The following is a 267,163-nucleotide window of genomic DNA, read 5'->3' on the forward strand; positions in this document are numbered from 1 at the left end:
AGGGAAGTCCTGTGGGCGTGAGTAATCGGGGTGAGAAGCCTTCTGACCTCCAGTCACAGGATCTTCATCCCGGGACATTTCACAAGAGGCAGAGAGAGCTCCTGTCCAAGTGAGGGAAGAAGCGGCATCCAAGCGCCCGGGTCCTGTGCTCAGCCTTTGAACTGAATTAGTTCATCGGATTCTCACCCTTGCTCTGCAAGGTTAGTACTTCAAGGAGTCTTCAAAAAGTTCATAGAAGATGGGTGTTAGGAAAAAAGTGGGTACAGATTTCAAAAACTTTTTGCAGCACAGTTTATCTTTGACTTCCATTTCCCATGAGCTTTGTGATGTATTATCCCCACTTTATAGGTGAGGAAATCAAGGCTCGGAGCAGGTAGCTTGCCTAAGCTCTCCACTTGTAAATGAGCTGCTGTGGGATCTGAACTCAGCCTGTGGGACTCCAGAGACTGTCTGGAGGGTTTCAAGGGGAAAAGCCTTGGCAAAGCTCCCTCTGGGCCAGCCCCAGGGAAATCCAAGGGAATTCTTGGGCCTTGGAGCTCATCTCCCACCTTCTGCCGCCAGCCGGGGTTCCATTCCACTCTCCCTTGTTCCGGATCCTCACCACCTGGGCTGGCAGCTCCCGGTCACGTGGCGTTCTCTCTGGGAGCTCATGCTTGTGCGCCCATTCCAGCTGGCGTTTTTGGGCCTCAATGGGGAGGTGTCCTGGAGCTGTCGACCACGGCCTGCCCCTGAGGGGACTCCTTACCCTGGAACCTGCCTCCAGGGCCCCAGCTGGTCTCTTCCTGATGGACACTTGACCTAAGTCAGCTCAAGGGCAAACGGCTCACATACTTGGGCGTTGTAGGAGCTTGCTTGGCAAAGAGGAGTTGTGCTAATCTGATGCCTTTGGGAAGTGGACAATCACTTGTGTTATAAAGGTTGTCTCAAAGGGGACTGAAAGTGGGGAGACGTATACTGATCTGCTTTGGAACTGATGAACAAAGAAACCAAGCACAGGCAATTAAAGAACAGAGCAAGCATATTCCAGAGGGTGGCAGAAACCTATGTAAATATCTGTTTACTCGCTGAAGCCTTCCAGAAGTTTATGGAAAATGGAATTTTATTTTGGGGCAAAAAAAAAAAATTTGAAATCCATGCAAGGAGTCTTCCAAAAATTCATGGAAAATTTGCATTGTGAAAAAACCATGCATGGATTTCAAACTTGTTTTTGAAAACCCTGCCACAAGGCCATGCTGTGCTATGAGTGCTGTCCCTGGAGTCCCCTGGGCTCCTATATCCTTCCATGCAACCTCCTGATGTGAACTTATGGCTCCTTTTCCATGAAGCCATAGAAGCTTTGTCTAGAACGGGAGGGAACCTGAGATAATTTACGAAGTTTGAACTTCCTCACAACTGGTCAAGGACACCCTGGGATTAAGAGATCCCAAAGTGCTCCAACCCACAAGTGCCAGGCAACAGATTTCAGGCAGTGGGAAAGGTGGTCGCCTCATGTTCCAGGGACCTACTGCTGTGGAGACCCCCACCCCAACTTAAAGGCCTGAACCAGCCTGGTTTCCACTGCTCCTGAGTCCATTCTTGGGGCAGGGCTGGCTGGGGACAGATTGTTTCTGCTCCACTTGGCGTCAACAGGGTGTCTCAAAGGCTGGGGCTGGGATCATCTGAAGGTTCACTTGCTCGCTCACTCTCTGGCTCACTCGCTGACTCATACATTGTGACTGTAGATTCATGCTGGCTGCTGAATGGGCCTTGGCCAAACACCTACATGTGCTCTCTCTGTGGCTTCTCCCCTTCCTTATGGCGTGATGGTTGGGTTCCAAGAACAAGCACTCCTAGAGGGGGAGGCAGAAACTGTATCACTTTCTGTGGCCTAGCCTTGGAAGGCTCATGGCCTCAGGGGCCCACTTGGTTTCAAGGCAAGAGAGCGTATGTTAGGGTAGACTATTAGCATTACATTGCATATTGGATGGGAGATATTGTGGTATGGATGCTTGGAAAATATCACCTACCACACAGAGCTAATGAGCTAGACATTAGCAGGACAGAGAAAGTGGAATAGTCCCTGGCCCAAATTTAGTCCACTATATGTAAATAGGCAGCAGTAGACTAAGAGGTTAAATAAAGCTACTGCTATAGTGAGGAGACAGAATCATAAAAAGCAGAGAGAAGTATAAACACGGCAGAACATTTAATGCAGGTGGAAACAGTCTAGCAGATCTCAGTATGTCCTGGGAGTCTATTTAAGAGTATGCTAGTGTTGGGGGCCAGCGCCGTGGCACACTAGGTTAATCCTCCGCCTGTGGCACTGGCATCCCACATGGGCACTGGGTTCTAGTCCTGGCTGCTCCTCTTCCAGGCCAGCTCTCTGCTGTGGCCCGGTAAGGCAGTGGAGGATGGCCCAAGTGCTTGGGGCCCTGCACCCGTGTGGGAGATTAGGAAGAGGCATAGCTCTGGCCGTTGCAGCCATTTGGGGGGTGAACCATTGGATGGAAGACCTTTCTCTCTGTCTCTCTCTCACTGTCTGTAACTCTACCTGTCAAATAAATAAATAAAAAATCTTAAAAAAAAAAAAAAGAGTATGAACCTGAATTCTCTTGTTAAGTAGGTAGGCATGGAGTGATATATAATTGGAATGATTTACATCATATATTATTTTTTAAAATAATGATTTATTTATTTGAAAGTCAGAGAGAGGCCGGTGCCGTGGCTTAACAGGCTAATCCTCTGCTTGCGGCGCCGGCACACCGGGTTCTAGTCCCGGTTGGGGCGCTGGATTCTATCCCGGTTGCCCCTCTTGCAGGCCAGCTCTCTGCTATGGCCCGGGAAGGCAGTGGAGGATGGCCCAAGTGCATGGGAGACCAGGAGAAGCACCTGGCTCCTGGCTTCGGATTAGCACAATGCGCCGGCCGCAGCGGCCATTGGAGGGTGAACCAATGGCAAAAAGGAAGACCTTTCTCTCTGTCTCTCTCTCTCACTATCCACTCTGCCTGTCAAAAAAAAAAAAAAAAAGTCAGAGAGAGAAAAAGAGAGGAGAGAAAGAGAGAGAGGTCTTCCATCTGCTGGTTCACTCCCCAAATGGCAGCAATGGCTGGCACTAGGCCAGGCTGAAGTCAGGAGCCAGGAGCTTCTTCTGGGTCTCCCACGTGGGTGCAGGGGCCCAAGCACTAGGGCCATCTTCTGCTGCTTTCCCAGGCTACCATCAGAGAGCTGGATCAGAAGTGGAGCAGCCAGATCTTGAACTGACGGTCATATGGAATGCTAACACTGCAGATGGTGGCTTAACCCACTGTGCCACAGTGTCAGCCCTACATTATATATTACTAAAACAATGTTTTACAACAAATGCTGGTGAAGACATGAGGGAAAATGTACCCTAATCCACTGTTGGTGGGAATGTAAACTGGTTAAGCCCTATGGAAGACAGTATGGAAATACCTCAGAAATCCAAATATAGAACTATCATATGACCCAGCCATCCCACTCCTGGGAATTTACCCAAGGGAAATGAAATCAGGATATGAAAGAATTACCTGTACCCCCATGTTTATTGCAGCTCAATTCACAATAGCTAAGATATGGAATCTACCCAAATGCCCAAAGGGGCGGGTGCCCAGACTTCTCAGGAAGAAAGGGGAGGGTCCGTGCAGCTCAATGCACAATAGCTAAGATATGGAATCAACCCAAATGTCCATCAACTGAAGACTCGATAAAGAAATTATGGGATTTGTACATCATGGAATACTACACAGTGGTAAAAAAAAAAATGAAATTCTGTTGTTTGCAACAAAATGGGTGAAACGGGAAAATATCATACTTAATGAACTAAGCCAGTCCCAAAGGGACAAATACCATATGTTCCCCTCTATCTGTGATAACTAATAGAGCACCTAAAAGGTAATCTACAGAACTGAAATTGACACTTTGAGAAGCAATGACTTGAACAGCCTTTGTCTCGACTGTTGAGGAACAGTTTTTTTTTTTTTTTTTCATGCAATTTGTTGAACTCTTTACTTAGTATAGAGTTAACCGCATGTGTATGAAGTTCACTGAAAATAGATCTGAGTAAAAGACAGGAATGGGAATAGGAGAAGGAGGAGGAAGAGGGGTGGGAGTGTGGGTGGGAGGGTGGGTACTGTGAGAAGAATCACTATGTTCCTAAAGTTGTATTTATGAAAAGCATGAAGTCTGTATGCCTTAAATAAAAGGTTTCTGGGAAAACAAAACAAAAAAAACCCCAAATTTTTGGCTTTTAAACGGATAACTCCAATTTAACAAGAGATTAGCTTTCCCTCATGATGGCAAATAAATATTAAGATGGTATCCTATAATTATTTTGTCTTACTTTCCATTAAGAAAGAGCAAACTGGGGCTGGCACTGTGGCTTAGTGTGTAAAGCAGCTGCCTGCGGTGCCAGCATCCCATATGGGCACCGGTTCAAGTCCCGGCTGCTCCTTTTCCGATTCAGCTCTCTGCTGTGGCCTGGGAAAGCAGTCAAAGATGGCCCGAGGCCTTGGGCCCCTGCACATGCATGAGAGACTGGAGGAAACTCCTGGCTCCTGGTTTTGGATCGGTGCAGCTCCTGCTATTGTGGCCATCTGGGGAATGAACTAGCGGATGGAAGACCTCTTTCTCTCTCTGCCTCTGTCTCTCTGCCTTTCAAATAAATAAATAAATAAATAAAATCTTAAAAAAAAAAAAAAAAGAAAGAGCAAACTATCTTATAGATCTCTTAGGCATATAATTCTATTATCTTTTTTTTTTTTTAATTTATTTGACAGGTAGAGTTATCGACAGTGAGAGAGAGGCATTGAGAGAAAGGTCTTCCTTCCGTTGGTTCACCCCCCAAATGGCCACTATGGCCGGCACTGCGCCCATCCAAAGCCAGGAGCCAGGTGCTTCTTCCTGGTCTCCCATGTGGGCGCAGGGACCCAAGCACTTGGGCCACCTTCCACTACCCTCCCAGGCCACAGCAGAGAGCTGGACTGGAAGAGGAGCAACCGGAACTAGAACCCGGCACCCATATGGGATGCCAGTGCCACAGGCGGAAGATTAACCAAGTGACCCACGGCACTGGCCCCCTATTATCTTATTTTTTAAAAGGTTTATTTATTCATTTAAAAGTCAGAGTTACACAGAGAGAGGAGAGGCAGAAAGAGAAAGAGAGAGAGAGAGAGAGAGAGAGAGAGAGAGAGAGGTCTTCCATCTGCTGGCTCACTCCCCAGATGGCTGCAATGCCTGGAGCTGCACCGATCCAAAGCCAGGAGCCAGGAGCTTTTTCTGGGTCTACCATGTGGGTGCAGGGGTCCAAGGCCTTGGGCCATCTTCCACTGCTTTCCCTGGCCACAGCAGAGAGCTGGAAGTGGAGCAGCTGGGTCTCGAACCGGCGTCCAAATAGATGCCGGCACTTCAGGCCAGGGCATTAACCTGTTACGCCACAGCATCAGCCCCTCTATTATCTTTCAACCTCTGTTGCTGTTGAAGAGAATCTGCTGTTAATCTGTTTTAGTTCCTTTGTAGATCATCTGTCTTATTTTCCTGTTGTGTTCAAGATTTTTCTTTTTGTCTTCTTTGTACTGCATTTGCTCTTGTATATGTGTCCACTAGTGGGATTAAAACATTCTTCTGAGGGATCCACATGATCTTTCAATCTGATGATACATGTTGTATAATGAAGAGTTTGTATGGTCAGTTTTGGGTTCATGGGAACAAGCTTCTGAACTCTTGGAATGTCCACAGAGACAGAAATGCTTTGTCATCATGCTGAGGCCCCCACACCGTACCTGTACCTGGATATATGTAAATGAGATGACTTAGGGTAGTGGCTGGTCACACCAGACTGCCCAGCCATACGACCAAAGGGCTGGGGATTTGAGCCGTGTGATATTAGGCCATCCTCCGTCAGGGAGCAGTGAGCTGGCGACTGGCCAATGATTTCCCCAGCACGCAAGCATTAAGAAACCAACATGCTGTACACTAAGGCTCTGGAGGCTCTGGTGAACCTCCTGGATGGTGAGCACACCAACAGACTGGGAAGGCGACGTCCACACTCCATGGGGAGAGGGCATGGAAGCTCCAAGTTTGGGACCCTGTGGGTCTCTTCCTTTGGCAAATCCTGATTTGTATCCTTTGAAATAAAACTGTAATCCTAAATTAGCACTTTTCTGAGTTCTATGACTTTGCCTAGCAAATGATGAAACCTGAAGGGATCCTAGGAGCCCCCACCTTTGTAGTCAGCTAGCGAGAAGTGTGGTTGGCCTGGAAGTCCCAGAACTTGCAACTGGGGTCTTAGCAGGGCAGTCCTACCGCCCTTAACTTGTGGAGCCTGGGTGAGCACCAGGTGGTTGCTGCCAGACTGCATAGCAGTGCTCCTACTGTGCTTATCTTTCTTCACTCGAGAAAGATTTCGGTGTTAGACACATAAGCTCAGTCAGACCCTGGGTTGCTAAAAACCTATAATGACTCCCCACTGACTGTTGTTCCAACAGGAGCCGGCTCAGGCCCCTCCCCCATTAACTAGGAAAGAAATAACACCAGACCTCTGATACGCAGGTAGCTAGCAGGTGGCAAGGAGTTAAAGGCCACCAACACAGAAGCCACATGTGCACTGCTCAAGTCCCAACACAGTTGAACGCTCGGCACACCCGCTCTCCAGCACGCGCCAAGCCTCATTAGCATCACACAGCAGACCGCACGACGCCTTCCTGGAGATCACCCTGCGTTCTACAGCCCCACTCCACACGCTGCCTCCTCCCAACATGCAGGCAGGCCCTGCTCTGAGCACCACCGTGTATCCTTAAGGGGGTGGGAAACTTCTGGCTCATGGGCCGTATAAGGCCCTCAAAATCATCTTGTCTGGCCCCGCCAAGGCAATGGCAAGTGGGCCTCAAAATGCCACAGACTTACAGCAGGCTAATTTTTAAGCTGAGTTCGTATGATCTGCCAATGATGTCATAACCCTCCAAGCGGCACTTGGCAGACAAAGGTTTCCTGCTCCCGACAGACCAGGACAGCTCGGGCGGGGCGATTCTCCCTCATGAGCCCGCATGAACTCCTTAGTGGGCACTATCCCTTTGTCTTTGAATCCACCATGCTTTCCTGCTCACCTCTACTTATTTCTCTTGGCTGTATTCCTACAAGCAGGAAGACAAGAACCCAGAATAAGTCTAGCTGGGGGTCTCCCTGAGCCCAGCTGGGGCTCCCAATCCCCACAGCACTTTGATGTTGAAATGAGAAAATAATAAGGGGCTGGCATTGCGGTTCAGCAGGTAAAGCCACTGCCTACAATGCCAGCATCCCATATAGGCACCAATTCATGTCCTGGCTGCTCCACTTCTGATCCAGCTCCCAGCTAATGCACCTGGGAAAAGCAGTGGAGGATGCCCCAAGTGCTTGGGCCCCTGCTACGCATGTAGGAGACCTGGAAAAAGCTGCTGGTTTCAGACTGGCCCAGCCCTCGCCTCTCCTCTCTGACTCTCTCTGTCTCTCTCTGTCTCTCTCTGTCTCTCTGCCTCTCTGTAATTCTGACTTTCAAAATAAATAAATAAATAAATAAATAAATAAATAAATCTTTTAAAAAGGCAATCTTGGGGCTGGCATTGTGGCACAGCAATTTAAACTGCCTCTTATGCCACTGGCATCCCTTGGAACACCAGTTTAAGTCCTGACTGCTCCACTTCCGATCCAGGTCCTTAATGCATCTGGGAAAGTAGTGGAAGATGGCCAAAGTACTGGGGCCCCTGCCACTCATGTGGGAGACCCGGATGGAGTTCCTGGCTCCTGACTTTGGTCTGGATTGGCCCAGCCCTGGCCTTTGTGACCATTTGGGGAATGAACCAGCAAATGGACTATCTCTCTCTTTCTCCCTCTTCTTCTGTCATTCAAATAAAATAAACATTAATAAAGGGAGAGGGGGTGTGGATATTCTTCATGCTCTGTCCAGATCATCTTAAATCTCTTTTCAGGTTTTGTTCCCACTCCTGGTTTCTATGTGACTTTGTTTTTCTTCTTATTCTTTTTTTTTAAAGACTTATTTATTTATTCAAAAGTCAGAGTTACACAGAGAGAGGAGAGGCAGAGAGAGAGAGAGAGAGAGAGAGAGAGAGAGAGGTCTTCTATCCGATGGTTCACTCTCCAGATGGCCCCAATGGCCGGAGCTGCGCCGATCCAAAGCCAGGAACCAGGAACTTCTTCTGGGTCTCCCATGTGGGTGCAGGGGCCCAAGGATTTGGGCCATCTTCTACTGCTATCCCAGGCCATAGCAGAGAGCTGAATTGGAAGTGGAGCAGCTGGGACTCAAACTGGTGCCCATATGGGATGCCAGCGCTTCAGGCCAGGGCGTTAACCCATTGTGCCACAGCACTGGCCCCATATGTGACTTTGTTTCTCAAGCCATGCACCTGTGACTGCTTTTGGACAACAGCTCTAGGCTCCTGGAGCTGCTTCCCTCAGATGGAGAATGCTGGAAGTGCCTGGTTGTTTATGCCCTGTTGGAGCAGAGCTTACACAGTGATTGGCAACCATGGGAATTTGGAGCTAAGCTTCTTTATCCCGGGCTGAGATAAACTCTCAGGTATAACGTACATTGCAGTCAGGCTGAGCCCAGGCCTTGGCCTGGGTTTATACCCTCACTTGGCTGCATCTCCTTTTCTGTCCTGCACCTCCCCCCCCCTCTTTCCTGGATTTTCCTAGGAACACTTCCTTAACAAACCACCTGCCCGCAAATCTTTGACTCAGGGTCTACTTCTGGGGAGTCTAAGCTACAACAGTTCCCAGTTACTCACCAGCCAGCAGGTTGCCATGTGATTGGCCATGCCTGGGAGGAGGGGAGTCTGTTCCTCAGGCCTCCGGGAGCCAGGCGTGGCCCAGGGATAGGCTCCTGCCAGCTGAGCGTGATAAGGAACCACGTACGCCCATGACTCCACTCTTCAGAGTTGTCACATGGTGCTGCAAAGGCTCTTTCCTCGGGTCTCACAACGAGACATGACAAATGGATCCATGGCCAACAAATGGCCAACAAACAGCCAACATGCAACCTGAGCAAGAACAAACATTTCTTATTGTAAGATATTGGGGTGTCAGGGGCCAGTGCCGTGGCACAGCAGGTTAACGCCCTGGCCTGAAGTGCCAGCATCTCATGTGGGTGCCGGTTCGCGACCGACCACTGTACTTCCGATCCAGCTCCCTGCTAATGCCTGGGAAAGCAGTAGAAGATGGCCCAAGTCCTTGGGCCCATGCACCCGTGTGGGAGACCTGGAGAAAGCTCCTGGCTCCTGGCTTCGGATCAGCCCAGCTCTGGCCATTGTGGCCATCTGGGGAGTGAACCAGCGGATGGAAGACCTCTCTCTCCCTGCCTCTACTCTCTCTGTGTAACTCTGACTTTCAAATAAACAAATAAATCTTAAAAAAAAAAAAAAGATACTGAGATGTCAAGCTGTTACTGTGGCCAAACCCAACAGATATAACATGGGCGACGTAGTATGGTTGGTTAAGAGCACACTCGCTGGAGTTAGGCAGCGTAGGGTCAAAGTCAAGTTCCACTACTGTCTAGCTGTATAAACTTGGTCAAGGTACTCCAAGAGCCTGTTTCTCCATTTGTAAAATGGAGACAACAATGACATCCTTCTGATACTGTTATTGTGGGGATCAAAAGAGTTAATGTATATAAAGTGCTTCTGGTAACATCTGGCATATGATTAACCAGGATTAAGTCCAGTGAGCCATATTTATAAACTGCCCTAACCCATCCCCAAGCTTTCCATGTTTTCCCCTACAACCACAAAACTTGTTGGTTGCCTCCTGTAATGGATTGAAATGCATCCTTTCTAGGGTCATGTGTTGGGATCCTAATTCCCAGTGTGCTGCTGTTAGAGGATGGGGACTCGGGCACATGACCCAGTCACAAAGGGAGAGCCCTCATGAATGGGATCAGTGCTCCTATAAAAGGGACCCCCAAGAGTTCTCTCACCCCCCTCCTTCCGCCCTAGGAGGATACATGAAGACTGCAACTAGGAAGAGGGCCCTCACCAGAATCCAGTCATAGGGGCTCCTTCTCAGATGTCCAGTCTGTAGAATGTTGAGAAATACATTTCTGTCATCCATAAGCACCCAACCCATAGTGCTTTGTGGTAACACGTAAAAACTGACCCCTCCCAAGCATCTGCCCCATGCCTCCTCTCTCTCAGTTTCTATTTGGGGATCTACACAGTTTGGGGAAAATAATTTCACTGTGAATTTACATGATCTCTGCTGCAAAAAGACAAACTTAACAACACATTTACTTAGAAGCTCTGAGCTGGCTCAACCTGCAATTCTAGAATCAGGCAAACTGCATTCTGTTACTAGAATAAGCACTGAGATGCGATGAGCTGAGGAGTTTGATTTTACAGAAAGGGAAAGCAGAAACAGAACACAGTGTGGCTTTGCTGTTCCAGTTACTTTCTTTGTAAAGGTTAAAACGGGGAAACCCCTCATTTGGCCACCTAACACCAGCGTGTTTGAGGATTCTCTCTCTTCTGGTTTCTTGGAAGATCAACTAAACAACTCCACTTAGCTTGGTGACATGCAACTTTAGCCTGAGTGACTCCATTTTGGTTTGGCCAATGGGACCTAGTACAGGAGCTCAGCTCAAACCCTATGGCTTCCTAGTAATTTAATTTACCATCTGAAATGAGCCAAAGAACAGTACCATACTGGTAAACCAGTTCCCAGAAGGCAGGAAGGACAGTGAAGCTGACTTCCCCAGGGTAAATATTCCCTCCAGGCGCAGGTGTCATGGCATAGCAGGTAAAGCCTCCGTCTGCAGCACCAGCATCCCACATAAGCTGCTGCTTTGAGTCCTTGCTGCTCTACGTCCAATCTAGCTCCCAGCTAGTGGCCTGGGAAAGCAGCGAAGGATGCCCCCAGTACTTGGGCCTCTGCACCCACGTGGGAGACCAGGATAAAGCTCCCAGCTTCAGCCTGGCCCAGCCCTAGCCACTGAGGCAATTTGGGGAGTGAACCAGTGGGTGGACATCTCTGGCTGTCTCCCCTCTAACTCTGCCTTTCAGATAGATAAATAAATCTTAAAAAAAAAAAAAAATTCCCGCTATGCCAATATGAGGCTACCGGGGGTTTAACATTTGGTTTGCAAAGTTCCCAAATATTTAGCAATGGCCTCGCGTGAGCCAGTAGTAGCCGGCTGCAGCACATCCCATGGAACCCTTGAAGCCAAACATCTACTGCACGTGGCTCCCGTCAGTGCGACTCTCGGGCACTTTGTAAGTGATCAGACATAAACAATGCTCCCCCGCTCCCAAGGTGTAAAAACTGAGTTTTCCAAAATGTATGCAATCACCAATACCTGGCCAACCTGATCTAGGGCGACTAGGATAACGGATCGAATACACACGAAATACGGAGGAAGGAAAGGACCCAGACAACGGAGGAGGAGGAGGAGGAAGAGCAAAAGCAGACCTGGCGCGCACGGGCCCTGGGGATTTAACAAAAAAGGCGCTCATCCTGCCCCCACACGCGCACTGAATGTATCTTGGGGGGAGGGGGGGCTTCAACTGCAGCCCCTCACCCAGCATTCTCCTCCCCTGGCTGTATTTCCAAGGCAACAGATTCTCTATCTCGGGCAAGAAATTCAGACAGGGCCTCTGGGGCGAGATTCTGGCCTTTCTTCCCAGGTTTCTGGGCTCGTTTTTCCGTGCGTGGATTCGCCCGCGGCCAGCGTGGGTGTCAGGCGCCGGGCGGGCGGCCTTCTCCGCCCACGCTGCCCGTCACTCAGCCGTGCGGAGGGGACGACCCGCCCGGGCGACAGGAGTCCCTGTGGCGTGGGACAGCGCAGCCAGCGGGCCTCCCCGGCAGGTGACAGCGCGGCGCCGTGCCCCGCGGCGCCACAGCCCGTACCCGCTTCCCGGCGGCCCGCGCGGTGGGCGGGGCCCGCTTCCCAGAAGGCCCCGCCCCGCAGCCGGGACGTCGCGGCGCGGGCGGCCGCCTGGCCTCCTCGGGCCACCGCCCTCCGCCACCTCACGCTGTGCTTCCCCCACGCGTGTGCGATGGGCACGCGCGGCCGCCACACAGGACAGCACGCCGCGATCGGCGCACAGCGACACGCCCCGCCTCTGCACCTAACAAAGCCCGCGCGCTCCTGCACACGGAGCATGCGCGCGCGCGCGCGCGGACACACACACACACACACACACGCACACACAGCTGCACGCGAAGCGCGCGCAGGTCGCCGTCGCGCGCGGGGTGCACAACTCGCAGACGGCGTACAGCCGGCGCTCACTCCGCCCGTGGCAGGACAGTGACAGGAACACCTGCCGTGACACACATTTGCGCACACGCTGCGAACTGTGCGTCTGGCGGAGCCTGCGCGGGGCCCTCACACCCACACGCCACACACATGTCCCCCTCACAAGCGTTCCACACCACACACAGAATACATATTTACACCCCTGCTGAGAAATACAGCACGCATTCATCACGGACCAACGGCATGCCACGAAAACACCCACGCAAGAGCCCTACCCGGATGCACACGTCACACCTTCACATACATGGCAGACGTAAACCCAATAGAAACCCAGTGTCTCACAGCGCACCCAGTGTATACAGCCATGAATAGTCACACACACACACACACACACCCCTCAGCACCCGGCATACTCTAATCCGCTCCTACCACCACACCTCCGCCTCACCTACCCAACCCCCAGGTGCACCTAGAGTGACCTGGAGGGGCTCACTCTTACCACTGGGTCCCAGGAAACCCCTTAATCCTTGGCAATCCCAGATGGTTACTCACCCCACACCTTGTTCAAGCACATCCTGCCTGGCCCCCCAGTGTGTATTGGTGATTGAACCTGCTGGTGCGGTGGGGCAGGCTTGGGACACCCACATCCCGTATCCAAGGGCCTGAGTGCAAGTCCAGCTCCTGTCTCCGGCTTCCTAGGAATGCACACCCAGGGAGGCAGCAGGTGATGGTGCAGATGCTTGAGTCCCTGCCAGCCACATGGGAAACCCGGATTGGATTCCTAGATCCTGGCTTCTGCCTTGCCCAGGGCCAGCTGTTTTGCAGACATCTGGGGAGTGAGCCAGCGGGTGGAAGCTGTCTCTGTGCCTCTCCAAAAACATCCGGAGCTGCTCGGTGGGCAGAGAGATGGGGGCCAGGTTGGCCCAACCCTGCGGGAACCCAGGCGTGTCCCTGAGCACCAAGCTCCCCACCTCTGTCTGGAAGGGGAAATGGGACTAGGGGGAGGAAACGCCTCAGAAACAAGGAGGAGCGCGCACCTTCGAAGGAAAGAGGCAGGGAGGCCTAGCCACACCTGGCTTTGGGGTTTCACCCTTGGCAGAGCACTTTTCCCGAACTTATCTCACCTGATCCTTACCAAACCCTGAGAGGTAGGTGGCGTAGGTGCTGTTATGACAGTAATGCCAGAGCAGCCCAGGTGAGGCAGAGCAGGTCTGGGAAAGGTTCCATCTCCCTGCCCCTCCCCACTAGCCCCCCCACTTACCAGCGGCCTGCAGAGCATTCTCTCCCCCCCCCCCCCCGCCCACCTCCCCGATCCTGGCTCAGACACTGGGGCTGAACTTAAGAAGCCACCTGTCTTGAGCCACCACCTTCAAAAAAGCCTTTCATTCCATCATAATGGGGCAAGACGCCCAGGCCGCCCCACCCTTGGGGTGGATCAGGCGTCTGCCTCCCCGTTGGGGTTTGAGGTACATCAAAAGAGCTCCCTGAACAAAAATAGCTCTTGCCAGCCCTGCCTGGTACCCTGAACTCACCCCAGGAGAGCTTCCTTGGAGGTTAGGGCATTGTGTCTCCAAGGTCCCTGCTCAAGGTGCACCTGTGAACTTGGGAGGCCCCCACCCCCACCCCGGCTGCGGCCTCCGGCCCCGACACCAGCGTTTGCTCTCCGGCACTCCACGCATTGCAACAGATCTTGCTTGATGCCAGCAGCTGATGGGACTGGGTTGCCTCCAGAGAGTGCTATGGGAATGGGGCACGGGATGGAGAGGTTTTGATTGTGGGCGAGAGGGGGCTGATAGGTATGCAGAGTGACTTGGATGGCGACATCCAGAGTGGTGGAGGAGTGGGGGTGCTGAGAAGGGTGGGGACACACACTTTGCCAGAGTAGAGGAGACCCTGGCTCCAGAGAGGAAGCCATGAGCTTCCTGGGGGTGCCAGGAAATAGAGGAGGGGCAAGTGGCTGGGCTGGGCGAGGAGGGGTCCGTGCCTGCCGAGGGAGCCATTTGTGGGGGCTCGCTGGGTCATGGGTGTTGCCCTGTAGAAGCCGCAGAAGAAAACGCGACGGCATGGGAACGTGCCTGTGATCTGGTGATGGCAAGGAAAGATTACAAAACAGAACACGGAGCGGGACTCCTGTGTTGTAAGAGCCGCTGCCAGCCAGCAAGCCGGCCACAGCTGTTCCTCTGTATGCAGGATGACTTGCATTTCTTCCTGGAGTCTACGTTGCCCAGATTTTCTGCAGTGAAAAGAGATCCCTGGCCCATCCACCCCCCTGAAATCAGGAAGAGAGTTACTTTAGGCATAGGATTCATGGACTGCGGACTGATTGCTTGTGAAGTTCTCCGGTGTTGGCACCCCACGCGCTGCAGGAAAGTAGAAGCTGTGGTCCCTGCTCTCAATTTGCCCTGAACCCAGGTCTGGCCCAGGGTACAGTCTGTGCAGAAGATCATGGGGTACGGACACAGACTCTCTGGGTTCCAATCCCTCTTCTGCCGCTGTGTGACCTGGGCCAGCGGCACGACCTTCCTGCCTTGGTTGCCGCATCTGTGAAATGGGGATAATGATAGTACCTGCCAGGATTAGTTGAGCTGATATGTGTGAGCGCTGAGAAGTAATCACAGCCTAAGTGCCAGCTGTCACGGCCATTAGTGGTTAAGAGCTTCACCTCTGGAGCCAGCCTGTCTGGGTTCAAATCCTCGGTGTCTCCGTCTGGCTTGGGAAATGATTTCATCTCCATCTCCACCTCAGTTTCCTAATCTGTAAAATGGGGATGAAAGTAATTGTGCCTCATTCATGAAGTGAGTAATGGTGAAAATTAACCAAGTAACTATGGATAAAGCACTCAGAACAGAGCCTGGCACATAGAAAGTGCTTAGTAAATACGAGCTACTTTAATGCTAATTGTTATTATTATTATTATTGGGCGAGGCAGGGAATGGAGAACCACACAGCACCCTGTGTAGAGCCAGCAAGGCAGGTCCCGGATGTATCAGACGACTGAGCTCCCTCTCCTGTACTACCCGCCAGCACGGGTAATTCTGATCCTTTAAGTGTTGAAATGACTGAGGCCAGTGTTGTGGCACAGCAGGTTAAGCTGCTCGATGCCACCATCCCATATCAGAGCATGGGTTCGAATCCCTGTTCTGCTTCCAATCCCATTCTCTACTAATGCACCCAGGAGGCCAGCCAAAGATGGCCCAAGCACCGGGGCCCCTGACATCCACATGGGAGACCAGCGTGGAGTTCCTGGCTCCTGGCTTCAGCCTGACCCAGACCTGGCTGCTGCAGCCATTTGGGGTGTGAACCAGCAGATGGAAGATCTCTTTCTCTCCTTCTCTCCCTCTCTCTCTCTCTGTTACTCTGCTTCTCAAATAAATATTTTTTGAAAGATTTATTTATTTATTTTAAAGGTAGAGTTATAGAGAGGCAGAGGCAGACTAGTTCACTCCCCAAATGGCCACAATGGCTGGGGCTGAGCTGATCTGAAGCCAGGAGCCAGGAGCTTCTTCTGGGTCTCCTATGTGGGTGCAGGGGCCCAAGCACTTGGGCCATCCTCCACTGCTTTCCCAGGCCATAGCAGAGAGCTGGACTTGAAGAGGAGAATCCAGGACTTGAACTGGCACCCATATGGGATGCCAGCACCATAGGCTCTGGTCTCTCAGATAAATAAACCTTAAAAAAACAAACCGTGATTGCCAGGTGCCATCCCTGCCCCCGACCCCATGGCCTCCCTGGCGTCTCTGCAGCCACACACATGGGTGGATTTATGGCGAAGCAGATGAAGGAGGCTTGCAGCACTCGTGTTTGCGTGAGAGGTGCCCTGGCCATGTTTATTTGTAATCATGTCTTCTTTTTCATATAGGGTTGTATCATTGCATAGACTTCAGCCCCACCAAGCAGGGAGCCTTCCTTGGTTTTAGGAAGGGGATTCTGGTTCGGACTCTCAAGACCCTATCCTGTGACATCCAGCTCTTCTCCTTAGCCTGGTCACCAGAGCCCTGCCATAGGCAATATTTTGGCCCACATGAGCCTGTTTACCTTTGTTATTGGACTGTAGTATCTCACGTCTCCTCCTGCGGCCAGAGTCTCTACGTATCATCAATGAGGCTGGGAAGAGATTCAAAAAGGAGATTTATTTATTTGAATGGCAGAGTTAGAGAGAGGGAGAGAGAGAGAGGTCTTCCATCCATTGGTTCACTCCTCAAATGGCCTCATGACTGGGGCTGGGCCAGGTCAAAGCCAGGAGCCAGGAGCTTCCTCTAGGTCTTCCACGTGGGCACAGGGGCCCAAGCATCTGGGCCATCTTCTACTGCTTTCCCAGGCCATCAACAGGGACCTGGAACAGAAATGGAGCACCCAGTGCCCATATGGGATGCCTGCATTGCAGATGGCAGCTTAACCCTCTATGCCACAATGCCAGACCCCCAAAATAGCTTTAAAACAATTTTTTTTGGGGGGCTGCCATCTGCAGTGCCAGTATTCCGTATGGACACCTTTTCAAGTCCCTGCTGCTCTGCTTCTGACCCAGATCCTTGCTAATGGCCTGGGAAAAGCAGGGAAGGATGGCCCAAGTGCTTAGGCCCCTACAGCCATGTGGGAGACCCTGATGAATGCTCTTGGCTCTTGGTTTTGGCCTGGCTTAGCCTTGACCATTGTAGCCATTTGGGGAGTGAACCAGTGGATCTATTTCTCTCTTTCCTCCTCCTCCTCTCTCTCTGTAAATCTGCCTTTAAAATAAAATAAATAAATATTTAAAAAAACATTTCATTTGAAAGGCAGAGGCAGAGAGAGAGAGAAAGTATTCTATCTGCTGATTCACTCCCCAGATGGCTGCAATGGTCAGAGCTGCACCGATCCAAAGCCAGGAGCCAGGAGCTTCTTCCAGATCTCCCACGTGAGTGCAGGAGCCCAAGGACTTGAGCCATCTTCCACTGCCTTCCCAGGCCATAGCAGGGAGCTGGATCAGAAGTGGAGCAGCTGGGACTCGAACCGCTGCCCATATGGGATGCCAGCACTGCAGGCAGTGGCTTTACATACTATGCCACAGTGCCAGCCCCTAAGAAATTTTTTTAAAAATTTTACTTAAAACGCAGAGAGAGAGAGAGAGAGAGAGAGAGAGAGAGAGAGAGACTGATAGCTTCCATGTGCTGGTTCACTCTTCAAATCCTGCAACAACTGGGCTGGACCAGGCTGAAGCCAGGAGTCTAGAAGTTCACCTGAGTCATGTGGGTGGTAAGGACCTAAGCATCTGAGCCATCGCCGCTGCCTCCCAGGGGCCACGTTAGCCGGAAGCTGGAAGCTGAAATCAGGGGCTAGAGGTGGGAATGGAACCCAGGCACTCCTGCGTGGGACACTGGCATCTTAACCGCCAGGCTAACAGCTCACTCCCTGGGCTGGTGATGAATGAATGAATAAATGAATGAATATTCCTTGGTCTGTTTTGTTCTTGAGGAAAACCAGAAGGGAAATGGCTTAGTCCTGGAGTGGAGCCAATCTCTTGGAAGACAGGAGAAGCAGAAAGGTGTTTTGAATCTGTCTAGGACAAGAAGCCATCCCCCCATCCTGGAGTGATTGGCAGCTCCAGAAGCCAATCAGGAAGGAAGTTAGGAAACCCTGCTGGGTCTAGAGCCTTGAGCAGCCGCTGAAATGGATGCGCAGTCCCAGGGTGGGACAGGAGCCCTGTCACACGTGGGTGCTTTGTTGACGGCCTATGTTCTCCTTACATTTAGGTTTTATTAATGCCACTCTGTCTGTCCACTTTATTAAAATTTTATTTTATTTAAAAGTGAGTAAATAGGGGCCAGCACTGTGGCATAGCAGGCAAAGTTGCCACCTGCAGTGCCCCCATCCCACATGGGCGCTGGTTCGAGTCCCAGCTGCTCCACTTCAATCCAGCTTCCTGCTATGGCTGGGAAAGTAGAAGAAGATGGCCCAAGGACTTGGGCCCTTGCACCCCCGTGGGAGACCCGGAAGAAGCTCCTGGCTTTGGATCAGCTCAGCTCCGGCTGTTGCATCCATTTGGGGAGTGACCCAGTGGATGGAAGACCCTTCTCTCTCTCTCTCTCAGGCTCTGCCTCTCTGTAACTCTGTCTTTAAAATAAATAAATAATTTTTTTTTGACAGGCAGAGTGGACAGTGAGAGAGAGACAGAGACAGAGAGAAAGGTCTTCCTTTGCCGTTGGTTCACCCTCCAATGGCCACTGCGGCCGGTGCACTGCGTCGATCCGAAGCCAGAAGCCAGGTGCTTCTTCCTGGTCTCCCATGCAGATGCAGGGCCCAAGCACTTGGGCCATCCTCCACTGCACTCCCTGGCCACAGCAGAGAACTGGCCTGGAAGAGGGGCAACTGGGACAGAATCCAGTGCCCCGACCAGGACTAGAACCCGGGGTGCCTGCTCCGCAGGCGGAGGATTAGCCTAGTGAGCCATGGCGCCAGCCAATAAATAAGTCTTTTAAAAAATGAGTAAAATCGAACAGGCATGGCAGCACAGCAGATTAAGCCACCATTTGGGATCCTTTATCAGCGCTGCGGATCTGAGTCCCACCTCCGCTTCCGATCCAGTTTCCTGCTAATACGCCAGGGAGCCAGCAGGTGATGGCTCAAGGACTTGACCTCCTGCCACCAGCAGGGGAGACCCGGATGGAAGTCCTGGCTCCTGGCCACAGCCTAGCCCAGCCCTGGCTGTTGCAGGCATTTGGAGAACGAGCAGATGTCTGTTTCTCTCTGTCACTCCACCTGATAAATCACAAGAAAAATAAACATTTAAAAATAAATAATGAGTAAAATTGAGCAGCGGCGGGGAGCCTGATTGCCTCCCTGTTAGGCATGAATTCCCAGTGTCTCTCTGGCTCTCAGGGCTGGATCAGAGGGGATTTTCTAGGCTGTGCTCAGAAGCTCGCCTGTCCCACACTAGACCCTGCCTCGCACTGAGGGCATCTGTTTCGCGAGCTCTAGCTCTGTCTCTCACGAGCTGGGGCCATCCACACCCCATCCCGGATGGGCAGTCGAGACTAGAGTTTGAGGGTTGAGCAGGTGTGAGGTTAATTGTATGCATCTGCTTGGCCAGGGCATGACACTCAATGGTTTGGTCAAACGCCAGGCCAGCTGCTGAATGTACTTTTCAGGCGTGATCGGCCTTTAAGTCAGCACAAGTTGAGGCAAGCCGGTGACCCTCTATAGCCTCAGGAGAGCAGCCTGGGGTCCCCAAGGAGGGAGAATCTTGCCCCGGACTGTCATGTCCGCTTCTGCTGCGGCTCCTGGAGACATGCCAGCCCCACCGTCCCACCAACCAACTCTTCATGCTTTTAAGATGGATTTATTTATTTGAAAGACAGAGTTAGAAGGGGCTGGCACTGTGGCGCAGTGTGCAGTGGGTTAATGCCCTGGTGTGCCGGCATCCCATATGGGCGTCGGTTCTAGTCCTGGCTGCTCCTCTTCCAATCCTGCTCTCTGCTATGGCCTGGGAAAGCAGTAGAGGATGCCCCAAGTGCTTGGGCCCCTGCACCCACATGGGAGACCCAGAAGAAGCTCCTGGCTCCTGGCTCCAGATCGGTACAGTTCCGGCTGTTGCACGGCCAACTGGGGAGTGAACCATCGAATGGAAGACCTCTCTCTCTCTCTGCCTCTCCTCTCTGTGTGTAACTCTGACTTTCAAATAAATAAATAATTAAAATAAAAAGAAGGAGAAAGAGAAAAAGCACACCTGGAACTCCATTTGGGTCTCCCCTATGGGTGCGGGGTCCCACTCATTTGAGCCATCTTCTACCGTTTTTCCAGGCACATTAGCAGTGAGCTGGGTCTGAAGTGGAGCAGCCAGGACTCAAACCAGTGCTCATATGGGATGCTGGTATCACAGGCAGTGTGGCTTAACCTGCTGCACCACAAAGCAGCCACTACTGAACTCCTTAAATTGTTTTCTCCTTCCTTCCTTCCTTTCTCTATCTGTCTGTCTGTATATCTATCTATCCATTAGTTCTGTTTCTCCAGAGAACCCTGGCTGGCTTGAATGTAAGTTTTTTGTTTGTTTGTTTGAAATCATCTTTGTTGGTTTTTGGCCGGTGCCGTGGCTCAACAGGCTAATCCTCCGCCTACGGTGCCGGCACACCGGGTTCTAGTCCCGGTCAGGGCGCCGGATTCTGTCCTGGTTGCCCCTCTTCGAGGCCAGCTCTCTGCTGTGGCCAGGGAGTGCAGTGGAGGATGGCCCAAGTGCTTGGGCCCTGCAACCCATGGGAGACCAGGATAAGCACCTGGCTCCTGGCTTCGGATCAGCGCGGTGCACCGGCCACAGCGGCCATTGGAGGGTGAACGAACAGTAAAGGAAGACCTTTCTTTCTGTCTCTGTCTCTCTCACTGTCCACTCTGCCTGTCAAAAAAAAAATCATCTTTGTTGGTTTTTAAAAATATTTATTGATTTGAAAGGCAGAGTTACAGACAGGTAGAAGCAGAGAGAGAGGAAGAGAGAGAGAGAGAGAGAGAGAGAGAGGTCTCCCATCCCCTGGTTCACTCTCCAAATGGCCTGAACGACTGGGGCTGGGTCAGATCAAAGCCAGGAGCCAGGAGCCTTCTCCAGGTCTCCCACGCGGGTGCAGGGGCCCAAGCACCTGGGCCATCTTCTACTGCTTTCCCAGGCCACAGCAGAGAGCTGGAACAGAAGTAGAGCACCCAGCGTCCATATGGGATGCCTGCACTGCAGATCACAGCTTAACTCACTATACCACAATACCAGACCCCCGAAATAGCTTTATAACAATTTTTTGGGGGGCTGTCATCTGCAGTGCCAGTATTCTGTATGGACACCTGTTCAAGTCCCTGCTGCTCTGCTTCTGACCCAGCTCCCTGCTAAAGGTCTGGGAAAGCAGTGGAAGATGGCCCAAGTGCCTGGGCCCTGCAGCCATGTGGGAGACCCTGATGAATGCTCTTGGCTTCTGGCTTTGGCCTGGCTTAGCCCTGACCACCACATCCATTTGGAAAGCGAACCAGTGGATGGAATATCTATTTCTCTCTTTCCTCCTCCTCCTCTCTCTCTGTAAATCTGCCTTTAAAATAAAATAAATAAATCTTTAAAAAATTTTTATTAAGAGATTTATTTATTTATTTTAAAAGGTTTATTTATTTATTTGAAAGTCAGAGTTACACAGAGAGAGGAGAGTTAGAGAGAAAGATGTCTTCCATCCACTCGTTCACTCCCCAGATGGCCGCAATAGCTGTAGCTGCGCTGATCCGAAGCCGGGAGCCAGGAGCTTCTACCAGGTCTCCCACATGGGTGCAGGGGCCTAAGGACCTGGATCATCTTCTACTGCTTTCCTAGGCCATAGCAGAGAGCTGGATCGGAAGTGGAGCAGCTGGGACTCGAACCACTGCCCAAATGGGATGCCAGTGCTCAGGCCAGGGTGTAAACTTGCTGCTCCATAGCGCCAGCCCCAAGATTTATTTATTTTATTTGAAATGCAGAGGCAGGGTGGGGGCGGGGTGTAGAATTCTTCTATCTACTGGTTCACTCCCCAAATGGCTGCAACAGCTGGAGCTGAACTGATCCAAAGCCAGGAGCCAGGAGCTTCTTGCAGGTTTCCCATGTGGGTGCAGGGGCCCAAGGACTTGGGTCATCTTCCACTGCTTCCCCAGGCCATAGCAGGGAGCTGGACTGGAAGTGGAGCAACCGGGACTCGAACCAGTGTCCATGTGGGATGCCGGCACTGCAGGCAGCGGCTTTCCCGGCTAAGCCACAGCACTGGCCCCTGAAATAATCCGTTGTGATGTGAATGACAGTCATGATTAAGCAGGTGGACATGGCTGGAGTCCCGGTGATCTCAGCCAGTTTCCTTGTCTCTCCCTCCAGGTCTGAGCAGGCTGGGGTTCAAACTTTCAGTGATGAAAACGCATTAGAAAGGAAGGTCCGAGTCCTTCTCGGCTGCCCCCTGCCCCCATGAGGGTACTGCGTCTAAAGGCAGGTGTGTTTGTCCTAACAGAAGAGCTGCGCACCCTGACCATCCAGCCACCGGATGGCGCGCTACACAGTGGTGAAAAGGAAGGGAGTGCGGAATGGCGCAGAGAGAAACTGAGTGGGGAGGGGGTGGGTGGGGGAACAACCAAGATGCCAGCAGGGTTTCCATTTAGATGGATCAATGGAATATCTGCGTTTTACTTACAGGTCTACAATCTCTCACCCATAATTTCAAAACCCGCAAACCTCTGAAAGCTAAAAGTGTTTCTTTTGGGGCAAATTCATTTGGTAGTAAAACCAGTGCTAAAAGGATGTGAAGCCATTTGTACTTTTTATGCCATCGTGTTTTAGTGTGAATATGGTACATGCCAGGACTAGGGGACCTGGATTGTCTTGGGGTGCCTGGGCTTACAGGTTCCCTGGACATGGAACTTACAGGTGCTAACCCCAGGACAGTCCTGGGCAGGCATCAGTCACTGGCCAGCCTAGGCAGAGCCGACTGGGGTTGTTAGGGGCTGTGTGCCACCAGCACCTTATTACCTGTCTGCACCCCGCAAGGCATTTGTCCCCAGGAGCCCTAGCTGAAGGGCTGTGGGCCTGGGTGTTCAGAGACTAACCCTGGAAGGAGACGCAGCGGCGGCCCCGGCGCTGGGAAGGAAACAGCGTGAACAGCGTGTGTGTGTGTGTGTGTGTGTGTGTGTAGGAGGTGGGGGCTGGGGGCGTTCACTGCACTTCCTTCTGCATCTTGTCACTGTGAACCATGGGAATGGATTATCGACTCAAAAAATAAATACAGGAAGCGATGGAAAAATGAAACTCGGCACTTTTGACTGCACCACAAATAGAACTTTAAAGACCTCCGAAAACACAGCGACTGTTACAGCTGCCGACATGCGGATGCGGCCGAGCCTGCTCTCTGAGGTCACCTGTTGGGCCCTGGTGTGGGCTTCCAGGGGCTCGGTTTCCTGAACGCAGAGGGCTGAAAGCTCTAGGGAGCAGCAGGTGGCCCGCAGCGCTGGGAGATGTGTTGTCCTGCTTGGTGGAGGTGGTGGTGGTGGTTGTTATTTTGGAGCAAGTGGGAACAGGCTGGGCCAGCTGAAAGCGTCCACCCCACCGCTGCCCTGGGTCTCCCGGTGATATAATTAGCCGGTTTTTTCCAGCGGTGAGTGGGCGGCTCACTCCTCCGCTCCCGGCAAAGCCAAAGCCACACGATGATGCAACAAGAGGCAAGCCTGGGCAAGGCCCGCGCGACGGTGCCGGAGGGTGGGGCGGGGCCGGCCGGCCAGCCAGCGGGCTGCTGAGATGCAGGGTGGGGGGAGCGCCGGCCTCCTGCTCACTGGGCCTGGAGCCTGGCCCTTCCCCCTCTCCCCTACTCTGGACTCTATTCCTAGCTCCCTGGCTCTCCCAGAGGGGGAGGGGTCAGCTGGGAGCTTCTGGAGGGGAGGTGGGGGCACCCCAAACCTTGGGGATGGGGCTGAGGGACTCTTGCCTGGGGCAGATGTTCAGAATCCACGTGCAGCTGGCTGAACTCCCCCACCCCCACCCCCACCGCATAATCTTAACTCAGTAGGTCCAGATAGGGCCAGGACTTGGAGTATACTTAAGAATTGTGTTATTATCTAAAATGACATTACCTATTTAAAAATAGAAATATTATGAAGGGTAAGCAGCCCGAGGCCGGCAGATTGTGTACAACACAATTCCTGGGGGCACCGTCTACACAGCTGAGATGATGCTAACGGGATCCTGGGCGCGGGCACCCCAGAGGACCTGCTGCTCTTCCCAGAGGCGGCCACTGGCACTGCTGCTTGTCCTTTGCCAGAGTTCAAGTACAGGGAGCGCGTTCTTTGCAAGAGGGAGCTCAGCTTCCTCCTGGCCGTGTGCTGGGGCTCACAGACCTTGGGGAGAAGGTCCCCAGAGGACTGTTTGTCCACCAGGCTCCCATGAGGGGGTCCACCAGGGCTGGAAGACCCTGTCGGGGGTCTCCAAACCTGCACTGCTGCAATCAAAGAGCTTTTCTTTGTAATCCTTGTTCTTCGGCCACCCCCTCGGGATGGGGGGGGGGGGATTTTCAGACGGGTTTGCTGAGTCAGGGGCTTTTCCTGCCTCGCAGGCCAATGACTTCTCACACTTTGATGTCGGGCTGTGTGCAGCAGGAAGCAGGGTCCTGCCGCCAGGCTGGGGCCCAGTCACACTGTCTCTTTGTGTCCTGATTTCTTCCTCTGGGAGCTGAGTTGGACCATGTCTACCTTGAGTTTTCTCTCTCTCAGGACAATAGTGAGGTTGTAAATAGGAAAGGACCCATTTTACAGACGAAAAGACTGAAGTCCAGGCTCACTCTGCAGTGGAGAAGCAGCACTGTTCTTGTGGCCATGACACTCAGTCGGGAGAGACCATGGCGTAGAAAGATGAGGGAGAGGAAGGGGTCCCCTCTGCCTTAGTCCCTGCAGCGGTGGCCATGGCTCCAGGTCATCCTAGATGTGGTCTCCTGTGTGTCTAGGTGGGGGGTAGGGGAGGGAGCGGGCATGATTTCGGAGCCAGGCCTTCTCTGTGGTCTTTGTCCCTCGCCTGCTAGAAGCAGAAATGTTAAGATCCCTCTGTTACTCTGCCTTTCAAATAAAATAAATCTTTTTTTTTTTTTTAAATCCTGGAACCTTGAATGGCGGTCAGTCACCTGCAACCCGAACACCTCTTACAGGTTTCATATGTGGCTGAGAAATTCCATTTCGTTGGCTGTCACTGAGATGTGAGGGTTTATTTGTTACAGTGGCCAGTGTCATCAAAACATCTCTCTTGGACACTGTGTCCCCCTCCCCCTCCCGGCTGTTTTCCCTAAGTCCAGCCCTGAGCAGCTGGCTGCGCCCAGGAGGAGATGTAGACATAGCTTCTCCCAGCAGGTGCAGGGCTGTTGGAAGCCACGCAGGATGTGGAGAGGGTAACATTTCCCTGGCTCTGAGCTTGACCCCAGAGGGACCACCAGCACATGGGGCTTGGGGGCTGCAACTGTTGCATTCCACAGTGACGCTGCTGGCCTTGGGATCACAGGGGACACGCAGAGCCACCCTAGAGAAGTGAAGCCAGGCAAGCAGCTGAGGGGAGGGGGAGCTCTGACCCCTGCCTGTATGACCTCAGCTACGCTGTCTGCATGTGTGTCTGGAACAGCTGTTCTGAAAGGGGCGTGTGTACGGGGGAGGTGGGGGAGTGTTGACCAGGGAGGGGTGTGTGTACGTGGGAGGTAGGGGAGTGCTGACGAGTGAGGTAAGGATCTGACATCACTGCTGTCAGAGACCCCACGCTGGGCCAGCGCTGTGGCACAGCGGGTAAAGCTGCCGTCTGCAGTGCCAGCATTCCATATAGGTACCGGTTCGAGTCCCGGCTGCTCCACTTCTGATCCAGCTCTCTGCTATGGCCTGGGAAAGCAGCAGAGGATAGCCTGAGTGATTGGGCCCCTGCTACCATGTGAGAGAGCCAGATGGAGCTCCTGGCTCCTGGCTCCTGGCTCCTGGCGTTGGCCTGATCCAGCACTGGCCATTGCAACCATCTGGGGAGTGAACCAGTGGATGGAAGATCTCTCTCTGTCTCTCTGTAACTCTGCCTTTCAAATAAATAAATAAATACATCTTTTTTAAAAAAGAGAGAGACTCCAAACCCAAGACCTTCAGCACTTTGATGTATACTGGACCTTTTCTTGGGAGGAACTTAAAAGTAATTTGTTAGGAAAGAAAAAAATGTAATGCATAATCCATGTCCTTTTGCAATTATCCGGAAGGCAGTTCTGAGCTGAAGGGCCTGGGGGGAGGGTGTCTTGGAGGCTTCGAAGGTGGCAAGGCTCATACACCGGAACTCAGAATCCGTGGGCAAGTCCCCTGGCCACCAAATAGCTATCCTCAGATGTCACAGGATCTGAAGTTCCACCATTAGGGCTTCATTCCTTTGGATTGCTTTTTGTTCCCCCACAACAATGCAACATGTATTCAGTACTTTAGACTTCTCCCAGAAACCCTGAGAGAGACAGTGAGGTCCAAAACCTGGTGTGATGGTTCTCTAATCACTTTTCTCTTGATAGGAGGATGATGGGGTGGCTCTATTACTATGTGTGTCCAAAAGAAACTCTTGCCCATAACCCCCAGAGACATGTTCCATAGTGAGGAGCTGGTTCGAGTCCTGGCTGCTCCACTTCTGATCCAGCTCCCTGCTAATATGCCTGGGAAAGCAGCAGAGGATGGCCCAAGTGCTTGGGTTCTTGCCACCCATGTGGGAAACCAGGGTGGGGTTCCAGGCTCCTGGTTACAGCCTGCCTGTTGCAATCATTTGGAGATAGCGAACCAGCAGATGGAAGATCTTTCTCTGTTCCTCTAGCTTTCAAATAAAAATAGCTTTTTTAAAAAAATACTTATAACAGTTCCATGTATAATAACAGAAGACTGGAAATAACCCACATGCCAATCGCCAGGAAAAGAGGGAATTGGATGCTTAAAAAACAGAAGGTGACTGGGCCACGCCACGTTTTAATTTGTATCACTGCCTAACAAGCCTTGTTAAAACGCAGCGGGAGTCACAGAAAAGGGTTTGCTTCCAATTCTGCCATCTGGGCAGTGCTCCTGAAGGTATCTGTGCTCTGTGTGGCTTCAGCCAAGAGGTTCAGCGGGGCTGCTGGGGGCACCTCCGTGCTGCAGCGGCACCATCTGAGACCTCACTTGGACCGGAGCTGAAAGCCTGGAGAATTTCACTTAGCCTCAGCCCCAGAGACAAAAGTCACTTATGCTCCCTCTTCAGTGGCTACAGCCAGTCCTATGCTCCCGTCTGACCTTCAGGGGCCGCGCCGAGGGATGGAGACAGCAGCTGGAAAATGCATGGGCAGGACCACCTCGGCCACGGGTGGCCGGCGCCGTGGCTCACTTGGTTAATCCTCCGCCTGTGGCGCTGGCATCCCGTATGGGCGCCGGGTTCTAGTCCCGGTTGCTCCTCTTCCAGTCCAGCTCTCTGCTGTGGCCCGGGAAGGCAGTGGAGGATAGCCCAAGTGCTTGGGCCCCTGCACTCACATGGGAGACCAGGAGAAGCACCTGGCTTCTGGCTTCGGATCAAGGCAGCGCAGCGCTGGCCGTGGTGGCCATTTGGGGAGTGAACCAACAGAAAGAAGACCTTTCTCTCTGTCTCTCTCACTGTCTATAACTCTACCTGTCAAATAAATTTAAAAAAAGAAAAAAAGACACTAGGGCCGGTGTTGTGGCTCCCGCGGGTTAAGCCGCTGCCTGCCGAGTTGGCATCCGTATCCCAGCCGCTCTGCTTCCCATTGGCTTCCCACCAATGCTCTTGGGAGAGCAGCAGCGGATGACTCGAGTGCTTGGGCCCCTGCCACCCACGTGGGAGACCCAGATAGTGCTCCTGGCTCCTGGCTTTGGCCTGGCCCAGCCCTGGCCCTTGTGGCCATCTGGGGAGTGAACCAGCAGATGGAAGATTCTCTCTCTCTCTCTTTGAAATAAATAAAATAAATCTCAAAATAAAAAATAAACATAAAATTCAAGCTAGTGTTTACTTGGTAGTAGGGGTGGAAGATGAGGGAAAGTGTCCGTGGTCTGAATATTCTAGATTCCGGTTTGAGCAGTGAGTGTTAATTACGAGTGAATGAGTGAATACGTAACAGGGCTCAGAAGCAGCGGCACCAGGCCTAACCCCGGCGTGCAGCCAAAAATGGCCCATGCATACGTATTCCCGGAGCTGCAGGCCGAGACTGCTAGGCCTCCAAGGTACAGAGATGAATAAAACGTGGGCCCACCCCCTCCACGTTCCCCGCCCCAGGGACTGCACAGGTGCACAGGCCAAGCAGCCAGGGGGCAGAGCGGAGAGGCTTGCTCAGTAGGGGCACTGGGTTGGGTTGGGTCTTGAAGGATCAGTAGGAGTTCAACAGGCGGAGCGTGGAGTGGGGCTGGGTCAAGGACACTCACTGCCTCATTCCAGGGAGAGGGAGCCCCCTCTGCAAAGGCACAGTGGGCCCTTCCACCTTTGGGTGGCCCCTCTCCTCCCTCACCAACTCAGGGCTGGGAACCTTTTTCTGCCAAGGGCCATTTGGATATCTATAACATGTGTAGGCCGTGCAGCGTGATCGACTTAAACATTAGCCTGCTGCAGATTTATTGAATTTCGAGTGCCTGCGGTTGCCTTGGCAGGAACAGCCTGAATGATTTCATAGGCCTTATACCGCCCAGGGACCCCATGCGCTCCACCCCTGCCTCAGATGGACAGATGGACTCACTCACACTGTGCCAGGCCGCCCAGAAGCCCCTGCAGGATTCGGGTACCCCTGCCTTGGCTGCCTGGAGTGCTGGCTGATGACCGGGCAGCTAAGTCCCTCTGCAGGCGTCGGCTCCGCCGAGGGAGCTCTCTGGCCTGCGTGTGGGTCTCCTCCCACAGGGACAGCCACCTCCGATCCAAGGAGCGATGCAAAGGGCTCGCGCCCACCCTTCAATTAGGAAACGCTGTGGGGCCATCCCAGCTCCTGGTGGGATGAGCCTTGGCCTCCCCAACGCCTCCAGCCTCCTCTCGACCCCCGATCCTGTTTGCCTTACACCCAGATGGGTGCTGATTGCAAAGCAGCCCCAGTCAGCCCCTTTCAAGCCAGTCCCCTCTTCAGCGGGTGCTTTCTGGAAACTGAGCTAAGATACCCACTAAAGTGGGAGTGATTGCTAAATTCCACGGGTGCTTTTTCTGGGTGTGTTTGTACAGCGGTCGCAACAATGAATTTTTATGGAGTGGTCCCTGGGTGCCAGGCTACGTGCTTTGCCTGTATGATCTTACGTAATGGAGACCAGACCTTCCCGCAGAGGAATGGTTTCCAATGGTGACATTTCGGGCTTGGGAGGCTGCGAGTGAGTCTGTGACACCGAACCATCACGAATTTTTCTGCATTTACTGGATGGCCAGTGGCGCCGCGGTGCTGGCTGGGTAAAGCCCCCGGCAGCCCAGGGAGGGGACTCTCCACCTCATTCTTCTTCTTTTGATTATTACTATGTCTTAAAAGGCCAGCAGGCTTCTTCTGCTTCGCCAGTATGTAATTTCTCTGTTCCGCCTCTTGTGTGGGGTCTCACTTCTCGGGAGCCTGTGTGGAGGTGCATTCCTCGGAGAGCTGCCTGCCCCTGTCTGGGACTCCCCAGCCCTCTTCTAAGAAGTGGTGACCTTGTTCCACACTTCCCCTCGCTTCCCAGGCAGCTCCTGCAGCCACCCTCCAGCCTGCCTCACATCCTCCTGCTGTGGCCTCTGCTTCCCACTTTCCTCTCTGTCACCTCTCCCCCGGCCCCGCCCACCCTGCCCTGGGCCCCGGGTGGGGGCGGGGTGCTGGCCTGGACCCACGTGTGTTCCCCAGGCTGAAGCTCTCTGTGTCCCGAAGCGGCTAGCTTTCCTGAGAGCATGCCCGGGCAGCAGGCTGCAGTCCTGACCGGCCCTCTGACCCTCAGAACATGTCCAAACGTGTGTCCCTGGTGGCTGCTCTGTCCTCCCCAGGCCTTCTCCTCTTCCTGGCCTGCTTTAGGGTCCTAGACAGGACACCCCCAAGCCGCCAGGAAGACTTTGGCCTCAGTTTCTCTGAACCCACTGTGATTGTGTGTGTGTGTGTGTGTCGGGAATTACATATTGTGTGTGTGTATGTGTGTTGGGAATCAGATCTTGAGTGTGTGAGTGTGTGTGTGTTGGGAGTCACATATTGTATGTGTGCGTGTGTGTGTTGGGAGTCACATATTTGTGTGTGCATGTGTGTTGGGAGTCAGATCTTGAGTGTGTGTGTGTATGTGCTGGAGTCACATGCTGTGTGTGTAGATGTGTATGTTAGAGTCACATATTGTGTGTATGTGTGTGTGTGTTGGGAGTCACATATTGTATGTGTGCGTGTGTGTGTTGGGAGTCACATATTGTATGTGTGCGTGTGTGTGTTGGGAGTCAGATCTTGAGTGTGTGTGTGTATGTCCTGGAGTCACATGCTGTGTGTGTAGATGTGTATGTTAGAGTCACATATTGTGTGTATGTGTGTGTGTGTTGGGAGTCACATATTGTGTGTATGTGTGTGTGTGTTGGGAGTCACATATTGTATGTGTGCGTGTGTGTATTGGGAGTCACATATTTGTGTGTGCATGTGTGTTGGGAGTCAGATCTTGAGTGTGTGTGTGTATGTGTTGGAGTCACATGCTGTGTGTGTAGATGTGTGTGTTGGAGTCACATATTGTGTGTATGTGTGTGTGTGTTTGTGTCAGGAGTTTGTGTGTGGGTGCATGTGTGTTGGGAGTCAGATCTTGAGTGTGTATGTGTTGGGAGTCATATATTGTGTATGTGTGTATGTGTGTATGTGAATGTGTGTTGGAGTCACATATTGTGTGTATGTGTGTGTGTATGTTTGTGTCAGGAGTTTGTGTGTGGGTGCATGTGTGTTGGGAGTCAGATCTTGAGTGTGTGTGTGTTGGGAGTCATATATTGTGTATGTGTGTATGTGTGTATGTGAGTGTGTGTGTGTTGGGAGTCACATATTGTGAGTGTGTGTGTTGGGAGTCACATATTGTGTGTATGAGTACATGTGTGTGTTGGGAGTCACAGATAGTGTATGTGTTAGGAGTCACATGGTGTGTGTATATGAGTACAAGTAGTTGGGAGTCACATGGTGTGTGTGTGTTGGGAGTCACATCTTATTATTTCCACAAGCTCACTCCCCTGCTATCTACAGGGTACAAGTGGCCGCCCGGAGAGCAAGGAGCAAGGTCACAAATGTGTGTGTGTGTGTGTACACAGTATGAAACAGTATTAGGCACAGAATGGGTGCTTTACAAGTCTGTTGGATACTGCTGTGGTAGTAAGGCACAAGCTACTCCATTTCTTTTCACTGCCCAACAACAAAAAGAATTATTTCACTGTGAAGCTCAGTTCCACAAAACTTTAAATAATTCACTGCAAGCCTTCATTAAAAAGGCTTTCCCCCCAGAGTAAACAGGCAGACAATGTCAAGTCTATTTGAAACGCCTGAGAGTCCAGCGGGAGGAGAGGCGCCCGGCCTCTGCTGGACACTCGCAGCTTCGCCTTGGGACCAAGTGGGGGTGGGGAGGTGCTGAGGTCCCCTCCAATCTTGGTCTGACTGTGGGGCAGGCAGGTGGCGGGGGGGCTGCGGCCACGCTCGCTCCCCACCCCCGAGGGCTCCCGTCCCCACGGCCGAGGAGCAGCAGGGCTGTCCTCCCCGAGGTCAGCTGCCTAGGGGAAGCCGACCGGGCATGCCTGGGCAGAGATTCCCAGACACTGCACAGCCTGTGGTGTCAGCAGTTACAGCCGCTCCAAGCCTGGATTCTGCCTTCTGCTGGCATTTCTGCTCACACAAACACTCCATTCTTTGCAGTTTCCAGACAGCAAAACTGCAAACGGGACAGGTGAAGGCAGGAGGCGAAGGTGAAGGAGGAGGAGGTTTCGTGTCCGGCAAGAAGCGCCAGCCGACACTTCCGGATCGCCCCTATCAAAGGCTCCTCAGTGAGCTGCTTGGAAGTGATGGCCAGCCGACCTTTCCCTCATCCTGGGCCACAGAAACACACGGGGACCACAGCGTGGTCCGGGCAGGAGGCAAAAGGCCAGCATTGCAACCAGAGCCCGCTGGGGGGGTGGGGGGGCTGGCCCCAGTGCTGGGTGAGCAGTAGGGGCTGATCCGGGAGTTAACTCACCAAATTTGCTCTGGGGAGGGGGAGGCGGCTGTAGGGGGCTGCAGATTGGCTCAGGGTCTGACTTCTCCCTTTCTCCTGGAGGTCAGCTTGACCCTTTCTGAAGAGTTCCCGATGATAAACAGCCAATGTGCCTACTTCATTTTCTACAAAAGCAATTTACTTATGTTTATTTGAAAAACAAAGGAAGATTGACAGAGTGATCTCCCATTCCCTGGTTCATTCCCCAAAGGCCTGCACCAGCTGGGATTGGGCCAGGTTGAAGCCAGGAACCAGGAGCCCTATGTGGGTCTCCCATGGGGGCGGCAGGGACCCAGGTCCTTGAGCCATCACCTGCTGCCTTCCAGGGCCTGTAATAATTATCTGGAAGCTGGGATTGGAAGCAGAGCTGGGACTTGAGCCCTGACATTGCACCCAGGTGGGATGTGGCCATTCCCAAGGGAGTCTTAACGGCCCGCGCCAGGGGACCACCACAACATTGCGGGTTCTGCGGTCCTCGGTTCCCTCCTCTGTGAAATGACGGGGTGTACACCTGGCACAGGTGCTTCCGGGTGGGGGCGCAGCGGGAATATAGCGGGGGCATTTCTGAACATTGCCAAGACAGGCACAGCATTTTTACTATTTATAATTTTTTTAAAAAATTAATGTCATCCCTTCTGATCTGTTTTCTGCACCGGGGAAATCCTTGTCCAGAGTCGGCTAGCGCGGGGGCAGAAAGGGGCCTCATCCTGTCCCCGCTGCCTCTCCTTGGCAGTGCCAACCGCCCCCCCCGCCCCCCCCCCCCCCCCCCCGCATACAAAACTCAGACTTGCTGCTCAGTTCGCGAGGAAACGAACGCAGGCGCCGGCCGTGGGAGGAGGGCGCGCCTGCCCGCAGCACGCGAGGCTCCCGGGCCGGCAGTCCCGCTGGAGTTGGGCCAGGCTTCCGCAAGGACCCGCGCGGGCGCGGGCACCGCCCGGCCCCGGCTGCGAGGTGGGCCGAGCACCGGGGCCCGCCTCCGGAGGCGGGCCGGGCGGGGCAGCGGCTATATCAGGGCCTGGCCGAGCGGCGCCCGCCGAGGTGTGGGCAGCCGCAGAGCCAGTCCTCGGAGAGCCAGAGGCGGGCGCCGAGTCACGAAGACACCGAGACACACAGAGAAGGTGAGGCTGCGGCAGCCGAGCCCGGGCGGCGGCTCGGAGCGGAGCCCGGCGTGTCCGCGTGTGGCTGTCGCGGGGACCCGCGGCCGCCGAGCGCGGTGTGCTCACAGGTGGTCCCGTGGCAGGTGGACGACGTGCGTGGGTCTGGGCGCGCTCGCAGGGGGGCGCGTGTCGGGGGGGGGCGGGACGCGCCGGGGACTCCGGGCGGACAGCGGAGCCTGAGCACCCGGGATCCCCGCCCGCGCGCGGCTCCCCTCGAAACCCGGCTGGGGCGAGGGGAGGCGTGGATGGAGCAGCCCCGGGAGCTCGCTCGCGTCGTGGGGATGAAGCCACTGGCTCCTGGAGGGGCGGGGGACGCAGAGTGGCACCAGTTTATCTGGGATCGGTGCTGGGGCGGATCTCGGATGCTGGTCCCCGAGGTCCAGGGCCCCTCCACTGCCGCGCCCGCCAGCCGGCGGGGCTCTGAGGTCAGCGCCGGCGGTGTCCCTGGCCCTCGGGAACTTGCCAGGACACGTCCCCTGAGGACGAGGGAGGCGGTGACTCACTGTGACAAGGAGACCCCGGGGCATGGACCCAAGCTCCGTCCCCCGCCCCGCCGCAGACTCAGTTCCCCCGCGACGGCACAGTGACCTGTTTGGCTGGCACGGCTTGTTCCCAGGGAAGCCAGGACACCCAGAGGTCCAGGAGCGGGTGTCCGGTCCCCACTCCGCGGCGCACCCTCGGGGACCAGGAGCGGCACGGGCCGTCTCAGGGTTTCCACCGCGACTTGGAGGACCCCGGCCCAGCCTGCCCTTGGGCCCGGCCCTGGAGCCCCGGGCGAGAGCGGGGCTCGGCACCGCCGAGCAGCGGGGCGCGCCGCCCCCAAGCTCGGGGCCAGGGGGCCGTGAGGAGGGGTCGCATCGCGGCCGGGTGGGGCTTCTGGGGGGGGGCGCGGCTGCCTTGCGCGCGCGCGGGGCGCCCCGACCTGGGCTGAGCGCAGCAGGAGGTGGGGGTGGGCACGGGCGCGGGCAGCCGCCCCTCGCGCGCCCCCCGCCGCGGGCGCTCGGAGACCCTGCGGCCGGACCGGGCCCTTGGGGGCGCCGAGACTCCTTCCTCCCAGCTTCCCGCCCTCCACGTCGCGGTTCGGGGAGGACGTTCGAGCGGTTTTGTTTTCTTTGCGGCCGTCTATTTTTATTTTCCAGGGATCTGACTCATCCCGTGCTTTGGGCGTGGAGATAAGGTGGAGGGGCCAGGTCCCGGCGCGCCTGTGCCTGCGCAGGGGCCGCGCGCGTCTCCGAGTCCGCCCCGGAGTGTCCGTGCGCGCTCGTGGGGTCTGTGTCTCTCAGTGTGCCTACCCGTGCGTCTGCGGCTGTGTCTGTCTCTGCGTGTCTACCTGCCGGCGCGCCCCTGCGTGTGTGTGTGTGAGTGTGTGTGAGTCGAGTGTGCGGCCGGCTCAGCGTGACGTGTTTGCGGCGCGGGCCCCTCCTGCCCTCCCCGCCCCGGGTGACGCGAGGCCGGAGTGGAAGCGAAGTCCTGGCGGGCGGGAGCGCGGGGCAGGAAACTGACTCATCACGGCCGCTCCCGGCGCCCGGGCCTTGCCCACGCACCGCCCACCGACGCGGAGTACCCTGGGGCCCGGCGCCCCCTGCCGGCCCCGGCGCGAGGGGCCCGCCAGCCCCGCGAGCCCGGGGCGCCGCTCGCAGCCTCCCCCCACCCCACCCCCAGGCCGCGCCCCACGCCCGTGGGCTCCACGGCACTTACTGAGCCCCTACGATTCACTGGCCAGCTGGGGGCTGAAGCCTGAGGCACGGGAGCCGCCCGGGGAGGTTCCCCTCGGTGGCCTGGGGAGGAGAGACCCAGGAGAGGAAAGCGCTGGTGGGAGGGGGGTGGTCCCGCCCCCCGCCCTCTCCCGTGGGGCACCCATGCAGCGTCCTTGTCAGACCCACCAGTGTGTTCCCCTCTTAGCTGGCACTTCAAGAGGGCCTAGCTGGTTGACGGTGCCAAACACCGACTTAAATCCCGTTCCGTTTGAACTGAGTCACTCGGGTGGGGATAGGGGGTCGATGCAGATTTCTGAAAAGTGTCCCCCAACCGTGGGGATTCTGGTGGGCCTCAGAACTGGGGAGAGGGGCCAGGAACCCAGGGTGACCGCTTGTGGGCCTCGATTCAGTGACTCCCCCAGCCTTGGTCCCCACTTCTCTGTAAAGGAGCTCATTCAAATCCAGTTTTTAGGAGGACGGACATGCCCTGGAGAGGGTGGACAGCGGTTACCGGAGCCCTTTGCTGCTGTTGCCCTGTGGGACCTGTTTGGGGGGCAGTGGCCTTTTGCCTTTCTAGCTGTGCGGTTTGGGATGCAAGTCTCATCTCTTCAAGCAGCTGCCCTTTGAACTCGGCCTGAGGTCACTGGGTGCCTTTCCTCTCCAGCCAGCTGCATGGTGGAGCTGGGGGCTGTGCTCATGGTGGGAGGTGCCTTGGGGTAGATGTGGCAGGTGTGGCTTCAGCAGAGCTGTCCCCCCCAGAGCTTGTGAATCAGGACCTGTCCCCAGGAAAAGCTGGAGTCAGGCCAGAGCAGGGGCCCTCGTGAGCAGACTCCCCCTCACTTTTCCGGAGTGGGAGGTGTGCAGCCTGGGTGGACCAGCCATCTTTCATGTCCATGTCCATTACCCGCAAAACGGGTTTCTTGGAGGCAGGCAGGGCTGTGAGGGGTCCAGACTTTGGATCACCTGGTGTGCCTGGCAGGATGTGGCTCAGCCAGGGGAGAGACCGCTGCCCCGCCCCACCTTCCCCCAAGGCCACCCACCTGATGCCATCCTTGGGAAAGGCCCCCAGCCTACGGCACCTGTCAGCTGCTGTCTGGAGGGGGAGAGGCGGGGAGGAGGCCCAGCCAGAGCTGCAGGCACAGAGGTGTCCTAACACCCCGGTCTTCTCAGCGCCTTGGCCAGGTGCTGTCGCTGTCACCGGCCTCTTCCTAGCGAGGAGGAAAGGGGAGCACAGAGAAGTTAAGCCACTTGTCGGGGTCGCCCCGCAGAGCCTGCCTTCCAACCCAGCCCCTGGCACACCTGCTCCTGCTCAGCCTGCTTGGAGGGACTCCTGCCCCAACCCTGGCACTCTCTCAGCTTTCATAGACCAGGAAACGGAGGCCCAGAGACGTGCAACGTCTAGGTGGGAAGCCGTGGGGCTGGGCTGGGATGACAGCCTGGGTGTTTTTACTCCAAAGCCTGGGGTTCACTTTTCCAGGCAGGAATGCCGGGGGAGGTTGTGCTGGGAGGCTGGAGGAGCCCCTGCCTATGCCTCCCTCTGGGAACCGACTTGCTGGCCAGGACTATCACTGGGAAACTACTGGACTCTGGCAATTCACACCCCTGAGGGCCACCTCAGGGGAGGACAAATTGATTTTAGCTGATAACGCTGATGGCAAACAGGACCCTGCTCCCGGCCAGGCCATTGCAGTGAGGTCATGCTGTGGACATAAGCTCGCCCCGTGCTGCCCATGCCCCATTGACGTCAGGGTGCCTGGCTGGCTGAGTTCTGCCCCCACCTGGGGTCTGTTGGGGGGCGGGGGTGGATGCCCCGCCCCAGCCAGGGTGTGGTAGAAAGTCCTTGTTGGGAACCAGGAAGCATCCTCACCAAGGCCTCCCTTCCACTGTCCCAGCCCTAGGCAGCATGTCGCAGCCGTTGGACGAGGAGCCACAGCCCCCGCACAGGAGCAAGGCTTGCCGCCGCCTCTTTGGGCCCGTGGACAGCGAGCAGCTGCGCCGAGACTGCGACGCACTCATGGCTGACTGCCTGCAGGAGGCCCGCGAGCGCTGGAACTTCGACTTTGTCACCGAGACGCCGCTGGAGGGCAACTTCGCCTGGGAGCGCGTGCGGGGCCTGGGTCTGCCCAAGCTCTACCTGGCCCTGGGGCCCCGGGGTGGCAGGGAGGACCCGGCAGGGTGCAAGCGGCCCAGCACCTCAGCGGCCCTGCTGCCGGGGGCTCAGGAGGACCACGTGGCCCTGTCGCTGACCTGCACCCTGGTACCTCGCTCCCCGGAGCGGCCCGAGGAGTCCCCAGGCGGGCCTGGTACCTCTCAGGGCCGGAAACGGCGGCGGCAGACCAGCCTGACAGGTGAGGTCGGGCGTGGGGAGGGATGCCGCCGGGGACTGGGGCCCTCGGAACCCCCCCCATGCGGGGCCTGTCCTGTTTGCTTCAGCTTGTCCCCGAGAAGGGAAGCCGCCTAGCTGAGGCTGCACACAGGGCTGTAGCCAGCGTTTGTCCAGGGCGTATTTATTACCCGGCAGCCCTTGCTGAGCGACTGGAGACGAACTTGCTCCCCTTCCAAGGAGACGAGGCTCCGAGAGGGAGAGAGAGATTGGTCTGAGGTTCCGCAGGGCGTGTGCTGGGGAGAGGACACTGCCATTCTGGCCCCTGAGCAAACTTTATTCCCTCCCCTCATCACACATGCGTCCCTCCCTCCGCCTGCCTGCCCGCTGTGTCCTCATCGGCATTTTTCTACCTTCTGACCTTGACACGGGCCGTCTTTCCCACTAGCAAATCAGCCCCGCAAGAAAGGGATCTGGGCGTCTCTTGTTCATTGCGGAGTCCCCAGTCTGGAGAGCAGTGTGTGGGGGAGCAGGTGCTCCATGAAAGGTGAATGAGTGACGCTGGCATTCGGTCACCTATCAGGCCGGGCCCAAAAGCTCTTAGAGAGACCATTGATTTCCTCCTTAGAGCGCCCTCCCATGGAGAAGCCTCATTTGCAATTTATTATGTATTCATTCGAGAGACACAAAGAAAGCAGAAAGCGACACAAAGGAAGCTTCCATCTGCTGGTTCCCTCTCCAAATGTCCTCAGTAGCCTGGGTTGGGGCTGCAGGCAGGAGCTGGGAATTCAATCCAGCTCTCCCACATGGAGCGCAGGAAACCGATTTCTTGGGCCATCAGCGGCTGCCTGGAATTCCAGAGTCAGCATTAGCAGGAAACTGCTCCCTGGGTTCTTCCCCATCCCTTAGCAGGGTGTCCCGTGTGGCCTTAGGGGAGGCTGTCCCAGTCTCTGCATGGTAGGCTTTGAGTGTGTGGCTCAGTGGCGCCCCCTCGCGGCCTGGCTGACTCCATGTCTCTCTCTCTCAGATTTCTACCACTCCAAACGCCGACTCGTCTTCTCCAAGAGGAAGCCGTAATCCGCCCGCTGGAGGCTGCTGGCTCCTGGAAACAACAGGGGGCCTCCCCGAAGGCCCCTTGCACATCTCTGCCTTCATCTGCCCTTCAGTTTGTGTGTCTTAATTATTATTTGTGTTTTAATTTAAACTCCTCCTCGTGTACATACTCTGGCAGCCCCTAACCCCAGCCTCTGGCATTAGAATTATTTAAAAAGAAATTAGGCAGTAGAGTGATAGGCGCCCGAGTGCTGGGTATTTTTATTATATGAACTGTTATTTAAACCCTTCTCCCTCCCTGTGCTGTCTCTGTCCCCTCCCTCCCAGGGGTCAGCTGGTGCTGGCTCAGGGCCAGCTGCCTTGTCCTGCCCGTGTGGCCATCCTTGCCTCCTCCGTGGGTGGCGCTGGGGCCCGGCTCCTGCCCCTAACCTCACCCCCCCCCCCCGCATTCTCAGACCCAGTTCCTTGAGAAGGGCGCGGATAGCACTTTGAAGGAGGGGGGGTGGCATCACCGTAAGCTCTGGAGTCCCCTCACCTCCTCTAAGGTTGGGCAGGTGACTCTGAGATGGGCACAGCCTGGACGGGCCTGGGGCTCTGTACCCTCCCAGCCCGTGATGCCCCCTTTGTCCTGGGAAGGTGGGGTCCCGGAAGCAGCCTCGCCCCGCCCTGTGGTGCATCCCGTCTGGGCTCCCACGCACTGTCTGGGGCCTCGGCTGCCCAGCCCCGTCTGCTGCTCTCCCTTACCCCCGTCCTGGCCCTCCGGCGCCCTCGCAGCCCTAGGTAGCACAGCCCAGAAGGGCGGGCAGGTAGGCAGGCAGGTGGCAGGAGCAGGGATGCCCGGTCGGCCTCTCACAGCACTACAGGCAGGGTCCCGTGTTGTGGACAGGCCTCCTCTAGTGGGATCTGTGTGGGTGGGGGGTTTTCTAGGAGGGAGACCCCAGTCCCCGGAAGTCATCCCATATCTAACCCGTCCCTCCTTATTTCATTGCACTTTGAGTAGCGGCTGAACAAGGAGCAGCTCAGGGCAGGGCAGGGGAGGCTGTCGAGGGCACACAGATTGGGCCGCTATGGCTCTGAGAGTGGGGGCTTTGAGTCCCTGGAGACACCGAAGCACTGGGCACTTCTGACCCCAAACACCTTCCAGCTCGCTCTTGGGACATCTCCCACTCCCCACATGTCCTGATGCCCTTGTCTCTCCACCTAAGCCTACACCTCCCATGGGCAGGGACCACATCCTGCATGTCCCTCTGTCCTTCACAGCCCCTCCCCCAGTGCTGAGTATACAGCAGGTGCTCAATAAATGTTTCTTAATGACTTGTGCATTGCTGTTGTGGTCATTATACCTTGTCTTTTTAAAAGCAAATAGAGGGGCTGGGGGGATGTTTTTAACATTTAAAAATAATTCTACAAATTAAGTTAAGCATTTATATTTTTAAAAAAGATTTATTTATTTGAAAGAGTGGTAGAGAGAGGAGAGACACACAGGGAGAGACATCTTCCATTCCTTGGTTCACTCCTCAGATGGCTGCAATGACCCCAGGCTGGGCTGATCCAAAGCCAGGAGCCGGGAGCTTCTTCTGGGGTCTCCCACATGGGTGCAGGGGCCCAAACACAAGGGCCATCTTCTACTGCCTTCCCAGGCCATTAGGAAGGAGCTGGATGGGAAGTGGAGCAGCCAGGACTGGAACCAGTGCCCATATGGGATGCTGGTGTTGCAGATGGTGGCTTAGCCCACTATGCTACAATGCCGGCCCCAGCGCAAGCATTTACATTTTAAAAATTCAGAAAGCTCAGTAAAGAGAAAGACCATACCGCAAACAAACAACAAAGCAAGCAGTCTATTGTCACACCTCTGTAAATGTGGCCAATGCCAATATTTTGGCTTGTTCTGTAGGTTTGTTTGGTAAAGTATAGATTGTGACAACATCATTACTCATTGAGGAAATGCAAATTAAAAGCACATATGTGCGAGAGAGCAGCATGACTAATATGAGAGGTTGACTATGCCAAGTGTTGGCAAGGTAGGGAGCATCAGAGCTTTTGATCATGTGCTGGTAGGAACATAAAATATTTCAACTGCTTTGGAAAATGTTGGCAATTTTTTTGTTTGTTTTTTAAAGATTGATTTACTTATTTGAAAGGCAGAGTTACAGAGAGGCACAGGCAGAGAGAAAGAGAGGTCTTCCATCCGCTGGTTCACTCCCCAAATAGCTGCAATGGCTGGAGCTGGGCCAATCCAAAGCCAGGAGCCGGGGCTTCTTCCAGGTCTCCAATGAGGGTACAGGGGCCCAAGGACTTGGGCCATCTTCTACTGATTTCTCAGGCTATCATGAAAAATCTTGATTGGAAGTAAAACAGCCAGGACTTGAACCAGCACCCGTATGAGATGCAGGTGGCAGCTTTACCTGCTACACCAGAGTGCCAGCCCAATGTCTTCTTTAAAAAAAATAAAAGGAGCTGGCGCCGCGGCTCAATAGGCTAATCCTCCGCCTGTGGCGCCGGCACCCCAGGTTCTAGTCCCGGTTGGGGTACCGGTTCTGTCCCGGTTGCTCCTCTTCCAGTCCAGCTCTCTGCTGTGGCCCAAGAGTGCAGTGGAGGATGGCCCAGGTCCTTGGGCCCTGCACCTGCATGGGAGACCAGGGGAAGCACCTGGCTCCTGGCTTTGGATCAGCGTGGTGCGCCGGCCTCAACGGCCATTGGAGGGTGAACCAACAGAAAAGGAAGACCATCCTCTCTGTCTCTCTCTCACTGTCCACTCTGCCTGTCAAAAAATAGAAAAAAGGATTCATTTTAGTTATTTGAAAGGCAGTGTTACAAAGGGAGAGGGAGAGACAGAGAGAGATCTTACATCCACTTGTTCACTCCCAAAATGGCTGCCAGAGCTGGGCCAAGGCGGAAGCCAGGAGCCAGGAGCTTCTTCCGGGTCTTCCACATGGGTGCAGGGGCCCAAGCACTTGGACCATCTTCCACTGCTTTCTCAGGCCATCAGCAGGGAGCTGGATTGGCAGTGGAGCAGCCAGGCCTCAAACTGGTACCCATATGGGATGCCAGCACTGCAGGAGGCAACTTTACTTGCTATGCCACAGTGCCGGCCCCTATATTGTTTTTTTTTTTTTTTAAATTGTTTTTATTTGAGAGAGAGAAGCTGAAGGAAATCTCCCAGCCACGGATCACTCTTCGAATGCCCACAATAGCCAGAGGGGCTGAAGCCAGCAGCCAGGAGCTCCATCCAGGTCTCCCATGTGGGCAGCCGGAACTCGACTGCTTGAACCGTCACCATGGCCTCCCAGGGTCTGCATGAGCAGGAAGATGGAGCTGACAACGGAACCCAGACGCTCCAGCGCGTGGCGACCCAGCCCTGCGTGTGCAGTTCTATTGGAACACTGGCATGGCCTTTGTGTCCTTGCTGTCCATGGCTATTTTTGCATGGTTGTTTTAAGTAGTGCAAAAGCAGAACTGAGGAGCTGGACAGAGACCACACGGCCCACAAGGAAAGTCTGAAGAACTTTCTAGCCAGCCCTTTAAGAAAACGCCAATGGGTCTAGGAGCAGTGTGGGGCAGAGGAAGACGAGCATCACGTGTGAGCCTTGACCTCCCGTGAGGCCTTCGTGTGACTCTCAGGCTTACTCTCTAGAAACAGAAGGGGCACTCTCCTTTTTTTTAAAAAAGATTTATTTATTTATTGGAGAAACAGAGTTACAGACAGAGAGAGAGGTCTTCCATCCACTGGTTCACTCCCCAAATGGTCACAACGGCCGGAGCTGCGCTGATCCGAAGCCAGGAGCCAGGAGCTTCTTCCAGGTCTCCCATGCAGGTGCAGAGCCCCAAGGACTTGGGCCATCTTCTACTGCTTCCCCAGGCCATAGCAGAGAGCTGGATCAGAAGAAGGGCAGCCGGGACTCGAACCGGCGCCCATATAGGATGCCGGTGCTGAAGGTGGAGGCTTAGCCCACTATGCCACAACACGGGGAGAAGGGGCCCTTCTGTAGGCCTGGCAGGTTCAGGGGAGGCTGGGAGCACAGGGCTCTCAGGTGCAGCCACGTGTCAGCACCCCACTCTCCCTGTCGGGGTCCTGATGCTGGGCTAGGAGCCCGCGGGGGCGTGCACCAGCCTCTCTTGCCACCTTCACAGTCAGATGCCAAGCCTGAGTCTCTCGGATTGCTGTCGTGGAGAACGGCTGTCTTCCACCGCTCGCCCTGAGTGCAGCCTGCCGTTCTCTTCCTTCCGGGCTTCTCATACAGCCCGCTCCGCAGTCCTCACTGGCACGACCTCGCCTTCCAGGCCCATTGCCACGTCAGTCTTGTGCCTGGAGTTCCACGGTCCCAATCCAGCACACAGCGCTGGGCCTGGGACGCTGTGGTGCTGCAGGGCTCAGCACCAGCTCCTGGCCCCTCACAGTCCCGGCGCCGAGGAGGGCTCGGATTTCAGAAGCCCGTCCTGCTTCCTGAGCCAAATGTCTTGGGCAGATTAAGCAATGTGCGACCAGGACTTGTGGGCTGCCGGTTTACGTGGGCAGTAGTCCCTAGACGTGCAATTACGAGTATGGAGAATGTGGGAAAGGCAGGGGAGAGACCCAGAAAGCTGTACCATGTGGAACTGTTAGTGGAGATGCTGGGATACAGGTTCTGGTCTTTGCACATAGAATTCAGGCGTGAGACAGGAGGGGGAGCAAAGCATCCATTAGAATGGATGGGCACCTCATGGGTGCAACCAGAGAGAGTGGCCAGGCTTCGGACTGGGGGAAGCAAGGCTACGTGGTTTAACGGAGAGGAATGCACCTGACAGGTAGGCAGGCATCTCAAGAAAAAGCAGAGGCGGCTGGCACCGTGGCACAGCAGGTCAAGCCGCCGCCTGCAGTGCTGGGCATCCCGTGTGGGTGCTGGTTCGAGTCCTGGCTGCTCCATTTCTGATCCCGCTCTCTGCTGTGGCCTGGGAAAGCAGTGGAAGATGGCTCAAGTCCTTGGGCCCCTGCACCCGTGTAGAAGACCTGGAAGAAGCTCCTGGCTCCTGGTTCTTGGCTTCTGATCGGTTCAGCTCTAGCCGTTGTGGCCATCTGGGGAGTGAACCAATGGATGAAAGACCTTTCTCTCTGTCTTTCCATCTCCCTATCTGTAACGCTGATTTTCAAATAAATAAAATTTAAGGAAAAAAGTCTGCATTCAGACTGGGGCATATAAGGGAGTGGGGTCCAGTTCTTCCTGCTGTTTCTTCCTCCCCCACCCTCTTCCCCTGGACAACAGGTTTGCTGGGTATGTAGCTGATGAAATTCCTCCCCAGGTTTTATTGCCAATGTTGTCAGACTGCGTAGCCCACTTGGCACCAGGCCAAGAGGAGTCTCCTGGAGAGTTTTCCTGAGGAGGATGGGCAGGCTGGGACCACCTGGATTAGCAGGGCGTGGGCAGAACTTTGTATTGTACCATGTTGTGCCCCTCGGGCTGCTACCCTCCGTTCTGGGCAGGTGGGGGAAGGGCTTGGTTTTCCTTAGACCCGGCTAGGCTGACTTCTAACTTCCTACTAACATTTCTGGGGACCTTCCAGGGAGCCCTGTAGAGCCTGCCCTGGAATTGTCACCCGGGGTCCTTCCTACGGGACACTGCCCTGTGCTGGCTCAGTGTTGCCACTAGAGCCAATTCTAGGTCGCTCGTGGCAGGGTGGAACAAACTCCCGTGGCACTGACGCCCTTGGAGGCATGCTTACAGGGGCGGTGGGATGTGCTGGCTGGCTTGGAGCTACCACCGTGGCTGCAGGTGAGCCCAGATGTGGGCCGGGTGCTGCCCGAGGTCACGCCCCCAGGAAGTGGTGGAGAGCCAGGATACCCAGGCTCGTGACTCCAGGTCACACTGCCTGCTCAACAGGCCAGAAAGCAGAAGTGCCTGCCCCTGCTGCCACCACAGTGATGATTCCAAGAGGACGTTTTGGGGACGACCTGTGCTTCTGCTTAGCCTTCGATGGAAAGCTTGAGTTTCCCCAGGGTGACCCAAAGTGCTACGCAAGCGTAGTGTCAACACTAGCCCCCTGGGCCTGGTTTCCCATGGGCTTGTCTGCCTAAGGTTCATCTAGAGTTATTTGGGGGCTGGTAGCCAGAAGCAAGGAGGCCCCGGTCTCCCAGCTTGAGCCCCAACTCTTTTTTTTCTGACAGGCAGAGTGGACAGTGAGAGAGAGAGAGAGACAGAGAGAAAGGTCTTCCTTTTCCGTTGGTTCACCCTCCAAAGGCTGCTGCAGCCGGTGCACCATGCTGATCCAAAGCCAGGAGCCAGGTGCTTCTCCTGATCTCCCATGCTGGTGCAGGGCCCAAGCACTTGGGCCATCCTCCACTGCCTTCCCGGGCCACAGCAGAGAGCTGGCCTGGAAGAGGGGAAACCGGGACAGAATCCGGCGCCCCGACCAGGACTAGAACCTGGGGTGCTGGCACCGCAGGTGGAGGATTAGCCCATGGAGCCATGGCGCCAGTGAGCCCCAACTCTTGCCGCTGCAGCCCAGAACAGAGGGTATCCTGTTTCAGGGCTTACCCAACTGCGAAGTGAATTCATGCATCTGTAGGAAGTTGAAAATTACCGGGTGCGACACACGTGGTCCGTTTTCCTGCTTTTGTCAAGTTCAGATTCTGTGCTCAGAAGTCCAGCAAGGTCGCCCTCTTTCCCAAAGTGCCCGGATCTCTCTGGCTTTGCTGCCACGTGCTCCGTGCTGCCAGCCTGCCCAGGTCTCGCCCCCCGAGGCTGAGCTCTCGCCACCCATGGGACTCAGGCTCCTTCGGAGCGGGCTGGGAGCACCCCTGCCTTCCCCAGGCAGCCTTGTCGCCGTCAGGAGCTAGGCACAGGAGCTGAGGATTGCTGGAGGTCCTGGGGGCACGGTCTGTCCCCAGGGAGTGCCCAGCTAGACCCACGCTCCTGGATTTGATGCATTTGTCCCAGTGCCCAGACTCCTGACACCTCCGCGGCTCCCCACCTGGTCTGAGCCCACTTCTGGACTCCTGTGACAGCCCCTCCCTGCTGTCTACCTGCTGCTGCCGCTGCCTACAGAATGAAATCAGCTGGGGGGGGGGGGGGGGCGCAGCCCTTCGCAAGCCCAAGCTGGGTCAGTCTCCTCCTGGTAGCTTCCATCTCCCTTACAACCAAAGCCCAGGTGCTTGCGCGGCCGACAAGTCCCACGTGTTACTTCCGACCGCTGGCTGGAAGAGTGGGTGTTCCGAGCAGCATCTTGACTCCTGCTCCAAATGCTGCCCCAGTCTCACGACTTCTTCTGCACTTGTGCAAACGTACACACCAGTTAGAGAGAAGAACAAAATGGGCCACAGTGTCCTCGCCAGCGCCATGGCTGTGGGAACAGAGGTCACTCCCGTCTCTTTGAGTTCCCAACCTGACCCCTACCCCTCGGTTATATGGAAGCAAATCCCAAAGAAATCTGTGATTTTATAAATGTGGAGAACTCTGACCCATCTGGAGTGACTTAGTTATTTTCAATAAAGATTTATTTATTTATTTGAAAGGCAGAGTTACAGAGAGAGAGGTGTTCCATCTGCTGGCTCGCTTCCCTAATGGCCACAACAGCTGGGGCTGGGCCAGGCTGAAGCCAGGAGCCAGAAGCTTCATCCGGGTCCCCCATGGGGATGCAGGGGCCCAAGCACTAGGGTCATCCTCTGCTGCTTTCCCAAGCCATTAGCAGGGAGCTGGACCAGAAGCGGAACAACCAGGACTTGAACTCATGCCCATATGGGATGCCGGCACTGCAGGCTGTGGCTTAACCCGCTGTGCCACAGCGCCGGCCCCCATGTGACTTTAGAGCTGGAATGGACGCTGTTTTTCGCAGATACCGAGTCCAATCTCCCAACGCTTGGTTGAATAAACCACCTTTGCTGCACTGATGAGAAATGGCGCTTTTATGTTCATTAAATTCCTACATCCTCGAGTCTATGTCTATTGTGTCCCACTGATTCATCCAGCTGCAGTCACACTCCAGTGCCACACTGTTCGGGTGGCTGTAGCTCTACTGTGTATTTTGGTGTCAGGTTAGAGGTGACTTAGCTATGAGCCTCCCCAGGTGTTCAAAGACACTGTTCTGGAGTGGGGACCTGTGGCAAGGAGGGCAATCCCAACACCAAGCTTAGCCCAGGTGTGGCCCTCAACCCTCACCTGGAATGACGCCCCCGCCCCGGGCAATCAGAGACTCTGCCCAAGTCTGGTGCCCGGTGACCTTGAGCAGTGCACCTTGTCCTTGTCCTTGGGAGCCTCCCTCCCAACCCCAGCGTTTCCCGTTCTCCAGTTCCGAGATCCTAGGGCAAGGGCCTGGGGGTGCCAGGCCAGCTTCTGAGGGAGAGCCGGTGGTCACGGCACAGGAAGTTCCTCAGATAGAAAGGAGAGATTGGCTCGCTGGGGAGCGGAAGGGGTGATGAGGCAAGAGACAAGACTGTTAACAGGAGGCTCTGCCGGACAGCTGCCACGGGTGCAGGAGCCCCGGGCTGCGTGAGCCACCAACGGGAACCTTCCAGAGGTGGGAGCCACTCAGCGTGAAAATGCTTCTGTTACTTTGGAGGGGTGGGGGCAGGGAGGGTGGGAGCCAAGGCGGCTGTCCAGCTCCTGAGACAAGGGCGCGAGGGGCCGAGCCCTCTTTTCTCGGGCATGTGGGGCCCTCTGTGTGATCTTGTGGAGGGCAGTGGAAGGCACCTGGAGAGCACTAAGATGGCCGTGTGCCCTTGGGCAAGTCCCCTGGTTCCTCGGAGCGGAGCCACATCTCTCCGGCAGGCAGGGAGGGAGGGAGGTGCGAGGGCGGCCACTTGGCAGCCTCTCTGGCCCAGCACTGGGATAGTTTGGGTGCAGGGACTCTGGCTGGGACACAAGGGAAGTGGTATGTGAGCAGATCCTGAAGACAGGGAGTGGGGAGTGGTTGGGGAGGCGTAGGCACCTGCAGACTCCATGTTGGGGTTCTGCCACTGCCCTGGCCTGTCCTTACTCACTGTCCCCTTCCCTGTGGGCCCCGAGGTAGGACTTCAGGCAGTTTTCTTAAAGCGGGAGGGGTTGGTGCAGGGCCGCCGAAGGCAAGGGCGGAGGGGAGGGGGTGAGGGGGAGCGGTGCCCCCTGGCACTGACTCAGACTCTCAGAGCAACCACAGGGGGGCCTCGGCCCAGGCTGATGGCCCTAACAGGTGTCGTGCCTGGAGTGACGGGGGTGGGTGGGTGGCAGCCAGGAGGGCGCCTTGTCAGGCCCCTGTCTGTGGGCTGACTGAAGGGTGTTCCCGCCGTCACCCCAACTGCTGGGGATGAGCGCTCAGGGTGGGTTTCAGATGGCCTCTCTGCCCCAGGTCACAGCTGAGCGGGCGGCCAAGGTCCCACTGCTGGGTGGGGTGCGCTGTGGAGGCTGTATTGGCCCACACTGCCTGGGAGGGCCGCACCGTGGAGGGCAGCAGGGCTAGGGACCCCCAAAAGCAATGCCGAGGGCACCCCATGTCCCAGAGGCCTACGAGACACGGCCCTCCTGTCTCTTCCCCTAGTGCTTTGGTTCTGGAAGCTTCCACACTGGGCATCTTCTCTCACTGCCTCACTCGTGCTGTCCCTCTCGAGGGGTAGGCGCGTCACTTCTCCGGGGACTGGGTCTCAAGGAAAAAGACCCCACCCCATATCTACTCTGCTCCGAAGCCACCACCACAGGGCCGCTCCCCAGGGAGCTGAGACCCGCCCACTGGAGCCCGGAGAGCAGAGTCGCCTGCTCCTGGAGGGAGGGGCTTCCTGCCCAGGGGGAGGCGGAGGGAGGTAGAGGGTGGCTTTCTGGGCGGGGACCAAGGTGGCCCCAAGAGGCATGCAGCCTTGTCACTGCCCACAGGGCAACGGGGCTGGAGGTGGAGGTGGGGGAGAGCAGTTAGCCCAGCAGAGGGACTTCCGGATCCCACCCCAGCCATCTCACTCTTGGCTTCTTACTCTTCCTGCTTTTTAGCAAGAAAACTTCGCAATCTGCAGAAGGGCTGAGCTAACAGTGCAGCGCGCTCTGTTGTACGGGCTCTGCTGTGTTGCTGCCTTTGTGCCCTCCTCCTACACACACACACACACACACATGCGCACATGTACATGTGCTCACACACACATACACAATGCACACACGTGCACACACCACACACATACCTGCACACACGTGCACGTGCACACACAATGCACACTCACGTATACACACACAGTGCGTACAGAGACGCCTCTGCACCCACGCGTGCACACGCGCACACTTTGTGTCTGTCTATGCCTGTATCGGGGACCAGATGAAAGCAAACTGCAGACAGAAGCACATCCCAAGCTGCTCCAGCGCAGGCACAGGGGTTCTCCTGCGTGACCCCAACACCTTGCCTTCAGCTAGCACGTAGCCCGGTGGCCCCCCACGCGTCTCTTTTCCTACTGTCTTTCTGAAAGAGAGCCCAGTTAAAGGTCACGCCTGACGGCTAGGTGTCTCTCCTCATGATACAGAACTGGCCCCTTTCTGGTTTCCTCTTTTTTTTTTTTTAAGATTTATTTATTATTTGAAAGACAGAGTTACAGAGAGGCAGAGAGAGAGAGAGAGAGAGAGAGAGAGAGGTCTTTCATCTGCTGGTTCACTCCCCAATTGGCTTCAACGGCCAGAGCTGCACTGATCCGAAGCCAGGAGCCAGGAGCTTCTTCCAGGTCTCCACGTAGGTGCCAGGACCCGAGGACTTGGGCCATCCTCTACTGCTTTCCCAGGCCATAGCAGAGAGCTGGATCGGAAATGGAGCAACCAGGACTCGAACCAGTGTCCGTATGGGATGCCCAGCACTGCAGGCAGCGGCTTTACCTGCTGCGCCACGGTGCTGGGCCCTCTGGTTTCCTCTTTCACAACACTGACAGTTGTCTGGCAGAACAGCTCACATTCTGACGACAGTGTGAGTGACTGGGAGGAAGCAGGGAGTAACTGAGGGCTCAGTGCTTGTCCAGAGCAAGGCTGGGCACCACGAGGGGGTCCAGGGTTAAGTAGCTAAGCTATGTCACCTCCCCCAGGAAGCCCTCCCTGACTGGCCCTGACCAGAGCATTGCTCTTTCTCCAGTGCTCTCGCAGCACTTAGCCCACAGTCTGTTGCGCCTTCCATGCTGCACTGTGGGTATTCTTGTCCTGCATGAGGCTCTGCCTGGGTGTGCAGGGCATGTCCTGCACATGGGGGCCTGGCCAAGAGGGCAACTGGGCACTGGAATCCCGTCCACGTTACACTTGTCAGTTGTGGGCCTGGCACCTGCCAGGAGGAAGAGGCACCTCGCCCTAATTTCCAATGGAAACACCCGGCCCCTGGCAGGCCTGCTTAGCCCCGGGCAGGCATTCCGTGGGCGCTCAGTAAGGGCTGCTGCCTGTGCACGTTCCAGGGCTCGGGAAGGCTGGGGTACAGGAGTCTCGGCAGGAGAGGTGTGCTCCAGCCTGTGGCCAAGTGCGTGGTGGGGGCGGGGGGCCCTGGCTTGTGCACCTGCCATTCCCATGGTGGGAGCGTCCCTCAGTGACTGATGCTGGGCCCCAGGTCGGGACGAGGTGTGCACAGCTGGCTGTCACGGGCGCCCCTGTGGCTCTGCAGGGATGAGCTCAAAACTGCATCGGAAACAGAGCGGGGGGGCGGGACCCTACTTCACTTTGAAGTTTGCCCCCCACCCTGGGCCCCACCCGGTGAGGCGCCGCTCTGCCAAGTCCTAGGCACCCTGACGAGGGAGGCTGGGCAGTGACTCCAGGCCCTAAAATGGGCCAGCGTCCCTGCTGGCTTCACTCAACCAGTCTGGGGCTGTTGGCCATGCAGAGAACGCCCAGGGAGGGAGTTTTGTTCCTCTGGCCTTGCCTTGCTGCCCCCAGCCTTCATGCGTGCTGGTCTTGGTCTCCGAGTCCCATCTGCCTGCCTGGAACCAGCTCCAGCGCCAGCTCCCGCGGGAAGTGCCGGGCCGTCCTGCCATCTCTCCGTCTGGTGTGTGTGCCCCGTGCCCTGGGGGTCTCCCCTGGATGACAGGGGCCTTTATCCACTGGCCGACGCTGCCTGGATGGACTGGACACCCTTCCCGGAGCCCCTGCTACTGTACTGAGCAGCTGGCATCAGGGTGCTCCACACGTGTCAGGGAGCCGACGTCCGCGTGCGCCGCTGGGACAGAATCCTGCAGCCCTGGGGAATTGCGCCTCATGGGGATTTGTGCTGGGACTTCTGCGACTGGCGGGTTGGCGTCCGGCAAGGGCCTTCTGCCTCCGTCCTCCCCTGGTGGGGGACAGACAGGCGAGAGAGGGCAGGAAGGTGCTGCGCACACCCTTGCTCAGGGACCTGCCCCTGCAATAATGAACCCACGCCCTGTGGGAGACCCAGATGGAGCTCCGGGCTCCTGGCCTCGTCCTGGCCCAGCCCTGGCTCTTGTGGCCCTTGGGGGAGTGAACCAGCTCGGGCTGTGAGGGCGTGTGGGTAGCTCGGGGAGAGCACTGTGGACCCAGGGGGCTCCAGCAAGGGCAGAGCCCCCCACCCCAGTGCGATGTCTGGGGGCCAGGAGGCCGGCCGGGGTGGGGGAGGGGCCCTGGGAGGATGGAGAGCCACAGGAGGGTTTTGAGCAGTGAGATTTGGGCTGTGTTCAGTGGCCCAGCGCTGTGTTCCTTCTCCTCTGTCCCCAGGTACAAGGCACCATGGAGAGTGGACAGAGGGTGTCGCGGAGAGGCCGCAAGCTGGGCTCCAGTCGCCGGCAGCAGATGAGAGAGCCGGCCGACGGCCAGGACGCCCCAGTGGCCCCAGAGCCCCTGTCCTGGTCCGCTCAGGCACAAGAAGAGCTGCAGGATTTCTTCCAGAACTGTGGGGCCAAGGAGAGGGGTTTTGTCACCCGCCAGGACCTGGAGGTGAGCCCCAGACCTTGTCCCACCCCCTGAATGCCTTCCCTGCTGTCTCTCGACAGCCCTTGTCCCAGGAAGGTACAGCTTCCTGTCTTCCGATCCCTTTCCCGTCTCTCCCATCTAAAATCGCCTCTCAATGAAGACTAGAGATTTGTTTATACTAACATGTACATGACTGATATGGCTTTAACATTTTAACAAAAGAAAAGACTTTAAGCCAAAGAAATCACTTTGAAAGGGTATAGTTTTAGGCCCATTGAGTAGAGAAGTTAATCTAGAGAAGCAGTCAAAACCTAGAAATCACACTACGTCGATGCCTATAAACTTAAAAGAAATCTCAGACTGCGGTGGTCGTTTAGCCTAGCAGCTAACACAGCAGTTCAGACAGGCACAGCCCGTGCCGGAGGAACTCGGCTCGGTTCTCGGCTCCGGCTCCAGCTTCCTGCTGGTGCAGACTATGGGAGGCAGCAGTGTTGGCTCAAGTGATCAGGCTCCTGCCACCCATGTGGGAGGCCTGGATTGAGTTCCTGGCTCTCAGCTTCAGCCCCGGCCAGGCCTGGCTGTCGCAGGCATTTGGGGAGTGAATTACAGATGAGACCTCTTTCTGGAGTTGTCTCTCCACTGGTCAAATAAATTGAAAAATAAACAAAATGAACACAAGATCAGCCATGGGTATGCATCCCAGCAAGGCGTCTCAGGCCATGGCCAGACCAGGGGCGAGCCACGGCTTCCTTTGGTCTGTCTTTCTTCACTGCCCGGGGGCCATGCGGGGTGGGGGGGCCTGCTGTCTCCTCTTGGTGCTGCGCCATGCTCTCGACTTAAGCCGAGCCCGTCAAAACTGGCCCCGCAGTCCCTCCAGGGCCACAACAAGTGCGAGAGCTGATGCTGAAATACACCTTCCAGAGTGGCTAAAATAGCGCCGTTTGGGTCCACACATAAGACGTGGCGTAGCTCTGGTGTGATCCGTGCTGGTTGTGCGTATGCGAGGGAGCCGGGGGGCACGCTGGCTCGCTGGAAGAGCGCGGTGCTCCTGGGCGATCCGAGGGGAAGGCGCTGGGCCGAGGTGGCTGCGTGCAGTTTTGCGACTGGCTGATGTCCAGCAGGCCATAAATCTCTGGGGTTATCTGCTCTGCCAGACAAATATTCTTTTCATTGCTCCTGGACAAAAAAAGTACGAGTTAACAAGTAACTGCAGTACGTCTGGGGATTTTTAATTAAAGGTAAACAATGAAAAGAACCAAGTCCATTCCCCGGTCTAGACAACGCCGGCTCGTCTTTGCCTCCCTGTGCTGGTGCGGGGGTCTGCCGTCCACCTGTCTGCCTTTATCCCAAGTGTCAGGTGCTTTCTCTGTGATTCGAAAGACTCCCCCGAGCTTTTCCGTGAGATATGAAAGGCTGCTCTTACCAGGTTTTGGCCTGGTCGCTCGCACAGGTGCAGCCAGGGTCTACGGCCGACACGGGCCTCAGTGAGTTTGCTTAGCAAGCTGAACCCTGCAGTCTCCAGCCATTCCGTCTCTGCCCAGAGGTTTTCACTTGCAATCTTAGGTTGCATTTTTTTGAAAGATTTATTTATTTATTTGACAGGCAGAGTTACAGAGAGAGAGAAGGCGAGAGAGGTGTTCCATTTGCTGGCTCGCTTCCCTAATGGCCACAACAGCTGGGCTGGGCCAGGCTGAAGCCAGGAGCCTGGAGCTTCTTCCGGGTCTCCCACGTGGGTGCAGGGGCCCAAGCACTTGGGCCATCCTCTCTGCCTTCCCAGGCCGTAGCAGAGAGCTGGGTTGGGAGTGGAGCAGCCAGGACTTGAACCAGTGCCCATGTGGGATACTGGCGCTACAGGCAGTGTTACACAATAGTGTCAGCCCCCTAGATTGGATCTTTTAAAGAAATGTTTATTTATTTGAAAGGCATGGTGACAGTGAGAAGGAGAGAGACCGAGATCTTCCATCCACTGGCTCACTCCCCAAATGGCTACAACAGCCTGGGCAGGGCCAGGCCGAAGCCAAGGTCCCAGAACTCCATTCGGGTCTCCCATGTGGGTGGCAGGGGACCAAGAACTTGAGTCATCCTTTGCTGCTTCCCAGGCGCATTAGCTGGGAGCTGGATCAGAAGCCAAGTAGCGGAGACTCCAACGGGCAGGCTGGCTTAACCCTCTGCGCCACCACGCAGGCCCCAGGCTGGATTTGCAAAACCTCTGTAATTTTACCCTTCTAACGAGTAGCAAACTGGCCCGGTTTCCAAAGGACTGGGGGACTAACACCGGGCAAATTGGGATGAGCTGCTCACTCTCCTTCCACACTAAGGCCAGGAAACCAAGCCCCAGACAGGGCCTCCAACAGGTGTCCCCTGCAGCATCCCGGTTTCTCCAAGGCCCCTCTTCTTGGAGCAGGCTCGTCACACATGATTCAGTGAGGCTCGTCCTATGGAACGCCAGTCCGGGCGGGGCCTCGGTCCACAATCCATCAATGGCGTCTCATCTGGGTAAAGCAGGAGGGTCCGCTGAGCTTGCTCGGGTGACTCCACAGCGCGGACAGGGAGGAGATCCCATCGTAGCCTTGGTCTCTGAGTCACGAGGTGGGGTCGGTGTGGCGCCGATACCGTTGTCAAAGCTTCATTTGTTTCTGAATGTGTGATCTACCACACTGATGTAGGAAGCGTCTCTGCCGAGGTCTGTTCAGGGCAGTAGGAAACGCTGTCAGCCGCATGGCAGCAAGTAACCACAGCTGTGGCTCAGGGCCTGGTGCCAGCTGTTGTCCTGCCGGGTCCTGGCTGAGCCGCCTGAGTGCAGGCTCAGGGGTGCTGGAGGTTCTGTCCCCCCCGCTCGGCTGGCGGCCTGCACCCTGGCAGGTGCAGTTGGTGGGAGCTGGGGCACAGTGCCTTTTCTGTACGCTTTGAGCTTCCCTTGCTTTGTTGAAGACGCCAGCTGTGACTTGCACTTGTCACAGAGCCCTTGGCAATGGGAGGAAAGCAGAAATCGGTGTGGTGACATGACCGAATGGTTGTGCGTATTTGTGACAGTAACGAATACCATCAGAACAGGGCCTGGGAGAGCTCTCCATTTCCTAAGGGCTCAACCAGTGGCTCCCCCTGCAGGCGTTGAGAAAGCAGTTCCCAGAGTGTTGATGCAACAGGGGCAGGCATGTGACGCAGTGGGCTGAGCCACCCCTTGGGACGTCAGCGTCCCATGTCGCAGCACCAGTTCAAGTCCTGGCTGCTCGGCTTCCCATACAGCTCCCTGCCAATGCACCCGGGAAGGCAGCAGAGGATGGCCCGAGTGCTTGGACCCCTGGCGCCCATGTGCAAGACCCAGAAGGAATTCCAGGCTCCTGGCTTTGGCCTGGTCCAGACCTGTTGTGGCCATTTGGAGAATGAACCCGCAGGTGGATTTCTTTCTCTGTATCTCTCCTTCTTTCTGTGGTCCTCTGCCTTTGATACAAATGATTTTTTTTTAAAGAAACATTTACAATGGCAGCATCTTGCTTAAGTGAACTTAGCCTGGGAAAGGCTGAAATCTCTTCTGGTTTGCTCATTCTTCTCCCGTAACTGAGGGATTTAATAAAGACAAAGGTGTTTTTTATTTTTTTTTTTCTGCATTTGATCAGATATAATGTGATGGCAAAATCAAAAAAAGCTGCCAGAGAAGATCTGTGCTCTAGATTAGGCTGGGACCATGGGAGCCCAAGCAACAGCACTTGGTTATCTAGTTCATCAAAATGACAACAAAATACAGTGTTTTGAAACAAACACAGGAGGTAACAGGATTGCAAGACCATCTAGTTCCTACCTAGGGAGCCGTCTTTGCTTTTTGTTTTTTTAAAAATTAGGGCGTGGGCCGGCCCCGTGGCCTAGTGGACTAAAACCTCTGCCTGCAGCACCAGAATCCCATATGGGCACCTGTTCATGTCGCAACTGCTCCTCTTCCGATCCAGCTCTCTGCTGTGGCCTGGGAAAGCAGTAGAAGATGGCCCAAGTGCTTGGGCCCCTACACCTGCGTGGGAGACCAGGAAGAAGCTCCTGGCTCCTGGCTTTGGATTGGCCCAGCTCTGGGCATTGCGGCCATTTGGGGAGTGAACCAAGAGATGGAAGACCTTTCTTTCTGTCTCTCCTTCTGTCTGTCCATAGCTCTACTTCTCAAATAAATAAATAAAAGTCTTTTTAGAAAGAAAAGATAATGAGGGCGTGATAAGATCAACACACAGTAGAGAAGATGGCTCTGTCATGTGCGCTGCTGACACAGCATGGATAGTATCTTCTCGTCAGCCCTGGCTAAGACTGCTAAGAGCGCTTTATCACTTCTACGTAGATGAGGCCAAATGCTTGTATTTAATTGATTGATTGATTGATTTGAAAGTGAGCATTCCAGTGACAGAGGGAGAGAGGGAGAGAGGGAGAGAGGGAGAGAGGGAGAGAGGGAGAGAGGGAGAGAGGGAGAGAGGGAAAGAGGTCTTCCATTCGCTGGTTCACTCTCCAGATGTCTGTAATAGCCAGGGCTGGGCCAGGCGGCAGCCAGGAGTCTGGCGCTCCATCTGGGTCTCCCATGTAGGCACAGGGGCCCAAACACTTGGGCCATCTTCTGCTGTTTTCCCAGGCGCATTAGCAGGGAGCTGGATCAGAAATAGAGCATCTGGGACCCAAACCGTCGCTCATATGTGATGCCCGCATCACACGCAGCAGCTTAATATGCCATGCCACGACGCCAGCCCCCTTTGTGGCTGCTTTATTTCACTTAGCAGAATGTCCTCAAGGTTCAGCCACTTCTTGCAACATGTGTCAAAATTTCTTTTTCAGGCCAAGTAATATTCCATTCTCTGCATAATGCCTGTTTCTTGCTCCCCGTATCCACAGGTGGACATCGGGTTGCTTCCCTCTTCTGGCCACTGTTGATAGTGCTGCCATGAATAGGGTTAATGAAATATCTGTTTGTACAACTTTTTTAAAAAAATATTTATTTACTTATTTAAAAGGTGGAGTTACAGAGAGGAAGAGGCGGGTGGGAGGGGTGAGGTCTTCTATCTCCTGCCTACTTCCCAAATGGCCGCAATGGCCAAAGCTGGGCCAGGCTGGAGCCAGGAGCTTATTCCGGGTCTCCCATTTGGGTGCAGGGGCCCAAGGACATGAGCCATCTTTCCCAGGCCATAGCAGAGAGCTGGATTGGACGTGGAGCAGCCAGGACTCGAACCGGCGCCCATATGGGATGCTAGCACTGCAGGCAGCAGCTTACCCACTCCGCCTCAGTGCTGGCCCCATTCAGTTACATTTTTGTAAAGCTAAACAAGTAATAAGGAAAACATTGACTTGTTGGATCAGGAAGCGAAAAGGAGACATGTAGAAATTCATTATTATCTGGTTTCCTCTCAAAAAAATCAATCCACATCTTATTAAAAAAAAAAAAACAGAATGTAAATTTGTGGTATGCAGAGGAAACACAGCTAATATTTGTGTTTTATAAACCAAAATTATTAAACCAGAGTAATTTGCCCAAAGATTCATCCAACTTACGAGAATCTGGGTTCATGAAAGATTTTCTGCACCAGCATTTTCTTCAGGGAAGGTTTATTTCAGGGTCCGGAACCTTGAAAGCGTGGGAATTTCATTCTCTTTGCTTTCCGTTACTTGAAGAACGTTGGTTTAGGGGAACACTTATTGGTCCCTGGAAGCCGATTGGTGGAGGGCTCCTGGAAGAGACCAGGTCTGCTAAGCTACTGCTGTCTCCCGGGGGCAGCGGATTGTAGCAGGGACACCGAAAAGTTCACGGACAATGGAATTAAAGGATAAGTGTATCTCGGTGCACGCTTTGAAATCCACACGTAGTTTTCCCATAACACACTTTAACCTACTCTTTGAAGACCTAGCGATGCATGGATTTCAACAGTTTTGGCATCAAAGTAAAGTTATGTTTTAATTCTGTGTTCCATGAACTTTGTATATTTGAGAGGAAGAGAGAGAGAGAGAGAGGGAGGGAGAGAGAGAGAGAGAGCTGCCACGTGCTGATTCACGCCCCAGACGCTCTTGTTGGCTGGAGCCGGGCCGGGGCTGGGCAGGGGCTGAAGCTGAGATGCAGAGTCAACACAGAGCCTGGGTTCCCAGGTGGGTGGCGGGAACCCGGGGACTTGAGTCATCGTGCCTGCCCCCGGCGTCTGCATCAGCGGAAGCTGGGAGGCAGAGTGCGCATGACGCCAGGCATTCCTGTACGGAATGTGGTTTTCTTAACCCCAGCTGAGCACGCACGCGAACTTTTCAGAAGTCCGCCTGTATCACACCCACAGCAGGGGCCGAAGGCTTGCCTGCATCACAGACTTGGAGACACGCACACGGAGGGTCTGGCTTAACTTCTGCAAGCCCAGCCACAAGCCCGAAGTAAACCAAGGGGGCGGGGAAAGTGGCTGTTGCAATGCCGGCATCCCATATGGGCGCTGGTTCGAGTCCCGGCAGCTCCTCTTCCAGTCCAGCTCTCTGCTGTGGCCTGGGAAAGCAGTGGAGGATGGCCCAAGTCCTGGACCCCTGCACCCACGTGGAGACCCAGATGGAGTTCCTGGCTCCTGGTTTTGGCCTGGCCCGGCCCTGGCTGTTGCTGCCATCTGGGGAGTGAACCAGCGGATGGACGATCTGCCAGAAGACCTCATTCCAGTTGTCTCTCTCTTTCTCTGCTTTTCTACCTTTCAAAGGAAGAGAAGAAATAATTTTTAAAACGATTTTTAAAAGTTGGTTAGTGTCCAACAGGCCACAGATCCTTGGAGTCCTCTATTCTACTAGAAAACAATGATTTGCATCTCTCCCGGAGACGGTCTACAGAGAGTAAGGGTCTAGTCTGGACCCTCATTCGGTCAGGGGGATGAGCCCACTCCTGCGGCTGACGATGCTTGGTGGCCTCAGCCCCCTGTGATGCTGGGAGGATGTGAGGTCGGGTGGTTTCTGGGCCCTGGTGAGCACGTTCCGGTCAATGTCCTGTGTCAAGGTCCTCAAAGGGCGGGACTTAGGACGGATGCGTTTTGATGTTGGACGGAGAAAAGGACAAGGCCTGGAGCCAGCTCAGGGCTGCGCTGAGCTAAGAGCTGCCAAGGATGGGGCCTCCCATGAGGCCCAGGGCCAGTCACTGGGGGAGCGGGAGGGTGGGGTGGCCCACAGCCTTGGCCTGTGGGAACAGCTGCCCGCTCACTCCTTCCTTCCAGGTAGCCAAGTTCAGCTTCCTGGGCAGCGAGGACGAGCTGGAGATGATCTTCAACTGGGTGGACGTGGAGCGGAAGGGACGCCTCTCTCTTGAGGAATTCAGCTCTGGACTCAGTATGTCCATCCTAGGCGGGCCTCGGGGGCGCCCTGCATAGCCAGTGTGCCCAGCACAGGGCTAGGCTGGGCTGGCTGGACAGGCACCCGTTTTCCCAGCCAGGGCAGCTCAGAGCAGAGTGCTCTCCTGAGCACCCCCTTCCTCCAGAGAGGCCTCCAGGCTTGCTCTCTGATTCCCTCCCCAGAGAAAGGCTTCCCATTCTTGAGATCTCGGTGGGGGTCTTGGTTTCTACCAGAAACAGCTCATGCTTGGGCTTTGGGGGAGGGAATTTTAGGGCCCAGGGAGCAACAGAGGGTGGGGGTGTCCCAAGTGCTGAGCCCCTGCTGGGAAGGGCTGCCCCTGCACCTGTCAGCTGCTATTCTCCGTGGTGGGGGACCCTCTGGCCCAGGTAACGGAGGAGGGGGCGGGTTCCTTTCGGGGGACCCACAAAGCCATGCAGAGTCTTTGGCTCAGCGAGTCTCCACAAGGTTGCAGAGAGCAGAGAGGGAGGCGTGGAGTCTGTATCTGCAGGCTGGGGCCACCCCAGGCGGCGGTTGCTCCAGTTCGGGGGGGCAGCAGTCAGGGCCCGGGATTGGTGGGAGGTGCAGCGGGAGCAGCGCTGTGCACACAGCCCCCAGGGGACGTGTTTACAGCTGAGTCAGTGGTGCCACCATGCCGAGGACAAACACCACCCACCTCCCTGAGGCCTGCAGGGTCCCCACCATCCAGACCCTGGGATTTCCCCGGGCTCCCCCAATGCCACTGGCCTCTGTGTCTCACCAGCCTGGCTCCTGCCCCAGAGCCTTTGTATATGCCGTTTCACACTTGGGTGGAAATCCACAGGGCTTGTTGCTTGCTATTCGCATCTCAGATCCAATGGCCCCTGCTCAGGATACTCCTGACCACCCCACCTAACGCAGGTCCTCCCGTTTCTCAGTGGAAGGCACCTGTTTGTTCCTTTAACCCACTCGGCAAGTTTGCCTTTTTAAGAAGTACCCTTTTCAACCCTCCCTTAAGTGTCGGCTCCACCAAGACAGGTATTTTGCTGATTTTGTTACCAGCACGTAGTAGTTGCCCAATAAATAGCCCTTAACTGAGTGCATTAAGAATTTGTTGGCTACCACAGAGCTGCTGTGTGGCTTCCAGAAGGTGTTTTGGCATCTCTGGACCTCCGTAGATGGGGCTGATCTGTAGACGGGGAGCAGACACCCAAGGTTGATGTGAGAAATGTGGCCCACCCCGCTCTGCCCCTCTGTCCGCCTCCATCCCACAGAAAACATCTTTGGCTCCAGCCTGAGCACCCACAGGCTCCGGAGGCGGAGGCCACGGCCCGCTAAGAGGTTACCCACAGCCACCAGCTTCCTGGAGCTGGAGGAGGCCGACGCCGAGGAGAGAGAGGCCTTCCTCACCTTCATGGAGCAGCTGGGGACTGGCCCCTTCCTTCCCGAGTGAGTCCTGTGCGGCGTGGGGACAGGAGAGGCACTGTCGCGGGCACAGGGACCCCCGGTGAGGCTGCAGGGTAGGGCCCGAGTCTGAACCCCAGCATGGCCACTGGGCAGCTGTGTGACCCCTCCACCCCTCCGCAAGTGTTCTGACCTCTGACCTCTGTTCCCGGCTGCAGAAAGAGCATGAAAACCATTGTGGGAGTGGAGCGAGTGCTCAGGATGCCTGCCCGCGGGGGTCCTACCCAGCGCACACTCCCGCCTCATCCTGCCCCGCACGATCGTTCCCCACAGGGATGAGCAAGTTGGGGTGTCAGCCGCCCAGGGGTGCTCACATCCTTGGAACCACGCAGCTCCCCTGGATGCCTTTCTCAACTCAAACAAGGGGTCCCCCAGGGGGTTTCAGGCAGGTGCAGGGACCAGAGGCCGTGGCCTCCCCTCTGTCTCAGCTGTGGGCATAGGGGATTCGCTCATGCCCAGAGGAGGGCAGCCCTGCCTGCCGTTGGTCCCTCCACATCGCTGGAGCCCCCAGGGGAGCCGCCCTTGGATGTCAGCCCACCCACCTACCTAGTGAGGACAAAGTCTCTCCAGTTCAGCTCCAAGAGGGTGGGGCCAGGAGTTATGGGGCAGGCAGGGTGAGACTCGGGGTGCAGGCTGGAGAGGCAGGGATGAAGCTGTGTGGGGGCCATGCACGCCCCGGGCAGCTCATCCCAGGCTCAGCCCCTAGCGTCCGCCTTTGTGACTCAATTAGCCCAGTTTGCTGAGGGCCAGCCATGCACCAGGCCCAGAGCCGGGCTTCCTTCGGGCTCATCGCTCCCACCCCAGCTGCCACCCTGGATGGTTATTGGCCTCCCCAGTTTACAAATGAGCCCAGAGAGGCCATGGGTCTTGTAAGAGGACACACAGCTGCCGCGTGGGGGAACCCGGAAGGCAAATGGAATCCTGGAACTGGTGGCTCCCAGGTCTCTCCCCACCCCCACTGCTGAGCGCACGGCCATCAGGAGGCCCAAGTGTCCTGGGCTTCAGGAGGGGAGCAGGTGCACCCGGAAGAGGCTCTGGGGGGAAGCTGGCGTTCGAGCTGCACCTGCGGCTGTGACAGTTTTGTGGCCCTGGCATGCCTGCCCCCCAGGACCTAATCCCTGCCTTGTGTCCCTCCCCAGGCAGGCAGAGATCTGGCGGCTGTGGAGGAAGCTGCGGCAGGAGGAGCCCCAGCTGGCAGGCAACCTGGAGGGCTTCCTGGCCAGGATGAGCAGCCGCCTGCAGGAGGTGCAGGCCAGCAAGGAGGCGCTGGAGCTGACCCTGAGGAAGTGAGCGGGGGCGGGGGGGGGGCCCCCGGCAGGGCAGCAGTAGGTGCTCTTTATAGGAACTGAATCCCCGGCGCCTCCTGGGGCACAGCCTGGGGGGCTGCATGGGGCAGAGCAGGGCCGCAGGCAGAGGGGGCTCCGGGACCCGTTGGGAGGACCGAGTTGGTCCTTTAGCAAGCGTGACAATGGCAAGTGTGCCGGGTGCCGAGCTCAGGGGCACGGCTCATGGAGTTCACAGCCTACGTGGTGGTCCTGGGCTGCAAAGGACACAGCCCATGAGGGTAGGCGTCCTGGGGACTATGTGACAGCACCGAGGAGTCACCAGGAGTCGGGGGGGGGGTCGGGGTGACAGGGGTCAGAGTCAGGGGCTGGTGTTGTTGGGGTGACAGGGGTCAGGGATGGCCCGCAGCGCCAGGCGAGCCGCAGGACGGGCTCCAAGCCCAGGTCAGGCCAGCACTGCCAGCAGCAGGGGCCCGCAGGTGCTGAGGGGCTCCCTGGTGCCTGCCCCCCACCCCAGGTGTGACTCTGACCACCACCGCGAGGTGCAGCGGCTTTACGAGGAAATGGAGCAGCAGATCGTCCAAGAGAGGCAGCAGCTGCAGGCCGAGGTGGGCTCCCTGCCTGTAGCCGGCTTCCCCTGGCCTGGCTCCTCTGCTACCTTCACAGCGCCAGGCAGGATGCCGTGGTGCGGGGAAGGCGTCCTCTCCCTGCTCTGAGCAGCTCAGGTTCCCCTAAGAGCCGGGGTGGAAGTGCCGCGTCTCGCAGGCCCCAGAGCTGGTCCTCTCGCTCCCTGGACCCCTGTTTCTCTGGCCACAACCTAGACAGCAACCAGGGGAGCAGTCCTGGTGCCTGTGCGGTGGTGGCGGGTGGGGAGGGCAGTGCAGCCGGCAGCTCTGAGCCCGTCTGCTCCACAGAGCGACTCCGGGGCCTGGCCCTCAGCTCCCAGGTGCACGATGTCCTGGCGGCCAAAGAACTCAAGGCGCAGCAGCTGGCCGCCGGCCACAGGGAGGTGAGTGCCAGACTGGCCCAGGGTCCTCAGGCCAGGTTGGCTCCCCATTAGAACAGCCCCCACCCCCGGGGGGGGAAGGAGGTGCCATGGGTCCTTGGGGCTGGGTAATGCAGCTAGGAACACCGGCCGGCCGCAGGTCAGAAGCTCCGGGTGCCGACCCTTGCCGTTCCTGCTAAGAGCCATGCAAAATGCTTGGCTTAGCCAGCCCACCCCCACCCCCACCCCCCCAGCTGGAGGCCCAGCTCCAACGCCTTAGCAGCACCCAGCAGGAGGCCAGCGCCGAGAACCTACAGCTTCGGGAGGCCGAGCGGGACCTGGCCGGGCGGCTGGAGGAGGTGCGGGGGCAGCTGCAGGTGACCAGGGGGCACCTGGCCTCCGCCAGGGGCCGAGTGTCCTGGCAGACAGAGGACCAACCAAGGCAAGTGCTGGCAGCCCTGGGCCTGCGGGAGGGAGCGGGGAGAGAGGCTCTGAGCTGTGGCTCTGGTCAGCACACTGGCCGAGACGGTCAGACTCCGGCCTCCGCACATCTCACAGCACTCTGGCCAAGGGGCAGCGAGCAGGCACAGTTTTCAGATGAGCTCACTGAGGCATGGAAGAGGGGAGGGCCAGTGCGCAGGCTCATACAGCTGAGACATGGACGGACACACTCATACACTCCTCACACAGCCCTCCATCAGGGGCAGCACTGGGGGGCGCGCATTGGGTGGTGCCGAGATGTCCTGGGCGGGCAGGCGCGGCTGACACCTTCATGTCCCCGCTTCCTTTCCAGTGTCCCCAGCACGAGGGAAAAGGTCCCGGATCCTCCAGCCACCGCCCCCGAGGAGGCCCCCCTGCCTGAGTTGTTTGGGGACAATGATGACTGGGACCAGCTCCTGAGCGGCTTCCGCAGCCCTCCACACGGGGCTCTGCAGCTCACCTGGAGCCCGCCCCCCCACCCCGAGAGCCGCCTCAGGCCCCCAGACGCCCCGCGTGGTCAGACAGATCTCCATCTCAGAGCCACAAGCCCTGCCATCTGCGCAGGAGCCAGCTGCACGTTCAGATGGGGCTCCAAGCCTCCTCCCTGGGGTGCTCGCCCTGGCCAAGGACAGGGAAGGGGTGGAGCATGGTGGACGGGACATTGGCCCAGAGCCACTAGTCCAGGCTCAGAGCCTGGAGCCCACGTTCAAGCCAGGGCCCCCAGCAGAGGCCCATTTCCTCTATGAACCCCCAGGAGCCCCAGGCGGGGAGTCACAGAGCCTGGAGGCAGCGGCACTGCGCATGCTCATGCCCCTGGAGGCTGAGCCCCCTCCCCAAGTGAGCGCTCCCCCTTCCCAGGCCCTGCCTGGGCCCAGCAAACAGTCCCAGGCCCCAGGCCCCAGGGACCAGGGCCCCGGGCTCAGATCTGCTGCAGCCAAACTACCCAGGCTGGGGGTGGCCCTCTCTCGGAACCTGCCCGACACAGGCTCCGAGTCCAGCGCAGGGGCCCTGGGGGCCCTGGCCCCGCCGCTGGGGTTAGCCGAGCCCTCCCAGGGCCTGGAGCCTGTGAGTCCGGCTCCTGCAGAAGGCTTGGAGCAGGGCCAGCTAAACCCAGCCAGACAGGAGGGGCCTCCTGGGGGACCACAAGACGCTCATGGCCAGGGCCCCAGGCCAAATGGACGGCCGGCCCTCCCCCACCAGGGTCTGGAAGAGGAACCCAGAGAGGAGGAGGAGGAGATAAAAGGAGTGGGGGGTGGCAGCCGGTCCCCGGGCTCAGCGCAGGCACTTGAGGCTCCTGGCCTGCCGCTGGGGCCTGGGGAGCAGTCCCAGGACAGAGCCCTGCCTGCCCCTCTCCCGTTGCATACAGCACCGGCTCGAGCAGGAACAGAAGCCCCTGGTCCTGGCAAACCGCCCCCTGCCAGTGGTCCCCCTCCCATGGCTCTGCCCAGGGCCGCAGCAGGGCCTCAGGGGCCCACACAGACCTTCCCCTCTGTGCCGGAGCCAGGAGCCCGACCCAGGCCCCCAGCCACAAATGCTCACCAAGAAGGATGGCCAGGCTCCCCTAGATCCCGGGAGGCCAGGGCAGAGGGCCGGCCTGAAGATCCAGGAACGGACTCTGGGGAGGCTGGGCAGCTCCTGGCCCTGGGGGACCACAGGCCTGGCGAACCCCTGGCCTGCCCTGACTATGTCTTCCATGTCATCTTCCTGGGAGACTCTGGTGTGGGCAAAACATCCTTCCTGCACCTGCTGCACCACAACAGCTTTGCCAGTGGCCCGACTGCAACTGTGGGTAAGGGCCGGGGGTGGAGGTGGGGGAGGGGAAGGGCAGAGGAGCAGAGGTGGAGGAGGGGAGGCCCAGGGGCTGAGCCTGACACGCTGCAGCAGGCCCGGAGCAAGCAAGGTGCAGGTGTGCCCGGGCCACAGCCAGCGTTTCATACAGGTATCATCTCACTCTTCCTAATTGTCTCTAATTACAGGCGATTTGCTTTTTCTGCATTGATCAGATTAGCTTCTTAATGGGCCACAGCCACAAAGCGCCCTGCAGTTTGGTGCCGGTGCTAGCTGGCGGTGAGGGCAAGCAGGTCTCCACCTATGTGGGTGTGGGCAGGCCACGGCAGGGCCAGGTTGGGTCGCTCAGGCAGCCACGCTCGGGCAGGAAGCCACCCGGGGCGAGTCACACATCTTACCCAGAACGCCTCTGTAGGGGGTGGTAAATTGGGAACCCAGGTGCCTGCGTCCAAATCCCAGCTCTGCTGCTGAGTAGGGATGAGAACTTGGGCAACTTGTTTGACCCCCCCCCCCCAGTCCCCAAATCCTCACCTGCCCAGTGAGGACAGCATCAGAGCCTACCTCCGAGAGTGGGCTAAGGATTCATTGACTTGATACGTGGGCAGCTGCAGCAGACCCGGCTCCGTGCTCAGCGGGGGCCCGGGATCTGCATGGCCGCCATCATGGCTCGCCTAAGCCGCTGCTTATGGGCCACATACAATGCACCAGGCACCTGCAGACATGTCTTGTGTCTCCAGATAGTGGACTCCCCCATTTTTATGCAGTAGGAAGCTTCTAGAAAATTCAAAAGACAAACACACAGGTTGCACTAGTATCAAAAGCCAGGGCAGGCATGCTATACACTGCCGGCCAGCTGGGAGCACCTGAGACCCAGGTGCACGCCCAGATCTGTCAAATCCCAGCCACGGTTTGATGCCATCTCTCCCGGCTTAAAAATCACGAGGACGAGCCTGGCTTCCCCACGGGTGTCAGCTGCGGTGCCCGACTTGCTGTGATGGCACGGGCAGCTGTCCCCACAGCCAGAGCTCCTCTGCACCCCCTGGAGTGAACGGCCCACCTGCAGTCCAGTGGGAGGGCAAAACACACACAAAAGGATTATAGAAATGAAGTCGTGAAACCTGTTTCCTGGGTGGCCTGGAGCTAAACAGTGTGATGCAGTCATGTTGGCATGACCGGCTCCATGTGGCTGGGTGGTCTGGGAAGGCTTCTTGGAGGAGGTGGGCTCTTGAGTCAGGCTGGGATTTGGAGAGCAGAGAGGACCCAGCCACCAGAAGCTCCTCCTCCCCCACCTCAGCCGGGGGCTAGGGATAGGTGGCCTTACCTCGCCCCACTGTGTGTCCTAGGAGTGGATTTTCGGGTCAAAACCCTGCTGGTGGACAACAAGTGGTTTGCACTGCAGCTCTGGGACACGGCTGGCCAGGAGAGGTAGGGGCATTTCTGCATGGCGTGTGTCAGGGGACTGGGCTACCGGGGCGGCCGGGCCTGGAGGCAGCCCAGACAGCACGGGCAGGGGGCAGCCGGGCAGGAAGGAGGGTTGCAGGTGGTCAGGAAGCACAGAGGGTCGGTCCTGGGGGACAACGGGGCAGACCCAGAGGCCCCCTCCATCTTCAGGGCGCGTGTGAGGGCCGAGCCAAAGTGAGCGGTCCTCAGGGCACAGCCACCCAGTGGCCACGGCCTCCCCTGCCCTCCTAGGCAGTAGAGGTCAAGACCTCCTTCTGGAAGCTCCATCCGTGTCTGAGCTCACACAGGACCAGGTCACTGAGGGGACCATGGCCATTTCTGCTAGGCGACAACCCAAGCGCCCAGCAGCCACGGTTAAATACGTTAGAGTGGTGCGGCGCGACCATGAAGGCACGAGAGGGACGGCGGCATCCCCGGGACACCCTGCCGACAGGAAGAAGCGGGCAGAACCCTGGTCATTAAGGAACCCAACGCGCGATGCACGCCATGTCTGTGTGAAACGGGGGAAGGCTGTGTGTGTGCAAGTGTGTGCGTGCGTGTATGTGTGTATGTGCACACGTGTGTGTGTGAGTGTGTGTGTGTGAGGGAGAGGGAGAGAGAATCTTGAAAAAGTTCAGGGAGGGGCCGGCATTGTGGTGCCGGGTTAAGCCGTGGCTTGTGGTGCTGGTATCCCATATCAGAACTCTGGTCCAAGTCCCAGCTGCTCCACATCTGATCCAGCTCCCCGCTAATGCACCTGGGAGAGCAGTGGAAGATGGCCTGAGTGCTTGGGCCCCTGCACCCACGTGAGAAACCCGGATGGAGTTTTTGGCTCCCAGCTTTGGCCGTGTCCAGCCCTGTCCACTGCGGCCATTTGCGGAGTGAACCAGAGGATGGAAAATTTCTCTCCCTCTCTCTCTTTCTCTCTCTGCCTCTCCCACTATCTCTGTTGCTCTGCCTTTCAAATAGTCAAATCAATATATCTTTTTTAAGAAGATCCAGGGAAAATGTTTATTCCAAAAAAACTACTCATGGATTCCAAAGCTTTTTTTACAACAACAATAGAGACCATTTCATTGCATTTTCCATGAAGTTGTTGAAGTCCCCTTGTACATAGGATATCTGGGTATATGTAAAATACATCTGGAAACTTGGCCGGCGCCGCGGCTCAATAGGCTAGTTCTCTGCCTGAGGTGCCGGCACACCGGGTTCTAGTCCGGGTCGGGGCGCCGGATTCTGTCCCGGTTACCCCTCTTCCAGGCCAGCTCTCTGCTGTGGCCCGGGAGTGCAGTGGAGGATGGCCCAAGTGCTTGGGCCCTGCACCCCATGGGAGACCAGGAGAAGCACCTGGCTCCTGCCATCGGATCAGCGTGGTGCGCTGGCCGCAGCGCACCTGCCGCGGTGGCCATTGGAAGATGAACCAACGGCCAAAGGAAGACCTTTCTCTCTGTCTCTCTCTTATTGTCCACTCTGCCTGTCAAAAAAAAAAATTGTTAAAAAAAAAAATACATCTGGAAACTTGTTTAGAACCTGGAGGCCGGGGTCGTTCCCTGGGTGCCTCTGGCGCCCTCTGAAGTCTGAGCCGGGAACTGCGACCTTGGCGACCAAAGCCAGGCGGAAGGAACCTGGCCCCCATCCTCTCGGGAAAGTGATCCTGCTTCAGACAGGGCGGCTGAGGCCTGGAGGGGCCGGCACGCCTGACACGGACGCTCTGGGCAGGTACCACAGCCTGACGCGGCAGCTGCTGCGCAAGGCCGACGGAGTCGTCCTCATGTACGACCTCACCTCCCAGAGCAGCTTTGCCCGCGTGCGCTACTGGCTGCACTGTCTCCAGGTAAGCAGCTGCGGCCCCCTTTTGGCGTCAAGGCGAGTGTGCGTCCTGCCCTCTCCTCCTTTTCTCCCAGGCTTACCAATGCCACAAGAGACCTGGTGACACCGAGGAGCCACCGGGGGCCTGTGGCTGGATGCGCTGAGAGCTCAGTAGTACAAAGACACCACAGCCACCTCATACGGTCTCCAAACCAAACTACTTCCTGCAGCCCGTGGCCGTTTCTTTCCGACACGCGGCAGCTCTGTTTGCGACACCGGAGGTTACTGCGCTGGCAATGCTGTTGTAGGGGGTGATTCCTCTGTAGGCAGTCCCATGCTTCCCCCCGCCACGACTCCATGGGTGGATAGTGAGGTTTTGCAGGGAGTCCTAGCACGGCAGGGGGTAGGACGTAAGCCTTGTTATCTTTTCTCCAGAACTTTCTCGCCTAGCCGGAGGGAGGCAAAAGCCATGGCATAAGGGGTGGGGGTAGTGACGCAGCAGGTTACGCTGCTCTGTGCGATGCCAGCATGCTGTATCAGGGCGCCGGTTCGAGTCCCGGCCACTCTGCTTCTGCTTGCAGCTCCCTACTGATGTGCCTGGGAAAGCAACAGAAGATGGTTTGCGTGCTTGGGCCCCTGCACCCACGTGGGAGACTTGAATGGAGTTTCAGGCTCCTGGCTACAGCCTGGCTCAGTCCCAGGTGTTGTGGCCATTTAGGGAGAGACTCAGCAGATGGAAGATCTCTCTCTCTCTCTGTCAGTTTTTCAAATAAATAAATGCATCTTTAAGAGGAAACAGCAGGCTAAGATAATGTAGGAGGAGAGGTGCTGGGCTCTGGGGTCTGCCAGGACCTAGGTGTGGAGCCCAGCTCTGTGCCTCTGGACAAGGGACCCCAGTGTCCCGACTTCTCTCCTGGGGAAGTCATGAGGGTGCAGTGAGGATGCTTTCTGCACACACAGCTTGCAGTAGTCAGCACTCAAGTCCTCAGATGCTGCTGTTGCCACTCGTGAGCCACGTAGGACAGGTGCAAGGCAGGCTGTGGAATCAGGTGGAGGACGGTTTAGCAAAGGGCGGAAGAGAGGGGCATGAGCAGGAGCCATCCAGGAGGGCTCCCGGGAGGAGGTGCCCTTGAGATTGGCAGAGAGGGCAGGCTCACTGCCGATGGGGAGTGAGGAGTGTCTGAGAGAGGGGTGTGGCGCGGGTGGCGCCCTCCGTGGGACCTGCACTGCCCCTGTGGGCAGGTCTGCAGTGGGTGTGGCTAAGAGAACCTGTTCTGTGCACAGGACGCCGGGGCGGACGGGGTGGCTGTCCTCCTCCTGGGAAACAAGACGGACTGCGAGGAGGTGCGGCAGGTGCCTACCGAAGCTGGGCGGCACCTGGCCCAGGTGAGCACGTGGGGCCCTCCCAGCTGGCACTGGGCGGACCCTCTGTGACGGGCAGGGGCCAGGGCCCAGGGGCAAGCCTGGCCTGCCTGAACAGGAAGGGGGTGCATTGTCCATGCTTGACCACAGCCTGGCCGCCTCTGCCTCCCAGCTCCCCCAGGCCGCCGGCACCTGCCTTTAGACCCAGACCTGTGGCTGGAGCGGCGGACATGACACCGAACCCTACTGCTGAGTCAGCAAAGACCCCACCTACACAGAGCAAAATCTTCGCTCCCAACTCCCCGTCCCCCTCGTCTCTAATTAACGCTCTCCCTTCTAATTTATTCTGTGTCCAGACTCACAGCCTTCCTGGGGAAGAGCACATCAAAAGCCGGCCTGCCAGACAAGGGCTCCTGGTTGTTTACAGCTGGGACTTAAGCACATTCCACAAAGTCTGGCGAGCAGCAAAAAAGGAAAGAGAGAGATGGCTCGCGGGGCGGCGCCTTAGACTCCACCCCCGCCTGTCATCACAGGGGCTCCTGCTTGGCTTGGCGGGAATTCTTCCCTCCCTAGGACAGGGGCTCCCCCGCCCCGGGACGCAGTAACCCCACCCCTGCAGCTGTCCATCCTCCAGAGCACTCCCCACAGGGGCCACCCGAGGGCCACCCACGCCCCGTGTGGAATCCCACGTGTTGAGCTGAGGATGTCCTGGGTGGCGCTGTTTACCAGGGCAAACCCTCAGCCGCCGTGGGGTTCAGGTGGCCGCTAGCATTTGCTGTTGAGAACCCCGTGCCGGGAAATTATCGAAGGGGGTGTGCGGAAAGCTCGACTTCCTCTTGTTTGTCCTTCCCCCCTTCCCCGCAATGAAAATCCAGAGCGAGCAGATCTGCCTCCACGCCAGCCAGCGAGAGTGGTTTCCGCCCTTCTGAGGGGTCTTTGAAAAGTCCGTGGAGAATGTGTATTATCCCCCCAAAAAAATCCAACAAAGTTTTTTTGCACCAAAATAAGCTTAGCATTTAGTTCCCCAAGAACTTTTGGAAGCATCTCTCTATACTTCATCTTCCAGTCTTTCTCCCAGTGAGAGGTGTTTTGAAGTGGAGAACGTAACTGATGGTTACAAGGGTCCCCAGATGCGTTTCTCCCAGTTGGCACGCGGCGTCTCCCTGAGGCCACTCCAGGGGCCGTCAGTAGTCTCCAGGGGGGAGCCCTCAGCGCCTGGGCCAGCCAGAGTGGATGGGCTGTGGCTGGCCGAGGACTGGCGGCCAGGAGCCCAGCAGCTGGGGCTGCTGCTGGCCTCTTACCACGGGTGTCCCCTGGTGGCTCGGCTGTTGTGGCGCTGTGGGTTAAGCCGCCACTTGGAACAACCACATCCCACATCCCACATCCCACGTCAAGTGCTGCTCTGCTTCCTGGCCAGCTCCCTGCTAGTGGGCCTGGAAAGCAGCAGATTATTGTCCAAGTGCTTGGGTCACCCCTACCCACATGGGAAACCAGAGGGCATTCCTGGCTCCTGGCTTCAGCCTGTTGTAGGCATGTGCAGAGTGAACCAGCAGATGGAAACTCTCTCTCCTCCCTCTCCCTCTGTCACCTGCCTTAAAAAAAAAAAAAAAAAAAAAAAAAAAAAAAAACCCACAGCCACAAACATTTATTCATTTGAAAAGCTGAGTTGCAGAGAAAAAGAGAATCTTCCATTTGCTGATTCATTCACCAAATAGCCACAATGGGTGGGGCTGTGCCAAGCTGAAGCCAAGAGCCTGGAACTCCATCCGGGTCTCTTCCATGTGGGTGGAAAGGCCCAAATACTTGGGTCATCTTCTGCTGCTTTCCCAGGCACATTAGCAGGAAGCTGGATCGGAAGTGGAGCAGCCGGGACTTCAACCAGCACTCATACAGGATGCTGGCATTGCAGGTGGCAGCTTAACCCACTGCATCACAATGCCAGCCCCTGTCACCTGCCTTTTGAATAAAAAACAAAATCCTTAACAAAAAAAATGCCCCCTCCCCCCAGTCCTGAGTCTCCCCTAAAGTGCCTGCGCCCTCCCTGTCTGGCCTGCAGGAGCTGGGGGTCTCCTTTGGGGAGTGCAGCGCTGCCCTGGGTCACAACATCTTGGAGCCCATGGTGAGCCTGGCCAGGTGAGTGCCGCCGCCCTGCCCCTCTACTCCAGACCCAGGGCCCCGAGTCCCTGTGTCTGTCACAGCCTTGATGAACTGTAATCACTGACACTCTCACGTCCCGGGTTGGGGGGGGCGAGGCAGAGCAGCCCCGCCCCCTGCCCCCAGCCAAGCTCAGTGAATGAAAGAGAGGAGTGATACTTAGCACACAGGAAATGCACCATGAGCAAATGAATGGGTGCAGGAAATGGGCTGTGAACCAATGAAGGGGCTCCTCCTGCTCCCCCCCCCCTGCCCCGCCCCGACGTCCTGGCCTGGCACTCGCCCAGGTTGCACGGCCCCGGTCCCCAGCTATCTCCCTCCCTGCTCACAGCAGCACCCTGGCACACAGCAGGCCTGACAGTGCCAGGGCAGACAGGGTGGTCAGAGCCTCTGGGTCCCTACTTTCCTGGCGCCACGAAGAGTGCAGGGCAGGGCGGAGCAAGTGCAAGGAGGAGGTCAGGTGCGGCCCCCAGTCTCCCCGCCCCCCACTGCTGCTCCTGGGAGACGGGGCGGGGGGCAGAGGGAGGAGACTGATGCCCGGGCACGGCCAGCAGGTCCCTGAGGGTGCAGGAAGACCGCCTGAAACGCTCGCTGGTGGACGTGGTCCCCAAGAGGCCACCCAAGAGAGCCGGCTGCTGCTCCTGACCCCACCTGGGCGCCACCCCTCCGGTTTTCCTGCCGCTTAGCCTCGGTTGCCTTCCTGGATGGACAGGGCCCCGGCCAAGAGGCCCAGGAAGATCACCCTGGAGTGGAAACGGGGCTCGGGGGGTGGGGCAGCGTGGAGAGGAAGAGTCTAGAAAGGCGACGAAGGAAGGTCTCTGGGTGGGCGTGCGGTTGTAAGGCGGATGCGCAGGTTCCCGTCTCCAGCGTGTCTACAGCGGCGAGGCGGTCCTCACGCGTTCAGAAAAATGATGCAGAGGTGCTGGCTGGGGGTCGCTCGGGCCACCCACTCTGCTGATTAAAGATGCCCCACGCTCTCAGTCTTGGAGAAGGATGACATTCAGATGGCCCCGCAGTCCCTGCTGTCCTGCCTTCCTGGGCCGCAGAACCCGCCGCCAAGGGCTCACGCCCAGCCCCATGCCATGGTGTCCCCTCCCCCATCACGGCCCTCGGCCCTGGGAGCAAGCAGGGACCGGCATTCAGACTCCCCCTTCCTCGGCTCCTCTTGCGGCTTTGGCAGGTGTTCCCGGGTTTGCACAGGGGTCGCCTCCTGAAAAGTGAGGGCGACCGGGGGCCCTCAAGCCATGAGCGTGGAGAGTAGCCTCTCGGTGTCGCGTTTGTTGCAAATGTCCCTCAGACCCCACCGTGAGTGTAGTGTCCAACGGGCGCTGGGGGCTGAGTCTGGCACTTCCTGGTTATGTGGGTGGGTCCTGGGCCGTTCCCTGGGGGAGACGGGCAGAGCTGGGGGCGAGGCAGAGAGAGTGGGAGAGGAGAGACCTGAGCCGTCCACCCAGGTCTCTCGGTTCCTGGCCTCCATCCCGCGTGCCCACTCTCAGTGAGCGCTGCGTCGCTAGGGGCCTGCCAGCAGCAGCCAGGTGACCCTCGGCTGGAGGCGAGCTGGAGCAGACCCTGCCTCCCTCCAGGCTGTACCCAGGCTGGCTCCTGCCATCCGGCCCATTCTCCTACTGCGCCCCCTACTGATGTTCTGATCCCCTCCGCCTCTCCCCTGCCCTGCCTGGCTCTGAGCGATTTCCAGGCCAGCGCCCACTGTCTGTGCCCAGCAGTGGGGGGAGGAGTATGGGCTGGAGGGAGCGATGCTGGCCCGCAGGGAGGGTGGGGCAGGTCTTGCTGTTGCTAAGGCTGTCCCTGGTGGGCACTGCACCTCTGTCGCCCAGGGCATTAATGAGGCCGCTGGACAAGGTGTGATTCCCACTGGAGCTGGGAGAGCAGGCAGAGCCTTGGTCCTCTTCTCTGGGGGACCAGGTGCAGGAATGGCCCCCAGGCCTATCCCTCCCATGTCAGTTGTGCTCTGGCCCCAGACAGCTGCCTCAGCTTCTCTAGAGGTGATGCTGGGAGAGACTGGACCCTGGCCCAGAGCCCTTTCTCGGCAGTCCTTGACCACTAAAGCATTGCAAGTCCCCAGCACAAGCTGGGGAGAACAGCAGGTGGGACTCGAGGTAGACCTCAGGGTGAACTTCCAGGCATGTAGTGAGCACTCAGGGTCTCTGGCCACAGCATGGCTTGGGGTTGATGAAGGCGGGCAGAACTGGGCTGATGGGGCTCAGGGCGTGGAGTTACAGAAAGGGGGCAGGGGATGGAAAGGCTGGACAGGAGGCTCCAGGGAGGGAGCTTTCTGGACCTGAGTGGGCAGGGACAGAGTGGCAGCTGTCATTTACCCAAGCCTGCCAGGTGCCGCCAGGCAATGCTCTGAGCACATAACTTGTGTGAGCTCGTCTAACCCTCACGTCAGCACCATGCTGTAGGACCTGTCACTGTCCCCTTATAGACGAGGGACGGATGCATGGAGAGAGCGGGTAACTGGTCCAGGGGCCCATAGCCCGTGCGCGGGGTTTGGAGGCTAGGCTGTGGTAGCCACTGTGTCACTCCGATACAGGGGTGCTTCCGTGGTTGGGGCCCTCAGTCCTTTCTCCCCTCCCCCAGTGACAGTCCACGTCATCGTTCACGGAACCAGGGATGGAAAGGCGGTGCCTGTAAATGGCAGCTCCGGCCAGCCCAGGGGTCTGGGCTGCTCCCTCGCTTCTCCCGTCCCCTACAGCCCGAATGGAGTCAGAGACGGCCTCCTGCAGTCTCCCACTGCTCCCAGCAAGCGAGGGGCTTCTGTGGGGACCCAAGGGAGTCCCCTAGGCAGGGGCTCTGCAGGAGAGGCTCAGGGGAGCCCCCGGCCCCTGTGTGGGAGACAAGGGGACGGGGCGTTCCAGGCAGGGCCCCCTGGGCCCCTCTTAGCAGCAACACCCAGGAGATGGCTGCGTCAGTCCTGGGCGAGCTTCCCCCAGCTGCAGCTCAAGGGTGCTGACTGGCCTGCAGGGCGGGAGGTGGCTCCAGGGTCCTGTCTCCCAGCCAGAGTCCTCTCCATCGGGGGATTCTGGTGTGTGCCGCGCTGGGGACGGCTTCTCCCCTCTCTGCCAGGGAACAGGCATAGCACAGGCGAGAGGTCAGGGCCCCTAAGCTGGTCTGCCCCTAACAATCACGCAGCATCCTTTAAAAGATGCGCAGTCCCCGGGTACCCAAAGCACGCCCCCTAGCGGCGGGTCCCAGGCTGCGGGGCTGCTGAAACTCCTGGACAAGCGCTGTGGCCCCTGACGTGGGCGGCAGGGGCTGAACTGCTGAAGCCGTTGCTGCTGCCCCCGCGGTCTGCAGTAGTGGGAAGCCAGAGCGCAAGAAGCTGGGGCCAGAAACGAGATCCAGAAGCTACGGTGTTGGGCCCCACAAAGAAACTCTTGAGTCCTGGCTCGGGGTCTCAGTTCCCCTGCCAGGCAGGCATCTCCTTCCATCGCTTCCCCACTGCTGGTCACGGGGACGCCACTCCCCCTGAGCCGGGACTCCCACCCCTTTCCTATTCAGCGCGAATCTGAACACAGGTCACAGGGCATCTGAATACCATCATAGCCGTAATTTACCATAAAATCATGAGAAGTCAACAAGTCCAACTCTGGGAGAATCAGCACCAGGGCCCCCTGTGACAGGCAGGTAGGGAAGGTTCATCTGGGAGCAAACTTGCACGGAGGAGGAAGTCCCCTTCCCTGGGACCATGGTCCCTGGAGGCCAAGGGGCTCAGCTGTGGAGAGGGGCTAAGATGTGGTTTGTGTGTGGGTGTGTGTCACACGGGCCTTGCAAACACGCCCCGCCCCCGTCACGCTGCTGGGCACGGTGTGGGGAGGGGTGGGGCTCTGCACAGTGGCCTGTGAGTCCTCCAGGCTGGGCCTGAAGCCCCACTCTGTGGCTGCAGACCCCAGCCCTGGCGCGCCATGGTTTCAGGACACCCTGCTAGGGGTCCGCTACTGGGCGCCCCGGCTGAGCTGTCACCTCCTCAGAGACGCCCTTCCCCTCCCCCCCTCCCCTACAATGTAACCCATCATTCACTAGGCCCTGAATCCTGTGTAGCTCTTCCACCTCCTGGAGTTGCCGTTGCCGACCCCCATTCACCACGGCACCCACCGAGCCTCACCCGGAGCCGGGAGCCTGCTGGTTGCTCAGCCAATCCGTGTAGAGCAGAAAGCTTTGGGGGGAAGAGAGAGCGAGGGCCCAGCTCCCCCTGTGCCGCTGTTCACGTGAGACAGGCAAACGAGGGACTGGACTAAAAGAACCAGATTTACTTCAGTTTAAGGCAAGTTCCACACAGAGACTGTCTCGGAGACGGCACGGGACCCACGGCGCACACACTCCACCATCATGCACGACAGGGCACAGAGGTGGCCGGGCAGCAGACAGGGCTCGGCCTGGAGAGACGGGCGGGCCGGGAGCCCAAGCGGCAGGAGGGTACGGCATGCCGGGCTGCTCCCCAGGGCGTCAAGGCAGGGCGGGCCAGGGGAGAGCCCCTCCTCCACCTCTCCCTCAGTGGGACAGGAGCCCAAGGTGGAAGGAATGGGGCGCGCGAGCAGTGACGGGATGGGACACGGTGACCCCAGAGCCAAGACGGCCCGGAGTAAGGGTCCCATCGGTGAGGAGTGGGATGGGGACAATGGGCAGGGGGTGGATGAACCTTCAAGATAACAGAGCTAAATGACACCTAGGACATCTGGTCAACCCGCTTACTGGACAGGTGTGGACATCAGCTGGGCTTGGTTTCCCACAACAGGCAGGAAATAAGGGCAGGGCTGGGGCCCAGGGCAAGGAGCGGGAGCAGCATGGGGAGCCCTGGGCAGGGCCACTACTGCCCACGCCTCCAGGGAGGGGGCCCCTGGGGTCCTGGGCAGCCTGGGCACAAGGGATGTGGGGAGGCAGCAGTGAGCTGTGGCCAAACCCATGCCAGGGAGACTGCGGATGTGTGTGCTGGAGAGGGCCCGCCCTGCACCATGGCTGCCCCCTCTAGAGGCCCTGCAGGGTCATGTGAACAGGTTCCCCAGCTGCAGGGGCTCCTTGGAAACAGGGCACAGGAACAATCCTGGGGTGAGGGTGGGGTGGGGGCATGGGAAGACAGCATGGGCAGGAGAACCCGGCTGGGGGAGGAGCCGAGCCCTGAGCCCCGAGCCAGGCTGGGGCTGCCCACAGCTGGCTGCAGACACCCACTGCCTCCGATCATTAGCGGTTCCCTGGCCGAGTGCCGGGGGGGCAGAGAAAGGCTGAGCCCCAGACCCCTGGGCCCCAAACCCTGCACGCCTCTCTGTCGCCCGTCCCCTCCCTCACTCCTGGGGTGGGTCGGATGTGAGGCCTGGAGATCGGGCAGGAATCTCCCAGACACACAGATATCCAAAAGGCTGTGTGGGGTGAATGTGGGGGTTCTGGGAGCCTCCCCCAGGCCCCAGCCCCCGGCCTGCACCGCCAGGCTCAGATGTGCGTGTGCATCGGGGAGGCGGGGGGCGTGCGGGCCGGGGACTGCGGGGCCGAGTGCTCTGGGGCAGCGGGCGGGGGCTGAGGGCGGATGCCCTGGGCCTTCATGTAGGACACCAGTTGGTCAGGGATCTCGGCCAGCACGTCGCGGGCCAGGCGGGCCATGCTCAGCACGTGGTTGCCTGTGCGGTCCACGTAGTCCCGGAAGGGCACGAACTGGTGGGCGGAAGGCGGGGTCAGGAGGCTCCTCTCGCCGGAGACCACCTCCCCCCAAAATCCAGGCCTCTGCTCACGGCACCCAATCCACCCTGCAACACACACACACCCCGCCCCACCTCTTGGGGACCTCCCTGAAGGACCGTGTCATGGTCACTCTGCTTTCAACAACAAATACACAGGGGCTTCAAAAAGTTCGTGGAAAAATACAATGAAAAGATAAGTTTCTTTCGGTGCGAAACAGTTTGAAATTCATGCATAATTTTTTCAAAATGAGCATTTTCCATGAACTGTTTTGCACTGAAATAGCCTTTTAATTCTATTTCCCATGAGCAGCCTCGAGCAGTTGACTCCATGCACTTAGTAGGTACTCAGGAAATGCTGACCCAATGCTGGCTCTTGGGTCCCCTTGCTTTTTCCTGGAGCACCTGGAGCCAGACCCCTCTGGCTTGCTACCCGGGGAGGGGGGGTGCCTCCCACTTGCAGGCTGCCCCAGGCTCAGTCCTGCCTCCGGGCCTTGTTCCCAGTCCCCTGTCTTGGGGCTCTGTGCCCAGGATGCTCTTCCCGGATGTTTGCACCCAGGAGGCATGGACAAGGTCAGGGCTTCCTTGTGCATCTCCTTGAGCACTGGGGACTGGGCTGTGCTGCTGAGGGCACCCCTGAAGACAAAGACCTCCCTCTGCTCGTGTCTGCCGCTTACACGGAGGTGTTAACACATGGACGCCATTAGCCAAGCGATGCCCACTCTCGGAGAGGGCCGCAGACACGGCTTCTCCCTTCGAGAGGTTTGCCGAGGGGCTGCCGGGCACAGAGGGTGGGTGGTCCCGGAGGTCTGGGTGCTCGGGGACGGCTGGCAGAGCGGTAGGGTCCAGCCCAGGGAGGGGTGTGGCCGCAGCACTGGCCCCTCCTCAGAAGGGGGGGGTGCAGGCGGTGTGGCTGGAGGGGCTCTCCCTTGTCCCGTGGGGCAGGCAGGCACTGCGCCTCACCTGGACAATGTCCCGCTCCGCCAGCTTCCCGCGGGAGGAGATCCGCACGTCGTCACCGTCCAGCTCCACCATGGCTGTGAGGGGACGCACGGCACGGGATGGGGGGGCGTTAATGGGAGACATCTTGGCCTGGCAGGACGGTGGACTTGTCCCCCACTCCCCGCCCAGCCCAGCGGAGAGACTGGGTGGCCCAGGCCCCCATGTGACAGCCGAGCAAGCTGAGGCCATGAGACAGTGGGAGCCTTAGTGCTTTGCTCCCCGGGGCTCCCAGCGCTAGGAGAGGGGCAGGGACTGGGGGCCTCTTCCCCGCCACACCCAGACAAGCCCCTCCCTGGGGCCTCTTCCCCACCACACCCTGGCGAGCCCCTCCCTGTGCAAACACACACACCTCCACGCCCAGCACGCTCCACCAGACAGTCACACACACCCAGGCATGAGCTGTCACTCTTTGGGAAGGTCTGCTCCCAGGGCCTGTCTGGCAACACCTTGGTGGGGGGGGGCAGGGCAGACTCACCGTCAAACTCTGCCTGACCCACGCCGACGATGATGATGGACATGGGCAGCTTGGCAGCCTGGGACCCCGCAAGCCACCGGGGAAGACAAAGACGAGATCATGGGGAGCCCAATGCGGGTGGGTGGAGAGGAGAGAGGCAGGGGGCAGGGAGGAAACACACACAGGAGGCAGAGACCAGGGGAACCGGGCCCCAAGCAGGAGGGGGTGGGAGGGAGAGGCCAGAGGGCGTGTGGCTCACAGGTGTGCCCCTGTGCGCTGCCTCCACCCTCTTCCGCCACTGGCCGCACTTTCGAGGGCCCTGCTGGTCCCTGGTGCAGAGGACCAGCCCCTTTCATGGGGAGTCCTCCAGGTAGGGGTTGTGCTCCCGCATTTCCCCACTGGGGCCTCCCACCTTCTCTCCCGGGCCTGGCAGGCTGGGGTAGGGGGCAGCAGTCCCAGAGCTGGGGGAAGGAGCTGGGCGCAGAGCTGCACGAACCCCAAACCCGCTGCCTGCTGCACCCCAGACCATGCAGAGGAAGTTGGGAATTGGATGAGGCGTGGGGGAGGGGAAGCAAGGTCTCCCCAGATGGGGTGGGGCTCCCTACGGGGCAAGGGGCCCCATGCCGCCCCTGCCCGCCCGCTCACGTTCACGATGGCCTCCTTGGTCTGCGCCATGTCTGAGATGACGCCATCGGTGATGATGAGCAGCACGGAATACTGGGAGCCATCCCGCACGGCTGCTGCGTTCCTGGGCCGGAAGTGCAGGCTCAGGTCTTGGAGGGGGCGGGGGCGGGCCTCTGGGCAGGTGCCCCCCGCCCCCGCCAGCCCCAGGAGCCCTAAACACTGTGATGGGATCAGCCCTTTTACAGAGGGGGTTCTTGGCAGGAGTGGACACAGTGGCACACACCTGGCCACGTGGGTGACGACGGGAGCGAAGTTGGTGGGGCCATAGAGCTGCACCGTGCGCAGGCTGCGGTGGTAGGCCTCCAAGATGCCGTCGATGCCGCAGCACGAGGGGTTCTCTTGGTTGCCGTTCTGCAGGCGCAGGGGATGGGGGCGCTGAGCCCAGGGCACAGAGCCCGGGCAGGAGGGCCCGTGGGCCTGGGCTCCCCTGTATTTTTCCCGGGGCCCGCCCTGCGGAGCTGAACGAGCTCCGAGCTCCGTTGAGCAAAGTCCAGACTTGCTCCTGCCCTACGCCCCGCACCTGCCTTGGACAGGAAGCCTCCAACAAACCCACCACGCCCTCGGGTGACTGCTGGGTCGCAGTGACCCCGGAAGGCCTGCGGTTGCTCTGTCCCCTTGTGTCTGTCCTGTGCCCAGCATGGCGCTGGTACTCCCAGGCACGGGAGGACACTGGCTGAGACTGAATGTCCCCAGCTCACGGGAGGGAGGGAGCAGACACAGACCAAGGTCTCCCCTCCACGCCCAGGCCCCGGGCCCCCACGTGACTGGCAGGTTCCATTCTGAGCACTGGGCTCCGGGGCTCCTGCAGGCACCCAGATCTCATTTCTTTGCTGGGGATGGGTCAGCCCCCTCCTCCTCGGGTGTCTTGCTAGGAACGAGAGGCCCAGAGCCAGCTGTGGGCAGTTTCGACCTGGAGGGAGGCCTCTGTGAGCCTCGACCCAAGCCCCCTGCGCACAGCAGGCAGGCTGTCCCGCTCGCGGGCTCCGACATGGGAGGTGGCCCACCCCAGCCTGGTCGGCCCTTTCTCCCGGGACCCCTACCAGCGGGAACTCGTGGGACACCCTGCCATCGGGGGGCAGCTTGGCCCCGAAGCCCAGGGCGGGGAACATCTTGTCGCTGTCGTAATGCTGAATGATCTCCCCGACGGCCGTCAGCGCCAGCGCGTAGGCGTTCAGCTGGTAGGGGCTCATGTAGTGCAGGGACGTGGACTGCGAGGGGTTTCCTGCGGCACAGGACAGGGGCAACCGGGCTCAGGGCGCAGATGAGGGAGGGGGTTCCGAGGCTCCCCTCGCGTTTCCTTCCTTATCCTTTACTCCCCCTGCCCTCTGTGACCCCACCCCAGCCGCCGAGCCTTCAAACCACACAGCCAGAGCTCCCCCGGCCCTGGCCCTGCAGATACCCCGGCCTCCACTGACCCAGGGGTGGCAGCCTTCTGCCTGCTCAGCCGTCCCTGGGGCCCCAGTTAGCAGGAAGCCCCAGCCTCGGCCACACAGAGCAAACCCCACTCTGCCCAAGATGCTGAGTGCCCCCAGCACAGCCGGAGCAGTGCCCTGGGTCCTTGCAGCCTCCAGGGACCTCCCCTCTTCCCCCACATCTCCCACCATCCTCCTTGGCACTTACCCAGTCCCTGCCTCTTGCCATCCCCACCCCAGGACCTTATCAATGACTGCCCTGTCCACCCAGGACACTCTTCCCCACGTGTGTACACGGCTCGTGCCCACCCTTCTCAGCTCTGGCCAGCGAGATCTTCCCTGAGCGGCCAGCTGCAAGCTGCATCTCCCCTCAACTCCCCGGCCCTCTCCCCAGAGCTCTTGCTACCATGAATACAGCTCCCCCTGCACTGGTCATCGGTGATGCAGGAGAGCACGCGCTGCCTGGGGCCAGTCCTGTAGGATCTTGGGTAGGCTCCCCAGCTTCAGGGCTGGTGTTATGGCGCAGCACGTTAAGCCGCCGCCTGTGACACCAGCATCCCACGTGGGTGCCGGTTCAACTCTGAACTTCCAATCCAGGATGGCCCAAGTGCTTTGGCCCCTGCCACCCATGTGGGAGACCCGGATGGAGTTCTTAGCTCCTGGCTTCAGCTGTTTGGCCATTTGGGGAGTGAACCAGAGGATAAAAGCGCTCTCTTGCGCACGCTTTCTCTTTTTCCTCTCCTGTCACTGCATCTCTCATATAAATAAAATAAATCTAAAAAAGTTCAGCCTCATCTGTTGCCCAGCCCAATTGTGACGTCCCTTAGGAGCCCCCCACCAACCCACTGCTGCCTGTCCCCCCACTCACCATTGGAGGCAGTGAAGTCGATGGCCACGGTGAAGTTGATCTGGGTCCTGGAAGAGAGAGAAGAGCCAGGGAGTTGCCCAGAGAGAGGCAGGGCAGCGGGGAGGGGAGTGCTGGTCAGGGGCTGAGGAGCCTGCCCGCCACCCAGTCCCGCTGGCACCCAGGTATGTGGCCTTGGTGATGTCACACCTCTCCAGCCACACCCTCCCCTCAGGACCTGCCAGAGCATCAGGAGATAGAACTCTCTGAAGATGGCCTTGGCCATGTCCACACAGGTGAGTGGCTGTGGCCACTGACTTTCTCCAAACCCTGCCCCAGGGCGCACCCGAGTGGGCCACTCAGGGTCAGGTCTCACTGTATTTGTGGCTCAAGTTTGGAGTTCAGATTCAAAGTTAAAACGCTGAAAACAGGGGTCAGTGCTGTGGCGTGGCGGGTTAAGCTGCTGTCTGTGATGCTGGGATCCCTTATGGGCACTGGTTTGTGTTCCGGTTGCTCCACTTCCAATCCAACTCCCTGCTAATGAGCTTAGGAAAGCCGCAGAGGATGGCCCAAGTGCTTGGGCCCCTGCACCTGCGTGGGAGACCGAGAAGACGCTCCTGGCTCCTGGCTTTGGATCAGCCCAGCTCCAGCCATTGCAGCCATTTGGGGCGTGAACCAGCAGATGGAAAACCACTCTCTCTCTCTTTCTGTAACTCTGCATCTCAAGTAAATAATTTTTTTTAAAAAAGAACTGGCCAAAAACAGAGCTGTCAGATGTCATCATTTCCCAAGGGAAGACTGGAACCCCACCCACTAAACTGTCTTGCCAAGAGAGTGGACCTGAATGGGCGGAGCCTCCAGGCCCTCTAGCACTTGTTTACAGGCAGTCCAGGGGACAGAGGGACCCGTTCCGTGACACTGTGGGGATGCAGCCCACACAAGCCAGTCCGTGGGAAGCTCACTCAGGAGTGCTGCCTGCAGTGTGGCCCCAGGGGACGTGCTGGGAGGCTTGGCTGCCCCAGACCCACTCACTCTGAACCTCTCTGTGGACGCAGGAATCTGTCCTAGCAGGTCTTCCTCTGCTTGCAGGAGCCGGCAGACGAAGAGAGAACAGGAGACGGAGCCATCATTCGCTGTATAAACTGACCTTGCCTGCACTACTGAATCAAACGAACCCATTTAAAAGCTTTGGGGGCCGGCATTTGGCTTAGTGGCTGAGACTCCCACATTCCACATCAGGAGTCCCTGGGTCTGATCCCTGGCTCCGGCTCCTGACTCCAGCTTCCCGCTAACGCCGACCCTGGAAGGAAGTGGTGATGGCTCTGTGCAGGAGACCCAGATGGGGTTCCCGGCTCCCAGCTTCGGCCCAGCTCAGCTCTGGCTGTTGCAGGCATTTAGGAAGTGTACCAGCACATGAGAGCTTTCTGTCTCTGTCTCTCCAATAAATATATAATAAAATTAAAAATATCTTTATATGACAATTTAGGAAATGTGAACACTGACAGTATGGTGCTGAGGAATTGTTTCTTAGGCGTGACGACGGTACTGTGGCTATGCTTTACAAAGACAGGGTCCTTATTTTAGAGAGACATCCTGAAATCCATGGGAGAGAGCAGTACGACAGCTGGGATTTGCTGCGAGGTAACTGGATGAAGGGGGGAGGGGGTGCCTAGACGGGGACTGGCCGAGAGCCTGCAGCCGCCGGAGCTGGAAGAACAGGACTGTGGGCGGAGCGCTCCTTCGCTCCACTGTTGCACGAGTCTGAAAACCACGGGGGGGGGGGCCAGCTTCTAAAGACGCGGTGCAGGCCCGGGACTCCCTGAAGGGCTTGGCCACTGCCCGCCACGTGGCTCCCACACTGCAGGGGTGGTGGTGTGCGTGCTTGCTTTAAAAAAAAGTCCCAGGGGGCAGGCATTTGGCCAGGTGGTTAAGATGCTGGTTAGGGCACCTGCACCTCACATCCCAGTGTCAGTGTTTTTCACACGGCTCCTGCCCCTGCCCCCAGCTTCCTGCTAATGCTGGCCCGGGAAGCAGCAGGGGACGGCTCCAGTGACTGGGAGAACTGGACTAAGTTTCCAGCTCCTCGCTCTGTCCTGGCCTGCTCTTGTGGGCAACTGGGACGTGAACAAGCATTTGGGAGCTGTGTCTGTCTCTTTCTCCGCTTCTCAAACTTTAAGATACATTGAATAAAAATTCCAGGGTGCCAGCCCCAAGCTGCCGGCTGAGTTAGTCTGGGCTGGGGCCTTGCCAAGCCCTGCTCTCCTCCAGGGCGTCCTGGAGCCACAGACCCTGCGCTGGTGATTCTGAGTGGGGGCCGTGGACGGCATCAGAGGCAGACTTTATGTCACCTGTGCCCCTAGCCGGACACACGGTTCCCTGTGCACCTGACCACGGCTGAAGGGAACGGTCAAGGCCATGGCTAGGAGGCCCGAGCAGAGCCAGTCCTTCCCACGTGCTGTTGGGACCCAGCATGGGGCAGTGGGGGTGGGGGTGGGGGAGGGCTCCAGCCTCCAGGCAGGGAGGAGCCACAAGACAGCAAGAGCCAGGGTCCCTGAGTCACTGTGTGGGTCATCTCCACGCCCAAGCCAGCTGCCATCAAGACCTGAGGCTGGGAGAGCTGCCCTGCCCTCTCCATCCCTCCCCAGGGAGGGACTCAGTGGGAAGGCTGCAGCCCTGCTCCCAGGGGGCCACCCCTGAGAAGGGGTGGGAGGGCTGAGGGCCCCTCTGGCAGGCTGGCTCTCGTAAGCACAGGTGAGGGCCAAGGCCAGGCTCACTCCCTAGCCAGTCGCTCCCTGCTCTGGCTTCTGAGGACCCTTAGGGGAAGAAGTAGGGGGAAGACAGGTGCTTTTGTTGGAAAAGGACTGGGGGCGGGGCAGCCCAGCCCCCTTCCCTAAGGGCAGAAGCTCCTCCTCCTCCTACACAGCAGAGGCACCCCTGCCCTTCCTTCTGCCCCCCCCCCCCCCCCCCCCCCCCGTGGGCAGAGCGGAGCCCTAGACGCTTCCTGCCAGGGCCTGCACCCTCCTGGCCACGCCTGCTCGGAGACTGGAGATAGGGCAGGAGTGCCGGCTCCGGGGCCCCAGCCTGCCCAGCCCAGCAGTAGCAAGGCCTCTGCAGCTTTCCGGGCCTGACTTCGCCCAGCCCTCCATCCCTCTCAGTCACACCCAATCTGGCCACCACTGGGACAGGGGCAGCCCCACACCCACCCAGGCAAGTGGCCCTGGGCAAGAACAGAGAGAGCTGTCCGGCCCTGCCTTGCTGCAAGCTGCAGTTCTGTGTGGACGCGACAGTGGACAGGGAGCAGTGTTGCTGGGGGAGATAGCTGGGCTCCTCTGGGGTCGGGGGGCTGCAGGGAGAGTGGGCAACCTGAGACCGCGCATGTTCAGGGAGGCCGAGAGCAGCGTCACGGGAAAACGAGCGTGGCGCCCATGGCTTGACTCGGCCTCTGCCCTGCAAGAACAGGCAGCCGAGCGCCCGCTTGGCCGGGATGAGCCTTGGCAGCGGCCCCTGCCTGTCTCCTTCCCAGACAGGTGCAGCCGCTCACCTGCCTGCACCTGTGAGCGCTCGGCCGCCCACGCCCTGACCTGGCACCTGTGCTGGCAGCGAGCACGCCAGGGAGGCCCTCGCCTTGGAGCAAGGCTCTTTTCGTGAGCTGTTGGTTGGAAGCTTCTGGCTTCCTTGCTTGTGTTGGCCTGGATGCCGTTCCCTGTTTCTTTCTCCCTCTTCAACAGGTGTCTGGCCTTGGGATTATCTCCTGGCCCATCCCCCAATCCTACTGCCCCTTACAGGGCCCTGATAACAGCCAACAGGTTAGTCACTGCCACCTGCACACACACACACACACACATACACAACCCGGAGGTACTGGGAACTCAGCTTAAACCCCACCTAGCCTAACCCTTGTACACAGAGAAGTAGACTGACACCAGGGAGGGAAACCAGCTGGCCCCAAGTAACCCAGCAAATTCATGGCAAAGAGGCTCAGACCCGGCCTGATCCCTGGGCCAGGGCTCTGGTGGTCAGAATCCCCCTCCAGGCTCTGCCCCTGCATGGGGACCTGATGTGTCCCACAGGCCTCCTTGGCTCTGTGGCCACTGAGGATCCAGGGCCGTGCAGGGCTCGGGGCCAGCTCCAGCAGACGTGGGGCTCGCCAGGGCCCCAGAGAGGATGGGGCGGGGCGGGCGCTGGTCTCCTGGGCGTGGGCCCTGCCCCCTCCTCCATTCTTCTCACCCTCCTTTGATGTAGTCCAGGAAGGTGCACTCGGACTCCACGGCAAAGGAAAGCAGGGTGACCTTGAAAACAAGAGGGCAGCTGGTCAGCAGGGCGGGGTGGGGCGGGGGTGTGAGAGTGGACACTTGTTCAGAGCCTGCCCGGGACGACCTGGTGAGCTCCTACTATTATCCCCATCTTACAGCCAAGCCAACGGAGGCTCAAATAAGGCACAAATAAGGTGTGCCTAGGGACATTGAACTCAGGGCTGTCCTGGCGCGGAGCCTGTACTCTTAACCTTGACACCAAGCCGCAGCCTGAAGGGTGCCACCTCTGTCTTGGGACCCTAGGGTGGGCACGGAGGTGAGGGGTCCTCCTGGCACAGGCCTGACACCCACCAACACAGGCAAGCCCCACGCTGCCATGCAGCACCCACGGCTGGTCCCAAAATGAGGCCTCTCTAACCTGCTGCACCCACCTTACACCCTCCCTGTCCCACTGCACCCCTGTGGGGTCTCTCAGCCTGCGCCCTCCCAGACCCCAGACCTGACCCCTAACTGAACTCCCCGGGGACTCTGCAGCCAAGCCGAGGTCTCCACTTTTCCACCTCCCTTCCTCCCCACCCCTCACCAGCCGCTGTGGCACTGGCCTTGCCGCTACCCGGCAGTGCACTGCTTGTCGTGAGGAGTCTCGCAAGCCCTGCATCCTAGGCCCATGGAGCTCAAGAGAGAGCTACAGGGGTTCATGGCCCCTGCTGGTGCAGAGTCAGCCGGGCCAAGCCCAGGAGCCCTTAGCCCGGGAGTGCTGAGCTGGCCTGGGAGACCCCACCCACTGGGCTCTTGTCAGCAGCCTCCTTCCCAGGGAAAGCTCAGACACAGGGACTTCAGCCCTGACTGATGAGCCACACACCCCCTGGGAGCTTTGAAAACCTGTGCGAGCCGGTTCTACCAGTGTACCCAGCTACAGCAGAGCCCCGGAGACCTTAGCTCTTCATCGGAGTCCTGCAAGGGCGTCCACCCGGGGACCTGGTCCCCAGACCGCAGCATCAGCATCGCCGGGATGCTGCGCAGTAGCACGGAAGTGCAGACCCGCAGTCTCCGCCCCCTTGCCCGGGGATTCTCTACTGGGTAAGTAAGCAGGAGAAGCAGAGAACACAGAAGATGGAAGCCCAGGGAACTGGCCCCGGGCATCTGTACTGTCAGCTTCCTGGGTCCCGGGGGAGGGCGAAGCCCGGGAAACGCCATAGCCAAGGGAAGGCTGGGAATCGGGCCTAGACCCACTCTGCTCCCGACATGCTGTGTGACCTGGGGACATTCCCCAGCCCTCTCTGGGCCACAGCTCCTTCCTCAATGAAGCGGGAAGGTTGCATGTGAGACTGCGCCTTTCTGCTCTCAGCATTCCTGGCTGGGGACAGTGCTGCCACCAGGGCATCTGGGTGTGTGCAAGGACTTTCACAACCACTGCGGCTCTACTGGTAGCACCGGGCAGAGGCCAGGGGTGCGAGACACCAGATAGTATGCGGGGAAGCTGCATGAGGAGCGGTGATCCGGCTGGACACGGATAGCGCCTCACCGAGAAACACGGCGGCTGCGCACAGAAATGGCCTCCCAGCCCCCGTGCGTGAAGAGAGATGGGGGCCAGGCCCCTGGGCACGAGCAGAGCACGTTACAGTTTGTAAGACGGCATTCCCCCCGGGTCTGTCCCACCCCCAATCCAGAACAGGAAGCAAGGAAAGAGGGATTTTATGAACCCCACTTTACAGATGGAGAAAATGAGGTTCTTCCAAGAAAGCTGAAAGCCCCCAAAGTCCTCGTCTGGCTCTGGAGTGGAGTCCGCCTGGCTCAAGTGGCTGAACTTGGCTGCACAGGCGAGCAGCCACAACCTCTAGCATCTGCACCACACAGGCACTGCCTCGTTCTAGGAATGCTTGGGGGCTCCACCACAGGGCCTTTGCACATGCCGTTCCTACAGCTGGAATCCCCTTTCCTTACCCCTTTGCCTTAGTATACTCAGGCCCATCACACACACAGCCTGTGTGTGTGACCACACATGTGCCTTTGCTCTCCGCTGCCTCCCACGGGGACACAGGCTCCAGGGATGGGGGCCTGTCCAGCTCCCAGCTGTTCCCCTGTGCCTAGGCCAGGGCCTGGCTCAGAGCAGCACTCAGTAAACATCTGTTGAAGAAATGCAAGCATGCTCTGAAGACAGGGCCCAGGAGCAGGGCGACACCCCGGGAGCCATGGGCAAGCAGGGACAGCTCCCACGGCGGCGGCCGGCTCTGGAGTCAGAGGCTGAGTGTGTCCTGGCTGGGTGACTGCTTGAGTCACCTCCTCACCTGCAGCCTTGGTTTCCTCTTTAATGACAAGTGGATGAGAACAGCTGCTGCTCTAGGAAAAAACCTATGGAGAGCGCCAGGCTGGGGAACTCCCGGGGCGGGAGCCCGCAAGGCGCGACTCCTTTTCCTCTTCCTTCCTGCAGGAAGTCCCCTGGGCATCCCCTCACCAGGTGACTCCACGTCCTGCTCCCAGGGCCTGCTGTGCCTGCTGTGCGGCGTGCACCCCCACCCCCGCAGGTGCACGCACACACGTATGCTCACACACACAGGCGTGACCCCGGCACCACACCCAGCCCAGGACCCGGAGACCCAGAGCGTCCACGCCCCTGGCTGCAGGCAGTGGTGCCTACTCACTGTGCCAGAGTTCACGTATTTCTTTTTCTTCATTTTCTTTTTCGGATTCACCACCTGCAGAAGAAACCAGTTATTGTTGCCAGATGCCCCCACGTGGCCCCAGCCAGCCATGGCGGGGCGGGGGTGAGAAGTCCACAGCGGCCAGGGGGACAGGGCGGAGGGAGGCTTAGCGGGAGACTGGCACTCGGCAACCCGCGCCCCACGGTCAAACGCTTTTTTATTTATTTAATTTTCGTTTGCACTGCTCCCCAAACTGCCCCAGGCTGATGCTGCCCGCGGCCCCATGAGCACCTGCCCACCCTGTGGCCCAGGCTGCTCCGCTCCACTCTCTGCCCCAGGCTCCCCTCTGGGTGACCGCCACCCTTCCTGGGCAATTAAAAGCCCCTTAGCTGTCCTTCCCCCATGAGTATTCAAAGCCCAACCAGAAATCACAGGGCTAGCACACAGTAGGTGCTCAAAAAGTCCTGACGGGCCGGCTCAGCAGTGGTCCCCGCTGTGCCAGAGGTCGCCTCCCCGGACACACTGAGCAATGTCTGGCCACAGCTGTGACGGTCCCAGCTCGGGGAGTGGGTAGAGGCCAGGCACAAAGAATGGTCCAGGCCCGCACGTGGCTGACAGCTCCAGGGCCGAGAAGCGCCCCACAGGGCTCTCTCAAGGGTCACATCGCTCCTCGTGCGTGGGTTTTCCATCTTCGCCTTCCAAGCGTGGGGAGTCTGGGCACAGCCCTTCCTGCGGTGCCATCAAACCGAGCCAGGTGGTTTCCCGTGGCTCTGGTGCGTGCTGGTGTCTGACCAGCTTGTCTGCCCTCTCCCACACCCCTGCTCTGTGCACAGTGGCCGCCAGCTGTGGGATCCTCGGTGTGAACAACTACCGACTTCTGCTTCTGGGTTAAGGAAACAAAGGCACAGAGATGTCCAGCCACTCCCCTACGGCCGCACAGCTGTCTGGGTGGCGACAGCGTGAGGAACCAGGCTCCCAGGGGCCGGCGTCGTGGTGCAGCAGGTCAAGCTGCCTGTGACGCAGGCATCCCACACTGCAGCACCGGGTCAGGTCCCGGCTGCTCTGCTTCCAATTCAGCTCCCCGCTGATGCATCTGGGAAGACAGAGCTGATGACAGCCCGAGGACGTGGGCTCCTGCCGCCCACGTGGGAGATCCAGATGAAGCTCCCGGCTCCCGGCGACGGCCTGGCCCAGTCCGGGCTGTTGCAGCCATCTGGGGAGTGAACCAGCAGATGGAAGACCTCTCTCTCTCTCTCTCTCTCTCTCTCTCTCTCTCCCTCTCTGTCACGCTACCTTTCAAATACATACAATAAATCAAGGAAGGAGCCAGGTTCCCAGCCCCAGGCCATTGATGCCACCTTTAAACCAAATGCATCTCCGAGAATCACCAGCCCTGTGGGAGAAAGGAGGTATGTCCCCAGGGCAGCGACAAAGGCTGCCGACAAAGAGGAGTCACAGAAGCGTCAGGGGAGTTGGCAGGAGGAAGACCAGCCCCGGGGCAGCACCGGTCAAGGCTCCCAGCACCAGTGGTGCTGAGGGCAGACTCTGAGAGGCGGGAAGGCTCCGGGCACCGAGAGACGGACATCAGAGGAGGTGCGGGGAGAAGCTCAGAACTGGGGTCCAGTCTGACTGCAGAACCACGGGATGCAGGGGTGAGTTGGGCTGGCTGGAGGGGGGTGAGCTGGGCAGGATGCAGGGATGAGTTCGGTGGGATGGAGGCGGTGAGTTGGGCAGGATGTAGAGGTGAGTTGGGAGGAATGCAGGAGTGAATTGGGAGGGATGCAGGGGTGAGTTGGGTGGGATGGATGGGGTGAGTTGGGCGGGATGCAGGGATGAGTTTGGTGGGATGGAGGTGATGAGTTGGGCGGGATGTAGAGGTGAGTTGGGAGAACTGCAGGGGTGAGTTGGGAGGGATGCAGGGGTAAGCTGGGCAGGATGGAGGGGGTGAGCTGTGCGGGATGCAGGGATGAGTTTGGTGGGATGGAGGGGTGAGCTGGGCAGGATGGAGGGGTGAATTGGGTGGGATGGAGGGGTGAACTGGGCGGGATGGAAGGGTGAGTGGGGCTGGCTGGAACAGAACCTGAAATGTCCCCCAGTGGCCTGTGGGGACGCTGGCAGGGGACAGTCACAGCAGGCTCTAGGATGCTGGGACCCAGAGGAGGTGATGCAGGGAAGGAGGAAGACAGCAGAGAATGCTTGCCCAGTTCTGCACCCAGCAGCTCCACGACCCGAGGCAAGCTACTGAGCCTCAGTGTGCCTCAGTCTCCTCACCTGCAAAATGGGACTACAAAGTGCCCACCTCACAGGAAGGTATGGGATTAACCAAACGACAGCAACCACAGTGCTCAGAGCAGGCTTCGGAACGCAGTACGTACTCTAGAGGCAGCAATTTTCAACAACCTACTGCTGCTATCATTACTGCCACCACCCGTCCCGGTGAGAGGGTGAGAGCGGGAAGGAGAACCTGCGGAATGGGGTGCTGGGACAGGTGCTGAGCTGTGGCCAGCACAGCACTCTCAGGAAGCGACCACCGGAGCAGTTCTTAGAATCCTTCTGTGCTGTCTACGTTAGCCTGCACCCCACACATCCACCCTCTAACATAAGCGTCTCAGAGTCCAAGCGCCCGTTTGCTCTTGGATCTCCACGTGGAGTGGGCACTGAGGAAACACCCTGCCTGGCCCGAAGTTTCCTGGGCTCCCGGGAACCGGTCTCTCCAGTCCTAGTAGCTGCCGCGGTGAAGTTGCACATGGGGAGCCACAGCGCCCCCTAGAGGCCGTCCTAGAACTCTCCACACTCTGCTAAGCCGCCTCCTTTTCCTCTTCCCAGGGGGACTCCCAGGACAGTCTGGGGTCTACCTCCTGAAACAGCAGCGAAGGAGCCATCGCTCAGCCCTCGGGGACCTCGGGGTCTTCGAGGGGGCTGGGAAGCATCAGCAGTCTGCCAGAGCCACAGGGGCCCAGGAGTGCTGGGCGTGTGTGTGTGTGCTAGGGGTGCGGGTAGAGCCGGCTTGCTGGGGGCAAGGACAGCAGATCCCAGCTGGGAGAAGACCATAGAAGGGAGCCCGGGTGGAGGCTGAGGCAGTGCGGAGGTCCAAGGCCTCAGCTGGCCGGGGGCAGGGGCAGCTCCTGAGGGCCTGGACAGCTGTAGCGTGTCTGGTTGCATCCACAGCCTGCAGGGGCTGGCGTGGGGTGAGGGGCGTGGCGTCCTGGAGGAACAAGCTGGGCTGTGCCCTCCAGGCCCGAAGGTATCAGCTGGGGTGGGCGACTCTCCAGTGCCCTCTCACTCCTCTGTGTCAGCCGGACTGAGGGTCGATGCCCACACAGGCTTCAAGCGGGAGAGACTGAAGCACCGGTGGAGGGCAGAGGGAGGCGGGAAGGCTGCTGGGAGGCCACTGTGGACATTGCACGGGGCGGGGGTGGGGTGGTGGATGGCGAGGCCGGGGGCCATGTGGGCACTGGCAGGGGCAGATCAAGCGTTCACAGTGGCAGGCTGGATGTGCAGCACGGGATGGTAAGGGTGACCCCGCAGGTGCCCTGGACCCCCGTGACGGGGACACAGGAGGCAGAGCGGACTGTGGGGGAAGAGCCGCCGACGGTAGACGCCGGGCCTGGGGCGTGGGTCTTTATTCAGGAGAGCCCGGAGCCTCTTCGGGCAGCTCTGACTCGCGTGAGGCGTTCCTGAGCCCGCTCCGGCTGCCCAGCGATGCCATCCAGGTCCAGATCTGCCCCTGGGCTTGCCTCTCCCCTGCTGGCCCTTCCTGGTGCGTAGCAGCTCCAGGCTCCTCTTTTGTTGATTGCAAAGCCACAGAGATCAGGGCAGTGACAACAAACCTCTTCAGAGCCAGGCAAGGACTTCTGGAGCCCAACTTCATCAGTCCTGACCAGAAGAGGGTGGAGCCGGGCGTGGGGGTGGGGATGGAGGCACAGACGGCCCCTCCCTGCGTATACGCAGAAAAACAAAGCAAGGCGCCCGAGCCTTGCACAGCGATTCACCCGTGCGTGCCCGCCTTCACGGCAGCCACGCTCAGTTGAACTCGGTGTGTGAAGGGGTCACAAGCATGGCTCAGCACCAGCAGCGCCCTGGCCAGGCAGGGAGGCAGCAGGGAGGGCCGGCACCTCGCCTGCCCGCGGGAGCACAAGGCTTGGAGCAGCCGTGCAGGGCGAGGCAGTGAACTGTCAGAGGACTTGGGTCAGAGATGGGACCCAGAGCCCTGAGGGGCCTCTAGCGTGGGGTAGGACAGCTGTGCGGCGGTCAGCGGAGGACAACAGGCGCCAGCAGTGGCCTCCGGGCCAGGCTGCGTCCCCTTGGCTTCTTTAATCCTCAGTGTGCACGGCGCGGATTGCTGCGGGGACCCAGCCAAGGTCACAGAGCTGGTAAGGGGCAGAGCCAGCATAGGAAGCCGGCGGCTCTGAGGGCTGTTGGCATTTGCCGTGAACATGGATGTTCGCAGGAGGTCACAAGAGGGAGGAGGCGCAGGGAGGCTGCTCAGAGCAGGAGGACCTGAACTCAGTGCAGGAGCTGAGGAGGGCATGGGGGAGGCACACGCAAGCAGGTGGATATGGCCCCCGGAAGGCCAACGCTGCTCTCCCAAAGAGACAGGCAGCCTCGGCCAAGGCGCTCCGGCCCTGGTCTAGGCCGATGAAGACATCCCAACTCCTGATCCCCTGGCTCTGTCCTGGAGGAGGTGAGATGCTTGGCTCCCTGGCCCTGTTCCGGTTGGAGGCAGGGGGCTGTGAACTCAACACCTCAGGCCTCCGGCTCGGAACCTTCTTATTCCACCCCCCATCCCCGCCTTCCCAGAAATGCTTTTTTTTGGGAGTTGGGATGTGTGTCTATAATCCAGTGATCTGGAGTCAGGCAAATCGGGGTGGTCTGCTGCTTTCGACCTGAACTTGAACTTGAACTGAACCATGGGACTTTGGGCAAGTTTTCCCACTGCTACCCACAGAACGCAGCAACAGCACCTCACAGGGAGATACCCAAAGCCCCCAGTATCGCACGTGGTGCACTGTGGTCCCCAGTGACCGGGAGCCTTGGAGCATCAGAGCAAACCCTGTGCTTCCGGCGCCCGCCTCACCTCGTAGATGTTGAACTGGCTCTGTCCGCGGGCCAGCTCCCGGTAGCTGGTGGTGAACTCCCCGATGAAGTCATGGCTGCAAGGGAAGACTGTGGCTGAGTCCCTGAGGCCTCGGCCTCTCCCACAGCCCTGCCCCTGGCTCCCAGGTCTGTCTGGGCCTCCACTCTGAGGGCACCCTGCAGCAGAGAGGTAGGTCCCTGGGAAGAGAGCCCACGGTCACCTAGCAAAGAGCCAGCCTGGGAGGAACAGGGCCTGCTTCTGCCTGGATTCTTGTTCGAACAAATCAGCAATGGAAGGCATTGAGGGGACAACGGGGGCAATTTGAAAATAAAACGCATACCGGCTGGCATTCAAGCACTATTGTTCAATGTCAAGTGCAAGTGTGGCATTTGCAGTTGTGTAGGAAAATGCCCTTATTTTTTAGACATTTCCGATGGGATATTTAGAGGTAAAATGCCATGATGTACTTAACTTTAAATGACATTAGCAGCATGCGGATAGAGCAAAGCTGGCAAAGTTTTAGCAACAGTTCAGTTAAATTGTGAAAATCAGGTGCAGGGCGTAAAGGCGGTCCTGAAGCCACTCTCCTTCCTTGTATCTGACGATTTCCCAGTACGTGTTTTTAAAAGACCATTAGAGCTAGCGCCGCGGCTCACTAGGCTAATCCTCTGCCTGCGGCGCCAGCACCCCAGGTTCTAGTCCCAGTTGGGGAGCCGGATTCTGTCCCGGTTGCTCCTCTTCCAGTCCAGCTCTCTGCTATGGCCCGGGAGTGCAGTGGAGGATGGCCCAAGTGCTTGGGCCCTGCACCCGCATGGGAGACCAGGAGGAAGCACCTGGCTCCTGGCTTTGGATTGGCTCAGCACCGGCCGTAGCAGCCATGGGGGGGCGAGGAGAAAGGTAAACCAACGGTAAAGGAAGACCTTTCTCTCTGTCTCTCCCTCTCTCACTGTCTAACTCTGCCTGTCAAAAAAAAAAAAAAAAGAGAGAGAGAGACCAGTAGAGGGGTAGAGGGGCTGCCGCCTGTGGCATGGGCATCCAACATGGATGCCGGTTCCTGCCACAGCTGCTCCACTTCTGATCCGGCTCCCTGCTGCTGGCCTGGGAAAAGCAGAGGAAGATGGCCCAAGTGCTTGGGCCTCTGCCACCTACATGGGAGACCTGGATGAGGCTCCTGGCTCCTGGCTTCGGCCTGGCCCAGCCCTGGCCGTTGCAGCCATTTGAGGGGAGCGAACCAGCAGATGGAACATGTCTCTGGCTCTCCCTCTCTGTAACTCTGACTTTCAAATGGATAAGTCAATTAATAAAAGACAATGAGAGCCGTGTGTAGCCAGGCAGCTGGGGGTGTCTGCGCAGTGCCCTGCCCTTGGGAAGTGTGTTTAGCTGAGGTGCAGCCCACTCTGTACACAGCACAGCTCGCCCCCTTAACCCTCACTGTCCCCACTGGAGGGGAAAGGGGCGTGCAGGAGGCGGGCGTCGGCCCCTTGCCCTGCGAGCACCCACACTATTTCGGGTGTATGTGTTTGCAGCTCTCAGCCAGCTGACTACAAATGCCTTGAGGCGGGGGTCCCCTGGCAGCCAGTCCCCAGCTGACCCAGTAGAGAACACTCCAGGTGTGGGAGAGTCAGGGGGACGGGGACGTGAGGCCATGAGAGAGGAGGCGGGGGGAGCTGCGGGAGGCAGCATGGCCCCTGGAGTTCCCTCCCAGGAGGCCTCAGGGCAAGGGGAGCTCCTTGGGGGGGGGGGGGCAGAGCACACAGCTGCGTCAGTGCCACCTGCTCACCCCACGACTCAGAGGGACCAGTGGAGGCCCCTCAGTGACTCGCTGAGAGTGCCACCCGATGGGGAGGTCACTACAGTCAGGGTGACCGCGGGGAGCCCTGAGTGCCGAGCTCAGCCTCTGTGCTCCCCCACCCAGAGGGCACTTGGGGCCCGGGGCTGTGCCTGGGTTCGGCAGGACAGCGGCCGGCCCTGGTTGGCTGCGGGGAAGCTGGTTAAGGAAAAGGGGAGGGGCCTCTCCTGCAGGATGGGGGTGCTGTGGTGCCTCAGTGGAGCAGGGTGGGAGGAGCCACCATGCAGAAGATCCACTCCCACCCCCTGCAGGAAGACCCAGATCCGGACCCCTCCCCAGGTGAGGTCCAAGCTCAGCCCCCATTCCGCTTACCTGCCATCACGGTCCCAGTCATACACCTCCACCTTGATGGTCCTGCAAGACAAAGGGCCTTGGTGGGACCGGCTAGCCCGGCCCCGCACCACACTGCACTGCCTGCTCTGGGGCCATGAGAGGAGGCCAGGACACCCTTCCGGCTCCAGGGCCCTGAGTGGGGGAGGTGGCAGCCTCCTCCTGAGGCCTTTTAGCAATCGTGGGAACAGGGGCAGCCCCAGAGCCCTGCAGGCACTTCCAGGAATTTCAAGGAGGCCTCAGACCTCCATGCATGGCCCATGGTGCGTGGGGCCTGAGCCCCAGGGTGAAGCTGCAGGGTGACTATGGGTGGAGTCAGGACAGTGGCCGTGTGGCCCTCCTTGGGTTTCGGGCCTAAGCAGGGGCGACAAGACTGCTTGGGGGGACCACAGATATGAAGGGGCTGAGTGGCAGCACCCGGCTGAGTCAGGGATGGGCCCAGGGCCCTGGCGGGGACCGCCCGCAGCGCCTGTCCGAGCCGTGCGACTGGCTCCTGAGTGAGGGTGTAATTATCTTCACATTTTAGCCTGGCTGCTTTAATTAGTTTGTTTTGACTCCTATGCATGGGGCTGGGCTCTGAGAGCCCGGTTTATTTTTAGCCACGTTCCCATGGCAACAGGCTAGCGGACCAGGCTGCAAGGAGGGCGCGGAGGCTGCTGGTTAACCCTCGGTGCTGGCTGCTCAGGCCTGGGAGAGGTCCAGGGCAGGGTGGGGGCCTGGGGAGGGGGTGAGGCCGAGGGAGCCGGTGACCCCCGCCCCCAGCCTTCACCTCTATCTGGCACCCTGGTCTCGCCCTGGCATCGGCCGGCCGGTCTCGGGGCTGCCAGGAGTTGGCCCTGGGGCTCTGGACTCCCAGCAGGAGGCGCTGCCTCCCTGCAGAAGAGCCTCCTTGGCCGGGCGGGCGGGGGACAGCCGCACCTACGGCAGGTGTGATGAGAACACTGTGTAAACCAGGAGGCGCCGATGCCCACTGTGTAAAGGGATCCTTGCTCCAGGCCAGGGATCCCGCCGCTGCCCCAGACAGGGCTGATGTGTCCTGGTCCCCACGGGGACAGCCCCCCCACCAACTGCAGGGGACCTTCAGAGACCCCAGCAAAGGGCACCTCCCCTCCAGCCACCAACACCAGCCCCTCAGGTGACAGCACAGTGACAGCTATGTGCCCAGACGCTGCAGGAGGACCCCAGCTCGGTGACAGCCCTGGGCATCCACGTAATCACTGCGGGGTTTTGTTTAGCTCCAAGCGCAGAGCCTCTCTGAGGGGGGCCTGGACTGGGCTCAGGCATGGGCAGTTCTGAGAAGCCCCCACTGACGGCCGCTGCAGCCAGAGCCCCAGCTTCCTTAGGATCAGATCCCAGTTTTCCAACCTGGCTGCACTTTGGAATCTCCCAGGGAGCTCTGGCCACGCTGGTGCTGATGCTCATCCCAGGGACTTGGAATCATTTGGTGCATGGGGATCTGAACCTGCAGCCGAGGGTGCAGGCTCCAGAGAGGGGAGGGGGCAGTGGTCAGATTAGCTCAGAGGCCGCGATCCCCAGCCCTGGGGGAGGAGGTGGTGTTGGGGGGGCAGCGGTGCGCCAAGGCCTGCGGGCTATAGACAGAAGCCAGGCACAGCTCTGGTGACTCTGTTCACAACGCTAAGGCACTGCCCAGCCCTGGTCCTCACAGGTGCCACTCGCAGCCTGCAGGCTCTGGCTCCCAACCCTTGTGCGCAGTCCCCACATGCGCAGTCCCCAAAACGGCTTCTGTCAGTGACTTGCGGGGACAGTGCCTGAGAGCACGGGCTGTGGCCTGAGACCAGGAAACAGGCCCCCGCGGCCCACAAACTGAACATCTTATTTGGCATAGGACACAGAGCCCCAATGTTGGAGGCAGTGAGCTGGACAGGGGAGGCCGCAGGCCCTGGGGTACAGAGTGGGGGTGGTCTCGGCTCTACCGGGTACCGGCAGCGCGGCCCTGGGCGGCTGGCTATACCCTCGGAGACTGTTTACCTGGCTGTGCAGTGTGTTCGCACACATGGGGAGGAACGCTGTGCCGTCCGCAGCATGTCACGCGTTGTTCTCTTCTTGCCTAAGACCCTCCAAGCTCCTGTCTCCCAGGCCATTCCCACACACCGGGAAAATGTCAGCGCTCTGAGGCCAGGGCTGTTTCCTGCTGAATCTTCAGCGTCTAGGCCAGTGCCAAGTGTGTATCAGGCTCTCTACAAACCTGTGAAATGGGCTGGGCAGCTACAATGCCCTCGCCCACAAAATCACGCATAGAGGCTTCCCCTGGGTCACAGAGCTGGCCATCGGTGATGCCGGGAGCCATTGTCCTGGACCTCTGCACACCTGGGGTGGGGGGAGTGCCTGCGGCTGGCGGATGAGGGCCATGGCCAGGCAGGCTTCCTTCTGCACACCAACTGACTCTCCCTAAAGTCTCCACCGGAGCCCGAGCTGCAAGGCCTTCCCCCCATGGAGCCACTGTCTGGCCAGGAGAAGGCTGTTTTGCCCCTGCTCTCAGTCCCGGGGGCTGCCAGGCCCCCTGGGAGCGAGTCCCACACTCCCAAGAGGCTTCAGAGCATCAGAGAGGCCCCCAGGCCTCCCCTGTGGCAGGCAGGGGGCCCAGCTCTGAGTCTGCTCTGTGCAAGCTTGGGCTGTACCACACCCCCTACCTCCTACCAGAGCCTCAGCTTCGGCAGGTGCAAACGGGAGACAAGACAGCCCTCCGGGAGGTCACAGAGCGTGGCCCTCAGCGCGTGGTGGGATCAGGGCAGGGGTTCGGGGAGGCAGTGAAGCCGCTGCTGGGGCCACTCGCGTCCCCTCTCAGGGTGCCTGGCTGGAGTTCCAGCTCCGCCCCATTCCAGCTTCCGGCTAATGCACACCCCGGCTGCCACCACATGATGGCGCTGGGACGTGGGTCAAGTACGCAGACCTGGATTGAGCTCCTTGGCCCAGCCCTGGGCTGTTGTGGGCATTTGGGCAGATGGCAGATTGCTCTTTGTTGCTCTCTCTTTCTCGCCGACTTTCAAATAAATACACATAAACAATACGATTTTAAAAAATCTAAGGGGTTGGCTGGCGCCGGGGCTCACTAGGCTAATCCGCCTGTGGCGCCGGCACCCCGGGTTCTAGTCCCGGTCGGGGCGCTGGATTCTGTCCCGGTTGCCCCTCTTCCAGGCCAGCTCTCTGTTGTGGCCCGGGAGTGCAGTGGAGGATGGCCCAAGTCCTTGGGCCCTGCACCCACATGGGAGACCAGGAGAAGCGCCTGGCTCCTGGCTTCGGATCAGTGCGGTGCGCAGGCCGCAGCGGCCATTGGAGGGTGAACCAACGGCAAAAAGGAAGACCTTTCTCTCTGTCTCTCTCTCACTGTCCACTCTGCCTGTCAAAAAAAAAAAAAACAACAACAACAAAAAACTAAGGGGCAGCAGCTCATTGACCCAGGGTGCTGGGCAGCAGTGAGAAGCTCAGTGATGCGACCACCCAGCCTCCTGGGGCTTCCTCTCCCCGCTGCCCGCGAGGACTCCGCCTCCAGACACCCTCTGCAAACCCACTCGTTCAACTTGAAGGCGTGATGAGTGACAGCAGCCAGGCCCAGACAAATCCGCAAGTCACGGAACGTTCCAGAGGAGGGGAGGGCGAATTCTGGGCAGCCAGGGGAAGTGCCTCTTGTCATCACCCCGCTGTCCCACCCTGGAGGGCTGGGCTGACCCCGACCCCGACCCCAACCCCGACCCCGACGCCACTTCCTCTGACTACGGCTCTGACAGGTCTCGTGTGGACTGGAGACACAGCAAAGGCAAGGGGACCCCAAACCAGGGGGCCAGCGCAGAAGCGACATAAACGGATCCTCCGTTTCCCGACTTGTAAAATGGGCACATCGCTAGGGCCCATTTCCTAGGGTTGCTGTGAAATTTAAAGTCACAAGGTAAAAATAATGCATGTGACAGATTAGACTACAGCCTGGAACATGTCCTAAACAGTAATTTTTTAATAACGTTAGCAGGTACCACCCCCCACCCCCGGCCACTGCCTCCCTCTCAGCAAACCCCGGCCCCCGCCCTCCCTGACAGCGTTTCCCACACAGGAGTCAACACTTCTGCTTGGATTCTCCTCCCTGGCTGCAGCCTCCCTCCTCTGGATCCCCTCCTCTCTCCCTTGCTGGCTCCTGACCTGTGGCATCCTCCACAGGGCCCTGGGCACCTGACCTCTGCCATCCCCTCCTGGAGACCCCCACACCCCTGTCCCTCCCCCTCAGCTGCAGCTGGCCCACAGTACCCATGCGCAACACGGCTAAAAACCCCTTCCCCTCCTCTCCCTCTCCACAGCAGCAGCTCATTTTCAAACAACAAATGCAATTTAAAAAAAAATAGTTACTGGGGCTGCCGCTGTGATGCAGTTGGTTAATGCCCTGGCCTGAAGCACCGGCATCCCATATGGGCGCCAGTTCTAGTCCCAGCCGCTCCACTTCCAATCCAGCTCTCTGCTATGGCCTGGGAAAGCAGTAGAGGATGGCCCAGTGCTTGGGTCCCTGCACCTGTGTGGGAGACCTGGCAGAAGCTCCTGGCTCCTGGCTTTGGATTGGCGCAGCTCCGGCCGTTGCGGCCAATTGGGGAGTAAAACAGCGGATGGAAGACCTCTCTCTCTGTTTCTTCTCCTCTCTCTCTAACTCTGACTTTCAAATAAATAAATAAATATTTTCAAAAAATTATTTACTTATTTACTTGAAAGAGTTACAGAGAGGAAAGAGAGAGAGGGGGGAGAGAGAGAGAGAGAGAGAGAGAGAGAGAGAGAGATATCTTCTATCTGCTGGTTCACTCCCCAAGTAGCTACAACAGCCAGAGTGGAACAAGACCAAAGCCAGGAGCCAGGAACTTAACCCAGGTCTCCCATGTGGGTGTAGGGGCCCAAGGATTTGGGCCATCTTCTACTGCTTTCCCAGGCTCATTAGCAGGGAGCTGGATCAGAAGTGGAGCAGCCAGGACTCGAACGGGCACCCCTATGGGATGCCAGCATCACAGGCATCAGCTTTACCCACCATGCCACAGCAACGACCACAACAAATGCAATTTTTATAATGTAAGGAAAATGATGTTGGGGTTGGCCTTCCTGGCTCCTGGCTTCAGCCTGACCCAGCCCCAGCCATTTGGGGAGAGAACCAGCAGATGGATGATGTCTCCCTCCCTCCCTCCCTCCCTCCCTCTCTAAATATAACTCTGCCTTTCAAATAAATAAATAAATAAATAAATAAAAGAAGAAGAAGAAGAACAGCGCCGTTTCGCAGGTGGGTGGCCTGTGGGCTGTGAGGACAGGACTCGGCCAGCAGAGCCCACTCTGGGCCACACCCTGCACTTCTCTTGTCCTGAGGCTCCAGGTCTCGTTCCCGCCCCCTGGGAGACATCAGGCTCTTGGGAGTCTCCCTTCCTGCCGTTCCCTTCTCCTGACCGCATCATCAGGGGCCAAAACCACCAGGACCCTGCCCGCTCGCAGGACTAAACCAGGCGGCTTCTCCACCTCGGACCCCACAGCAGACCTGAGCAAGGGCCTCGTTACCCAGCCTCCCTGGCGCCTGTCAATCACAGCCGGGGGCACCACATCCAGGCGCTATGGCCATGCAGCCGGCCTAGGTCCCAACGCTGCTTCTGAGGTCGCTGGCAGCAGGCCCGGGGACAGGTTCCTCAGCCCCTCTGGGCCTCAGTTTCCCTACCTGTCTTAGGACTGTTGCAGGGGTCAAATTAGCCCCAGGGACACTCAGAGCAGGGCCTGTGATCACATGGCCTGTCTCCTCGCTGGTTTGGGAGCTGCCTGGGGTGGGGGTGCTCTCGATGAACGCCTCCCACCCCCACCCCATGCCACTGGAGCTGCTGCCTGGCTGGTTTGGAAGCCACAGGGGCTGGGCGACTCTGAGCGTGCTCTGTGAGGTTCCAGAACCTACCCCCCCCCCCCCAGAGAGAGGGATGGTGGCCTTGTTTTCCTGCACCAGGCCCTCCCTCGCCTGCCCTGGGCGCCTGCGGGCGCTGGCACCTCCTGTGAGGGCTGCCGGGTGCGTGGGTTACACGGGCTGGGGCGGGTAGGTCTGCTCCCTCCCCTGCGACAGCCTGACATGCCGGGGCCCTGTGATGAACAGGGCTGTCAGTCATGTCACAGTCAATCTGTGTCTGGCCCTGCAGAAGGGCCCAAGCTGCCTCCATCCTGGAGGGAGCCAAGGCTGGGGCTCGGCGGGGGGAGGGAGCTGGGAGCCTGCCTGGCTTTCGCTCCCACCCAATGCTCACCTGCTCGGTGGCTCAGCATGGAGGCCAGGGCTCTGAGCCTCGCTACCTCCTCCCCTGCCCTGACAAGGCTGGGCCCTGGCACCCTGGGAGCCGCTCCATCCCCACATGCACCTGTCAGTGGCCCCAGTGCGCAGGGTCCCGGGCCTCTGATGCCCCTGGCGATCCCGGCCGAGTGGCCAGCAGAGGTTGGGGCTTCCCGGACAGTGCTCCCTGCCAACTCACCCAGCTGAGCGGCAGCAGTCGCTAGGAAACCAAACTGGGTTCCTGTGATCTCAACGTGTGGAGACGCATTTCTTTGTGCGACCACGGGTTAACGGCCCCATGGGTGTGTGGGCTTTGTGAGGCAGGGTGACCGGTGAAGACTGTGTTCTGTCCCTGCTGACTGCCCCACCCCCGGCGTGTTGCCCGGCACATGGCAGGGACTCGCAGATACATGCTTGTGCACCCGGCACTGAGTCCTGTGTCTTACACACAGCCAAGCCTCCTTATGCAGCTTCTGTCACAGGAGCCCAAAGCAGCCCCAGGAGGTAGGGGAGTTCACGTCCATTTTACAGATAAGAAAATTGAGGGTCAGACAGGCCAAAGCTTGCCCAGGCTGCCAGTTCTCTTTAGTCACGTGCTCAGCCTTAGACACGAGGCAGCTGTACTCTCAGACCATGACCATAGCTAGCACATTGTAAGAGCAGTGCTGTGTTGATCAAAAAGCCCCCCGCTGCTGGCCACAGGGGGTGCACCTGGGATCCCAACCCCAGGGTGCAATGGCAGGGAGCTGCAGCTGGTGAGGACAGGTGGCTCTGACCTTAGCTCTAGTCACCCTCCCCCGGCTGCACCTCTCCAGGCAACGATGGAAGACAAGCTGCTGTGGGCACCGAGACACCCATCTGGGTTGCCCTGGGATCCTAGGCACCCCCCATACCTCCAGCCTTGGGAGGTGGGGTTAGGAAGAGGCCCCAGGAGGCCCCGGGTGGGGAGACCCTGGCCCGGTGGGGGGGTGGAGCTGGACACTCTGCTCACCGGTCGTAGTCCCCATTGCAGAGGGCTCTCACGGGGATGGAGAAGGTCTGCCACACCGGGTTCAGGGTGTTCTTCATGACCTCCGTCTTGTGGCAGATGGTGAACCTGGCCGAGAAGGAGATGGGAAAGGCTGTCAGGTGTGAGCCCAGGCAGGCGGCCCCCAGGGCACAGAGGAGCTGGCTGGTCACACGGCCTGGGGCCAGGAGGGCTCCTGCACAGAGGACAAGTCCTGGGAGAGCGTCAGGAGACCTGGGTCCCAGCTCCCGTTCTGGGCCCGCCTGCCCCGATCGGGCCTCTGCCTCCTGCCCTGGAAGCCCGGGAGCTGGCCTCTAGCAGGGACTCCCCGTCTGAGAAGCGTGGGTGGACGCTCAAATCGCAGGGGAATCTCAGGGTCCGGGTGTGGCTATCGCTGCTGCCCCAGCCCCGCGCATTCTCTCCCCAACCACTTCCATCTTCACGGCTCACCCCTCGCCACCTTGGAGTCCAACACCACCCCCATGAAGCCCTCCCTGACCTCGCTCATCTAAGACACACCCCAAACCTAGTCCTATGACCCCACACCCCCGGTCTCGCTCTGTGTCCCCTCTTTCTTTCCATCGCATTTGTCACCAGTGGACATTTTGACAATGTCCATTTTCTTCCTTGTCTACTCTGTGCTCCGTCCCCAGCAGGTGAGTTCCCCAAGAGCGAGCATTTCTGTCCTGTTTGGTCACTGGGGTATCCCCAGGGCCCGCCACGGTGCCTGCCAGTTAGCAGCTTTTCAACCATATATATATATATATATATATATATATATATATATTTTTTTTTTTTTACAATGAGCCAGTAAACAAATGTATTTCTGCTGGCATTCCAATCCAGGAAAATCAAAGCTTCTGACTTAGACAGTCACTAAGTCTGGATCCACGACCCTGCTTAGCAGACTGAAAGTACCGAACTGGCTTGTCCCAGCTGGGCCACCATCCGGCGGCCCTGCCCACTCCCACCCCTGCCACCCAGACGGGCAGCTGGCAGGAGCTGGGCAGGGGGCTGGGGGGCTAGGGGCTGGGCCCTCTCCCGGAGGCCTCCCAGCGCCCGCCCCAGCTACACCCCAACTTGGAAGGGTCACAGGGTGGGCCCACACAGCCTGTGCGTCTCCTCTCCGGCAGGTTTCAAGTCAAAATGTCACTCCTGTCACTGTCGCTCAGTGTTCCTCCACTCTGCTGTTTCTCGCCCACCCGCTGCCGTGTGCAGAGACACGTGGGAGACCTCCCCACATGCACCAGAGCTGGGAGCCAGGGCAGCAACGGGGACAGGGCAGCAGGGGCAGGCAGGACAGGGAGGCGGACTGCGGTGGGGCTGGGGGGCCCGGGGCTGGGGGGCGATGGTGGGGAGGCTCCTGTCGCACAGAAGTCAGACGGCTCCAGGTCCCGCACGCAGGAGGCCCACAGGCCTGTACAGCCTCCCCAGCTCCCCCATGTCTTGACCCACTGGCCTCTGTCTCTCTCCCCCCCCCCCCCCCGACTTCTGGCCAAACTCTGCAAAGCTATGAGCCCACTGCCTCTCTGCGCTTTCTTCCTGGACCCTGTGCAGTTGGTTTCTGGCTCAGACACAAACTTTGCTGAAAAACGGTTTTCTTTACGCTCTCCCCACCCCCATCGCCAAGTCCACAGGCCCCTGGACCCCCGTGCTGCACTGGCCAAGGAGGGGCCCAGGCCCCGGTCCCGGGGAGGGGGGGGAGGCAGCTGTGTAGCCCTGGGCAAGTGCTTCCCCTCCCAGGGCTGCCAAGAAGCTGCGGGGATGGGGGTGGGGTGGGAGGGAGGTGAGGACGGGGCTTCCCACAAACAAGGAAGCGGAGACCTGGCTGCCACATGCCACACCACCCAGACAGTGGCCCCCAGCCACATGCACTGTCCAAGTTACCCAAAATGAAATGCAAAGCTCAGGCCCTCCATCACACTAGCCCCATGTTAGTGCTCAGTGGCACACGTGGGCAGTGGTGACCAGGCTGGGCTGCGAGACCTGGAAAGTAGCCATCATTCTAGAAAGTTCTACTGGGTTAGAGATCGCCCAGAGTCACTTGGGTCCTACCTGGCAGAGCCAGGCGGGGCCCAGCAGGCAGCTGAGCAGAGCGACTCTGCCCTCGGAGTGCCACGCCCCGACTGCAGGTGTGTGGCCCGCATGGCTGTCTCCAGGTCCCCTCCCTGGCTTCCTCCCGTCCGCCTACCTCCTGGTGGTGTCTCCCCAAACCTTCCAGTCTCCTCAAGCCCTTGGGGAAACACTATTCCCCCCAGCCCAGCCTCTGTCCCTTCGCAGGTACCTGCCCACTGGCTGCCTCTGGGCCAGTGTCCACTCCACCCCAGGAGCTCCAGTCCACAACTCAAGAGAAACCTGCGCCTGGGCACAGCGGTAAAACACTGCCTGGGACACGTGCACGCCGCCTGAGTCCCAGCCCCGCTCCCCATTCCAGCTCCCTGCTAATGCACACGCTACGTGGGTCCCTGCTCCCCACCTGGGAGACCAGGGTAGAGTTCCAGGCTCCTGGCCTGGCCTGGCCCAGCCTCAGCTGTTGCAGGCATTTGGGGAGTGAATCAGACAATGGAAGAGGGGTGTGTGTGTGTGTGTGTGTGTGTACTTTTCACGTAAAAGGAAAAGAAAGGAAGGAATGATGGGTGGATGGATGGAAGGAATGGAGGAAAAATGGGTAGCTTTAAAAGAAGGAAGGAGGAAGAGAGAGAGAGAGAGAGCAACTTGCTCCTACATAAACTCATGGCTTCCCCCACCTGACCAGCGCCTTTACTCTTTCAATGCTCTGGTCCCTGGGGCTCTGCCACCAGGGAGGGGGCTAGGACTCCGGTCCAGGAGCCAGGTCTGCCCCATGGGGTCTCCATGCTGCCCCCTGCCCCCCTCAACATTGCCACCGCCAGCTCAGCGCTCAGGGAACCTCCCACCTCCTCCCGTGTCAGTCACGAGCCTCCCCCTCTCCCCACCCAGCCATCCTACACCTCCTTGGTGAGAACAAGGATTTGCAAGCCCCTCCCACTTCCAAATCCCTCTGCCCCTCCCGGCCAGAGGCCAGGCGACCCCCCTGCGACCTCCCACCCTTCCCCCTCTGCCAGCCCTGGCCTCTGGCCACGGGGACACTCAGCACCTCTCAGGCCCTCCCCTCCCCCGCTGTCAGTCAGCCAGGATTATTTAAAGAAATCCTGCAGGGAGTCCTTCCATGAGACAAAGCACCCTTTTGTGATGCAAATGAGCACACCTAATTTCCCTTGTTTCTGCGTTCAGGTTTAAAAATCAGTTTTCCATGGAACTGCACAGCCCTCCTCCGTACCTCTCCCTGCCCCCCAACACGCACACGCACACGCACACGCACACATGTGCACACACGCACAGACCCAGAATGTCCTAATCCATGGCGTGTGACGGCTTCCTGCCCCTCGCGCATCTGCTGGGTGCACACACCTCTCCAGCCTGTCAATCAGCCACGCCCCCACCCCTGCCCGAGGGGTCCCTCGCTCTTCTTCATAGCCTGCCCCCAAGATGGTCCAGCAGCCATCACCTCCCTGCCCCACCATTTCCTGCCTCTACAGCTTCCCGGCCAGAAGCCACAGCCTCCCAGAACCCTACTGCTGAATACAGACAGACCCCAGGCCCAGAGAGGGTGCATAACTGGCCAGGGTCACACAGCAGGGTGTTCCCAGGCCCTCAGCCCAGGATGGCTTGCTGGGTGTAGTAGGGACCCACGTTTGCCAGTGTTGTGGATGCGGCCGGCACACTGTGGGTGGCTTCTAGAATAGAGAGGCGAGGAGGAAGTTCTGACACTGGGAGCTGTGCACGAAGCCTACGGCGGAGTGTGGGCCGGGCAGGCTCCAGCTCCGCCGAGCTGGGTGTGCAGAGCAGGGGTGGGTGTGCGGCAGGGTAGAGGGGCGGGGCGGCACGTGTGGAAGAATGAGGGGGCTGTCAGAGGGGTTCTGTGGGGACCGGGCCCCTTGTTCCTGCCCCAGCCCTGTGTTTGCCCACTCCCCTCACCGGCCCCATCTGTGTGGTCAGGGCGCTACCCTGAGCTGACCCCTGAACTCTGCAGCAGGAGTCTGGTGGGAGGGGCGGCTGGAGGTGGGCCCAGGCTGCCCTGCCCAGCAAGCCCTGGCACACGGCCCAGGCCCAGACGAAAGGGAGAGCACACAGGGAGTGGGCGCTGCCCGCACTCACGTGCCGTCTTCGTTGCTTCGGTAGAAGACCAGGAAGGGGTCGGATTTCCCGAAGAAGTCTTTCTTGTCCAGCTTGTTGGCACAGAACTGCATGGTGGCCACGTCCTGGAGGAAGGGAGGGGGCGATCAGGGGAGGCAGGCGAGGGGCGGAGGTGCCCAGGGGCCCGGGCCCCAGCGAGCAGGAGGCTGCCAGGTGCCAGCCCTGGTCACCAAGCGTCTTCCACGTGCCCAGTAGCCACTCAGGTGCCAGGCCTAGGCTCTCTCTCTGGGGGCTCTCTCTGGGGGGCTCTCTGGGGGCTCTCTGGGGGCTCTCTCTCTGAGGGCTCTCTGGGGGCTCTCTCTCTGGGGGCTCTCTGGGTGCTCCCTCTGGGGGCTCTCTGGGGGCTCTCTGGGGGCTCTCTCTGGGGGCTCTCTGGGGAGCTCTCTCTGAGGGCTCTCTGGGGGCTCTCTGGGGGCTCTCTCTCTGGGGGCTCTCTGGGGGCTCTCTCTCTGGGGGCTCTCTGGGGAGCTCTCTCTGAGGGCTCTCTGGGGGCTCTCTCTCTGGGGGCTCTCTCTCTGGGGGCTCTCTCTGGGGGGCTCTCTCTCTGGGGGCTCTCTCTGGGGACTCTCTGGGGGCTCTCTCTGGGGGCTCTCTGGGGAGCTCTCTCTGGGGGCTCTCTCTCTGGGGGGGCTCTCTCTCTGGGGGCTCTCTGGGTGCTCCCTCTGGGGGCTCTCTGGGGGCTCTCTCTGGGGGCTCTCTCTGGGGGCTCGCTGGGGAGCTCTCTCTGGGGGCTCTCTGGGGGCTCTCTCTGGGGGCTCTCTGGGGGCTCTCTCTCTGGGGGCTCTCTCTCTGGGGGCTCTCTCTGGGGGGCTCTCTCTCTGGGGGCTCTCTCTCTGGGGGCCCTCTCTCTGGGGGCTCTCTGGGGGGCCCTCTCTCTGAGGGCTCTCTGGGTAGCTCTCTCCGGGGGCTCTCTCTGGGGGCTCTCTGGGGGCTCTCTCTCTGGGGACTCTCTGGGGACTCTCTGGGGGCTCTCTCTCTGGGGACTCTCTGGGGGCTCTCTCTGGGGACTCTCTGGGGGCTCTCTCTCTGGGGGCTCTCTGGGGGTTCTCTCTGGGGGCTCTCTCTCTGGGGGCTCTCTCTGGGGGTGCTCACTCACTTCATCCTCAAACCTCAGGCACCGGCCGGCAGGTGCAGCAGTGCAGGCAGGGGAGCAGGCGGACTCTGGAGCTGGTCCGACTGGAATCCGTCTCTGCCACTCTGCCCCAGCTGTGTGACCTCCACCGTGGGCAAGGGAGGTCCCCCCTGGGGCCTCAGTTTCCCCCCAGGGCTGGCTACGGATGCGCTGCAGAGGGCTGCTGGGAGGGCTAAGTGTCCTCTGCCGAGCGCAGGCCTGAGGCCGCCCCCATCTCATTATTGCGTAGCTGGGGAAGGCAAGGGGACAGCCCACAGCTCTGAGCTAGGCCCACAAGGCCTCGGCACCCCAGCTGGGCCCAAGTGGCCTCGGCACCCCAGCTTCGCCATCCCTGTCACACCCTGACTGGCAAGGGCCCCACCCAGCACGCGAAGGGACCAAGGCCCGGTGAGCCACTGAGAATCCCCAGGCTCAGAGCAGGGAGCAGCTGCCCCACGCTCATCACACAGCTCTGTGCGTGACCCCCGGGTCCGGTTCACTGCCTCAGTTGACCCATTGCACACCCCAGGAGCGCAGACGTGTCCAGGCCGGAGTGAGAACACGGGCCCTGCCCTTCCCAGGCCCCCAGGCTCTCAGCAGAGCCACCCCAGGGCCTCTTCTCCACTGGTCCCTAAGGCAAAAGTCTTACAGTGGGACGTGCTCAGAGCTCTGCCTCCGCCCATGCCTCCTGCCTCCAGGTGGGAGCGATGAGGTTAGTGACCCTCGGCCCGGGGTAGGTGAGATGGAACTGCCAGTTCCCATGAGTCGGAAGGCTGAGCCGTGGTTGTAGGGGTATAACGGGGTCGGAAGCTGGGGATTGGAGAAGTGAGGTCCCTGCTGGGGACTGGCAGCGCCCCTGCCTCCACGCCACCCCCTCCCTGAAGTGGCGCCAGGTCCCCTTCCCCGGCTCTTCAGGAGCCGGGCTTGGCTGGTTGACCTGGGCTGCAGGTGCCTGTGTACACAGAGTTAGCAGGACCAAAGGCATTGCAGACGGGGTGGCTGGCTCCGGACGCGTCCGGGTCGGGATGGCTTTGAGCGCCTCTCCCATCGTCGCCCTCCTAACGGGGAGAAGGAAGCTGGATTGGGGGCTCCCAAGGCCCTGGGAGGTCTAAGAATCCTGGAGCCTCCATGGAAACCTCGGATTTCAGGCCTGGAATAAGAGCATGGCTAGGTGGGCAACAGGGTGCAGCGGGTTAAACTGCCATCCTATGACAGGGCGCTGGTTCCAGTCCCAGCTTCTCCGCTTCAGATCCAACCTGGGGGGCTCTCTCTGGGGACTCTCTGGGGGGCAGCAGGTGGAGGCTCAAGTGCTGGGGTCCCTGCCAGGTGTTCCAGGCGCCTGGCTTTAGCATGGCCATCCCTGGCCATCGTGGACATTTGGGGAGTGAACCAGTGGATGGAAGATCTCTCTCTCTCTCTCTCTTTCTCTCCCCTCCCCTCCCTCCCTCCCTCCCTCCCTCCCTTCCTCCCTTTCAAATAGGAGAAAACAAATAAATAAACATTGTTAAAATGTGAGAGTGCATGGTTGACTCACTGAGCCCCTGCCGAACACCAGGCGCTATGTTAGGGCTTCCTTCATCCTGCAAACAACTCTATGAAGTAACTCTCCCCAGTTCCCCATTATACAGAGGAGAAAACTGAGGCTTTTAGTCATGTGCCCAAAGTCACACCGTGAGCAATCCAGGCAGTCGGACCCCAGAGTTTGCACTCTTACCCACCCAGAAAAGCATCTAAGGCGTGGAGGGGTGGGGGTGGGGTGGGGGCACGCTGTCCCCACAACAAAGTTCCAATCCCATCCCCTGCTCGATGGAGGGAACGCTGGATGGGGCTTCCCTGGGGAGCCCCACCTCGTGCTCTGGCCACACAAGCTGTGGGCCCAGCGCAAAGGGAACGCGGGGGGCCTTCTGTCCGAAGAAAGTAGAGAAACGTCAAGGTGGTGACGCAGCAGGGCACTAAACCAAGCACAGAGCCGGCCCCCGCTCCTTCCCACAGAGGCAGGTGCGTGGTGTCCGAGCACCTGAGACACGAGCAGACCTGCTCAGGAGGGCAGCCGGGGGAGCCCCAGGGAGGAAGCTGGGGTTCCAAGGTGCGGTCCCAGCTCCGCACGCCCTGGAGCAAGTCCCTCAGGCTCTCTGAGCCTCCCCTCTGCTTCCCGGTGTGCTGGGCAGGCTGAGCACCCCGGGGCTTTGAAACCCCATGGTTTACGATTTGGTGCTGGAGCAGCCAGCCAGCCGCTGGGGGGCACCTAAACAGCCTATCCTTGGGGGCAGGGCTGCCACTCAGGGTCCCTCCAGCCTCCCCAGCACGTGGGCTGCTTGTTGTCACAGTGACTGCTCACATATATGGCAGTCACCTGCGTGACAGGTAAGCAGCACTGGCTGAGCGTAAGAAATATGCGCGTGCGTGCGTGTGCACACACACCCACCCCTGACACCCCTAAAACACACCACATGCTCCTAGGAGAACCCCTCAGGGCCCTGTCAAATCAGGAAGGGGGCAGGAATGTTAGTAAAAGTAAATACAAGAACTGGACAGACCGTGACTTCCAGGGCCGCTCAGCGCTCCACCGAGAGGCCACCGTCCTGGCACAGCACCTGGCTGAGGACCACGCGGCCAAGCCATGGGCCAGCCGGGCAGCCTGGGGCAAGGGACTTCACCTCTCTGAGGCTTGCTCACATGGAGAATGGTGTCCCCCGCGAGCCTGTTGGGGAGACGTGTGCCTGAGGGGCCGGCATATGCCGGGCTCGGGTGCTCAGAGCCGTGCCGGCACAGGGGCCAACTCTCGCCCAGGCACTCCCACTTCTGGGTGGAACCACTGCTGTTTGCCTACAAAAATGGCAAAATATGGGGCCAGCACTGTGGTATAGCAGGTTAAGCCTCTGCCTCCAGGGCCAGCATCCCATATGGGAGCCGGTTTGAATCCTGGCTGCTCTACTTCTGATCCAGCTCTCTGCTATGGCCTGGGGAAGCAGAAGAGGATGGCCCAAGTGCTTGGGTCCCTGCACCTGTGTGGGAGACCAGGAAGAAGCTCCTGGCTCCTGGCTTCAGATAGGCGCAGCTCCGGCCGTTGTGGCCAATTGGGGAGTGAACCTGTGGATGGAAGACTCTCTCTCTCTCTCTCTCTCTCTCTCCCTCTCCCTCTCCCTCTCCCTCTCCCTCTCTGTCTGTAACTCTGCCTCTCAAATAAAAAAAAATTTTTTTGACAGGCAGAGTGGACAGTGAGAGAGAGAGAGACAGAGAGAAAGGTCTTCCTTTTTGCCATTGGTTCACTCTCCAATGGCCGCCGCGGCCAGCTCATCGCGCTGATCTGAAGCCGGGAGCCAGGTGCTTCTCCTGGTCTCCCATGCAGATGCAGGGCCCAAGCACTTGGGCCATCCTCCACTGCACTCCCGGGCCACAGCAGAGAGCTGGACTGGAAGAGGAGCAACCGGGACAGAATCTAGCACCCCGACTGGGACTAGAACCTGGTGTGCCGGCGCCGCAGGCGGAGGATTAGCCTATTGAGCCGTGGCACCGGCCTCAAATAAATTTTTTTTTTAAATAACAAAATAATCTGGTTCGACATTCTATGTGCCAGGCATGTTTTAGTATCTATTCATTCAGTTGGTCTTTGCACCAACCCCATGAGGTAGACACTGTTATTGTCCCCATTTTAAAGATGAGGAAACTGAGGCACAGAGAAACCAAAGCCCTTGCTTGGAGCCACACAGCTAGGGAGAGGAGCTGGGATTGGAATAGGCAGTCTGGCTCCGAAGACTAATAACTGAGTTTCTAAATGATGCCCTCCAATCAAGATTAAGTTTAATCATGTCCTGCAGCCTCTGATGGAGAAGTTAAAGTGTGAAATCCATTTCAGAAAGGCTTCCATGCAGAGAGAGAGAGAGAGAGAGAGAGAGAGAGAGAGAGAGAGAGGCTGGCTCTGAGATTCAGCTCACTGGAAAAATCCACCCGTGTACAGATACGTCACTCCCCGCTTACAGCAGCTACGTGAGGCGCTGCTCTGGACTGGGGGCTTATTGCATTGTTCAGCCTGGTCTGCTTTGCCCAACACAATCCAGGGCCAGCAACATTCGCCAGGAGCCCCCAGTGGGCAGCTGCATTGCTGTGCCACTGCAGAACCCACAGGTGGAAGGCAGACCTTCAGAGAGACTTCTAGGCTGCGCCCAAGTCCCCAGCGCCAGCTCCCTCCCTGTGGGCAGGAGTCGCTGAGACCAGGGAAGCCTCGGCAGCCTGCACCTTTGAAGGCCGCCCCGACTTAGCCACAGGGACAAGGCTTCTGCTGCTCCCCTCGCACGATCACCCGTCTGATCCCTCGCCCAGAGGCTGGGCCCAGTGGCACCTGGAGCAGCACCCTGGGCCTGCCTGTGGGGCCGTCTAAGCACAGAGAAGAGAAAGCAGCTCCCCGCAAGATGCAATTTCCTGCAATTTCTGCCTTTCACCCTATCTTTAAAAAAAAACCTATTAAGTTCTTCTAGAACAGCAGGATTGCCTCAATTTGCATCTCTCTGAATGTTAAGCAGGCTTCTGGGGAGACTGCAGCCTTCAGCCTCTCTCCCCAGGGGGGCCGGGCTCCTCCCACCTTCGCCCTCCTGCTCAGGGAGAGAGCTGTGGGGGTCCGAGGTCAAGTCCAGAAGCGGGCAGGGGGGCTGAGGGCTGGCAGTGGGGGACGAGAAGGCTGCTCTGGCGTGGGTCTTGCTGGCAGCCCCCAGGGTCAGACCAAGCCTAAGGTAAGTACAGAATTTGAGAGGCCCTCACACCCTCAGTCATCAAAGCTAATATTCTAATTCATTATTTTAAAAATTGAAACCAGAGGGCAGGTGTTCTGGGCAAAGCCCCTGCCTGTGATGTAGCCCCGCCCCGTTTCCTGCTAATGCACCTGGGAGGCGGCAGGTGTTGGCCCAAGAGCTTGGGTTCCTGCCGCCCATGTGGAGACCGAAAAGATGCTCCTGGCTCTTGGCGCTGGCCTGGCCCAGCCTTGGCCTTTGAAGGCATTTGGGGGGGTTAACCAGCAGATGGAAGATGCCTCCCTCTCTCCCTCCCTCTCTCCCTCCAACACTTTGCCTTTCAAATAAATACATTTTAAAGATTTATTTATTTTTTATTTGAAAGGCAGAGTTACTCACATAGAGAGAGAGAGGCAGATAGAGAGAGAAAGAGAGGTCTTCTATCCACTGCTTCACTCCCCAAATTGCTGCAACCACCATTGCTGTGCCAGTCCTAAGCCAGGAGCCAGGAGCTTCTTCCAGGTCTCCCATGCAGGTGCAGGGGCCCAAGGACTTGGACCATCTTCCACTGCCTTCCCAGGCCATAGCAGAGAGCTGGATTGGAAGAGGAGCAACCGGGGCTCAAACCAGCACCCACAGGGACGCCAGCACTGCAGATGGCAGCTTTTACCTGATACGCCACAGCACCGTCCCCTACATAAATACATTTAAAAAAAAAAGTTGAAGAATTCACAATCAATGCAAAAACCCATGATGAACCAAATCTCAAGATTACCAGTACAGCTATTTTTGCAAGGGAGGCCTGAGGAATCAGTCCCTCGCCCAGGGCCACACAGTGGTCCGCGTGGCATTTGGCCTTTGACCCGGAGCTCCAGCCCCTGGCCGCCGTGCCCGGCCATTCACGGACCTTTAAACACACAGAGCGCGGCACCATGGCCACGGCTACCGTCCTCTTTTCAAAATCGGCTGGAGTTTCCAAATCTGCTAGAATTAGTGCAGGGTCCCACTTAGAAAACAGGACGATCTCAATTAACAAGTAGTCTCACCAGCTGGACCGGGTGGCCCTGGGCAGCAGGGGGCTGACCTGGAGCAGGGTCTCTAGGGAGGGAGCCAGCACTGGGCTTGCTGGGCCCCCATGAAAGCCCCCAGCCTAGCACAGATGGTGGGCAGGGCAGCTGGAGGGGGAGGCCGGCGCGGCCTGGGCGTATGCTTGGACTGCAGTACCCACGGCGAGGAGGCCGAGCCGGCCTCTCTTTGTTGTCACAATGACCAACTTCCCAAACAACCTGACCCGTTCTGCATCTGTTGATTTGCTCATTCAGAGGCTGAAAACCCCAGACTGGCCATTTTCCCTCCCGCTCGCTCCCTGATTCTGTGCGTCTGGCGTGCTAATCAAGACCCACCAGCTCAGGGGGTTAAGCGGCTGCTTGCGAGGCCAGCGTTCCGTATCAGGGCACGGGTTCAGGATCCGGCCACCCCACTTCCCATCCAGCTCCCTGCTAATGTGCCTGGGAGAGCAGCAGAGGATGGCCCAAGTCCTGGGCCCCTGCACCCACGTGGGAGACCGTGGCTCCTGGCTTCCGTGTGGGCCAGACCTGGCTGTTGTGGTCATGGCCAGTGAACCAGCACAAGAAAGATCTCTGTCTCTGTGTGGCTCTGCCTCTCAAACACATAAATAACTCCGTCAACTAAACTTCGAGAGACAAATGGAACAACTAGAAGCTGAGGGTGCTTGCTGCAGTATTGTTTCTATTGTTCCCACAAGAGGATGGGTCCGTAGGTTACGGCCCACCCACATGATAACACGCAGCTACGCAACACGTGCAACACAGGCAAATGCGGGCCATCAGACCAGGCGCCCTCTTACACCAATCAGAAGGGAAGAGGATGCACACGGACACCGAGGAAAAGGCCTTGGAGGGGAAGCACGTGAAGATGCCCACCCACGTGATGTCTGTGTGAGTTTTTTCTGCTCTAATTTTCTGTGATTTCCAACTCGTCCATAAAGAACATCATTTTTTCTTTTTAGCATCAGGAAAAATGCTTCCATTTTCTTTTTTTTTTAACTGGAGGTATTATTTCTAACATCAAAACATTACAGGGGCTGGTGCTGTGGCGTAGCGGGTAAAGCTGCAGCTGCAACACCGGCATCCCATATGGATGCTGGTTCGAGTCCCGGCTGCCCCACTTCCGATCCAGCTCTCTGCTGTGGCCTGGGAAAGCAGTAGAAGATGGCTCAAGTGCTTTGGCCCCTGCACCTGCATGGAGACCTGGAGGGAGCTCCTGGTTCCTGGCCTTGGACCAGCTCAGCTCTGGCTATTAGGGCCATTTGGGGAGTGAACCAGCAGATGGAAGACCCCTCTCTCTCTCTCTTTCTGCCTCTGCCTCTCTGTAACTCTGACTTTCAAGTAAATAAATAAAATCTTTTAAAAAATAAATTACCAAGTGGGCTTTTAAAGGGAAATATTCGAGTGCGGGTTATTTAGGGTGTGGACACGTGTCGGCTCCAACTACTCCTCAGCATCAGCCCTGCTTACACTTGGTCAGAAGACCACCGCCCCTCCTCCACTCCCCTTTATGTCTTCCTCCCTCCCAGGCCTCTAGCCCCGCCCTCGTCTCCCGCCTGAAGGCCCGGCTCTTCCTGCAGCTTGCCTGGGCTGTCAGGATTCCAGGCATCAAACTTCTCTGCTACAAGGTCCCACACAATTGGCCTCTACTCCCACCATCCCCACCGCTCTAACCCATCATCTACCATCCTTCCCAACCCCAGGGCCTTTGCACAGGCTGTTCCCTCTCCCTGGACCATTCTCCCCCAGGTGGTGCCAAGGGTTTCATTCTCTTATCTTTATACAAATATTACTTCCTAAAGTTTGTGAGAAATGGAATTAAAAGATAAGCTTACTTTGGTGCAAAAACATTGAAATCCATGTACATAAGTCTTCAAAATTGTACATTGGAAATGGAAAATGAATATTGTAAAAATGACTAGCGTACGTTGTGGTGTAATGGGTTAAGCCACTGCCTGCAGTGCCGGCATCCCATATGGGTGCCAGTTTGAGTCCCAGCTGCTCTACTTCCGATCCAGCTCCCTGCTGATGCACCTGGGAAAGCAGCGGAGGATGGCCCTGTGCTTGGGTCCCTGTACCCACGTGGGAGACCTGGATGTGGTTCCTAACTTCAGCCTGGTCTGACCCAACCCTGGCTATTGCAGTCAGCGGGGGAGTGAACCAGCGGATGAGAGATCTCTCCCTGTAACTCTGTCTTTCAAATCAATCTTTACAAAGAAAGGAAGGGAGGAAGAGGGTGAATGGGTACGCCATTGCTGGGGACTGGTGCTGTGACCCACACTCGATTAGAAACTCCAGGAGCCAGGGACTGGGGCAAGTGTGCTTACTCCCTGACCTGCAATGCGTGGATTACAGGAGCAGGCTGGTGACCTCTCGGGCGCAGGGAGGCCCCCGGGTTAGCAATGCTGTGAAGCTTCAACTGCCTTGGCTTACGGGAGGCAAGGCAACCCCCTCGGCTGGCTGGACAACGGGGACCCTGCCTGGGAGGTGGCAAGGATGTGTCGCCCCCAACCAGGAAGTCTGAATTCCAAAACAAGGCAGGTGTGGGCGCCCAGCAGACACAGAGGGAGCCCAGGGTCTGAGAGGCAGAGGGCTGCCCGCCCTAGGCAAGGACCCCACCCCACCCCCTGCAGCCCCAGCCACCACTGCTCAAGTGCCGATGGACCCCTGCACCTGGAAGGCGGTGCTCTTAGCCGCCCAGCCCCCCACCAGCCTCCGCCAGTCCCAGGGGAGACTCATAAGACAGTGGACGAGAGTCCGGGTGAACTCAGTTCCACGCTATGCTGACAGCAAGAGTGCTGCTGTGGCGTTGCAGCCCGCCCTGCAGGAGCCTCCACTCAAAATCTTATCTTGGCAAGGGGGAGGGGTCCGCCGCGCCCCTCTGCCAACCTCCCCCCACCCCTCTGCCGGAGCAGGGACCTGGGCAGAACGCAGTCCTGTGAGCAGGAAGCCCGCTCCCGCCCGCTTCCTTTAATCCGCCCCCTGAATTTGGAGCTGGAACGGCAGACGCAAAGCTGTTCAGATGCAATTATTTCGATCCAGCCAGATGCAGGGGAATTAGTCCCTTTTCCTCGCAAGTATTCTAGGGAAAGACAGCTCAGCCAAAGATGAGCCAGAAGAAAAAAGAGCTGAGGATCTCAGGAGGGAGAGGGGAGAGTGCGCCTGAAATCAAGGCGCCATCCCTGGGTGAGGAGGGGGGGCAGTGGAGAGGGAGGGGGGGGCCCATCCGGTACTGAACCCAGACTGGGATCTCCTCAAAGGCAAGGAGCCTTGCTAGAGCTCCCAATGTCCAAAGCACTCTCACTTTTACTGACTTTGTAAGTGACCACCAGGGAGGACATCCTGAGCCGGGCCAGAGGCTGGGGCGGGGGCGCGCGGGGTGGGGGGCATTTGAAATTCAGCTTCAAGGAGCTCAGAGTCCACCTTTCCCAGGCACCTGGGAGGCTCTGTCACCTTCCCCATCTACTTCTACCCTCGCAGCAACCCAATCGGCCCCAGTGCACAGGGAGGGCGCTGGGATGTGTGCGCTTAGCTAGAAGTTCTGTTCTATCCGTTCTACAAGCCCCACCCGAGCACCCCGGCCAGCCAGCGGTGGCCACAGCCGCAGGAGTGCGGCTGAACGTGTCATGGACTCCTGCATCGCACATCAGAGCGCCTGGGTTGGAGTCCCAGTTCCACTGTGGATGCCAGCTTCCTGCCAGTGCACGCCCTGGGGAGCAGCAGGGGTGACTCGGGAGTTGGGTCCCTGCCACCCACATGGGAGACCTGGGTGAGTTCCAGACTGCTGGCTTCAGGTGGCAAGGCCTGGCTGCTGTGGGCATCAGAGGGAAGATCTCTGTCCACCCCTGGGCCCCGGGTTGCTCTGTCTTTCAAACAAATAAACTGGAGCTTAAACAAAACAAAACAGACCCTTCTTGGGACGCCCTGATCACACATCAGGTCCCAGCCCTGCCAGTTCCAGCTTCAGCAGGGAGCTGGGCCACTGCAGCCCACGTGGGAGACTCACATTAATTCCTGGCTCTCAGCTTTACTGGCCCAGCCCCAGCTGTTAGGGGCAGTCGGAGAGTGAACTAGCAGATGAGAGAGCTCTGTCTGTCTCCCCCCACCTCATGTCTCTCTGTCTCACACACAAATAAAAATTTTAGAAAGACATAGGCCCAACTGGCCGTAAACCAGACTGCCGGGGTTCTGTGTGACTTTGGACAAGTCACTTGACCTCTCTGTGCATCAAGTTCTTAATCTGTTAAGTACAGACCACACTACAGCAGACATGATCCATTATATATTGTAACACATCAGATAAATAAATCACGTAAATCACGTGCCGTGGGTGGCCCAGAATAGCTGCTCAACCAGTGTTAGTCAACACTACTGTAGCTCTACCCCTAGCAGTTCTCAAAGTGGGGACCAGGAACCCTGGGGCCGGGGGGAGGGTGTTCCATGAGGCCAAAACTATTTTCATAATGTGAAGGTCTTCAAAAAGTTCATGTAGGGGCCAGTGTTCTAGCACAGAGTAAAGCTGCCGTTTGGGGTGTCCACACCCATACAGGAGTGCCTGGTTCCAGTCCCGGCTGCTCCACGCTTCCAATCCAGCCCCATGCTAATGGGCCTGGAAGGCAGGAGATGATGGCCCCAGTCCTTGGGCCCCGGGCCACCCACATGGGAGACCCAATGGCTTGGCTTGGCGACGCCCTGGCTGTTGTGGCCATTTGGAAAGCAAACCAGCAGATGGGAGGGGTGTGTGTGTGTGTCTGTGTCTGTGTGTCTGTGTGGCTCTGCCTTTCATATAGATGAAAATAAACTTTTTAAAAATGTCATGTAAAATATGTACTACGTAAAAGCTGTATGTGGGTTTCCATATTTTTTTTTTTTTTGCACCAGAATAAAGCTTATCTTTTAATTCCATTCCCTCACGAACTTTCGGAGTCCCCTCCATACGCCCAGGCAGTGTGGCGGAGGTCATTGCCAAGGGCGCTGCATGGACCGCAGAGCCGGCCAGAGCGCGCCAGACGCTGGAGAGCGCCACAGAAATGTTAACCGAGGCCTCTCCTCGCCGGAGGACCGAGGACCGTCACTTTTCAAAAAACGTGTTGCGTTAACCCATGGTGGCTTCAACTGCTGTCGTGTTCCAGTGAAATGACAAACCCGTTTTTGGAATTTTGTTTTCAATTCCTAACCTGGCACGTACGGAGAGCTGACAGAAGAGTTGCCCTTACTCCTCAGAAAAGCTCGTGTCCCCCCCGCTACCCTGCCCTGGCGTCGCCCCCTCGCCTCCTCCTCTCCTGGCCATGTTCCCACCTGCGGCTCCCAGTTCAAGCCCAGATTCTAGAATCGGGCTGACCCGGATTAGAACCGCGACTGTGCCGCTCCCTGCACTGGAGCGGGTGACTCTGCTCCCTCTCAGCCTACTGGGGAACACTCCTGGAGCTACCTCTCAGGACGATCGATGGCCAGGACGGATGCTAGCTTAGGCACAACGCCCACCTCTCAGCAGACAAGAACCATCGCCGCGGTGACGTCCCACGGTTACCAGCCGTGGGGTCGGCCCTTCGCTGCCCGCCTCTCCTGCTTCTCCAAGACACAGAGCAGCAAAGCCAAGGGCTGCCTGGGGTTACATTCGCCGGCTTCCCAACACACAGGCACTCTCCCTCCCTCCCCCCCAGCCCAGAGATAAAAGTGAAAAGTGACGGCTAAATGTCAAGTGCCCAGGCTCGCTGCAAGACTGAAAAGGCCCCTTGGCTGCCAACGTTCCTGCCAAGGCAGCCTTGGCTGGAGGACAGGAGGCGGGGGAGTGGGCAGGGGTGCTGGGCCCGTTCCTCCCGCCCCCTCACCTCGCCCAGGTCTCAGTCTGCTCACTGCGAGGGGGAGGGGGCGCCAGGGCAGAATCGGGCTGCCCCTGGCTCCCTCCAGGCACACACGGGCCAGACACAGAGCGCCCCCCACTCCCCCGCAGGGCTCACCCTGCCACTCACCCTACAGTTGCTGAGCTCCTCGGCGGACAGGATGATGGTGCCACACTTCTTCCCTGGGACACCACTGGGAGAGAAGAGGGAAGAATGCAAAGCCAGACAGGACAGAGCCACACCTGAGCTTCCTGAAGCTGCTCCTCCCGCCCCTCCCCTGCCTCAGCAAAGCCCCTAAGGAGACAGAGGGCCCCTGAGACCCTGGGCACTGCTTCCTGGGGGCCAGGCCCCAGCCTGGGCCGCGCCCCGCCCTGCTCCCTGGGCCACCTCCAGGGAGGGCAGTGTCTCCTAGCATCACAGACGTGTCCAGACTCACCCGGAGGCTTCGGGACCAGGGGTTCTCAAACTTTCCATCCATAGACCACTTCTGCGGGCAAAAGACCTTGTGGGCTCGCCACCCCCGCCCCCCTGCACCCAGCTGAGCCCAAGTCCCAGAGCGGTGCAGCTCGGAGCCTGTGGGGTTCACCACCCACGGCAGGGAGGGCAGCATAAAGGGGAGTAGAGGCAGGCACGCTCCGTGGAGGAGGGGAAGGGCCTCGGCCACCCCTTCTTGAGTTCCTCAGCTGCGATCTCCCTGGGCATGAGTGAGAGACCACAGCCAGAGAGGTTGGTCCCCTCCGGAGAGCAAGCGTCCAGCCAGCGGCTCCAGCCAGGAGCACTGCAATACCTCCTCCCTGGTCAGGCCGGACACCCTCCCCCAGGGACCAGCCCACAGCCCGCCAATGATGTCTGGGCCTAGGCCAGAGGGGGTCCCAGTGCAGCCAGGGGCCACCAGCAGGGGGCAAGCAGCTGCGGGGCTGTGGGCTCACTCCCCCACTGCACTGAGCCTCAGTACCCTTGCCCATGAAGTGGACATGACTGCAGCCCACCCTTTATTAACAAGCACACGTGATGCCCACACGGAGGGGCCCTCGGGGGCCATCACTGCCTGCGTTGCACTTCTGCATTGCCATGGTGCAAGGCCGGTCCTGCCCCAAGGCAGCCAGGGGCCACCAGCATCTGTCCGTGGAACTCACTTTGAGAACCACTGGTGGGGTTCCTCCCGGGGCCAGAGGTTGCAGGGGAGGAAGCCGAGACAGCCCAGATCTCTCTGGATCCGGGGAGCAGAGCAGGGTCCACCTGGAGCCTCCCCGGCTGCAGGCAGGAGGCAGCGGCCACCAGCGCGCCCGGAGCTTGGCAGCTGAGAGACTGCCCAGAGCCCTGCCCACCCGCTGGCCTGCTCCCCGTGGTAGTGAGCCAGGATTTGTTTGACCAGGGAGACAGAATCCTCGACGCCGGCCCCCTCCGCCCGGCTCTCCATCTGTTCCCCTCCTGCCTCTGAGTCCTTCTTCTATTTCCGATCTTTCTTTGCCTCCTCTCCAGCCCCAGCCTGCTCCCGCCCGCCTGGCCTCCCCGCCCCTGCCTTGGCTTCTCTCCTCTGCCTCTGCACGCTCTCACGCCTGTCCTCTCTCCAACTGCCGCTCATCCACTCTCCTTGTAGACTGGCGGCCACACTCGCCCTGGGCGGCGAGCATCCCTGGAGACCAGCCCAGTGGCCAGGACCCCAGCGCCTGGGGCTCTCGGAGAAGCCAGGGGAGCGCCGCATACCCAGCCATGCCCTTCTGCCACAGGGCCCTCCAGGAAGCTCCCACAAAGCAGTGCCTGCCCGCTGCCCTGCCTGTAGCAGGCGTGGGAAGCCAGCGTGGGGACTCGCCAGCCAGGGGGGAGGCATGGGGAGGGTTTGTTGCCCCCATTTGCAGGAGAGCAGCCAAAGCACACAGGTGACAAGCCCAGGTAAGGGGGGGCGGGTGTTCAGTGGGACCCAGTGTGCTGGGCTGGCGGCTGGTGGTCAGCAGTGAACAAGGGAGCTGAGGGGAAGTGGAGTGAGGGGCCAAAGAGCAGGGAGGAAAAGTGGGGGGGGGACCCAGCCCAGGGAGAGAGGAAGGGAACGGAGAGCGCAGGCCCTGCTGACCCCTGGAGAAGCTCCGCCCTGCCCCCCATGGTCCCAATAGAATGGAGAGGGGGACATGGGGAGTTGGGGGAGTGGGGGGGGGGTAGGATCTCAGGATGCTCAAGCAGCAGGCTGGGTGCAGGGAGGGGCCAACTGCACAGTGGGGGGCTCCATCCAGGGCACCCAGGTCTCTGTGGGGGCACCCAGGACCCTCCCTGCCCCCTGGGCCCAGACTACTCAGGGTTCCCCCCGCAGAGTTGGCTGTGTGTTTGAGGGCTCTGGGTCCAGAGCCGACTGGTGACTCACCCGTTGGACACGGCTGGCATGGGCTTGCCCGTCCTGGCATTCAGGCTGAATGCGCCTATCCTGTGGAGAGAGAGACAGACAGTCCCTGTCACCAGCCATCTGCCCCATCCGGAGAGGCCAGAGCCCCCGCACCTGCGTGCCTGGAGCCCGGTGGCTGATCCGGCATTCCCTGAAGCAGGACGGAAAGGCCCGCCCCGGGCCAGGCGACAGGGAGCTCTTCCGCACAAGCTACTCTCAGAGTGGGGTCCGCGGAGCAGCAGCGGCAGCCCCCCGGGAATGTGTTAGCAAGGGGGGCTCCCAGGCCCCTGCAGCCGCTGGATGGGAAATAAGGCCTCCTGCTGACCGGCACCACCTGAAGACCTGCTGGGGCCTCCACGCCCAGGCTGTGACGGGGCAGACGGCCAGGTGGCGCGTGTCCTGGACTGGTTCGTGTCCTGGGCTGGTTCGTGTCCCCCACATTCCTGAGCAGAAGTTCTCACCTCCGGCCTGAGAATGGGGCTGTACTTGGAGACAGGACCAAGGCCATGAGGGTGCGGTGGGGCCCTGGGTGGAGTCTGACTGCTGTCCCTTTAAGGGGAACTCGGGACACACACACCCTCCCCACGGGTGCAGGGGACAGGCGGGGGCCATCCACAAGCCACGCAGACAGACCTCTGCAGAAACCTTCGCAAATAAAAAGCGTCAGGGACGTGTCCCAGGACGGGGGAGGCCGGAGCAAATGTGAGCATAAAATTCATCTCCTCTTCCCTGCACAGTCCCTCAACTCCTACCAGCTTCCGAGTGCCCCAAAGTGTAGCTTCCCCCACACCATGCTTGATAAATGATCAAATGACAGCTCTTAGGATTTCCTGGGAAGTCAGATGAGACCTTATGGGGGAGGGGCAAGGAGAACTTTCTAGGAGCCCTAAGTTACCACACTATTACTGGGATCACAGAATAGGGCCTAGGAGACAGGCTACACACACACGTGCACACACGCATACATACATGCACATGCATGTGTCTATGTGTGACACTCATGTATACACACATGTACATGTATGCACACACATATGGGTACACACACACTGATCACAGGACCATGTCCAGCGGGAATGTGGCAGAAGCACGGGTGGGGCTGTGCCTGGCCCGGCCTGATCCCCCTGTCCTGCCTAGCTGCTGCCTAGGTGGTGCCCCAGGGGCTTCCTGGGACACAGGTACAAGCGCCCTCACCCCAGCACCCAGCCAGCCCTGGCTGGGCCCTGAAGTCACCCTCAGGCTCCGCTATGAGAAGCCTTGGAATTCCTTACCCCGGAGCCTGCTCAGAGGAAAAGCTTCCCCTCGAAGCTCCTGGGGGTCCTACATGCAGACTGCCGGGGGAGGGCAAAAGCGCACAGGGCCAAGGCGGAAACAATGGGGAAAAGCGGAGGACGGGGCCGTGTGAGTGCCCTGCTCTCCCAGGCGAGCGCTCGCTTCAGCAACAGGCTGGGAGCAGGAGTGGACTGGACAGCGTCTCAGGCCTTCCCGAGCACCTGGGGCTCTGGGCACTCAGCCTGCGTCCCTCCACGGTCACAGGGCTAGACGTCCTAGTGGGCAGGGGCTGTTCTCACTCCTCCCTCTGCAGACCGGCCCTCAGCAGGGTGAGCAAGAGCGTGTCCGTCACTGGGGAAGCTTCTACACTTACGTGAGGGGCTTCTCCAGGCGGCTCCCCGGGGACCCCACAATCTCTCCGAGGGTGCAGAAGGCCTGGCCCAGGAAATCCTGTATATCCAGGGGACAGGGAGACCAGTGTCACCCTCGAAGCTCACAGCCATCCAGGCTGTCCCATCCCCCCGCCCCAGAAGCCCAAGGGCCCTGAGGCCCACCCCCAAACACAACGGTGCAACAAACTCCCCGGCAACACTGGGCAGTCCCCGTCGGAACTCACGTGTTTGGATAAGTCGGGGCTCTTGGAGTCAACGTCGTATCTGCAAGGGAACACAGGGACACAGTTAGGGCAGCTGGGGGCGCTCTGCCCAGGTCCCCAAGTTGAGTCAGGGTCTTGGTGCACACAAGTGTGTGCACACACACCCTCCCCCGCCACCAACAGGCTCCAGCTCAGTGGATCTTTGTCGGAGCCACGGCTGGAGGGCACAATGGGAGCCTCTGGTGCTGGACACGTCCTGTCTCTCGATCCGCTACGTGGACGGTGGCCACATGGTGTAAACAGCTAGCCACGTGCATCACGGGTGGACGCTGATGGCTGTGCCCCTCGCTGTGCCTAACCTTGCTCCAAACGGAAAGACAAGAAACATGGGCTCTGCCACCCTGGCTGGCTCCTCACTCCCAGTTTTCCGTCTTCCTGGCCACAGCTGGCCCGCCCCAGGAGCTCAGGGCTTTGCCTCTGACCTTTGCTCCCTGTTTCGCCTTGTCCAGGTCCACCCAGCCCGCCTCTGGGCCTGGTCACCCAAGGAGGGGAGGCATTGACACCTTCCCCAAAGCTGTGAGCAGGCAGCCTGACCCTGCACCTGGGCTTCTCCACTCCCCTGCAGCCCCCTCCCTGCAGCCCCTCCCCTGCAGCCCCTCCCCTACAGCCCCCTCCCCTGCAGCCCCTCCCCTACAGCCCCTCCCCTACAACCCCCTCCCCTGCAGCCCCTCCCCTACAGCCCCCTCCCCTACAGCCCCTCCCCTACAGCCCCCTCCCCTGCAGTCCCTCCCCTGCAGCCCCTCCCCTGCAGCCCCCTCCCCTGCAGTCCCTCTGTCTGTTTCTCAGCCCAACAGCCCTTCTGGGCCCAGAAGACTCCTGCCTAGGGCCACCCACCCGCTTCCCAGCCGGCTGCCCCCTGCACTTTCTCTCCGAAGCGTCCCTAGGCCCCTTCTCTTCAGCGGGTAGCTGATCCCCCCCAACTTCTGTTCCTCCCACCGCTCCGTCCAAAGTCTTTTCCTTCCACTGTAGTTTGTCCTCAGTCCCTCTGAGCCAAGCCCCCTTTTTCCCACCCTGCCCAGTTTCTCCGGGACACAGAACTTTCTAACCATGCCATACCCCCTATACACGACAACACAACTCCCCGGCCTGTTTGCCCAACCCAGCTCACCCCTGAACTTGAACATCACAAGAGGGCTCTGTCCATGTTCCTGATGAACACACAGATGCCTTGGGTGCTATGGCCCTGTTGCCTCTGCACGAGGGGGGACTGGAGGGGACCTCTGCCCAGGACGTACTCAGGCAGGGGACAGGATGAGTGGGGACTCCCAGTTACACCAGAAGAGGTAGAGCCTGGAGTCGCCCCAGTGGACACTCCCCATGGCCAGGAGCTCACACTTCGCCCCCTACTGAATGCAGACAAATGTGGTACCTGCTGTACCATGCCCTGGTCAGCGTGGGGGAGACTTCTGCAGCTGTCACTTTTATCCGGGGCCAGCCCTGGCTCCCCCTCCTTCCCGGACACAGCCCTGCCCCGCCCCAAGCACTGGGCGCCGCCATCCACTCACAGATCGAAGCGGAGGTTCTGCTTCTCCTCGAAGAAGTAATCCACGACGAACTTGCGTACAAAGTCAGGGTTGAGCGTGTTGTCGATGACTTCGGTGCGGCCAAACTGCAGGACAAGGTGGGCGTGGAACTTGGGGCCGCGCCAGGGGGCGGGGCGAGCCCCAGGCTCGGAGCTCCTGCAGCTACAGAAGCCGGGCCTCTCTGGGCTCCTGACCCCCGTCTGCCCCTAAGCAAGGCAGAAGCACCTGGCCCTAAGGATGGGAACCAGGCACATCGCGGCTCCAGCCTACCTGTGCCTCCACCACTTCCTGCCTCACTGCCTTTGTGATGCTGTGCCCTGTATCGGCCTCCCCATCCCTGCCAACTGTGAATGCTGCCTCCTGCAGGAAACCTCCCTGATTTCTCTGGGCCTGCACTGAGCTCGCGTCCACCCTGTGACCAGCACTCCTCTCTGACTTACTTGATGCCCCAACCATAAACACAAGGGCAGGGATGGAGATGGTGGGAGGTGGCCTCCTGATGGAGTCCCCCAACCTGGAGTTCGTGCCCTGGTGCCATGCTTTGCTCACAAATGTGGGCAGGACCTGGACATTCGGCTAATGAACAGAGTATTGCACAGGAAGTCCCAGGACGTCGCTTGCCAGCTTGGGTTCTAAACGACCGTGACTTCCATCTCAGGGCCCTGCTCCGCCTTGCTTGCTCACTTGAAGGCCGGCTGCCAGGTTGTGGGCTGCCCTGGGGGGACAGGGCGGGGCAAGAAGTCCAGGGAGGCTCAGGCCAGCAGCCAGCGAGGAATCCTGGCTGTCACTCAGCTGCCCACAGGAGCCTGGGTCCTGCCAACAGCTCTGAGTGAGCTGGGAAGCAAATCCTGCCCTGCTGAACCTCGAGGTGGCTGCGGCCTTGCCTGGCACCTGCCCTGCAGCCCAGGGGAGATCCCGAGCCAGAGGACCCAGCAGAACCGCACCCAGGTTCCTGCCCCAGCAGCGTGAGCCGCCGGGTCCTGGGGTAACTTGTCACCCAGCCATAGGTGACAAGGCAGGGATGTCACTTCCTTGGCTTCCCTGGAAGCAGATACTCTGGAATTTGGGGCGCAACAGACTCTTGATTAGCTGAATGCCTCTAAGCTCCCTGATGCCTGCAGGCAAGTCACTGTCCACCTCTGGGCACCAGAGTCACTGGACAGACTGCAGGCCGCACCCCCGGACGCCCCTGGCCAGCGGTTTAGAGTGCGGCCTCAGAATCTGCATTTTACAACATCTCCAGGTGCTGCGGAGGCTGCCGGTTTGGGGACCCCAGTTTGAGAACCACTGGACGAGACTGCGATGCACCGGCCCCGAGTTCTCTCTCTGTGCGGGCAGAGTTCCAGCCCAGCCGTTCCACCCAAGCAGTCCTCGTTTACATCTGTCAGTGCACTGGACGTTTTGGCATGAGCATATCTCAGAAAAGAGGTGTGGCAGGGTGGGCGTCTGGCGCAGCAGCCAAGATGCCACTCAGGACGCCTACACCCCGTAGTGGAGGGCAGAGTTACATAGAGAGAAATACAGAGATTGAAAGAGAAAGAGAGGAGAGAGAGAGCGATCTTCCACCTGCTGGTTTACTCCCCAAATGGCTGCAATGGCCAGGGGTCCAAGCACTTGGGCCAGCTTCCGCTGCTTTCTCCCAGGAGCATTAGCGAGGAGCTGAATCAGAGGTGGAGCAGCCGGAACTCAAATCGGTGCTCATATGGGATGCTGGTGTTGCAGGCTGCTTAACCTGCTGAGCCACAACACCGGCCCCCTGGTTTCTCCATTTCTGATCCCAGCTTCGGGCTAATGCTCACCCTGGGATGCAGCAGGCGATGGCTCAAGTGCTTGGATCCCTGCTATCCATATGGGAGACCAGGATGGAGTTCCGGGCTCCTACTTTCAGCCTGGCCCAGGCCTGATTGTTGCAGGCATTTGGGTAGTGAACCAGTAGATAGGAGAACTCTCTGTCTCTCTTACCTCTCCTAATTTTTGAAATAAATAAAACAGTGGCCAGCACTGTGGCATAGCAGGAAAAGCCACCACTTGGATACCGCCATCCCATATGGGCGCCAGTTCCTGTCCCAGCTGCTTCACTTTTAATCCAGTTCCCTGACAAAGGCCTGGGAAAGCAATGGAAGATGGCCCACGTGCTTCAGCCCCTGCACCTGCGTGGGAGACCCAGAAGAAGCTCCTGGCTCCTGGCTTTGGGCTGGCCAAGCCCGGCCATTGTGGCCATCTGGGGAGTGAACCAGTGGATGAACGATTCTCTCTCCCTCTCTCTCTCTCTCTCTTTCCCTCTCTCTCTCTCTCTCCTCTGTAACTCTTTCAAACAAATAAATAAGAAGAAAGGTCCAGTGTGAAACCTCTGTGGGGGAATTATTCAGCCTTAAAGGAAAGAAATCCTATGACACTGCTACACTATGGACGAACCTTGGGGGTTCTAGGCCGGGTGAAGCAAACTGGTCGCCAAGGACAAATTCTGCGTGACTGCACTCAGTGAGCATCTAAGGGAGCCGAGGTCACCGAGGGTGGTTCCTGAGCTGGTGCTGTGTGAAGGGGCAGAGCTTAAATGTTGCAAGAGGAAGAGTGAACCTGCTTCAATAGGTTCTGGGGCGCCTAACACCACCGCGCGGTGCACGCCCACACGGTCACGGCGTCATGTGGTCTTCAGCACGGTGAGAAACAAAGCACACAGTTTCTGTTCCATGTGCCCTGTGAAGGAAGGGAGGGGCCCGGAGACTCGAGGCAGAGACAGGCAGGTGAGAAACAGCTCATGAGGATTGCGACTCCCTCTCTGTAAGCCAGCGTGCTTGTTTCGGCTGGAGGAGTCATTGCCAAAATTACAAATTCATCCTGAGGGTCAGTCTTCCTGCAGCTCTCTGCAGTCCAGGAAAGCACCAGCACAGCACCAGGGTCACCCAGGGCTTCGCCTGCGGTCCCGTGCTACCCTGAACCAGATTAGAAATGTCCCAGGGCTGTGGCGTAGCAGGTAAAGCCAGCACCCGCAGTGCCAGCATCCCATATGGCGCCTGTTTGAATCCAGGCTGCTCCTCTTCCTATCCAGCTCTCTGCTATGGCCTGGGAAAGCAGTGGAGGATGGCCCAAGTCCTTGGACCCCTGCACTGCATGGGCGACCTGGAAGAAGCTCCTGGCTCCTGGCTTCGGGTCAGTGCAGCTCTGGCCTGTGTGGTCATTTGGGGAGTGAACCAATAGATGGAGGACCTCTCTCTCTCTCTCTCTCTCTCTCTCTCTCTGCCTCTGCCTCTTTATAACTCTGTAACTGCCTTTCAAATAAATAAATCTCTCTTTTATTTTGGACAGGCAGAGTGGATAGTGAGAGAGAGAGACAGAGAGAAAGATCTTCCTTTTTGCCGTTGGTTCACCCTCCAATGGCCGCTGCGGCTGGCGCATCGCACTGATGGGAGGTGCTTCTCCTGGTCTCCCATGCGGGCACAGGGCCCAAGGACCTGGGCCATCCTCCACTGCCTTCCCAGGCCATAGCAGAGAGCTGGCCTGGAAGAGGGGCAACCAGGATAGATTCCGGTGCCCCGACCGGGACTAGAACCCGGGGTGCCAGCACCGCAGGCTGAGGATTAGCCTGTTGAGCCACGGTGCCAGCCCAAATAAATAAATATTTAAAAAAAAAAAAAAAGAAAGAAAGAAAGGTGCCAGGGAACTTTCTGCTCAAGGCCACATGGGGTCACCAAGGGCCTTCTGTCCCTCACCCCTCATCAGGGCACCTCGTGCCAGTCAGCCCTGTCTGCTGAGTCCCGCCTCCTGCTGCAGGCTGGCTCAGGCCTCCTCACTGTCCCACCTCCACGACGGGCACAGCCTCCGAGCGCGTCTATACAGGCCACTTCCTAGCTCCCGAGGCCTCAGCTCCCAACTCCTCCCTGCGCACCCAGGACCCCCGCCCCTCCTTCCCCCGCACATCTCCAGCATCCCAGCAACTGCCCTTGCCTGCTCACGCAGCAGGACCCAGCCCTCCCTCACTTCCCAAGCTTGGGACCCCCACACACCAGGCTCACAGCCAGGGATGACGGCAGCTCACGGTTACCGAGCACCTACAGCGGGTCACACTACTACACAATGCGTTTGTAGATTTCCCCACTTTACAGATAAGCAATGACAAGCACAGAGAAGTTAAGCTGCTCATTAAAGGTTACACAGTGGGGCTGGCTCTGTGGCATAAGGGGTAAAAGCCACTGCCTGCAGTGCCAGCATCCCATATGGGCGCCGGTTCAAGTCTCAGCTGCTCCACTTCTGATCCAGCTCTCTGCTATGGCCTGGGAAAGCAGTGGAAGATGGCCCGAGTCCTTGGGCTCCTGCACCTGCATGGGAGACCAGGAAGAAGCTCCTGGCTTATGGCTTCAGATCAGTGCAGCTCCAGCCGTTGCGGCCATTTGGAGAGTGAACCAGTGAGCAGACGGAAGAACTCTCTTTGCCTCTGCCTGTCTGTAACTTTACCTTTCAAATAAATAAATTTTTTTTTTTTTTTTCAAAAAAAGGGTCACATGGTCAGTAGCTGCTTGGTGCCCGCTAAGCCGTGTTGCAATGTGGGTAACAGCGAGACGCCTGCTACTCTGCTCGCTGCTGCCAGTGGCTGTGGCACAGCGGGGAACCCAGGCACGTTGACAGGATCGGTTGGGTGAGGAAATGCATCAAAGGGCCTGTGCCACTTCCTCACGTGCTACCTGTGTGATCTGATCAGAGCCTTTCAGAGTCGCTCTGTCCTACGCACTCCCCAGAGGTGGCATCGGCTCAATTCGGTCTCCAAGTCAGCAGGTTTTAAGCATTTAGGGCATGCCAAGCGCTGTGCCTGGTACCGAGCTACAAAACTAAACAGGACAGGAGGCTGGTGTGGCACAGCGGGTGAAGCAGCACTTGCAATGCCGGCGCCCCACACTGCAGTATTCAAGTCTTAGCCTTGGGTGTGGCAACTTTTTTTTTTGTTGTTGTTGTTGTTTTGTTTTTATTTTTTGACAGGCAGAGTGGACAGTGAGAGAGAGAGACAGAGAGAAAGGTCTTCCTTTGCCTTTGGTTCAACCCTCCAATGGCAGCCACGGCCGGCGCACCGCGCTGATCCGAAGCCAGGAGCCAGGTGCTTCTCCTGGTCTCCCATGCGGGTGCAGGGCCCAAGGACCTGGGTCATCCTCCACTGCACTCCCGGGCCATAGCAGAGAGCTGGCCTGGAAGAGGGGCAACCAGGACAGAATCCGGCGCCCCGACCGGGACTAGAACCCGGTGTGTGGATGAGGCAACTTTAAAAAATTCATGGAGGGGGCCTGCAGTGGCGCAGTGGGTTAAAGCCACCGCCTGCAATGCTGGCATCCCATATGGGCACCGGTTTGAGTCCCGGCTGCTCCACCTCCAATCCAACTCCCTGCTACTGTGCCTGGGAAAGCAGGACAAGATGTCCCAAATACTTGGGCCCCTGTACCCATGTAGGAGACCTGATTGAACTCTCAGCTCCTGGCTTCGGCCTGGCCCAGCCCCAGCCGTTGTGACCATTTGGGGAATCACCCAGCAAATGGAAAATCTCTCCCTTTCTCTCAGTCTCTGCCTCTCTGTGTAACTCTGCCTTTCAAATAAATAAATCTTTTTTTTAAAGTTCATGGAAAAATGAATTTAAAAATACACTTATTTTGATGTAAAAATTAAGTCCATGCATAGGTTTTTCATAATATGCTTTTCCATGCACTTTTGAGGTTCATTCTTTGAGACCTCTCCTTCTTAAATAAATGCAGGAGGATGAATGAGATAACAGAGCTGCAGGCAGATGACAGGGTCCTCACCCCGACTGCCTGCGAGAATCCCTGGAAAACAGGAAGAACATTGAAATGGACAAGCAAGCAGGTTACCAGGGGCTCCGCTCAACATATCGGTCCAGGTGCCTGACTCCACGAGCGCCTATACCTGTCATTATCTTTGAACTACTTTACAACTCGGTAAAATGTATGGAGCACAGAGAGATGCAAACCACTCTTTTGCACATGGAACTACTAATGGATTCTGTAGTGTGGAAAGCAATGGGTTATTGCCCTGTGGGGATTGACCAACTGTGCATCTGTTTGTAAATTTATTTCAGCACCCTTGATTGCCTGTATCTGTGTGTCGTTTGAATTATTTGAGCTGGTTGGAATATCTCACTTGTTTCCTCATTAATTAGCAAGGTAAGTACATCTTTACTATGTGTTTGTTTTATGTTTCTATGGAGCCATGGTTTTACCTTTTTAAAAATATACCCTTGAGGGATCTGGTGCTATGCTGTATCAGATAAAGCCGCCACCTGCAGTGCCAGCATCCCATATGGGCGCCGGTTCGAGTCCCAGCTGCTCCACTTCTGATCCAGCTCTCTGCTATGGCCTGGGAAAGCAGTAGAAGATAGCCCAAGTCCTTGGGCCCCTGCACCCATGTGGGAGACCCGGAAGAAGCTCCTGGCTCCTGGCTCCTGGTTTCGCATTGGCACAGCTCCAGCAATTGAGGCCATTTGGGGAGTGAACCAGCGGATGGAAGACCTCTCTCTCTCTCTCTGCCTCTGCCTCTCTGTAGCTCTGCTTTTCGGATATATATATATATCCTTGGAGCAGGTGTTAAGCACCATTCGTTAATGTGCACCCCGGGAGGGTCCCTGTCACCTACATGGAAGACTTGGATGGAGTTTCTAGCCCCAGCTTCAGCCAGGAGATCTTCAGTTGGGAGATCTCTCTGTGTCTGCATCTATCTCTCTGTGGCTTTCAAATAAAATGAAAATAAAGTTATAAAGGGTATATACATATACCCTTTAACAAATGATTTGTAAAGTTTATTTATTTTTATCTACTTGAAAGGCAGAGTGACACAGAGAGAAAGGGAGAGACAGAGAGAGACCTTCCATCCACTGGCTCACTCCCCAAATGCTTGCAACAGCCAGGACTGGGCCAGGCTGAAGCCAGGAGCCGGAAGCTCCGCTCAGGTTTCCCACGTGGGTCGCAGGTACCCAAGTACTGGAGCCGTCGTTCACTGCCTTCCAGGGTGCATTAGCAGGAAATCTGATAGGAAGCAGAGGGGCCAATTAAACCTAAATCTGTGCGTGGAGCCTGAACAACTGTGCTTTTTTATTTCTTTACTTTATTATTAGTTAAGACGCAGAGAGATTCAAACAGAGCTCCCACTCATAGGTTCCCATAAACACTGGCCTGGGCCCATGCCGGGGGCTGGGAACTCAATCCAGGTCTCCCACGTAGGTGGCAGAGACCCAACTACTTGAGCCGTGCACCTGCTGCCTCCCAGGGATTGGAATTTAGGAGCCTTGAGCTAGGAATTGAACCCCAGGGGTGACCCAGCTGGAGTCTTGGCCATTAACCAAATGCCTGCCCCTGCGCAGCTGCCCCAGGTGGTTCTAATGCACAGAGGGGCTGGCTGCGAACACAGCCTCTGCTGAACGCTAGAGGAAGTGGATCAAAGTCACCTCATTCAACACAAAAACCTGTGTCCTTACAAGGGAGGGCACTCAGGGTGGATCAGAGAGGCCAAGTGACTTGCTGGAGGACACACAGCCAGGCAGAGCTAGGCTCTAGTCCTCGGAACCTCTAACGCCAAAGCCCAAAGCCCGTTACATTTTGACTTTATCTAAGTGTGAGGTGTCATCAGGTTCCACGAAAACCAAATGCAGATGCGGTTCAATTCACGCTCATGTCTAGAAGGGCTGCTGCGAGCACTGGGAGGAACCGCTAGTCGAATAAGACTCGGTAACTCAATAGCAATCTTAACAAGATATCACCTTTGGGGCCAGCGCTGTGGCACAGTAGGCTAAGCCTCCACCTGTGGCGCCAGCATCCCATATGGGCGCCGGTTCAAGTCCCGGCTGCTCCACTTCCAAATCCAGCTCTCTGCTGTGACCTGGGAAAAGCAGCAGAAGATGGCCCAAGTGCTTGAGCCCTTGTATCCATGTGGGAGACCCAGAAGAAACTCCTGGCTTCGGATTGGCACAGCGCTGGCCATGCAGTCATCTGGGGAGTGAACCAGTGGATGGAAAATCTTTCTCTCTCTCTCTCCCTCTCTCTCTGTAACTCTGCCTCTCAAATAAATAAATCTTAAAAACAAAACAAGTTATCGCTCTCACTCCAAAAGAGTTCCTGCACTCTCTGTGCTCTGATTCTTAATGCCGCCTGTCTTCAGACAAAAGGAAAATGTCTCCTGACGGCCTTGCTGCCAACTGCCCCAGGTGAAGGTGGGAAACAGTCCTGCCTCCCACTGCCTTCCCCTCCAACTCCCCCCGCCGCAGGATTCCAGCCCCCTCCCCAACCTGCAGGATTCCAGCCCCCCCCCCAGCCTGCAGGATTCCAGCCCCCCCCCCACAGGATTCCAGCACACCCTCCCCCCGCAGCCTGCAGGATTCCAGCCCCCCCCTGCAGGATTCCAGCCCCCCCCCAAGCCTGCAGGATTCTAGCCCCCTCCCACAGGATTCCAGCACACCCCCCCCCGCAGGATTCCAGCACCCCTCCAGCCTGCAGGATTCTAGCCCCCCCCACAGGATTCCAGCACCCCCCCGCAGGATTCCAGCCCCCCCAGCCTGCAGGATTCCAGCTCCCCTCCAGCCTGCAGGATTCTAGCCCCCCCCAGGATTCCAGCACCCCCCCCCCGCAGGATTCCAGCCCCCCCAGCCTGCAGGATTCCAGCACCCCTCCAGCCTGCAGGATTCTAGCCCCCCCCACAGGATTCCAGCACACCCCCAGGATTCCAGCCCCCCCAGCCTGCAGGATTCTAGCCCCCCCACAGGATTCCAGCACCCCCCCCCCCGCAGGATTCCAGCACCCCTCCAGCCTGCAGGATTCTAGCCCCCCCAGCCTGCAAGATTTCAGCACCACCACCACCCCCCCCCCCCGCAGGATTCCAGCCCCCCCAGCCTGCAGGATTCTAGCCCCCCCCACAGGATTCCAGCACACACACACACACACACACACACCCCGGCAGGATTCCAGCCCCTCCTTCCCGCTGCGGCTCCCCCTGCCCCACTCCTAGCACTAGGATGACAGCGCTGCCTTTCACATGGCACTGACGGCTGCCACAGAGGGGAATTCCCTGGAGACCGGCTCTGCCGAGGAGAAAATGGAGTTCCCCTGGAAACAGGGCGGCGAGGGGCTCTGAGGGCCCCCCCCCCCCCAGGATCTCCCAGGCCTGGGCCGGGCTGGGCAGAGGTAATTAACACAGGCCCATCACAGACAGCCGTGAAACCCTCTCCCTCGGCACTGGGCACTGGCCGCAGATGTTTTATGGCCTTCATTACTCCGACTAATAACAAAGGGAGAGAAATGCTAACACTGGGATTTTTCAAATCCAGGGAGCCACAGGTCCCTGTCAGGTCCCATTTATAGCCCCATTAATGACGGCAGGGACACAACTGAACTGATGTAAAAAATAATAATCATCATCAACTTGGCCACTGTGTTTCGTTCCACGCAGAATTAGAGTTTTCAAGCCGCGAGGGACTTGGTGAGATGAGGCTCAGCACCCAGCAGTGGGAACCACGCATGGGGAGATCCTGCTTAGAGTGAGGAGAGGCAAGGGGGTGTTAACCCCTCACCATCCACAGCCCGGAGCCCAGCCAGCTCCCTGGAGGGGCTGCCCCCGCTTCCCATCTGAGCTGCACCTCTCTGCAAACGCTCCGGGGGCGGGGCTGCAGGTGTGTGCCGCACCTTGTTCAGGCTTCGATGAACAAAAGCCCAGGGAGCCCGGGGGAGCCCCGAGGAGCATCGGAGAAGGTGGACGACCAGGGAGGTGATGGGGGCCTCCCTGGCCCTAGAGGCTGGGACGGGCACAGAAGAGGAGGGAGCCTGGGACGCCGGTTGGTCACCCCCTGCGAGGCTGCTTCTTGCCCCTGGCAAAGTGGCCCAGTGGAAACCGCTTCTGACAGAACACAGACGATGTTCCCCAGGGCTCCTGAGACCTCTGTGACTAAGCCCCCTGAATATCAATTAAGTAGCATTAATCACAAATATCGTCAGCTGCAATGAGACCCTCAGAGGGGTGGCAGGCTGGAGACGCCGCTGGCGAGGGAATTAAGCAGCTCCCAGAGGTTCCGTGCAGACAAAAACTGGGCTGCGTGGCAGGTGGGCCGCGGGACCCCGGCAGGGCTGGCGCTGGGAAGCGGGATCAGGCGAGCAGAACCCTACTGCCCCGCATCCAGCTAGGAGGCCAGGGGAGGGCACATCTCAGTGAAGACAGGGGCCTCCCGACTCGGGGATGGGGGGCGCCATGGGGACTGCAGGGGGTCTGAGCCCCCCACCTCCCCAGCGCCAATCTGCACCCCTCTCCACACCGGGTGATGCGTCCCTTTCAACAGCATTTCCTGGTGCCCGTGCTGGTGGTTTCCAGTTGTGTTGGACAGATGGGTAATGGGAGGCGAGGGAAGCTAGGGCCAGCCTGGGGACCACAGTTCTGAAAGGGCTGCTCCCTCTACGCGGCAGCTCCGCCTGCACCTGCCCACCACAGCGTGGATACCGGTCCCTGGTGCTGCACCGGCCCCTGTGGGTCTCCTCAACCTTCCCCCGGAATGTGGGCAGACATCTCCTCACTCCATCTCTCCAGCCCCACCACCGGAGCAGAAGGCTCTCTCCCGGGGACCCTGTCGGAAGCCGGAAGCCGATTCTCACAGACGCATTCACACGCACAATTTCCAACTGAACAGAAGCCAGGAAGAGTCCCTGCCCCCACCCCCTCTGCTCAGGGCCCCAGGAAAGCGCGGGACTCCCATCCTGCAGGGACAGCCCTGGGTGGGGGGCCAGATCTCAGCGCTGATGTCTCACCCCAGGGCCTCCCCCCGCAGCCTCCTCCACTTCCGTGTCCAGGGGAGGGCCAGGTAGGGCAGGCCCACTGCTAAATTCGGGTCAGGGTTTGCAGCTCCTAACCTGCGCTTTCAGTGGATTTGTGCCACCCAGCAATGGAACGCAAACGTCTCTGTGGACGCGTCTGCATTTTCTGGGGGAGGGAGCCACGGCTTCCAGCAGTCCCTCCGAGAGCAGCGTGTCTCCAGAAAGTTCTAAAAGCCGCCGGCTCCAGCTTTGAAGGCTGATCACAGGGTTTTCCGTGGAAACCAGCGAAGCCAAGCGGTTACCAGAGCAGAGTCTGGGGCCGAGCCTGCGGGCCTCTCACGCTGCGACTCCCACCGTGTCCCAGTTCCCTCTCATAAGTGGGAAGGACCACGGAGCCACACCTCAGAGGGCTGTTGGAGGATGTGAGACTGGATTTACACAAAATACAGTCCTCCCTTGGTGTGCCTGGGGGGGGGGGGGCACGATTCCCTGCAGATACCCAAATCTGCAGTCACTCAAGTCCCTGATGTAAAATGGCACAGCAGGCGTGGGCATCTGGCCTGGAGCTTAAGATCCTGCTTGAGGGGCCAGCGCTGTGGCGTAGCGGGTAAAGCCGCCGCCTGCAGTGCCAGCATCCCATATGGGCGCCGGTTTGAGTCCCAGCTCCTCCACTTCTGATCCAGTAGAAGATGGCCCAAGTCCTTGGGCCCCTGCACCCACGTGGAAGACCCAGAAGAGGCTCCTGGCTCCTGGCTTCAGATTGGCGCAGCTCTGGCCATTGCAGCCATCTGGGGAGTGAACTAGAGGATGGAAGACTTTTTTCTCTCTCTATGCTTTTCCCTCTCTCTCTGTGCAACTCTGATATTCAAATAAGTAAATCTTTAAAAAATAAAATCCCGCTTGAGACGTCTGCACCCCGTATACCCCATGTACACCATGGGGAGTGCCTTTGTCTGAGCTCTGGTTCTGCTCCCAATTCTGGCTCATGCGCACCCTGGGAGGCAGCAGGTGATGGCTCAAGTGCTTGAGTCTCTGCCGCCCACGTGGGAGACCGGGATGGAGTTTCCTGGCTCTGGCTCCAGCCTGGCCCAGTCCTGGAAGTGACAGGTGTTTGGGGAATGAACCAGCGATGGGAGCCGTCTGTATGTCCATCTGTCTCTGCCTCTCAAACACATTAAATCAATGAATATTTTAAGTGGCGTTGTTATCCGTACATAACCCACACCCATCCTCTGGTCACTTCCAACCATCTCTGGATGACTTACGGCATCTAATACCCTGTGCGTGCTATGTAAATAGTTGCAATAATACTGTATTGTTTAGGGAATAACGAGAAGGGGAAATGTCAGCAGGTTCAGTGCAGACACAATTTTTTTTTCCAAATCTTTTCCAGCTCTGGATGGTGGAATTTGCAGAGGCAGAACCCATGGACACGGGGGCTGCTGACTGTACTTAGAAGAGAGCCTGGGACATAAAATGTGTTCATGATTCCACAGGCCGGTTATTCCCGGTCCCTGCTCATCTTCCACGCCAGGGTGGTCTCTGTCCTCCATCTGCAGGGCCCCCTGGTGCTTGCGACCCCTGAAAGCCCTTCTTTGACCGTTTCTCTCCATCCATCTTCCGCACCCAGGGTGGGGCTGAGGGGGAGCCACCTCTGCTTCTACAAAGCAGCAGCTCCACGGAGACCCAGCCCTGTCCCCCTTGCACGTCCCCAGTGCCCTGGGCCGCAGCTAGAAGCCTGGACCTCGAGGCAAGGAGGCCGCTGGGTGAGGGTGGGGGTGGGCTGGCCACTCAGTGCCGCCAGTGCAAGCACAGGCCAACTGAGGCACCGGGCCAGGCAGCCTGGGGAAGAGGCACTCTGTGGCTTCCAGATTTCTGTGATGTGGGCCCCTTCCTCCCCCTCACAGCCCACCTGCTGGGCAGCAACAGTGTCTGGGGGACATCTCCCACCACCTGGGTCAGATCTCCACAAATGCCCATGGCCGGGGGGCACGGGCACCAGAGCCAGGCCATGAGCCAGGGCCCGCCCCTAGCCAGGGCCCTGTGGCTTGTGATCCAGGGGATGGACTGCCTAAAGCCTCAGAGGGGGCATACCCACATCACCGACACAGGGCAAAGGAAGCAGGCAGGAAGCACTTCCCACAGTGTGCTGCAGAGCCGGGCTTCCGGACTGATCATAATGGCGCCAGACACTGCCCGCCACATATCAATTCACGTAGTGCTATTATTATCCCCATTTTATAGACGAGTGAACCAAGAGAAAGCTCAGAGAGGCTGAGAGACTTGTCCAAGATCACACAGCTAGTGTGACGCACAGGATCTGAACCCAGGCAGCTGCCCACCAGCAAGAGTGGAGGAAACCAGGATATCTGCCGAGCCAGCCTCCCTTCCTGCGGGTCTCCGACCCTCGGCCCAAGCTCTCAACGCTTCCGGTGCCTCCGTCTCTTCTCCCTGCTCTTCCTCCATGTCTGGGTGGTTGCACAGGTCAGGCGCCACAGGCGATGTGGCCCTGACCCAGGCCTCTGCCTGCCCCGCCCCCCAGGCCCTGGACCCCCTGGCTTTGGAGCTGCTTGATGAAGCAGTGAGAGGCTGGCAGGGCAGTGCAGACCCAGGTCACCCGGCTACTCAGGCCCCAGACAGCGCTCCCCCCTTCTCCCAGAAGTCTGGCGATGCCCACTCTGGCTCAGATGTCTTCCTTCCATCCGGTCCTCCTCCCTCGCCTCGCACTGTATCGGACTGCTCATCTTCAAATCACTTCTGCACACCCCTGAGTGCACTCCAGCCCCCTGGGGATCTGGCTGTACAGACGGCCAGAGGGGCCCTCCCAGGAGCACCCCGCGGCCGGCGCTGCAGCCCCCTGGCCGGGCAACGCACAGCTGGCTCTCCCCGAGCCTGCGCACTTGGGCAGCCCTTGCTGTCCAACAACTACAGCTGCAGGGAGCTCCAGAGACACCCCAGCCCCAGAGCTCCCTGCCAGGCCCACTTTGGCGCCATTCGGTGTGGGCAGCTCCTCCCTGGGGCCCTCTCCTGACAGCTGCATCAGGAGGCCCCCTGCCCACTCTCATTGTCCCCCTGGAAGCTACCAGAACCGACCCCACCCCTGACAACACAGTGAGGCAAACCAGGCGCAGGGGCGAGAAGTGGCGTGCCTGAGGTCCGGCAGGCGGAGCCCTGGCAGCTGCGCTGGGTTTCTTGGGCTTGCTGCCCCCCACCCCCCGGCTTTGGAAAGGCTCCTGGGTGTGGAATGGCCGGGGTGTGGACACGGAGGCCACTGGGCCCTCGGGGCCTGGCCACAGCAGGATCCCTCTCTAGCCCAGAGGCCAGTGAAATTTTACCAAGCTCCTAATGAAAGACTTCGCTGCCAAACAGCTTGGTTCCTAATTAGCCATTGTGCCAGACATCTGTCAAATGGTCCCGGCTCCTGGGGGAATGGCCCTTTCACCAGGGAGCCTGACTGCCAAGCTGTGGGCAAAGCTCTCTGCACCCTGCCCTGGCCCCATCCCCACCCCCCCCAAACCCAGGGTCCAGTGGCAGAGGAGGGGGAGGGGCCTGAGCAAGCCCCACCCCAAAGGCTGTCAAGCGCAATCGAGGGAGGCGCCCCAGGGACACGTCCCCCAGGTCACCCCAAGGTATCTACAGCTCCCACCAAATGCCATTAGAATGTGTGAAAGAACAGTGGTTCCTTCCTCTAGACCAAGCTTCTCGCTTCGGGCTTATAAAAAGAGCCATTAGGAGATTTTCCGTGAATTAGCTCATTGAATCCTCCCAGCGGGTCCCTGAGCCTAAGCACTTGCCCCAAACCGCCCTGCCGGTGTCGGGGCTTGGCTACAGAGCCCACACTGCCGGCATCTCAGCCACAGCTGCACGGCCGCCTGGATGCCGACCCCGAACAGCAAACCTTGCTCAGCCACTGGGGTCTGCCTTAGAGCCTCGGCTCCGCTACGAAACAGACACCTCTCTTCACAGGACACCCGAGGCTCGTGTCTGATGTACCACGAAGAAATAAGGAGCACCTCCTGGCTGGAGAAGGAGGGGAGGGGGCCGTGCAGAATCCTAGCCCGCCCCTGGGATACCACCACGAAGCCCTGGGGCTAGCAAAGCCCACCCTGACCATCTGGGAGCAGTGGTTAAGACACTGCATCCCATAGGGGAGGGGGCCTGGGGGTGGGTCCCAGCTCCATTCTTGATTCCAGCTCCCTGCTAATGAGCACCGTGGGAGGCAGCAGGTGATGGCTCAAGTGGTTGGGCCCCTGCCACCCACGTGGGAGACCCAGATGGAGCTCCAGGCTCCTGGTTTCAGCCTGGACTGCCCTGGCTGTCCGGGGCATTTGAGGAGAGAACCGGCAGATGGACGATTTCTCTGTAACTCTCTCTCCCCTGCCCCCAAAAATTATAAGATTAAAAATATATATATTTTAAAGGTAAATTCTTCACTTTAAGACTGTGAGTGGGTGCCCCGGACCTATGTGGCCCCAAAGTAAAGCTTTAGTGCTGAAGGCCTACTCCCGAGGATGGAGAGCGAGGGTGCCGAAAACTCAGCTGGGTGACGGGAGTGAAGACCACTAACGGCTTCCCCAAAGGACCCAAGGCTCAGGATGGACTCTCTGCAGAGGGAGACGCCTCCCTCCAGAAAGGGGAGGGGTCTGGGGGGCCGTCAGAGTGGCAAAGTGGGTAAAGCCGCCGCCTGCAGTGCCAGCATCAACACAGCTCCGGCCGTCGCAGCCATCTGGGGAGTGAACCAGTGGATGGAAGACATTCTCTCTCTCTCCCTCTCCCTCTCCCTCTCCCTCTCCTTTTCTCTCTACCTCTCTGTAGCTCTGCCTTTCAAATAAATAAATAAATAAATCTTTTAAAAATTATTAAAAAGAAAGGAGATGGCCTGGGGTGGGCGCTGTGCCACTCAGGATGCGCCGCCGCCTGAAACACCCTCATCCCGTATTGGAGCGCCGCTTCCAGTCCCGGCTGCTCTGCTTCTGATCCAGCTCCCGGCTATGCGCCTAGGAAGGCAGCGAATGACGGCTCAAGTGCTTGGGCCCCTGCACCCATGTGGGAGACCCTGATGGAGTTCCTGGATCCGGGCTTTGGCCTGGCCCAGCCCTGGCTGTTGGAGGTATTTGTGGAGTGAAGACCCGTGTGTATGCGTGTGTTGTTCTGCCTTCCAAGTGAGTTACTAACGCCAAACCCCAGCCCGCCACGGGGAAGACTTCTTCTGAGAGAAGTCTGTCTCCTGCTTTGTGTAGCTGTTTCTCTCCATCCTTCCACAGAGGTCGACTTGGCATAACAGGGCCAGGTCTCGGGTGGGTCATCGGGGACCCCAATACGAGCTCCGGGTCTGGCAGACAGAGGGTCAGTTCAGACTGAATCTCCAGGCACTAGCAAGGTGCACGCCCACTGTCCTTGCCCACGGCCATTGTGTCCCAGGACGTCCTCGGGATGGCAACTGTCTGCCTGCTTCTGCCCCTCCCCCTTGCAGTCCGCCCTGCACCCCATGGCCAAGTTGCTCCCCTACAGGTTCCCGATCTCTCCCCTGCTCAGAACCTTCGAGTCGCTTCCCAGCACTCTTAGAGCAGGATCTCAACTCCTTACAAGGCCTACAAAGCCCCACGGGATTTGGCTCTGCTGAATTCCACATCTTCGTCACCCACACAACTCAAACTCCATTGGCCTTCTTGTCTGTTACATTGGAGGGAGCTTGTTCCCACCTCAGGCCTTTGCACTTGCTACTCCCTCTGCCTGGGACATCCTCCCCTAAGGCTCACACACTACACTGCTCAGGACTCGGCTGCAGTGTCGCTGGGGTCGGCTGAGTTCCCAGGGTCTGCAAGGGGGGCCATTCCCTCATGGACGGAGTGCCCAGGTGCCCGAGCTGGGCACTGACCAGGCGTTTTCCCGGTGATCCTTCAGTCAGTCCTCCCAGGGTCTCTCAGCCCCAGGTTACAGGTGAGTAGGCTGAGACTGCAGGAGAGAAATCCCTCACCAGGCCACAGTGACCGTAAGCATCAGAGCTGGGTGGGGACATCCGAGTCCAGGGCGCCATCTGACCAAGCATTTGAGCGTTATTCATGATGTCGTTAGCGAGCAGATGGGGAGCTCGTATGAGCATGCAATGGATTACCACCAAGTGACGGAGAACCCAGGAGGCTGAACAGGCTCCCACAGGTCAGTGTAATGAGGACCCCAGCACCCCAGCCCATTAACCACTCACTCCTCATCACCCGCCCAGAGGACGACGAGGGTGGCCGCAGCACCAGGAGGCAGAATCAAGATGCGGAAAGCTCAGCCGGAAATGACTGTGACCTTCACAAACCGGAACGGAACGAATCCAACGGATGACACGCAGTGGGGATCACTCACGTCACACGTGCAATTGCACATGGCCCAGTCTGAGCTGGACGAATCCTGTTTGGACAGGATCTCAGGTGAAAGATGGGTGAGTCCCCACACACAACAGGAAGAAAGCACACCTGCCCCAAAGCTCAGTGGGACACCAGATGGTGCTGCTCGAGGTCTAACCCTCACAGGCAGCCACGGCGAGCACAGACTGCGAGGGAGCCGGCCCAGGACGAAGCGGGCTGGAGAAGTGGATGTGGCATGGCACACACCTTGGATGGCAGGTGCTCCAGCGGAAGAGCCAGGCTGCTCAGGGACCGGAACAGTGACATAAAGAGCCTCGTGGCGCAGGTGTTGGTGCGGCAGCAAAGACACCAGTTAAGACTCCCATGTACTGGAGACTGGGACTCCACACCTGTCCCTGGCTCCTGACTCCAGCTTCCTACTAATGCAGGCCACGCGGGGCAGCAGTCACCGTGCGACCAACTGGGTTTCTGCCATCCACGTGGGAAACCTGAATTGAGTTCCTGACTCCTGGCTTCTGCCTAACTTAGCCCTGCGTTGGCCACTATGGGACATCGGGGCAATGAACCAGGAGATGGGAGAGCTCTGATTGTCTCTCTGATTCTAAATAAATAAATAAATACCTCCTTGATAGGGTTGTTGTGAGGATGAAATGGGCTAGCACACAAGCGCTCAGAACAGTACCTTGCACATGAAGGTTATATGAATGGTGTTGTGATCAGCGTATCCTGTCGTCACCTCCTGGACTGAAAGCAAGCTCCTGTGATTGTACACAGTGTCCGGTCTGTCTGTCTCCCCAGCACTCCCCCTGTGCCACACAGTAGCTATCCGCTATCATCAGAGTGCTATGTCCTCCAAAACTCATGCTAAGAGCCTCATGCCCGGGTCAGGGTATCTGCTCCAGGCCTCTGGGAAGTAATGAGGTCACGAGGACGCGGCCCTTACAAAGAGGCCCAGGGCGGACGGTTCACCCCTCCCATCATGCGCAGGTGCAGTGCGAGGGGCTGGGCCCTCGCCAGACACCAAAGCTGCTAGTGCCCGAATCCTGGGCTTCCCAGGTTCCAGACCTGGAGAAACAAATTTCTGTTGTTTATCAGCCACTCCAATGAAAGCAGCCTGAGCAGCCTAAGACGCTCGCTGGGTCAAGATCACGTGCAGGTGCATCTCAGATCCCGAACTCCTGGGAAGAGCATTCTGAACGTTTAGAGATGAACCGTTGTTCCCGGTGGGCGGTAAAATGTTAAACAGGCTGAGGTTGCCCAGAAACAGGCTGAGCGAGCAGGGCCGTGGGGATGCGGGGGCGTGAGGGCTGGGGCCACATGTGCCGCACAGCCATCAACCAGGCAAACCAGGCACCCCGCAAGGAGGGTTCCCATGCCCTCCTTCCAAGGGACCCTCTGCTGGCGAGGGAGGGGCAGGGTTCACCAGCTCTGATTTTCAAATGGGGAACCAAGAGGGTCTCCCCACGGTGTGCATTCTTCTGTCCAGCAAACGTGTCTCGGGGGCTCTTCCTGCCTGGCCAGCCCGCCTTTCCCAGGACGTGCAAAAGCCCCGGCAGGCCCTGATGCAAATAGCGCTCGATTTTCTAGGCTAAAATTACATCTTGAGTCAATTTTCATAAAATGTGGTGACAGATTTAGGTGCTGGGAAGATGAAGCTTTCTCAGAAGGCACACAAATGACCCAAACAGTTAAAATCAGCTGCAACCGGGCAGCCGGAGGCCACGAGAGCAGCTTTCATCCTGGCTGGGATCGGGGAACTGGCTCACCTGCCGCCTGATGCAAACCCCACGCCTGGGCCCCGCCTGCAGAAACCGCTGGGCTGGCACTGCCCCCAGCCCCCACTCCCGGTCACAGGATCGTTATCACCCGGCCAGGCCAGGATTCTGGTAACCGAGAGGCAGGCTGCTCCCGAGGGGCAGTGGACCAGCAGGTGGAGGGGCGGGCTCTGGCTGCCTTTTACTGGCAAGGGCCGGCTGCGCTCCCAGGGGCAGTTCCAAAGAGCTGGATCTGGGTTCGTCTATAAATTCTCCGTTCGTTCCTGATACTCTCCTATGCAGGTCACAAAGGAGCAGGCAAGGAAACAGGCCCTCCTTCCACTCCCGACCTGTGTAAGTGCATCTTCCCGAAATAGCTCCCAGCTCTGCTACCGTCACCCCTGGAGTCAGGCCCCGGGCCTGATCGTCTCTGGGAAGGGAGGTCAGCGTTCTCGGCCTCTCAGGATGCTCACCGCTGTCCTCGCTGACACCCAGCAGCTCCCTTCGGTGGCCCCTCCCTGCACCTTTCCTGCACGGGAGCCGCCCTCGCCTCCACGCTGCTCTGTGCTGGGCGGCTGACCCAACTGGAGGGCTCCTGGTGAGGTTCTGCCGACGGGAGCCCCAGCCAGAGATCAGAGGAGTGGAAGAGAGTGAGGCTGCCTGCTCTGGGGGCTCCTGATCCTACCTGGAAGCCCCTTTTGGGGTCCTAGGAGCTCCCCCTTACATGCCTGAGACTGGAGCAGTCATGGTTCCCCACTGCTGCCACCCCACAGTTCACCGCTTCTCACTGGTTTCCTTGAACACACAACCACACGGGGACCCGGCCTCCCTCGGTGCCCTTGCTACGCCACCGGTTTTGCGACGGTACCAGGTGCTGTGTCTCCTGGCTTCAATGACACCCAGCTGGCCTCGGCTTCCACAGGTGCACACCCCTCACTGTGCAGGAGCCCAGCACCCTGATTCTGCAAGCGAGGCAGGTCTGCTCCTCTCCATGGATCAGGAGGCTGAGCCGCAGGACCCCTACTGTCCCTTCTCACTCCCCTCCGGCTCCACAGCATGCGCCCCTTAGCCAGACGCCTTGTGTTTAGGTTCAGACATGGCTTTAACAAGCCACAGGACCTGCCACAAAGTGCATGGTGGTGCAGCGGGCTAAGCCACCGCCTTCGATGCTGACATCCGTTCTGGAGCTCTGGTTCACATCCCAGCTGCCCTGCTTCCCACCCAGTCCCCTGCACTGCGCCTGGGAAAGCAGCAGACGATGGCCCGAGTCCTTGCGCCCCTGCCACCCACGTGGGAGACCTGCATGGAGTTCCTGGCTCCTGGCTTTGGCCTGGCCCAGCCCTGGCTGTTGGGGCTATTTGGGGAGTGAACCAGTGGATGGAAGACCTCTCTCTCTCTCTCAGTCACTGCTGTCTAAATAAATAAATAAATCATTTTTTAAAAGATGTGGCATGCTGGCTGTGCATCCCCTCCCCCTGAACTGTCATTTTAGTCCCTCCATAATCTCCTGCTCCTGCTGTTGGGGTCCCGCACACCCCTGCAGGCTGTGGCCCCCTAGTTCCAGCTCATGCTTCGCCCCTCTTTTCCCCAGCCCCTGGTACACGCCCGGCACCCCACAGACCCTACTGCTGGGAATACCGGCTGAGGCCGATGGGGTCCAATGCCTGGCACTCCCCAAGTCACAGCAAGGACCCAGCACCGGGCCCTCCGCTTCCTTGCTCCACGCCCACCACGGGCCAGCAAGGTCCCCGCGTCACCGGTATGGGAACAGGCCCTGAGGGGTGAAGCAGCTTGCTCCAGGGCCCACGTCCTGCTGGGCCGGGGCCGGGAGTGAGGCACAGGTATGTGCGACAGCACCCCGGGCCACCCTCTTCCCCTCCGCTGTGCCCTGGGAGAGCGTGGGCCATCCAGATGCAACTCAGCCCGCTGAGAACCCTGAGCCAATGGGAGACAAATCTCAATTACAGAACGCAAGTAATGCTGTCCTCACCAAGTCACGGGGCATCAGCACAGCCCTGGGCAGCCCGGGCCGAAGGCCTCAGAAGTCATCAGTGCACGTGAGCAGGCTGCACGGTTCCTTGCAAGCTCCCGGGGAGCCCCCATACGGTCTCTATCCAGAGCCCACAAGCCGCCAGGTATGGGTGGGGAAGGGCATGGGGTTTGGCCTCAGCCTCGCTCATTCTTGTCCCCTTCGGCCCATGCTTGTGCCTCCTCGGATCACCAGGAAGGCAGCCTGCACTCAGAGGCCCCGGAAGATCCCCCAGGAGCCCAGCCCCTCCCATCCCAACCCAGGGCCCCCTTCCCCCTCTGCACCTGGAAACCATCTCCCCCGGGGCTGAGCGAGAGGAGAGTGAGGCAGAGGTGGGGACGAGACCACCCAGCTCATCCTTGGCAGCCTCTGGAGGCCCCGCCCCCTTCCCTAGTCCAGCCCTTTAGCAACCGTTTATTAAGCACCTTCTGTGGGCTGGACACTGTTCTAGGTGCTCACCAGGGCCCAGGGACTAAAGGAGACGGCCCATGATCACCAAGAGCATCGTGTGAGTGGAGCTCAGTACACAGCGGAAGGTGGTCAAACGCGGGAGTCGGGAAGCAGAGTAAGAAGTGTGGAGGGGCTGAAATGTTAGATCCGGTGGCTGGGGAAAGCCACAGGGGGGCATGTGAGAAGAGTGTTTGGGAAGAAGGAACAGCACGTGCAAAGGCCCTGGGGCCGGGGTGGGGGGGCCCTGTGTGGCAGGAATGGAGGGCGGGTGGGACAGAACCGTGGGAGATAAGGTCAGCCTGGGGCAGGCAGCCAGATCGGGGCTGAGGCCAGACAGGCCATCGCGGGGGACAAGAGGGAAGCCACTGGGCGGCTCTCAGCAGAGGGGCAGACTACGACTCGGGTTTCACAGGAGCCCTCTGGCTGCAGCGTAGGGGACAGACTGGTGGTGTCTGGGGACCCCATTCACCTCCTGAAGCATCTGTGACGCAGTCTGCCCTCTCGGCCCAGACCCCACCACAAGGGACACGGGCAGCAGGGTCGGGTGGTGCCAGGGAGACCAGACTGCACAAGAGGGTGGCGGTGGGGCCTGGCGCCAGGCCGGGCAGTCCTGAGCCCCCCAAGGCTGCTGGGCAGGGGCCTCACCTAACTGTGCCATGCTCATGTTAGCTACAACGAGGGATGGGAAGCCTGCAAGGTGATGAGGCGACCAGGCAGGGTGGTCGTGACAGGCCTGGCCCCTCCCCCAGCCCGTCTCCCGCTCACTCGGGGGCTCCCTGAGGGTGGGAGCACGCAGCTGCCAGGACAAGACTCCACCCCTGCACGTCTCGCCAGCCTGCCTTGGGCCGCTTCAGGACTGTCCAGAGTTAGGGAGGGGCAGACGGACAGGCAGCCAGGGACACGGTGGCACTTCCAGGCTGGGGTGGGGGGGCTGCACCTACCTCCCGCCACTGCTTGTTCTCCATCCCTTGAGTATACATGACGCACACTGGAGGGAGAAGAAAAACACAGGTTAATGGCTCAGGCCCACAGGAAGCTGGGGACGGGCTAGAGAGGGCCTGGCTGGGCAGGTGGCTCAGACACTCCAGCGCGGGTCACACTATCGGGTCTGGGCAGGGGGTGGGGTCTTGGGGAGTAGTGTAAGAGTCTGGCCCGCAAGCTTGGACCATAACCCCACAACTGGTCCTGGATGCACCAGTTCGCAGGGGCCTTGGAGTTGATGGGGAAACTGAGGCATGGAGGAAGTCAGAGGCCTGCCTGGCCCCAGCCGCACACTGCTCAGGGCAGGAGCCCTGGACGCCCACGTCTGTGCGCCCACCAGGCCACAGCTGATCTCTGAGGTGTACTGGCTCCCCTGGCCTGAGACCGTCGGCACCCCAGACACCCTGCCCTCTCCCTACAGGCTCTGCTGTGTTGGGGTTTCATAAGAATGGGGGCCGCAGAGGGCCCATGCCCCCACGTCTCTCTCTGCAGACCCCGCTGGTGGAACCTTAACCCCGTGGCACAGCAGCACTCGGCCTGGCTCAAGCCCTCGCTGCTGGGATTACTGTCAGGGCAGGACTTACGTGGGTCAGACTTGGAAAACATGTCTTTGTCCAAGAGGCTCCTGCAAGAGGGGAGACAGGAGTTAGAGGCTGGAGGGGAGGAACCGGCTGGGCAGAAGCAGGCGGCCCCTGGCCTGGCCTCCGGCAAAACAGGAGGAGAAAGGCTTTTTCTGGGCACTTCCAGCAAGCTCCATCACAAGCGGGGCCCTGCGTGGGTCCTGCAGCCCTTCGGCCTAACTCCTACCCCCAGGGTCTGTGGCCCTCCCCACCCGGCACACACTCTGTATGGGTAGCCCGGTGTCCAGTAACCCACGGCTGCTCATTCTTGGGCCAAATCCTGATACGCCTGATATTTAGGCTCTTCCTTTTATCATTGTCTCTCGACGGACCAAAAAAAAAAAAAAAAAAAGACACTCCCCCTCCCCTCCCCGCAAAAAGAAAATCCAGCAATCAAAGCTCTCCCACCCAGTCCCGCATTCTCCCAGGCTCTGCTGGCAGCCAGTGTACTGCATCTTCTCGTTGGTGGATTAATTACACCTCCCATGGGACACCAGGGTCCTTCTGTGGTCAAGGCCAGGGCCAACACTTGACCCTGATAAGCAGACGGGAAAGCCCAGCATCAAGATTGCACTGGGGACAGAAAAGGCTCTGGACAGGTGCGCAGCCCCTCCCAGCTGAGCCTAGCGCCAGGTCAGGCCGTGCCCTATGGGTGCCGCACACTGTGGGTCCCCGTCCTCACTCCAGCAGCTGAGGCTTGGGGAGCCAGCCCAGGCAGGCTGCGCCCCTCGGGCCTGGGGTCCCTCCCTGCACGGGGATCTGATGCCCAGGGCTCAGAAGTGACTCAGCCTCTCTGGGCCGCTGTTTGCAAGAGCCTTGAAGGTGGAGGATGCGTGCCGGGTTCTCAGCCCACGGCGTCCTGCTCACACCCCTGGTTTCTCCCGCACTAGCTTCCGCCCTCCCCAAAAGTCCATGCTCCCTGCCGGAGTGCACAGTCAAAAATGGGCAGGAGCTGGGGCACACACCTGGCATCCTCACTCCCCAGGGTGGCTCTGAGCTCGCTCCAGGCCATCTGCCCGAGGCCCCAGGAGACTGGGTCCCAGGGGCACACCTAGACCTGCTCAGCAGCACACCCCAGCATCGTGTGTCGCCTCCCACCCCTGCCTCCTGAACTCCTGCAAGCCCCTTCCGGGCGCCTGCCCACCTGCCTGCCTGTGTGACAGCTACGGACTCCCTGCCTACCCTCCCGACAGTCTCTTCCCAACCAGCCTGTCCCATCTCCCTCCCAGAGGACCCAAGGGGGTCCCCTTCCCCCTTCACCCCTGCTGATGTGGGCTAGGTAAGGATAACGGAGCCAAGAGGTTCCCCACGGTTTGTATTTCCAGCCCTGCACCCTGACTCCATCCTCTGGCGCGCCAGTTCCTGCAAGCCCGCTTCCCATGATGCACCTGAGTCTGATCCAGCATGAAGATGGCAAGCACGGGACACCAAGCTCCAGGTGGACATGCCACTGACGCCGCCCAAACCATGCCCAGGTTAGGGCGCCTCCCCCACCCAGTGGAGGGGCCCCTGCAAGGGGGAGCAGCTCAGGCCTCCCGGGCAGCCCACCCCTCTTGCTCTCCTCCTGGGTCTGCCCACACTCCTGTCTGAATGTGTACTCAGACTCTCTTCCGAGAAATCCCGCTCCCATTCTTGACTTTAGCTGTGTCTCTGCTTTGACCTCTCATGCAGGGGAGAACAAATCCCCTCCACACACCCCCACCCCCTCGGGTCCCTGCAACTGCTTTTCCACAGGAGAAAGCAATGACCACAGCCTGTGTGGGTTCCTGGCGGGTCATCTGGTCTACCTTCTCCTTGCTGAGGGGCAGACCAGGGCCCGGGAAGGGCAGGGAGGGGCCATGCAATGGTAGAAACAGAAAAGTCTAGAAGGAAGCCGTACCCTGAGTCACCATCACCAAAGCCATCAGGCTGCTGGGCCGCATGACCTCACAGGCTACCCCACCACCTAGCCCCCCGCCCCAGGCGGGAACCAAAGACCACCTCCAACAGACACTTGCAGCAGCAGCAGCAGGTGCAGGCACCCGGCATTCTCGGATGCCCGCGGTGGTCCAGGTCACGCTCACAGGCCGCTCTAACTCCCGCCCCTGAGCGCATTCCCAGTTATGTCCCCGTGAGAGAGAGAGAGGTCCCCAGCCAGTGTGTGGGAAACCAGGCCTTGGAGTACTCTCCCATATCAGCCACCCCAACTCCCTGACCCACACAGCCCACGGCCCCTCTGCTGCTCTCCATCGCCCTCCCCACCAGCGGTGCCTCGGAAGCCATCGGACAAACACCTGATGACATGCCACATGGGGTGGCTCTGGAAGGCAGGCGGCAGACACCACGGGCACCAGGCACCCATTCCACGAGCGGGGCTGGCTTCTGCCTAGGCCGGCCTTCTCCGGAAGCACGCTGGGCTGCGGACAGGGGCGTCTACCTTGATTGCAGCAAAAACCAATCACCCTAACGTCAGAGAGGACTCCACAGTCGTGGGGCCTGAGACACGGCGGGTGGGGGCCACTGAAAGCAACAAAGGGCGTCTCCACCAGGGTAGACGCTGGGATTGCCTCTGAGTTCCAGAATGAAGCCCTGTAACGAGCGGGGCCCTGCTGGAAGGCGCCTCACAGGCCACCTGTCCCAACCCTTCCCCATGAGGAAAGCAACACCCGGAGTCACAGCAAGGCGGGCTGGCCTGCAGAGCTCCGCCTGGACTCAGGTGTAGCCATGTCTATGCTAGTGCGAAAGAGCGATACCTGGGTTTCAGCAGTATGTGTGTGTGTATGTGTGTGTGTGTGTGTGTGTGTGAGAGAGAGAGAGAGAGAGTAGATGAGGCTTCTCTCGGTCCCGCAGCTGGGGAAGACACAGAACTACGTCGCCTGGCTTCCCCGGCTCTCAGTGAGCCCTGGGGTGTAGGTCACCCTGGCGATCAGCACCCCAGGCCGATTCAGGCCGTTTCCCCTACACCACCGGAGTTACCCCTACATGCCTTCCAGAATGTTCTACCTTTCCTCCTCAAGTTCCTGGACACTGACCGACAACCGAGTCCTTTTTCCTGCCCCGCCCCAACTCTCTGGCCTGGAGCGGGCCACCCTGTGACCCAGGACAGGACTCAGCCCACCCTGGGATGCAAAATCATGAGTGTGCATCTTTCTCTCCACCAGGCTGTGGGCTCATCCCGGGCAGGGAACCTGCCGCTGGCACAGGCCTGTCTGGCACCTGGCAAGTCGGACAGATGAAAGAAGACCAAGAGGAGTGGCCATGGGGTGGGTGCAGCCTGTGCCTCCCCACCTGGCTGGTGCACGGCCATGCTGGGCACAGCGCCACCTTCTGGCTGCAGTGAGTAGTGCTTAAGGGCAGTCCCATAGGCTGGGCTCAATCCCAGCTCTGCACAAGTGACCCGCCTTCCTTGTGCCTCAGCTTCCCCATCCATAAAAGGGGGCTAAAAGCAGTTCAGGGCTGCTGCGGAGATCGGTGTGGAGCTCCGGGTCGCGGCGAGGCTGGCCCGCTGGGGCCGTCACCACCAGGCTGGTGCTGGCCAGGGCGGTCACTCTCCAGGGGGATGCACAGGCTAATACGGCACCAGAGCCACCTCCACCCTCCCAGGGCCAAGCAGCCCACCCTCGACACCCACCACCAGTGCCCCCCACGTTGAATCCTTCCCATCAGCCCCAGTCCGCGGGGTTGCTGAGGCCCCTTCCCCCCCACCCCCAGCCTCCGGGCAGCAGGGCGGTGCCCGCGGGCACACAGCTGGAAGCAGCCTGGGAGGCCGGGCCAGAGGGCCCTGGCCAGCCCAGCCCATAACCGCTTTTCCTCCGCTTTCTGTCTCCGTGGAGCTCAAAGAGAACATTTTTTTTTTTCCAACAAGCAAAATGTATTTTTCCTCCAGAGACCGTGAAACCCTGTCGCTGTCCACAGAGCAGCTTGCAGCCTGGCTTCTTTTGTTCCTGAAATCAGAGGCACCCAGACTGCAGCCAGTCCCTGGGCGGCGAGGCCACAGGCCACCTGGGGCCAGCGACAAGAGAGGCACCGGAGAGGCAGGGTGAGCCCCTGGCCGGTGTGAAAGAGGGGCCTGAGGGTGACACCTCCCACTGGAGAGGCTGGGGTGCTCTAGACTCGGGGACATTGCCCCGTCCCCAGGGAGCCCTGGTCTGGGGGGGGGAGGCACAGCCCCGTCCCCAGGGAGCCCCAGTCTGAGGGAGGAGGCACAGCCCCGTCCCCAGGGAGCCCCAGTCTGAGAGGGGAGGCACAGCCCCGTCCCCAGGGAGCCCCAGTCTGAGGGGGATCCACACTCAGGGAGCTCCTGAGGGGTCACCTCTGCTCCCGCGCAGACGTGTGGGTGAAGTGACCAGCACACATCCTGGCCGTCTCTCCACGGAGCCTGTGAGTGCCCAGGGCTGCGCTGAGCCGTGACTCTCAGCTTCTCCGGGACCAGAGAGCCCATTGGAGCTGTGAGCAAACACGGCTGTTGGTACAGACATGGGACTGCTAGCTCAGACACCAGCCCTGGCCCTCAGGTGAACCGCCCAAGCCCTCTGGGCTCTGGCACCCCTGTGTGCAAAGCCCCAGCCCCCCCACCCAAGGGTGTCCTGAGATTTCTCACTGCAAAGCAGTTAGAACGGGCCCGGCACGCAGAGAGCTGCAGCTCAGCGCCTGGTATACAGCAGGTACTCAATAGGGGCGTGTGTGGATGCAGGCAGCTTCCTGAGAGGCCCACTGCCCCCTCCCTGCTCCCCTGCTTCCCTGGCTGTGCAGCCCTGCCTGGAGGGGCACAGACTGCGGGCAGGTGGGCCAAGGTCGGGGAGGAACCGGACTCCTGGGGGTCCCGTGGAGACCCCTGCCCGCCAGCATCACCCCCTCCCTCTCCGGAGCAACACAACTCCAGACGGGTGGGAGGGTGATGACACTAATCGGGTACACACTGGGTGCCAGGTGCTTTGCTGGGGACTTAACCAGTGACCCTGGGTACCCTGCCATGCCAGTGCCAGGAGGCCCGTGTCTACCCATTCTACAGGGAAGGCAGCTGAGGCTGTGTGTGTGTGTGTGTGTGTGTGTGAGAGAGAGAGAGAGAGAGAGAGAGAGAGAGCGAGCTGTGTCCCGAGCTCCCAGGGCAGAAGTCACAGGATGGGGGCAGGGAGGGAGCGGGTGGGCGGGGCCCCGCGCCCAGCCCCTGGCACGCACCCATCTCCCCTTTCAGTCCGCCTGCGCTTAGCTCCCTGGCAAGCGACAGCACGGAGGGCTGAAAAGCAGCTTGCATGCGGCTGAAAGAGCTCTTCTTCCTGGGGCTGTTTGCATTTTGATCATCATTAATTGCAACCCTTGTCCCTCCCACACTGTGCGTGTGTGTGGCCCGGGGAAGGCAGTGGGAGCTCCGGCCTCAGCCAGATCCAGCCTCCAGCGCGCAGTCCCCATGGGGCCTCAGGCTGTCCCGTGGCCCTGGATTCCTCCTCATCTGTGCACAAGCCGGCCCGGCGCGCCAGCAGCATCCGCAGAAACGTAGGAGGCGCGCTCGGCGCCTCTGGCTCCCGTGTGCCCGGCCCTGTCCTGCTCGCCGGGTCCCCAAGGCTTCCACGGCAAACAGGTCCAAGATGGACCCGAGGGGCTGTCCCCAGGGGGACCGCCCTGGCCTGCCCAGCGACTCTTCCAGGTCCTGACCCGGCTGTCCGCTCACTTCACACCAACCTGCCAAGCTTTCAAGGGTTAACCAGACCCTTGTTTACCACCACCCACCCCAGAGGCCGTGTGAACAGCAAACCAAACTGTGGCACAGCGGGTAGAGCCGCTGCCTGCCACGCCGGCATCTTGTATCAGAGCAGAGTCCCGGCCATACCATGCGGCTTCCCCTCCAGCTCCCTACTAATGCACCTGGGAAAGCAGCAGCAGACGGCCCAGGTGCCCAGGTCCCTGCCTGGATCGAGTCCCAGTCTCCTGGCTTTGGCCTGACCCAGATCTGGCTGTTGCAGCCATTTGGGGAGTGAACCAACAGATGGAAGATCTCTCTATATATATGTATAACTCTGCCTTTCAAATAAGGAAATCTTTATTACATAAGTCAAACTCCTGAGCAGGCCCCCCCAGGCCGTTACCTGCAGCCTCTGCTTCCTCCCCGACCTCTGACCTCCTCCTCTGCGCCCCCTCTCTCACTCTGCTCCGGCCATACCGGGCAATTCTGCGAGCACGCCCGAGGCTTTTCTGCCACAGGGCCTTTGTCCTTGCTCCCCTCCTGCCCCAGTCACCCAGACCCCAGCCCAAGGTCACCTGCTCGTCCTGTCTGGAGCAGCCCCATGGCTTCAGAGCTCCCATCCCTGTCAGACTTGACCTGCTCAGTGACAACCTGTGGAAGGGTAGGCGCCTGGTGCACTCCGTGCCGCTCCGGACACCCACCCCCGAACTGCACTCCTGGGCTCCGGTCCTGGCTCTGCTTCCGGCGCCAGCTGCCAGCTAATGTGAGCCCTGGCAGGCAGCAGGTGACAGCCCAAGTACTTGGGTTGTGACACCAGCCAGAGTTCCTGCCTCCTGGCTTTGGCTTGGCACAGTCCTGGCAAATCGCAGGTGCTTGGGGAATGAGCAAGCCCATGGGAAACTTTTGCCTCCCTCTCTCTCTCTGTTTATCTGTCTCTCTGCTCTTCGAATAAATAGAATAAATGTTTAAAAACGTGTCTATCTGTTTATACCCCAGCCCCACCCTCGCGTGAGCTCTGTGGGGGAGGGGCTGTCCCGGCGACCACTGCTTCCCCAGTAAGGCGGAGCGAGCCTGCACAGGGATGTCCACCCCGGTGACCCAGTGAGCGGCTGCGTCAACAGCATCGGCAGTGGGACCCATGGCCACCACCAAGCTCCCACGGCTCCTTCCAGCTCACAGAAAACTGCAGCCCCCAGCGGCTCTGTCTCCCGACCCGACTTGGGGGACGTGCGCGGGCCTAGGACTTCTGCCGTCTCACACTGACGTGGGGTGCAGGGGAGGACTTCGGGGACCTGGCCCAGCTCTCAGAGAAGGGAAGCCAGGAAGGATGCTCCCGGGATCCTGCCCGGGCCTCTACAGCACCCAAAGACATGGCACTGCACTGTGGGAGCCGGAGTTGTGCGGGGCCGTCCGTGGGAGTGCCACGACGTGGGAGTGCCACGAGGCGCCCTGCCGGGTCTGATCCGCACACAAGCTGTTTGCTCCTGCCTGGAAAAACACTCAGGAAGAGGGGCAGTCGGGGGTCCAGCTGAGCCGCGCCTGGAGAATCCGTGCCCATGCACCTCACCCTGGCTGTCCCCCGACTGCATGGAGAGCCAAGGGCAGTCCTCAGAGACGCCAGACCCCAGACCCCAACTGGCCCCAGGGAGCCCAGGGAGCCTCCGGGGCCATTTGAAACTCTCCTCTCAGCCTCACTGTCCATCCTCTTCCTGTATCCACATTGGCTCACAGAGATGAGGAGCTCCTGAAAGGAGGAGAGGCAGACCCAGCTTTGGCCACTGAAACAGAAAGGGACGTCTACGAGAGATTTTGGGAGGGACTGCACTTTCCAGATAAAAATGACTTTTCAAAGAGGGGCCTCTGGCCCTGTGCCTTGCTTCCTATTTCTGGATATAGTTGTGATGCCTGGAGCAGAGGCAGCCATTTTGCAACCATCTGAACCTGACTCCTCTCCTCCCCAGAGCTTTCTGGCCTCATTTCCCACCTGCTACCTCCTCTCTTCTCAAAGGTAGGTCATCCCCCAGCAGTGGCCTTGGGTCTGAACAGGGAGGTCTGTGGGCTAGGTGAGCAGGAAGGCCTCGCTCATCCCTGGTCAGTCCCCAGATGCCGACCACGGTCTCCACAGAAATCCTAACACAAAACCTCGGGAAACCCTGATGGCTTTGAAGTCCGAGGGAACTGGGTTTCTTTCTTTTTAAGATTTATTGATTTATCTGAAAGGCAGAGTTACAGAGAGAGGGAGAGACAGAGAGCGACCTTCCATCCACTGGTTCACTCCCTGGATGGCCACAAGTGCCAGGGCTGGGCCAGGCCAGAAGCCAGGAGCTTCATCCCCGTCTCCCACATGGGTGGCAGGGGCCCAAGCACTTGGGCCATCTTCCACTGTTTTTCCCAGGCACATTAGCAGGGAGCTGGATCGGAAGTGGAGCAGCTTGGTCTTGAACTGGCGCCCGTGTGGGATGCCGGCATTGCAGATGGCGACTTTACCCGCTACACCACAACACTGGCCCTGGGAATTGGGTTTTGATCCCCTCCCCCAAAATGTACTAGCTGTGGAACCCCGGGCCAGCCCCTCAACCTCTCTGAGCCTTGATCTCCTAATTAGGATTCAGGGTTCTTGTAAAGTTAAAAAGATAGAGCTGGTGTAGCAGGGAGAGATGTAAGAGGGCCACCTGTGCAGTTCCTGCCCCCAGAGTGCGGGCAGGACCTGGGGACGTGCGGGGCGAGCCACACGCGGGGTCATTCCTATGACGACAGCTGTTGGGGATAAACGCCCACTGACTTGAATAAGCTGCTGCCAGGGACAATGGCCACCCAGCCAGCACCAAGGCACAGCCTGTACGGCCAAGGGTCACTCTGGCCAGCAACCAGCGAGAACACTGGCCTTCGACCTCACGGCTACAAGAAACAGACTCCTGAAGGGAGTTGGATGGGGCCTCCACGCCTTGGGGGAGGGGATCCCAGCCCTGCAGACACCTTGACTTTGGCCTGGTGTGGCCCTGGGCACAGAGGTGGGCCGGGCCGGGCCTGGACTTCTGACCTATAGAGAGCAGGGATATAATAAACAGGGTCATTTCAAGCCTCTAGGCTCGTGGGAACTTTGGTGTCTGGCAACTGAAAACTAATACCCCAGATCTCGGTTTGGACCCTACAGGAGAGCTGGCTGGATGGTGCAAAGATGGCTAGGCATGGACCACTGCCTGCGGCGGAGCCTGGGGCAGGTGCGAGATACCCAGCTAGAAGCCAGCGCCCGCCACAGGCTGCTGCCGCTGCTCCCCCGCCTCCACTAACCATGCCTTGCTGTAGGCAAGGGTTCAGCCCACTGGCTCTGACAGCTGCCATGCCGCCCCAGGCCCCTCCCTCCGCCTGCCTGGCAGGAGCCGGAGCTCAGAGCAGATTCACACTTTTCTCAGGGGCCCAGGGCAAAGACGCCGGCCTGGAAAGAGCACAACACAAGATCTCCGGGGCACAGGCAAACCGCTGCCCTGCAGCCCCACGCCAGCGGCTCGAGAGAATCCCACAGGGCTAAGAGGCCAGGCAGGTTCGGGTTCTTCCATGCCCCAATCTCCCGTCTCCTCTGGGGAGCCCACTCCACGGAGCAAGGCATCGCTTCCCCAGCCTGTGTGCAAAGGTTTCCTGTTTCACACAAAAGGCAAAGCATTCTTCCTAACGAACACGGACACGCCGCTCCAGACGCCTGCGTCACGCAGGGAATGCACACACTCGGACAACCCCTGGGCCTTATGGGGAGGGAAGAGCACGCGGCCAGGCCTGCACGGGCCTGCAGCAGACACGGTAGCGAGGAAGTCGTGGCGTCTGCGGGCATCTGCTTCCCCGGCCGGCTGCCCCACCCACTCCCAACACCACCTCCAGCAACCTCTAGACTGATCGCCCCTCGAGGACCCACAAAAACCTGGGGCCCCTGCTCCAGAGACCGATGTCCTTCCAGGAACCAAACAACAGACAACAGGATTAGCACGCTTCTTTAAAGACGGGGACACGGAGGCAGCACCGGGGTAGGTGGCATACCCAAGGGCACAGAAACGGAGCTGGGACCTGAACCCCGGCACATAGTCAGAGCTCAGGTTCTGTGCTGTGCCCGGCGCCCCAATGCTTCCCCATCCCCCCTAATCTTCAACCCTGAGTGTACAAAGTTAGCAGAAATACCTGGTTTGCAGTACAGTACAGACGAGCCCAACACACACTCTGCCGAAGCAGGGGTCTGAACGGGTCCGACCCGTGGGGCAGACTTGGCTGGGCCCCGTGGTGGCCCTGAGCTCAGGGCCATGGCAAGGGCCCGGGGCTCCCCAAGGCACAGAGCAGAAAGTTCCTGGGGCTGCAGGGCCGGCAGAGATGGAGGGGATCCTGGAGCTGGAACTCCTGGAAGTCGGTGGTGGCAACTGAGGTTCTTCCCTGACACACTGGCCCCCATCATCCCAGCTGTGCACCCTGAAGCCCCTGGAGTTCTCACCCCACCAGCCCTTCTGCCTGCCCCGCGGTGCCCCGCCCAACAGCAGGTGCCACTTAGATGCTCAGTGCGGGGACATCACACAGCCTGCGCTCCAGCCAGGGCTGGTCACGGGGTGCAGGCGAAATGGACTTGACTTTAATAGGTGACCGCGGAGTGAAGAACATGCTAGAGAAAGCCGCTCTGTGCCTCGTCCCCCTCTACTGCCTGCTCGCTCTCCCCCACCCCCTGCCTAGAACCTGGACAGCTGGATCTGGCTGAGGCAGAGACAGACCCCCGTCCTCCAGCGCCCACCCCCTAAGAAGTCTGGTCCTCGGGATGTGAGTGTCCTCATGTCCCAGGCCGAGGGCTCAGGGCCCAGGGGACACAGAAAACAGAGACTGGCGGCGGGTGTCTTGGGAGCCAGGAGGTATGTGGAAGTGTGGGGTCTGAGGCCGGGCCACTCAGGAAGGGGTGACACGAAGCGACAGAGGCGTGAAGTCAGGGCCGGGGGGAGGGGGCGCACGTTGGTGGGGGGGCTGTTCAGAGGCTGGGAGGTGGGAGGGCTCTGGAGACCGAGTCAGGCGTGATTGACAGCTGGGAGGTGCAGGAGAAGGGAGAAGAGGCTGTGACGGCTGCTGGCGGCAGGGAAGGTGACAAGGGAGCTAATGGGCCATCAGGAGTCTCCCAGCCGAGGAACTGCAAGATGCAAATGGTGCTGGGAGATGACCTGGGCCGTGGGGGAGATGTTCGTTCGGGAACCCCTGGAGGGCTCTGCTCCGGGCAGCCTGTTCCACCTCACCAGTCCTCACTCCCGCTGGCCCCTCGCCTCCAATCCCTTCCTCTCTCACACACTCAGTCCTCCCCACACCTCTCCCTAATGCTGCAACTTTGTAGTTGGGCCACAAGGGCAGGGAGGAAGGCTTTGACCAAAGAGACCCCTGAAGGGGACAGGGTGGGCGATTCAGGACACAGCCAGGAATCCAGAAATTGGAAATGTCATCTGGGGGATCCCCAGGGTGAGCTCTGCCTGTGCTACAGTGCCCCCTCTGACCCAGCAAGGCAGAGGCCCAAGGTTAGCCACAGGGAACCACGAAGGGTCCCCCCCACCCATTCTCCACCCTCTTAATGCCAGGGGCAGCCTCCTCCCCCCAGCTAGCACACAGCCTGGCACCTGGGTCAACACAGCTCCTAGAGACAGCTACTGCCCCCAGCCCTGTGCAACACCCCACAAAAGTGCCCCTCCTTCTCCCCTGCTGCCCTCCAACCTTCCAGTCCCTGGCTTCAGATTTTGGCCCCAAGCCGTGGTCTTTCTGACCGGCGCCACTGTACGTAGGTGTGGGTTATCCATACCTCGGTGGGAATGGCTCCAACGCACCCTTTCCCACGAGTGGGCTCTGTTGGGGGGTGGGGGGGCGGGTGAGGGCAGGCTTTAGAATTCTGGGGTCTAGGTCGCAGGGGCAAGGAAGGCACAGCAGCTTGGGGGGCACGGGGCAAAGCACTCACTTCCACGCGTGGAGAGGGGTCGATCAGGCAGTGCCCAAGCTGGGCCCCCCGTGTGGCCCCTAACCTGCTTCCCCTGGGCACTCAGGCCCCGGACCCCTGTTCCTGCACCCCCAGCTCCTCCCAGCAACAGCCCGGGGCACAAACTTTCCCGGATGGGACCCCAGCCCTCCTTCCCCTTCGGCCGTCGCCGCCCTCCCTCCGCCGGCCCGATCGCGATGGGGCAGGGGGCGTCCCGGGGCGAGGACGCTCCGGGAAGGGAGGTGCGCAGAGGTGCGAAGCGGCGGGAGCCGCGGGGCATCCAGGGGCAGGGGCGGGGCAGGGGACTCAGCCCGCGGGCGGCTCACCTGCAGGACACGGTGATCTCCACCTTGGTGGCCGGGATGCTGCCCGCCAAGGAGTCGAACTCGCTCAGCGACGCCATGTCCTCGGGCGGCTCCATCGCCTACCGCGCCCCCCTCCCCAAATTAGTCAATTCCTGCGCGATTCACGCCTGCTCCGGAGCGCCCACAGCCCGCGCTCACCCCCAGCTCGGGCGCTGGGCTGAGCGGCCACGGGCGGAGAGGAGCGCCGAGAGGGGGCGTGGGAAGTGAGAGAGGGCGGGGGTGGAGCGGCGGGGCCGCGGCTGGGCAAAGGGCGCGGGCGACGCGGCCGGCAGCCTGGGGTCTGGGGCGCCGTGCGGGGTGGTGGCCAGGGGCGCGGGGCCAGGGGCGAGCGGCCGCGGGCGAGGGCCGAGGGCCCGGGAGACCCAGAGAGGGGCGTGGGCGGCGGGGCCGGGACGAGGCTGCGAGCTCCACCTCCTCGGCTCGAGCTCCGGCTCCGGCTCCGGCTCCGGGGCGCCCGGGCTGCGGGAAAATCAAATCTGCCCGAAGCCGCCGCCTCCCGCCTCCCGGGCGGGCTGCGTGCGGGGCCCGCGAGCGCCGGAGGGGCCGCCCGCAGGGGCCGGGGCGGGGCCGCGGGCGGGGTCTGCGCGCTGTGCGAGGGCGAGCGTGCGGGCCCGTGTGTGTCTGTGTGCGTGGCGGGCGTGGGGACGCGGCTCCGGCGGCTGGGGACCTGGGGGTGCCAGCCAGAGACGGTCAGGGTCGCGCGCGTCTCCCTCTGCGCCCGCCCTGCAGCCCCTCCCCCTCAAAGGTCTCGACGCTGGAGGAGGGAGAGCGGTGTGCGAGCCCCGGGGCCCCTGTTAGAGCGGTCAGGTGCAGAAGACCCCCGGGGGATGCTGGGGGTAGGGGACCTCGGTCCAGAAGCGGACTCCCCATCTCCTCCTGGGGCAGTGTGCGGCGACCCCAGGCCGGGAGGGCCACTCGCTCTCCCACGACAGCCCCCTGGCCTGGCCGGGGTCGATGCTCGGGCGCTTCCCCCGTGCCGCCTCCTGGCTCCCAAGTCCGCTGCCTTGAGCCTCGCGCCCGCCCCCTCCCCGCCGCCGCCGCCTGTCGTGACCACCCGGCTGAGCCAGCCCCCGGGTCTAGAAGCATCCTCCACCAAACCGGCCTCTCCGCACGGAGTAGGCGCTTGCTGTGTGCAGGGCTGCAGGCCCTTCACTGGGGGGGTGAGACAAGGCCGGAAGCGCCGCCCAGGGACCCAACCGCTGGGGGCCCCGGGGCCGCGAGGTGGCCCAGCGCGAGGGGCCTTATCTCCGGTCTCCACCTGCGCACCCACTGCCCGGCAAGCACGTGGGCGGGGAGCAGTGGCGCCTTTGGGCCTTGACCTGTTGTCGGGGCCATAAGGGACGCTCCCGGTTCTGTCTGAAGCCAGCTCCCAGAACAGCAAATACAGCCAGCGCCAAAGATAAGCGCAAGAACACATTCCTGGGGAGTGTTCCCAGTTTCCTTCCAGTCCTGGATCCGCTGAGCCTGGTTCTGCCACCTGCAGCACACAGCAAGGGGCAGTGGGGGTGACGCTGGGTCAGGAGCCCCCCACCCCACCCCACCCCCGCTGTGGGTCTGGACCCGCGGCTTCCCCTCTCAGAATAAGCCAGCTTCCTTTCCTGGGGCTGCAAAAACCGGATTTGGAATCTCTGTGTCAGCTGCCCACCGCTCCCCTACCGTAGAAATGCTCAACATGCTATCTGTGGAATAGGTTCTCCACTCACTCCTTATTACACACTGAGCGCCGGCTGTGTGCCCAGCAGACACTAGGGCCACGTGGGAAACCTGGCTGATAACAAAGATTACCACTGTTTTATTTGCAAAGAGCTGGACCAGACACTATGCTTAATTTTTTTTTTTTTTTGCTATGTTGTTCACATACCATAAAATCATCATTTATGCACTTAAGTGGTTTGTAGTCTCTTCACAGGGACCATGTAAGACTTTTAAATTTCTTTAAATAATTCTAGACAGGGTATTATTATCCACACTTAAGGAAGCCAGTGCCCAGAGAGGTTACACAACTTGCCCATGATCACTTAGCTGGGAACTGGCAGAGTGGGGACTTGAACCCAGGCAGTTGAGACCAAAGTCTGACCCTGCATTAGAGGCCTGACTGCCTCTTAGGATGGGGCCAGATGATGAAAGGTCTTAAAAGCCACTCAAGAAATGAGGCCCTGTTCGGGAGGGCAGTGGGAGCCACTAAAATTGTTGAGCAGGTAAGTGGTGAGATTGAAATTCTACCAAGTTGGGGCTGGCACAGTGGGTTAAAGCTCCAGCCTGCAGTGCCAGCATCCCACATGGGTGCTGGTTCAAGTCCTTGCTGCTCTACTTCCAATCCAGCTCTCTGCTATGGCCTGGGGAAGCAGTAGAAGATGGCCCAAGTCCTTGGTTTCTCTCTCTCTCTCTCTGTCTCTCAAGATTCATTTATTTATTTCAAAGGCAGAGTGGCAGAGAGAGAAGGAAAAGCAGAGAAAGATCTTTCATCTATGGGCCCACTCACCAAATGACTGCAACAATCCCAGGCTGAGCCAGGCCCTGGCCAGGCCCAAGCCAGCAGCCAGGAACTCCATCTGGGTGGCAGGGGCTCTAGTACTTGGGTCATCATCCCAGGCGCAATAGCAGGGTGCTGGAGCAGCTGGGACTTGAACCAGTGATCTTAGGAGATGCCAGGGTGGCAGGCACCAGCTTAACCCCTGTGCCACAACGCCACACCCCCCCTCCCTTCTCTTTCTAGAAAGATGTAGGACCTTGTCTGTGTTACCCCAGTTCTCTCTTTGTCTTAGATTTTCCATGGCTGGCTCTTTGGTAAAACAAAACCAGACATGCTCTATGGGTACCCCTTTGTGCCAGCTGCTGACCTAGGATCAGAGAATAAGAAGGTGAGAAGGACACAGCATCTGCTCTAAGAGTGTCCCCAGGACAAGCAGACAGGTGAAGCAGGGCCCTGGGACCAGAGAGTGGCCAACAGCTCTGAGCCGAGAGCGGGACCAAGGGACAAAAGGGGGTGATGCTGAGATAGATGTGGGGGGTGACGGCTCAGGTGGCTCTCCCCCGAAGCAGCCCCCGAGACCAAGATGTGGCTGTGAGCGGTGTATTTGGGCGGCATGTGGCATGGGGCATGTGGAGTTGGCACAGGGTGGGGAGGCGGCCAGTACAAGGTGTGGTGCTGGAGCCGGCGATTCCTGTGGGCCACTGGCTGCTCCCCTGGAGAATTCTGGGAGACCACAGCCCAGTGGCAGGGCAGGGAGCTGGGCAATAACACCCTGGTGCAGGCTGCGTGGCCGGGGGCTGCCCCCGGCGTTCGTGTCCTGGCACCTCTGGCCTGACCAGCACAGGGTGGCCATGCAGGTTCCAGGAGCCAGAGGAAGCCTCAGGCGACAAAATGCAGGTACTGGCCGTAGGCTGTGGGCCTGGAGAGGCCCGGAGTGGTAAAGGCGAGGGCTGGCCAGGTGGTGGCTTCTGCAGGGGAGGCCCTTCTGCCAGGGCCGTGGGGCTGAGCAGGCATCCCTGGCGGGGACAGCATGATTAAGGGCCAGAGAGCCAGGGCGGGGACCTTGGTGTGACAGATTGGCGGGCGTGGAATCCGAGGCCGGAAGGTGAGGCAGAGCCATGGTCTCCCCTGGCACAGGGGCCATTCAGGAGGGGCCCCTAAAGGACGGATGTTTCCGTGACACCAGCCAGTGGTCCCAGAACACAAAACTGGCGGATGAGGTGCAGGGGACCGATGTTCCCAGTCCTTCTTGCTCGAATACATTGCTGATGGTTCAAATGCGGCCCCGTGGACACTGCCATTGGCCACTGTTGGGGGACCTGATGATGCCAGGTAACCGTGGTGACCTGTGATGTCCAGGTGGGCCAGCAGGTGCAGCAGATGGGCTGTCTGGTCCCACAGCCAGATGAGAGCCAGCGGTGGCCCTGCCCCGCACCCCCCCCCCCCCCGCCACGGGACCACTGATTAAGAGCTTCGAGCACGCAGTGGGCCATGCCCAGAAGATGCGGAATACTGAGCATCAGCATTTTGCTTTTGCCTTCCAAGACTGCAAACGTGCTCTCATCTGACCTAACCCTGGTGGTAATGACGGCAGAGCAATTTCAACAGGCAACTCCCAGCATCGATAAGGAGAGGAAAAGAACCGCTGAGGAGACAGCTGCAGGCCCCGCCCCTGCCCCTGCTCGGCCCTGACTGAGGCTGGGCACGGGGGGAGACGAGGGAACATCTGTGGGCCAGGGACATGGGGGCTGTGCACACCGCACCTCAGAACAAACCAGAAAAAGACATCCTTTACTGTGGGTAGATGCGACCTGCAGCCGGACCAGGCACACAGCCTGCTGGGCAGAGTATGGGATAGATTTGAGCCCCGACTTAGCCCTTGGCTGGGTGCCCTTGTGCACCGTGGCACGCGGTAGCCCCAGAGGCAGGAAGGAGGCATGGAGGGTGTGGCAGGAACTTGAAGCCGCCAGAGTGGTAAAGAGGCAGGGGCGATGCAGTGTCTGATTGCATCCATTAATAGAAATACTAGAAGGGGCCTGGCTGGAGACCATCTGGGTTAAGCTCTCTCTTGTACTGAAAAGCTTCGGGATGGCGGGTGATGGACTCGGGGCCACCGGACTCTTCCCACTAATAACAGCGAGGTCAGCGTCCAGGAGCCGTGCTGACCTGCCCACCTCCGAAGTCGGGCGAAGAAGCCACATTCTGTCGGGGCAAGGAAGAGCAAGAAGCCAGCACTGGGACTCTGCACGCCCCCAGCCCTCATTCCTCCTGGAAGGCTGCAGCCTCTCTGCCAAAGGCGCCACGGTCCCACCCAGACGCCCCCCTGCCCCCACCTCCTGCCTCTCCCCCATGACAACGCCAGCAGGCACAGCCATGTTGCAGTCCCAGGGCCCACCTGCTTCCTGACCCCGAGATCTGCCCATCCCACCCTGCCCTGCCCTGCCCCCTGCCTGCAGCCCGGTGGGCACCTGCTCCCTCTCCCACTTCTCCTGCCTGCCTCTTCCTCCCAGCCCCTCCTGCTTTTCCAAGTGAGGGAGGCCTCCCTGGCCTTGGGTCTAGCGCCTGGGCAGGTTGTGTCACTCCTCCGCTCCCCCCTTCCCCAGGACCTCTGTGGCTTCCTGCCTCTCCTCTTTTTGCCCCTCCCAGACAGCCATTCCGTCCTCTTTCCCAGCCCCGCAGCCTCCCAATTCTGGGCCTTTGTACATGGGACACCCTGCCCTTGGCTCCCCAGGCTCGGTTGAATGTCCCCTCCCGACGCTGGCCAGGGCGCCCCGGACCTCTCAGCCCCTCTCTCATGGCATTCTCCATGTCTGCAGCTCTCAGCAGGCCGAGTCTAGTAGGGTCTGCTGTTGCACCCCAGCCCCTGGGGCAGCACCGAGTGGCACACAGAGAGCACACACAGCAGGTGTCTGAGCAGAGACATCAGCTCCTCCAGGAGGGCCCCAGGCAGCACACCCATGTCACCTGTCCGTCTCTCCAGCAAACAGCTCTTCAGCGCCGATGGTGACGCCAGCTGCTGGCTGTGTGTGACACACTCCGGTGGGGGTCCCCCAGCCCTCTAGGCTGGTACTGCAGGGAAGTGGCTAGTTCTTAGGTGTTGCTGTCACTCAGAGGTGGTGGGGATTTTGCATTGGCCACGCCCCTCATCCTCGCTCCCGTCCCACTGTGTGCTACGTGCTGTGCCGGGGGCCTGGCTGGATGCACGGGAAGGGACAGAGCTCCGGGCAGCCCAGTGCAATGCAGCTGAGCGCTCGTGCTGGCTTATGTGGTTGGAGGCTGCAGAACAGCGAGCTGGATCTGCTCCACACTTTCAGATGAGGAAGTGAAGTTCTCCGATAGCTCTGTGGCTGAACTTGCCGAGCGGCAGGGCCAGGAGGAGACCCTAGGGCTCTGTGGGTCCCAAACCCCGGAAGGTCGCCACCCTGCTCCCCAGGCCTCGCTCGGGGTCCTGCCCTGGAGTCTGTCTATGCCAACAGAGCCGCGGCCCCACCCCCAAGCCTGCAGGGCCCTGTCCAGCACCACAGGGTCTGACCCCAGGCCCTTGACCGCTCGGCTTTTCACGTCCAAGTGCAGACATGGCTGCCTGTTTCGTCCTTAGGCCGCCTACGTTTAACCAGACGCTCGGGGTGGTGTGGTGAGCCTTGATATCCAGCTCTCGTAGAGCTTACAGATCTGGAAACTGAGGCCTAGGGAGGGAAAGCCTGTCCCCCGTGGACAGTGGCTACAGCTGGGGGGAATCAGAGCCCAGGCCTGCCCTCCCCTCGGGTCCTTCACAGCCATGGGCCGCCAGGCCTCCTGCAGAGTGCCGAAGACAGATGCCATCCCTGGGCCCCGCCCACCTGCCCTCAGGCCTTTGCCCCAGCTGGGGCTCAGCCGCCCCCTGCCTCTCCTCTGCCATTACCTCTCTGCCTGGCCCAAATCCCACTTACCTCTTAGGGACCATCTCCTGCAGGAAGCTGCCTGGATTTCCCCAGCCTGACTACTCTCCCCTTCCATTGAACACCAAAGCGCTTGCCTTAGGCAGGTTTTTCTCTGCTGTCCCCCACCCCTGGCAGCCAGTGTGCACTGAGGGCAGGGGCCAGGCTGCTGGCCTTGGACTCCACAGCCTGGCCTTTCCCAGCCTCCTGCTCCTCCTGTCTTTGTGCCAGCTTTAGCCCATGTGAACGTACCTCCCCAGAGCCAGGCTGGTGGGACACCTGCTGGACTGCCTCTCTCCAGCCCACCAAGTCCACGTCCTCTGCTGGAGCATCCTGGGAGAGGGAGCGTGAAGCCTCACGTGGCTCCAGAAGCTTAGAAGCAAACCAGGGCCTCTTCTGAGGTCCCCGCCTGCCACCGGCATATTTGGCGACTTCCGCCTTGGCTCGCTCAGGCAAGGGACAAACCCGCCAGGGCCCTCTCTATGTCAGTTCTGCCCCCCCGGAAGTCCCCCCCCCTTCCTCCCTGCCCAGTGGCCCCCCCCTCGGGCTCAGGCTCAGCCACTGCTCCTTGGCTACACCTGCTCAGGGGTGGCCCGAGAAGCCACTGAGGATGAAGCACATTTTTGCAAAGCTCGAAATTTGCGTTCACGCCGAGCTGCCTGTATTTGTCTGCCTGGCTGCGGAAGGTAAGGGAAACGTGCACAGACTGCCGCGAGGCTGGCTTCATGCGGAGCCCCGGGCTCGCCTGCTGAGATCCCCCGCCCCCGGGTTTCTTAGCCCTGGCCCCGCGGTGGGAGAGGAGCTCATCAGACACACTTCACATCTTGCCGCCGTCACCTCTGCCCAAGAACAGGTGCCCTGATTACAGCAAGGATGTGTTCCCCAGGTCTCCGAGGATCCTGGCAGAAGGCTGGGCGAGGCGCAGCTGCCAGCCTGCCCCAGGTTGGGTGGGAGCCAGAGGGTGGGGTCTCGCTGCTGTTTCTCATTGGCTGCCTGCTTCTCAAGTTCCCTCAGCTTGGCAATGGGGATACACATACACACACACACACATACACACCATCCTCCTCTCCAGAGCTGCACGAGATCCCAATTAGATGAGGGTGTGCTCAGAGCTCCCTCAAGAAAATACTGTCACGGGGCTGGTGCTGTGGTGTAGTGGGTTGGGCTGCCGCCTGCAGCGCTGGCATCTTGCATTGGCACCAATTTGAGACCCGGCTGCTCCACTTCTGACCCAGCTCTCTGCTATGGCCTGGGAAAGCAGCAGAAGATGGCCCAAGTGTTTGGGGCCCTGCACCCATGTGGGAGACCCAGAAGAAGCTCCTGGCTTTGGATCAACCCAGTTCTGGCCATTTTGGCCATTTGGGGAGTGAACCAGCAGATAGAAGATCAATCTCTCTCTCTCTCTCTCTCTCTCTCTCTCTCTCTCCTCTCTTCCTGTAACTCTTCCAAATAAATAAATCTTTAAAAAAAGAAGAAGAAGAAAAAGAAAATACTGTCATCAAATCAGTTTAGACCAGAGGCAGTGAGAATGACAGTCTGAGTCTCTCGATCCTTTTCTTTAAATTTACATTTTATTTCTATATTTTAAACATTTGATAGAGACAGAAAGAGCCCCCATCCCACTAGTTCACCCCTTGAGCTCCAACAGGCAGGGCCAGGCCTATGCCAGGAGGCTGGAGCGCACTCCAGGTCCCCCTCAGTTGGTGGCAGGGATCCCAGCGTGCACCCACAGGAAGCGCGAACCCAGGCGCTCTGCACTGGGATGGAGGAGTCCCACGGGGCATCTTAACCACGAGGCCCAGTGCTTGCCCCTGAGCCTCTCGTGCTACAGGTAGAAAAATGAAAGCTCAGGGAAGGAGGCCAGCAAGGGCATAGTGACCAGCCCTGGCTTGAAAATCGTTCTCCATAGGTTTCGAGCTGGAGAGAGGAGGAAGCAAGGACTGGTAAGGAAACTGTCTCTGAGTGCGTTCACAGTGTGTGAGTGGGGAGAGAAGACCCCAGGCTTGCAGCCCGGCCCCGCCAGAGCCCAGCCAACATCTGTGACACGGACGTGGCCAGGCCGTGTTCGCGGCTCCTCAGAGCAGATGAGGTGGAATGAGGTGTGGAGAGCACTCGGCCGCGGGAGGTCCCTCCCTCCCCACGCTTGATCTCACACGGCGTGGCAAAGGCGTTCCTGCAGGCAGGCACAAGGCGAGCATTTTCCTTCAGAGCGGACGGTCACCAAAGACAATTGTGATCTCTGGGTTCCCTCCCCTTCGGGGGCTTTTCTTATGTGGGATGGCCATACTCCCCCCGTTGGTATAATGAAGATGCAGAAAAACTGCTGCTGAGGCCGGCGCTGCGGCTCACTAGGCTAATCCTCCGCCTGCGGCGCCGGCACCCCGAGTTCTAGTCCCGGTTGGGGCGCCGGATTCTGTCCCGGTTGCTCCTCTTCCAGTCCAGCTCTCTGCTGTGGCCCGGGAAGGCAGTGGAGGATGGCCCAAGTGCTTGGGCCCTGCACCCCATGGGAGACTAGGAGGAAGCACCTGGCTCCTGCCTTCGGATCAGCACAGCACACTGGCCATAGCAGCCATTTGGGGGGTGAACCAAAGGAAGGAAGACCTTTCTCTCTGTCTCTGTCTCTCTCTCTAACTCTGCCTGTCAAAAAAAAGAAAGAAAAAAACCACAACTACTGTTGATTCCACCGCCACCACCTCTGCTGAAAGCCCCCTCCCAGGCAGCACACGGCTGCTCCTAATGGGGCCGCGGATACCCCAGCTCCCCCTTCACCCCCACCCAGGAGAGGTTTCTGTGAGCCTGGCTGAGTGGTGAGGCTAACACAGTTAAGGTCTAATAAACACACTGCCAGGGTCACTTGCGCCCCTCCTTCCTGCCGTGCCCGCAGCTGGGGCTGGGGCAGCCAGACTGGACACGCCGGCACACTGTTCCTTTTCTGTACCTCCTCTTCCTCCTCTGTGTGTCACAGGTGCGGCTAACCAGGAAAAGAGCCGGACTTGGGATCATGGGAGACCTGGAGGAGGCTCTTGGCTCCTGGTTTCAGATTGGTTCAGCTCTGGCCTGGCCATTGCAGCCATCTGGGGAGTGAACCAGTGGATGGAGGACCTTTCTTTCTGTCTCTCCCTCTCATTGTCTATAAATCTCTCTCTCAAATAAATAAATAAAATATTTTAAAAATTAGTTACTGTTAAAAGAATAAATTCAACTTTAAAGTGGAATATTAAGCAGCCTAGAGGCAACTGGCTTTAAAAAAAAAAGTGATTTATTGATTTATTTGAAAGTCAGAGTTACAGAGAGAAAGAGAATGATTGTCCATGTGCTGGTTCACTCCCCAAAAGGCTGCAATGCCCAGGGCTGGGCCAGGCCAAAGCCAGGGGCCAGGAGCCTCCTCTAGATATCCTGCATGGGTGCAGGGGTCCAGGCACCTGGGCCATCTACTGCTCTCCCAGGCAGGTTAGCAGGGAGCTGGATCAGAAGTGGGGCAGCCAGGACACGAACCGGCGCCCATGTGGGATGCCGGCATCACAGGCGGCAGGTTTACAGGCTACACTACAACGCCGGGCCCTGGAGCTGGCTGTTGATGAGGACTACTAGAGGACCAGGCCCTGGTCACAAGGGTGTATCCGGCACTGTGTGTGTGGTGGGCTTCCTTTCCACCCAGGCCAGCAGGCAGGGAGGAGGGCTCGTCAGCCTGAGCCGAGCGAGCGCCGACACAGGCTTCCCGTGCCAGGCCGACATCTCGTGCGGGTCTGAGCAGTCCTCCGCGGCTGAAGGAGGCAGGCTGGCTCAGCAACATCATCAAAGGCCTTGGCAAGCCGCTTCTGCTTTGTGAAGAAGCTACAAGGCCAAACTGCATTCCTAGCGGCCCCTGGTGGCAGCTTTCCAGAACAGCGTGCTAACTGGAAACTTGGCAGGAGCCCCGGTCTTCTCAGAATGACCTATATTCGGGGACTTCGGGGTACAAGGGGCCTAGTTCAAATCTTCACTTGATGAATGAGGATACAAGTTGCAAAGGCGAAGTGATTTGCCCAAGGTCACACGAAGGCCTCACATCGCTCTGTCCACAAACCCTGCCCACGGTGGTTTCACGTGCAGTTAGGGATCTTGAATTACACAAGGACCCAATTTCTACATCAGACTGTGGCAACCTTTGAGTGGACCCCAAGGGGCTTTCTTCCCTACAACTCGCTTCTCCTTCATCTGTGAGAGCCCCTGTCCGGGCATTTACCAAGTCATAATCCGTTCTGCAGGTAACGGGGCTGAGGCCACCAAGTGCCCCGGAGGGTACTCCGCCACTTTAACACACGGCTTCTCGGTGCCTCCTCCTCCACCCGCTGCAGGAACACGGTGCTGAAAGGGACCACAGTGACGGCTCAGATTGCCTCTATCTGGAGGTAGGAGCCATCCGCCTTGTGTGGGGGAAAGCTATGTTGACGTATTCTGGAGCCACGATCCAAAAATAAACCAAGCCGAGGACTTCCAGAGGGCTTGGTGGCCAGGCTGTGCTGCCGTGTCAGCTGGAGCCCAGGTCCAGCTATTTCTGCAAATGCGCCTCAACCTTTTTCTGCTGGAGAATCCGTTTTCCTTCATTCTGCAGTGCCTCAAAGCACAGCACAAGGTGCTAGGCAGGCACACAGAGGGCGGTAAGACGTGGTCTTTGCTCTCTGAGCTCAGCCCTGTGGAGGCAGCAGCCAGGCTGCTGATGGGCTGGGACGGAGGCCGGAGCGCTTGGCGTTAACAATAATAGCTGGCCATGTTCTGGGTGTTTCCTAAGTGCCGGTTCCTATGCTAAATACCTGTGCTAGCTCGTTTCTCCTTTACAGTAGCCCTAGGAGGTTAGGACCATTATCGCCATCTTGTAGTTGAGGAAACTAAGCTACGTGTTCAAGTTCACATTACTGCTAAGTGGCGAGGCTGGGACTTGCACCGCAGTGTGGCTGCAGGACCTGCTTCCTTCCATGTCGTAATCGCTGAAGCCATTTCCCCACACGTCCCGCAGCGCTGACAGCCCGCACTTTTATCTTTACCCACTGTGGCCTACACCGGGATCCCAGTGCCAAGCCCCATGTCTGACATCCACGCCGTACTGATGCATCTTTGGTTTTTTGTGGTTTTTTTTTTTTTTTTTTTTTTTTTTAGATTTATTTCATTTGAAAGGCAAAGTGATGGAGAGAGAGGGAAAACAAAAAACAAAGTGGGAAACAGAGGGAGATCTTCAATCTGCTGGTTTACTCCCCAAATGTTCACAACAGCCAGGTGTGGGCCAGGCTGAAGTCAGAAGCCAGGAACTCCATTTGGGTCTCCCACATGGGTGGCAGGGGCCCAAACACTTGAGCTGTCATCATCTGCCTCCCCAGGTGTATCAGCAGAAGCTACTTTGGAAGCGGAGGACCTGGGACTTAAACTGGCACTGTGACACGGGCCATGGGTACCCCACGCAGTGGCTTAACCCTTTGAAGCATGACACCCCTACCCCATGGGGATACTGTTTCTTAAAACTCAATCCTAGCAGCCAAAGCCAGGAGCCTTTAAAGCTTACTGTGCTCTGCATCTCTTTTCTTCCAGGGTCGCTGGGACGGGGCAGAGAGCACTGCTCCAGAAGCAAACCAGGTTGTGATTCTGACTGCCCCGTGCTCTTAGAACTCACTACCCAAAGCGTGGTGCCTGGACCAGCAGTCGCCATGCCCCGGGACCTGCTTAGAAAGGCAGGATCTGCCTGAAAGCTGATGCCGGCGTTGCTTTCGCGAGAGGCTCCTCGGTGATTCCCGAGCACTGTCAAGGGTGAGAAACCCTGGCCCAAGGCCCCTGGGGGCCACACACCTTCAGAGTCTTGGTGCGCCAAACAGCTCATACCCACCCCGGGGCTGCTTGTCTGACGGCCCCTCACTGGCTTGTTTCTTCCCAACCTCACGCCTTCTCTACAGTCTAGAATCTTCCTCCCCTCCCACCAAGCCTGTACCTCTCGTCGCCGGGTCAGCCCCTAGTAGGGCTGCACCTGTCTCCATCACCTTCCATCTGGCCTCCTACTAAGCTGCCCTTGCCTAAAGTTTTCTTTCCTAAATTACTTTTTTGAAAGACAATCGAGGGAGAGCAAGCGAGCTATTGGCCCCACCCCCTGGTTCACTCCCCAAATCCCCACAGAGGCCGGAGCTGGGTTAAAGTGGAAGCCAGGAGCTGGGCATTCAATCCAGGTTTTAAATGTGGGTGGCAGGAACCCAATTACTTGCGTCACCATCACTGTCTCCCAGGGACTGCAGTGGCAGTCCTCAAGTGAGGAGCAGGAGCCAGGTATGGAGCTCAGGTACTCAGTGGGAGATGCAGCCATCCAAACAGCCAGGTACACCCCGCATTTATGAGCCTTGCCTAATGACACCCTGAGGGGGTGTGGATGCTCATGTGGCAAAAAATTAAGCAGGATTCCTTTTAAATAAGCTCAGCTTATATGGAAATGGGACCACTTTCTACGTCTCTGGTTAACTGGCAGAACCACTAGAAATGTGAATAAGCCGGGGCCACCTCCTTTACGGAACTGGCCACGCCCCATGTGACTGCCCTGGCAGGTGTCTGCTGCACCTCTCCAGGAGCGAGGAGCTGGCCCTGCGTGTGCACAGAACCTTCTTAACTTGAACTTAGCAATGGTGTTTCTGCCGCGTCCGTGCCCTGGATGAAACTGGGTGTGCATTGTGATTCTGGGAGGCTGCTGGAAATTGTCTATTTCCTGCTCTTAGAAGTGGATCCAATTATATCCACCCAGGCTAAAAGAAATGTACTTCTGTCTCCCCAGACTCTGGAACGTGACTTTGCACACCAAGACCATCGCTGGGAAGTCACAATGCCATTTGCAGTTGGTTGATGGATTTTGCTTCTTCGTTGTTGAGAGGACAAAGAAACATGGAGGAAGAGGTTAAAGATGGGGGAGGCATGGGGAAAAGACATTTGTTTGGCCATTCCATAAGGGACAATACCATTTCCAAAATTCAGAGTGGTAAGGACCAAAAAGCTACGGCGAACCCCCACCGCCGCCCCCCAAGGAGCTTCCAGCTAAAGAAAGCAAACAGCACAACCTGTATGAGTCTTTAAAAGTTCACGGACATGAATATTATGAAAAAACTACATGTGGGTTTCAAAAACATTTACACCAAAAGCCCCATGTTTTAGCTGCATTTTCCACAAACTTGACAGCCCCTCAGGCAGCTTCTGGTGCTGCAGGAATGTGTGGGTGGGTCTCCTGTGGCCCGGTTCAGGGCTCGCCTGCAGTAACCCGTCACTCAGGACCAGCAAGTGCTGTCACTTCACTTCTTTCTTGGGTTCTGCTTTTTTTTTTTTTTTTTTTTTTTTTTTTTTGATAGGCAGAGTGGACAGTGAGAGAGAGAGAGAAACAGAGAGAAAGGTCTTCCTTTACCACTGGTTCACCCCCCAATGGCCGCTGCGGCCGGCGCTCTGCACTAATTCAAGCCAGGAGCCAAGTGCTTCCTCCTGGTCTCCTATGCAGGTGGAGGGCCCAAGCACTTGAGCCATCCTCCTCTGCACTCCTGGGCCACAGCAGAGAGCAGGCCTGGAAGAGGGGCAACCAGGACAGAATCCAGCGCCTCAACTGGGACTAGAACCTGGTGTGTCGGCACCGCAGGTGGAGGATTAGCCTATTGAGACGCGGCGCTGGCCTTGGGTTCTGCTTTGTAAAGTCCCAGCTGCTCCTTGAATGGAAGAGGCCCAGTGGAGAGCCACAAACTTACAACGATGTGAGATCTTGAAAACAGGAGCTCTGTAATACTACCTGGGATGGTAGGGAATAAAATGGCTGTTAGAACCTGCATTTTCTTAAAGCTTGATTTTATGTGAAAGGGAGAGAAAGAGAGAAAACAAATGAACATGAGAGAGCTCTTCCATCCATTGGTTTACTCCCTTAAATGGCCACAGCAATCGGTTGGGCCAGGCTGAAACCAAGAGTCAGAAACTCCATGTAAGTCTCCCATGGGTGTCAGGGCCCAAGCACTGAGGCACCTTTTGCTGCCTTCCCAGGTGCGTTAGCAGGAAGCTGGACGGGGAGCAGAGCAGCTGGCCTGCACTGGTGCTCTGACGCAGGATGCCCATGTCGCAGGCAGTGGCCCAGCCCACTGGGCCACAAGGCTGGTCCTTCACACATTTAAAATCAGCCCACAGTAATGATTTCAACCATCAGTGGCACTTATTTTGGAAGTTTCTATGTACTACAAGGTACATATTCCTTGTCCCTCCCTATTTCTCCCCTCAAAATCCAAAAAGATTTTTTTTGTAAGATTTATTTTTATTTATTTGAAAGGCAGAGTTACAGAGAGACAAAGGGCGAGGTGGAGAGATCTTCCATCTGCTGGTTCGCTCCCCAAATGGCTACAACGGCTGGGGCTGGGCCATCTTCTGCTGGCCTTCCCAGGCACACTAGCAGGGAGCTGGATCGGAAGTAGAGCAGCTGGGACTTGAACAGGACCCCATATAGGATGCCGGTGTCACAGGCAATGGCTTTACCTGCTTTCACAACAATGCCAGCCCCAAAACAGACTCTGAAGTTAACAAAACTTCATGTATAAAAATCTCATCTGATTTCTTTAAAGTCTTAGGTTAAAAAAAAAAAAAAAACTTAATGGAAGCTTCTTTACCACAGAACTGCTTTTTTTTTTTTCCAATCTATCCTTGTGTTCACTACAGATTTCTACTCCTTCCTGGGGAAAAAATGGTCAATGCTTCTGTTTCCTTTAAATAAGTTCACTTCTTGATTACACATTATCATTCCTCACTTGACACCTCCTTAAAAACTTGATTGTTGGATGCATTTTGCACTTGGCAAAAATTCAACGTGGCTTTGCGTGGGATGTCTAAGTGTCAGGAACAGCAGTGCTGATTTCTGGTTTTGAGAGGGAAAACAGAGAGAGAGATACATACATTCCCTACAAATGCAGGGGACTGAAAGGGGGCGTGCACAGACACACGACTTGGTTTTGAATTCTGTGGCTGTCGGCCACAAACGACTGCAGTGTGGGCCAGAATATGAATCTCGCAGGAAGAAGTCTGGTCCGGCACTCAGAAGTGGGGCTGCTTCATTCTGTCCCAAGTGGGCTGGAGCAGACACACACGAGGAGGAGGGTCACGCCCAGGGAGCACATCCTGTCAGGGTGCACTTGTGCCCAGGCTTCCCTGACTCCATGATACACCAGGCCAGAACAAGGTGTAGAGTTACATGTCATTCTAGGTCACGCGGAAGCTGGTTGGCTGGGGCCCTCTCCGAAGACCTGGGTGTGCCCACTAGGGCAGGGGTCTACCCAGAAGGGTATGCCTTAATGATCTTCACATCGTCCACCGGGCGGTCTTGGGAGTTGGTTTCCACCATTCCCACTCGATTCACCATTCCTATACCCTGGCACACTCGGCCAAAAATGGTGTGCTTGCCATCAAGCCACTGGGTTGGTGCGAGGGTCACAAAGAACTGGCTGCCGTTGGTGTCCGGCCCTGCGTTGGCCATTGCGAGAATTCCAGCCCCTGGTGGGAAACAGGAAGAGAGGAATGACTCCCACAGCCCCAGTGCAGAGCTGCCACACCATCCTTGCCCAGACCTGGACGGCCTCCCCTCAGGGCAGCCTCTCTGCCCAGCACAAAGGACACTGCCGCACTGCCCTGATGACCTCAACTCCCCATCCTCGCCCAGGCTCAGCCCCTCAGGATCCCTCCTAACTGCTACCCCATGTTCCCGGTGCCTCTCAGAAGCCCAGCAAAGTCTGCTGTTTGAAGAAGCCTCTGCTACCCCACAGTCTGTGACATTCAGCATGCAGTTCAGCATCCAGGACACTCAGCCCGGCACTTGAACTGCTCAGGACTCGGTGAGAGGCACTATTTTCTCTCCTCTGCCAGGGCTCTTTCTGGCGCCACGGCTGGGCAGCTACCTGGCACCATTCCATGGCGTCAGGCAATCACCCTGACTCACAGCCAAGAGAGCAAGCTTTTAAGATCCGGCCCCCTTCCTACCCAGCGCAGCCAGATTATACACTTACCAGTGAATTTCAAGTCTGGATGAAGTTCGTCTTCAAACTGTTTGCCATAGATGGATGCACCACCTCGACCTGCCCGGTTAGAAGACGAGAGATGAACCGGCCAGGCCCACATCCTACCTCACTGCAAGGACGATGGCCCAGGGACAAAGAACTTTACACAGCATAGGAAAGGAAAAGGCAGTGAGCCCGCCTAGCCCCCGCTAGGTCTACTGCAATACAAAATCAAGCACTAACACAGTACATTCAAATCACTGGTTTCATTCAGGTAAGACGTTTCCTTTCAAAATAACATTGAGTGTTTTCCCCTGCTTATTTAAACTAATGTATGTTCATTGTCAAAATGTAGAAAACACCAGTTACCAGAAGAACATTAAAGGGGCGGGCACTGTGACGCAGCGGGTTAAGATGTCATGGGATGCCCACAGCCCGTATGGGAGCATTGTTTAAGTCCTGGCTGCTTGGCTCCTGACTCAGCTCCCTGCTAATGCATCCCAGGAAGCAGCAGATGACGGTCCAAGTGCTCGGCCCCTGCCACCCACACGGAAGACCTGAATGAAATTCTAGGCTCCTGGCTTCAGCCTGGCCCAGTCCTGGCTACTGTGGGCATTTGGGGAGTGACCCAACAGATGGAAGACCTTTCTCTCTGTTTCTCCCTCTCACTGTCTGTAACTCTATCTCTCAAATAAATAAATAAAATCTTTAAAAAGTTTATTTGTTTATTTGATAGAAAGAGAGACTGAGACAGACACAGAGAACACTCCTGTCCACTGGCTGACTTCCCGAATGTCCTTGCTGGCCAAGTCTGGGCCAGCGCTGGGCGCCATCACCACTGCTTCCCAGAGGCTGCATTAGCAGGAGGCTGGAGTCCAGGAGGCAGAGGGGTTAACGGACCAAGCTACTCAATCTGGGATGCAGATGCCTCAACCACCAGGCTGAATGCCCAGCCCTGAGTTTCGACTTGTCTCCCAATTCTTACCAACCCAAAACCTCCAGGCAGCCAGCACTAACGGAGGGCGCGCAGTTAAGGCCTACCTGTCACCTTTAGCCTAGACGACAGAAAAAGAGTCACTGAGTCAAAGCCATCCAGCTTCAGGAGGAACAGGGGCCGTGTGAGTGGCAACGTGGCAGAAAGGAACAGTAGCACAAAGACAGAGCACGGACAGAGAGGTTGTAGATCAGAAAGGGGAAATGAAGAAACCTGGAGCCGGGAACGATCTGCTACCGCGCCACCAGCAAGTGTTACTTACTGGCATCTACAAGAGCAGGGTGCTGTGCTGGACACCCTAAGTTGGAGTAGGATTTGTTCTTAGAGCACAAGTTCTATGTTCAATATAGTTTTCCCATAGGAAAACATGTCACACTGGTAATGCCACAACTTTACCAACTAATTCTATTTTAAATATTTATTTATTTACTTGAAAGGCATAGTGACTGAGAGACAGGGAAAGACAGAGATCTTCCATCTGCTTGTTAACTCCCTAATGGCCGCAACAGCTGGAACTGGGCCAGGCTGAAGCCAGGAGCCAGGAACTCCATCCTGGTCTCCCACAGGGCTGGCAGGCACCCAAGCACTTGAAGCGTCATCCACTGCCTTCCCAGGTGCACTAGGAAGGCGCTGGATCAGAAGCAGAGCAGCTGGGACTCGAACCAGCACTCCAAGATGTGAGCATTGCAAGTGGTGGCAGCTTAACCTGCTGCACTGCAACACTGCCCTTATCAACCAGTGCTTAGTCAATCATGTGCCTTGTTGAGCTGCACTTGACTCCCAGCCAAGACAAAACAGCATGGAACAAAGTGAAGGCTGGACTCAGCTTACTCTGCTTGCTTGGCACCCATGAAACAGCCTTGAGCAGGGGGCCCCTCCTTGTAGAGCTGCCACCAAAATCGCATCTCAAAGCCACGTCCACCCACCGCCCCAGCCCCTGGGCGTGGCTAAGGTGTTTCCATGGCAAACATCTTCTGCTTTACCTTTTAGGCTGCTCCACCACAGAGTGCTTGTCAAAGCCCCCGGTTCTGACTCCAGAAGAAACACTGTTTTCGTGCCAGCAGGAATGGGGGTGAATCCTAACGTGCTGGGAAAGCCTCCCACCTGGCCCAGGCTACCTCCGCTTCTGGAAAATTCCTGCCCTGTACAAACTATGTAAAATCCACTCCCCTAATGGCAGGCTGCTACACTTCCACGGGGATTCATAACCTGCATGCTCCCTCGGCCGTGCCCCTTCCTTCGCTCTGCCCTTCGGCAGTCACTGGAGTGAATGCTCCCGCCTGGTGCTACTGGTAGTGCTGGGGCTGAAGGTGAGAGACGAGGGAGAGGGCTGGGGGACCACAGAGAGGCCAAGCCGTGGATCTGTTCAGGAATTCCCTGCTGGTCCCCAGGCTGAGTCTTCCAGGTGAGCCTTGAAGAACCAGAAACCATCTCATACACACAGCCACAAACAAGGAGAGGAGCAAGAGGCAGGCCAGTCAAGAGCCACAAATGAAGCTTTGGATTTTAAGTGATCAGAGACCAGAGGAAAGAGCAGGGAGGGGGCTCAGTACTCATTGGGCACAGTGTGCCCAAATGCAGCTGGTCGGGGCCTCTACAGCATCGTTCACTCAAATGTAATGTTTCTGTAACCCCACTCAGCTCAGTAGGGTTTGCACCAAAATGCCAGGACAAACAGTTCTCAAGCAAAGCACTCCTCTAGGCATGTGGAACGGGGGAGAGGTGGCAGGGCAGGGAGGGATGAGAAAGTTCTCTGGCACACAGCACGCTGCACACGTTGTCAGCACAGCCGAGAAAGACAACCACTTGGGGGCTCTGCGGGCCGCAGGCCTGGTCTGGAACTCATACAGTGGAGACAGGCACAGACCTGTTTTCTAAGCTTCATACTTTGAGATTCTCTTCCTCTCCATCCTTTTAATCATGCTTGTTTTTTATTTAAGAGAGAGAGAGAGAGAGAGAGAGAGAGAGAGAGAGAGAGAGAGAGAGAGATGTTATTTATATGAAAGGCAGAGTTACAGAGGTGGGGGGAGATATCTTCCATCTAGCAAATGGTAGCAGATCGTTCCCGGCTCCAGGTTTCTTCATTTCCCCTTTCTGATCTATGACCTCTCCTGTCCGTGCTCTGTCTTTGTGCTACTGTTCTTTCCGCCACGTTGCCACTCACACGGTTCCTGTTTCTCCTGAAGCTGGATGGCTTTGACTCAAATGACTCAAATGCTGGTTCGCTCTTCAAATGTCCACAACCACCAGGGTTGGGCCAGACGTAAGCCAGGAGCCAAGAGCTTCCGGGTTTCCCACATGCGTGCAGGGGACTAAGCACTTGGATCATCTTCTATTACTTCCCTTAACACATTAAGGAGCTGGGTTGGAAGTGCAGCAGCTGGGACTTGAACCTGTGCCCATATGGGATGCCAGCGTCAAGGTGGTGGCTTAACACCACAATGCCAGCCCCTTAAGCATTTAGTCTATGTACACATTTCAGACATATACAAGATACCAAGAATGATATGACAAATAACTAGGAAGCCCCAAGAAATACAGAAGAGCAAATCAAGTGAAGACCCCAGGCACACCCCTGATGCATCCCTCCCCACCCTTACCCTCTCAAAAGTTATCAACTGCCTCAAAGAATCACAGCTTCCTGGGGGGTTGGCACTGTGGCGTAACAGGTAAAGCCACCGCCTGTGACACCAGTATCCTATATGGGCGTCAGTTTGAGTCCTAGCTGCTCATGGCCTGGGAAAGCAGCAGAAGAGGGCCCAAGTGCTTGGGTGCCTGCTGCCTACATGGGAGACCTGGAAGAAGCTCCTGGCTTCAGATCGGTTGCTGCCATCTAGGGAGTGAACCAGCAGATGGAAGATCTCTCTGTGTCTCTCCCTTTCTGTAAACTCTGCCTTTCAAATAAAAAAATCTTGAAAAAAAAAAAAAATCATAGCTTCCCTTTAGGAACCATTATCATAACCAAGCCTTCGACACTTCCATGCATTTTCTTTTTTGCTACATACACATGTACCCCTAAAAAAGTATGAGTCTTTTGAATGCTTCTAACTTTACGTGTCATGCTTTGTGTCTTACTCTGGAGACACGTCCCCACTGCCCTGTGCGTCTCTATGGCAGCTATCCCACTGCGTGACCACAGGCTACATCTGCCCCTGCCCTCTGCACAGTCTCAGGGGCACCCACCCCACTGCACGGGCTCAGCGCTGCTGGATACTAAGGATCTTCCAGGTGTTCGCCCTAGGACCGGCTCTGCTGTCACAGCCATTCTCCCACTGCCTCCCAGACACGAGGACAAGAGCTGCCGCGAATCACACCTCCTGGGGGACGGCAGGACAGCAGCTCCCCAAGATCTCTGCTCACCTCACTGCTCTCGGTCCTGTGGTCAGACTTCCCACCATTGCCAGTCTGCAAGCTGTGAGCCTCGGGTGCTTTTCTAATCTGTGTTTATCATGTCATGTTTACATGTTGTTTAGCTTTTCTCCTCTGTGAATGGCTACTTTTTTTCTTTTTTAAAGATATTTATTTGAAAGACAGAGTTACAGAGAAGTAGAGACAGAGAGGTCTTCCATCCGCTGGTTCACTCGCCAGATGGCCACAATGGCCGAAGCTGTGCTGATCCGAAGCCAGGAGCCAGGAACTTCTTCCAGGTGTCCCACACGGGTGCAGGGACCCAAGGACTTGGGTCATCTTCTACTGCTATCCCAGGCCATAGCAGGGAGCTGGATTGGAAGAGGAGCAGCCGGGACTAGAACCTGTACCCACATGTGATGCTGGCACTTCAGGCCAGGGCTTTAACCCGCTGCACCACAGCACTGGCCCGGTGAAGGGCTACTCTTCTACAGAGTGGTTTGACATTTTAAAATTCACATTTATACAGTGGACACTAATCCTGTGTCAGCGTTTTGCAAATATCTTCTCCCAGTTCACTTTTTTCAATATATATTTTTTTAAGATTTATTTATCTGGAAGGCAGAGCAATGGGCAGGGGGTGGGGAGAGGAGGGAGAGAAAGCACAGAGAGAGAGGAAGGGAGAGATAGAGAGTGATATATTCCATCTGGTGGTTCACTCCCCAAATGGCCCCAGCAGCCAGGGCTGGGCTAGGCCAAAACGAAGAACTAGGAACTCCTCTGTGTCTCCCACATGGGTGGCATGGGCCTAAGAACTTGGGCCATCTTCCATTGCCTTCCCAGGTCACTAGCCGGGAACTGGTTTAAGTAGAGCAGCCAGGACTTGAGCCAGCACTCATATGGGATGCCAGTATCACAAGCAGCAGCTTAACCTGCTGTGTCACAATGCTGGCCCCCTTTTTCACTCTTTATGGCATCTTCTAACACAGAGAAGTTTTCTGGTTGAAATTCCTTCACCTGTTTCTTTCAGATTTGTGCTGTTTCTTAAAAACAAAAACACAAAACTCCTTTTCTTATCCCCAAGACAACTCTTGCTCACCGACAGGGGAACCTCCCAGTGTGAATGGGAGACTGTGTCAAACACGAGAGGTACACAGTTGGTCTCAGACAGCAAAATCACCATACTTCGTGCCATCTGTCCCCCTGCCTAAGAGGCCACACCTGACAGCCACAGGCAGGGCACTGGACACCAGAGGGCAATGACCAGTCAAGCCTCTCTGCTGGCAGGACAGAATCTAACAGACACTGTCGGTCAAGCGTCCCCTGAACTCCCCACCTCCTTCTCCATGGCCTGCCTCCACCTGAGACTAGGAGGGCAGGTCCCGACCACCTCTTGCAGCCAGACGGCCAGTTCTGACTTACAGATACGAACAGCAGTCTGCTGAGAAAGCTACAGCAGCACTCCTTTGTCTTTCATGATAGCTCTCTCCCCATCTGCTGCTTTGAAAGCAAGGTGATGTCCAGAGCAGCAGCAGCCTCTGTGCAACTGTAGGATGAATTTGCGACCAAAGGCCAACGTGCTACGACTGGTGACGTGGACAGACACAGCAAGCCCGGGGCCTGACAACTCCTAACCTCCACACTTCTTGTCATGTGAGAGAACGAAACAGCCATTGTGGTTGAGTTTTCTGACTTGGAGCCCACGGCACTGCTAACTGATAGGAAGAGGGACCTGACTACCGGAGTAGCTGCAGGCTCACCCAGGCAAATGTCAGATTCCAGATCCACCCTCAGAGGCACCACCACTGCTTTCTAAGGGGCTCTGCAGTTCTCAGGATGGAGCCTTTTTGCTTGCCTTTGGGGTCAAAGAGATCTGGATTCTAGTTCTGACCCCACCAGCTGTTTAGCCTTAAGCAGGATCCTTAATCTCTCTGAGCCTCAGTTTCAGTTTTGTTGTCTGCAAAATGGAATAGTACAACAGGTTGAATATCCCTTTTGTGAAATGTTTGGGACCAGAGGAGTTTCAGACTTGGGACTATCGGCATAGACCTTACTATTTGAGCACAGTTAATCTAGAAACCCACAATGCTCTGAAATCTGAAATTAAACTTCGGATTTGGGGTCAGGTTAAGGATGCCTACCTCTAGTACCTCAGTTGAGGCTTGTTAGCGAGAATTAAAGGTCACAAGTCAGAGAGCAAACACACAGCAGTATCAGTGAGGAGGGGACCTGGCCATTTGCCAAGACAGACAGCTTAGGCCCCCAATACGGTGCCACCTGGGAGGCACTGAGTCTGGGCACAGCCCAGCTCTGCTGTCCCCAAACCTCCACCACTCCCTCCCTGTTCTCTGCTCCTTGAGTGTAACCTTGCTTCTTATTTTGCCGGAAAAAAGAAAGTATTCAAAAAGCAACTTTCACGTACGTGCTCACCACCAAATCCACTTCCCTCCCTCCTGCATGTGGTAAATATGCTGTTCGTGGGACCGCGCCACTGACACGACCTCATCCTGTCACCTTAGAGAACTCTGCAACTACAATTTTCCCTTCTGTATCAAGTTTGCTTCCTAGTAGATCGGTCCTATCAGCAGGTGAACATGATATTAGTATTTCCTATCTTAAAAAGCAAATGAGCCGGCGCCGCGGCTCACTAGGCTAATCCTCCGCCTTGCGGCGCCGGCACACCGGGTTCTAGTCCCGGTCGGGGCACCGATCCTGTCCCGGTTGCCCCTCTTCCAGGCCAGCTCTCTGCTGTGGCCAGGGAGTGCAGTGGAGGATGGCCCAAGTGCTTGGGCCCTGCACCCCATGGGAGACCAGGAGAAGCACCTGGCTCCTGCCATCGGAACAGCGCGGTGCGCCGGCCGCAGCACGCTACCGCGGCGGCCATTAGAGGGTGAACCAATGGCAAAAGGAAGACCTTTCTCTCTGTCTCTCTCTCTATCCACTCTGCCTGTCAATTAGTATTTCCTATCTTAAAAAGCAAATGAACAGAAACCCCATCTTCAACTGTTTCCCTACTTCTCTGTATCCCTTCACAGAAAACTTAAAAAAAAAAATTGATAACTGGTGTTTATACCTCTACTCCTATTCTCTCTTTCTATTTGAGAGGCAAAGAGAATACACCTCCATCTGCTATTTATTACCCAGAGGCCCAAAGTGTCCAGAGTTGGACCAAGCTGAAGCAGGGTCCTAGGAACTCATTCCAGGTCTCCTGCATGAGTGGTAGGGATCCAGCGACTTGAGCCACGACTGTGGCCTCCCAGGGTGCACACCAGCAAGATGCTGGAGTTGAGAGAGGAGCTGGGATTCAAACCCAGGATGAACTCTCTGCTGTGGCCCGGGAAGGCAGTGGAGGATGGCCCAAGTCCTTGGGCCCTGCACCTGCATGGGAGACCAGGAGAAGCACCTGGCTCCTGGCTTCGGATTGGCGCAGTGCTCCGGCCGCAGCGTGCTGGCTGCAGCAGCCATTGCGAGGTGAACCAACGGAAAAGGAAGACCTTTCTCTCTCTCTCTCTCACTGTCCACTCTGCCTGTCAAAAAAACACAAAAAAACCCAGGATGTAGGTGTCCCAGCTGGCAGCTTATCTGCTAGGCCAAAATCACCTGTACTCCTTACAATTATTTTTCTATTTAAAAAATTTTTTTAAACAGTAATTTTAACTAATTTGTTTATTTCACTTATTTGAAAGGGAGAGACAGAGATAGAGACCTTCCAGCTACTGGTTCACTCCCCAAATGCCCAGGATAGCTGGGCTGGGCCATGCCAAAGCTAGGAGATGAGAACTCAATCCAGGTCTCCCATCTGAGTGGCAGGGACCCAAATACACAAGCCATCACCTGCCACCTCACAGGGTACATATCAGGAGGCAGCTGAAATCAGAAGTAGAGCAGGGACTCAAATCTAGACACTGATAAGGGAAGTGGGTGTCCCGAGCTGCATTTTAACTGCTCCGTCAAATGCCTGCCCTCCACTTTTTCTCTTGGACACTGTCCACTGAAACTGCTCATCAGGATCTCCAGTGACTCCCAAAGGCCAATGCTCCATCTGCCAGCCTCCTTTACTAGACCCACAAGCAGCATCGACAGCTGCTGTCACCCTCTCTCGAAGTGGGTTTCCAGGACTCCAAGTCTCCTGGTGTCCCTTGTACCCAACGAATTGAGTCCAAGAAAATCTCTCAAAAGCTACCTCTCAGCCGGCGCTGCAGCTCAATAGGCTAATCCTCCACCTGTGGTGCCAGCACACCGGGTTCTAGTCCCGGTCGGGGCACCGGATTCTGGCCTGGTTGCTCCTCTTCCAGTCCAGCTCTCTGCTATGGCCCGGGAAGGCAGTGGAGGATGGCCCAAGTCCTTGGGCCCCTGCACCCGCATGGGAGGCCAGGAGGAGGCACCTGGCTCCTGGCTTTGGATCAGCACAGTGCGCTGGCCTCAACGCGCCGACCGCAGCGGCCACTTGGGGGGGTGAACCAACGGAAAAAGGAAGACCTTTCTCTCTGTCTCTCTCTCTCACTAACTCTGCCTGTCAAAAAAAAAAAAAGTCTACTTCCACAGGACCAGAACTAAATGGCCTCTATCACCTCAATCCCATCCAACCACAAGTCCCAGTCTTCAGCTTCAACCACACAGTAGCTTCCCACTGGTCTCCCTGCTTTTAGCCTCATCTCCCCCTTTCCCCAGTGGGTTCCTCACAGGGCAGCCAGGAGGGGGATCCTTTTAAACCAAGTCTGATCACGCACTCACTGTTGCAACGTCCCATGGACATCTAGCACGGAGAACCAGATCCCAGGCCCCGCCTGGCTTACGTGACTCAGTGGTCAGCTCTCTGCTCCTCTCCAAGTCTCTCCAGCCACACTGGGCCCCGTGTTTCTCGTTAGGCAAACTCTGGTTTAAGGCTTCTGACTACTGTTGCGTTAGGAATATCCTTGCTTCCAAGAGTCACAGCTCACTACTCCAGTTTACTGTAAGCTCTGCTTATCAGAGGCCTTTCCTAATCACACTGCAAAATAGCACCTCCCTCGCCCTCGGGCCCAGGGGTGACTGTGAGCCCTGGGGCCCCTGGGGAGTATCTGGAGCCATATTTGGTTGTCACAGCTGAGGGCCATCTGGTGGGCAGAGGCCAAGCATGCGCCTAAGCACCGTGCACAGGACAGATGTCTCCGGGGCCAGGGTCAGAACTCTGCTCCACCCCTCACAGGACACTTTTCCCAGAGGGCATGTCACGACCCAACAGTCTATCGGGTACTTGCCGGTTCATTTTCTGTCTCTGCCACTGGACTGCGGGCTCCAACAGGGCTTGTTTACTCACTTCTGCGTTCAGCTCTCAGAACAACGCCTTCCCCACAGAAGGAGTCCAAAGCCCAGAATTCACAACCAAAATACAAAATAAATAACCACACCTTTTTGAACTCCCATTTGTGTCCAGCTGCAAAGCATTTCACAAAGATGCACTCGTTCACCACGCATAACAAGCCCAGGTGCACACAAGCATCCTCCCCGCATACCGGGCAGAAGGCTCTGCAGCGTCACAGCTGTCTCCGTTCCCTCGGTACTCATGTGAGCCCAGGGTTCACGCCCAAGCCTGCTGTGCTCCGCATCCCTACGCTTCACCCCCACACAACAGTCCTCAGGCAGATTCTGTTACCTCACAGATTTTTCTTATCCCAGACTCAAAAGTCCCAAATAGCCTTCGAATCACACTTGGTAAGATCTGAACTCCGGGCCAGCGTTGTGGTGTTGTGTTAAGCCGCTACCCACATATGGGTGCCGGTGTGAGTCCTGGCTGTTCCATTTCCAATCTAATCCAGCTCCCAGGTAATGCACCTGGGAAAGCAGTGGGAAGATGGTCCAAGTGCTTAGGCCCCTGCACTCACGTGGGAGACCTGGAAGAAGCTCTTGATTCCCAGCTTAAGCCTGGCTCAGCTTTGGCCGTTGTGGCCATCTGAGCAATGAACTGGCAGATGGAAGATCTCTCTCCCTGTTTCTCCCTCTTTCTTTTTTAACTCTGCCTTTCAAATAAATCTTAAAAAAAAAAAAAAAAAATCTGAACTCTGTCTCTTTCTACTACACTCTGTTCCAAACTGCTCCTACTGACCTCAACCCACACGGCTCCAGGACGCATGAGTTTTACGCAGACCTTCCGCTCACTCCACGTTTCCATCCTGGACACGCCAAGGGGCTGTGTTGTGTCACAGAGCCAGTCAGTGAGCACGACGTGACCCTTGGGCCGGGGGGCTCCCCATACTTCCCCATGCCTTTGTCACTCCTGCCTCTGTACTCTTCTTCCAAAATCCGAAATCCCCTCCCTCTCCGGAGCTCCCCAGAGCTGAAATTCCTGTCCTTCAAGGCCGGCCTCACAACACGCATCCTGCCACGCCCATGCCACGCCATACACTTGCTTTCTCATTGTGAATCATTCCAACTATGCAATGCACGTAATCTATACCGAGCCATCACACATTTCCATATTGATGACATGGCTTATACTACTACTTTCTAGTGGTTTCTTATAATGAGTAACTTTTGTTTCCTGGCAGGGCTGGGAGCTTCACAAGGGGGAAAAAAAAGCCTAGGCTTCCAATGCTTAAGCTCTTCTCCCAGGCCCTGGAACAGCACACGACACACCAAAGGCTCAACAAATATTCACCAAATGAATAAAAATAACAATGAGCTTGTGTTCAACATGATAAGTTTCAGGTGTTCCTGGGGCTACCAAGGAGAGAGATGAAATCAGAGTGAGGGTGACGCACAGGATAATCAGTGTATAATTAATCACGGAAACCATGGCCGTCTGTGAGCACTGCAAGGCCAAGTGCAGAGCAGGAAGAATTTGACAGGAGGTCAAGTCTTATGGGTAGGAGAGGAAGAGGTCAGTAGAAACAGATGAAAAACATTCAGAGGGCAAAGGAAAGGGCCAACACTGAGTTACTTTAAAGTGGGAAACTGAAAGGTAATGGTTTGAAATGAGAGAGAGCAGGAAGTCAAAAGTATTTAAGCTGGGGGCCGGCGCCGTGGCGCAGTAGGTTAATCCTCTGCCCGCGGCACCGGCATCCCATGTGGGTGCTGGTTCTAGTCCCAGCTGCTCCACTTCTCATCCAGCTCTCTGCTATGGCCTGGAAAAGCAGCAGAAGATGGCCCAAGTCCTGAGCCCCTGCACCCGCATGGGAGACCAGGAAGAGGCACCTGGCTCCTGGCTTCAGATCAGCACAGCTCCAGCCGTTGTAGCCATTTGGGGAGTGAACCAACAGAGGGAAGACCTTTCTCTCTATCTCTCCCTCTCACTGTCTGTTACTCTACTTCTCAAATAAAATCTCAAAAAAAAAAGTATTTAAGCTAAGAAAGCACCAGGCAAAGATGTATTAGAGAAAGACTGGAAAAATGGTTCAGGGTAGCCAAAGAACAGTCGGGAAGGAAAATGGCACATCAACTTGCTGTAGAGCCCAGGATGCCACTTGCTGCCCCCTTGAAATGCTTAGCAAAAGCCGTGTGACCTACTCAGCTGGCAGACATGAACCAGTGACTCCAGGGGCTACCTCCGTTCCTCTCTCACCACAGAACCGGCAGCGGGCTGCTCCTTCATCTGAGCTAGATGCAGTCGTCTGGAAACCTTCCGAGTGATTCCATTTCATTAAAATAAGATCATGGAAATGTGACATTAAGACGGACCACAAACCAACTACACAACTACAGGGAAGCTAATGGCACGGGCGACTCACAGCTGAGTCACTTCCGATTCTTGTACACTAAGCATGGACTCTCAGTTCACTGGTGTTACAAAGTAATATTTATTTCATAATGGCAATGAAAGAGAGAGGAAAGAAGAGGATGGGAGAGAAGTACATCAAAGTATTGGCAAAAACACTTCCAGATAAAGCTGAATGAAGCAGAATCAGATGCTGCCTCCCTCCAATACTCAATGAAGCGAACACAAAACAGTCTAAACCTAGGGGCAGGTACTTGGTGCAGACACCATTTAGGATGCCTGCATCCCGTTCTGGAGTGCCTGAGTTCAAATCCTGGCTACTCGGCTTCTGCTCCAGCTCCCAGCTACTGTGCACCCTGGGAGGCAGGGTCGTGGCCCAAGCGGGAGACCCAGATGGAGTTCCTGGCTCTTGGCTTCAGCCTGACCAAGTCTTCACTGCTCAGGTTGCTTTGGGAAGTGAGCCAGTGGATGGGAGGTCTCGCTCGCTCTCTGCCTTTAAGTTTCTTTTCTTTTCTTTTTTTTTTTTTTTTTTTTGACAGGCAGAGTGGATAGTGAGAGAGAGAGACAGAGAGAAAGGTCTTCCTTTTTGCCGTTGGTTCACCCTCCAATGGCCGCTGCGGTCGGCGCATCTTGCCGAAACAAAGCCAGGAGCCAGGTGCTTCTCCTGGTCTCCCATGCGGGTGCAGGGCCCAAGCACTTGGGCCATCCTCCACTGCCTTCCCGGGCCATAGCAGAGAGCTGGCCTGGAAGAGGGGCAACCGGGACAGAATCCGGTGCCCCGACCGGGACTAGAACCCGGTGTGCCGGCGCCGCAGGTGGAGGATTAGCCTGTTAAGCCACGGCGCCGGCCCACTCTCTACCTTTAAAATAAATAAATAAGTAACACTTAAAAAGCCAGAAAATCACCAGCATCAACCAAGTAAGAAGAGGAAAACAAGGCCGGCGCCGTGGCTCAACAGGCTAATCCTCCGCCTAGCGGCGCCGGCACACCAAGTTCTAGTCCCGGTCGGGGCGCCGGATTCTGTCCCGGTTGCCCCTCTTCCAGGCCAGCTCTCTGCTATGGCCCGGGAGTGCAGTGGAGGATGGCCCAAGTGCTTGGGCCCTGCACCCCATGGGAGACCAGGATAAGCACCTGGCTCCTGCCATCAGATCAGCACGGTGCACCGGCTGCAGCGCGCCAGCCGCGGCGGCCATTGGAGGGTGAACTAATGGCAAAGGAAGACCTTTCTCTCTGTCTCTCTCTCTCACTGTCCACTCTGTCAAAAAAAAAAAAAAAGAGAGAAGAGGAAAACAAACATTTTAAAATTTCTGAAAAGAGCCAAGGGAACAAACAGAGGATTCTTCTACCTGCACTCCTGGAAGACAGGAGGCAGGAAGCGAGTGGCGCTGGCAGGTCCCCACACACCACACCGCTCCGCTCCCATTCTGAAAGGGCAACAGAGGGAGGGCGAGCAGCTGCCCGACAGTTACCGCCCGGCCCTGTGGGGCAGAAGACAGTGCACAGCACAGGGGCTTAGCGGCAGGACAAGGAGCCAGGGCTGGCTGCTTGTAGGACACCGGGCCATCCTTGGAGGACCACAGGGAGTAGGACTGAGCTCTCTCCCATGCCTCTCAGTCTACAAACAGAGGGGAAGGAACCCAGCTCCTGGAGTGGGGAGGACAGCTGGTCCCACAAAGCGGGGGGGGGGGGGGGGGGGGGGGGGGGAGGAGGAGAATCCATTTACTCTTCGTCTAGGCATGGGTAAGATGAAAAGCGATGGCTCCGACCCTCCACAAACACACCACACAGATGGAAGGACAGGAAGGAAAAACACCTCAGGAGCTTGGTCTGGGAGAAAGCCGACCCGCAGAGTGGCTTCCCTGGGGCCGTCTCAAGTTATTTCAGTGGGAGTAAGAATCTAATAAGACAAAAGCTCAAAGACAAGCTAATAAATCACAGAAGAAGGTGAGAAGATTGCAGGGCTAAGGAAACAAATTGAGACCCAAGTGACACCAATAAAGAGCTAATAAATAAATTAGAGAAGCAAAGGTCAGTGCAGACATGACTGAAAATTCAATAAGGCATAGAGTGAAGGTCTGAGACTGCTTCATGGAAGGCAGGGCGAAAGGAAAGGAATCGCCTTACACGGCGAGAAGAAATGTGATAAATATGGATGGCACACACGACGAAACCGCGAACAGCCCCTGACACGGAAAACCCGTAACTATAACCAAAAAAAAAAAAGAAAGAAAAATCCAGAGACAGAAATTTTTAAAGATTCCCTGAACAGAAGGAGTAGATCTGGCCTCAGTATTCTCCAAAATTAATTTCAAAACCAGAAGGCGATGGATCAGAATTGTTCAAAAAGATCTGAGGGAAATGTATGTGGCCCAGGAATAATATTATACCTAGTCATGGTACTTTCCAAGAATAAAGGCAACAGAAAAAAATTCTCAAACAAGAACGGGTTAGAAAATATAACGCCCTCCAAACCTTGCAGTGAAACTGCCAGACGGGCCAGGCATTTGGCTCAGTGGCTAAGTCGCCATTTGGGATGCCCGCGTTATATTAAGCGCGCCAGTTTCTGATTCCCAGCTCCTGCACTTCCAATCCAGCCTCCTGCTAATGCTTACCTGGGAGGCAGCAGGTGATAGCTCAAGTACGTGAGTCCCTGCCATGCACGTGGGAGACCTGGACTGAGCCCCCAGCTTTGGCCTGGCCCAGCCCTAGCTGTTGCAGGCAGAGTGAATCAGTGGATAGGAGATATTTCATTATCTCTCTGCCTTTCAAATAAAGTGAAAAATAAATAAGACAAGCAATCCTGCCCTCTAGCACTTACAAAGTAAAAGCCAAGGGCTGGGCACTGAAGCCAGTGAAATACTGAACCCACACCATAGCTGAAGGAATCATAAATATAAAACAGGAAAAAATAGAACTACCAACACAATTTAGGGAGGAGGGAGTCTAAGAACGGGCAGAATCTCAGCACAGCTGTCCCTGGGAGTCTGTGGGGTTTGGTTCCAGGACACCCTCTACCCTGTCCCACACTACAGATGCTACAGAAAATGGTATAGTTTGCATTTAATCCACACACATCCTCCCATGTCCTTCATATGATCTCTACTTAGAATGCGATGTAAATGCTACGTAGGTAGTTGCTACATTTATTACTTAGGGAATGACAAGGGAAAATCCTGTACATGTTCTTGGTATAGACATAATTGGGGGGGGGGGATTTTTGATCCATAGTTTATCAGTTCTCATCTACTTGAAAGGCAGAGCAATAGAGAGAGATTGAGAGCTTCCATTCATGGGTTCACTCCGCAAATACCTTTTTTTTTTTTTTTTGACAGGCAGAGTGGACAGTGAGAGAGAGAGAAGAGACAGAGATAAGGTCTTCCTTTGCCATTAGTTCACCCTCCAATGGCAGCCAGCGCGCTGTGGCTGGCGCACCGCGCTGATCCAATGGCAGGAGCCAGGTGCTTCCTCCTGGTCTCCCATGCGGGTGCAGGGCCCAAGCACTTGGGCCATCCTCCACTGCCCTCCTGGGCCATAGCAGAGAGCTGGCCTGGAAGAGGGGCAACCGGGTCAGAATCCGGCGCCCCAACCGGGACTAAAACCCGGTGTGCCGGTGCCACAAGGTGGAGGATTAGCCTGCTGAGCCACGGCGCCGGCCTGCAAATACCTCTCAACAGCTAGGGCTAAGCCAGGATGAAGCCAGGAGCTCCAAATTCAATCTGGGTCTCTCATGCGGGTGGCAGGAGCTCAACCATTTGAGCCATCATCTGCTGCCTCCAGGGTGTGTATTAGCAGGAAGCTGGATTAGAAGTGGAAGATCTAGGTGCTGGTGTTGTGGCGTAGTGGGTAAAACCACCACCTGCAGTGCTGGCATCCCATATGGGCGACAGTTCAAGTCCCAGCTGCTCCACTTCCGATTCAGCTCTCTGCCTGGCAAAGCAGTGGAAGATGGCCCAAGTCGTTGGACCGTTGCACCCACATGAGAGACCTGGAAGAAGCTCCTTGCTCCTGGCTTTGGATCAGTCCAGGTCCAGCCGTTGTGGCCATCTGAGGAGCGAACCAGCGGATGGAAGACCTCTTTCTCTCTGCCTCTGCCTCTCTGTAACTGTGCCTTTCAAATAAATAAATAAATCTTAAAAAGTGGAGGATCTAGGACTAAACTGGCACTCTGATATGGGATGTGGGCATCCCGAGGGGCAGCTTACATGCTGTATCACAACACCAGACCCAATCTGTGGGTGACTGAGCTCACAAAAGCAGGACCCACGAATAGGGAGTGTCAACTGTACCCTCTCTTTCATAGAAGGAAGTCATTTTTTCTGTTAAATATATACAAAAGTAACTGTAATACTCTATTTTGAAAACAATATCATGCATAGCATATCCTATTCTTTTCAAGGTATTTCCATTTAGCTAGTTAATCGCCCATCCATCCTTAACTGATATCTGAAAAGAAAAATGTCTAGAAAAATGTCTAGATGGTAACCAAAAGTTAACACCTCTCACTTCTGAGAGGTGGAATGCTGGGATTGGCTAATGGTGGTAAGAAATCTTTAGAAGCTGTGCACATGAATGATTTCCCCTCTTTTTTCTACTTTCTTATATATGCTATATTTTTTACAATATTTATTTGAAAGGCAGAATGATGGAGAAAGGAAGAATAGAGGGATGGGAGTGGGGGGAAGAGAAAGAGAGAGAGAGCGATATCTTCCATCTCTGGTTCACTCCCCAAATGTCTAGGTCAGGCTCAAGGCAGAAGCCAGGAACTCTATCTGGGTCTCCCACATGGGTGGCAGGGCCCAAGTATTTGGGCCATCATCCACTGCCTTCCCACGCACATTAGCAGGAAGCTGAGTCATAAGTGGAATAGCCATATCTTTTTTTTTTTTTTTAAAGATTTTATTTATTTTTTTGAGGGGTTGAGTTCAGACAGTGAGAGGGAGAAACATAGAGAAAGGTCTTCCTTCTGTTGGTTCACTCCCCAGATGGCTGCAACAGCCGGAGCTGTGTTGATCGGAAGCCAGGAGCCAGGAGCTTCTTCTTGGTCTCCCACATGGGTGCAGGGGCTCAAGGACCTGGGCCATCTTCCACTGCTTTCCCAGGCCATAGCAGAGAGCTGGACTGGAAGAGGAGCAGCTGGGACTAGAACTGGTGCCCATATGGGATGCCGGTGCCACAGGCGGAGGATTAACCTACTGCGCCATGGAGCTGGCCCCGAGTAGCTCTATCTTGAACACCAACACTCCAATATAGGATGCTGCACCATTACGCCAACCCAAAAAGCATTTTTAAAAAGATTTATTTATTTGAAAGCATGACAGAGTGGGAGGGAGAGACACACACAGTGAGAGATCTTCCATCTGCTGGTTCACTCCCCAAATGGCCACAATGGCCAGGTCTTCCAGTCTAAAGCCAGAAGCCATATGGGTCTCCCACTTGGATGGCAGAGCCCCTAACACTTGGGCCATCTTCAGTCTTCCCAGGCGCATTAGCAGGGAGCTGGATTGGAAGCAGAGAAGCCGAGACTTGAGCCAGCACCCTGATGTGGGATACAGATGTTGCAAGCAGCAGTTAACCACTGTACCCACAGTGCCAGCCTAGTCTGTATTTTGAGATGTGTCTTTATACACTGAAGAAACTGAACGTTTTGGTCATAAAGAATAAGTAATGAAACGACTGAGACTACAAAAAAGAATAAGACTTAAAGTAGCTCCGACATGAAAAAAAAAAACAAGTTTGTTTAGACCGGGGTAGGAACAGAGAAGCAAGGGCCCCTGAAATGGCTAAGTGTTCTACCAGTTTCACTAACAAATCCCACCTCACTGCCAATAACTCCCCAATTTATATCTCCATGCCAGACCTCCCCTTGAATTCCACATTCATACCCAGTTATGCACTTTCTCAACCTATCTACTGGAACACAACACACGCAAGACAAAATTCCTATCTTTCCTCTCCAAACCTGCTCCTCTCTCAGCCCTCCCCATGTCCGTATATTCACATCAGAAACTCTGAAGTCATCTTTGACCATCTCCTCCTCTCACACTGCCCACCCCAGCGGTCAAGAGATTCCATGGCTCTGTCTCTACAAAACAGATCCTGAGTATCAGTCACTGCTCACCACCCTGTCTGTTACCAGCCTAAGCCAGCCCCGGACTTCTGGGCTGGGTGATGACAGCAGACATCTAGCAGGTCGCCAGCTCCCATTCTTGCTCCTGGATCCGTTGCCCAAACAGCAGCCAGTGATCATGTTAGAGCGTAAGTCACGTGCTCCTCCTTAGCTCCTAACTCTCCAAAGGCTTCCATCTTACTCAGAGCTTGCCATCCAAGGTCTACATGATCTCTTTCCCAGGCTCCTGCCTCAGGGCCCCGTGTCTGCACTTCTCCCACGGAGAACGCTCTCCCCCAGTCACAAGGCTCACCCCCTTCCTCCACTCAGATCTCTCCTCTAACAACATCTGCCAGAGGACTTCCCTGACTGTGCTACTGAAACTGTGTCCCCCACCCTGTTCCTGGCTTACTGAGAGAAAGAATTTTGTCTCCTGTTCTCAGCTATATCCTTAGAGCTTAGAAAAGTATCTGACACAAAGCAGGTGCTCAAAACTTGTTAAATGAAAAAAATCAGGGAAAGAACCCAATATTTCAATTTTCTCAAAAACACTGTGAATGTCTCTTTACTTCTGCTTGTGATCAGACTACTCTATACATCACTACAATTCAGACAAATGTTATATTCTCTTGGTAAGCGATACACAGAAGTTAGGAGAAGTTCTATCAAGCCCAGGAGTCAAAATTGGTTTCAGGCCAATTTCATAACTGTGTTTGGGGAAAGCAGGAATTGTCACCAGCATCAACCAACCCAGTTCCCAACAGGTGGAAAAGAGCGCTCTCGCTGCCTTGTCACTCGGTTATAATGGAGTGAGACGCCAGTTAGCTTATCTTACCTGTGCCCGTTGGGTCGCCCCCCTGGATCATGAAGTCCTTGATGATTCTGTGGAACTTGGTGCCATTGTAGTAACCTCGACGAGCCAACTCAGCAAAGTTCTTGCAGGTCTTTGGAGCATGCTTCCAGTACAGCTCCAGCACAATGATGCCCATGCTGCAGAGGGAGAGGAGAGCACAGCTCCGGTCAAGGTCAAGGTCACAGCAGACAGGAACATTGATGAGAGTGCTCCAGGACTCTTGATGTTCAACCTAACCACCGACTACACGCTCAGCCAAAAACCAAACAACAACAAACTAACATGATGCAAGTAACATAAACACCAATTACTGCCTCTGAGTAAAACACGCAGGGGCTTTGGGTACTTCTTATAGGCAAAATAACATATACATGGACAACTCAAAATTCTAATATCTTAGATATAAATCACTGATCATCTGAAACCAGTAATTAGAAACTCTTAATTAGGAGCACAGTGGGCTAACCTGAGACATCAGCATCCTTCTGAGTGCCAGTTCTGGTCCTGGAGGCTCCACTTCTGATCCAGCCAATCTCCCCGTGAATGCTCTTGGGAAAGCAGCTGCCACCACCCCCTTCCCCATGTGGGAGACCTGGATGGAGTTCCAGGCTCCTGGCTTTGGCCTGACCCTAGCCCTAGCTACTGTGGCCATTGGGAAAGTGAACCAGTAGATGGAACATCTCTTGTTGTGTCTTCCCCTCTCTTTGTAACTTTGCCTTTCAAATAAAAAAATAAATCTTTTTAAATGGGGCTAGCAGGTAAAGCTGCTACCTCAAGTGCCAGCATCCCATATGGGCGCCAGTTCAAGTCCCAGCTGCTCCACTTCCGATCCAGCTCTCTGCTATGGCCTGGGAAAGCAGTAGAAGATGGCCCAAGTCCTTGGGCCCCTGCACCTGTGTGGAAGACCCAGAAAAAGCTCTGGCTCCTGGCTTCAGATCAGCACAGCTCCAGCCACTGCAGCTATCTGGGGAGTAAACAAGCAGATGGAGGACCGCTCTCTGTAACTCTGCCTTTCAAGTCAATAAATAAATTTTTAAAAATAAAAAAGATGGGCTGGCGCCGCAGCTCAATAGGCTAATCCTCCGCCTAGCGGCGCCGGCACACCAGGTTCTAGTGCTGGTCAGGGCGCCAGATTCTGTCCCGGTTGCCCCTCTTCCAGGCCAGCTCTCTGCTGTGGCCCGGGAGTGCAGTGGAGGATGGCCCAAGTGCTTGGCCCCTGCACCCGCATGGGAGACCAAGAGAGGCACCTGGCATCCTGGCTTCAGATCAGCACAGTGCGCCTGCTGCAACGGCCATTGGAGGCTGAACCAACGGAAAAGGAAGACCTTTCTCTCTCTCTATCTGTCTACTCTGCCTGTCCAAAAAATAATAAATAAAAAAGATGAAAAAGGCATAAAAAAAAAAAAAAGTTACAGAGAGAGAAGGAGAAACAGAGATCTTTGATGCTCTGGTTCACTCCTCAGATGGTTGCAACAGCCAGAGCTGGGCCTGTCCCAAGCCAGGAGCCTCCTCTGAGCCTCCCATGTGGGTACGGGGACCGAAGCACTTGGGCCATCTTCTGCTTTCCCAGGTGCATTAGCAGGGAGCTGGATCTGAGGTGGAGCAGCCGGGACTTGAACTTACTACCCCACAGCCCTGGCGCAGTTATTTTTTTAAACAGTGGAAATAACCTTTGGGAATGACAATCAGGACGCTCTGCTACTGTTCTGAAATGTGCACATCTCAGCAACTTCAACCTCTAAGTATCTATTCGCTAAGGACAGGTAGCAAAGTGCAGAAGGATACAACATGCAAGGATGTTCATTTTAGTGCTTGTCATAGCACAAAAAAATGGAGATGCAATTTTAAATGTCCTTGAAAGAGGAAATGAGCAAAATACGAACTAGAAAGACCCAGACAGGCATCTGACAAACTGTTGTTCAAACAGTGCGTCCAAGGAGAGGTAACTTTCACTTCTTCCTCTACATACTTTTCCACAGCTTCGGTGCAAATTTCAATTTATTTTTTAATAATAATAATAAAAAAAATACTAACAAGGGAGTTCCCAGCCGACAGATGAGGGCGTGAGGTAGAATCTGGCCAGGAAGCAAATACCGGGGACCCGAGGCGGCAGGGACCAAGACGGAGAGACAGGCAGGGAGGCCTGGGCTGGCCCCTGGCGGCGGCTGCGGGAACTGCAGGCACGGAGGGAACACGCGGGAAGCCGCTTGCGGGCCGCGCTAGGTTTTCACTTCGCACTCTTAGCGCAGCAGTAAGTGACTGGAGGTTTCCGAGCAGGATCCCGGGCTCCACTTTGGAAAGCTCACGCTGAGCTTTTCCCAAAGGGGCAAGGGGAATGCATGCGGCTGAAGACCGGAGCCCGCGAGGCCGACTGACCACGGCGCCAAACAAGGTCCCTCTCAGGCGTCAGCTGCGTGGCTCTGCTCAAGCCATGGAACCCGTCAGTTCTGGCACTGAGGCTGCCGAAATCGGAGGGGAGGAGAGGAAATAACCCCATTACACGGGACGGCGCCTGCGGGCTGGAGTTACCCAGCTCTGTATCCCCAGACTCCAGATCCGGCGTGGCTGGCGTGCGGGCGCCTACGCCTGCTGAATGAATGAATGAATGAATGAACGGACGGACGAAGCAAGGGATGGAGTAGAGGGAGTAGGACATCGGGCAGCTGCCTGTGAGACCTCCGCGCCTGGCGCGGGGCTCGGACGCGGGCGGCGGGGCAGCCCTCAGGGGCCCTCACGGCCGCGCCCCACGTGGAGGCCGCCCTCTCGGAACAGCGCGCCCCGCGGCGAGACCCGCGCTCCGTGTCGCCTCCGCCAGCCCAGCCCCAGGGACCAGCCGCCCCTCACCTGGTCTCCAAGTAAACGTTGGGCGGCTGCCAGGAGTCTGGGGGAATCGCCGCCATGACGAGGCGGGAGGAATCCTTCTCTAGCAACGATTACTTCCGGTGTCTTTTCGAGGGGGAGCCGACACGTTGGTGCACACTTCCGGTCGCCGCCGTCCAACCCGTTTGATACCAGGATTTGGGGAACAGGGATGAGGAAAAGGAAGGGGCCTCCCGGGGCCTGAAGCTGGGATGCGGAGCAAGACGAGGCCGGGTGCAGGGGCGGCGAAAGTGCAAGTTCTATTAAAGGTGGGCGCCAAGGGGCGGTACCTCGCCAACCTCCCAGCGATCTGATTGGCTCGTTTAGTCGTGGAAGGCGGGAACAACCAGCAGCTCTGCACTCGATTGGGGCGATGCCCTAACATTCAATTCGAAAAAATCTCTTAGTTCCACAATGGTCCCGGACTGGAAGGGGCGGGAGAGAATAAAAGGGAGTGGAGCTGAGCCGCCTGCCGAGAACTTTCCTGAGGCGATGTATGATCTACGCGGCGCCTGCGCCCTCTTATCGCCTCCACTCCGCAAAATCCTGTACAGGAGATAATAATATTCCCATTTCAGATGCGAAAACTGAGACCCAGCAGCTCAATGACTATTAGCAGATCTGAGCCTCCAGACTCAAGCCAGGAGCCTGGGGAGAATAGCGAGGGAAAGGCTGGGCAGAAAATGAGAACTAAGGAAAGGGAAAGACTAAGACGGGAGACCGCCAGTCAGAAGGATCAGAGCGGGAGCAAGGCCTAAAATAATTGGCTGGGGCAGACGGTGCCCCCAACTTGTTGGGAGGGTTTGCTGAGGGCCAGAGGATGAGAAGCCAATGACAGGAGCTGTGAGGAGGCTTAGAGGGAAGACAGGAGTGAAACAGGATAAATAAACTTCTGCACACTTAGTAATGCTGGCTTGGCAGCAAGCTAAACATGATCGTGTCTTTGCGTGCTTGCTTTTCAAAACCCCACAAGGTGGATATTGCTTTCCCCTTTTTACTTCTAGAAAAGCGAGCTTTACAAAGATTAAATTGCTTGCTTTAAGAACCACAGTTGCTGAGCTGTGCTCTTAACCGCTCAACCTGAATGTCCTTACCTGTCAAGTGGAAATACAGGTGTACCCGGCTTTCCACACAAAATGAAGAGCTCCTTGCCAGAGGGCACCCCGATGCAGTGGCTAAACCCACTGGGCCACAAGAACGAAATTTTGTCCTGATGAGTACTATGCTGATAGAGTATAAAAACCTTACATCACCTGCAGTCTTGCGTTCCTGTCTACCTTGTGCCCTTTGAGCTGGGTGGGAAAGTCTGTTGTTTTGTGAGTTGCTTTTCCCTGGACCTTACGAGTTCCCGGCTTGAGAGGTGTAGGGCACAGTGATGGGTGTGTTGGAGTTTTATGAAACTGTAAGAGAATGTTTGCTTATTTTCAAAGTCCTTCCTCAAGAGGCTTTGTGGCTGTTATTGTTGTTGGCCTTGTTGTCCCCAAGCAAACACAGGGTGTCAGTGACGAGAGGAAGGAGTTGAGACGAGGTCTGGATTTTGCCTTGCTGAGTTCTAACTGATCCTACACCTTGAAGTAACAGCAACTTGTATTTACTTCACTTATCCTGTGTCAGTGCTGGATGTGTCTTCCAAGTAAATATCCTTTATTAAAAACAAAATTACAAACACTGGCATTGTGGTGTGGCAGGTAAAGCCACTGCCTAACGCTGGCATCCCATGTGGGTGCTGGTTCACGTCCTGGCTGCTCCTCTTCTGATCCAGCCCCCTGCTACCAGCCTGGGAAATCAGCAGAGGATGGCTCAAGTACTTGTGTCATTGCCACCTGTCAATGACACCTCTCTCACTGTCCACTCTGCCTGTCAAAAATAAAAATTTAAAAAAAATTTATTTATTTATTTGAAGGGCAGAGTGACACACACACACACAGAGATCTTCCATCCATTGATTCACTCCCTAAATGCCCACAACATTTAGTTTGTGGCTAAAACCAGGAGCCAGGACCTCCATCCTTGACTCTCACAAGGGGGTCAGGGTCCCATGCACTTGGGCCATCACCTGTTCCCTTCCCTGGCACGTTAGCAGGAAACTGGATCATAAGCAGAACAGCGGAGGCTCCATCCCAGACACGCTGATGGGGCATCCCAAGCAGTGTCTTAACCCACCACTCCACAAGCTTCCCCCTATTTCAGATCTTTAGTGCCAGGATTATTTCAGGAGTCCCCCTGCTGGCTTCCCTGCCTTTTGGCTTTCCCCCTCCCATCCACCCCACATCCAGCAGTTGAAGCCTTCTTCCCAAATCATCTTGTAGGGCTCCCTCCTTTCCCCAGAAATGTTGGTCCCTCGCAGCCCAGTGAAAGTCCCTAACCACTCCGCTGGAGCTGCATGTCTGTTTTCCCTCGGCCCCTCGCTCACCTCTCCAAATTGGTTCCCTAGTCTTTTACCCAGTCAATGTACCACCGGCATTACCACCTGTAGGCTTTCGCCTGGGCTCTTCTCTTTGCTTGCCACATCTCCCAAGCCTTGTCTGTGCCTTTGTCCCATCTCCTCCAGAAAACCCTTCTCCTCTTCCCATCATACAACCTCACCTCTCTCCAGCACATTCCAATTTACCAAGTACTTTCACAGCCTGGATCCTTTCTGATTGCCCCACTGGCCAGGTTTACAGCGGGGAGGAGGGGGTGACCAACAGGAGGAAGAGATCAGCCCCAGGGTCCATGAGGATTTAATGTGTGCTGTGAAACCCAAGCCTTTCTCCTCCGTTCCCTACTGGCTGCCTATCAGAGGTGCGTTACAGCTTGGAAATAATTTAAGTGGTTTCACATCTTTCATTCCTTTTACTTGATCATCAAAGCCGGTTTCCCCTTGAATTTCCCAGCTTTTGATTTTTCTTCTTCCAACTTACTTCCACCAGATGAACAAAAGTACTTCAAAAAGCTCATAAAAAGACCAGCATGTGGTGTAGTGAGTTAAGCCACAGCCTGTGATGCTAACATCCCATTTTGGAGTGCTGATTCACTCCCCAAATGGCTGCAACAGCCAGGGCTGGGCCAGGCCAAAGTCAGGAGCCAGGAGCTTCACTTGGGTCTCCCACATGGGTGCAGGGCTCCACACACCTGGGCCATCTTGCACTGCTTTCCCAGGCACCTTAGTGGGGAGCTGGATCAGAAGCGGAGCAGCCAGGACTCAAGAGCTGGTGCATGAGCCGCTGTGCCAGAGCACTGGCCCCTTTCATGAACTTTCTGAAGAATCCAGTATGTGCTCTGATCATATCAGATTCCTGCTTAAACGCCTTCAGTGGCTCCTCACTACCCGTAGATTCAAGTCCTAGCATTCAAGGCCTTCTTGGCTTTACCAAACTGACCTTTATAGATTTTTCTTTCTTTTTTTGTAAGTAGCCAGGGCCTTAGCTGGATCCACATTCCAAGCTCCTTGAATGTGCTCCTGGCTTCCCTCCTTGTGAATCCTCTCCCTCCTAGGCCTTGTGCCCAAAATGCCCGTTCCCAGTCTCTTTGATGTCTGAAAACCTACAGTCCTACTTCTCCCTAAACCCCGAGGACCTGCCAGCCCTTAGGTACTAGGGGACAGAGATGTGTCACATGAGCTCTTGCCCTGAAGAAGCCATCTGGGGGAGGCTGGCGGGAGAACTGCAGACCTGGGGAATGCAGGGAGGGCTCCCAGCGCTTCCTGGGCGCTGGCTGGAGTGTAGCAACCTTGGACATCAGAACTTTGCTGCAGCGATCCAGGAAACAAGGAGGAGTTTACCAGAAGCTGGGAGGAGTTTTTCTCCTTTGTAGATTTGGAGACCTATAAAGAATTAGAAGAATCAGAGAGTGTTTCCCAGGCTGTTCTGGAGCAGAGTGTGGAGAAGAGAGGGTGTGGGGAATCCCACAGGAGTCCCAAAGAGTTACAGAGCACCGCCATCCCAAAGAGAGATAGAAAAAGCAAAACAAAAATGGAGTTACTTAATCTAAGCAAAACCAAAATGGAGTTTCTTAAGGTAAGGCCACTAAGCACCAGGAACTGCCTAGACCATCTGTCAGAAGAGACACAGGTGGTGAGGCCTGATAAAGACTGGGGGACATTACATCATAAGAAGCCAACTGGGGCTGGCACTGTGGCGCAGCGGGTTAATGCCCTGGCCTGAAGCGCCGGCATCCCATATGGGCGCCGGTTCTAGTCCCGGCTGCTCCTCTTCCAATCCAGCTCTCTGCTATGGCCTAGGAAAGCAGTAGAAGATGGCCCAAGTCCTTGGGCCCCTGCACCTGCATGGGAGACCTGGATGAAGCTCCTGGTTCCTGGCTTCGGATTGGCGCAGTTCTGGCCGTTGCAACCATCTAGGGAGTGAACCATCAGATAGAAGATCTCTCTCTCTGCCTCTCCTTCTCACTCTGGGTAACTCTGATTTTCAAATAAGTAAATAAATCATAAAAAAAAGAAGCAACCAGCTGACTACTGCATTACTTTACCCTTACTACTACACCACGATTGGCCACACCCAAAAGATCCTTAAAACATCATTGGTCACACTCAGGCACCAACATCTGGTTGGTGACACCCCAAAGGATGAGCTTGTGATTGGTGACACACCAGAACCTTCACCGCCCACCTAGCCCAGCGGGGGGATAAAAGGCAAGCCTCACAACTGCTTTTCATCCCCTCGGGGACCATAGCTCAGTGCAAGTGTAACTCTGCCTTTTAAATTAATAAATACATCTTTTTAAAATTTTTATTTGAGAGACAGAGAGACAGACAGAGCTCCCATCTACTGACTCCAAACACTCACAGCAGCCTAGGCTGGACCATGGTGCAGCCAGGAGCCAGGAACTCAATCCAGGTCTCCCACATGGGTGGCAAGGACTCAACCATTTGAGCCATTACCTGCTGCCTCCCCAGGTTCACCTCAGGAAGCAGGAAGCAGGAAGCAGGAGTGGAACTATAACTCTGACATGAGATGTGTGCACCCCATCTGGCATTTTAACTACCAGTCCACTCACCCCAAGAAGTTTCTCATTTTAATATAGTCCATGGTATTACACGGTATTACATGGTAATTCTCTTACAGAACATTTCAGTTCTGACTAGCCACATTTCAGTTGCTCAATAGTCACACCTAGGGAGATGGTACTGGACAAAGCAGCTTTGAAATTTTTTCTCATTAAGGTTTACAATGGGGCCAATGCTGTGGTGTAGTGGGCTAAGCCGCTGCCTACAGCATGGGCATTCCAAATGAGTGCTGGTTCAAGTCCCGGTTGCTCTACTTCCAATCCAGCTCCAAGCTAATGTGCCTGGGAAAACAGCAGAAGGCAGCCCAAGTGCTTGGGCCACTGTACCCACATGGGAGACCCAGATGAAGCTCCTCATTCCTGGCTTTGGCCTGGCCCGGCTCTGGCTGTTGTGGCCATTTGGGGAGTGAACCAGCAGATGGAAGATTTTCTCTCTCTCTCTCTGTAACTCTGTCTTTCAAATAACTAAAATAAATCTTTTTTAAAAAAAGGTTCATAATGCACCTAGAATTTCTTTTAGAGTATTGCATGAGGTAGGAAACAGATTTCATTTTTTCTGTATATGGATATCCAGTTGACCCAGCACCATTTGTTGAAAGCATTACCCTTCCTTCGGATCTCTGTCATAGATCAAGTGTCCACATATGTTTGGCTCTGTTTTTGGTCTATGTATACCATTTTATTGATGTAAACACTCCTGCATCATTATCAAACTGCCTTTGTAGCTGTGGAATTATTACTCTGAACCCGTTTGTATTTTGTTTGCAATTTCTTGCAAACAGCAGTTAAAAGCTTTGGCACTACTGACATAGCAGGATAAGGAGAACGTCAGGGTTGGGGTAAGGCCACAGCCTGTGACACCGGCATCCCATTCGAGTCCCAGGTGCTCCACTTCTGATCCAGCTCCCTGCTAACACACCTGGGAAAGTAGTGGGAAGATTGTCCAAGTCCTTGGGGCCCTGCACCCACATGGGCGGCCCTGTTGGAGTGCCAGGCTCCTGGCTGCCGAGGCGATTTGGGCAGTGAATCAGACTTTCGTTTGTTCTCTCTCACTCTGCCTTTCAACTATATATATTAAAAAAAATTATATATGTATAAGAGTCTGGGGTTCATGTTCTGACCCCACCGCTCCTCATCTTTGACCTGCCTATGTGTATTTGTGTCGCGGGGTTGTTGAAGCGGTTTCACAAATGTCAAGCACACAGTAACGCCCGGCACAGAGTAAGTCCTCCATAATTAGCGGTCAAGTCTCAAGTTGAGTGATTTGTTTGCAGGCCGTTCTCTCAGACTAGGGGCGCCCAGAGGGGCGAGGCGGCTGCACATGTATGTACCCCCCCGTTCTCAGCCCTTCATGCCTAACACACGCTGGCACGTAGCAGGGGGCTCGGTCAGTGCTTGTGTGAAGCAGACGCCCGCAAGGCCTAACACGACGGAGGAAGAAGAGCCGCGCCCCAGAGGGACGCCAGGGGGAGCCAGACCCCGCGTTCCCGCGCGCGCGTCGCGCCGCCGTTTTTTTAGCGGAAGCGCGGGGCGGGAGGGCGGAGCTACCCTGGGGCGCGCGGCCTTGCCTGTGCGGTGGGAGTTGCTTCCGGGTTGCGGTCCCGGAAGCAGGAAGTGGTCGGCCCATCCTCCTCGCCCGGCGGCTGCTGTCCCCGAGGCGGGAGGAGCCCGAGGGGGCGCGGGCCCGCATGTGAGTGAGTGGGGCCCGAGACCGGGAGGGGGGAGGCCGGCCCGTGACAGCCTCGCTGTCTGTGACATCCATCCTCGCGCCGCCCCTCCTGTCACCCTGTACCCCAGAGCTGGTGGCTTGTCGGAGCCTCTCGGGGTTTGCGGGCTGACAGCAGCCCCAGGCGGCGCCCTCGGGGTCGGCTCCCCCAGACCTCTCCGTCTTTGCTTGGCTCCGCTGGGGACGGCCGAACGCGGCCACAGCAGGGCCCAGCACGAGCCGTGTTGGTGAAGTCCAGCTCGCACTGTCCTTTGGATGGCTTCCCTGTGTGTGTGTGTGTGTGTGTGTACACATATGTCGAAAGTAGATTCTCCGGCCCTCTCCGAAACCTCTTTTCTTAGTCATTGTCAAGGGGGAAGTCCTTTCTTTTCTTTTTTTTGATCATGGTTCTGTTCTGTGATAAAGCCGACACCTCGGATCTCAGAAAGGAACATGACTTGTGGCGTCTTGACAGGAGTAGATGAGGCGTTTGTACAAAAAAAAATTCCCCTGTCCGATGTGCTGTAGTCTTGCGAGATTATGAACCCTGAAGGTCGTGCATTTTCTGAGAGTCCGCATAGCCCTGGTATTCGAGAATATGTCTTTAAAAAAGCGTTAGGTCATCAGTCACCTTGTGATAGATACTGCTCCCGGGTGCGTAATATTTTTGTTTGTTTGTTATTTGTTTTTTTTGTTTTTTTTTTTTTTTTGACAGGCAGAGTGGATAGTGAGAGAGAGAGACAGAGAGAAAGGTCTTCCTTTGCGGTTGGTTCACTTCCCCCCCAATGGCCGCTGCGGCCGGCGCATCTCGCTGATCCGAAGCCAGGAGCCAGGAGCTTCTCCTGGTCTCCCATGCGGGTGCAGGGCCCAAGCACTTGGGCCATCCTCCACTGCCTTCCCGGGCCATAGCAGAGAGCTGGCCTGGAAGAGGGGCAACCGGGATAGAATCCTGCGCCCAAACCGGGACTAGAACCCGGTGTGCCGGTGCCGCAAGGCGGAGGATTAGCCTGTTAAGCCACGGCGCGGGCCCCGGGTGCATAATATTCTGACTTCTCTGATTGCTTGTTCGGTGGTTCTCATTGAATTTTCTGCAAAGGGCTCTCCCTTAATAAATCCGTTAATTTCCATTGGAGTTCTCACAGTCTCCTAGTGAAGGAATAATATGGCTCTTAAAGTAGCTAAATTCAACTTTGCTGTAATGAAGTTTTGCATGGAGATTCGTGTGGCCCAGCGTGTGCCAGAAAGAGGCCCAGTTAGTCCTGTCAGGTCTTAAGGCTGGCCTTGAGTCCCTGTCCCCCCACAGGAATTCTGTGACACCAAGAAGAAAATCCGAGTACTGATTCTTGCGCATCTAACCTCTCATCAGGCTGATGGCATTAAAAAGTCTTGAAGTAAAGTGACTAAACCATATGTTACAGTCAGTGAGATCACTTTAGATCCTTTCCATAAATTTGTTCAACCTTAATCCTACTTCATATCAGATGAATTTACCTGTCTGCTAGCTTTTTGTTATTTTCTCCCTTTATCTCTGCTTTAAAGAAACCCACAATTTAGTGTGGAAGGTAGAGACAGACATGTACTACAAAGGGGTAGAGTTGTATAAGGTTCAAAAGGAAAACTTGAGGTCAAAGTCTTAAAGAGTTCACTTTTTGGACAAAGCTTGGAGAGTGTGACTTTTTAGGCAGAGGAAAAGCTTTTGATTGTACAAAAGCAAAAAGATGTGAAACATAAAGGATTAATAGAAAATGAGACTGGACAGGTAGGCAGTGACCAGAGCATTTAGGACTACGGTAAGTAAGTTGGACTTTATCTTATAACAGTTAAGTATTTAATTTGTCTGGAAGTTGGAACAGATGTTTTCTATAACGTTGTAGAATCCTGTTAAAATTTTGGAGTAGACATAATTATCCTGGTTTTATAAATAAACACGCCAAGGCTAATTGTAAGTAGTATCTCAGGGCCACAGAGTACATAGAGAAATCTAGAATTTGCTTCCAGCTTTTTCCAGCTCCAGCCCTGTGTTCTTTGCCGTATGCTGAACTGTACTCCAGCAGAGGATGGTGAGCCCTGGAAGGTTTCCAGCGTGAACCAGTAAGTGCTTCAGAAAAACAGCTTGTGGGTAGCATAGAGTATGGACTAGAGACAAGAAGCATAACTGTGTCTTTGGTGCCCGTGGATAGATGTTGAGGCCCTTGACTGCCTTTAATGTTGGCAGAGCTAGAGAGGCAACGATGGCTATGAGAATTCTCTAGAAGGTTGAATCATGAGGGACAGTTTCAGTGGCGGGAAAGAGACAGGAAGAAATGAGGTTTTCCTATTTGGAGGATTGGTGTTTCCATTAGGAAAATAAATACAGTAGGGGGAATGGGTTGAAGGGAAAAATACTAAGTTCAGTTCCGGACACATTAGGTATAGGGAACTATGGGAAATTTGGTCTGAGTGTGGGAGGTGGTTAAGTAGATGGGTCTTGAGCTCTGCGGTGAACTCTAGACTAGACATTGGGGAGTTATTAACAGCTGCTGGGTAGAAGGGCGGAGGGAAGGGGGAAGGTCAAGGACAACTGCGGTGAATGCCAGCCTCTGGCAAGAGAGCAGGAGGACTGTGCCAAGGGTTGAGAATTCTTGAGGGAGATAATGGTTGGCAGTGGCAGCTGCGGCACAGAGGTCAGGTAAGGTCACAACTGAAGTTGTCCTTTGGGCTTGGCAGTTAGAAAGTCCTTGGTGACCTTAGAGCAGAAACGGCGGAATGGAGGGTCAGAAATAGGATCCCAGCAGATTGATAAATGAGTGGAGACCTGAGGAACAAAGTGAGTGAGGGTCCCCACCTCCCTCAGCCCACCCCCAGCCCTGTCCTGGGAGCTTATCGCTCAGTGGAGTTAGGAGGGCAGAGTACTGGAAATCTAGCGGGGAAGGATTTGGTTTGTTTGTTGTTGTTTTTTTTAAGAGTAGAAACTGGAAAAGATGAGGATGGGAGTAGATAGAGGTGCGTTTAAAAATGTGGAGACTTCTGCTTCAAATATGTCAGTGTCAGAAAGACCAAAAAAGAAGGAAGCAGGAACTTGTATATATAGGTAGATCAAAGAGCCATGGCAGCCACATTGCAATATGTGGCCTTTTGTTGGGTCCTGGACTTTTTTTGTTTTGTTTTTTAATTTGGAAGGCAGAGTTACAGAGAGGCAGAGACAGAGAGAGAGAGAGAAGTATTCCATCTGATGGTTCACTCCCCAGATGGCCGCAATGGCCAGACCTGGGCCCATCTGAGGCCAAGAACCAGGAGCTTCTTCTGGGTTTCCCACACAGGTGCAGGGGCTCAAGGACTTGGGCCATCTTCTACTGCTTTCTCAGGCCATAACAGAGAGCTGGATCAGAAATGGAGCAGCTGGGACTGGAACCGGTGCCCATATGGGATGCCAGCACTGCAGGCGGCGGCTTTACCCGCTGTGCCACAGCACTGACCCCTTGGATTTTTAAAAAACTATGTGGTCTTTTTTTTTTTTTTTTTTTTTTTTTTTAGTAGGAACATTTGACTATAGACTGATTATTAGGTAACATTATAGAATTATTTAATTTTAACAGGTATTAAAATGTTATATAGAATACTGTTGTTAGAAGATACATGCTGAAATATTTAGGAATGATTTCATGATGTGTTGCAACTAACTTTTAAATGGACCTGGGAAACAGAGTGAGAGAGAAAGCAAGTATTGGCCAACTGTTAACTATTGGTGGGCCTAAGTGAGGATCTAAGACAGCTGTTCATTGTATTATTTCTGTTTTTCTAGAAGTTAGAAAATTTTTAAAATAAGAATTTCGGGGTGTGGGGGGAATGTAGACTTGAGGCTGTGTCCACATGGTAGTTGTTTTCTCTCCTAACTCAGAGCAACATATGTTCAGAGAGTGAAGGGAGGACTTGCTCTGGCCGTCTCACTGGGACGAGATGTGCAGGAGGGAAGCTAGATTCGATTGATGATAACGTACAAAAAGGGTAGAATCCTTTGATTGCAAATTTTAAAAAAATTAACTGTTTAATTGAGATGTGATTGAAAAAGCTGCACATATTTCATATAAGCACTTGATGGGTTTAGAGACAAGTGTATTCCATCACCTCAATCTGCGCCATCAACTCTTGCCTTTCTATTTCTGATTTGTCATTCTTCACAGTAAAAATGTGATGTGGCCTCTTTTATGAGTATACAGTAAAATGTTATCTCAGGCCTGTGCTGTACTGTAGTTCTCTAGGACTTAGTCATCTATATAACTGAAATTGTATTCCTTGACTACCACCCCCTTGTGCCCCTGCTCCCACCTCCCACACCCACCATTTCACTCTCTGATTCTATGGATTTAACTATTTTAGGTTGCCCATGTAAGTGGCATAATATAGTCTCCCTTTGTCTGGCTTCCTTCACTTGGCATATTGTTCAGTGGATCTATCCATAGTGTTGCACATGGCAGAATTTCCTTTTTCAAGACCAAATAATATTCCATTTTATGTATATACTACATTTTCTTTATCCATGAACCCATCCATGGACATTTGAGTTCTTTTTATGTCTTGGCTATTGTGAATAATGTTGCAGTGAACATGGAAGTATAGCTGTATCTTTGAGATCCAGATTTTTTTCCTTTGGATACATATACCCAGAAGTGGATTGCTGGTTCATATGATAGTTCTATTATTATATGTTCTGTTTTTAATTCATTTTAGGTTCCATAGTGATTGTACAATTTACATTCCTACCAACAATGTACCTTGATTTAAAATTTTAAGTGCTTATTGCATTTAAATCATTAAAATGATTACTTCTAATTCATATTGATCATTTTAATGTTTTATTAGTTTTTTCCTTTAAGTATGATGTTTATGTTTGCTTACTGGTTTTTAATACAGTATAGGAAATATATTTTCCCCTTTAGTAGAACATATATTCAATGAAGGTGAATGAATACGGAAGAATGCGCACCATACTGCATAGCTAGTATAATGCTGAGGATCCAGGTAGGGGGAAGAGAGTCTGATATTACTCTGGATGAAGATTGGGATGTATCCAGATGAACTTTTGAAACGTTAGGAGCTGCAGAAAATGTGGCCTGGTTTGTGTTCTAACCAGTGTTGCATCTTAGTCGCTCCACAGGCATAGTTCAGAAACTGACCTGCTTTAGACCAGCATTTTTATTAGTCACTTCTATCCAAGTCGTGTCAGATGTGCCCCTGCCTCGTTCCTTAGCCTGAGACCCGGGAGAGTTGTGGAGACCATCCAGAGTGGTCAGTTCATCCTAGTCCTGATATCTTCCGAAGTACAACAGCTCTCCGGCTTACCTCCCACGGGCCTCTCTTGAAGGCAGGTTTTCGTATCTGGGCACTTGTACCATTCTGAGTGAGACAATTCTTTGTTGTGTGGGGCTGTCCCCTGCCTTGCAGGGTGTCTAGTTTTTGCCCTCTACATGCCAGTGGTAACCCTGCCAGTTTGGGCAAATATCTGAGATCAAAAATATCTTCAGACTGGCCAATGTCACTCCCACTCGAGAACTGCTGTTTTAAGTGTCTCTTAATCAAGGGATGCCTCAGTCAGCAGAGAAGGGGGTTGAAAACTTCTGTGTCTGGACCCCACTTCCAGGTATTCAATGTAAGAGACCTTGCTGGCCGGCGCCGCGGCTCCATAGGCTAATCCTCCACCTTGCGGCGTGGCACACCGGGTTCTAGTCCCGGTTGCCCCTCTTCCAGGCCAGCTCTCTGCTGTGGCCAGGGAGTGCAGTGGAGGATGGCCCAAGTCCTTGTGCCCTGCACCCCATGGGAGACCAGGAGAAGCACCTGGCTCCTGCCATCGTATCAGCGCGGTACGCCGGCCGCAGCACACCGGCTGCGGCGGCCATTGGAGGGTGAACCAATGGCAAAAGGAAGACCTTTCTCTCTGTCTCTCTCTCTCACTGTCCACTCTGCCTGTCAAAAAAAAAAAAAAAGAGAGAGAGAGAGAGAGAGAGACCTTGCTTTCCACTGTTTCAGCTACCCATGGTCAGCTGCAGTCTGAAAGTAATACATAGGCAATCCCAGAAACACACAATCCTTAAGCTTTAAATTATACTCTATTCCAAACAGCATGATGAAGTCTCAGACGCAGTCCATCCTGCCCTAAATCATTGTTTTGTCTAGAGTCTGCACGGTGCTTACAGTACCGTCTTAAGTGCTTGTTGGCTATCCCACTCGTCAGGTTAACTGCCCTGCTATTGCAGTACTTTTGGTGGGTAACCTTGTGTGGTAGCCTAACACTGTCACAACGCCCGCGCCTCTCACCTCACTTCATCTCATCACTTGGACATTGCATCATCTCACACCACCACATGAGGAAGGGTGAGTACGCTGCAGTAAGATATTTTGAGAGAGACAGGCAGATACCACATTCACATAACTTCTATTACTCTATTTAGCTATAATTGTTCTATTGTGCTGTTAGTTGTTATTAAGCTCTTAATGTGTCCAATTTATAAATTAACCTTTATCAAAGGCTTATATACCTGAAAATTCATAGTATCTGTTGGGTTCCATACTTGCCACAGTTTCAGGCACCCACTGGGGGTTGTGAAATGTTTTCCTTGTGGGTAAGGGGGAACTGCCATATGCCCAGGGTGCTGCGTGATACCTTGGTTTTTATAAATCTAGTGATCCTGCCTATGCCCTTGCAGGTTTAAGCCACTCCTCTGAACGTCCCCCTGTGGCAAAGCTCACTTCTGCCAGAGTCGGACCCTCTTTCCGGAGGTAAATGAATCCCCTTCGAGCTTCGGTGGACGTCACTCAGCCCCTCATGCTTGATGTTTTCACTGTAGCTTTGCGTTTGATTTTTTTTTTCAAAGGGGCAAACTTCTTTTGTTGTTGTTAGTTTAATATGTCCACCTGGATCCCAGTAGTGTCCCTCTGTGTGACAATAAAAGTGTCTCCAACTTAAACAGGAACATACTATCTCAGGAATCCTGGTCAGAAAGCCAAGATGTGGGAAACACTGTAATAAGGTCTCTTGTTGCTCTTCTTGCAGGCATCACTGTCATAGGTCATTTTCAGTTCCCAGCCACTTGGGTGTGATGATCAGTGTGTGTGTGTGTGTGTGTGTGTGTGTGTGGTGTTCTCGGAACGGGCAGCTCAGGATAGGAAAATCCCTGGCTGGGGAGGCAGAGCCCTGGAGGCAGGCACACTTGGGTTCACATGCTGGCCAGTTAGGAAAGCTCTCTGTTTAGTGAAACCTGTGAAATGCAGTGAGTCCCATGGCTGGCATCTTGGCGGCGAGGCACTGAAGCAGCGTCTCTGGAGTGCCGCGCACACAGCCTGGCTTCTGGGGCAGGAGCAGTAGGCCACGAAGTCTGCAGTTCCTTCCTTGTATATTCACAGATTTTTAGAGCAGGAGACCTCGTGGTCCAGTGTCTTGTTTTTGGGTGAGGAAATAGACCAAGTGACTTAGCCAGAATCATTGTTTAGCCCAGCAGCTAAGACTGTCTGGTTAAGACACCTGTGTCCTTGCATCAGGGAACCTGGGTCCATTTCTTGGCTCTGGTTCCTGACTCAGGCTTCCTGGGCTGGGTTCCAGCTCCTGGTTTTGGGCTTCAGCCCCTGCCCAACTTGCAAGATTGCAGGCATTTGGGAAGTGAACCAGCAGGTGGAAGCTCTGTCTCTCAAATAAATAAAAACAGACTATTTTGCTAGTGATCAGCGAAGTGTAGCCTCAAACTCAGGCCTCTTCCCTTCTAAGGCAGTGCCGCTTCTGTTTTTTGTAGCTGTAGCATTTCAGATCCAACTCCGTTGTTTCTTCCCTGTGGTGCCCAGGCCATTTGTCGCTGCAAATCTCTGACTCATTTTGTGCCTGATTATGATTATGTTCCTTAAGAGTATCTGTGGGATTTTTGTGATTACTAAATTAATACAGAAGTCCAGAAAATATGGAAAAGCACAAAGGAAATAAAAATATAATCTCATCTCCCAGAGATGATTACTCCTGACTTATTATTAGTTGGAGATGCTACATCTTAATTTCTGTTTTTCTTTGCTTTTTGTTTGTTTTTAGTAAGGCTGTTTATCTTTTGCGATCCTTTCTCCTGGTTGCTAATCAAGAACAACTGAGTAGAGAGCGTATGAGGTCCAGATGAGGTTCAGGAGATAACTGGGTAGTCTAGATTCATTACGCCCACTGGAAATTAAGACATCTGACCTGGACAGCCTAAAACGATTGTCCTGCTTATGGACATTAACACGTAGTTTGCAGTGGTTAAGCATATGCTTTAAGAGAGTCTACTGGAAAGAACCTTTCACAGGAGGATCTCAAAAAGAATCCTGTTGTGTTATAAGTTTCACCCCCCACACACCGAGTTTCTCATTTTTTGTTAACACATGTAATCAAATGCCTGCTGTATGTATAGGACGCTATACCGTAGTAAGAATATATAAGATACCTCCTACTCCTGTAGTCTGGTGGTTAGCAGTGGGAGGGGTGGAACACAGTGTCATATAATGAATGCAACACAAGAACAAATACCTTTAAATTCTATAAATATGTAATTTTAAAACATCTTTGTCAAGATAATAACTTACGTTCCATAAAGTTTGCCTATTTAGAATGCACTGTTTGGAATGAGTGTGGTGGCATAGCAGGTTAAGCTGCCACTTGGGAAGCCTGCTATTGGAGTCCTGGTTCAAGTTGCACCTCTGCATCCAATCCAGCTCCCTGCTAATGTGCCTGTGAAGGCAGCAGATGATGGCCCAGCTACTTGAGTCCTTGCCACCCACATGGAGACCCAAATGGGGTTCTGGACTCCAGGGTTCAGCCTGGCCCAGCTCTGGCTGATGCAGGCATTTGGAGAGTGAACCAGCAACTGGAAAATATTCTCTCTCTCTCTCTCTCTCTCTCTGTGTGTGTGTGTGTGTGTCCCCTCCCTCCTTCTGTCACCACCTTTCAAATAAATAAATCTTTAAACAATAATATGTACCCCAGGAGGCAGAAAAGGATGGCTCAAGTACCTGGGGCCCTGCTACCCATTTGGGAGATGTGGATGGAACTCCTGGCTCCTGTCTTCCATCTGGCCCAGCCCTAGCTAGGGAGTGAACCACCAGTGAATAGAAGATCTCTCTTCTCTTTTTGTCTCTATCTCTGTGTGTCTGTTGCTCTGCCTTTCAAATAAATAAAAATAAGTAAACTTTAAAATGCAATTCATTAGCTTTTAGTGTAATCATAAAATTGTTTAACTGTCACCATAACTTAAGTTTAGGACATTTTTGTCATTCTAGAAAGGAACACCTTACCCATTTACAGTCACTCCTCATTCGCTTCATTCTTTCCCCTAAGCAACCACTAATTAATACATTTACTCTCTCTCTCTCTCTGGATTTGCCAATGCTTGGCTTTTTGTATAAATGTAATCATAGTACATGGTTTTTGATGGCAGTCTTCTTTCACTTAACATCATGTTACCGATGTTCATCCATGTTGTGGCCTGTGTATTTTCTAATTTTTAATTTTGGTTTGTATTTTCCAATAGTATTCTGTGATATGAACATGGATATACCACATTTTGTTTATTCATTCATCAGTTCATGGGCATTTGGACTGCTTCCATTTGGGACTAATATGAATAATGTAGCAATTAATATTTGAGTTTAAGTTTTTGTGTGGACATACGTTTTCAGTTCTCTTGGGTACGTACCTAGGAGTAGAATTACTGGGTCATATGGCAACCCTGTATTTAAATTTTTGATGACCTACCAAACTGTCTTCCACAGTGGCTGTACCATTCTGTGTTCCCTACCTGGGCATTTTTGTTTTACTACAGAAGAGGCACACTGACACATGCTGGGTGGTGGCATTGCAGCGCCTCCCTTCTCTCTTGCAGTGACATGATTGCCGTCTTCTACCCTACAGGTGGCAGCATCCTACTGAAAGAGTACATGTCAGTGCTGTGTGAGGTTAGAAGCACTTTGGGAATGAAGTATATAAGAGAACTTTCTGCCTCAAAAAAACACAAAAAACAAAAAAAATACCCCACAGAAAACAAACAAACAAACAAACAAAAAAACAGAGGAAGAGAAACTGTTCCTTTATGAAGAAAAATAGTGTTTTGCATCAAAAGCACTTTTTAATTTTTTTTTTAATTCAATAGGGAGAGAGACAAACTCCCATCTACTAGTTTACTATCCAGATGCTTCCAACTGCTGGGGCTTAGCCAGGCCAGGCTGAAGCTGGGAGCCAGGAACTTAGCCCAGGTCTCCTCTGTGGATGGCAGGGACCAACTACTTGAGCCATCACCATTGCCTCCCAGGGTCTGCATTAACAGGAAGCTGGAATTAGGAGTGGAGCTGGGATAGAATGAGGGCGTCTTAACCAGCATTCCCAACTAGTAGGCTAAACAAATAGGTGGCCCAGCACAAATACTTTTTGAAAAGAGTTAGTATTTATTTTCATTTTCCAAATGGTCCTTTTGCCACTTTAGTTCTTACCTGTTATTTTGTGGCCACTATGAAACACTCTGAAAAAACTATGAGAATATGAATATTTAATTCTGAAATTAGTTCTAGATCTTAGCTCTTTTAAGTATATAAAATATAAAATACCCCTCCTAATCTAAAGTTGCATTTGTGGGAAAGCATGAGGACAGCAAGCTGTATGATCTGAAAAACTTCCTTGCCATGTTTTTTTTTTTTTTTTTTTTTTGACAGGCAGAGTGGACAGTGAGAGAGAGAGAGAGAGAGAGAAAGGTCTTCCTTTTGCCGTTGGTTCACCCTCCAATGGCCGCCGCGGCCGGCACGCTGCGGCCTGCGCACCACGCTGATCCGATGGCAGGAGCCAGGTGCTTCTCCTGGGCTCCCATGGGGTGCAGGGCCCAAACACTTGGGCCATTCTCCACTGCACTCCCTGGCCACAGCAGAGAGCTGGCCTGGAAGAGGGGCAACCAGGACAGAATCCAGCACCCCGACCAGGACTAGAACCCGGTGTGCCAGCGCCGCAAGGCGGAGGATTAGCCTATTGAGCTGCCGTGCCGGCCGCCATGGTTTTTGTGTTGTGTAAAATCTCGGTTCTCCGGGAACGAAGCTTACCAGCGTGTTCCTCAAAGTAAATCTCACCTTTGGTGACCGTTCCTCCTCTTGTGTTGCTGAAAGGTCTGTCTGGTGTAATTGGAAGGAAAGAATTTGCCAGCAGCACTGCTCACATTCCACTCCTTATTCTGAATGACCAGCAGCGGTTTCGGGAGTGTTGCTGGGTGCCAGCAGTGCTTCAGAGATCCAGCAGGGACTCGCTGGAGACAGCGTGCTCTGTCGGCTCCTCCCAGCCCGCCGCTCAGGAGCCTGGAAAAGCTTGTGCCACAGCAGCTTCACGTTGTCTCACTGTATTTGCTGTGTTCTAGTGCCGGTAACCGTGGGTCCTTCCCCGCAGGTGGCCCAGAAGCACTGTTTTAAAAGAAGAAGCTTTGAGGAAGACATACTTTCAAGAATCCGTCTTTCTTTTCACACGTATTTTCTTTCTCTCAGGGATTTTGTATTCGAAGACATGGATCTTGCTGCCAATGAGCTCAGCATTTATGACAAACTTGCAGAGACTGTTGACTTGGTGAGACAGACAGGCCATCAGTGTGGCATGTCTGAGAAGGCAATAGAAAAATTTATCAGACAGCTGCTGGAAAAGAATGAACCTCAGAGGGGGCCGCCCCAGTATCCTCTCCTTATAGCTGTGTATAAGGTAAAAATGTGCTGCAACTCGCTTAGGCAGAGTGCAAACTCTTCGTCGTGTTCCTTCCAGATGTTTCTCTTGACTGATTCCACCATTTGAGCCTTGGTTTGTCTATCAATAGATTGGCCGTATTACCTTGAGTTCCTGGGACACTTGACTGTGTGTTGACTGTCACAGATGAAAGCTGTGTGCATATGATTACACTGTCTTTTTGTGTACTTTTTTAAAATGTGGGACAGAGCCCCTGACTGCATGAGAGAACCTTAGTGAGCTTTGTAGTCCTGATAGTTCTCAGAGCTTTCGGGAAGTGAATGTAAACGGCTCATTTATGAAAATGGATTGGTACTTAAGGCACATCGCAAATAGCAGAAGAGGCCTGTGTGTTTTTCTTGGCGTTAAGGTATTTTGTTTGCTGGTACTGTTATTAATTCCTTTCCTGTCTTTTGTTGTAGGTCCTTGTAACCCTGGGATTAATCTTGCTCACTGCCTACTTTGTGATTCAGCCTTTTAGCGCATTGGCACCTGAACCGGTGCTTTCCGGAACTCACACCTGGCGCTCACTCATCCATCACATTCGGCTGATGTCCTTACCCATTACCAAGAAGTACATGCCCGAAAATAAGGGCGTTCCTCTGCGTGGGGGAGATGAAGACAGAGCCTTTCCAGGTAGAATGCGATGTTCGCTGTGTGTGTGAGGTAGTGTTCTTGACAAAGGCTGCAGCTGGAAAGGGAATCCTGTTCCTGTCTGCTGAGAGACACCCTCCCTAATATGCCTTATTTAATTCAGCCCCTACTGAAACTCTGTGAGATGGGTTTTATTGGCCCCATTTTGCAGGTTGAGAAACTAAGGCTGAGAGAGATTAGGAAAGAAGCCAGAGAAACACATCTGGTAGAGCCAAAAGCACAGGCCCTGCTTCCCAGCACACATGGGGGGGATGAGTGTGTTCCTAAGAACACACCTACGAAGGGTTTCACTGTGCCTTGTTCTGTCCTTTTCTCTTGTGAGTCCTTTCTACCCTAGATATTTAATGCGTAGCTGCTGACGTACTGGAAGCATCTGAGCCCAGCTTGCTTTTAACCAGGTCCTTTAGTAGTCTTTAGCCTGCTGGATGCGGCCTTTGTCCAGGTGTATCCCACTCTCCCTGTTCAGTCTTTCTCTCTGTCATGGTTCACTTAATGTGGTGCTGGAAAGTGTATCCGTTTTACCTAGTAATTTGAATTTAGCAAACACTTAAATTTGTTAACAGTGTGTCTTGGGCAGCTTAGGAGGTCTAGCCTGACAAGTCATTTGAAGTGTTTCCTTTTGAGAGTAGTTTAACGTGTGGTAAGACTTGAACTTTACTTTTTGAGAAGGAAGAGAGAGAGATGTAATGAGGATTTTATTTTTTGGCAATAGTTACCTTTCTGTACAGAGGAATGTGCGCATTAATATCAAAGATGGGTTGTGGAAGTTTTTCTGTAATGATGTTCTGAAATCTTGAAAATCCAAGGTAACTTTTAGGAAATGAGTTTTTAGAAAAAGAGTCCAGGTTTGGGGGCAGGTGTTTGGCACAGTGGTTAAGACGCCACTTGGGATGCCTGTGTTCCTTGTCAGCATGCCTGGGTTCACGTCCTAGGTCTGCTTCCAGTTCCAGCTTTCTGCTGGTGCTAATCCTGGGAGGCGGCAGCTGACGGCTCAAGTACTTGGGTTTCTGCCACCCTTGTGGGAGACCTGGATTGATTCTGACTTTGGTCTGGCCTGGCCCCAGGAAGCTAGACTAGGGAGTGGGGCTGGACCTGAATCTAGGCACTCTGAGATGAGATGCAGGCATCCTAAGTGGTAGCCTAACTGCTGTGCCAAACACCTGTCCCTAGTTAGTTTTTAGATTACAGATGTAATTTCCTTGTATTTACTGAGACGGTTGATGAAGTGTCATGCACAGAACTCAAGAAATGCAGTTTCCCACTCCTCTCTGGCAGGACCAGAACATGTGGTGGAAAGAGCCAGAGAAGTGTGTTAGCCAGCTCAGACACAGCATTCTGCTGTCCTGACAGTCTTTCCCTCGCAGCCTCCCTGGAGGCAACTTCCGTTCCGTGGCACACGGGGTGAAGTAAACAGGACCCGGGGAATGCCATTCATTTTCTTTGTGCTGTCCTATAAGGTAAATCTTCACAGAAACGTGGGGTGGTCGCTGGACACTGATTGCTCTTTCTCCAAGTCATACTTTCCAAATTGAGGAACCACCGGTGTCTTGTCAGCAGGCCAGCTTGCTTGGTCTACTTCAGATTAATTTTGCCTTGCAGATGGAAATCAAATGAGTCCTTGGAATTCGGTCCTCAGGAGAGAGCCGTGGAAGGGTGTGGTTTGATTTAGTTCATGAATGCTGTTGATTCTGTGAAAGTGCTGTTCTTACTTGTAAATGCGAATGTCGATGCGCCGTATTTTCCTATGTGTGATGATTCTGGGAAGCTGTGGTACACTAACAGCATTTTGCATAGCATTTGGGAAGAATGCACCATGGTATAAGATGAGTAGAAAAACATGGAGGAGATTAGGTGCAAGAGGTGGAAACCTCTGGGGCTATAACAGGGCAGGAGAAGTAAAGATATAGCATTGCTAATGTCCTGGTACCAAAAAATGGTTGCCTTCAAGTTAGGCTAACAGCAGTACCTTTAAGGTAAATGCGGGGCAGGGAGGGGAATGCCTCTGGTTCTCCAGAGGAAGCCCCACAGACCCGTGGTTTCCTGGTGCCAGCCTGTGTGAGGCCCCCAAGGTCTTTGGGGACCTCTGGGTGGGAGGGCCTTGGGAATGGAAAGCACCTGGGACCTCAAGGATGTTTTAGAGGCACCACCAGTAGGGGGAGATTTTTTTTCCTGACCCCACCCAGGGAACAAAAAGGCGACAGAATTGTGTTTCTTTTTCTGTTGAGGCCTTAGGAAATCCTGCTCCTATTTTTTTTTTTTTTTTATGAGGACAATGAATGACATTGCAGTGATTTTGTGTAAACATCCTACTCTGTGGCAGAAAAGAATAAGCTGACACTTACTTAGTGTTTACTACTTACCAGGTGCCTGACCTGCTCAAAGGGCTCAGTTAATCTTCAGAATGTTCTGTGAGGCAGGTTCAGGTTTTATGCCCATTTAACCGAAGAAGACACTGAGGCACAGTGAGGTTAGGTCACTTGGTCAAGTCCCCAAGTCTAGTAAGTCATGGAGGCAAGATTTGAACCCGGGCATTCCGTCTCCAGAGTCTGAGCTCTCAGCTTCTGGTGTGAGTAGTTTGTAGCTACCTGCTATACCTGAACAGTCCAGCTTTAAGTTTGATTTTGGAGTTGTACACGTTCTCCACCAGGCCCCCAGATACTTTCTCTCTCGGCTCCCTAGTCCCTGAAGAAACAAGGTTCTTTCTGGCTGGTGCTATAGTTCTGAAGAGAATTGTTCTTCTAGGCTGCTGACTTGTTAGAATTTTCCTTGTTAGTCTTCCCCAAGGCATTTAGCCCAGCACATCCTCCAAGTCTGTATCCTCACGAATGTTTGACTTACGCCTCTCTTAGTGACCCGTAGTGTTCCCATCATCACACTCACATTCTTAGTTCTTTTTCTTCCTCTCTCAGTCTGATATCTTTATGTCCACTTTGCTCATGCCATCCATTCCCTTGGCTTTTACCATTCCACAGTTTCACTGAGTCTAGAGCTGAAAAGGAAGTTGAGAGTTAATCTAGCATAGGCTTCCAGTTTATAACAGGAAATCAGGACCGGGGAGGTGAAGAATTGGGTATTCAGCTAAAAGTGGCAGTGCTGGCTCTGATGATATTCTCTCCACTGTCCCACGCTATTCCTGGCCACGCCAGGTTCCAGCATGTTCGGCCAGTTATTTTGATTACTTCCCTGGTCCTACTGCACATACAGGGAGTTTCTTATGCACAGTGAGAGGGTGGACCTCTGTCCTGTGGCGGGAGCTCTGTGTTGCTGTGGGCCTTCACTGGGAGTGAAGTGGACCCAGCAGCGGCAGGGAGTTTGGGATTAGTGGATCATGCATTGGTTTAGAACTAAGGACCTACCCAGATTTAAATAGTCTAGGCCTGGATCTGAACATGAAATGCTTGAACCTCACAAAATGCCTTCCTCATCTGCTTACAAAATAAGCATGGCTTCTGTGATAATAACAACTCGGTCAAGCGCGTCCTCTGGTACTGGGCCATTTGCTTTATATTCACTTCTCAGTTTCACAACAGTCGCTAAAGTCGTTTAGACTTTTATTTCCTTTTCCAAGATGAGAAAACTGATGTGCAAGGGTATTAACTCACTTGAGGAAAGTCTCATATTTAGAGATAAGTTTTTATGCAAGTGAGAATCCATGAAAATAGATGGAGTCTGTGGCTTGGAAATGGCTCAAATGCATTGCCTCCTGGCAGCAAGGCTATTGGTGAATGGTTTCTTTGTTTCCTTCCCTTCTTAATGGTGCTCAAAATGGCTCTAGGTGTGCTACCACCAACGAAGGGGACCTGCAGAGGACCTGGCAGAGGCACCTTCACTGTCCAGGCTTTGCCCCTGCCTTGGGCTGGGATGCGAGAAGAGACGCTGTGCAAAGGGAGCCCCTGGAGACTGGCCCGACTCAGCACCAAGCACGTACAGAGCGGGTCACCCAGTGCAGGTCACGGGAGCTTTGCTGTGGGTTGGCACAGGCTTGTCTTGGATACATTTCTAATTATAAAAACCTAATATAAGAAATGAGTTTATATTTATCTCACCTTCCTTTTTAAGATTTCTGTATCTACTTGTCTGATTTTTACTCCCCAAGGACTTAATCCTGTTGTTCAGTCTTGAGAAGTCAGATTTCCTCCCAGCCCCACACCCTCCCTTTTATTGAGAGCCTGCTACGTGGCAGGCAGTGTTCAGAATCCAGCAGTGAGCAAAACAAGCAAGTCTTCTGCTCTTCCAGCATTGGCCTTGTGCCTTTCTTTCTTCTTCCCCCTCCTTTTCACTCAGAGAGAATTTTTTGTCCTCGGAAGAATTTTTTTTTTCCTTATTGCCAGGTTAATATGTGTGTGGAAGGATTTTCCTACTGAGAATTCCAGGGTATGTTAGGGTTGTCCACAGTGAACCAGCCCCTAGGCAGCCTCCTGAAGGGTCACACCCACCTACTTTTCTGCAGAGCCCAGCTGGTAGAGAGGGTGGGAGGTTCTAGTTTTCACACCTTGACTTCAAGGTTTTGTCGGAGACTGGTTTGGACATTTCACACAGTGTAATGATTCCCTATCATGGTGAGAATCTGGACTACAGGCCATGAGCTATGTTGAACTGTCAGATGCAGAGTTTCTCTTCTCTGCCACTCCTTTTTAATTTTTTTAAAGATTTATTTTATTATTTATTTGAAAGAGTTACAGAGAGAGGTAGAGACAGAGAGAGAGGTCTTCCATCTGCTGGTTCACTCCCTAAATGGCCACAATGGCTGGAACTGCGCTGCTCAGGAGCCGGGAGCTTCTTCCGGGTCTCCCACATGGGTGCAGGGGCCCAAGGACTTGGGCCATCTTCTACTATCCCAGGTCATAGCAGAGAGCTGGATCGGAAGAGGAGCAGCAGGGACTAGAACCAACACCCACATGGGATGCTAGCACTTCAGGCCAGGGCTTTAACCCGCTGCGCCACAGCGCCGGCCCCTACCTTTTTAATTTTTATTATTTTAATTTAAAATAGCTGGTATAGGAGGACATCTGGAGTAAAGAAGCCTTGGAAATTGAAAGCTAGGAAGTTGCTGTGTTAATGCCACTGGCCTTTCTCTCTGGTGTTGCAGGAAGGGTGGCTAGAAACAGGAGAGCTGGGAGGAAGTGAGATTTGGCGCCTCAGGTGGTTGGAGAAAGGTTGTGACCTGGGTGGTGTGAGCTGGGCTGGCTGTGCACGGTTGGCTGTTTTCTAGGCTGGGATTTCCCTCACTCTGGCATGGTTGCTGCAGCCAGTTGTATAGAGAACATGTCAGACAAAAGCTTTGTAAGCTCGTCTGACCACATCTCTGTCCTGCTGGGGATTCTATAGGAAGGGGAGGAGGAGCCGGCAACATAACCCTACCCCTGCCCCCACGTGGTTCACTGCCCTCCCATCTCTCAGTCCCTTCCCATCCAACGCAAGCACCTTCTTTTTCTATGTTCGTGAGCTCCAGGCTACCGAAGTCAGTGTGGTGTTCCCAAACTCGGATGGCATAGCTAGCCCGTTTGAGTGATCATCTTTTTTCTTATCATCTCCCTTCCTTGCCTGCATGCCCCTGCTCCCATCAGGTGCTTTTCAAGAGCCTTCCCTCTGTTCTTAAAAAGAAAAAAAAATTTGTTTGAAAAGCAAAGACAGACCGATAGAGATCTCCCATCCACTGATTTGCTTCCCAAATGCCTGAGATGACCTGAGCTGGGCCAGGCCTAACCCAGAGCCAGAAGCTCAGTCTGGGTCTCCCACTTGAGTGGTAGGGACCTGAGCCATCGCGTTCTACCTCCCCGGATACATATTGGTAGGAAGCTGGACTGGGGAGCAGAGACTCAAACCCAGATACTCTGATAAGGGATGTAGGGATCCCAAGTGGCATCCTAACCTGTGTGTCCAGCGCCTGCCCCTTGGCTGTACAGTTTAAAGTTGATATTCCTGGCCTGTTTCATTATCTATGAGGACACTGTCACTGGGAAGATCCATAAAGCACATACATACAAAAGCAACAAAGATGTGTCAGAACTTTGATTTTCTAGAAATAATTTTAATAAAGTAAAAATTTTCCTCTCTGTCCCTCTTAGTTCTCTCCCCAAGCAACCACGAGCAACTACTAGTGTACACCTTTATGAATTTGTCCATGTCTATACAGATAAAAAGGTTAATGTATGTTTTAAGATTTATTTATTTGAAAGGCAGAGAGAGGGACAAAGACAGAGACCTCACATCCACTGGTTTGCTCCTCAAATGTCTGCACAGCTAGGGTTGAGCCAGGCCCGAGCCAGGAGCTGAGAACTCAGTCCAGGTCTCCCACATAGGTGGCAGGGACTCAACTACTTGAGACGTGACTGGCTGCCCCCAGGGTGCATGTTAGCAAGAAGCTGGAATTGAGAGGAGAGTTGGAACTGGAACCTGAGCATATGGGATGCAGACATCCCAAGTGGCGACCAGACACCCTCCCCCCCCCCCCAGATTTAATATATGTAAAACAAATTCTTTTCTTGTTCACACACACACAAAAGGACTCATACATATTTTTGGCTGCATACATTATATTACTTCCTAGAACTGCTGAAACCAGATACCACAGGCTGGGTGGCAGAATCTCATTCTCTCACAGTCCTGGAGGCTGGGAGTCTGAAACCAAGGTGTCTGCAGGGCCATCCATGCTCCTCCTCGAAGGCTGTAGGAATCCTTCCTTACCTCTTCTGACTTCTTCTGGTTGTCAGCAGTCCTTGGCTGATGGTAGCATAACTGCTACTCTGCCTCCGTCTTCACATGGCTCTCATCTGTCTGTGCATATAGCTTTGTGTGTTCTCTTAGAAAGACATCAGATTGGACCTGGGGCCCACTATGCATCAATATGGCATCATCTTAACTAATTACATCTGCAAAGGCCCGATTCCCAAGTAAAGTCACGTTCTGAGGTTTCAGAAAGGACATACATTTTGGGGAGAAACTGTTCAACTCAGTACACAGATTTTGAGGGTTTTTATATTAAGTTCTATGCATAGCCCATAATTCAGCTGGATTCCAGGCTGCTTGGTTTTTGCTGTTAAAATGTACCCAGGGACCATTCATATACATATCTGTTTATGCACAAGTACTATTATTCTTGTGAAATATATTCTTGGAAATAGAATAGAATATTCTTGGAAATGGGTCAGAGGGCATGCATATTTCAAATTGTAATAAGTACTACCAAATCTTCATACAGTTATACTTACACTCTTTGTTTTTGGATAATTTCTGTTTTTTTTACGTTCCACAAGGGTTTTTTTTTTTTTTTTTTTTTAAGATTTATTTTATTTATTTGAAAGAGTTATAGAGAAAGAGGGAGAGTCAGAGAGAAACAGATATTCCATCTGCTGATTCACTCCCCAAATGGTGGCAACTGTCAGGACTGGTCTAGGCCAAAGCCTCCCACGTGGGTGGCAGGGGCCCAAGCACTCGGGCCATCTTCTGCTGCTTTCCCAGGCATGTTAGCAAGGAGCTGGATCAGAAGTGGAGCATCCAGGATCTAAACAGCACACATATGGATGCCAGTGTTGCAGGTGGTGGCTTAACCCACTGCACCACAATGCCAACCCCCCACAAGGGTTTTATACCTTTTTTTATTAATATGTAATAATTAGGGCATACAGTGTGTGTTTCATGACATTTATACAGCAAGTGCTGATCAAATCCTAGTAATTGGTATTTTCCTCTCCTTATCATCCAGCTTATACTTTTATTAACAGCATGTGTTGATCATCAACACTGAATGTTATCAGTGTTTTGCCAACTAGAAAGTGGTGTAATTGTATATTATTTCAATTTGCCTTACTTTGATTTTTGTGGCATTGAATGTCTTCATATGTTTTATTTTTCTGTGAATTACTTATTCATATTCTTCATTAAGGAAGTTTTTTCTTATCAAACAGAAACTCATTCTATAGAGATTAATTTATTTCTTCTTATATGTAAATTTTGATAAATCTACTTTTCTTTATGACATCTAGGTATGTTTCTTTTTTTATAATAATTCCTTTTTAAAAATATTTATTTATTTGCTTGAAAGAGTTACACAGAGAGAGAGAAAAAGAGAGAGAGAGAGGTTAGCTCCCCCAGATGGCCACAATGGTCAGAGCTACGCCGATCCAAAGCCAGGAACCAGGAACTTCTGAGTCTCCCACGCGGGTGTAGGGGCCCAAGAGTTGGGCCATCTTCTACTGCTTTCCCAGGCCATAGCAGAGAGCTGGATTGGAAGTGGAGCAGCCGGGACTTGAACCAGCGCCCATATGGGATGCTGGCACTGCAGGTGGCGGCTTTACCTGCTACACCACAGTGCCGGCCCCTGAGTATGTTTCTTACTTAGGAAGCCTTCTTTGTTTCTAAGATCATAAAAATCATCTCCTGTCTTTGCCTTTAGTTATTTTTAGAATTTTATCAGTACTTTTATTATTATTTTAAAATTACTTATTTATTTGAGAGCGAGAGAACTTCTATCCACTGGTTTACTCCCCAATGCCTGTGGCTTGGCAAAGCCAAAGCCAGGAGCCAGGAACACCATCCAGGTCTCCCGCATGGGTGATAGGAACCCAATTACCTGAGTCATCACAGCTGCTCCCATTGGCAGGAAGCTGGAGCCAGGAATCAAACTCAGGCACACCGGTCAGTGTGGGAGGCGGGCAGGTGGGCAGGCGGGAGTATTAACTGCTAGGCTAAGTGCACATTCCTTTTAATTGATAAAGAATTTAGTTCAACGTATAGTGATAGGCAGAGAGCACATTTTGTTTTCTTCCAAATAGATGACCACTTATCGCAATGTGATTTGCTAAATCTGTCCTTTCCTAACCAAATCAAAGTTTACTTCTATCACAAATTATTCTCATATACAAAGGTACTTCAAAAAGTTCATTGAGGGGTAGGCGTTTGGCCTAGTGGTTAGGGTGCCAGTTGGGATGCCCACATTGGAGCACCCAGGGTCAATCCTTTGCTGCCTTTCCCAGATGCTTTAGGGAGCTAGATTGGAAGCAGAGCAGCTGAGACTTGAATCGGAGCCTACATGGGGTGCCAGCACTGAGATGGCAGCTTAACCTGCTGAGCCACAGCGCCGGCCCCTTGTTCTCTCTCTCTCTCTCTCTGTCTCTGTCTCTCTCTCTCTCTCTCTTTTAAAGATTTATTTTATTTATTTAAAAGACAGAGTTACTTAGATAGAGACAGATAGAGAGGTCTTCCATCCTCTGGTTCACTCCCCAAATGGCCACAATGGCCAGAGCTGTGCTGATCTGAAGCCAGGAGCCAGGACCTTCTTCCGGATCTTCCATGCAGGTGCAGGGGCCCAAGGACTTGGGCCATCTTCTACTGCTTTCCCAGGCCATAGCAGAGAGCTGGATCGGAAGAGGAGCAGCTGGGACTAGAACCGGCACCCATATGGGATGCTGGCACTTCAGGCCAGGGCTTTAACCTGCTGCACCACAGTGCCGGCCCCTGTTCTGTCTCTTGATTCCAGCTTCCTGCCACTATGGAACTTGGAGGGCAGTGGTGATAGTTTATGTAATTGGATGGCTGCCACTCATATGGGAGGTCTGAATTGAGTTCCAACTGCCAGCTTTGACCTGTCCCAGCCTGCAGCTATTACAGGGATTTGTCGAGTCTATCAGTAGATGGGAACTCATTCTCTCTGTTTCTCTATCTGCATGTCTCTCTGCCTCTCAAGAAAGAAAAAAGAATGTGGAAAGATAAAATTAAGAGATAAGTTTAGGGGCTAGCACTGTGGCTCAGTGGATTAAAGCCCCAGCCTGCAGCAATGCCATCCCATATGGGTGCTGGTTTGAATCCTGGCTGCTCCACTCCAGTCTGGCTCCCTGCTGATGGCCTGGGAAAAGTAGCAGAGGATGGCCAAAGTACTTGGGCCCCTGCACTTTTAAAGTTGTTTAAGTTTATTTGTTTTTATTTATTTGAAAAGCAGAACAACAGAAAGAGAGTGAGACAGAGATCTTCCATCTGCTGGTTCACTCCCCAGATACCTACAACAGCTGGCCCTGGGCTAGGCCAAAGCCAAGAGCCAGGAACTCCACTAAGTCTGCTGTGTAGCTGGAAGGGACTCAAGCAGGTGAGCCATCATCTCATGCCTCCTAGGCTCATTGGCAGGAAGCTGGATTGGAAGTGGAGGCAGGACTCAAATTCAGGCACTCTGATAAGAGAGGCAGGTGTCCCAGCCAGTGGCTCAGGCTGCTATGCCACAATGCCTGCTTGAACTTTTTGCAGGCCCCATGTAGTTGTTCTATATAGAGGAAGTATATAGGATATAGCCCCCTGTATGAGAACATAATGTCAATTTCATAGTGTGTTCTGTAAAGTCCCAAGAACCCTGAATCAGAGAATACGGAATCATTGACCTTAGGGAAATGTAGTGAGTGTTAAGTTTCTTCAGGCCTCTGCCAGAACATTTTCATCAAGCCATCAATATACAACTTTGTTTTATATATGTTTCTACGTAAGCATCATCTTATTTAATATGTTGTCAACTCATCACCATTAAATCCACAGTCAATGCCGGTATAACTCATGCCTGTATAAAGCACTTATGTTTTTTCTTGGAGGCACATCACAGCCATTATTATTATTATTTTTTTTTTTTAAGTTTGAAGGATAGAGTGTCAGAGAGCTTTCATTTGCTGGTTCTCTCCCCAGATGCCTGCAGCAGCCAGGACTGGGCCAAACCAAAGCTAGGAGCCAGGAATTCCATCGGTCTCCTTCACGGGTGACAAGTAGGGATCATCTGCTGCCTCTCAGGGTGTGCATTAGCAGGAAGCTGTATGAGAAGTGGGGGCAGGACTGACACTCAGACACTTCTGAGTGTGCCATAAAGCCTGCCCCATCACAGCCTCCTTACACTAAGGAGCACTAGGCAGTACTTGAGGACTATGTTTGGGTGCTTTAAAAAAACAAAAACAAAAAGCAAAATATTTTCTAGAGGAATTTTGAGTTCACAGCAAAATTAAGCAGGGAGAGTACAGAGAGTCCTCATATATTCCCTTTCCTCACACATGTATAACCTCCCTTGGGAACCATTTTAAACTGCAGAGTATCCAACAAAAAGCACAAAAATGTGGCACTTAATAGGTGAAAGGGATGCTTGTTTACAGTATAAGACGGAAGTCAGAAAGGCAGAGCAGTGCCTTGTTCCACCTGCCTCCCTGCTCTGCACCATGGGGATTGACTTTGGAGTCACCAGTGAGCTTCCGGGAATAGGCAAATTTACAACTAGGAAGCCATGAATAAATAATGAGAAATGGCTGTATACTGTTTTAGTTATGGTGGGTTTATAGAATGCTTCAGTATCTGATGAAGCAAGTCCCTCATTTATTTTTTGAGAATTTATTAGTTACAACTCTTAAAACTCAGAAATGGAAAGAGAATCTAATTAGAAATGGGCAAAGGATTTGGTAGACATTTAGGAAGATACAGAGACATGTGCTCATGGGAAGAAGCTCAGCATCCTTATCGATCAGGGAAATGCAAATCCAAACCACCGGTGCTGCTTATGTCCACGGCTCTAATCCAAACTACAGACAGTAACAAGCACTGGCAGTGGCACGGAGAAACTGGTGCCCACACCCATTGCTTATGGAATGTGAGACAGCGTAACTTCTTTGGAAGACAGCTTGGCAGTCCTCAGAAAGTTAAACATTGGGGTTATCATGTTAGCTAGTTATTTCCACTCCTGGGTATATACCCCAGAGACCTGAGAACATGAATCCACACAGATTGTTCATAGGAACATTATTCATAGTCACCCACAGTGGTGACAGCCCAACTGCCCATCAGCTGAGAATGAATAAACTAATATGGTATGAATATATATATTATGGTGTACATATATATTATGGTGTATATATATGGTATGAATATATATATTATATATATATAATGTATGAATATATATTCATATATATATATATATGGAATATTACTCAGTAGCAAGGAAGGAGAGGTTAGTGATGGCTACTATAACAGGCATGAGCCTTGGAAACATCATACTTAAAGCCAGGCACAAACAGCCCCATACTGTGTGACTCCACTTACGTGAATTATTTGAATGGTCAAATCCATAGAGACCAAGAACAGGTTAGTGATTGCTTAGGGCTAGAGGGAAAGGGCTCAGGATTGGGAATTACTGCTAATGGGTATAGAATTTCTTCTGGAGTTGACAAAAGTAATCTCAAAATTAGATAGTGGTGATGGTTGACCATTGAAAATAGTAGAATCCGGCCGGCGCCGCGGCTCACTAGGCTAATCCTTCGCCTTGCGGCGCCGGCACACCGGGTTCTAGTCCCGGTCGGGGCACCGATCCTGTCCCGGTTGCCCCTCTTCCAGGCCAGCTCTCTGCTGTGGCTAGGGAGTGCAGTGGAGGATGGCCCAAGTGCTTGGGCCCTGCACCCTATGGGAGACCAGGAGAAGCACCTGGCTCCTGCCATCGGAACAGCGCGGTGCGCCGGCCGCAGCGCGCTACCGCGGCGACCATTGGAGGGTGAACCAACGGCAAAGGAAGACCTTTCTCTCTGTCTCTCTCTCTCACTGTCCACTCTGCCTGTCAAAAAAAAAAAAAAAAAGAAAGAAAATAGTAGAATCCACTGAGTTGCACATTAAGTGGGTGAATTTTATGATGTGAATTATAATAAAACTTTTAAATTTTTGTTTTTTTACAGATTTATTTATTTGTTTGAAAAGTTAAGTGACAAAGAGAGACAGGTATCTTCCATGTGCTGGTTTACTCCTCAGTTGCCTGCATTAGCTAGGCTAGACCAAAGCCAGGACCAAGGAAACCTATCTGGGTCTCCTGTGTGGGTGGCAGGGACCCAAGTACTTAGGACATCATTCACTGCCTCCCAGGTGCATTAGCAGGAAGCTGGATTAGAAGCACAGAGTAGCTGGGACTTGAACCAGGCACTGTGATATAGGCGGCAGGTGTCCCGAGCAGTAGCTTAACCCGCTGGGTTATAATGGCTGCCCACAGAGCTGTTTTCTAAAAATGTGTTGTCTGTGTAGGGAAAGCAAAGTGATGCTCTTTGCCTCCAGCCTGCTGTCCTCCTGCCCAGCATGGAGACAGGCTCAGGCTGTTAGCAGCCCAGGGGTGGTGTGGGGTGAGGTCTTCAGGCCATAATTTGCTCAGAGCCTGTGGCGTAAGGTTCTTACTATATTCTTTACCTGTTCCTGGGCCTGAGGGGCGTGTCCTATACAGATTGTAAGCAGTGACCATACTTTAATCTATTGATATTATCCCTGGTATCTTGGGCAGAGAGGGGTTTATTGCCTATTGCTGTTCCACACATTTACTCTTCTAGATGAGCTTTAAAATCCAGTTGGGACTGATGCTATGGTGTAATGGGCTAAGCCTCCACCTGCAGCACCAGAAATCCCATAAGGGTGCCAGTTCAAGTCCTGGCTGCTCCTTTTCTGATCCAGCTCTCTACTGTTTCCTGGGAAGGCAGTGAAAGATGGCCCAAGTGCTTGGGCCCCCACACCCGTGTGGGAGACCTGGGGGAGGCTCCTGGCTCCTGGCTTCAGGTCGGCTCAGCTCCAGCTGGGAAGTGAACCAGCAGATGGAAAACCTTTCTCTCTGTCTCTCCCTCTGCCTGTCTGTAACTCTGCCTCTTAAACAAATAAATAAAATCTTTTAAAAAAAAAATCCAGTTGTCACAGCCCCACCCTATCCCTGCCTTCACTAATAAGAAACCCTGAGGTGATTCCAAGTTGAATTAAATTTATATACATGGTTTTGGGGACACTTGACATCTTTAAATTTAGTCTTTCCATCCAAGAGCATAGTGTGCTACATTTCTTTATTCTTTTGGTTCTTATTTTCTATCCTTCAGTAAATTCTTAGTTTTACAGTTCTTGTTAAATTTATTACTACTTATTCTGAGCGAGATGATTTTCTACTCCAGTTTCTAACTTGTGTGTAGCTAGTAGAGAAGAAAGCTATTGAGGTTCACGTATCTGGACCTCTGTCTCTCGTGTTCTGCCGCCTTGTCCAGTCCTTTTGGGTACTCGCATGCTTTCACTTGTGCTTCTCAGATTTCCAGGGACCGCGAGGCTCAGGGCGTTCTGAGTCTAAGATGTCCTGTCCTTGCTCTCTCTCTTGTCCTTGACCTCCCTTCACTGGGTCAGCTTCCTGTGCCTGCTCTTCAAGGCATCGCTACCTGAAAACCTCAAGAATATCTAAAGCTCAAAATCAATTCAAATGAAATAAATCACAATTAAAATAATCTCCTTCCTCGTCGGTTTCAGAGCTGTTTGCTCCCCGATTCTGAAGCACCTCTGTGCAAATTAGAGGAGGGTCCCTCTTCCTCCTGACACTTCACTCTCCACTCTTGGGGAAATGTGGTAATCAGCTGTTGTGTTGGAATGTGGCACGTGACTAGCAACATGCTGTACCACATCTAGAGCTCCAGTGTGTTCCATGTGCGTGCTGCCAAGATGTGGGGCTCCTGGGCAGCGTCAGCCCCAGAAACACGCCCAGCAGTGCTGCCCATGGCTACAGAGTCATCGTCACTGCTTCTGGAAGCCAGCCCTTCCCATGCAAGCCCACTGCCCTGGTTTAGACTCTTACTATGTTTCATTTCTCATTATAGTACAATCCCCCCTTCTCCCCAAAAAGAAAAAGGACAGGGTAAATTACTGAAATCTATGAGGCTTCCTCTTCCCAGCGTCACCCTTCTAGGGTGCCCTTGTCACAGCCTAGAGTAATCTTCCTGGAACATCGGCACACCCCTGCTCAGGAGCCTCTGAAGTTTCTTGGTTCTGCTGTCAGCAGAGTCAGACGTGTTCATGCCCCGGAGCCCTCATGGCAGTCTGTCTCTGCAGCCGCCTTCCCCGCCGCTCAGCGCCCACCCCGTGCCTGGCGCCCCTCTGCTCCTCCGGCTGCACTCTGGCCCCACAGGAACTTCAGTCAGCCTTTCAGTTCCTTCATCTGTCAGACAAGGATAGCGATGCTCCCGCAGTAATTACGTGGTGAAAATTCAGTGTGTGAAAACCATCGGAATCAGGCCTGGCCCTGTGTACATTAGCTCCCTCTTCCCTTCCCCTTCCCTCCCAGCTACTTTGGAAACGGAAATGCTGTATAACTGCAACCTTCTAGGACTGTTTATGGGTCAGTGTACGTATGTATGTTACCCAGAGCTCTTGTACTTTGGCAAGAACTCATCATATTTGACCCCTCATAAGAAACACTTGAGAATACTCCAGAAGGGAAAAGAATGTGCAGCCGCGTGGCCCCAACAGGTGGCCCAGGAGGGCTGTTGGCTGCCCCTGGATGCTGTCGTCCTCTGGATGACAGTCTGCTGAGGCTGATTGGCCAGGAGGGTAGGTGGCAGCTACTGCAGGAACACCTGGGGAAGCGTCCTGGGGAGGAGAGCCGAGAACACACATGGTCCTTCCCCAGTGAGCATCTCAGTGCCCCACGACCACAGCATTCGAGAAAAGGAAGTAGTGTTTACAAACTAGCTGGAGAAAGTGATTTGTGGTGAAGCGTCGGTTTCCAAGTGTGTTTGAAGAAGTGACTTCATGTCAGCCACGTTTGGTTGCCTGTTGTCATCTGTCCTGGGCCCTCCTGACTGGTTTCCATTGGGTTTAATCAGAACCATCTTGTGAAACATTTGGATTCAAGTTCAAGTTTAAAACAAACACATTAGAGAGAACACAGATGAAGTCCAGAATGAAACAGAAAGTCAACAGGAAATAATGCGAGAACATACATAGGATAGTGTTGGAGGAAAGGAACCCAGAAACTGGGAGAGGTGTGTGGAAGCAGGGGCCACTCCGAGCAGGGGCCCGAGCAGGGAAAGCCGTCGGGGAGCTAGCACTCACATCGCATTCGTTTATTTCTCACCCATGTGTGCTCCCATGTGTGGAAACCGTGGCTAGTAGCTCCGCCCCCTTCGTGGCTGTGATGAGCACTGTCTTTTGGGCAGATGTGTTTACTTTGTTCCAAGAATGGCCCCCAAAGGTCCTATCTGCCCTCTCCATACTTGTTGGTGTTCTTTTCTCACTCTTCCTTCCCAGAGTCACCCTGGCCCTACTTGTCCCTGGGAGCCGAGGTCCAGGCACACCGCCAGAGTGTGTGAGAAGATGTGCTCAGTGATGGGGACCACTCTTTCCATCGGCCCCGCCCCACGTGCTGTCGCCAGTTCAGATCCACATGTGTGGGCCCCGGGGTCAAGAGCCTTGAGAAATGCATTGCTGAATGTTTCTTGCAACTGTTGCACTTTTGTTGATTGATTTAGGGAAGACACACATGTTAAAAGGTACTTTCTAAAGCAAAGAAAGGCACATTGAAAGAAACGCTTGTCTGTCTCAGCCCTGTCCCGTGGGCCCGGGCCCCACAGAGGCCCCTGGCGGGCGTGCCCCTGTTCAGAGCCTCCAGAGCTGTGTTGTGATGCCTTTGCTGTCTGCGGTCACTGCCGCTCGGGGCTGCTGGGTTTACCAGCTGTGCTCTCCCTCTGTCCACTTTCCCACATGTCCTCCTCCCTCAGACTTGGACCCCTGGTGGACAAACAGCTGCGAGCAGAATGAGTCGGATCCCATCCCCGCCAACTGCACCGGCTGTGCCCAGAAGTTACCCCTCCAGGTGGTGCTCTTGGGAGACACCCCACAGAAATTTGAGCGACTCCACCCTCTGGTGATCAAGGTAAGCAGAAGCCTGACCCCTCCCCCCCCCATCAATCCCTGGATTTCTAAGAAGTAATGTGTTGCCTGTGCTGCTGTGTTTTCTGCCTCCCCAAGACAGGACAGCCCCTGTCCTCTGAAGAGATGCAGCACTTCCTATGCAAATACCCCGAAGCCTCGGAAGGCTTCACTGAAGGCTTTCTCACCAAGTGGTGGCGCTGCTTCCCGGAGCGGTGGTTCCCATTCCCTTACCCATGGTGAGTACCCGGTGTCAGTGACACGAGCCCCCCGCCACGTGCCCAGCACGGGAAGCACAGCGCGATGCGCCCTGCAGTCAGCGAGAGGCGCTCCCTGAGGAAGGCTGGAGAAGGTGTGTACGAAGTGGGAGCGCCAAGCCTGCATGCGAGCGTGGCATCTGTGGTATGTGAAATGCATCTGGAGCACAGAGGGCTGAGGAGAGCGCCGAGAAAGTGAAGACCGCGGCCCCGGCTTGCTTGTGCCGGCGGTATGCCTGGGCGCGCGTGCGCCTCGCTTATTGGTGACACTCATAGCCCTGGGAAGTAGGAGTTACCGTTGTCATTTTTCAGATCAGAAACATAGGAATCAGAGAGGTTAAGTAACTTGGCCAAGATCAGCCAGCCAGGATTAGAACCGGCTTGGTTTTCTTCCTGAGCCCTACATCTTTTAACATCTTCTCATCCAACAGGAAGGGAAGCCACCGTCCATCTTAGAACCATTCCAGAGAGAACTAGCATGGCCCTTTCGGGCTTTTTGTTGGATAGCTTTGTCATGCTTCCACCTTTTGATAAGTGTGCCACTTACTTACTTGACAGAATGGCCACTTTGACAAGCCAGTCAGGCTTTCCCCCGCAGAGCGCTGTGCTTCAGAAAGGTCGCACTTCTGTGCCCTCCTCCTCTGCCCACCCGCCCCCCACCCCGCCCCATCTGCTGTCACTGGGCCTCTTTTCCAAGACAATGAATAGCCTGCCTCTGTCCTTCCTCTATATGTTGTTTTAGCTGGACTCTATAAACACCCACCCACACACACACATGGTGGCTGCAGGCTTTGTGCGAGTGCGCAGTATTGCGAGTTAGAATTCATTGCCTTGGCCTGACTGTTCTTCCTGAACCCAGACCTTAAGACATCCTGCTGCTGTTCCCCTTCATGACCCACCGCCCACAGCGCCCCCACCCTTGCTTAGCCCTATTAGTCATGGAGAGAGGCTGGCTCGCCTAGTGCATGACTTTTCTTTGTTTTAAACTTTTAACAGGAGAAGACCACTGAACAGATCGCAAATTTTACATGAACTTTTGCCTGTTTTCAACCACCTGCCATTTCCAAAAGATGCCTCCCTAAAAAAGTGCTTTCTTCTTCACCCAGAACCTGTTACGGGGAGTAAGGTAGGGAATTTTGAGAGAATTTAGAGCTAGAATTTTCCTCGTGTGGAAGCTAGACTAATACTATAATTAAGGATGAATTGAAGGCCGGCGCCGCAGCTCACTAGGCTAATCCTCTGCCTGCGGCGCCGGTACCCGGGTCCTAGTCCCGGTTGGGGCACCGGATTCTGTCCCGGTTGCTCCTCTTCCAGTCCAGCTTTCTGCTGTGGCCCAGGAAGGCAGTGGAGGATGGCCCAGGTCCTTGGGCCCTGCACCTGCATGGGAGACCAGGAGGAAGCACTTGGCTCCTGGCTTCAGATTGGCACAGCGTGCCAGCTGTAGCAGCCATTTGGCGGGGGTGAACCAATGGAAGGAAGACCTTTCTCTCTCTCTCTCTCTCTCTCTCTAACTCTGCCTGTCAAGAAAAAAAAAAAAAAAAAAGATGAATTAAAGAAACACCGGCATAATCTAAGGTCTCCCCTCCCGTGGCTAGCCAGGAGACTTGCCACAGCCACCCTGTGAGGAAGCTGTGTTTCTAGCAAGTCTCCTGACCTTGCAGATCTGGGGGCAGGCTGCTTTTCTCTGATCAAGGAAGTAGAATCCTGGGACTTGAGGTAGAGCCAGTCTGCTTCGCTGCCTCAGGCCAGAAAGTAGACAGTGGGTAAACAAGCAGTGCGTAAATAAATAGCACAGCTTCCGAGCCCCAGAGAAACTCAGTGATTCACCCAAGGTCAAAGAGCAAGTTAGCCAGGAGGCTCCCCTCAGCCTCCCTACTGTAATAACTGGATAACCTGCAGAAGGCGGGGGCCGGGGAGGAGTGCAGCCCTTTCCTACCCCGCCGCCGCTTGGGGCCACAGCCTGAGCCCTCTATCTCGCTAGGCCCTGGAAGGAACCGGGAGGCTGCTCCCGAGTCAGGGTCTGAATTGCTCCCTTGTTGGGCCTTTTTCCTGAAGAAGGTTTTTGAGTATGGACAGGTTTGGAAGAATTGAAAAACATGAATTTCCCTTTGTAAAAAAAAATAAAATTTCCCAAACTGTGACTCCCCTACCAACTCTGGGTTGTAGTGTCAGCCTCTTGATACTATTATTTGGCTCCAGATTTGCTGAATTTTGTTAAAGGAATTTACAAGTCATAAAAACAGTCATTTTGTCTAGAAGTAATAACTTCTGTCTGCCAGCAGTGGGGTGGAGGTGCTGGGCTCTTGCCTCAGATTTTAAAGACCTTTATCCTGCGCTCTCTGGCTAGAACCCAACCCCCTAAGATGATTTCATCTTGATGAATATGATATAATTCTGGGCAAGGGCGTTTCTCTTTATCTCGATTTTCCTGCTTGAAGACTCAAGTTCATTTTACCCGTCTGCTTAACAGCACGGAGCCCAGCCAAAGGAGTAGATGCAGAGTTCCACAGATGCTTATCACAGGCATCTTGCTGTGTTCTCCAGGATGTTTTGGGAAGGGGAGTGGCCCAAATCGGCACAAGTCCTGAGAGTCTGGTCTCTCAGAGCACTTGTTTCCCCGCCCTAGCCCCAGCGCTCCTTTCCCCTGGCCTTGTTACCCCACCCTGTTGTCCACGTCCCTGGGCCCTGGGCCCTGGTAAATTCACATGTCTGGCCTCAGCCTTAGGATAAGAAAGCACGGAGTGGGGATCCATCCAGCTTGGCGGCACCTGGGGAAGACGAGGTGAGGGTGCCAAAGCCCAGTACATGTGCTCCCAGTGTGGCCGAGGCCTGGCCCATGCCCTCCTGTTGTCTGGTTCTTTCCACCTTGGGAGAGGGGGTTCATCATCCTGCCCCCACTCAGACCATGTGAAAGAAGGATACTTCTACTTTTTTGAGGTTTTCTGGGATTTTTGTCGAGACTATACATATCAGGGCTTCTGCCAGTATTAGTACCTATCAGCTGTAGGCCAGCTCCAGGCACCAGGCCCCCAGCCTGCTACTACAGTAGCCCATGAAATGTGTTGCCGTGGAATCAGAATCATGGTCGTGCTTGGGGACAGGGAAGATGTGGCCCAAACCCGAGGCCCTGAAAGGTAAACTGACAATCAGACGTGGCCTGGGAAGTCAGACTTCTGACTCAGCCCTGTTTCCTGTGGATTTCCCTGAAGGACGGGAGCTCGGAGGAGGAGAAGGGAGGGGAAGCCCACAGGTCTGGAGAAAAGGTGGGGGCAGAAGTCCGAGCTTCTCTCTTTAAAGCTCTCCCTTTGCTTCTGTTCCCTGCTGTGTCCCAGCCTCATCCCAGAGTTCACAGCCCCTTGCCTGTTACACAGCAGGTTGCACTAACGCCTGTTGGCTGTAGTATGCGCTCAGAAGTGCAGTGGTTACCTGAGAAGGTACATAGCCTGGCTGTGTCCCAGTATTCAAAATCAGAGGCCAGTCTTGCTGTCATTTGTTTCTGTCTTTCTTTTTCTCATTAAAACATATCCTTTTTAAAATCTTTGACATTCCTCTTGAAAAGGTTTTTAAAAGATCTTGATTTTATTTGTTTATATATATATAAGAGAAAGAGAATCTTCCATCCGCTGTTTCACTCCCCAGATGCCCACAATAGCCAGGGTTGACCAAAACCGGGAGCTTAGAACTCAGTCCTGATCTGTCCTGTGAGTGGCAGGGATCCAAGTGCTTGAGCACAGTAGCAGGAAGCTGGAATCCGAAGTGGAACCAGGCCTTGAACTCAGGTACGCTGATGCAGGATGCAGGCATCCCAACTGGTTTTTTTTTTTTTTTTTTAATAGGCAGAGTTAGACAGTGAGAGAGAGACAGAGTGAAAGGTCTTCCATTTTTCCTTTTTTTTTTTTTTTTTTTAATGTTCTTTTTTTTTTACAGGCAGAGTGGATAGTGAGAGAGAGAGAGACAGAGAGAAAGGTCTTCCTTTTTGCCGTTGATTCACCCTCCAATGGCCGCTGCGGCCAGCTCATCGCGCTGATCCGAAGCCAGGAGCCAGGTGCTTCTCCTGGTCTCCCATGCGGGTGCAAGGCCCAAGCACTTGGGTCATCCTCCACTGCCTTCCCGGGCCATAGCAGAGAGCTGGCGTGGAAGAGGGGCAACCGGGATAGAATCCAGCGCCCTAACCGGGACTAGAACCCGGTGTGCCGGCGCCGCAAGGCGGAGGATTAGCCTGTTAAGCCATGGCGCCGGCCGGTCTTCCTTTTTTCCATTGGTTCACCCCCAAAATGGCCGCTACGGCTGGCACGCTACGCCAATCCGAAGCCAGAAACCAGGTGCTTCCTCCTGGTCTCCCATGTGGGTGCAGGGCCCAAGCACTTGGGCCATCCTCCACTGCCTTCCCGGGCCACAGCAGAGAGCTGGACTGGAAGAGGGGCAACCGGGACAGAATCCGGCGCCCCGACCGGGACTAGAACCTGGTGTGCCGGCACTGTGGGCAGAGAATTAGCCAAGTGATTCGTGGCGCCGGCCCAACTGCTTCTTAATCATTGTACCAAACAAATGTCCCTTAATTAAGAGAAAAGCAAGAAGCCTGGTTTTTAGCAGACACGTAGCATATCTGCTCACCTTGATCTTGCCAAATAGTGCAAACTTGAGCTTGCTGCTTTGCAATTCTGATCAGGACCCTGGTAGAAAGAAATAATGCTCTACAGAAGAATGCTCAAAGGGTATGCAGACCATCTACTTACCTAAAGCAATCTGGAACAAACCAGACCCTTGGAAGATTACATACTCAAACCACCACGTGTTGAATTCTCTTCGAGCAGAACTTGAATTGCAGTGAGGGGAGGCATTGTGGCACAGTGGGTTAAGCCCCTGCCTGGAATGCCTGCAGCCCACCTCCACCTCGCTTCTGATCCAGCTTCCTGCTGATGCACCTGAGAGGCAGCAGATGATGGCTCAAGAACTGAGTGCTTGCCATCCATGTAGGAGACCCAGTTGGAGTTCCTGGCTTATGGCGTCAGCCTGGCTCAGCCCTGGCTATTGTGGGCATTTGTGGAGTGAACCAGCTGATAGAAAATCTTTCTCCCACTTTCTGTCACTCTGCCTTTTAAATAAATTAAAATCTTAAAATTTCTTTAAATTGCACTTAGACCTTTTATAACTTTGGCCCACTCTGAAGCTCGGCTAGAAATAGTTGCAACTTATGGAGCGTAGGTGGGCTGTGCTCTGAGGCCCTTTTTGAGGACACTGCACACTGAATCACAAAGTGTTGCATTAGGAGAACAAGTAGAAGAGATGTGGCCATAGTCTCAGCGCTGGACCTGCCAGCAGAGGAGAAACTAGCGTATTTTCATTTTTTGGATGTAATTGTGAAGGTTGTTATTGGTTCTATTTTTCTTTTTGCTTAGGCTGCTAGGAAACTCAGATCCATACATGTGAGGGGTGTTGTATGATTTTCCCAGATTTTGTTTTGCTTTCTTTTTATTCCTTTTCCTTCCTGTTTTTTCCTCCAGATGCACCGGATGCATGACCTGTTTACCATCGGCAGCGGGGAGGCCATGTTGCAGCTTATCCCTCCCTTCCAGTGCCGAAGACACTGTCAGTCCGTGGCCATGCCAGTAGAACCAGGGGATATCGGTATGTAAGGCCCCAGGAGGCAGTCAGCCATGGGACCATTACACACACACACACACACGTACACACGCACGCACGCACACACACACACACGCACAGATATATATCTCCATATGTATATATATGAAAGGCAGAGTTACAGATAGAGGGAGAGACAGAGAGATCGTTCATCTGCTGGCTCACTCCCCAAATGGCTGCAATGGCTGGGGCTGGGCCAGGCCAAAGCCAGGAGCCAGGAACTCCATCTGGGTCTCCCGCCTGGGTGGCAGGGGCCCAAGTACTGGGCCATCTTCTGTTGCTTTTCCAGGCTCATTAGCAGGGAGCTGAATTGGAAATGAAGCAACAGGACCCGAACTGGTGCTCAGATAGGATGCTGGCATCATAGGTCGTGGCTTAACCCACTTCACCACAACACAGGCCCTGGGATCACTTTAGTTTTCAATTCAGAAAGTATTCTCAAAGTAGCCTTCTCTTATTAACACAGGCATTGTTCATACTAAGAGATGGGACAGTAATGAGGAAATGTGGCAGAGAAAACCATCATGTACATGCACCATTCAGAACACCCACGTCTGTTGGTCATAGAAGCTGGTGTTCGGAAGGAATTCTGGGAAATACTTGATGAATCCCTCATTCTACCGATGAGAGATGAGGAGGCTGAGCCCCAGAGAGGGAAGCAGCCATCCCAAGGCCCCACCGTCAGGCAGGGCGTCAGGTCTAAGTGTGTGCTTGAGCACAGGCCAAGGGAGGGACAGCTCAAGATGAGAGGAAACCTTTCATGTGCCCATTTCCCAGATGAGACAGTGCAAAGCAGTAAGTACGAGCCGCAGTCACACAGGAAACCAGAGCCAAGCCAAAGATTCCTGTTGGTGACTCACCCAGACTCTGGCTCCATGTTTTCCCACCTGTGACTCGTCCTGTGCCTTATTTCCTAAAAATGTGTTCCAAAGAAATAGGTTTGCCGCAGCTGCTGTGAGCAGCAATCAGTTTGACAGCAGTTTTCTTGGTAGAAGCGTGTCCTCATCAGTCAAACAGCGTCACCGCTGACCTCCTGGTTCTTCCAGCCTCACAAAGCCGTGGCAAGGCCTGGAGTCCTGGTAGAGCCCGGACGGGTTTTCCAATAGATGGCTTTTAGTTTGATTCATTCAGAAGACCCCCAGATCCCTAGAAACTTCTGACCTCAACTGGGGATAGGGAGCAGACGGCAAACTACAGCCAGGCTGTCATCCAAGTTACGTAACTTTTATTTCAGTTTAGGAATGGAAATAAAAATAATGCAAAGATTAAGTATTCACCAGTAATGGAGTGCAGCTGGCCTGGCCCTTGGGAAACTCCTCCAAAAAAGTGGATTCTTGTGTTGGACGTTGTTCTAAACCTGTTTTCTTGCAGTGGAGTGACCCTTACATGAAGGATGACTATTGCAACACTCTGTCTGATATGTTGGGTTTGCAATGGTGGCTGCGCTTGACCAAGTTTCTGTCCTAAGTTCTCACACAGTGGGAGACACCGTGTTATCGGAATTCCGGATCTCCAGCTCCCACTGCATCCAGAATGCCTGATACAGAATTAAGAAAAAGAAGGAAAAGTGTCTGGTAGTGGGCAGGGAAGCTCTGAGTATCAGATGCTGGTGCAGACGGCCCCGAGTAGCCCCCAGGCCAGAGCGCGGTCTCTGCTGTGCTACAACTGGCCAGTGTGCTGACCAGAGGGCTGTGAAAGGCCAGCCGCACAACAGTCATATGGGACAGGGAGGGGGAGACATAAGAGGAGAACGAGACTCGGGGGGCTGAGGTGGGGAGAGCAGCAGGCGCCTGGAACTCTGGCCGGAAGAGAAGTAGAACTCGGACCCCAGCAAGGGAGAAGGGTACTCTGCTCAGTGCTTGTGGGAAGTTGGCAGCTCTAGTACATTATTGAGTTATCAGAGAGAGACAGAGACGGAGCTCCTATCTGTTGGTTTACAATGGCCCGGGGCTGAGCCAGGCCCAAGCTGGGGGCCAGGAATTCAGTCCCGGCTCTCACACGGGTGGCTGGGACCCAAGCCCTTTGGCCTTTGCTGCTGTCTCCCAGGGCCTGCATTAGAAGGAAGCTGGAGCCCGGAGCTGGAGCCAGCATCAAACGCAGGTTCTCTGCTGAGCCCGTGGCGAACAGGGCAGGAGTCCGCTGCCTTGGGAGACGCCTGTCTGGTCGGCGCATAGAGCACAGCCGTGCGCCACAGACTCCAGAACACTGTGGGAGCCTAGTGCTCCTCAAACTTACTCGGCACGGAACCCATTTTCCCTGGGCTACTGAAAAGACATTGCCATCCACAGAACTCGGGAAATGCTGGTTTAGGCTCATCTGGTAGTTCGGTAGTGAAACCGGATTTCAGGTGCCGTCAGGAGAGGTGGCGGGAGGGTCTTGCCTCTGTCTGCTTGCTGAGAAAGCTGAAGTCCGCCTCACCCAGAGCATCCTGCCTCTGTGAACCCAGCTGCCCTGGAGAGAGCAGCTGGTGGAGTTCTGGTTCCGAGTGGCTCCTGTTGGGTTGTCAGGTTTCAGGCACACTTTGGCTAAAACCCTTCAGAGCAAGAACAGCTTTATGAGCCCGGCTCCGCACGAGGCTCAGCTGGCAGCCCCCGCCTTGCCCTTGGCTGCAGGCCTGTCCAGCCCCTGACACTTACATGCTGTCCTGTTGCTGTTTCCCGCTAGGCTATGCCGGCGCCTCCCACTGGAAGGTCTACATCATAGCCAGAGGGGTGCAGCCTTTGGTTGTCTGCGATGGAACCACGGTCTCAGAACTATAGGAAGCAGAATTCTATGCGGAGCAGCTTTGAGAGCTGAAGGCCAGATTGAAAGAGGGGAAATAAAAACAAGCGCTGAAACCACTGTCCAGGGGTTGGTCACTGAGTTCCCTGCCCTTTGCATGTGCGTGTGAGCCAGCTGTGTGCTGGAGGCAGGAGCCAGGACCTCGCCAGCCCCCGTCTGTGAGACTGAACTCTTCCAGCCGCTGGGCTCGGTGGCCTGGAGGCTGCCTCCAGGCAGGAAACAGGGCTGGTGCCTGCCTCCGCTCGCCCGGGCGCCGTCCCACTGCCGCTTCCCTGGCCGCGGAGAGGACAGCCCGCAGGGCCGGTCACAGCCACCCGTCACCAGGGGGCCTGCTCATGCCCCTTTCTGGCCACATCGCCCTGTACTTGTGCAGAAGGCTGACTCAAGAACTCTGCGGTTTATCAAGCAGAATGGAATCCAGAACCAGCGGAGGGGAACACAACATCAAATAACCTCACTGCACGCGGGAGCTTACGCTCCTTTCCCGGTGTGAGTCCTGAGGGTCTCTGTCCGCTTCATCGGGGTCAGACGCCGCCCCCCTCCCTTGCCTGTCCCCAGAGCTTAGCCTCTCGTGCCCTCCCTTGGCCGGGCCGCAGCCCTTTCCCGCTGAGGCAGCACTGCTCCTGCGGCCCGTGCTGCCTTGACCGAGTGTCTTCCCCGGGGAGAGGGCGCCTCCCTGGGTTTGATCGTTAGGGTCTGACTTGTGCAGAGAAGATGTTTTACAGATGTGTCAGAGCTGATGTGATGTGGCTGAGGGAGGAACTCCAGGCCCAAAGCGCTTGTCAGCCGGGCTGCAACTGACTTTGTGACCCTCTGTCTCAACACGATGTCCCCCTTCGTCCTGGGGAACCAGGGGAGGTGGTTTTATTTTTGTAATGCTATATAAAGCTCTGTTGTGATTGGCTGCTGGACTGTGCTCATTGTCTCCCCGTGCTTTGGTAACGGAGCGCAGCAGTCGGGGCACTCTGGCCTTGCTCCCTCTCCCATCATTCCCTGATTGATGCTGCTCATACCTGGCCACTGACCAGGCCATCACCAGCACAAAGAAAGAGGAAAACACGCTATGGCCTGTGGTTCTGAAGCACAGAAATCCAGTGCTACAGTGGGTGCTCTGTCCGAGGTAGGGAGCCAAGTGGACAGTGATGAGGAAGGGTGGTATGGACCCTTTCTTTCTTTTATTTTTTTTTTTTTAAGATTTATTTATTTATTTGAAAGGTGGAGTTACAGAAAGAAAGAGGAAGAGACAGAGACAGGTCTCACATCCCCTGGTTCACTCCCCAAATGGCCACGACAGTCAGTGCTGGGCTAGTCCAAAGTCAAGAGCCAGGAGCTTCTTCCAGGTCTGCCACATGGGTGCAGGGGCCCAAGCACTTGGGCCATCTTTCATGGCCTTTCCAGGCCATTAGCAGGGAGCTGGATTGGAAGTGGAGTAGCTGGGACACAAACCAGTGCCCATGTGGGATGCCGGCACTGCAGGTGGTGGCTTTACCCGCTACGCCACAGCCCGGCCCTTTGTGCACCACCTGAGCAGCAGCAGGGGCCGCCCTGCGCTGGACGGGCCTACCAGTGTGTCTGTAAAGGACAGGCAGAGTTCACGGGGCTTCGGGAGGAAACGCACGGAGCCTCCTCCGTGGCCTGAACAATCCAGGATGAGCCGTTCCTGAGGGGATTTCTCCTTAAAAGAATCGGTCCCTTGTGTGCAGTAATACGGGGAAAACAAAACTGTTTGTACGTATAAAAGTCATGCTTCTAAGAGCAGTTGTGATTTAAGAGGTTTGCAGTCAGCGGGATCATCTGGGGGCCAGCTCTGGGCAGGCCCCGGGCTGGGCCTGCCCAGCAGTTCCTCAGCGGCCTCTGCCGTTCTGAACGAGACCCTTTGACGTCACAGAGGAGGGCCTCCCGGGAGGAAAGCCAGCGTTTCGATGATTGAGGTGTCCGCTGCGTTCTCTGTGACTCAACTTTGTGTTCCGTCCCTGTTCACTGCTGTCCTTCTCATCTGAAGTATCCGAAAAGCACTCACTCCAGCTCAGAAACTTGGCGGAGGAAGAAATTCTTGCACGTGCTGATGTTCTGATCCACCCCCCTGGGAGGTCCCCTAAGCCCCTGAGCTGATCAGTGCTTCCTTTAAAAAATAAATCAATAAAGGTTTTATTGATTTATTTTGAAAGAGTTACAGAGAGAGAGGGAGAGACAGAGCGAGATCTTCCATCTGCCGGTTCACTCCACAAATGGCTGCAATGGCCGAGCTGGGCTCATCTGAAGCCAGGAGCTTCTTCCAGGTCTCCCACGTGCGTGTCAGGGGTCCAGGCACTTGGACCATCTCCCACTGCTTTCCCAGGCCATCAGCAGGGCGCTGGATCAGAAGTGGAGCAGTTTGGGATGCCGGTGCTGCAGACGGTGGCTCCATGTGCTACACCACAGCGCTGGCCCCGCTGGTCTGCATTTCAGCCAAGAATGATGATAGCGGAGGATACAGCTAAAGATGAAGACTGCAGATACTGCTCATCACACTCAGAATCTGCGCAGATTTGGGTTTGGGAAGACATTTTCCACAGAGGGTTTTCTGCTCTTACTGGATAAGCAGGAGGGAATCGATCACCTGATAAGGTCGTGATGAGCAGTCGGTACCTGGGGCCAGTTCTGCAGGAGTGACTGGGGTTTGCCACCTGCCCCTTTGTAGTTACCTGGGAGTTTGTGGCGGCTCCAGCTCCTGGCCTCTGACAGATGCAGCGAGTCTGCGCGCCTGAACCAGCGTAGGAAAGAGTATCATCGGGATGACAAGTGGGGCCTGGGGGCCGTGGAAGGACCACCTTGCCAGCCCCTCGCCTCCATTACCGAATAAGGCCAAAACTACAGGGCTCTGAAAACAGCAACCTGCTTATGTTTTTATCAAGTGTTTACCAAGAGGTCATGTGACAGGGACCCACCTCTGCACATGGGCTAAGTCAGCGCCATGGGTCTCCACTCAGAGACACAGGTCCCCAGAAGTCAGCTGTCTGGGCAGACCGGGTGCTTTGGCGCCAGTCAGAAGCACGGATGTCCGAGTGCCCTGAGCTCTCCCACAGTCCCACGCTGATTGAACACCACACCTGTTCTGGTCTATGAAGGAGTGCTCACCGTCCCCCCACCCTTGTTAAGGGACAGAAAGGAATACATTAACAGTCATCAGTGAAGACTCGATCTACCTGCTTGCTAAAATACAAAGCAGTCTGTGACTTGGGTGTGGATGGCATTTGTCCCAGTCCGTTCCAGCTTACCCAGTGCCTGCACACACATGACCTCCGCTAACTTTCACCTACTCCAGCAAAGCAGATACTAGATGCCCATTTTGCCAGGAAAGGCCCTGCAGCTTAGAGCAGTGAACTGCTGGCAGGCAGGCTGTTGGTTCCACAGCGCTCATCACAGTGAGACGGCCGAGCTGGGCTTCATTGACGGGTGTGCCCCATGCAGGCGGGAAGAGCGAGGGCTGAGGCTCAGCCGGCCAGGAACTCCGTGTAGTTTGTTTGCAAAACTTCTGGACAGAAATGGGGGAAGAAAGAATCTAACCATATGACTTTTATAAAACTTTCACTTTTCCCTCCCTATTTGAAACCTTTTTGCAAGAGGGAGTGGGGCTGGAATGATAACTATCCAGGCATTTTCCCGTCACCGTGTTTCCAGATGTTTGACCAGAGGAGAAACTCAACCCAGTTCCAGCTGTGAACCTCCTTGGAATTTGCATCACTTGTTTTTCAGTGCTCAGCTTTTTTTTTTTTTTTTAAAGATTTATTTCCTTATTCAAGGGGCAGAATTACAGACAGAGAGGAAGAGAGAGAGGTCTTCCATCTGCTGGTTCACTCCCCAAATGGCTACAACAGCCAGAGCTGGACCAATCAGGAAGCAGGAGCTTTTTCTAAGTCTCCTGTGGGAGTGCATGGGCCCAAGCATTTGGGCCATCCTCTGCTGCTCTCCCTGGCCATTATCAGAGGGCTGGATTGGACATGGAGCAGCCGGGACTCAAACCGGCGCCCATACAGAATGCTGGCACCACAGATGGAGGCTTAGCCTGCTTTGTCCCAGTGCCAGTCCCAAAATCCAGCACAGGCATTTGTATAGGAAGAATTTTTTTAATTGACTTATTTGAAAGAGTTAGGGAGGGAGAGGGGAGAATAGAGAGATCTTCCATCCACTGGTTCACTCCCCAGATGGCCGCAGTGACAGGGCTGGGCCAGGCCAGAGCCAGGAGCTTCTTCCAGGTCTCCTACATGGCTGCAGGGGCCCAAGGTCTTGGGTCATCTTCCACTGCTCTCCCAGGCGCATTAGCAGGGAGCCGGATCAGAAGTGGAGCAGCCGGGACTTGAACCGGCACCCATATGGAATGCTGGTACTGCAGCTGGTGGCTTACAGCAGGGCCCCAGGAAGACTTACTTTTAAAACAGAATTTCAAGTTCTTAGCCGCAGGTGATGGCTTTAGTCATTGTGATATGGTCTGGAACAAGTGTACTCATCCCCCAGTGCCTTCCAGGGTGAACAGTCAAGTCCCAGAGCAAATGTTTGCTTCTCATCGCCGTCCAGAGAAGGCCCAGTTGTAGGGGAGAGGCGGGGAGGGCACGTGCCTGGTGGCACAGAGCGCTGTGGTTTTGTCTCTTGGGAATCACTCATTACGCAGAGGGGTAGTGGGCTTCTGAGTTCACTTGGCAGTGGAGGAAGCACCCCCAGAGTACGCCAGCTGCACACTCACTGCCCCTCAGAGCTGGCCCGTCACCCACCGAAGACTGGCAGGAAGGAGTTACCAGCCACCTGCTTTACAAAGAGCTGGAGGCTGTGAGTCTCCATGTTCGGGCCCACAGATGTGTGCAGAGCCCACGCGTGGGCCAGGGCCGCGAGGCTGGGAAGGTGGAGGCACTGAGAGACTCTGCCGTGGAGCACTGGGAACGTGCCGAGTCCCCATCAGCGGGTACATCCTTGCCCTCCTCACCCCACCCTCCAAATACCCAGCAGCCTCTGGCACAAGCACGTCACGGGGATGGACAGGGGCTTGCCCTCTTGCGCTCCGCAGCCACGGCCTCGCGACCTGGACGCAGTGTGACTTTGAGTGCTGGCCCCGGTGAGAAGCGCTGCAGCCAGCTTGTCTGTGGACCAGGTCCCTCGGTGTCTGGTTTCCCTGCCCTGCATAATTGAAGCATTAGAGCTAAATCCATCTGTCATTTTCCTCTCTCCGGAGACTGCGGAGCGTCCAGACTTTTTCAGACTAGTGGGGAGAAGGAATGTTACGTAACTGCAACGGAGACCTGGAATTGCCGGCCGCCGCAGGGCCGGGCCAGAACCCCTTCTGCCCGTCTCGGTACCGCTGTGTGTCGGGGCTGCGGGCGGCCATCAGTCTGAGAACAACCGAGGCTGTGTGCACCCGTGCCGGGAAGGGAACCCCGCGAGTTCTGAGGTTGAGGCAGAAACTGGGGAGCTGGGACATCTGCTGTGTCCTGGCTCTCTTCACCTGGTCCCTGCTCAAGCGGCCCCCTGGGCAGGTGGCTCCTGCTGTGCAGCCCCTCCCTTTCGGGAGCAGATGCTGATCCTGAGAATCTGCGCCAGGAGCCCACAGGCACCCGTGTAGAGACAGTCTGCCCTTCGCACTTCTTTCCATGGTGCTGCCATGGTGTGGCCTTCCTCCTCCCATCATCTCCCTCACGTGGGAAGCAGCAGACACCCAGGGTCAGCAGGAGAGGGCTGGAGAGGCACAGGCAAGCTAGGAGCTCAGTGCGCAGCCACACCCCCGTCCCACCTCCTGCCAGCCACAGGGACTGGAGCCGGGAGAGCTACAGCTCAAATTCAGGGGGCCAGAGCGTGGTAGGCCTGGAGGGCGCAGTGAGCGCAGGCAGGCAGACCCCTGTCCCAGCTGCGGGTGCTCAGAGGGGCCTGAGCTGTTCTGTGTGTGCAAGTGCACAATGTTTATAATTTTTTTAAAAAAATTTATTTGAAAGGCAGAGAGAAAGAGAGATCTTCCATCTGCTGGTTCACTCCCCAAATGACCACAACAGCTGGGGCTGGCCCAGGCCAAAGCCAGGAACACGGAGTTTCATCTTGGTCTCCCACTTGGGCCATCTTCCGCTGCTTTCCCAGGTGCATTAGCTGGGAGCTGGGCGGGAAGCCCCCAGCCGGGACTGGAACCAGTGCCCATTTTGAGATATGAGTGTGCCGCAACCCCAGCCTCCCAGTGCAAAATGTTGACAGTAACTCCGTGTACGGCAAGCTTGCCAAGATTCACCATGTATAGAATGTGGATAAATTGAAGTTTATGTCATGGAAGTTTCTTCTTTTCCCAACTAAAGGTGGCTGTGTTGGTTGATGGGACTGCCTCTTTATGGTGTCACTTTCCGGTTTTCTTGCATAACTTGGGAGACTTAACAGCCGCCTCCAGCTCCTGCAGTGTTGCTGTGGGGCCCTTTTGTCAGGGGCCTCCTGAGACTCTGTCATCCCACCTGGCCTTGACCTTGTCTACCTGGCTCCCCTGGGTACCTGCTTGCCCTCACAACCTCCTCATGCCTGCCCCGGCCTTTCCCCCGCAGTGGCTTCTGATCTGCTGTTCCCACGGGTTCTCAAAGCCTCATTCCCCTGTGAGGACTCCACCCTGGCCGTGCACTTTAACCAGAATGCAAAGGAGCCCCCTGGGTGCCGTTCTGCTCCCTGCCAGCTGGCTGCACACGGCCTGGGTGCCCTCACAGCGGCTCCTCCCCCGCGGGGACCCTTGGTTCTCACAGGAGGATGGCCAGGCCCCGGGGGAAGAGCCCAGACCCTCTTGCTGGCTCACCCTAGTGGCTACCAGGTAACAGGCCAATCGGCACTCGTGAGCATTTCACTTAAGCCATTTTATGTGTTCATATATATGTTATTTGGCAATTTCAGTTTATGTACCCAGTTTATATAACTGCATAAATAGGACCATTTCTTACGGAAGATGTGCTGTCCTGTCTTATCTTCCTGCATTCTTCCCCTCTTCACCACATCCCCACTCTCCCGGGCCACAAAGCACGTTACACACCCAGCCATTGCCGGCCCCGGCGCCTCCCGCAATTTCCAAGCTCTCCAGCCATCATCACAAATAAGGCTGTGTCCCCGCCTCACCAAAGAGGGGCCGGTGTCGCAGACACTGTGCCTGGCTTTGCTTACCCACCAGCTCACGGGGTCCTCTGCAGGTCAGCTGTGGAGCTCAAAGCTGTTGTTGTCCAGTGGTTAACACACCGTGAATCCATCATCACGCTCCATCTCTTCTCTTGCTGACCGTAAGGCACTTCCCGCTAAATGACTGTTTGGATTCCTGATTGAGAAGTCCAGAGTCTGTTTATTTGTTTAAGAGACAGCCCATGAAAGAGACCATGAGAGCTCCATTCGCTAGATTACTCCCCAGAAGCCACAGTGCTCCCCGTCCTTAGGGCCCAAGCAGGGACCTGGAAATTGAATCCAGGTCTCCTGCGTGGGTGGCAGGAACCCAGTGACGTGAGCCATCACCACTGCCTCCCAGGAAGCTGGGTCAGGAGGGAGCCAGGTGCAGAGCCCGGGGGTGGGGGCAGGGCAGGGCCCTACTTGGCGTCTCGTCCTCGGAGTTATTTTTTTTTTATTTTTATTTTTTGACAGGCAGAGTTAGAGAGAGAGACAGAGAGAAAGGTCTTCCTTTGCCGTTGGTTCACGCCCCAATGGCCGCCGTGGCCGGCACGCTGCGCTGATCCGAAGCCAAGAGCCAGGTGCTTCTCCTGGTCTCCCATGCAGGTGCAGGGCCCAAGCACTTGGGCCATCCTCCACTGCTTTCCCGGGCCACAGCAGAGAGCTGGACTGGAAGAGGAGCAACCGGGATAGAATCCGGCACCCCAACCGGGACTAGAACCTGGGGTGCCGATGCCGCAGGTGGAGGATTAGCTTATTGAGCTGTGGCGCCGGCCTCGGAGTTAATTTTTGAAGCACTTGTTTTTACATTCTTGTCCCAGCCCTAACACACGTTCTTCAAACGTCGTTCCACTCCGCAGCCCTGTCCATACACCTTCCTGAAAGCTAGACTTCGACAGCATGGCAGGGTTTGAGTCCAGCAGCCTCTTTTCAGCCCAGATCTACCGAGAGCCGTCCCCTCCCTCGACGGCTGGGACACTCACCCTCCTCTTCCCGAGTGGGGAACGTCTGCCTGTCTGGGAACCACTGGCCTCCCTGCAGTTCTGCCCTCGGGTCTTCCTTGTCTGGGTTGTGCACACTCTCTCCGGGGGGTCTCAACCCTGTCTTCCTCTCCCTGCCTTGGGCACTCACCTCGAGGCCACGTGGCTGCCCCGCCAGCTCTCTAGAGCACCTCCCACTCACCATGTCCCAAGCCGCTGGCAGCTCCTCTCCTTCTGGCCGCCACTTCTGATCGGACGGAGCTCGGCAGAACCCTGCCTCCTTGTCACCTGTCCAGCCCCATGGCTGCTGCCTGGGGACCTGTCAGGACCAGACTCTGCCCGTAACCACTCACTCTGTTTCTCCGTGCACGACCTCAATTCCACTCCACCGTTCATGTAGCTGCCAGGATGACAGTTCTAAAGCCCCGCCCCCCGCCATGGTTCTGTGTGGCCCACAGGAGAAGCCCTGGGGGCCCCTCCAGCCTCTTCCACCCCTTGTCCTGGACCCCACCTCACTGGCCCTCACAATTCCCGGAGAAGTCCAGGCAGGGGCTTTGTTGTTTGCTGGTTTTAATAAACTTTATTTTCTAGAGCCGTCTCAGCTCCATAGCAAAACTGGGTGGAGGCACAGTGAGTTCCTGTGTAGCCCGGATCTTCACACATGCACTGCCTCCTCTACTACTGTCACAACAGAGTGACGCATTTGTTAAAATCGGTGAGCCAGGGGCCAGTGGAGTGGGTTAAGCCACCACCAGTGATGCCAACATCCCATATGGGCATCCATATGCTGGCATCCCGGCTGCTCCACTTCTGATCCAGCTCCCTGCTAATGTGCCAGGGAAAGCAGTAGAGGATGGCCTAAGTGCTTGGGCCCCTGCACCCATGGGGAGACCCTGATGAAGCTCCTGGCTCCTGGCTTTGGCTTGGCCCAGCTCTAGCCATTGCAGCCACTCGGGGAGTAAATGGGACATCTCCCTCTCCCTTTCTCTTTGTCTTCCTCTCTCTCTGTAACTCTGCCTTTCAAGTAAATAAATAGATCTTTTTAAAAAAGATGAATAAATGAAATCGGTGACCCTGCAGTGGCACATTGCCACCACCCAAAGGCCACAGTCCAGACTCGGCTGACACCATGCTTGCTGTTGTAGTCTCTTGGTTTGGACAACTGTGTGACTGCTCGAATCTACCGAGATGGTGCCGCGTGTCACTCAAAAACCCTCTGGGCCCCACCTGTCCTGCCTGTCTCCCCTCTAACCCTTGGCAACCACTGAGCTTTCTGTTTTCTCTTAGCTTTGTCTTTTCCAGAATTCCAGGGAGTCGGAATCACGCATAATCTGTCCTTTTCAGCCGCTCGCTTTGTGCTGTGTATGTAAGTTTGCTCCACTCCTTTCAGGCTCAACAGCTCATTGCGTTTCCACGCTGAATATGAACATTCCCTTGTCTGGATGGACCAGAGGGTGTGCATCCGGTCATCTGCTGAAGACGTCGCGGTTGCTCCGCAGTTTGGGCAGTTATGAATAAAACTATGCTTAGCTTTGTGTCAAAGCATCAAATTGTCTTCCAAAGAGGCTACAGCATTTCACGTTCTCACCAGCAAGACTGGGAGTTCCTGTTGCTGCACAGCCTCACCAGCACTGGGTGTTGTCAGTGTTTCGAGTTGTAAGCATTCTTTTTTTTAAGATTATTTATTTATTTGAGAGGTAGAGTTACAGACAGCGAGAAGTAAGAGAGAGAGAGAGAGAGAGAGAGAGAGAGAGAGAGAGAGAGAGGTCTTCCATCTGCTGGCTCACTCTCCAATTGGCCGCATCTGCCAGAACTGAGCCAATCCGAAGCCTGGAGCCAGGAGCTTCTCCAGGTCTCCCATGTGGGTGCAGGGGCCCAAGCACTTGGGCCATCTTCTACTGCTTTCCCAGGCCATAGCAGAGAGCTAGATTGGAAGAGGAGCAGCCGGGACTAGAACCGGTGCCCATATAGGATGGCAGCCCTGCAGGCAGAGGATTAACCAGCCTACTGTGCCACAGCGCCGGCCCCGAGTTGTAATCATTCTAAAAGCTGTGGAGTGGTGTCTCGACGTTGTTTGAATTTGCATCCTCCTGATGATGTATGATGTGGGGGAACTCTCCACATGCTTATTTTCCATCTGTGTATCTTCACTGAGGAGTCTACCCAGGCCTTTTGCACATTGTTAATAAGTTTGTTTATTTTTTATTTTTTTAACAGGCAGAGTGGACAGTGAGAGAGAGAGAGAGACAGAGGGAAAGGTCTTCCTTTGCCGTTGGTTCACCCTCCAATGGCCTCCGCGGCCGGTGCGCTGCGGCTGGCGCACCTCACTGATCCGAAGGCAGGAGCCAGGTGCTTCTCCTGGTCTCCCATGGGGTGCAGGGCCCAGGCACTTGGGCCATCCTCCACTGCCCTCCCGGGCCACAGCAGAGAGCTGGCCTGGAAGAGGGGCAACCGGGACAGAATCTGGCGCCCCGACCGGGACTAGAACCCAGGGTGCCGGCGCCGCAAGGCGGAGAATTAGCCTATTGAGCCACGGCGCTGGCCAAGTTTGTTTATTTTTATTTGAAAGAGCAACAGACAGAGAAAGGGAGATTTCTCATTCGCAGGTTCACTCCCACACAAGCGCTCAACAGGGGTCAGCGCTGTGGTGTAATAGGCTAAGCCTCTGCCTGCAGTGCCAGCATCCCATATGGGAACCAATTCAAGTCCTAGCTGCTCCACTTCTGATCCAGCTCTCTGCTGATGGCAGATGGTTTTTTTTTTTTTATTGTTAAGTTTTAAGACTGCTTTCTATACTTAATGTAACAGTTCTTTATCAGATGTACCTTTTGCAAACTTTTTTCTGGTCTGGTTTGTATTCTCATTCTCTTAACATTGGCTTTTGCAAAGCAGAGTTTTTTAATTTTCATGAAGTCCAGCTGATCAATGGTTTCTTTTATGGATTTTGCCTTTGGTATTGTATCTAAAGTCATCTCCATACCCAGGAACATCTCCTCTGTCACCTTGTTTTAAAAAAGATTTTTATTTACTTGTTTGAGAGGTAGAGTTACACACAGAGAAAAGGAAAGTCAGAGAGATCTTTCATCTGCTGGTTTACTTCCCAAATGGCTGCAACAGCTGGAGTTGAGCCGATGCGAAGCCAGGAGCCAGGAGCTTCTTCCAGATCTCCCACACAGGTGCAGGGGCCCAAACTTTAATGCCATCATCTACTGCCTTCCTAGGCCTTAGCAGAGAGCTAGATCAGAAGAGGAGCAGCCGGGATTCGAACTGGCACCCATATGGAATTCTGGCAGTGCAGGTGGAAGCTTAGCCCACTACACCACAGCGCCGGCCCCCTCCTCTGTCACCTTCTAAGAGTTGGACAGTTTGGTGTTTACATCTACATTTCGATCCATTCCAAGTCGATTTTTGTGAACGGTGTAAGTACGGTCTATGTCTGGATTATTTTTTAAGCTCATTTCCAGTTCTAGCACCGCTTGGTGAAAAGCCCATCTCTGCTCCCTTGTGTGCTCTGCTCCTTTGTCAAGCACCAGCTGACTGTGTTTGGTGGGTCTGGGCCTGGCTCGCTGTCGTGTTCTGTGGCTCCATTCATCCACTCTCTTGCCAGTACCGTAGCCTTACATACGGAAGCTTCACGGTAGGTCTTCAAGTTGTGCAAGGCCAAGCCTCCACTTTGCTCTTCTTCAATACTGAGTTCAATGTTTGGAATCTTCTGCCTCCCTGCTTAAATGCTGGAATCAGCTTGTCAATCTTCACAAGGTAATTTACTGGGATTTGGATTTGGATTCCACTGAATTCATAGAGGAAGCGGCTTCCGGGATGTTTTAAGTAGAAATTCGATTCCTATCCCGTGAGGATATGTTTTAACTTGAATATGTCATCCTTTGCTTTGTTTGCCTTCCATCTTATTACTGCGCATTCTTTCGACGTGACACATGTCCTTCATGCTTGTGCAATAAATCAAACTGACAGGTCTCCAGACACCATGCTGAAGACAGATATTTCACCAATCTTGAGTTGTCAGAATGACTTTATTATTTTTGCAAAAATAATACATTCTTATTTATAAAGAACTGAAGAACTGAAGGTTTACGATGACCTCCACCCAGAGATAATGACAAACGTTAGGTGAGCCGTCTTCCAGGTATCTCTGAGATCTGTCTAGCTAGAAGGAAATGGAAATGCTTTTATTAAAATAAGATTTGCCAGGGCTGGCGCTCTGGCATAGTAGGCTAAGCCTCTGCCTATGGTGCCGGCATCCCATACAGGCATTTGTTCGAGTCCCGGCTGCTCCTCTTCCGATCCAGCTCTCTGCTATGGCCTGGGAAAGCAGTGGAAGATGGCCCAAGTGCTTGGGCCCCTGCACCCACATGGGAGACCCTGATGAAACTCCTGGCTCCTGGCTTCGGATTGGCTCACTCTGGCTATTGCAGCATTTGGGGAGCAAACCAGAGGATGGAAGACCTCTCTCTCTCTCTCTCTCTCTCTCCTTCTCTCTGTAACTCTACCTCTCAAATAAATAAGTAAAAATATTTTTAAAAATAAAATAAAATGAGGCTGGACAAGCTATGTAAAAAAAATCAAAGATTCAAACCTAGGGGCCAGTGCTGTGGCACAGTAGGTTAAGCATCTGTGTGCGGCACCGGCATCCCACATGGGCGCCAGTTCAAGTCCCGGCTGCTCCACTTCCTATCCAGCTCTCTGCTCATGCACCTGGAAAAGCGGTGGAGGATGGTCCAAGTCCTTGGGCCCCTGCACCCACATGGGAGACCTGGAAGAAGCTCCAGGCTTCTGGCTTCAGCCTGGCCCAGCCCCTGCCATTGCAGCCACTTGGGGAGTGAACCAGTGGATGGAAGACTTCTCTCTGTCTCTGAAATTCCACCTTTAAAAAAAAAAAAAAAGTCCGTAATTTTATGTGAACCTAACCTAACAGAATAAGCAACTGACTGAAGTAGGCATGTCTTCCTCCCCCCTCCACACAAAAATTAGTTCCTAAAAGATTTCTCTGAAATTCAGATTATGAGAAGCATTAAGAAACTAGGGGCCGGCACTGTGGTGCAGCGGGTTAACGCCCTGGCCTGAAGCGCCGACATCCCATATGGGCGCCAGTTTGAGACCCAGATGCTCTACTTCCGATCCAGCTCTCTTCTGCGGCCTAGGAAAGCAGTAGAAGATGGCCCAAGTGCTTGGGCCCCTGCCCCGACCTGGGAGACCTGGAAGAAGCTCCTAGCTCCTGGCTTCAGATTGGCGCAGCTCCAGCCATTGTGGCCAATTGGGGAGTGAACCAGTGCATGGAAGACCTCTCTCTGCCTCTCCTCTCTCAGTGTATCTCTGACTTTCAAATAAATAAATAAATCTTTAAAAAAAAAAAAAAGAAACTGGAAGAGTTATTTTTTTTCTTTTACATTTTATTTATGTATTTATTTGAGCACAGAGAGAGACAGGGGAAGAGAGCCCGTATCGGCCGGAATGCCTGCCACGGCTGAGGCTGGGCCGAGGCTGGAGCCGTGAGCCCAGCTCTGCATGTGGGTCTCGAGTGGGCAGCAGGTATCCCGCGACCTCAGCCGTCAGCACTGTCCCCCAGGGCCTGCGCCGGCAGGCAGCTGGAGTCAGGAGCTGCAGGCAGAATAAAACAACGCAGCTGGAGAATGAGGACGTCATTTGCCGGACCGGTCACGCCCGCACGGACAGTGAGGTCACCGGCGGTGCCTCTGCCACACGCCTGCATTCCTGGGCCTCGGGAAACTCGACTGGCTGCCTGCATCAGGAGAACAGTTCCAGTCTCTCTGTGGTCTGTACAACTTCTGGTGCCACGCGCTCCTGCGGTGGGAATTTGGAGCCATTTCTCCATTGTCATCTGGCATGGATGGTCGGCAGGGACGAGACCACGGCCAGCCGCGGCTTCCCCCGGAGAGGCACCCCCTTCACTTCCTTTCCCTCCCCCCAGCCCCATCCTGGCCTCTCTGTCTTTCCGATTGTCCTCAGTAGTTGCTGGTTCAGCCTGTGTTCTTCCCGTCACAATCCCTTCCTCATCTCGGGAAGATGTGTCTCTTCTCTGTGAACCCTGCAGCTTTGCCTGGGCTGGATCTCTGAGAGTCCATGGTTACTCCTTCGTGCCGCTGGGTCACCGTTGTCTTCTCTCTCTCTAATTCTTCATCTTTTTTCTCCTCGTTCTCCCTGAGTAGCTCAAACCTCCCCTCTGCACCAAGTTGGTTTTCAGCCCTATCCATTATGTTTCCTTATATTTTTAAAAAGTTTACTTATTTTCATTTTATTTGAAAGGCAAAGAAACACAGAGAGAGGTCTTCCATCCTCAGGTTCACTCCCCAAATGGCCTCAACGGTGAGGGCTGGGCCAGGCTGAAGCCAGGAGCCAGGAGCTTCACCCGGGTCTCCCACGCGAGTGACGGGCAGGAGCTCTACCATCTCTCAGGACGCACATTGGCAGGAGGCTGGGTCAGAAGCGTAGCAGCTGGGACTTGAACCAGCGCTTGCTATGGGATGTCAGCATCCCAATCGGCAACTTAACCCTCACCCCTCCTTCTCTTCTCTTGTTTAAAGCAAACAAAAAACCTTATTTTTCACCTTCACTAAGGAAAAGTACTGAAAACCAAATTAACAGAAACCTAGACATTTGCAAACACACTAATGCCCTCCTTTCCAGCCACCCAGACACATTCCCACACAGGGGCTCCCTAGCCCTAGGAGCCTGACCACCAGGGTGGTGTTCAGGGGTTACCCCCACCCCCACCGTGGCCTGGGTGGCTCTGCACAGCTCACCGGCATGGCCCGGTCCTGAGACACCCTACCCTAGCCTATGTGTGCAGAGTGTCCAGCCCCGAGCCCAGCACACAGCAGGCACCTGATCCCTGGCCGCCTGCGCTTCCCTCACTGTCTTGTCGTCAGCCACGCCCCTTCCTCTGTGAACAGGCCTCCTCCATCCCCAGAGCCATCCTCGAAACCCCCAGTGACAGGGCTGGACCAGACCCGAGGGATCTGGTGAGGAGGGGAGGAAGCTGAGGCCTGTGGCTGGTAGCTGCAAAGGAGGAGAACTCCCATGGTCCTGGCCACTTCGTGGAAACACCCTCTCTTGCTGAGGCCTCCCCCTTCGTGGTTCTTGGCCCCGTCCCACCCTGAACCCTCCGTGCAAACCCCCCAAGGGCCAGCCCAAATCTCCACACAGCCCCAGCGACCTCCGCCTTCCCCCTTGAGGCTGCCCGGGCACCTACGCTTCCCTTCCCCTGGGTGGCCTGGGTTGGAGGCTCAAGGACAAAGCTGGTTCTTTTCACTTGACCCCAACCCTAGCCCCTTTAGCAGGCTCTGGGCCTGCCCTCCACCTCCCACAGCCCTCTGCGTCCTCCTGGCTCCTGGCTTCAGCTTGGCCCAGCCCAGCTGCTGCGGCCATCCGGGATGTGAACCAGCAGATGGAAGACCTCTCTCTCTGTCTCTCTCTCTCTGTGACTCTGCCTTTCAAATAAATAAATCAATCTTTGAACAAAGCAGCAGCAGCAACCTCAGATCCTGTAGCAAGAATAACTGCTCTGTCTTCCTGCTCACCAAGGAGCCTAGCAAGTTAGTGCCAGGCCTGCTGGGCTGCTATTACAGAACCCCACTGAGCCTGAGTGCTTATTTCTAACAGTTCGGCATGCCAGAAAGTCAAGGCAGGCTCCGGGCTCCCAGGTGCTGCCTTCCCGCTGCACCCTCTGTGGTCCAAGGGCTAAGAAGTTCCCCCAGACCTCTAAAGGCACCGGCCCACAGGTGGGGTCTCCATCCTTTGAGTACTCACCTCCCCAAGCCCCTACTCCGGGGTGCGGGGGTTGTCCACACAGGAGCTCCAGGGGACAAACCTTTGAAGATGGCAGCTGGCCTCTCACGTGGCAGTATGTGTCCAGGAGAGAGGCAGCCATGTACACACTGCTGCTCCTATTGGGAGCTGCTGAGAGGGGCAGCACCTTGGGGCCTTCTGGGTGCTGACCCCTTGGGGCCGACCCTTCCACCCCCGGGGTCCTTCCTGGGTCTCCCGGAAGCCAGCCTCCCCCCTATGCTCCTCACTCCTGTGCACCCCGACCTGCCCACACACCTCTCTGGCTTCCAAAGCTTTGCCCACGCTAAGCTGCGCCACGGGAATGAACGCAGGGGGCTAGGGCCTGGGGCCGACGGATGCCCTGGGGGAGGTCAACTTGTGGACCCAAGGGTGCAGGTGTCGTCCCTGCCGTAAGCTCCGCCCCACGGCAGGCTCTTCTTGCTTATGTCCCGAACGAATGTTTCACAATGCGAAGCTACCCCAGAGGAGGCCATGGGATGGAGGAGGTGGGTGAGGCCCTGGAGTGGCCCAGCATGGGCAGGGAGGGGACGTGGGAGAGCAGAGGGCGTCTGAGGGTGGCGCCTGACCACGGCGAGGAGCTGACCAATGCGGTGGGCCATGGAGACACTCTGGGTCCCCAAGAAGGAAAGACGGGGTGGATGTGGCACTAGAGAACCGTGGCCACAGCTGGGTAGGCGGGGCACCGGGAGAGGAGCGGCCCAGCAGGGTGGGGCGGGCAGCCAGGAGGCCACCAGGAGCCTGGCAGAGGTGGCCGGAGGAGTGGTACAGAGAAGGAAGCAGCCCCAGTGTCTGTCCGGGGGGGTGGTTGGGGGGGAGCGGTGAGACAGCGGCCGCAGAGTCATGTCGGGAACCTCGGAACGGCGGCGCAAATGGGCAGTGCAGCGCTACCCGGCCCAAAGGAAGACACAAAGAGCAGAGCCGGCTTTAGCATTTAGCCTTGCTGTTGGTGTGGCTGCCTTGGACCACCCAGGGCTCTTTAAACTTAATCAGAGCGCCAGCTTGAGCCAGCTCCCTGCTAATGCACCCTGGGAGGTGGCAGAAGATGGCCCAAGGACTTGGGCCCCTGCCACTCATGCGGGAGACCCAGATGGAGCTTCAGGCTCCTGGCTTCAGCCTGGACCAACCCTGGCTGTTGTGGGTTCACTCGTTTAGGGAGTGAACCAATTAATAGTAGACTGATCTCTCTTTTTTCCTTCTCCCTCTCTCTCCCCTTCACATAAATTTAAAAAAAAATTTTTAAGCTTACATTAAAATTTGAAACGCAGTCCCTGGGTCACGTGCAGTCAGTGGCTGCCACATTGGACGGTGCCGAGGCAGATTCTGTCCACCCACACAGAGCTCCACACAAAGTGATACTGCGTGTTGTGTGCAGGTGCGGCTGTCTAGTAAAACGCCACGAAATCAGGCAGATGCAAAATGACACCTTCACATGCCCTCCGGGAAGGCGAGCGTCTGGGAGTGGAGACGGCGTCGGGGCCGGCTGGGTGGCTGCCCCTTATATCGCTATCTGAAGCACTGCATCCTAGAAGCGTGGTCGCAGAGTCTGGCTGGCCGTGAGAGCACTGTGACAGACAGACTGCCGTCTGGCAGGCGGCAGACCGAACCGCCGGAGTTATTGGCTTTGCTTTGTTTTTTTCTTAAGATTTATTTATTTATTTGAAAAACAGAGTAACACAGAAAGAAGGAGACACAGAGAGAGAGAGAGAGATCTTTCATCTGCTGTCTTACTCCCCAGTGGTCGCAATGACTGGGGCTGGGCCAGGCTGAAGGCAGGAGCCAGGAACTCCATCCAGGTCTCCCACACGGGTGGCTGGGGCCCAAGAACTTGAGCCTTCATTTTCTTTCCTTCCTTATTTCTCTCTCTTTTTCTTTCTTTCTGCCTGCCTTCCTGCCTTCCTTCCTTCCTTCCTCCCTTCCTCCCTTCCTTCGTTTCTTTCTTTCTTTCAGATTTATTTATTTATTTGAAAGGCAGAGTTGCAGAGAGAAAGAGAGAGACAGAGAGAGAGAGGGACAGAAGTCTTCCATCCGCTGGTTCACTCCCCAGATGGCCACAATGGCTGGAGCTGCACTGATCTGAAGCCAGGAGCCTGGAGCTTCTTCCTGGTCTCCCATGCAGGTGCAGGGGCCCAAGGACTTGGGCCATCTTCTACTGCTTTCCCAGGCCATAGCAGAGAGCTGGGTCAGAAGCCAGGCTGGCGCCATGGCTCACTAGGCTAATCCTCTGCCTGCAGCGCCGGCACCCCAGGTTCTAGTCCCGGTTGGGGCACTGGTTCTGTCCTGGTTGCTCCTCTTCCAGGCCAGCTCTCTGCTGTGGCCCGGGAAGGCAGTGGAGGATGGCCCAAGTGCTTGGGCCCTGCACCCCATGGGAGACCAGGAGGAAGCACCTGGCTCCTGGCTCTGGATCAGCGCTGTGCGCCGGCCGTGACAGCTATTTGGGGGTGAACCAACGGAAGGAAGACTTTTCTCTCTGTCTCTCTCACTGTCTAACTCTGCCTGTCCAAAAAAAAAAAAAAAAAAAAGTGGAGCAGCTGGGACTTGAACCGGCACCCATATGGGATGCCGGCACTGTAGGCGGTGGCTTTACCCATGACACCACAGCGCCAGCCCCTTGAGCCATCATTTTCACTTCCCAAGCACATTAGCAGGGAGCTGGATCAGAATCAGAATATCTAGGACCCAATTTGGCACAGGGATCCCAAGTGGCAGCTTAACCCGTCATGTCACCAGCCCACCTCTGGCCTGAGTTTCTTGCCTGGGAGTCTGGCAGAAGGGGCTCCATGGGGACATCTGGTCTTTCCCCATTTGGCTGCTCCCCTGGCACAGCCGCCATTCTGACTCTTCACAGCCACTCTTCTCTGGGCCCTGTTGCCATGGTCACCCGGCCTCCAGGCAGCTGTGACCAAGGGTCAGGCCCAGGCAGTGGCATTGCTTGGCCTCCTGAGGGCACACACCTCCCAGCTGTGCCTCTGGCTTGCCCCACCATTGCGGCCACACTGCCCTTCCCACGGGCTCCTCCTCCCCAGCTCCTGAACCAAGCCCAGCTTTGCACTCCTTGGACGAAGGCCATTTGCTACTTTGTCCCCCCAGAGTCCCAGTGAGGCCTGGGACAGCTGTGCTCTGTGAGGAATCTGTGTGCACCAGACAGGAAGCCAGCCAGTGGCCCGGGAGGCCCTGGAAATCTGGGCCAGGCGCCCAGTGCTGCTGAGGCCAAGGGGCTTCCGGCTGAAGGCTTTGGCCATGGCTGGCTTTGGCGTTTCGGTGGGGAGAGAGCGCCTGCCCCAGCTGGGCTGGGAAGAGCTAGGGCCTGTCGTGATCGAGGCTGGCTGGGCAGCCAGGCCCTCCTCTCCGGGACAATCCCCCCCCCCCCCACCTCCCACCAGCCGTGGGATGATGCCCTCTCCCCAGAATCCACCAGATGTCTCGACTCCAGGAGCCACAAGCCCAGACGAGGGAACTGATCCCATCCTGCCTCTGGGAGGCTCCTGGGGACCTCCTGCGCCTTCCCACATGAGCCCAACAGCTGCCACGGATCGAGTGAGGGCCTGGCATTTCTTTTACGGAATCATCACAGTCGTTCTCTGGCTTCACACGCGCACAAGGAAAGGTTGGAGGGGTGAAGCTGTGTGCAACTAGGGAGTGGCAGGATCCGAGCCGGGAGGCTGCATTGGCTCCTGCCCTGAGCTCTCTCCTCGCTTCCTCTCGCCCTCCCTCGGGCGCACCCCACCTCCCTACCTGTCTGTCTCTTCCTCTCCCGCTGCTCCTGCCCTCACCTCCCCCTGCCTCTCTCCCAGCCCAGCCCCCTGTCTCTTCTGCCTCATCTCCTCCTCTGACCCCAGAGGAAAACAGGAGCGTATTTGGAACTCTTAGCTACAGAGTCAAGTTCAAGCCCAGCATTCTTAGCTTTTTAATTGTATATTTTAGACATTTATGTGTTTCTTTCACTATATGTGAAAGGCAGAGACAGACAGACAGATCTTGCACTTCCTGGTTCACTCCTGGAGTGCCCCCACCAGCTAGGGCTGGGCCAGAGGAGCTGGAACTTGAACCAGGCACCCTGATGAGGGCGCCGTGCGTCCCAGGTGGCTACTTAACTACTGCGCCGAATGCCTGCCTCCTTGATTCTTAAATGCATAACACCATGTGAATTTCCTTTCTTTTAATTAAAAATGCTCTGTCGGCCTGCTAAGAGCAGGCTTCTCATTCCAGGTGTATATGCTCCGCCATCTCTCCCGGAGCTTGGGGGAGCCCAGGAGGTAAAAAGACCCGGCCCCGCCTTCTCCACACGGGGACACAGCCCAGAGACGCCAAGGTCACTGGCCCTGCAGAGAAGGTGGGCTCCCGAGCGTGTCCCAAGGTGCCCACGGCCACGGTAGTAGCTGAGCGAGGCAGGGGCCCTCATGGCTGATGGGAGCCAGCGCTCCCTTCCATGGTGGCTCCCTTCCCCAAACACGGCACCCACCAGTCGGGGGAGGCTGGGTGCGGGGCCCGGAGGCTACATCCTTCACTGCCAGCACCCGGCTGCTAGCTGTCTGTTTTTAGCACGCTGCTCTGTGACCGGCTTCCGTCCGCACACCCTGGCATTGTCTCTGCTGCCATCAGAGCGCTCGGCTGTCCTTTGAAACGAGCTCTGTGTTGTCCCCCCTGACTGCTGCCCTGGGGTTGGAGTTCCTGGGGTGGAACTGAGTACCCTTTCTTCGCCATCCGCTCCTGTCGGGCCACCAGGCACGTGGCGCCGGGACAGCCAGGCTGCTCCAGGAGTTTGGATTCAATGCTGGTGACCTTTTGTTTCCAGGAGGACACAGAACATGGGCAACAGGAATCTGGCCTCACCCTGACGCCTCAATTCTTATCAAAGAGTAACCCGAGCTACTGTGGTAAGAATGGGAACTAACAAAATAACACCGAAATGTCAGAGAGAGCCTTGCGTCACAGATTCAAGGCTGGCAGCCCAGGGTCCCCTGGGCTAGGTACAGAGGCGTTGCTAGGTACAGGGCAGAACGGCCACTCTGTGGAACATTCCGCAAACGCCGGAAATGGTGGCTGTGGAGATACAGAGTGTGTGGGAAACACGGGTGATAGGGCATCTGGGAAAAAAGACAGGCCCCGGCGCCAGGCCTGTGCTCCTGCTTCATTCCGGAGAAGAGGAAGCAAGTCCGAGGCTGTGCGTCCCAGACCCTGGGCGGCAATGGGCCAGCTGGCTGTCACTCAACTTCCACCCCAGCACAAGCACACAGCACACGCTTTAGTAAAAACCCCATAGAGCTAGCGCTTAAAAACACCATCCACGGAAAGACTTGTATCTAAAATTTTTAAGGGATTCCGAGAGTGCAACAGAAAACTATTCCAGCCAGGAAGGGACAAAAGCCATCAGCAGACGCTCCAGCTAAGAGGATAAAGGGAGGGCCAGCGAGCTCCTGCAAAGATGCTCCATGCTGTTGTCCGCTAGGAAAATGCACATTCCAACCACAGGGACATCATGGCGCACCTGTGGGAATGCCTGTGTCACGTCACGACGCACCTGTGGGAATGCCTGCGTCACGTCACGCACTTGTCGGAATGCGTGTGTGACATCACAACGCACCTGTGGGAATGCCTGTGTCGGCCTCCTGGGGGAGACTGGGCAGTTGAAAATCTGAGCAGTGTGCTCTCGGGAGGCCGGAAGTCTGACACCAAGAGGCCAGTGGGTCTCTGCCCACTCTGGAGGCTTAGGGGCAGAATCCTCAAGCCAGATCCCCCCGGAGTCCCTGCCTCTGTTGTCCCACCCATCTTCTCTGTGTGTCTCTGGGTGTTCACACGGCCTTTGACTAAGGACATCAGAACTGCACACCTGCTCAGAGACTACAAGCAGATGTTAGAGGTGGACTTGCTCCCCCCAGCCATGGCTTCATTTTTTGTGATGGAGTTATACTACTGTTCAAGATGGCCACCTGCGACCCGGCATCCCATATCAGATCACCAGTTCAGGTCCCAGTTGCTACACTTCTAACCCAGCTCCCTGCTAATGAGCCTGGGAAGGCAGCAGAAGATGGCCCAAGTCCTTGCACCCACGTGGGAGACGCAATTGGAGTTCCTGGATCCTGGCCTCAAGCCTGGCCCATTCCTGGCTCTTGTGGGCTTCTGGGGGAGGGAAACAGAGGATGGAAATCTCTGTCTCCCACCACTACCTCTGATACTCTGTCAAACAAATATTAAAAAAAAAAAAAAAAAGACAAAAGTAATCATTCAAAAAGAAAATATATTCTCCCCGAGGTGGGTTTGTGGATGGATCAAACAGTTACTGAAAAGCACAGCCATCCTGCATCTTCCTGATTGTGCCTCCTCTCGCCCCTCCCAGCCTCCGCTCTCTGCCCCCTCCATCAGCCAGTCCTGCCTCCCCACACCTGCTGGCCTGACCGCCCTCTTTCTCTGGAGGCGGGTCCCTGGCTCTGGCCCCACCCCGTCACTGTACCAGCCCCTCCCCTGTGCTCTGCGAGCACCAGGTTCCTTGTGCAGCCTGGTGGTGACACCACCGGGTGTGTGTCCATGGTACCTCCCCAGGAGCAAAGCCCAGCGAAGAGCCCTGGCTGTGCATCGATGCCCGAAACACTCCGGCCGCCTCCGCTCTGCCTCCCAGGCTTCGCCCCCATCTCTCCTTTCTCCAAACCAGGCTCCTTTCTCTCTGCCTCCTGCCAAACACACCTCTGCCAGGAGGGCTCCCAGGCTCACACCTGCGCCTGAAGGATATGTGTGTTCCCCAGACCACAGTAGCTCCAACCCAGGAGGAAAATCCAGGCCAGGCTGCTGTGTTTTTTCTCTGTGCTACAAGGTAAGGCTGTGTAAGCTCTTCCTCCTGTAGCAGTGAACAGACCAACTGGCCAATGAGCACCGACAGAGCAGGCCTGTGCTGAGCCCCGCTCAGCTCCTGCCTCCTTGAATGCTCACAACCATGCTCTAAGGTACAGAGGTAGACACAGAGGCCAGAGAGCAAAAAACATCTTCCCCAGGGACCGGCATGGTGGTGCAAGAGATGAAGCTGTAGCCCGCAGTGCTGGTATCCCAGATGGGCGCTGGTTCAATAACTGGCTGCTCCACTTATTATTTTTTTAAGATTTATTTATTTATTTGAAATAGTTACACAGAGAGAGAAGGAAAGGCAGAGAGAGAGAGAGAGAGGTGTCTTCCATCCTCTGGTTCACTCCCCAATTGGTCATAACGGCCAGAGCTGCACTGATCCGAAGCAAGCAGTCAAGAGCTTCCTCTGAGTCTCTGATGCAGGTGCAGGGGCCCAAGGACTTGGGCCATCTTCTACTGCTTTCCCAGGCCATAGGAGAGAGCTAGATTGGAAGTGGAGCAGCCGGGACTCGAACTGGTGCCCACATGGGATGCCAGCACTGCAGGTGGTGGCTTAACCCGCTATGCCACAGCGCCAGCACTGGCTGCTCCACGTCTGATCCAGCCCCCTGCCAGTGCACCCAGGGAAAGCTGCAGAAGATGGCCCAAGTGTTTGGGCCCCTGCGCCCACCTGGGAGCCCTGGATGAGCTCCTGGCTTTGGCCTGGCCCTGGCTGTTGCAGCCATTGGGGAGTGAGTAGATGAGACATCTGTGTCACACGGCCTCTGTCGCTCTGCCTTTCAAATAGACAAGTTAAAAAAAAAAAAAAAAAGAACAAAATTACTTTGCCAAGCCTACCCACTGACAAGCCCCACAGTCCTGTGCACAGCACGGTGCGTTTTCTGGAAGGTTCCTGCTCCATGACCTAGGGGACCTGCTCTGTCCTCTTTACCCAGCTCCATGCCTGGCACACTGGGGAAGCTCTGTACACCTGCCCTGGGCGACTGCATGCCGCCCCTCGTGCTGGGTCTGCGAAGGTACTTCCCCTGCTGCCAGTGCCTGTGCCCTCACAGGAGGCGTCTGTGCCCCCCACGTGGCCCAGGCAGCAGGCTGAGCCCGGGGGGCTGTGTGCTCTGTGCAGAGCCGCCCCGAGGCGCTCAGAGGCACTTCCTGGGCTGGCCGTGCATCAGGCTTGTCACACACCAGCAGCACCAGGAGCCTCCACAACTTACGGCGGCCAGGATGTCACCAGGCAGTCACAAGTTTTCAGCTCCAGTGTAATCTTTTTTTTTTTTTTTTTTTAAGATTCAGTTATTTGAAAGAGTTGGTGGGGGGTGGGGGGACAGAAATTTCTTCCATGTGCTGGTTCACTCCCCAGATGGCTGCAACAACTGGAGCTGGGTCGATCTGAAACCAGGAGCTTCTTCTGGGTCTCCCACACGGGCACAGGGGTCCAAGCACTTGGACCATCTTCTACTGCTTTTCCAAGGCCATAGCAGAGAGCTGGATCAGAAGTGGAGCAGCCAGGACTCGAA

The 267,163-nt window shown here is 55.9% G+C and overlaps 5 protein-coding genes across 9 annotated transcripts; 3 read left to right on the forward strand and 2 right to left on the reverse strand.

The window, feature by feature from the left end:
- Positions 1-32,893: 32,893 nt before the first annotated feature.
- CDKN1A (cyclin dependent kinase inhibitor 1A) lies at positions 32,894-39,414 on the forward strand. Its single transcript, XM_062186028.1, has 3 exons — positions 32,894-32,988; positions 36,617-37,072; positions 38,075-39,414. The coding sequence occupies exons 2-3, from the start codon at positions 36,628-36,630 to the stop codon at positions 38,122-38,124; spliced, it is 495 nt and encodes a 164-aa protein (XP_062042012.1). The 5' UTR covers positions 32,894-32,988; positions 36,617-36,627; the 3' UTR covers positions 38,125-39,414.
- An 11,306-nt stretch (positions 39,415-50,720) lies between these two features.
- On the forward strand, positions 50,721-71,588 carry RAB44 (RAB44, member RAS oncogene family). The gene is given in 15 exon segments (XM_062187184.1): positions 50,721-50,927; positions 58,088-58,199; positions 59,453-59,627; positions 60,782-60,928; positions 61,443-61,548; positions 61,842-61,934; positions 62,165-62,352; positions 62,704-62,878; positions 62,880-63,227; positions 63,591-64,179; positions 65,522-65,603; positions 67,338-67,452; positions 68,712-68,813; positions 70,846-70,922; positions 71,498-71,588. Coding segments are annotated over 15 exon segments (2,607 nt in total).
- Positions 71,589-76,388: 4,800 nt separating this feature from the next.
- CPNE5 (copine 5) lies at positions 76,389-160,257 on the reverse strand. 2 transcript variants are annotated; one of them, XM_062187471.1, is made up of 22 exons: positions 160,163-160,257; positions 148,171-148,211; positions 147,547-147,593; positions 125,221-125,324; positions 123,677-123,716; positions 123,434-123,510; positions 121,771-121,830; positions 119,851-119,901; positions 119,544-119,607; positions 106,631-106,734; positions 102,440-102,544; positions 95,160-95,201; positions 92,999-93,074; positions 87,922-87,975; positions 85,254-85,315; positions 81,051-81,097; positions 79,811-79,992; positions 78,994-79,121; positions 78,732-78,834; positions 78,108-78,165; positions 77,594-77,667; positions 76,389-76,607 (listed from the first exon to the last, which is right to left on the reverse strand). In XM_062187471.1, the coding sequence occupies exons 1-22, from the start codon at positions 160,255-160,257 to the stop codon at positions 76,389-76,391; spliced, it is 1,833 nt and encodes a 610-aa protein (XP_062043455.1). The 2 variants fall into 2 exon arrangements, with proteins under 2 accessions (XP_062043455.1, XP_062043456.1); XM_062187472.1 differs by lacking the exon at positions 119,851-119,901.
- A 14,588-nt stretch (positions 160,258-174,845) lies between these two features.
- Positions 174,846-198,722, reverse strand: PPIL1 (peptidylprolyl isomerase like 1). Its single transcript, XM_062186029.1, has 4 exons — positions 198,438-198,722; positions 195,576-195,730; positions 176,608-176,676; positions 174,846-176,098 (listed from the first exon to the last, which is right to left on the reverse strand). The coding sequence occupies exons 1-4, from the start codon at positions 198,491-198,493 to the stop codon at positions 175,878-175,880; spliced, it is 501 nt and encodes a 166-aa protein (XP_062042013.1). The 5' UTR covers positions 198,494-198,722; the 3' UTR covers positions 174,846-175,877.
- A 6,322-nt stretch (positions 198,723-205,044) lies between these two features.
- Positions 205,045-243,784, forward strand: C3H6orf89 (chromosome 3 C6orf89 homolog). 4 transcript variants are annotated; one of them, XM_062186031.1, is made up of 10 exons: positions 205,058-205,146; positions 207,160-207,252; positions 211,842-211,914; positions 216,661-216,868; positions 217,312-217,525; positions 234,049-234,203; positions 234,299-234,438; positions 235,453-235,582; positions 239,961-240,084; positions 242,764-243,784. In XM_062186031.1, the coding sequence occupies exons 4-10, from the start codon at positions 216,680-216,682 to the stop codon at positions 242,856-242,858; spliced, it is 1,047 nt and encodes a 348-aa protein (XP_062042015.1). In that variant the 5' UTR covers positions 205,058-205,146; positions 207,160-207,252; positions 211,842-211,914; positions 216,661-216,679; the 3' UTR covers positions 242,859-243,784. The 4 variants fall into 4 exon arrangements, with proteins under 4 accessions (XP_062042017.1, XP_062042015.1, XP_062042016.1 ...); XM_062186033.1 differs by lacking the exon at positions 207,160-207,252 and having other exon boundaries at positions 205,045-205,146; XM_062186030.1 differs by lacking the exons at positions 207,160-207,252; positions 211,842-211,914 and having other exon boundaries at positions 205,064-205,146.
- Positions 243,785-267,163: the final 23,379 nt, after the last annotated feature.

This window comes from Lepus europaeus, chromosome 3 (assembly GCF_033115175.1).
Source record: "Lepus europaeus isolate LE1 chromosome 3, mLepTim1.pri, whole genome shotgun sequence".
Taxonomy (NCBI): domain Eukaryota; kingdom Metazoa; phylum Chordata; class Mammalia; order Lagomorpha; family Leporidae; genus Lepus; species Lepus europaeus.

Excerpts from the sequence above, each read along its gene's own strand:
- CPNE5 (XM_062187471.1), bottom strand. The coding sequence starts at position 160,257 with ATGGAGCCGCCCGAGGACATGGCGTCGCTGAGCGAGTTCGACTCCTTG. Across the intron at positions 78,166-78,731 it reads CCAAGGAGGCCATCGTGAAC|GCTGCCAAGCTGCCCATGTC; the intron begins GTGAGCGGGCGG and ends GCGGGGTCCCAG. Across the intron at positions 77,668-78,107 it reads GGGTCAGGCAGAGTTTGACG|CCATGGTGGAGCTGGACGGT; the intron begins GTGAGTCTGCCC and ends GTCCCCTCACAG.
- CDKN1A (XM_062186028.1), top strand. The coding sequence starts at position 36,628 with ATGTCGCAGCCGTTGGACGAGGAGCCACAGCCCCCGCACAGGAGCAAG. Across the intron at positions 37,073-38,074 it reads GCGGCAGACCAGCCTGACAG|ATTTCTACCACTCCAAACGC; the intron begins GTGAGGTCGGGC and ends TCTCTCTCTCAG.
- C3H6orf89 (XM_062186030.1), top strand. Across the intron at positions 217,526-234,048 it reads TGAAGACAGAGCCTTTCCAG|ACTTGGACCCCTGGTGGACA; the intron begins GTAGAATGCGAT and ends CTCCTCCCTCAG. Across the intron at positions 234,204-234,298 it reads TCCACCCTCTGGTGATCAAG|ACAGGACAGCCCCTGTCCTC; the intron begins GTAAGCAGAAGC and ends TGCCTCCCCAAG.
- PPIL1 (XM_062186029.1), bottom strand. The coding sequence starts at position 198,493 with ATGGCGGCGATTCCCCCAGACTCCTGGCAGCCGCCCAACGTTTACTTG. Across the intron at positions 176,677-195,575 it reads GGGCGACCCAACGGGCACAG|GTCGAGGTGGTGCATCCATC; the intron begins GTAAGATAAGCT and ends CTAACCGGGCAG. Across the intron at positions 176,099-176,607 it reads TCCAGACTTGAAATTCACTG|GGGCTGGAATTCTCGCAATG; the intron begins GTAAGTGTATAA and ends GTTTCCCACCAG.